We start from the raw sequence: 275,591 nt of genomic DNA, 5'->3' as shown, positions 1-275,591 counted from the left end.
TTTCACTAACACTTCAAAAACATTTCACTGTTCAAATACTTTGCACTGCCACTATAAACTATAAAGCTTCACTGACAGGAACACGTTTCACTTACACAGCACACTTCACTGACACAACATAATTCTTCACTGATACAACACTTCAATAACATATCAATTACACCCTTTATATACTGTGTATAATTACCGTCTATTAGTAAAGTCCTTAAGCCTATTTTTAAATACTTTTTGGTTGTTGGTAAAACCTTTAGTAAGTCTGCAGGTAAAGCATTCCAGTCCCTGATAGTACGATTGAGAAAAGAAAATTTTCCAGTGTCCATCCTCTGTTGTCTTTCCCTCAGTTTATATGAGTGGTCGTTCCTTGAAGAGTAATTTGGCGGCTGCAACCTATTTTTTATTTCTCTCCAGGCAGGCTTGTAGTATCTTGATATCCCCTCTCATATTAGAACATTGCACGACAATACTACGCACATAATTTCCTCATTATTGACTGATTGATTTGAGTTTCCTAACAGAAAATACCTATAGGCTACTGTGTATAAAAATTGTCATGACTTGAAACTAGAATATTTACAGAAATCTGCACCGATTCATAAAAATTCGTAACGGATTTAATTTAAATTTTATTAGAATATTAGCAAAATATTACATGACTTCAGTCATTATACAAGAATGTAAGTTTATATTTTCCGGGTTAGTTAAGGCTATAAAGTGTAACATTTGTTAAGAATTACTAACAATTTCATTTCAGACTTTTTCAATTTTATTTTGTTTAGGATAATTATTTTTAATTATACATAATAATACTGTAGTCCTTAAAGTTCGTCCTTATCCTTGCGGCCATCTGCTGATGTGGGCGTTATAGAAGACCAGAGCTTCAAATTCTTCTTCAGCAAGTTACTTTTCACGTGCAACCCTCTGGAATCAATGTGACCGTACTCCACAGCTTTGGGCGAAGAAACTGGCCGCCATTTTACTAAGTTGCACACTTCAGAAGTAGGATTTCTGATATAAACAGTTTGCAGAAATAATATATTAATTATAATAAGAGTAAAATAAAAATAATAATGTTAAAGATTAAAAAAGAAAATTATGTAAAGGCTACATCTTTAAAAAAGAAAGACTATTGCTACTTTGCGCTGTATTTTACAGAATTTTTACTTTAACCCTCATTGCCGTTTTTGATTTACACCACTTCTGCTCTGAACGGCTCGTTTAGTCCTGACAGTCGCCGGAGATCTGCGTCTGGGTCAGGCGAGTCCATTTAGTTACGCCAAGGGGTGTTTGGGCTAGTCTCTCGCTTGCCTTCAGATCGATCTGATGTCACGCAAGCGGTAGAGCGGTATGTTTCTAGTACAGTTCAGCTGTACTGCATTCCTTTACCGACCGCTCGCCCTTATCTCTACTCCGGAGCTCTCCCCACTACTCCTATTACTTCCCCTCTTTCGCGACGCTGAGTTGTCAGGGCTAAATAATCGGTTGTACTTATTTCACTTACCATACAGAGCACTTCTATGCTTGAATAAAAATATTGCTCGGTACACCAAAGTAATTAAAACAAATACAGTACAGCACACATTCAGGAAAGCACTTATCTCATTACGTTCTTTGTACAAAATGGTGATAATTATGTAAGAATGATGTTCAAAAGTACGCTATTATACATTTCTTCAAAGTAATACAAAATCAACATTTTAATTTCTAATTACTTACCCTGTGCGTGCAAAATTAGTCCAGATTGTTGTCATTATGTCCACCATTTCGTCATCTTCCGCAGTTTTGGTCGAATTAGAAAACATGTGATCTTGTGGAAACAGGTACATCAACTCGTCCATATGGCAGACTCCTGAAATAATATACAATGTGTTGTTGTTGTTATTGTATTGTATTGCATTGTATTGTATTGTATTTAACATTCCATGGTATTCATACATTGCTTTACAGCTAGAATATGGAACATGTCAAAAAACATAATACTATTATAAAGTCTTAATTTATAGTCACAGTCTAGTTGAAATATATACAGAAGAGGTTCACAATATAGTCTACTAGTACAACACAAAGTTTTAGTATCAATTTCATGAAGCGTTGCTGAATGTCATGAATTCACCTACAAAATAGAATGCGTGAGAAATTAGGTACTTCTTTAATTTGGCCCTAAATAATTTTATGTTTTGAGTTTCATTTTTTTATATCGATAGGGAGGCTATTAAAAATGTTTACTGCCATATAACGCACTCCTTTTTGATAGCACGATAGACTTGCCGATGGAGTATGAAAGTCATTTTTGACGTGTATTTATGCTATGAACTGTTGAATTGGTTACTAAGTTTCACGATTACATACGAGGAAGTTTATTAATGAAAAAGTATACTGACAAGCCATGGGCATTATTTGTAGTTTTATGAAAATAGTCCTACAAGATTCCCTAGATTTGGCACCTATTATTATTCTAATTACTCTTTTTTGTAGTAGGAATATACTGTTATTATCTGTGGAATTTCCCCAGAATACTATTCAAAAACTCATTACCGAATGGGAGTATGCAAAGTGTATTGTTTTTAAAGTATTGATATTTACTGTCTTTTGCATAGATCTAATAGCAAAACAAGCTGAATTTAGTTTGGGGGTAATTTCTTTAATATGGTTTTTCCAATTTAACACATTGTCGATTTTTAAGCCAAGAAATTTGGTATTCAGCAACAAATGCAGTGAAGTGAGTCTGAATTATATTTGGTGTGAGGAGAATCATGGATGTTTAAATGTCTGTGCAGGCTTACGGTATCTGCGTCACATTATTTCCACGAATAAGGTTACATTCTATTTAACTACTCTTTATACATTCACTATATTCTGATTAACAAACCACAGAATTACGCAGTTTCAGAGACTAACGATACATCTGTTCTCGAAGTATAATCCTTCCTGTAGATAACTGATCTTCACGCTAAACGTAGAGTTCGCTGTTTATAGTCGCCAGTACAAGTTACACATCGACGAAATATTCGGCGGATAAGAAGCAAGCACGTTCCGAGAGCGAGAACTACTGGATGACGGTGTATTAACAACAGAAAATTCAATACCTTTCAACCGCCGAAAAATATTCAACATTGCCTTGTTAGCTAAAATGTTGCTAGTGTTATCTTAAGGAAATAAGGAAGTAGAAAGGATTTATATGAGTTACTAGACTTTCACGGTGACTGTGATTAGAATTAGCCTTCTCTGCAGCCCACAGTGTCCTGGAAATTGATATTTCCAATGTTTCCGGACTACATACAACAGTGGCGTGCTGTGCATCTGTTCATGAAGCGAAAAAGAAGAAATTTATTGCAGAAATTATATTTTAATCGTGAGAATTATGAATTCTCTAATCACAGAATGTCGATTTCGAGGCGGATTCGATATTCATATTCTATAGAGAAGGAATTACTGGAAATCATTCACAGTCATGAGAACTTCTATGCCCAGGTCATCGTTGATTTTGGTGCTGTAGAAAGGAGTACTGCTTTGGTTTTCAAATATATTTAAGTGATTTGGCTGCTTTCAGTTTTGTAGGCATACTGTTCATATATAAATTTGTATTGCTCCTTCCCTCACATAAAATTGCACCGCACGCTATTGCTTACTACATACTTACTTTATGACGAACGATAGAAAAACAAAAAATAGAAACGGCTGAAAAACCAGAAAGACTTAGGGCCGTATTCATAGACATTCTTAGCGCGGGCTTCCGGTGGATGATCAGAGTTTTTCATATTCATAAACCAGTGTTAGCGATAGGATATGATTTGAATTCTGTACTAGTAACCAGTGGATAGCCGGGGCTAGCTTAGTACGCTCGTAGCGCGTGCTGCGAAATGTCTATGAATAGCACCCTTAGTGACCTCGTAAGAGAGAGGTTATATTTCATAACCAAAAGAATTGCTGTTTGACCTACAGAATTACTGTTAATCATAACGGTAAGTTTGGTGGAAGTAGGCCTGTGTAGGCCTAGCAGTTTGAGAACAGTTAAAATGATGAAATCATACTATCATCTGATGAATATCAGCTTCATTTTTCAGGTACTGTGTTAGATTATTTTTATCTTAAATGGTTTAATAAAGTTTTTCCATTTCTGAATATAATTTATTGTTTAATATGAACTACAGTGAATCAGCATGATAAAAAACAACTACATATGACGTCACGAATCCTGTCAAAATATCATAACCTGTAACTTCAAGTTTCACCTTCTCTAACAAATATAGCAATTCTGACCATCAAAGCTTTCTTTATGTTATGCTTGACATTAATTTTACTTGTATACAGCGGAATTGCGTAACGATCGTAGCGACATTTCGACTTTTTGTGTTGGCATAACTGGGAGACAGAGATATCGAGGTGACTAACAAGTCAAATAGGAGAATCTGTACTTGTAACATTCTGTGAATTCAATTAACGTATGACCTATAGTTTCCAGTAAAATCTCTGTATTTCATATGTCATCCTCTAAATGCATGTGAGGACCAAGAGAGGACCTGAATTATAAAACATGCTAACTCCTGGTACTTCATAAATTCTATATGTACTAATTACATGACATAAAATGGTTTGGAATTCAAGTGGTTTCTCATGAGGCCAATAAACTTCACAAGGGACAAGTATTTTTATTTTATTGGGTTATTTTACGACGCTGTATCAACATCTAGGTTATTTAGCGTCTGAATGATATGAAGGTGATAATGCCGGTGGAATGAGTCCGGGATCCAACACCGAAAGTTACTTAGCATTTGCTCGTATTGGGTTGAGGGAAAACCCCGGAAAAAACCTTAATCAGATAACTTGCCCCGACCGGGATTCGAACCCGGGCCACTTGGTTTCGCGGCCAGACGCGCTGACCGTTACTCCACAGGTGTGGACAAAGGACAAGTATTAGACCATTTTTAACATATTATATCATACCCAGACATAACATTGTCATATATGTGCTTAACTCCATTTTTTGGAGTTAACATGTTTTAGAATACAAGTCCTCAATTAATCAAATCATATGATGTCCCTTGAATGGAATTTCTAACACAGAATTAAATTTGAATGAAAGGCAAAATACGATTTGTTGCAACTGATTGTTGCAATGCTTTCTCAATGGGAGAATATAGGCCTTCATTTCGAATCCATTCAATTCTGAAATATTAAGAAGCTATAAAATAGCATAAAATCATTTTTTTTTTTCAAATAGACAAAATACATATTGATTAATTCCTCCTCGTGTGACGAACTCCTGAAGTCGAATAATCTACTCGATCTAAGAAAAAGACTCCTGCAAATTGAGTTTGTACGTTCCTTGTGCATGAGTGCTGGGCACATGGTTCACTTTGAATTTCCTGTTTTCTAACTCACCGTAGTCTTCGGTCGGGTCTCCGAAAATTGAGCTGTAGCTGTTCTCGCCTCTGTAGTCGAAATAGTAGTAAAATACAGTGGCGCCCGCTTTGGAATGAAGTTTGACACCAGAGTCCGTGCCAATGGCAAAATACAGGTCTGTGTACATCTGGTTCAATAGAGAAAAAAACTCATAAGTGAAGACTAAGGATTTTTTCTAGTACGATATTCTGAGAATTATTTAATACCTGAAATTGCTACTGATAGAAATGCCATAGTATAATATAAAGAGGCAGGTAAAGAAATTGAATACAGAAATTCAGAAAATGTAGAATTTGGAATGGTTTGCAATATATGTAATATTTCTAGAAAGAAATACAGGGACATCATCTTATTTTTAGTAAAATTTTTAATATTAACCTGGCTATACCTTTGGGTTAATGGTTCAGAACCGGAAACACCGTTTGCTACCCCCTTCCACGGCTGGAGTTCGATAATACTGGAGTAAAACACAAACAAATCACTTTACTAGGTATAGGAGGGAAGAAAAATAGTTAATCCATTTACGTAAACTAGGAAATATCGTAATTTTGAGTTTGATAATTTTCACTAGGGTTTTGTTTAATCAAAATACAGTACAGTATTAACGATAAGTGTTTTTACTCACGAACTGAGTTATTCATGCGGACGTATTCATTATGCAGTGTATATTATACTGTCTACAGCACATTAGCTTACAATATAGAGAATGAAGTTAAATTGAAAAATAATCGTAATATGGATATTTAAACACATTTTTGAAAATGGTGGCCGTTCATTTAGATACAGGCTTCGTTTCTACTCACGAACTGAGTTATTCATTTGAACGTATTCATTATGCAGTGTATATTATACTGTCTACATCACATTAGCGTAGAATATAGAGAATGAAGTTAAATTGAAAAATAATCATAATATGGATATTTAAACACATTTTTTTTTTAAATAGTGGCCGTTCATTTAGATAGAGACTTCAGTTCTTTTGTGCATATTATCGCAGTTTAGACTATTGCATCTAATTCCAGTTATCAGTTTTGTCCTTCGTACTAGTGACTCATGTTGAAATAATGCTGTACCTATTTTATAAAAGAGTACCTTACGTACTGTAAATTCAATCTTCACCTCTGTCCGACCCGCACAGATAACATTACTCAGACATGCTATCTACTGTCCGTCCAAGTGGTTATGTCGCAGGATCGTAGAACGGGGGGGGGGGAATCACGTAACAGGTAATTACTTTTATTTAAGTTATTTTCAACAGTTGCAGGTAGGGAAATCGGGATGCGACGTAGGCAAACGGACGACAGTACCTGTGCTAAAATATGATTCAATATTGAAAGCTGTTTCGTTACTGGAAAACGCGAACATATTCTTGGAACGTACTGTACTCACTAACTCAGTACCGTTTGTGTTTACTATGTCAGTAAGGCGATTTTGACGGCATATGCTTGGTTCTGTGTAGAAAACGGTTGTAAGTTTACTAGTAGAGGGGGTGGGATTGAAGTACATTAAAAACTCAGGTACAATAAAAATTGAAGTGAAAATAAAATGATGTCCCTGTATAAGTTAAGGCTAACTATTTTAAATCATTATCAGAAAATAATTCATTATATTTTCTACAAAAGAACCAACCATATTGGGAGCATCACCAATAACATGTAAAGGTATTTCTACCTCTATCACAGTAAAATACAGTGTTACTATAAATGATCTTTCCGATTACAAGCTTGAATAACTATCTTTAGGAGACACTTAGAAACATGATATTGGCGTCAATTGAAAGAGAAACTCAAATATTATTGTTATGTTGGTGAACCTATCGCATATATATTAATTTCGTTGCTAGGAGACGATATAACATAAAAATGGCTGCAAACGAAGACAGGAGAGCATTTTTTTGTGCTAGATTTTCACATATCCCGGTCTGTTGTGAAAAGGTGTATGGCCCTTTCTTTTCGTCGAGGCGACAATCACAGGTAATTCGTACCTAGACATGTTACAGTTATGGCTTCTTCCACAACTGGAACAGGACATCGAAGGTCTTTATTTTTCAGCAGGATGGGGCACCATCCCATTACTACTTAAATGTCAGAAACGAACTGAAACACAACTTCCAAGGAGAAGGATTGGACGTGCTGGCCGTGAAGATTTACTGGGTGTTCAGTTCAAAGCGTGTCATGGCTCGCTGTATGCCGTCATGAGGCTAGTCGATGAGCCTAGAGAATTCAATCTTCCTACACTTCCGCAGAGGCGTATTACCTATGTGTTAGAGAAGTTGCCTAGCAAGTACGGCGTTCATTCTGAAGAGTACTTACTGATATGTACGGTAACACCGGTAGTGGCAGGTATGTGAACTGTTTGGAAATACGTACTTTCGGGATATGGGGAGAGGGTTAAGACGATTACTTACGTATTTGTTGACATTAACTTCGACGGTCAAAATGGACACGGAGCATTTGATTTGTATTGTGTAATGTTACCGTACGCAACCGATGATAACAAATACCCTGCGTACGACTTGCCGGCGCAAAACACAGTTCGAAAGAGGTTATGGTAGCACACAGACTGTACAGATCGCCATCTGTTGCTACGACGTTCAAGTTATACCGTACACGTTCTCAAGTTCAGATTGAAGAACGCCTTATATAATAGGCAACTTCTCTAACATATAAGTTGAAACTCGCTTCAAATCACTGACTCACAACAGTGACGTCATGACACACTTTGAAATGAACACCCAGTAGAATGTTTGCATTGGCCTCTATGTTCCCCCGACCTCACTCCTTGAGATTTTTTCTGTGGGGTTTTATAAAACAAAAAGTGTATCAACCACCATTACCACCTACCATTGAGGATCTTCGTATCCGCATCACAGAGGTCATTGCACTGGTGGATGGTCCAATGCTACAACGTGTATGGCAGGAAATTGACTACAGACTTGATGTGTGTCGTGTGACACAAGGAGCTCACATTGAGCACATGTGACTTACTTACGGTTGTGAACCAAATGTTTCTCTTTATGTTTCATGTTTTCCAGTGAAAATTTTAAAAAATTGTTGGAGTTTCTGTTTCTGTTGATACAAATTTCATGTTTTCTAATTTTTGCTGGTTTAAGAATAGCACATGTGATTGAACCGAATGGGTAACAAAAAATATTTGAGTTTCTCTTTCCATTGATGCCAATATCTTGTTTCTAAGTGTCTCCTAACGATAGTTATTCAAGTTTGTAATCGGAAATATGATTTATAGTAACACTGTATTTGAGTGATGTGGCAGATTACTGATTCAATAACTTCTCTATCACACAATAAATTATTTATACTGTATAATTTGTAAGAAGTTATGCATTACATCAACCACAGCTTTCCGTGCGTCCTTGTTGATAGGCTTGTTCCCAAAATAGAATTCCCGGATCCGTCTGACAGTCTTTTTCCTTTCTTTGCTTGTCTCCTTGCTGCTGGAAAGGAAGTTATGCACAACGTTTTCGAAGTCTTCGTCTAGCTTCTGGATTGCAGCTTCGCTTTGAAACATAGCTATTGTAAGGAAAGAGAAAAAAACATATATTTTATGACATGCACAAAGGAAGTAAATATCTAAGTTATAGTGTAACAGAACTGAAATTAATGACAGTACAAATTTCACTGTTACGTTAACAAGAAACAAATTTTCAGATATGTTTAATTCTGTACTTTTCATTATACCGGTAGTATGAGAGGCGTAACACTGTTATTGAAGCACGAGCAAATGTACAAGAAATAACGGAAGCGGAGAGAGAGAAAATATGAAAATATTGAAAGTAAATTTCTTGGATTCTCAGTATCGTCCACACAATGAAGTGGACCTGTTATTGAGAACTGAGTAATTGTACAGAAAATCAGTGCTTATCACATCACATTGACTGGAGAGAGAACTGTCTATGAAGATATGAGGGCTGGCAGAAATGTCCAATGTGAAATTGAAACAGAAAAGTGACTTCCGTTCTGGAACTGTTGGGAATTGTGAAATTATTTCTCTAGATTTTATTTTATTATATTAAAATTTTTATATTTTAAATCTCATTTCTATTGAGACACTACTTCATCGTTCACACAGAATTTTTTAATACTTTACTTTCATACTGGATATAATCCTTATGCTGGGAAGAACTAGATAAAAAACAGACACCTACAGTTAATTTTGCAAAATTTCGAACTTACTATAAAAGTTGTCTTTAGTTATTACATAAAATATATGACAAAATATGCTCTATTTCACAAGATGCTATTTTTGTCTGAGTAGACTTTGCTATTAACTTAGATCATATATGTAACAGATATGTCGGGGTTATAGACTTTGAGGTTAACAACTTTTGTCAGGTTTACTACGCTGCCATCTAGTTGTTACATAAGGAGTCACGTCATAATACCCATTTGAATCGCATTGTGGGGCTCTGAGTTCTGCAGTCACAACTGGCCTACGTCTATGTTCATGATACAACGGAGTGGGCTATGGAAATTCTGCTCTCCTTGGCAACGGTTTTGTTGTGAATTGTTTGTATCTTTCTGACGAGAAATAAAAACTGTTCTTGAGTTTCATTTACTCAGTATATTGTATTCTAGCTACAGGATTAGCGACTGTACTGCCATCTCGTGTTCGTTTACGGCGAACGGGTGGCGAGCCTGGCGGTTGATCTCTTCAACGTGCTGCCGATTTTAACGTAGCGAGGAGTTATCTGTTACATACGAGTATATGATCTAGGCTATTATGAAAGAAAGCAGTTTAGTCAAACGACATATTATTGAATTTTATTACTTTTCACTTTAAGTTTGTCACTGCCACATATGATGTAGTGCGAAATGAAATAGGTGTACAATCACGAAAAAAAAAGTGGGAATAGTCTTTTAAGATAAATTCAATTACAATGTAATGGAGGGAGCTGTATCGCTAAAATGCTATTCCCTCCATTTCTTTTACTGCACCAAATCGATCTTCTCGCTTTTTCTGTCCTGGGAGCAATTGTGAAGGCCTCCCAGGAAAAAAAATGTAACGTCAAATTATTTAAATTTGTGACTTCGGTGAAGAAAATATTTTTGAAGCATTCATTTACAACAATGAATTCCTGCATTCATGAGCAGAAAAAAACTTTTATCCTACATTAGTCAAAAGGGTTCTGTTAATAAATATAAGCTTAAAATGAAATGTGTTCCTCAAATTATTTTCCTTTCTCCTGAAAAATGTAAAATAATTTTGCTGGTTACATCCTTATTTCGGGGAGGTCTTCAATTACTGGCAGTTAAAGTCTTGTGTTATGTGGTAATAATTCGCAAGAAGCAAATAGAAGATGCAAGTTCAGTTCTTCTTGTAAGGAGGTAGGCCTATACTTCAAATCCCTGCCGAGAATTTAATCCAATTCTCTAATTTGGTAATCGCATATAGGCCTAACTCCATTTGCATACAATAGACAGCATTCAATTCTGAGCACACCTGCAACAAGAATGGCGCCTTCCCCTGAAGTAAATCCAACCATCCAGGGAACGAGATGTTCACCGGGAGTTGACAGAATTGCTTCCAAAGCAGACTGCGAAATAAACTTCTCGTCTCCTTCTCCTACCGCGTCCTCGATCACTGGTCCAAAACCAATATTAGGACCGCCATCCTCGTTCTGAAACAGTTACATGCAGTAGCTTAAATTGAATACCTGGGTACATCAAGAGTGTTAGTGGTAAAATGGTATGTTGAGAAAAAAAAGCCAAAGTTTTGATAGTTTTTATTTTTTTTTTAATTTTAGTGGGTTATTTTACGACGCTGCATCAACATCTAGGTTATTTAGCGTCTGAATAATATGAAGTATTTTTTTTTAGTATTTATTTATTTAACCTGGTAGAGATAAGGCCGTCAGGCCTTCTCTGCCCCTCTACCAGGGGATTACAACTATAACATGAACAATAAAATTACAATTAATATTAAATTTACAATTACAATAAAAATTAAAGTACGACAAGATTACCTGATTAATGCAAGCTAGACATTTTATCATAGAAGTTAAGAACAAAGAATATTTTTGTATTTACTGAATTACAAATTAAACCTACAATAACAAAATTCTATAGTGATGAAATTACCGGATATTGAAATATTTTGTGATAGATTAAGAGAACTATTTACAAGAAACCATGTCTGAACGAGTCTCAATTACTGACCAAGTGACTAGTAAGTTTGCGTTTGAATTCAATTTTATTTCGACAGTCCCTGATGCTAGCAGGTAACGAATTCCAAAGTCTTGGCAGGGTTATTGTGAAAGAGGATGAGTATGAGGAGGTGCGATGGGATGGTATTGTTAGTATTGTTTCATGGCGAGAGCGTGTGTTCAGATTGTGGTGGGAAGAAAGGTAAGTGAAGCGAGACGACAGGTACGAAGGAATAGAAGAGTTCAAGATTTCGAAGAGAAGGAGAAGTGAATGTAAATTTCTTTTCTTAGCTAGTTTAAGCCAACCTATTGCTTCCAGGGATGGGGTAATGTGATCATATTTACGAACATTGCTTACAAAACGTACACACAAATTATGAGCACGTTGAAGTTTCGTTTTGTTGTCGCTGGAGAGGTCAGTCAGTAAAATGTCAGCATAGTCAAAATAGGGAAATACAAGCGTCTGCACAAGGGACTTTTTTAAGCAAGAGGGAAGATGAACATTTACCCTTTTTAGCACATGGATAATAGAATATACTTTTCTGCAGGTTTCTGTGATTTGTATGTCCCAGGTGATAATAGTGATAATAGTGTATGTATTTATTTACACTGCAAGTGGGCAAGCACCCGGTGGCAGTGGTATACACAATATAAACAATACACAATAAAATGATAAACAATACACAATAAAATTTACAATACACAACACAATTATACAATACACAATACAATTATACAATACACAATACAATTATATACACAATACAATAATAATACACAATACAATTTAACACAATAATAATAAAACATAAATAAAATACCTAATTTTACAATACAACCTACATAATTATGTATAGGCCCTACATAAGTTTCAACAGTCTTTCACTTTACTCTCGTCTCACTCACTGTAGTGGCACTATGACGCATTTCACTGACACTTTAGGACACATTTCACTGACACTCTATAACACATTTCATTGACGCTATAAATTATCACTGATCGGAACTGTTCACTGCAGTGTAAAAACCATAACTTCACTGACTCACCTCGCTTCACTGATACAACAGTTCAAATAAGTCAAATAATTACATCCTTATGCATACTTATAAACAGAACTACATTTAAGCTAAACATTTCTAGTCTAAGGCCCTCTTACACGCTATTTTTAAATAATTTACAATTCAAACCAAGGAAGTAACTCGTCAGGCTAGATAAATACATGTCACCTTAAAAAATTAAATGTTGAATGTCATCTTAATTTTAATTTGCACTTTATACACAACTTTTTAAGTTATTCTTGAATCTCCTTAAGGAAGGACAGACCTCAAAGACCGCTGCAGGTAAGTCATTCCGGTGAAATGAGCCCGGAGTCCAGCACCGAAAGTTACCCAGCATTTGCTCATTTTGTGTTGAGGGAAAACCCCGGGAAAAACCTCAACCAGGTAACTTGCTCCGACCAGGGCCACCTGGTTTCGCGGCCAGACGCGCTGACCGCTACTCCAAAGGTGTGGACAAGTTTTGATAGCGTCTGAGACTTACACTAACATATGAATTTACCGAAAAATGTATTTATTAGTAAGAGAATACATGTTGTGAAGATTTTGAAGTACCATCACATCAAATTATACCATTTTTACAAAAATATAGACTTTAAAATAATACAATTAACGCTGCTCTTGCATTAAAGGCACAATGCCCAAACGTTTATATTCGAACTTTACATTTTTCTTGTTTACTGCATTATTTAAACATGTTTCAAACTCAGATTCTGATTCAAGTTTTGAATTTTATCATCATTTCGATCGATGCTATTCACAGAATACGCATTCCATATTCAGAATACACTTAAGGTATATGTACACCCACAAAACACAAAAAATGATGAAAAATTAGAATTTTCAAAATGTAACTGTCTTAATAGAGAATTTGCTCCTCTTTAATTTGATATAAGAATTTTCGATTTATGCCTTATGGTTTTTCAGATAAGTCCCATTTTCCAATTCTGCGTCATCAGCCACGGTCACTTACTTTTGATGTGCATTACTTTTGATGTGCATTACTTTTGGAGTGATCTTCGTAGCAGTCAATCCCCTCGTCCAGCATTGCTTGTAAAATAAACTTCTTTCTATTCCCGAAATAGATGCATAGATATCTGGGCATGGTCATTAGATCGAAAAAAAACTTTTTTACATAATGAAGTAATTTATAATCTTTTACTGTTAGTCATAAAACTGTAAATTTGTGTGTCAATGATGTACGTCATTTTAATAAGAGTCCAAAAGTAGAAGTTACAATTCTGAGGAGGATGGGCATAAACCCTGGGACAAACACCATCGCAGGATTTGTTGCATCAGTGGAAATAGGGACAAAAATGCCAAACAAAAATTCAACACCTGAAGTTAAAACAAGGCGGAGGTATTTGAGAGGCAGAAAGAAGCTGAAAGTGGACCGACATGAAGCTGCTTAAGGGGTGACATATGATGATGGAGTCTTCTAGGCTCTGAAACTTTGTGGCTCATTTCCTGTAAAGAGTAATTTTAGAATATTTAATTCTTTCAAACATGATATCTCAGCCAAATACGGTGATACCAAGAAGATATTGGTGTCATTTTGAAGCTTGAAATGTCCCACCAGTGCCTGACAATGATTAAAATAACATTAATATAATTAATAATTATCTATGGATCTTTACATGATTTATGCAACATAAAATATTATTGCAAGTTACATATATGGTAATATTTAATTAATGTAAATAAAAATAAAAAATATCTCTATGTCAGGCACTAAAGATTAGTTTTAGCTATAAAACAGTGAAAAAACTGTGGCTCTATCTTAAAAACTGCATGAGCTATCATGTTTCAGGTTGCATGTCAAAATTATAAACAAAATAATTTTATAAACAATTTAGACATAACTTGAAGGGATCTGTTCACTTCATTCTCTTTCTCGTACCATTCTCAATTGTATAAAATTTTACAGAGCAAAATTATACAAAACAAAATTTTTTGTATGTAAAGGTGTACATATACCTTAAACCAATCAGCATTTTCTGGGTTCAAAAATTTACACAAAGACAACACATCTGTTTCTTTTTAGTAGGATTTACCCCTGATTTAGGAACATCACTCAAATCAAGGTGTTGGTAACTTTGAAAAGAAAAACTGTGATTCTACTAGACAGTGGCGGCAAGTGAGGCCCGGCCTGAGTTTTTACATACGTAGCATATTATTCATTTGAATGAAGATTAAGTGTTGTAGAAGTATTCAAAACTCTGTGAAGTATATAGACCTGTCTTGCAATGAAATTTGTTCCTGGGGCAATGAAATTTGTTCCTGGGACTTTTCGATTGCAGCGATATTTTACTACCGGTACTTAATTAACTTATTATTCCCATAACATGAATTTTACCAGCAATCGAAAAGTATTGGGAATAAATTTGAATAATTTAAAATGGATTTGAGGGAGGTTGGATATGATAATAGAGACTGGATTGATCTTGCTCAGGATAGGGACCAATGGCGGGCTTATGTGAGGGCGGCAATGAACATCCGGGTTCCTTAAAAGCCGGTAAGTAAGGAGCATCCTGCCTAATGTTTTTCCGTGGTTTTCCTAAGGCGCTAAGACAAATGTCGGGATGAGCCCTAAAAGAAATGGGCCACGGACCTGCACTCATATCCCCATGAATCTCTCTAATTAACTCTAAATTAATTAACAATTACATCTCTCCCCCCTCTTCGCAATTGAGCCATCATACAGCCAAATGGCTGGTCTCGAAATTGAGACAAATCAACAAGGCTCATGACAACAATCACCTCCTACATAATAGCCAAATTGGCTAGTCTCTTATATGAGACAACTCATCCTGCCTAAGGTATTCCGTGGTTTTCCTCAGGCGTAAGACAAATGTCGGGATGAGCCCTATAAGAAATGGGCCACGGACCTATATGCCCTTCCCCACATATATTCCCCCCTTATTATAAACGACGTATGCCCTAGTTCAGAACATATAAATTGTCTACCAAATATACGAGGTCACTCAATTAGTCGCAAATTGAAAGGACAGGGACCTCTCAAATTGCAGATTTAGATTTCACGGCGCTTCTTCCGACGGCCTTCACATTCTTTGTCATCGAACAACAGATGACAGCGTCTCGCCATCCTAACGGCAAACACCAGCCAGCTCTTCCTCTTCCCGTTCCGTGATCACTTGATCAAATCTCTGTCCCCCTCGCGTATGTGGTACCTAAGAGGTTACGTCCAATTTCGGCTTCCCCTTCAAAATTTTCTAGAGTTTCTTCAGTGGAGCAGCGTAACCCGGAGTGAGACTAGTGGCCAACAGGCTTGGAGCTCACATATTTAGTTTTGTAGAGCCCCCAACCCCTTGCAAGGACGCGTTTTGCTTACCTTTTAAAATTTTTCCTCCAAATTCTCTTTCGATTTTTCGATTTTTTTTTCGAACAAAAAAAAAGTCTCCTTCCCAGGCAGGATTCGAACCATGAAAGTCTTAGTTACCTGTCTATCGTGCTCTGGAGTGAACATGGCTCTGAAATCAGCTACAAGGGTCTGTCCGGTTTTTTGCCCCAGGAACAATTGCACGATAAAATTATTCAGTGTAAATGAAATTCTTAACTTACAGATTTAACCTGTATAAATTAGAAATCATCCTGCCGGCTCTGGCCGGTATGTTGGGGATCGAACTCGGGTCCACACAGTTATAAGTTCAGTGCTCTAGCCACTAAACCACCGTGCCGGTTATTAAAATCAGTCGGTATAGAAACTACAATTTGAACCTTACATCAATATCTTTCAATTCGGTGGTGTATTGCTGTCTATAATGACAAGGCTATTACATCTTGAACATGATTAAATGTTCTTTAAAGATAACCTGAAAGTGACTATGCGAAAACTTATAACTCTTGTAAGGATTATAACACAGTTTCATTTAGATATTCAATAAAAGTGTATGTCAACGCAATGACGATGGCTGTGAACTTGAGAATCATCTGTCATTCTCGCTATATAAATTATGATTAGATAAGAAAAAATTATGAGTGGTAATTCTGGAAATTTGTGTTCCCAGAAGAAACATTTTCTTCAAATCTTCCATCAAGCATTGCAAGTTAAGTGCAATTATGTATTTGTCTGAGGTGAAAGATTAAGTTTCTAAAATAAGGATAAAAGGAAATTGTACAGTAGTGGCAAAAAAACTGGACCGACCCTTGTAACTGATTTCAGAGCCTTGTTCACTGAGAGCACGATAGACTGGTAACTAAGACTTTCGTGGTTCGAATACTGCCTGGGAAGGAAACTTTTTCTTGTTCCTTATTCAAATTTATTCCCAAGACTTTTCGATTGCAGCGATATTTTACTACCGGTACTTAATTAACTTATTATTCCCAGAACATGAATTTTACCAGCAATCGAAAAGTATTGGGAATAAATTTGAATAAATTAAAATGGATTTGAGGGAGGTGGGATATGATAATAGAGACTGGATTGATCCTGCTCAGTATAGGGACCTATGGCGGGCTTATGTGAGGGCGACAATTAACATCCGGGTTCCTTAAAAGCCGGTAAGTAAGGAACAAAAAAAAGTTTTCTTCCCAGGCAGGATTCGAACCATGAAAGTCTTAGTTACCTGTCTATCGTGCTCTGGAGTGAACAAGGCTCTGACGCCTCGTGCTTAAATCTTTCCACTCGCGCAATAAAGATGCACTTACCTCACAAGTACCATAAATAAGTGTTATTGAATGAATAGAATAAATGAATGAAGCTGCTTGTGTTTAAGAAGTTGTCTTAAATCACAGCTGACATGGTTAATCATTTAAGTCAGAATCAATACAAATAATAAACATCGGTACATATTCCTTTAGTGTTTAGGTCTACATTGTATCTAAGATTATAATCTAGAATAATATACATACACGCCCTGATCAATTTCAGAACACACACACTATTTGACACCACATTTCAACACTTTTCAACAATCGAACGCACCCACACAACAGGCAGCGAAGTTTGAGATGACGCCGAGATCTAGTAGCCTCTGAGGATGGTGTGATGAAGCATCGAAACAGCTGTAAGCCGCACATGCTTACATAATTAACACGAGTATGATCGCCATTTAATCAATAATTTATATTAAAAATTACAAATGTAATGGAAAACTATAAAAATTTATGAAGTCCGAACAGGAAGTAATGTCCATTACGTGAAATGTAAAAGACTAAAATTACGTATTCATAAATTATGACATAATACTCACTATAGGTCCCGGAGTATTTCTGACGATCTTGTCGGCATCGACTTTCCTGAGGCAGGAAATCAATTCAGAACTGGGTTCAGTGGGGCAATCCAACATATCTGCGAGAGTTTGCCTGCTTTCCTTGTGTATGCTCTGAGGAGCGAGTGACCACGTGCATGTGGCTGTACCGCTTTGAGATATACCGCGGTGAAACAGACCTGTGAGGAAGTTGATGATCTTAGTAAGCTCCAGAACAATAATTATTACAATTGGGGTGATTCTTTGACTGTTTGTATAGGGCTGCTCTAGATTGTGTGCCCAGTTCTATTCCCTTGACAAATATTGAGGGTCTTTAGAACTCACTAGAACGTCCTCATCAATTATGTATGTTTGGTTATGAACCTTTGAGTTGACTAATCCGCATTCGTCATCGTTTTGTCAGTCAATTGGCCATACACTTTGGTTACAATCTTTTCCTCATCATGTTTGATGTGATATGTAAAACATGGGATCTAGATTTCAGCATTTCTTACATAAAATATAAATATTGTGACAGCCACATCGAAACTCGATCGCGCGTCCCGCAAGAGAGCAGGTCGCGCGTGAGTCGACACGGGCTCCACGGAGCACTGGGGGACGGCGCGCGGCGTGGAGAGGAGAGAGGAGGTTGCGACACGCTGTTCCGCGGCAGAGAGGGGAAAGTAAAGCAGCTGGTGACTGAGGAGAAAGATCCAGAGAAGTCTGGATATCCGTTATCTTCTAGGCATCTGTCGACCGACCCCGAACTCTCCAGAAACTATGGCTTAGCTATAAATACAACTCGCAAGTGAACGCGAGTGAATCATAGAGCAAATTGGCTAGTATATATCCATCGATTCATAGAGTCATTCAACCTAAGAGCCAACTGGCTAGTCTCTGATATTGAGACAACTCATCCTGCCTAAGGTTTTCCGTGGTTTTCCTAAGGCGCTAAGACAAATGTCGGGATGAGCCCTAAAAGAAATGGGTCACTGACCTGCACTCATATCCCCATGAATCTCCCCAATTACTCTAAATTAATTAACAATTACATCTCTTCCCCCTCTTCGTAATTGAGCCATCATATAGCCAAATGCCTGGTCTCAAAATTGAGACGATTCAACAAGGCTCATGACAACAATCACCTCCTACATAATAGCCAAATTGGCTAGTCTCTTATATATGAGACAACTCATCCTGCCTAAGGTATTCCGTGGTTTTCCTAAGGCGTAAGACAAATGTCGGGATGAGCCCTATAAGAAATGGGCCACGGACCTATATGCCCTTCCCCATATATATTCCCCTTTAATATAAACGACGTATGCCCTAGTTCAGAACATATAAATTGTCTATTAAATATACGAGGTCACTCAATTGGTCGCAATTTGAAAGGACAGGGACCTCTCAAATTGCAGATTTAGATTTCACGGCGCTTCTTCCGACGGCCTTCACATGCTTTGTCATCGAACAACAGATGACAGCGTCTCGCCATCCTAACGGCAAACACCAGCCATCTCCTCCTCGCCCCGTTGCGTGATCACTTGATCAAATCTCTGTCCCCCTCGCGTATGTGGTACCTAAGAGGTTACGTCCAATTTCGGCTTCCCCTTCAAAATTTTCTAGAGCTCCTTCAGTGGAGCAGCGTAACCCGGAGTGAGACTAGTGGTCAACAGGCTTGGAGCTCACATACTTAGTTTTGTACAGCCCCCAACCCCTTGCAAGGACGCGTTTTGCGTACCTTTTAAATTTGTCCTCCCAATTCTCTTTCGATTTTTCGATTTTTCGAACGCGAGTGATTCAGTCAGTCAGGCAGTAAGCCAGCGTTGTTACAGGCAGATTTGGACAGTAAGCGAGTTAGTGAAGCCAGCATTGAGACCAGAGAGCGACTTGAGTTGTGTCCGTAACTGTGGAGCCTGAAGCCCGGAGTTACTCCACAGGTGTGGACGTTTCTCTATTTAACACAATTCGATTTACTCTCTTCAATACAATATACACCTCTACCCATATAATTCTTCGAGATTCGGACCTATTTTGAAATAAATGAAGAGTACAGGGGAAAAAAAAATCAAAGTCACAATTCTCTTAAGGGTTATGTTATCATCTATCGGAATACTTCGCAATCACTGCGTCAATTCTGACTCGATGATTGATAATTTTTGTTGCAAATGCATGCCACAAAATTGATTGTAAGCCTTTTAACATATCAAAGTATTTAGCGAGGCAGAGCCAGGAAATGCTGGGATCAAGAATACAGAAGAAGAAAACATATGTGAAGAAATCAGATAAAAGCGGCTTAAGTACCACAAGTGCAATGAAGTTTAGTGACACGAGCAAAAATTCAAGTGATTCGGGAAGTGATTTAACCAGATTAGTGAGAAGGAAGGTCAGTGCCGAGAGGAGAAGTGAAACTGTTTCTGTGAGTGCGAAAGCTGAAATGGTGAGAAGTGAAGTGAAGAAAAGAATGACGAGTTTATAACAGAAAATGGTGAAGTGGATGTTCCTGGTACAGAGACGGCTAAGGAAGAGACGACTAAGGACTTAGTAAATAATTTGAAATATGTATTAGAGGAGTGTAATAGGAAGTTAGATAAGACGATAGAGGTAATAAAAATAGGTGAGGAGTATGGCGGAGGAGGCTAGCTAGGATAGCGAAGTATAGTATGTAGAAAATTATGATATCTGAAAATAAATGTACACAAGAAACAGACATAGTAACTAACATATTGGACAATGGGGTAGTATGTTTTAGTAACAAGCATGTTCGATATAAGTGTACTGAAAATCAAGAACAGAGTCTTAAAGTGTCAATTTTGAATGATCTAAATGGGGTCGAAAGTTAAATTATGAGAGCGTCTACAAAAGGTATAACTGAAATGAATGTAATTGTGGCACCGGATACAAATTGTGAGGTCCACATTACATGGATGTAGGCCTATATGTTGATATCAAATATATATATATATATATATATATATATACCAAAGTATTTAAACGCCAACATGGGTATGTAATGGGGATGGGGGAGTCCCGCAATATGACTGTGGGAGACTCCGAATTTTCCGACACGCTGCAGTTCTGTACAAGCACAATGTGTCTACAAGCCGTATATTAGTGCAGACTTTAGTGTTTTCTTATCAAAACTGGTAAAGGAGAATTATCACCATGGATACAGCCATCCTTTACTACTTTTCATTACGAACATCAATAAATTTTGTGCGAGATCGTGCGTATTTGCTTGTTTTCCGCACAGAACCAATACGCGGTAAGTGTGAAATACCACATTCAGTATTCCCAACGTAACACACACAACAATTTCCCTCTTCTTACCGCTTAAGCGCGACATTCATTTTACTGCTTTAGGGTTTTAACATATTATTTTTAGAGACGTTTAACATAGTAATAATTATAAATTGGAAACTTACCACTGCAATTTCACCTAAATTGCAATGTTAATTATTGTTTTTAAATACTTGCAAAAATTAAGTAAAGTCTACTACTCCACGAAACTTATTGCATTCCTGATACAAGTAACATTAAGGAAGCCGTGAAAAAATCAACAAGATTCCAGATGCCGATGTTATTACTGCAATATGTTATATTAATAATATTGTTAAAATATTGAAATGAAAAATAAATCATTACATAACCTTACCGTTTGTTTTAAGTTCGCATTTATAGATTGGGGGAAAAAAAAGACAGACGTATATCATGGCCTGCTGGAGTATAGTAAACACAGAAAACATTTTATAGCAACAATGTTGAAGAAAGATATTTTGGTGTTCCGAAGTTGCCGTCATTAAACAGAAACCAAGATGGAGATTTCATTGCAACTAATTAGAAATTCGTCTTTCAGGTATGTAATAAACGATCTTCGCACAAAATAATGTACGATACACGAGCGGTATGTTTGTTTTCATATTCTCGGAAATTAAAAAAAGCTCACCTACGTTTCACTGTTACAATCTTTTCCTCGACCATGAAAACGTCAACATACCGCCCTTGTAACGTATATTACTATTACAGTAATATAGTCCTACTGAATGAGAAGAGAACATCACCATTAAGGGAATTGTAAGTTTGATTATTTATCCTCTGTACTCTTAAAATACTTTTAATCAGCATTTTTCTAGTAAATAATCTCAACATGTATCGAACAATTTTCGAGGCTCTCTTTACAGTCTAATACTCAAATGTAACTGACGAGGGAACTTCTTACATGCGAACGGAAGCAATATATAGACATATCCAGAATGCTCACCTCTGCTGGCTTCCGACAGTACAAGATAGTGCACACTAACGCCTCCAGCACTCTCACCAAATATCGTCACACTGTCAGGATTCCCGCCAAAAGATGCGATATTGTCTCTCACCCAGCGCAGTGCTGCCACCTGATCCTTGAAGCCATTGTTACCAGGACACACTTCATCTCCAGTGCTCAGAAATCCTGCACACATATCATACAGAAACTAAACATTATTCATAGACATTCTTAGCGCGGGCTTCCGGTGGATGATAAGCGAACTAACGTTTATCGTATCCATAAACCAGCGTTAGCGATATGATATGATGTGAATCCTGTACAAGTAATCAGTCGATAGCCGGGGCTAGTTTAGCACGCTCGTAGCGCGGGCTAGCGAAATGTCTATGCATAGCACTCTAAGGTTCGGATAAAGTAGCTGTCAGGATAGGCGTTATAGCTGTATAGAATAGGGCTTTGACTTCATTCAGTATACGCTACTCCTTTACACCAGGTAAAACTACACCTGCTGGGAAGAGAGCTCCCTATCCCTAGCTAAAACATCAGTGAACTGGCTGGGAGACAATGACAACTAGTTAATGTTTGTAAACAAAACGCACCGACCAAGGATGCCTAATCTGATACAGGTATTTTATCCGGACCATAATAATCATTATCAGGACTACTATAGTATGCCAAAAACATTTATTATTATTATTATTATTATTATTATTATTATTATTATTATTATTATTATTATTATTATTGCACCAGAACAATGGAAGGAGTCCATAATTGTACCTATTTTTAAAAAGTGGGACAAAACCAACTGTGGTAACTTTCGAGGAATATCACTTTTGTTGACGTCGTACAAAATTTTGTCCAATATCCTTTTGAGAAGATTATCTACGTACGTAGATGAAATTATTGGGGATCATCAGTGCGGTTTTCGGCATAATAGATCAACTATTGATCAGATTTTTTGTATTCGACAGATAATGGAGAAAAAATGGGAGTATAAGGGTACAGTACATCAGTTATTCATAGATTTCAAAAAGGCATATACTCGGTTAAGAGAGAAGTTTTATATGATATTCTTATTGAATTTGGTATTCCCAAGAAACTAGTTCGATTAATTAAAATGTGTCTCAGTGAAACATACAGCAGAGTCCGTATAGGTCAGTTTCTATCTGATGCTTTTCCAATTCACTGCGGGCTAAAGCAGGGAGATGCACTATCACCTTTACTTTCTAACTTCGCTTTAGAATATGCCATTAGGAAAGTTCAGGATAACAGGCAGGGTTTGGAATTGAACGGGTTACATCAGCTTCTTGTCTATGCGGATGACGTGAATGTGTTAGGAGAAAATACACAAACGATTAGGGAAAACACGGAAATTTTACTTGAAGCAAGTAATGCGATCGGTTTGGAAGTAAATCCCGAAAAGACAAAGTATATGATTATGTCTCGTGACGGGAATATTGTACGAAATGGAAATATAAAAATTGGAGATTTATCCTTCGAAGAGGTGGAAAAATTCAAATATCTTGGAGCAACAGTAACAAATATAAATGATACTCGGGAGGAAATTAAACACAGAATAAATATGGGAAATGCCTGTTATTATTCGGTTGAGAAACTTTTATCATCCAGTCTGCTGTCGAAAAATCTGAAAGTTAGAATTTATAAAACAGTTATATTACCGGTTGTTCTGTATGGTTGTGAAACTTGGACTCTCACTCTGAGAGAGGAACATAGGTTAAGGTGTTTGAGAATAAGGTGCTTAGGAAAATATTTGGGGCTAAGAGGGATGAAGTTACAGGAGAATGGAGAAAGTTACACAACACAGAACTGCACGCATTGTATTCTTCACCCGACATAATTAGGAACATTAAATCCAGACGTTTGAGATGGGCAGGGCATGTAGCACGTATGGGCGAATCCAGAAATGCATATAGAGTGTTAACTGGGAGACCAGAAGGAAAAAGACCTTTAGGGAGCCCCAAACGTAGATGGGGAGATAATATTAAAATGGATTTGAGGGAGGTGGGATATGATGATAGAGACTGGATTAATCTTGCTCAGGATAGGGACCGATGGCGGACTTATGTGAGGGTGGAAATGAACCTCCGGGTTCCTTAAAAGCCAGTAAGTAAGTATTATTGCATCTAAAATATTTTAGTAAAATACAATCAGTCCCTTTAAATTACATTTAACATTGCAACAGAAGCATATACTATACTCCCGAAATACACAAATTCTTGCCTTGCTTGGCATTGAAGTATTGAAGCTAAATCTTGTATATTGCAATTTTAGTTTATCTACGACTAAGTTATACTATATACGCAATACGTTTAACCCAGTAATCTTACAGTGGGCCCAACGTCTGCAAGTTAACTGGTAGGTCGATATCCCGTATCGGATGAATCATTGCCACAATTTAAATACGATGCAATTTTGTGTGATGATTTGAACATGAACCGAGTGGCTGCGAAATTTGCGTCCAAGTTGTTGTCCCTGGAACAAAACGACCTCCGTCGTGACGTTGCACAGGACCTTCTGGACACCGCCAACACTGATCCTGGGTTTCTGAACACCGTGATAACTGGAGATGAGTCATGGGTGTACGGGTACGACCCAGAAAAAAAGACAGTCGTCGCAATGGAAGCATCCCGAGTCTCCAAGGCCGAAGAAAGCGCGGCAGGTGCGAAGCAAAATCAAGGTGATGCTGACTGTTTTCTTTGATGTCCGTGAAATTGTGCATCACGAATACGCACCGGAAGGACAAACGGTGACAAAGGAGTACTATCACGATGTTCTCCGGCGACTCCGTGATGCAGTTCGGCGCAAAAGACCAGACATGTGGACGGCGAACAACTGGCACTTGCATCACGACAACGCCCCCGCACATTCATCCCAATTGATCCACACTTTCTTGGCCAAACATGGAATTACAACCGTTCGCCAACCTCCCTACTCTCCAGACCTGGCTCCTTGCGACTTCTGGTTGTTTCCAAAATTGAAGACACCACTGAAAGGATCCCGTTTTGAGAGTAGAGAAGAGATAATGCGGAACGCGACGACGGAGCTGAACACCATTCCAAAAGAAGACTTCCAGAGGTGTTTCCGGCAGTGGAAGGATCGGTGGGCTAAGTGTGTGCAAGCACAAGGGGCCTACTTTGAAGGGGATTAGGGTCCCAACCCCGTCAGGTATTTGAAATATTTTTTCTGGCTAAAGGTCGGATACTTTTTAGACAGGCCTCGTAGTTCAACATTACCTCATTACCATAACAAATATCCCATTTATTGTTTACTGTGGCATATAGGAGGGGCCTTATATGTCAACAGCCATTTAAGCTGAAAATACTAAATTGAGATGTTTGTGACCAGGGATAAAATCTGGTGCAATTGTTTCCTTTTTTTTAACATGGTTACACACATGATAATGACCAAAGCTCGGAACTTGGGGACTTGTGTGTCGTGTGCAAGAGTAAGGTCACAGGTACAACGTACACAAAGCTCACGCTGCAAGTGCTCAGGGACAGTCGTGTATACTAAGAAAGTGGCCACAACTAATGACAGGAAGGCTGACGAGGAAACTGTGTCGTGTCGAAGCAAATGACATTCAGATAATTAATTAGAGATAAACGGTCTGTTTGAAAATAAGAAAATACGTATTATTCGAATGGGTATTGTATACGTTTGAAAATATGTTTCTTAAAATTTAGGTACAGAATTTCTTGGAGGAATTCTGAGGAGATACATTATTTTCTTCGAATGGAGAGTTTATATTTTGTAACTTGTGTCATACACAAACTAGAGATTGGAAACGGGCATTCATTGAAATACATTGCAGTCCCTTAAATCGGTGGAAAATTTGTCCATAGCCATGGATCAAGTCGTAGTGGAACCTTCCCTAGTAGTGACATAGAAATTGAAAACTATTTTCGAGACAAATTTAGGATACTTATCTTTCTCAGATACGAGATCAGCTAGCAACTACTGAAAATCGAACAGGAAACAGTGACAGTGAAAACATTCAATACTTTATTTCGGCCTAAGACTTTATAATACAATTACAAACCATTTTCCAAATTTGAAATTTTTTTAAAATTGAAGCTTTTAAAAAGTAAATTTGTAAAATTATCCACGATATAATATAATATTAACAAATGTATTTTTTTTTACCTTTTATTTCTGTCTACTATATTCTTGTTTTTATTCAATATCATTGGCTTCTGTCGGATTGTCAATTTATATTAAATGTGTATTTTTCTCTCTTTTTCTCTTTCTTCTTTATTCTTGCTTTTGTGTTGTATTTACTGGTTTGAATTAAGTTACTTACTGTATTTAGTAAAGTGTCCTTGTAAATTTTATGTTATATTATTGACTAAGACCACACCGTACACGAGCCTGGCTCTTGCGGTAGTGGCTAGAAACACTTTTGTTTTATAAATGTAATTTGTATTCAGTAGGTAGCTAGTTAAAATAAAGAAAATAAAAAAATTAATTTTGCTTCCGTCACTTCATGTGACGTGGAAATAAATTTCTTTCGTTTCAAATCATGTTTAACTAACAGACGAAGAAGGTATGGGTTCGAAAAATATTCGAATGCATGTAGTCATACACTGTAATAAAATATACAGAGCAGAACTGTAAATTTGATATATTTCGCATGTTTATTTATATATATGCTATAAAATTACTTGTTTCAACCTACCATAACATTATCATTATGTTGTTCCAGCCAGGAACCACTTTTATAGCAGACCTTGCAGTACCTCTGTGCTGGAAGCGGGAGTTTGTTGACAAGTCCGGTCGCTTAGCCACGTCCAAAAACACAAGTCCCCAAGTTCCGAGCTTTGATAATGAATAATCTAGCAAAACATTTGCTGTGTGAGAGAGATAGAGAGAGAGAGGCAGGAAGAGAGAGAGGGGGAGTTTGAACCAGAATATACTATATGGAAATTCGATATGGCTTACCATATACTGGGTGTTCATTTCAAAGTGTAATGACGTCACTGTTATGAGTCAGCGATTTGAAGCGAGTTTCAGCTTGTCAGAGAAGTTGCCTATTATTAAAGCCTGTTAATGTTATGTTTTATTTAACGACGCTCGCAACTGCAGAGGTTATATCAGCGTCGCCGGTTGTGCCGGAATTTTATCCGCAGGAGTTCTTTTACATGCCAGTAAATCTACTAACATGAGCCTGTCGCATTTAAGCACACTTAAATGCCATCGTATTTGTTATCATCGGTTGCGTACGGCAACATTCCACAATACAAATCAAATGCTCCGTGTCCATGGTGACCGTCGAAATTAATGTTAACAAATGCGTAAGTAATCGTCTTAACCCTCTCCACATATCCCGACAGTAAGAAAAAACTCACCTCAGTACGTGTTTCCAAACAGCTCACATTCCTGCCACTACAGGTGTTACCGTACGTATCGGTACGTACTCTTCAGAATGAACGCCGTACCTGCTAGGCAACATCTCTGGCACGTAGGTAATACGCCTCTGCGGAAGTGTAGGAAGATTGAATTCTCTAGGCTCATCGGCTAGCCACATGACGGCATACAGCGAGCCATGACACACTTTGAAGTGAACACGCAGTATTGGTAGTGCAAGTCCACAAAACAAAATGAAAAATATATCAATATTCTTAATCTTAACAGAATATTATGGACGTTCAATAAAAACGAATATCACATACCTTCAATTTTACAGGACCAAAGGATTTTATATTCATGACTTGTTATTAACAATTCAGGAATAGAAACGTTCCAAAAATCATGTCATAATCTGTACCAGACCCGACAAAATTTTATATAGAAGACTCGTACGGATGCCATGGCATATTAGGACGACTTCGCCATGTACTAAGACAACAAAGCATATCATGCAGAAAACGGACTAACATCAGGATCTGACTTTCCATGTAACGCTAATATCACACACCGTAGTTCTAGCATACAGAGTGGCTATAAAAAACTAAATACTGCATATTAATTGTTGAATTTAATGTAGTTTTCCAGTTATTGATTGTATAAAGATGGACATACCTAGCGGTCCAAGGCGATAGTTTATTGTAACCAGCACTATTTCTTTGTCCAAAAGATACTGTGGGCCGTACAGATCAGTGCTTCCAGAACCTCCCAACAAACCTCCACCATGAATCCAAACCATGACAGGAAGTAATTCTGTTGCTTCTCCGTCCGCTGGTAACTAGAAATAACATATGCAGTACCGTATCAGTGTACGCCAACTGGGCGATCACGACTAGCACCGTGATTATGTTGATTATCTAAAATACCGTCATTCTTTTTTGATGTCGCCAATGTAATAGATTTATTAAATGTAATTTTATTGTATACAGACCACTACATCAATCTTACCTGTGGAGTATAGACATTGAGGTACAGGCAGTCTTCATCTCCCACTATTTCAGGTGAATTGGGTCTCGCAGGAAATGGTCTTTGTATACAGTCCGGTCCTTCTTTAGTGGCCTTCAGGACGCCAGTCCACGGTTCAGGAGGTTGGGGAGGCTGTAAATAGATGAAGAATTAAAAATTCAATATACAGAGTGCATAAGTTTAAGAACAGAATCTTTAGTTTGTAAATAATAAAAAAGTTTAATATCATTTTGGTATTTGAATAACGGTTTTGCCGAAAAATTATTTATGTCCGTACTTTGAATCCCGTTTATGGTAAAACTATTGGGTAATGAGACGTATGAGTGGTAAGATATCAACGCGAATAGCAAGCCGAAGAAAATATTCCAAAAAGCTTAATTTGTGTAATACCTAGTCTTAGGAATTCGTAGACCCTTTCCGTCAGGTTGCCTGTACACAAACCTTGTTGTCGTTACAAAAATTAAATGCAAAAGAGATTCGAAGCAGGTAACTGACAGACAACCAATCCCTGCTGTATGCCTAGAACAGTGACATACTTACGTCCTTCAATCTCCGATATAATACATCTATATATATATATATATATAATTTGAACTGGTAATGGAAATTACGGGAAAACGGCTGAACGGATTTTAATGAGATACCCCTCATTTTCATGCCTGGCATCCAAAGTTTTTCAGTGAAATGTCAATTTTCCTACATCATTTTCCTATTTTTCAAAATCCATCTGTTGTCAGTTTTGAGAACTAAGTTTATTCAATCACGGCCGACTTGATTGAATTTCAGAACAAAACACACACTACAATAAACAATAGGCTATTACACGAAGGCCATGACCTGCAGGATTGCCGACATATTTAGAGCTCAATTCAATTTGTTATTAAAAACTGATTCTGCAGTGTATAATTTTCTGAGTACAGCTGTGTATTAGATATTCAAATCTGCAAACCTTGAGGTGGTTGGATGACATTATTACCATTAGAAATTAAATATTATTGTATTTAATATCATGATGCCTCTATTTTTCATTAATTGTACATAATATTGATGCTATATTGATGACATGAAAGTGAAACGTTTTGTGGTTATGTAAGTAAATGTAGAGAATATCTTAATTTAGATCTTCATTTCTATAATTTACTGAGTGGCTGCTATATATAACTACAAAACTTAAGTAAGATAATAATATTGTTATTAAAAATCAAATATTTTTATACTTATTAACCCAGTGGGGTTGGGTCTTTTTCATATGCTTGATGGCGGTGTAGTGTAGATATTGATATGTGTCATTGTCTTCAGTATTGGCTCGAGAGAGCGCAAAAATTACAGTTCCTAAGGAAAATATATAAAAAGGTATTACTTACTGATAAAATAAGAGGCCTAGAAAATTTTGTAGTCTCCAGATCATTTCAGCAAGATCTCTTAGTAGGATAAAATGATTTTACGCTCTACATTTCAAGTTCTACATGCAGCAGCTATACGAAAATGCTATTGTTCGAAAGCTTAGCAGACCTGATATGTTTTTAACTTTTGCCTACAATCCACAATGACCTGAAATAGCTACTGCTATCGTTGTGACATTGATACTTGCTTTTTCACGTTGAAACTCAAAAACTGAAGTTGGATAGGTTCAAGAAAAAGTATTTGGCTTAAAAAATCCATTCAGAGGGAGTATGTTTCATTATTATGGAAGCAAATAACTATCAAAAAGACAAGTATTCTTCATTGAAAATAAATCTGAAAAATTTTTATTTGAACATATAACGAACTTAGTTTGCAGCAGCATTTGCTGCACAAGCCACTAGTATATTTGAAAATCGTAAACAATGACAGAGCTAACGGTCACATTCATATTATTAGGGGGCGGATGTTGATGACCTACAAATCTACTTAAAATGATCATTAAAATGCCCATAAATTAATGGAAAAATTACATAAAAGTAAAAGAAAATGACACTTAAATATTATTGAAAGTACTCCCACCACAACTTCTTAAAAATTAGTCACCTTGTTTCAATGACTGCCCTGTAAATCTCGAAGAGAGGAGGCAACTTCCTGGAATTTGGCTAAGATAAAGATAAAGGGCATGCAAAAAAATTGAGATTTTAAGGGAAAAGTATAGATTTTAATTAGGGTTTACAATGTGTTTCAATCGGTGGTGGTCCATGTCAGTGCCTTCATTCTCCGTCTCCTCCTCCTTCCACTCTTCACTTTTGTTACCAGATCTTCCAGATGGGGGAGTGTGAATGACAAAACAAAATGTGAGTGCAGCGTGCATTCTTGTAATCTTTGTGTTAAAAATACTGTGCCTTCCTTCCGTGGGGACATAACGTCCTGTCCAGGACACGGTGAAAGTTTCTTCCATTTCAAACAAACAAACAAATTCTGAAGACACCCTCGTACCGACAAAAGAACAGTAGCGATCAATATGTTATGTTTTATTTAACGACGCTCGCAACTGCAGAGGTTATATCAGTGTCGCCGGATTTGCCGGAATTTTGTCCCGCAGGAGTTCTTTTACATGCCAGGAAATCTACTGACATGAGCCTGTCGCATTTAAGCACACTTAAACTTGCCAACCAGGTAGCGATCAAAACCATCACTTAAAATAATCTGTTGTCAAGCATTTTATATTACTTCCGTTGTGTGAGGTGAAGCCTTCAGTGGAATGAGAGATGGTTTTTAGTTTGTTTCAAACTATAAAACTCAGACTTCACTATTATTCACTTATTCAGTAGGTAATTACTACTGACCTATTTGCTTAGAAAAATATTTAACAGACCTATCGGTAAAGAAGAAAGTAAAATGCATTCTAAGTGATCTTAAAGTTCTTCAAAGTATTAAAAAGGACCAAAAAATGCCGAAAAATATATAAAAATGACCTATTAGTTCAAAAACGTCGAAAATGCAAAAAATTCAATATAAGAAATTATTTTTTTTTTTGTAGATATTAACATAGCCATGTATTGTGGGTCCCTATCACAACGGCATGGCGCGTCGTCAGGTTGCGGATCGAGGAGACGGCCTCCAGATATGGAGGGTAGCTGTGAATATATTGAATAAGCAGTCGTGGACAGCCGATAAGGGGTGGTCCTCCAGCTTGGGGGTTGGGTGAAGGGCTAACAACGCATCACCGTAAAAAAACAGCTTGTTACGAATCCCTACAATAAGCCTCGGAATATGACTGATTCTCTGGCACACCACAGCAAAGGAATAAGGTTTTGAGATTTGGCACTTGGAACGTAACTAGTCTTTATAGAACAGGAGGGGTAACATTAGTAGCAAAAGAACTCGCTAGATATAGAATAGACTTCGTGCATGTACAAGAGGTTAGGTTAGATGGGAATGGCATATCACCAAATATCTTGGAGCAACAGTAACAAATATAAATGACACTCGGGAGGAAATTAAGGCTTTTAAGGAACCCAAAGGTTCATTGCCGCCCTCACATAAGCCCGCCATCGGTCCCTATCCTGCGCAAGATTAATCCAGTCTCTATCATCATACCCCACCTCCCTCAAATCCATTTTAATATTATCCTCCCATCTACGTCTCGGCCTCCCTAAAGGTCTTTTTCCCTCCGGTCTCCCAACTAACACTCTATATGCATTTCTGGATTCGCCCATACGTGCTACATGCCCTGCCCATCTCAAACGTCTGGATTTAATGTTCCTAATTATGTCAGGTGAAGAAAACAATGCGTGCAGTTCTGCGTTGTGTAACTTTCTCCATTCTCCTGTAACTTCATCCCTCTTAGCCCCAAATATTTTCCTAAGCACCTTATTCTCAAACACCCTTAACCTATGTTCCTTTCTCAGAGTGAGAGTCCAAGTTTCACAACCATACAGAACAACCGGTAATATAACTGTTTTATAAATTCTAACTTTCAGATTTTTGGACAGCAGACTGGATGATAAGAGCTTCTCAACCGAATAATAACAGGCATTTCCCATATTTATTCTGTGTTTAATTTCTCCCTAGTGTCATTTATATTTGTTACTGTTGCTCCAAGATATTTGAATTTTTCCACCTCTTCGAAGGATAAATCTCCAATTTTTATATTTCCATTTCGTACAATATTCAGGTCACGAGACATAATCATATACTTTGTCTTTTCGGGATTTACTTCCAAACCGATCGCTTTACTTGCTTCAAGTAAAATTTCCGTGTTTTCCCTAATCGTTTGTGTATTTTCTCCTAACACATTTACGTCATCCGCATAGACAAGAAGCTGATGTAAACCGTTCAATTCCAAACCCTGCCTGTTATCCTGAACTTTCCTAATGGCATATTCTAAAGCGAAGTTAAAAAGTAAAGGTGATAGTGTATCTCCCTGCTTTAGCCCGCAGTGAATTGGAAAAGCATCAGATAGAAACTGACCTATACGGACTCTGCTGTATGTTTCACTGAGACATATTTTAATTAATCGAACTAGTTTCTTGGGAATACCAAATTCAATAAGAATATCATATAAAACTTCTCTCTTAACCGAGTCATATGGCTTTTTGAAATCTATGAATAACTGATGTACTGTACCCATATACTCCCATTTTTTCTCCATTATGTGTCGAATACAAAAAATCTGATCAATAGTTGATCTATTACGCCGAAAACCGCACTGATGATCCCCAATAATTACATCTACGTACGGAGATAATCTTCTCAAAAGGATATTGGACAAAATTTTGTACGACGTCAACAAAAGTGATATGTTAATAAGTTTTATTTTATTATTTTTTTTTTTTTTGTTATTTACGAACTCTTAATAAAATATTCCTACTAATGTTGAGAATTAACCTTAATTATCTTTGTTCATTATGACTTGAAAAGCTATCTTTAAGTATTCTGTTCTGTTTACGTTATTCGTAAAAAATAACAGCGATTTATGAATTATTGACTTTAGAAAGCACGCTGATCTGCAAATCAGCTGTTATCGATCGCCTCCTCACTGAAAGGCATCTAACAGCTTTCGATGCAATCAGAAGCGAATCTTATGTTTATTACTATTGGCTTAGACTTAGTACTTCATCAGCTGTAAACAAAGCATTGCGCTGTTGCAACGTATCCTTTTCCAGTCTCTCAATAGAAACTCAATTTTTTACAAGTATATTTTTGTCTAAAACTTAACTATTCTTGAATTAATTTAATTTCTGTTTCTTACTATACTTTCACAATCTGCAAAAGTTAAGTAGGAATTAATATTTTAAAAGAGTTCTAGAAATATAACAGGTGAAACAATTTTTGTACAATTTCAGAAACAAACAAACTTTCTCTATGTTTTTTCCTTTCCTCTAACAGTAAAATTAATTAAATTTCTTACAAGAACGTGTTTTCAATTTCTCTGTATGTAATATATTTGTACTTCCAAGTACAGTCACAGTCTAGTATATACAGTTGCGAAGCTCAATACTTACTAAATATGCAAACATAGACAGTTGAAATATGCATCCACAGATAGTTGCTAGCCACCAGGATCGCTACTATCGCCTCATCACAGAATCTTTCCCTAGCAGACGATAAAATGTATTGTACTTTTGATATCGTGTTCTTTTAAAAAATTAACACCTTCCTTTCACTATTGAAATACGAAATACATAAGGTTTATATATTATTTTCATAAAGTATATATTATATTTTATAAACTCACCTTCCTGGATCTTTCGGAAGAAGGATAACTCTCACCTCTTTTTCCTAGAATTTATAGTGCTACAAACGCCTCCTTGTCCCATATTATTATTCAAATTATTGTATTTTTAGCCATTTACAGTTATTACAACCGATAACGAACATTTCACAGTTTACACAACTTTTCACAACAATGCGAAATACGGCACAGTTAATGCCTTTTCGATCTAGATCAGGCCGTAATATATGTTCGGGTTTTCTATTTCAGTGTATGGAGCTTATTACATATCATAGCTAAGTTTTATTTAGTGTAATGTGTCCATAAGTTCCCTTTACTTCTTGTTGCATAATAACCTATGTGGAAGAAATAATTACAAAACTGTGTTATTTTAATGTGAAGAGAATTTTACATGCTAACATAATCTTTTCGCATCAACATTTTAAGTTTAGAATGGAAGCTATTTTGAGGTTTAATAAAAAAGAATTTATATTGTGATTTAATATAGCACATCTACCTTCCTTAATAAAGACAGAACATTTATTACACCACTCCTATGAAATTAGTGTACGTACGATTGTTACTTCGTCTCTTAGGTAGTAGATAAATACAATAATTCAGTACTCAATTGTAGTATTAAAATATAGACAAATTGAATATGCGGAGTATCATACATGGCATTATGCTTAATTATAATATATAATTCCGAATTTAGGAATATAAGATATAGCCTAGTAAACATAACCTATAATATTTCCATATGAATGGCAGGGCATTGGAGACCACTAAAATTAGACAGAAAGGGGCAATTGGTACAGTAAACATAACCTATAATATCAACATATCTAAATATCCGTGCGGTGCAACTGAAAATGATTGAATCGTGCATAAATGAATGTACAAGAATTTCGCAATATGTAATCGAAATAAAGGCAGGTATACACATACGAACAACGTAATTTTCACACCAAAAATAATATTTCATCTTAACTCGCAAGTGATTTATATCTGAAGTGTCTCATAATCATTGTTTTAAATTTTATTAATGGAATTACACTACATTTTAGAGAAATATATGTTAAGTTACTCTTTATGCATTCCAACTAATTTATATGGTTGAAACGCCGCCCTTCGTGATCGGGTTAAGTGAGTCACGTGGTCTGCCTTACGGCCTGTATTAGATCACGATGGCAGTGACACAGTCTATTGTTCCTAGTACTCACAGCGCTCCAAGCGGCTAGCAACTATCGCGAGAAATGCAAAAAATCATCCCAAGCTTCGCAACTGTATATACTAAACTATTGGTACAGTCTTCGATATCTTCCCAAACCACAAACGGGACAGACGTAGGTCTACGTTTTGTTATGAGTTAGACGTTAGGTGGATTAAATGAGGGATAGATAAGTAACATGACGTAGTTGAGGGGATATTTAAGTGACTTGAGGGCGAGGAATTTGAAAACATTTCAATGATTCAAATAGTCTGACGTTTTCTCGCCCGTGAGTAATTTGGGGAGATACCAATAGCCTATTTCATCCAATTATAATAAAACAACATTTTAACATGTCTCTGTCAAAAAATGTTCCCATATTTTTACTACTGCTATAGCCTACACGGAGTGAACTTTAAGTAATGTGATTGATTTCGGAAGATTATGCTTAGAGATATTAATACAAATAATTTCAATACAATTTTCCTCGTTTTTGCTTCCTTCCCGAGATAAAAATTGTTTCATATGAAATATTTCACACTGTGTTTTGGTAAAGTAATCGATTTAATTCCCAATATGTTACTCAGTCATTTCAGAGAGCAGTGTATTATGATAATATGTAATTGAAAGAATTCTAGTTTTCCACTTTAAATATGCAAAAATATTATCCAAACAAATGTAACATTTTAAAATTCCTTTCAAAACAAAAAGTTACTTTACTTCTGATAAAATTTCTCCACATTTACAGAGCAAAACTGAAATGCTTTCAATCAATTATTATCATAATACACTGTTCTCTTAAACTGACTGAACATATTCGGAATTAAATCAATAGTTTTTTCAAAACACACTACGAAATGTTTCATATCAAACAATTTTCAACTCGAAAAGGAAGCAAAAATGAGCAAAATTGGATTAAATTTCTTTTCTTAGCCTTATATCTCAAAGAATAACTCGTCTGAAATTAATGACATTACTTTCAGTTTATTCCGTAGAGTATTATAGTACATAAGTAACTTCTATTGACTTACCTGAAATCGTAGCTCCCCAACTGGTGGTTTTGCATAAGGGATTCCCTGAAAGGAGAATATTTCACGACCTTTCCTCGACAGCAAACGATGTCCTTGTAATCGCCCGTGTGGCAGATCTACGTAGTCTGCCCAGACTGCCGCCAGAAGGCAAAAACAAATCAGCTGTAACGTCAGCATTGCCACAGAGAGAAACTGCTTTCCGTTGGGGACCGATTCTGCCCAGCTGTCTGGTCGTGTAGTTCGATGCGAACTGCAAACACTTCTCGGCCTTGAGCGGTATTTGCTATATGTCTTATCTGTTTATTTAGACCTTAATCTTAACTCGGTACCGCCACTTCTATATAGTACATTTTATGCTGAATAATCTCGCGATTTAAGCTAGATAAATGTAAGGGCACGTTATCTATACGCTTGGGGGCATGAAGCTAGTTCCTCTGCACTGGAATGTGGTTGAGTGATCGGCATCACGCTACGGCCGCATTTTACCCCTGTAAACATCAGGTATTCAGTTATATAGGAGGCTGAATCAACAACGGAGTCATTCTGGAAGTTTCGGCAAAAAGAAAATCCCGTCACAATCCGGGATTGAACTCAGGAGCATTCAATCCGTCGGCAGTTGCTTAAGTTAGATTCTTCATAAATACAGGAAGTAAGGGGTATAAGTGCCATTATTTTAACTGATGATTGTTCATGTTATAAGGGAGAAAAAATGTCCTCACAACTTTTTTTCTAATTGCAATATTTAACTATTTATTAAAGTTTACAATATTACGCGTTTGGCAACGTTGCTGGATGTGAAGGAGGGTGTTTACAAGTATACAGTACAGCTCAAGCGGTTACAGACATACCGGTACAAATCAGATGCTCTGTTCTAATGCAGGGGCGGGCCGTTGTTTACATAAAACGAATAGAAAATACAAACTTTCAATCTCATTAACAAAACTTTATGGTAAATTTCCATTTTATTTAACAGTATTGGCAATATTGGTCTATTTTTAATTGTACGTCTAAAAATAAACAATAGGCCTAATGGTTTACTGCACAAAATCACAAACGAGGTAAGATACTCCTGGTTTCTAATAATCGTTGAGAAACCGCTCAAAAGTTCGCTGAGTAGGTAACTTTCATTGCGGAAAACATTGACGGTACATCTTCTTGTTTCACTTGAATTACGACGACTTTCTCCATAAATTAATAACATATGATATTCTTAAACTGTGAATGACATTGTAAGTTGTTTATCGAATACCCTGTACTGAACTGTCATCTGCTCGGCAGTAGGCCTACAGCTATGGACAGGGAGCTTGAACTCTGCTGACTCGTACTTACGTCTGTGCAGACTACTGCTTGCTGAACACGTTGCCACGTCTCTCACGCCAGAATATTAACAAATTTAAGCATGTAATTTTATTTAATTTCGCGAAAACGTAATACAACACACAAATATTTATTTAAACTAATATTAACTCTGCTAGATGTACCTACTGATGTAATCGTTTTCGTAATTTTACTAACGGTATAAGCAGCATAACGCGAATATATTAAGAGAAGAAATATTGTTTTCTGGAAAAACTATCAAGTTTTGACCGTATGTTGTATGGACATTTTTTGATCCTGTAGACCGTCTCCGACGACTGTGAAAAGGACGGCACTTATACCTCTTACATCCTGTATAAAGTTTGCAATTTAATACTATAGTACACAAGTGTTGGGACCTATATGGAAAACTTCAATACAGAGTCTTCCTTGGAGTTTTGAGTACAATAATTGGTTAGGTATTATGTAACACAATGACTGCCAGTTTTTCATATTACGTCGGATTTAGATTCTTCAATGCCAGACCTCTACTACTGAGTCATCGGATCACAGCTAGCTTGGCACTAAATTGCGAATAAACGCAGAAAACCTAATACCGTAAAGTGGGGCTATTTGACTACGGCGGGGCTACTTGGACACAACGTGACATGTTGATACATTATATTTAATATCTACATTTTCAGTTAATTTTTTATTATTGTGTTTTATTTTCCTTTGTTACAAGTAGTTAATGATTAAAAATGGTGCGAACTTATAAAAAGACCACAGGGTCAAAACCCTTCATCAATTACAAAAGAAGAATAAGGGATAGAGGCAGTTAGAGCCGGGTTGTCGAAGAAAGGGGCAGCAGAAAAATTTAAAGTACCTCGGGCGACGTTAGTACGGAAAATACTAGGAAAGAATCTAGGACCTGTTGGACATCCAACTGTTCTAAGTAAAAAAATGTAATAATATAATTTGTTAACATTTGTAACCGTTTATGACGCACGTAACTGTGCATTATAAAATTAATATTTCACATATTTTTTCTCATCTATACTACAAATTAAAATGCATAATTCTGATTGTTCCGATATAAATTGCAATTGTTCAGTTATTAATGAAGTTAATGAGATTAAATACTTTGGTATAATATTATTGACAATCATTTAAAATAGAATAATCATATTCATTATATTTGTAATAAATTACGTAAAACATTATGTTACTTTGTTATTCTAAGAAATATTTTGTCAATTAACTGTTTACGTGTAATTTATTTAGCATTATTTCAATCTATATTTATGTATGGTATTATAGGTTGGGGTGGAAGTTATAAATCCAACCTTTATCCGTTAATTTTACTACAGAAAAAAGTATTAAAAACTTGTTTAAAAAAGCAGAACGCTTACCCAACTGAATTGTTGTTTAAACATCTCAAAATTTTCAACATTAAACAAATGTATTATTTTATTTTATGAAAATATTTTCATAGATATTTTAATACCTTTGAAAGGTATATACATAAATATAGAACTAAAAATAAATTTTCTGCATTTGTCTGAACCAAAATGTAAAACCACTGCAGCTTTTTATCATAGCATGAGTCAAGGTCCCAGATTATTAAACGAATTTTATTCCAATAATATTTCAACCACGAATCATCTCCAAATTAATAAAACAATAAAACAATTTCTATTGAATTTATAGTTTGTGTTTAAATATATTAAACACTATTTAATCTGTATTCACTCTCAATTTTAATTTTGTTTTTGTCTGTATTGGAATCCCCTCCTGAGCACGAGTCTTACTCATTCAGGAGTGAGCTAGTTTATCTTTCATTGTACTTATTAATTTGTATTCATTTCATACTTACTAGCAATAAAATAAATAAATAAATAAATCAATCAATAAAACAATAAATCATTAAATCAATAAATCAATAAATAAATAAATGAATAAAGAAATAAATGAATAAAGAAATAAATGAATAAAGAAATAAATGAATGAAGAAATAAATGAATGAAGAAATAAATGAATGAAGAAATAAATGAATGCAGAAATAAATGAATGAAGAAATAAATGAATGCAGAAATAAATGAATGAAGAAATAAATGAATGCAGAAATAAATGAATGAAGAAATAAATGAACAAAGAAATAAATGAATAAAAAAGAAATGAATAAAGAAAGAAATGAATAAAAAAGAAATGAATAAAGAAAGAAATGAATAAAGAAAGAAATGAATAAAGAAAGAAATGAATAAAGAAAGAAATGAATAAAGAAAGAAATGAATAAAGAAAGAAATGAATAAAGAAAGAAATGAATAAAGAAAGAAATGAATAAAGAAATAAATAAATAAAGAAGGAAATGAATAAAGAAGGAAATGAATAAAGAAGGAAATGAATAAAGAAGGAAATGAATAAAGAAGGAAATGAATAAAGAAAGAAATGAATAAAGAAAGAAATGAATAAAGAAAGGAATGAATAAAGAAAGAAATGAATAAAGAAAGAAATGAATAAAGAAAGAAATGAATAAAGAAAGAAATGAATAAAGAAAGAAATGAATAAAGAAAGAAATGAATAAAGAAAGAAATGAATAAAGAAATAAATAAATAAATACAGACTGAAGAGGAAGTTAACGGAGAAACCCTGAGTGGTGCCTATTCTACTTCAACTTATTTTTACTTCTAACTATATGATTGTTAAGGCCACTTTTAAAGTTTTGTAACAAAAGGTTTGTGAGAATGAATGAAAGTTCAATAAATTTTAATTTTCCTTTAAAATATTGCGAGAATAAATAACATTTCAATAAACCTTGGGCTTACTATTCCTTTAACATATTACTCTGGGTATATTACACACATATTCACAAAAATGATACAGTTCTAAAAACTGCTGCCACATAGTAAGGGGTGACACGAGCACCTAACAAGCATAACAAACGTTTTATGTCTAAAAACAGTTAGGTGACCAAGTAACCTCAAAACCGGAGCTATTGGGACACCTAATAAAATTGTTTTTGTTTAAGTTTGTGAAAGATATTTTTCAAATTTTATAACAACCCTGTAATCTTGTATGCCAAGTAGGTTCAGTGTATTTTTTTAATCGCTCTATTATAAAAATCCCATATTTTACATCGAAAAGTGTGCTAAAAAGATGTCCAAGTAACCCCACTTTACGGTACATTTAGAGACTTTTCGTCACACATAATTCAACTGAACTGGGACGAAATTGTCCAAATCTCGCTATTGCAATGGTGTTGGAATAATAAATAGGCTATAGAGTGTTAGTTGGAAGACCTGTGGGGAAAATACCTTTGGGGAGGCCAAGACGTGAATGAGAGGATAATATAAAAATAGATTTGAGGAAGATGGGTTATGATGGCAGGGACTGGATTAATCTTGCTCAGGATAGGGACAGATGGCGGGCTTATGTGAGGGCGACAATGAACCTCCGGGTTCTCTAAAAGCCATTTGTAAATAACTAATTTTAAAATTATAATCATGTAAATTCTTATTCTTTATTTATTTTTTTTCTGTCACCTTAACTTAGTATGTTTATGTATACTGTAGTGTACGGTACCGTTCGTTTGTTTGTTTGTTTTTGTTTTTATTCTTATTCTTTTTAAACTTTATGTGTAATTACATTTAACAGTTTAATCACAGTTGTGATTATTATTATTATTATTATTATTATTATTATTATATTTCCATGATCATGTGCAATATAATTATACCCATTCATTAAGAATGCTTGGTCTAATTAGATCTATAACTTATTCTTTTTCTACTCCGATGTGTCTATTAATTTTATGCTATACATTGGTCAGATCCAAGCTTGAATATGCATCTGTTGTATGGAACTCCTTTACTTCCACTGACTCGGCTAAATTGGAGAATATTCAAAGAAAATTTATTTCCTTGTGTTCTTATAGATTTTTACCAAATTCCGATGATTATAAATATGAGATTAACTGTAAATATTTTAACTGCTGCAGTTTATTTGCCAGACGTCAAGATCTTGATTATTTATTTTTTTGTAAAGTCATCAAGGGTGATATTGATTGTGATTCATTCATAAGCAATATCAGTCTTCGTATTCCTGCTAAGGGTTTAAGATTTCATAACATTTTTCATAATAGAAATTCAAAATCTCTCTCTCCAGTCTGCAGATGTATAAAATATGCTAATTAGCATGGATTAAGCTTGGATTCATTTAATGTGTAGTATATACTTTTTGAATTTATCACGATATATCCTTACTGTTATTATTGTCAAATATTGCTATTTATTTTGTTGCATTTGATCAAAGATTAATGATGACTATTATATTGATTGTATTCCATCTCACTGCCATTTCTATCATTCATTCTCATCATCATTTCTTCTGTTTTGTTTTGTTTTGTATCTTGTGCTAAACTGTAATTGGCCTTGTGCTGTTGTTTTGCACGTTAATATTCTAAATAAATAAATAAATAGATAGATAGATAGATAGATAGATAGATAGATAGATAGATAGATAGATAGATAGATAGATAGATAGATAGACAGACAGACAGATAGACAGAGAGACAGACAGACAGACAGATAGATAGATAAATAAGTAAATAAGTAAGTAAATAAATAAGTAAATAAGTTATTATTATTAGGCTATTATTATTATTATTATTATTATTATTATTATTATTATTATTATTATTATTATTATTGTTGTTGTTGTTGTTAGCCTATTATTTCACTTATTTTTTTTTTCTTCTATCCAGTTTTCATTCTTGTTCACACCCGACCTCAAGCATCTTGCTTTTTCGGGTGTGACCCAGTTACACTGTATTTATACAATAAGTTAAATTGTAATATGTAGGCTATTTTACTTTGAGATTGGTAATCAATTTCGAATTCTGAAGAATGTTCATATACGAGTATTACAATAATATTGTAAAATATTTGTTATTATATTTAATTTTTTGCTTGCAATAAAAAGTTGTAAAATCTTGTAAAAAAAAAGTAAGTATTCTGTACTTTAAATTAATGGGAAAGTCCCATTACAACTATATTCTGCAATAGATGCAGCATAAAAGTGTATCTGGGTGCGTTTTCAATGCGTAGCCCCAGAGTAGCACCGTTGAATAGGACATCATAAAGAAATTAACACAAAAGTAACAATGAAATAATATAATTTATTAACATTTGTAACCTTTTATGACGCCCGTAACTATGCATTACAAAATTAATATTTCACAAGATTGCTTCATTCTTGACTGTTTCATTTGACTTTCCTAACAGAGAATACCTAGAGACTAATGTGTATAAAAGTTGCTACGCTTTGAAACAGAGAATAGGCTTATCTTTACAGGAATATAGCACCGATTCATAAAAACTTGTAACGGATTTAATATAAATTAAATTACAGGTTAGCGAAGGCTGAAAATTGTAACATTTGTTAAAATTATTAACAATTTGATTAGAATTGTCAGCTCTTATTTTGTTTTGGATAATTATCTCTGATAATTGTACATAATAATAGTTCTTAAAGTTCGTCCTTTTTCTTATGGCCATCTGCTGTGAGCGCTATAGATGACCACAGCTTCAAATTCTCCTTCAGCAGATTACTTTTCACGCGCAGTCCTCTGGAATCAATGTGACCGTACTCCACAGATTTGGGCGAAGAAACTGGCCGCCATTTTACTAAGTTGCACGCCTCAGAAGTAGGATTTCTGGTAACAACAGTTTGCAGAAATAATACAGTAGATTAATTATAATAAGAATAAAATCAGAAGAAAGTTGAAGGTTTTAAGGAAAAATAATGTAACACATTTCTAATAATATTATACAGAGCGTTCGCCTACGGGTGGGGCCGGGAAAGCGGCATGTACTGATACGCCGCTTTGTGCACGCAGTTGTTGAGACACGCTGGACAATCAAGGTCGAGAAGTTATCAGTTGTGAGCCAGATGTTGCAGTATTTAACACATACAGCGCAGTTTCTTGACACAGTTGCTTAAATATTCAGCGTGTGTGTAAAATTTGTTAACAATGCAAAACGCAAAATTCACGCTTGAACAGAGAGTTTTTATGTATGATGCATATGTGAAAACAGAGTCATGTAGAGAGGTGCGTAGGCAATTTGAAGTGAAATATCCGGGTGCTCCAATTCAGGGTAGAGAAACTGTTAGACGTCTTGTTAACAAATTAAGGACAACAGGGTCGATAAATGCTACAATTCCTAAGCGAAAACAAGGAGTATTGACGGAAGAAAAAATTGATGAAATCAGTGCATCACTTACACGCTCTCCTAATAAATGTCTAAGACGTGTTTCACAGGAAGTTAGTGTTTCAAAAACATCAGTCTTTACTGCTGCTGAACTTTTAAAATTAAAACCCTACAGAGTATAGTATAGAAAGCGGAAGCTTACGGATATACGATTCCCGCAAGCGACACCGCAGGCAGGCCGCTTTCCTGGCTCCACCCGTAGGCGAACGCTCTGTATATATATATATATATATATATATATATATATATATGTATATATATATATAATAAGGCAGATGCATTAATTGTGGTACATTGGTATTCAAATATAATTAACCTACAATTTTCTGAACGTGTAAGCGGACTTTCTAACTACGGGATAAGTCAGAACCAAAGATATAAAAAAATTGACAGACTTTGAAATAGTTGCGTTAGTTCTCAATAGGTGACACTATTATTTCGACGGGTAAAAAAGTATTCGGGAAAATGTCGATGTAGACTAGGTATAAATTATTATCACAATTGACGGAGTCAGCGGTTTCCCGCTACATCTAGTGCTTTTTCACAATCATTAGAGGGGATGTAATTTTATATTTTATAATAAGGATATATTTACAGTATATAGTATTGGTGACAATGCCTGTTATCTTCGCTGTCTATTCATAGAAGTAATAACATGGATGAATATATAATAGGATGCGAAACTTACTGAGTTTCCCGTAACACATACTAGAGACGCTGTTGTAGAAATTGATCTTGCTGCCACCTGTTGGGAGGAGGGGCGTTATTACATCTAGCAGCGCACCAAGTAGCGAAAAGAGTAACTAATTACTCCATGCATTTAGCAGCGCACCTGGTGACGAAAACGTTAAACTCTGCAGAAAGTATTCCCTCCCAGCCTCATCAATATTCAAAACGAACCAAATTTAAAATAAAACATTTACAGTTTTATTCCTCACAGCATCTTCTACTGAAAATTCTTACCGGAGCCAACAGGAAGATAAAAGAGACGATCTATTTTACACCACCCAATTAAAATATAACCACACAGGGACAAAAAATAAAGTAAAAGGTTAGATAATTGGGATTGTATTCTTTGGGTATTTATTGTACAGCGCAATGGAAAAGTCTGCAAGAACTACTTAGATAGTTCAATTTATTATATTACTATTACTTTACAATACATTCAACAACGCTATTTTTACAACGTCCATGAACATCACTGTTTATACACACACTGCTTATACACACGTAGTATCACTTTATGTTCACTTATTAGCAAGTTTCTGTCTGCCATCTTGTCTCTTCGAGCATATCGAGCAGTATCTCGAACGGATAAATAGAGAACTCTGGGTAATGTACCCAACACGTAGTTCTAATGTTCACCACCTACGACGTTGGGCGCTGATCATCTTATTTCAGACCCCCGCCGCCAGATGGTGCTGACCGCAGTTTCGCACCCTATTATATATTTATCCATGGTAATAACTAAAGAAGCGACACTTACACGAACGAATTATCAAACACTATCGATGAGCGGAGTCACGTATCTTTGAACGTCAGTGTACAGGTAACAAAAATTATTATAATGATGGTGTGGATAGTGGTAATGGGATTTTTACATCCAGATTTCTTACAAATTAAAATATGAGCTGCAATTGAGGGCATGGCCCGAATAAGGGCGTATAACGAAAAATGTTGTTTTCAAATAAACGTGGTTTACATGTTAAGGAGCTTGCTACGTCGATCGACTTCAAGTTAAACAAACATTCAGGAAAAAAGTAAATGTAATACAGGAAACTGCTGAGAAACAGCATTGCGTGTTTGTAATAACTTTGTGAAACTTTTTGTACGCCCTTTTTTCGACAACAAAGTTATTTATAATTAATATGCTTAACAAATTTGTAAACCCCGACAAACTGGTTTATTGAAGGATATAATATATTTTTCATCAGTTATATCACAGTTTCTTAAATCATAATCTTCCCTTTGCATTTATTATACTTCAATAATTGCACACTCTAATAGAAATAGAGTAGATAACTTAACATATTACTCGCATCACAGTATTACCAACCTTTATCCTACCTACAGGATTACAAGTATTGAACTCGACATGTCTTTAATTAGACAGGTTTCAACTTACCCCCATGTCTGGTAACAATGTGAGGAATTTTGTAAGCGTAACGTTGAGAAATATTATGCATCTCTTTAAAGTAATACAAAATCAACATATTAATTTCTAATTACTTACCCTGTACGTGCAAAATTGGTCCAGATTGTTGTCATTATGTCCACCATTTCGTCATCTTCCGTAGTTTTTGTCGAATTAGAAAATATGTGGTCTTGTGGAAACAGGTACATCAACTCGTCCATATGGCAGACCCCTGAAATAATGCACGATGTCTTGTTATGTTATGTAGGCTACTGTATTTAGAAGAAATGCAGTTATACTGTTTTCGCTGTAAGAAAAATCATAATGTAAACATAAGCACGTTGCTGTCATACCCGTGATTGGCTCCCAGTTGAGACACTCACATGACGCAGGAAAATATAGTTCGTATTTGGAAACCATAATCTTGTATTATTTGAAAATAAAAAATTCAATTCTAGTTGTTAAATACGATAAAACATACAACTTCACTCATATGTAAAACGCTATGTAAAAGAAAAACTACTTTTATATTTTGTTATGTACTATGAATGCGGATGAACACCAACTACTTCGTACATTAATTTTACCTTTAACTCTATTAAATATAGAATATAATCTAAATTTAACAGAAGAAATACTGAAAACAGAAGTAAACACTGAAATAATGAAACAATTGTCTTTAGAGACAATTAATATTAGGTACTCTCCACAAAACTGGCTTCATTTATACACCGACGGATCCTTGATCTCCAGAGATCAAGGTGCCGGTGCAGGTGTTACGTGCTGTCTCTTCTCACTTTATAGATCTCTTGGATATGGAACAACAAGTTTTGATAGAGAAATCGTTGCAATAAGTGAAAGTCTCAGGAATCTTCTATGCCACATCAATAAATTTAAGAATGCAGTTATATTGGCAGACTCCAAAGCAGCTATTCTATCAATAGTCTCTAAACACACACCTTCATCTCAAACAGCAGAAATAACGAAAATGCTCTTTCAATTAATATCACTCAATAAAAGAATTGTATTCCAATGGATACCATCCCATTGTGGAATCCTGGGAAACGAGAATGCGGATGCATTAGCAAAGAAGGGCAGCACTGCTATTTACAGACCTGTTACTAAATCTACGTATTACTCTGTGAAAAGATTGATTAAATCTACATACTTAGACTTCAACAAACAAAATTTGATAACACAATCCCATGGGAAAAAATGGAACTCTCTGCATCATAATCCACAGTTGACTCCCGATTTACCACGAAAATCGTCTGTAGCTGCATTTAGATTGGCAACAGGCCATGATTGTTTGGCCAAACACCTGCATAGAATTGGAATATATCAGTCCCCTAACTGCCCATTGTGCAACTCAAACCAAGAAATGGATTCGGAACACCTCAAAATCTGTGCTTCATTGGCTGACCATGATAATATGTTTGAAAAATATTGGAGTGCAAGAGTCAAATGACTTTATTGTCAAACGCCTGGCATTAGAAAACAACAACATTAATTTTACAAGTGTAGAGCGGAATTTCGTAACGATTGTAGGGAGATTTCGACTTTTCGCGGTGGTAGAACTGGAGACAGAATTGTACCGGTACATTTTTCTTTGCAGACTTTTCTAGGTTGTTCCTCGCTGTTCTCAAAACGGACTGTGAGATCTAGAATAAGTCTACAATTTTTTTTTGTCTATAACAGTGATATCTGCTCTTCGATATGTCAGCGGAAAGGCACACAATTTCCTCGTACACTTCATGCTTATCAGCCCGGCGAAGTCAATGGAATACCGGATACCGGAAGTTTTCGGCGTATTGATATTATAACATTTAAACCTGGAGAGACAAAATGTTTTATTCTGGATCCGACCATCATATTCGAGACGCATCAGAATCAACCCAAGGAGGTTAATCTAAAGGACAATTTATGATCTAACTATCCTTATTACTAAACATCATATAAACTCAGGGATATAGAAGTCATCGGATTAATGGTGGGCGCTAGAGGGACCACAACAAAATAATTCGTGTCATTCTGTCATAAATTTGGAGTCCCAACAACAACAATTGAAGACCTCCCTCAAAGAAGGTTGTATATCATACACTTTTCCATATGATATACAACCTTCTTTGAGGGAGTTCTTCAATTAAGGAAATTTCTATGATAGCTTTGAAGAGTTCTCTGCAGATTTTACGGCGACACTTGTACTTCAATTCAAATTACAGTTGAATTTTCTCATTATATTTTATTTTTTATCTGTTTTTCATTTTACTGCAAATTTTCATTATTGTAAAACATTATCTACTGTAAATTTTAGGTTATTGTAAGCAAACTTCTTGTAAGACATTTTTAAATGTTACTGTTTAACATTCTTTGTCTTTGGCAATCTCATCAAGTTCAGGAAGATTTGATATTTATTTGAAGAGTCCACTGCAAGAATGATGGATGTCATTTGGAATGCATTTTGCAGGAGAAGCAATTGAAAGTTTGAAATGCTTAGCGCTCAAAGCTTAACTGTGGTTTTCCGATCATTACTGGACAATGACTATCAGTGTTAATGCCATATGACTCTCTATGTACATTCTATATGTCTTAAGCTAAGCATTGACAGTCTGGGTTCATTTTCGACAAGAAAGTGACATCCATCATTCTTGCAGTGGACTCTTCATTTATTTTTCAGGGAAACTTGCGAGTACAAATAGACGAATCTGTACTTGCAACATTCTGTGAATTCATTGAGCTGAAGACGTATAGTTTCCCGTAAAATGTCTGTATTTAATACGTTATACCGTAAATGTATGTGAGGAGCAATTAATCAATCATATGATACCCATTGAAAGGAATTTCTGACACAGAAAATGTAAAATTTAATACATTAATGAATGACAAAATACGATTTGGTGCAACTTGTTATTGTTACAATCCTTTCTGAATAGGAGAATACGCATTTTGAAGCAATTTCAATTCTGAAAGATGTAGCAGACGTCTCAATAAGGCCTCCTCGGAGCACTTCCTCCTCTCTCTATTTTTTTTAATGTAAGAGTGGAACAAGATGCGGGAGCAGTTCGTGTATCTCCGGATGACGTCATTGACCGCGACGTTTGAATAAACATCTGCAACCACTACTAAGTTGTGTCCATCTCCGAGGAAAGGATGTCCTTATTACCGCAAATGTATGAAGGAATAAAAGCTTTCGTAGGGAGAGTGAAATTATGGGAGTCGCAAGTTTCAGTGGCTAACTGTTACCACTTTATTAATCTAAAATTGTTACCTGATTTGAATCGAGACCAGTGTAACAAATATAATGAAGTACTGAAGGACTTGAGAAAATAATCTGAGACCAGATTTAAGATTATTTGTGAATGACTAAGATGTTTTGGTTATTTTAAATTATTGAAAGCATCACGAACTATATTATTTAACTATTACCAATTCCAAGTAAGATCATGATAAATAATACTTTAATTGAACGTGTTAATTCATTTAACTATTTAGGTTATAACCTCTCTTACATCACTGATGAAGATATGTCAAACAAAATATCTAAATTTATAAAAATCACTGGCGTCATTAACGCCGTCTTCAAATCCTCCCATGTTCAGAAACATACAAGACTAGGGGTGGAATTCATAGTCGTCACTTAAAAAATGAGTGAACCCTTAAGTAATAAGTGTTTGCTTATAATAAGGGAACCCTTATGTCAATTCCGAATTCATAGACAACACTTATTTTCACGTAATGAGTGCTCACTTACAGCGCCGGACATGACGTCATAACAAAAGCTGACTCTCATTGAACTAATCGAAAGCAGCTCTACATGTGGAGTTGCTATGACAACGAGTTATCAATATTATTGTACTGAATAAGTTGTATACAGCAATAGTTTCATGATATGTTAAATTCTAGTTGCGTGTTAGTCATAGTTATAATCAGATATCCTACTAATTGGAACACGTGTTCTGTAGTAGTGAATTTCTTAAATAAATTAATTAAGCCTATTAGGCCTACTATATAATACTGTATATTGAATTTATTAACATAGTGTTATATTTACTCTATAATTTGCCAATTATAGCTACATTTTACATTTTTGGCAATGATATCTATACTTAACCCCTTTTAATTTATTTTTATTTAGTATTTTTCATTTATATCTAGATCTGTGTCTTTTATTTAGGTAGTATCTACTTGTTTTTTTTTAATTTTTAATTTGTAATTAACCTTGTATCTGCTTTATCTCTTCTTTTCATGTTATATGCAATTCTATGTTTTTTTAACAAATATCTGTACTGTCTATTGTAATTGGGGCTTTGCCCTGTTATATAAATAAATAAATAAATAACGATCAATTTGGCTAGAGCAAGAACTTGGAATTGATCTGAAAACGATATCGCTTCTTAAATTTCAGTTCACTATACATTTCCAGAGGATTCTCCATGTCTCTAATATACCTTTTTGGGACACATATTTTCCTCATTTCGTTCAACAAACTCCACAAAATCCTCAAAATCATTCTCAGTATACATTTTGAAAATGAGTGGTCACTTAAGGGTACAGATCTGCTCACTTAAGTAATCACTCATTATGTGAATGAGGGACAACTATGAATTAGAAATGAGTATAAGTAACCACTTAAGGGTTCACTCATTTATAAGTGACGACTATGAATTCCGCCCTAAAGGTATATAAAACACTAGCTCGACCGGTCCTCACTTACGGTAGCGAGGCATGGACAATCAGAAAAGCTCATGAGCAAAGGCTGACGACAGCTGAAATGAGGTTCATGAGACGAACAGCGGGATGCTCTTTGCTGGAACACCGTAAAAATGTGGACATATTGCAGGAACTCAAAATGGATCCTATAGTTAATTTTGTTCAACAATATCGACTTCAGTGGAAAAAAACATGTCGAAAGGATGGATCGCACTAGATGGCCTAAACAGATTCTTACTTATGTACCAAGAGGAAAGAGGAAATTGGGAAGACCACGAAAGCGCTGGCATGAGACCGTAACAGATCCTGTAGGGTCTAATACGTGAGGGATATGATGATGATATATTAATATTGACGTATCATAAAAATACGTAATGTAACAAGCAACAACTTTAATTGAAATTGTATTATTGTTTAATTGAATTTTATTTCATTAAATATACCTAGTGTAAACTTAAAAAAAAGAGAGATACCAAAAACCATTTACTAGAAATGAAGTATTGTTGTTATTTAGTCAACTGTCCGAAGAAAGGTCTGAACCTCACAAGTGATACCAAGATAATGGGGTAAGATGGCCAGTTCCTTGTGCTTAAATAATTACGTAACATGTATGGTTCTTCATGCTTCAGATATCTTATTTTTACTCATTGATATATAATTAGAAAATAAATTTATTATTATTATTATTATTATTATTATTATTATTATTATTATTATTATTATTGCAAACTACTTAAGAAATTTTATTCCTTCCGAAAACAACCATCTATTGTGACAGTACAACTCAAAAGTGCAGCATTGTGGAATTTCTCCCGCGACAGTAACAACTTAGCTCGCTCATGCTTGTAACATTAATCAGCGATCGGCTATCTTCGTGTATTGCGCTTATCTCTTCAGCTGACTACGCTATCTACATTTGCTCTCTCTAACAACTTTCATACTTTGGCCTTGAGACGCCTGGGTAGAGGGTATATATTTTATTTTATTGAGTTATTTTACGACGCTGTATCAACATCTAGGTTATTTAGCGTCTGAATGAAATGAAGGTGATAATGCCGGTGAAATGAGTCCGGGGTCCAGCACCGAAAGTTACCCAGCATTTGCTCGTATTGGGTTGAGGGAAAACCCCGGAAAAAACCTCAACCAGGTAACTTGCCCCGACCGGAATTCGAACATGGGCCACCTGGTTTCGCGGCCAGACGCGCTGACCGTTACTCCAAAGGTGTGGACTAGAGGGTATAAAATAGTGTAAAAATCATTCATTTATTTTCCAAACGAACAAGATACAGTTCGATAAATTACTCCTCATGTTACGAACTCCTGAAGTCGTATAATAATCTACTCGGCCTAAGAAAAATACTCTTGTATATTGAGTTTCTACGTTCCTTGCGGGGTGCTGAGCCTATGTTTCACTTTAAATTTCCCATGTTCTGTTTTCTAACTCACCGTAATCCTCGTTCGTGCCTCCAAAAATTGAGCTGAAGCTGTTCTCGCCTCTGTAGTCGAAGTAGTAGTAGTACACAGTGGCGCCCGCCTTGGAATGAAGTTTCACACCAGAGTCCATGTCAATGGAGAAATACAGGTCTGTGTACATCTGGTTCAATAGAATAAAAGACCCATAGGTCAAGACTGAAGAAAACTATTTTAAATCATTATCACAAAATAATTCATTATATTCTCTACAAAAACTCAACCATACTGCGAGCATCACTAATTACATTGAAGGTGTTTCTACCTCAATCACAGTAAAATGCTTGCGTGGTGTGGCAGATCACTGATTAAACAACTTTTCTATCACGCAACAATGGGAACAGATGCATTATAGGGAAATACCTTACTATAATAATAATAATAATAATAATAATAATAGTAATAATAATAATAATAATAATAATAATAATACTAAACTGCCCCCCATTGAGGGTATTACTTACTTACTTACAGATGGCTTTTAAGGAACCCGAAGGTTCATTGCCGCCCTCACATAAGCCCGCCAGCGGTCCCTATCCTGTGCAAGATTAATCCAGTCTCTATCATCATACCCCACCTCCCTCAAATCCATTTTAATATTATCCTCCCATCTACGTCTCGGCCTCCCTAAAGGTCTTTTTCCCTCCGGTCTCCCAACTAACACTCTATATGCATTTCTGGATTCGCCCATACGTGCTACATGCCCTGCCCATCTCAAACGTCTGGATTTAATGTTCCTAATTATGTCAGGTGAAGAATACAATGCGTGCAGTTCTGTGTTGTGTAACTTCCTCCATTCTCCTGTAACTTCATCCCGCTTAGCCCCAAATATTTTCCTAAGCACCTTATTCTCAAACACCCTGAACCTATGTTCCTCTCTCAGAGTGAGAGTCCAAGTTTCACAACCATACAGAAGAACCGGCAATATAACTGTTTTATAAATTCTAACTTTCAGATTTTTGGACAGTAGACTGGATGATAAGAGCTTCTACTATACCCATTGAGGGTATATTAAATTTAAAAGAAAAGGGGGAAACAAAGAAAATTGCGTGGAACATTACAATTGCTATTAATGTGGCACCATGTGATTAATTAGGATTTGGCAGGATTTTTTTAACACAATTATCACAATGTCATCCCTCAGAGATGTTGGCAGAGCAAACTGCCGCCGAAAATCTTCGAAAAAAGCTGGTACTGTATAGTCCCTCGAGCACCTATGAGCAAGCCGAATATCTCAACGTGAATTAAGGCATATTTCAGCTTGAAATAGTTGACTGTAGGCTCATAGATCGACTTCTTCTCAAGGTGGACCTCGGCTGACTGATGACATTCTACTTCAAAACGTATCGTGGGGTCCACAATGATGCCCTGTTTAGTGTCAGCATTGTACGCTAAAATATCTACTCGTCTCGTTGACCCATTTTCAGCTAGACAGGAGATTTCTTCTACTATCCAGCCCTTAGTTCTTAATGCGGCAGATGTATACTAGCAGCATTGACGTGAGTGCGAAAAATCGCGGACCTGACATCTAGCGCAGAGGGATGGAGTACGACCACATATACAAATATTAACATAGCGAGATTCGGACTATTGTTTAAAACGTGAGTTACTAATGTGGAATTATATATGAAACACTTAAGAAATGTTGAATAATATTTAATGTAAAATTATTATTTTATATCAAAGCTGCATTTTATGAGAAATATTGCATAATTCATATTTCCGTCATTAATTGTTACATATTTTTTTCTTTGGTTTACCGAGATAAAATCAATCTGATATTAGGAATGAATTTACAGTAATGTTTTATATACGCATTGCTGGCAACTGCAAAGATAAAATTGATAGTAATCTGATCTTTGTAATAATAATTAGTAAAGGCATGTTGACAACAATAAAACTTAATTTGATAAAACCTTAATATCCAATACATTTTAACTTCTGTTTATTTATTAGGTCTAAATAAAAAAAACTAATTTGTATTTTTCTACGAGTATAAACAACTACAAGACATGCTTTAAATAGAATCATTCTACGACATTATACAGAAATTTACAGAAAACTTTCATAAGGACTTGCTGTACCACCCCAATCCTCTGATAAGAGCCCTGGCAATAAGAGTATAAAATAACAACTATTATCAAGATCGGTCACCTCAACTAAAAATATAAATGTTCCTGTTTGTTAACCATCTCTGTTAAAGTAAAAGCCTTTTAAGGCTGACACTTATGTACCATACATGTTCCTGAATAATTTCGAGGGAAAAATTGTTCCGGAGCCGGGTATCGAACCCGGGACCTTTGGTTTAACGTACCAACGCTCTACCACTGAGCTACCCGGGAACTGTAACCGACACCGATCCAATTTTTCCCTCTATATCCACAGACCTCAAAGTGGGCTGACAACCGTCAAGCAACCAACTTCGAGTGCACACTAACTCCGTGTGACTTAAATTGTGGTTTTCTGTTAACGAACAGTGACGTGTATTATGCAAATCAAGCTTTCAGGTATAACTCCCTGTAAAGTTAATTTGAATAATTTCGAGCTCAGTTGGTAGAGCGTTGGTACGTTAAACCAAAGGGCCCGGGTTCGATACCCGGCTCCGGAACAATTTTTCCCTCGAAATTATTCAAATCAACTTTACAGGGAGTTATACCTGAAATCTTGATTTGCATACATGTTCCTGTTAATAAAAAAAAACTTCTAGCTCTTTGGTATTATTATAGTAAGGTATTTGATATAGGGGCTACCCATCAGACATTATACGCAAAAAAAGATTAGCGGAAGCACTGCCATCGTGATCTAGACCAGGCCGTAATGCAGGATGTGTGACGTCACTCGATGAGTTGGGCTTTTCTATTTGAGTATACGGAGCTGAGTGAAATGTATTACTTTATAGCGTGTCGGCGCTCAATTTTATTTAGTGTAATGTGTATATAAGATACGTTCACTTCTTACTGCATAATATGTTGCAGAAATAATTACAAAACTGTGTTATTTTAATGTGAACGGAGTTTTACATGTTAACATAACCTGTTTGCATCAACATTTTAAGTTTGGAATGGAAGCTATTTTGAGATTTAATAAAGAAGAATTATTTATATTGTGATTTTAATTTAGCACATCTATCTTCCTTACTTGTAGGTAGAAAATTTACCACAGTCCCTCCTATGAAATAAGTGTAGGTACGTACGGTTGTGTGTTACTTCATCTGGTAGGTTAGATAAATAGAATTCAGTACGATCCAGTATAGTAGGGAACAAATAAATAATACAATTAAATTGTTATTCAATGCAATGTGTGCATAAGTTCCGGCTAGTTCCATTCATTTGTTGCATAATGTGGCAGGAATAATTATAAAACTGTGTTATTTTTATGTGAAGAGAATTCACCATGTTAACATAACCTATTTGCGCCAACATTTTAAGTTGAGAACGAAAGCTATTTTGAGATTTAATAAAGAAGAATATAATTAGGATAAACTTCAGAACACGGTTATCTTCCTTACTTATAGGTAGAAAATTCACCACAGTCCCTCCTATGAAATGTACATACGGTTATATTACTTAACTAGGGTTAAACGAGCGCTGAGGTATAATTACGATAACTTCTGAACTGAAAACAGTTGAATTTATTTTTTGTGGAGATGCATTTCATCCTCTAAGCAAGGCATAATAAAAGCCTGAACTAACCGAACTAATTAGTATATGCAAGGTGTATGAATACGAAGGGAACTACCTCAGCGCTAGTTTAGCCCTGGTAACCTATTAAACTAATCAGACTGAAGTACCGTATGAAACGAATAAATACAATTGAAGTGTAGACAAATTGCATTTACAAGTTATACGTAGCGTTATGCTTAATTATGATGCATAATTGCGAATATAGAAATAATGCAAGTAGGCCTACTGATAGAGTAAACATAACCTATAATGTCGACACATCAAAATATGCGTGCAATGCAACTTAAAATTGTTGAAACGTGCGTAAATGAATGTGCAAGAATTTCGTAATGAAGCGAGCGTGCTTTATTTCAATTAATTACAATACTAGATACTGTAACAGTAATGAAAACTATAAGGTAAGTATAATTTTTCATAATATACTATATGTATCTCGCGTTTAGTTCAAATTGTGCATATTATCAAACGTCGTATTATTTATAATGTAGATTATTCACACATAAGAAGGGCGCAATAATTTAAATTTAATAAAACAAATACGGTAAACTAACAATAATGGATTAGACAAGAGTAACATCAGTAACGCTGCACTTAGGCCTAATCGTAATTTACCTTACATTCCAGTCAATGTTTCACTTTCATGTGTATATTATTACACATATTTACTGTTTATAACACCAAAAATTCACTTAACCACATAAGGGCGCAATATTTAATCGAAATAAAGACAGGTATTACACATACGAACTTTGCCTGCAACAACGTAATTTTCACACCAAAAATAATATTATACCTTACGCTGATAGAGTAAACATAACCTATAATGTCGACACATCAAAATATGCGTGCAATGCAACTGAAAATTGTTGAAACGTGCTTAAATGAATGTGCAAGAATTTCGTAATGAAGCGAGCGTGCTTTATTTCAATTAATTACAATACTAGATACTGTAACAGTAATGAAAACTATAAGGTAAGTATAATTTTTCATAATATACTATATGTATCTCGCTTTTAGTTCAAATTGTGTGTATTATCAAACGTCGTATTATTTATAATGTAGATTATTCACACATAATAAGGGCGCAATAATTTAAATTTAATAAAACAAATACGGTAAACTAACAATAACGGATTAGACAAGAGTAACATCAGTAACGCTGCACTTAGGCCTAATCATACAAAATTAAAAAAATTAAATAAAAAAATGTAAACAGTTTGTTACTACTATTGTGATTTTAGTCACTTAGTATTATAATTTTGGTCCATGGAAAAAATATGTTTTACTATTACTACCGTTATTTCCATTTTGAAGTAGGCTACAAGTCAACAATATAAAACTGACTTAATTTAGAAGTTGGCAACATATTTTATGTCGATTATAACAACAATACATATGGGCTATTCCGTCTCAAATCGACCGAAATATAGAGAAAACTGACCTTGCAATTTTTAAATACAATGAAACTTTTTCTGTCCGTAGACAACTGTGATACAATGCTTTGTGCAAAGTTTGAGGCATCAGAACTTCATAGTGTTTAAATTAATAATATTTTAATTTATCGTATTTTCATAAAATTTACAACTTTAAACTGTTGTGGCTCCGAAATCCTTTCACCCAATGATCAAAATCATGGTTTATTTTGATGCTGAGAAATTAAAGTTTATATTGACATGTAAACAGTTTTTCTTACTCTTTATGGAAATGGAGAAATTCAGATTTTTCTTCATTAAGACGCCTTTGACCACGAAACAATATTTTTTAAAATATATGATTAGATTCCGCATTGAAAGTACAAATCAAATAAACACATATTGGTTACTGGTGGTACATTGATAAGAAAGTATTGAAAATTTCAAATCAATAAAATAAATAGTACGCGTGTGAACTAACCAGCTGACTGTGAGACGGGAGATAGTCGAGATAAGCAAGCCCAGGAGACATAAACACGTGATGTGTCGTCTAGCAGTCATGGCTGGGCTAGCTTTATCACAAGTTTTCATAAACACAGGAGTAAAATGACGCCCAACGCTCGCTTATCTTCAGCTCTCGGCCAGTGCGTGCGGTACTGCGCCGTTCAAGTCTAGGCGTATGAAAATAATTTATTTAATACTCTCGAAACTTATTGCCGTACCACTAACCAAACAATGCCGAATCCCTCTTAATAATGCAAGGTTTTTTCTCAATTTTTTTACATTTTCACAAATTGGCAAAAAGCCTAAAAGTAAGTAAAATCAGATTATCTGTCGCTTTGTATATAATAAAAATAAGGATTGCTTCTTAACATAACCTACCAAATGTCAGCTTCAAAATAAGCTTCCGTTCAATGTTCTGCAGTAAATGGTCCCAGAATTCTGAGCGCTGAAAGATGCTTGTTTTTTTATAAAATACGCTAAATTTGTCGCTCAATAGTACGAAAACCGTTTGACTTTCGATAGTATATTTTTGAAAATGCACTCTCCTTAGCACCTTGTATAAATAGGGAAAAATTAGAATATTAAAAAATGCGAGCTTTTTACTGATCGATTTCTTATGGACTAGTCCATATCGATAGTAGCATTCATACTATTCAACCAATAAGGAGATTGGCCGCTATAATGCATCTGTGCCAATTATTCATATAATTTGTAAGAAGTTATGCATTACATCAACCACAGCTTTCCGTGCGTCCTTGTTGATAGGCTTGTTCCCAAAATAGAATTCCCGGATCCGTCTGACAGTCTTTTTCCTTTCTTTGCTTGTCTCCTTGCTGCTGGAAAGGAAGTTATGCACAACGTTTTCGAAGTCTTCGTCTAGCTTCTGGATTGCAGCTTCGCTTTGAAACATAGCTATTGTAAGGAAAGAGAAAAAAACATATATTTTATGACATGCACAAAGGAAATAAATATTTAAGTTATACACAAACAATCCCGTGAAATATTGTTTCTGGTGAATTAAATTTATTACTTCAAAAAGATTCTCCGAAAAAAAACACAAACAATCCTGTGAAATGTTGTTTCTGGTGAATTAAATTCAGTACTTCAAAAAGACTCTCCGAACAAAACACAAACAATCCCGTGAAATGTTATTTCTGGTGAATTAAATTCAGTACTTCAAAAAGATTCTCCGAACAAAACACAAACAATCCCGTGAAATATTGTTCCTGGTAAATTAAATTCATTACTTCAAAAAGATTCTCCGAAAAAAACACAAACAATCCCGTGAAATGTTGTTTCTGGTGAATTAAATTCAGCAATTCAAAAAGATTCTCCGAACAAAACACAAACAATCCCGTGAAATATTGTTTCTGGTGAATTAAATTCATTACTTCAAAAAGATTCTCCGAAAAAAACACAAACAATCCCGTGAAATGTTGTTTCCGGTGAATTAAATTCAGTAATTCAAAAAGATTCTCCGAACAAAACGCAAACAATCCCGTGAAATGTTGTTTCCGGTGAATTAAATTCAGTAATTCAAAAAGATTCTCCGAACAAAACGCAAACAATCCCGTGAAATGTTATGTACACAGGAGCGCATATTTTAATGACTTCATGGCCACTTCAACAGCAGTCCTACAGACACTTCTCGTTTGTCACTGTCACTGTTGATGTGGTGCAAAATGAGGTAGGTGTACAATCACAAAAATAAAAAAAAAATGTGTGAATATTCTTTTAAGATAAATTCAAATATGATGTGATGGAGGTGCCTCGGTAAAATTCTATTCCCTCCATTTCCCTTACAGCACCAAATCGATCTCGCTTTTCCTGTCTTGGAAGAAATACATAGTTGAAGACCTCCTCGGAAAAAGAATGTAACATGAAATTATTGAAATGTGTGACTTTGGTAGAAAACGTACATTTGAAGCATTCATTTATAACAATGAATTATTTTAGTCATAAGCAGGAAAAGATTGTATCCTTCGTTAGTCAAATGGTTCTGTTAGTAAATATAGGCTTAATAAAATATATTCCTGAAATTATTTTCCTTTCTTCTGAAACATGAATAATAGTTTTGTTCTTTACATACTAATTCCGGGGAGGTTTTCAATTTTATTTTTGGCAGTTAAAGTCTTGTGGTTATGTGGTCAAAAGTCGCAAGAAACAGAAGCTGCAAGATCAGTTCTTCTTGTAGGGAGGCACACTTCAAATCCCTGTCGAGAATTTGAACGAAATCTCCAATTTGGTAATCATACTTAGATATTATTTTAATGTACCGAAGTATGTATGATATTTCCATGCAGATACTCTGCGTCATCATACGATGAAAGAGTGATGGAACGGAGAAAAATTCTCTCCGGCACCAGGATTTGAACCCGGGTTTCCACTAAGCCACACCGGATACCCATCTCGGTGTCGGACAGAATCGTCTCAGTTTAAGTTCCAACTCTTGGGTTCCCTCTAGTGGCCGCCCTCTGCACTACGTCTTAGATGTCTATGAACGTAGGACTGAAGTCCACACACATGTGCTGAGGTGCACTCGTTTTTCTCCGTTCCATTACTCTTTCATCGTATGATGACGCAGAATATCTGCATGGAAATATCATATGTGCTTCGGTACATTAAAATAATATATAAGATATGCGTAAATCACTTCGTGATTTAAGACGGCGTTTATTCCGTCGGATCCCGGCCAACTAGTCACTCATATCGAGTGCATCTCAGCACATGTGTGGACTTCGGTCCTATGTTCATAGACATCTATGACGTAGTGCAGAGGGCGGCCACTAGAGGGAACCCAAGAGTTGGAACTTAGTCTGAGACGATTCTGTCCGACGACGGAGTGGGTATCCGGTGTGGCTTAGTGGATAAAGCATCAGCACGTAGAGCTGAAAACCCGGGTTCAAATCCCGGTGCCGGAGAGAATTTTTCTCCGTTCCATCACTCTTTCATCGAATCATACATAGGCCTACTCCCACTTGCACACAACAGACATCCTTCAGTTTTGAGCATACTTGCAACAAGAATGGCGCCGTCCCCTGAAGTGAATCCAGCCATCCAGGGAACGAGATGTTCACCGGGAGTTGACAGAATTGTTTCCAAAGCAGACTTCGAAATGAACTTCTCGTCTCCTTCTCCAACCACGTTCTCGATCACAGGTCCAAAAGGAATTTTAGGGTTACCATCTGCGCCCTAAAACAGTTACATGAAGTAATTTAAACTGCAATGTATAGTTTGTAGCGTTTTAACGTTGATACGGGGCAGGGCACAGTGGGCCGGATCGCGATTCTAGCCGGAACAAAATCAATTTTCACATGTTCTCATTTTTACGCATGTCCTATCTCAAGTTGTTGCTAACGAATCACAGAATGCTTATCTATGAGAAAGAAGCTTTGACACTAAACATACGGACGTCACACAATGATGTTAACGAGGATTCCCCTCCGTAACCAGTTTTATTGCTCAGCCACGCTGAAATAGTGTAAGAAGCAAGCTTGTTTTCTGTGATCTGGGGGTGAAATATTTTGTGATTCTGAAATGGAAAATGAAGAACAAGGTTGGTAGATAATTATTATATAAATTTTATGTTCATAATAACTTTCAATTTTTAGAAATGGCATGCTAACTCAACGGAGGTAAATGCGATTTTTTTTTAAACTATTTCTCAAAGTAAATGTTGACTTATAATAGGAGAGTCACGCAGTCACATTTATTTTTATGTCAGAATGTAGGTTTAAGTATGCACTTTAAAACTAACCTAGTTTCATTTGCTCCTACTGACCGCTCTGCATGTGGTTAATTTTTTTCAGACTCGGAACCGCTACCGGTGATTTCGCTCCGTGATCTATTTCCAATACTTGCCAATAAAAGTGGCGACTTGGATTAACTATATAGATATGTTTTGAACAAATTATGTATTGAAACATGTGATTCTAATACTGGGAAGTGCATTCATAATATTTTGAAAAATATTCGAAGTAATTTTAACAGGCGTTAGATGCAGTGTCACCGTAAAAAGGATTATTGTCTAAAAAAACATTGTTCTTAGCAGGTCAGAGGCAACAACAAAGATATTTTTGAAGCTAGAAAACAGGGGCTTATTTCTAGATTTCGCTCACAATTAGATCTTCTTATTGACAAACCGAAATCTGGTGGCCCTGGGACATCAAATGATGGCAATATAGCACGTTGGTTTTTTTGAAAACCCACAAATTATAGCCAATATTACGGGCATTAGTAAGACCTCATTCACATATTTTCTGTAATTTTATGCACCATTTCATGTGGATATTCAATATACAGTATGTTGAGGCGTTTGAGAAGTACACCATTGATACAGCCCATTTATATGTACAATAGATATATCCATGCCATCTAGCGTGCATAAGATACTTATACATGTAGGAAAAATTGCAGAAACTGCAAGAGGCAAGACACAAACATTTACAAAAGTAAGTTACAGGTTAGACCACGCTAGGAAGTGTTCTCGTGAGAGAAACTTAGAAGATGTCCTACACATGTTGTTAGTATCTTCTGATCCCATCATATCCCAGATCAATCGACATCCAAATACAAGAAAATCAAAAATGTAATTTGAGATAATTAAACTGCTACAAGTACCAGCTGCGAGTGCCAACAACAGCACTGCTCAACTGCAACCCCAAGATGAGGACGACAGTAGCGCTAGCGGGTCCGACACTTCTGGAGATACAACAGACGCTTCAGATTTCTAAACACGAGTCATAAAATTTACTACATATATTTCTTTTCTCTTCGCAGTAATCTGTAAAATAATTTCTATTTACTTCAATTTTTTATTTGCATTAGTTGTATGCAATTTCTATTACTGTACGATTCTTTTTAATAAATAGGCATTCTATACTAAAATAATAATTCTCATACAAATATTTCATCAAATGTCACAATAATTTAACTTCATTTTGCTATTTTCAACGATTCGAAAGGAATTTATCAATATTAGATTTTGTTCCGGCTAGAATCGCAGTCCGTCCCACTGTACAGCGGTGACCAAACCTCGAACGGCAGTGATTACGCTCGTGACATCCTAATAGCTGTGGAGAAGGGGGAGAGATACTTGTAGTGCTGCTTATGATTAGGTTTTCTCCGGAGCGGTTGTTTGCGCGCTTTCAATCGGAGACCTCCGGATTACCTCCGATTGATGCAGCGCAGGTTGTATATGTGCTGCGGCGCAGACATACACTTTCCGCTGAGCATTCCTTTAATCGGATCAGGCAGTGATTCGAGTCCGCTGACGTCCGCGTATCTTTTAAAATAAGTTCTAATTTGTTGTTGTTTAATCTCTCTTTTATGTTAATCTCTCTCTCTTTCTTCGGCTCTTTTTTTTTTGTTTTGCTTGAAGTGCTACGTCAGCTGACAGATTTTTTTTTCTAGTTTTGAAATTCATAGTGTATGTGGAAAAGCGTATTAGTTTTATGTCATTGATCAAATTAATAACATTCAATCTAACTGCAAAACTAACGCAGAAGTAAAGCTTTTCAGTAGCTAATGTAAACATTTATAAAGGGTGCGTCAGAAAGAACGGATGGATTTCAAACTATCGATACGCAACGAGGAGAGAGATATAGTGAGGGGGACCACGACTGTTGGGTCAGCCATAGAATGCAGTTTCAGTTGAGAACATGGTGTTGGTCTGGTGTACAACGTGCTTTCATCGTAGAGACATTTTTGAAAAATGAAGAGTCTGTGATCGCCACTCAGGACTCATTTCGACATCGGATGTCACGCTAGGATTCCAACTCGGAATACAATTTTGCGGTGGGTGGCTTCATTTCGTATCACAGGTTCAACATTAAAGAAGAAATCACCTGGACGAAATTCTATCGCACTGAGATTGTCCGAGGCTACGGTAAGATCTCGCGCCCTGCGACTTCTTTCTTTGGGACCATTTGAAGGCGTAAGTTTGTAAACATCGATCACATATACTGGACGAACTGAAGACAGCGATTCGTGAAGAAATCGTGGCAATTGCACCAGCTATGACTGTGAAAGTGATGGCGAACATCAGAAAACGCCTCGATGCCTGTATTGAAAGCCAAGGACATCATATGGATAATGTTGTTTTACATAAATAAACTGCATGTATTGGTGAATATGTTGATAACAATAAATTTTTGATTTGATGAATCTTTACAATTTTCTTGCCATGTGAAATCCATCCGTTCTTTCTGACGCACCCTGTACTGTAGTTCTCCTAGAAACTCTCGTTTAATGGCAAATAGTGTTTGTCTATTATTATTCTAATCGGTTTAGTTTAACGTAAAATATATTAAGGGAGCTTCAGAATGAAACAAAAGAAACGTGGGCTATCAATGGGTTAAAGTTTACTGTCCAACATAACTTGTTCAGATTCTTCACCGGACAGGATTGTGATTATTGTGTTAAAGGGTGTCAGTATTTGAAGTGCCTTTTCTAAACCGCGCCAATCTTTCTCTTTAATAAAAATATAAGCGGATATCAACTTAAGGATAATTGTAATTATATTATTACCACATGTTTCTTTGGTTTCATTCAGAAACTCAATATTTTAATCCAAACACTAAAATATTGTGAATTTTATTTCCACTCACATTAGGATTTATTCTTCCAACAATAATTCCTTTCTACAATTCACCTTAACCGCTCTCGTCAACAATTGGATTTTCACTCAACACAGTATTCGTTATAGCACTCCACCGACGACAATGACAATTTACTTGGACTAGTACGAACAACAATGAACTGTTAATCTTAACTAATATTTACAAAGCACTATTTACAAATCAGAACTATCAGTTCTCAGTTCACAGTTCTTCTAGCTCAGTCACTCGAGTTCACAGTATCTCGAACCACAGACCTTCAGAGACAGTCCACTGTACTCGAACTCAGGTCCCTCCAACTGCGGTCCACTGCACTCGAACTCAGGCCTTCGGATGCTGATACAGTTGCGGACGCACACTCGAGTCGAACTCCGGTACACAAGACTGGCTTGCTTGCTCTGGCTTACTCACTGACTGAATAACTGAAAACTGCTCGAGTTCGCTGGCGTTTCTGCTTTTATAGCGAAATCATAGTTGCGAGAAATTTCTACAGGTGTGCAGAAATTATCTGGATATCTCCACTTCGACGGACTTCTCGAAGAGTCGGGAGGGTCCGCCCCCCCTTACTCCGTACGCAGCAGTTGCGCGCGCACTCTCTCTCCACTCTCTCGCCGCGTAGGCCCTTTCCCCTCTCTCCGCCGCGCCGTCCATCAGTGCTCCGTGAAGCCCGCGCGATCTGCTCTCTTGCGGGACGCTGGTCGTGAGTTCGAATCTCACGTCGCTGTCACAATATAACTCAAGTAGTCTTTTAAATATTTCATATGTTTTTTATTGCCTCGATAGTTACGTTTTAGAGAAATGTCAAGGCTTTTTCCTATACTGTGGGCCTTTGGGAACAATAGCACTAAAACAATTTAAAAAGAAATCGTATCAAATGTTTTGCGTAATTGTTTTTGTCGGCGCTTTCATCAAGTTCGCGATATGTGCGATCGCTTCAAATTGTCTAACAAATTCGAAGTTATACCACCCCTAGAGTAAATTCGCCCGCAATGTTTACAGAATACGACTTTATTATTACCTTCAACTACAGTAAATTAAAGAATTTCCATGCGACGGATATCCGATTTGGTGCCATTTTATTCCCCTCACAACTACCGTCAGTCCGTACGCGCCGGTCGTCCTTGAGCTAACTGTCGCTTCGCTCCGAACCCCCGCATCCCTCCGTATGTCCCCTGTTCCACCTACGGTAGTACCGGAGATCACCGGTGGAGAGCTTTATTCGTAATCTCCGATTCCTCCGCGGTAGTAGTCACTCCGATGAGCAGCACTGGATACTTGGCATGAAAACTATAACCAGTAGTTATTTGTACACACACACTGGATTGATCATTCCGCAACTAATTCTCTATGTATCTCTATGTAGAATGTGTTTTTTGTAACCATGCAGTATATTCATTAGGGTCTACTCTCAGCAGCTTTATCGTCCCATGTTAATGCATGAATAATTAATAAGAAAAACAAACAGATTTCATTTGTACGATTAGTTAAAAATAAAAATAGTTTTGAAGCAGATAAATACATCAACTTAATAATTTCCAGTGAAACATTTTTCCAGAGCTGGGTATCCAACCCCGGGACCTTTGGCTGAGCGCGCCAACGCTCTAGCAACCGAGCTACTCACGAACTGTACCAGACCCTGGCTCAATTATTCCCCTTATATCCACATATCTCAAGTGGGTTGACAGAACATCAGTGCTCACTTTCTGTGTGACTTAAATTTGCGGTTTTCTGAAAACGAAACAAAGTCCTGTTGAATGTTGGACACAGTAGTTCTCAATTGCGCCGTTAGGTTTTTCGTCCGTAAGGCGGGACCTATTTTTGTGTTTGATAAGTGTAACCTACTGTTCATATAACTAAAAGAATAATTACGCTAATATCTTAGCAGGAAAAGTTTTAAGCATGGGACACTGGTAATGGATTTTAATAGCTCGTTCCATTCCTACAATAGAACATAATATTGTATGTATTTATTTACACTGCAAGTGGGCAAGCACCCGGTGGCAGTGGTATACACAATATAAACAATACAAAATAAAATGATAAACAATACACAATAAAATTTAATAATACACAATAAACAATATTGAATCAGATGTTTTGTAATATCATTATTAAATGAATAACTAGTAAGTATATAACTGATAATGGTTACACTTCTCTAAAGATTAAAAAGCTTCAAATTGATATACAGCCTAGTAATGTTACCCTTCAAGTGAAAAGATCTTTGACTTGGAGAGATTGCTTGTTCACGGTAAGATTACTGTACTTAAAATGAGATATCTTATCTCTAGCAATAAAGTAGTCATACAGCCGTCGCCATTATGTCACTACTAATCATTTTGCAGCCTGTAAGAGCGTTTATCAGCCTATTATGCAATGTATAGACATGATGCTTGATCATGTTTGGGATACTTAGGTAAAAAAAAAAATGTATTTTAGGGTAAGCTAGCAAAAAAAGATTCAATACCATTGCCCTAGAGCAGGCGTCTCAAGGCCAACGCATAAAAGTTGGTATAGAGAGCAAGTATAAATAACATAGTCAGCTGAAGAGATAAGCGCAATACCCGAAGATAGCCGATCGCTGATTAATGTTACAAGCATGAGCGAGCTAAGTTGTAACTGTCGCGGGAGAAATGCCACAAAGCTGCACTTTTGAATTGTACTGTCACTATAGACGGTTGTTTTCGGAAGGAATTTCTTAAGTAGTTTGCAGTAATAATAATAATAATAATAATAATAACAATAATAATACATTTATTTTCTAATTATATACTATCTATGAGTAAAAAGAAGACATCTGAAGCATGAAGAACCATACATGTTACGTAATTATTTAAGCACCAGGAACTGGCCACCTAACTCCATTATCTCCTGGCCTAGTTGACTCATAAGTGGTGCCTTGTTGGTATCACTTGTGAGGTTCAGACCTGTCTTTGAACAGTTGACCAAACAATAACAATATTTCATTTCTAATAAAGGTTTTTGGTATCGCTCTTTTTTTAAGTTTATACTATATTTAATAAAATAAAATTCAATTAAATAATAATAATAAAATTACAATTGTTGGTTGTTAAAGTAAGTATTCTTACGTTACGCTAATATTAATATATTAATTACAATAATAATTAAATAATATATTTCGTAATGTTTTCAATAATTAAAAATAACCTAAACACCTTAGAAATTCACAAGCAATTATTTTAAATTAGAACTATTCAAATCTTGAATCTGATCTGAAATTCTTTTCTCAAGTCCTTCAGTATTTCATTATATTTGTTACACTGGTCTTGATTCAAATCAGGTAACAATTTTAGATTAATAAAGTGGTAACAGTTACCCACTGAAACTTGCGTCTCCCACAATTTCGCTTTCCCTATGAAAGCTTTTATTTCTTCATACATTTGCGGTAATAAGAACATTCTTTCCTCGGAGATGGACACAAAGACTGACTGTTACATCGTAGCGGTTGCAGATGTCTATTCAAACGTCGCGGTCAATGACGTCATCCGGAGATACACGAACTTCTCCTGCATCTTGTTCCACTCTTACATTGAAAAAGAGAAAGAGGAGGAAGTGCTCTGAGAAGGCCCTATTGAGACGTCTGCCCTAGAGTCCTAGACCACGATGCTATGGAGCGGACTATTGACAGCTAAAACTGAATTCTTGCATAAAATGAAAGACTAGCCTACAGAAATCCGGATGAGAAATGAGTTTCTAAATAATAGGGATATCCTGAACTAGCACCAACAGATAGCGCACGTGTACTTTGAGGGATGCGCTTTGCGTGTGCATTTGTTTTTCGGTATACGTAGTGTATTAGTATATTAAATACTCTTAAAAACAACTAAAAATGGCAAATTTTGTTATGTCCCTATATGTAAAAACCAGGGAAAGCTTTTTGTCTTCAATCAGGTTCCGAAATATTCTGAATATGCTTTAAACCTTAAAAAATATAAGTAATTAAATTGCGCCTCGAAAGTGCTAGCTATTAAATAAAAGTAACTACTTCAAGTAAGGAATTGTTGACTACAGTTTCATTTTGGAAGAGGAAAAAGAAAAATTAATAAAAACATATGCAACCTAGTCAGCGAGCTATGTTAGCTTAGATTATATGCAGTAGTTGTAGGAGTCTCCGAAGTTTACGTCTACAGCAAACTCTCGATAAACGGGATGTTTATTATCCAGGACGATCCGTAGTGAAATCCATTTCATGAATAATGTTTTTAATGTACTGTAGGCCTACCCTAATTATTAAAACCATGTTTTAACTTCAAATTTTCAAAATCATCCGACATAGTATTCAAAACTGCATGTCCTTAACCTACAAAACGCACGACTAATCGTGATACTATTGCGATCATATTATATCATCATATTAAAAATTGCATTATTTGATCTTTATGCAACTACAGAAAAAATACGAGGAATTCAATCTCGATAGTATTAGTATTAGTATTTATTTATTTAACCTGGTAGAGATAAGGCCGTCAGGCCTTCTCTGCCCCTCTACCAGGGGATTACAACTATAACATGAACAATAAGATTACAATTAATATTAAATTTACAATTACAATTACAATAAAAATTAAAGTACGACAAGAATACCTGATTAATGAAAGCTAGACATTTTATCATAGAAGTTAAGAACAAAGAATATTTTTGAACTTACTAAATTACAAATTAAACCTACAATAACAAAATTCTATAGTGATGAAATTACCGGATATTGAAATATTTTGTGATAGATTAAGAGAACTATTTACAAGAAACCATGTCTGAACGAGTCTCAATTACTGACCAAGTGCCTAGTAAGTTTGCATTTGAATTCAATTTTATTTCGACAGTCCCTGATGCCAGCAGGTAACGAATTCCAGAGTCTTGGCAGGGCTATTGTGAAAGAGGATGAGTATGAGGAGGTTCGATGGGATGGTATTGTTAGTATTGTTTCATGGCGAGAGCGTGTGTTCAGATTGTGGTGGGAAGAAAGGTAAGTGAAGCGAGACGATAGGTACGAAGGAATAGAAGAGTTCAAGATTTCGAAGAGAAGGAGAAGTGAATGTAAATTTCTTTTCTTATCTAGTTTAAGCCAACCTATTGCTTCCAGGGATGGGGTAATGTGATCATATTTACGAACATTGCTTACAAAACGTACACACAAATTATGAGCACGTTGAAGTTTCGTTTTGTTGTCGCTGGAAAGGTCAGTCAGTAAAATGTCAGCATAGTCAAAATAGGGAAATACAAGTGTCTGCACAAGGGACTTTTTTAAGCAAGAGGGAAGATGAACATTTATCCTTTTTAGTACATGAATAACAGAATATACTTTTCTGCAGGTTTCTGTGATTTGCATGTCCCAGTTGAGATTATTATCCATGTGAATGCCAAGATTTTTTACTGAAGAACTGAAAGGGATATGCACTGTACTTACTTTAACGGGGGAAATGTCGATAGTCTCTTCCCTAAAAAAAAAACATACACACACATTGGTGGCTGCATATTCTGTTTTTAGCGTACGGTTCGTAAATACTAATGATTAAAGATGTCAATATTCACCTTCGACATAGTTCCTATTTTTTTATTCGTGCACCTCGTTCTCAGAGTTCTCGTTAGGTTCATGAACATTCAATTTACTCGTATCTATACTCTGCATACTGCAGATTTCCCCACTCATCTCGGGGAATCGCTCAATATTATACAGGTTTACGTTATTATTTATTGTAAATTAAATTAAATTACGAGGTAAGAAAATACTGAATTATATTACATTATACTAGGTTATACAAAATAATTATAAATATAATTTTGACACGCACAGAAAACGAATAGCGGGAAAACGTAATCAACTGTAGCATATGACATAACATAGCCCTACAACATGTTGCACCGCATGGAACGCTTCTGCCATCTAGCGGTAAAACTTCGCATAAGATATCCCTATTAAACAATTAGGAAAATTTAGAGTGTCTGCAGAAAAGCTAAGAATAAAATGAGCTTTACTAAAATACTTTTCATTACAAATGTAATGGAAAACTATGAACATTTATGAAGTCTAAATAGGAAGTAATGTCCATTACCTGAAATGTGGAAGACAAAAATTACGTATTCACAAATTATAACATAATACTCACTATAAGTTCCGAAGTACTTCTGATGATCTTCTCGGCATCGACGTTCCTGAGGCAGGAAATCAACTCAGAACTGGGTTGAGTGGGGCAGCCCACATCAGCTGCGAGTGTTTCTCTGCTTTTCTTGTGTGCGCTCTGTGAAGTGAGTGCCCACATACACGTGGCGGCGCCACTTTGAGATATACCGCGGTGAATCAACCCTGTGAGAAAGTTGATCATGTTGGTAAGCGCCTACACAATTATTAAGATTGGAGTGATTCCTTGAATGTTTGTATAGGCCTGCTGCTAGATTGTTTGGCCAGTTCTATTCCCTTCATAAATATTTAGGGCCTTTATAGGACGACCCCATCAATACTGTATACAGATAGAATCAAGACTAATGACCTGCGTTTTAGGAATCAGTCCTACAGGCCATTTTGAATATAAAATGTCATATGAACATGGATCCGATTACCATTAGTTTGAAATTTATTCGTAAAAATTCAAACGTCATACTGTGAATCAGGCTTTTTTTATTATCCAATGTAATACGGTGCTCCAACCACGAGAAAGTCTCTGCGGAATGAAACGAAGCGGGGTAATGCTGTGAATGAATGTTGATGTCATAAGATGTCATAAGGTCACACACGTGGGTACTCGTATCTCTATTGGCTCGCTGTCACAGCACAAACAATAACATTGATACACACATGTTTATACTACCCTAGTTACAAAATTAGATCACTGTTAATCTCCTGGTCTTTTAATCCCTCCATACAGGAAATAACATATGCAGGAGAGCGCATGGTTTTTAAACTGACGTTATAACGATAATATTATCTATCTACTTCGCTCCAATAGATGACGCAATAGTAAGCACATTCCTTTCACGGTTGATCTCCTGGTTGGAGAACAGTAAATCCTATTTCAGCCTGAGGTATATTAGGATTATAGTTGGCCTCAAGATACTTATTTTTATAACCAATAAACATTAGTAAAGTCATAATACAAAATAGTGGTCTCTGTTCCAAATTACATGGATTATGTAGAAGCATACACATTAGTGAAAGAATGAATCCTGTTAAAGACTAATTAGATGTTTGAGGAATAATCAATGCGAAAGATATACAAAAATTTCTAATCATTTCAAAGTAAATAGATCTACATGACTTTAAAAAGATAATCAATAGTAACTATTATAAAATATTTAATAAACACATTGTGTATATCGAGCATTGTGAATATGTCGTACACAGTTCTTTGTCATTCATCTTTAGCGTAATATGACAGCGGCAATGTTCTTAGTGAGCACTCAAAGAGGTGATATAGCGGGCAATGCAGTCCACAGATTATACACGCACAGTCACTGGTCACCTGGTGAAAACCTTTTCTAGTACAGATGCGGTAGTGAAAACCATGGATTGCTCCCCTTGTGTAATGGTGACGTAGCTCGAAGTTGGCTGCTTTCCATTCCTCGTTGTTCATCGCTGGGGTGCGGAAAAATGCCGGGTCAATTTCTGCGGCTTTCTGTCGTCGTTCGTCAAAAAACTTCGTACTGGCTGGGGTTGGTGTCAGGTTGTAGGTGGCCATTAAATCTTCTATGAAGGACGTTGTTCCTGCCAGCTGGTACACGAGTCGGGTTGGAGCGAACTTGGAGATGCAGAGTGTTCTTTTTATATATCTGGACTTAGCCCTGTCCAAAGTTTTCAGGTTTTGGTAGCTCAGGTACGTCCATATTATCTCAATGGCATATGATGCTACTGGTGCGACTTTGAGTTTGAACAATGCAATTGAGTTTCCGAGTGACAGGGACTTGAGGTTTCGTATTCCCATTGTGGCCTTGATTGCCGCGACTGTTCTATCCTCAATATGCCTTGTGAACGTGAATCCGGTTACTTGCAGGGTCACCCCTAGATATTCTCTAGATAATCAATAGTAGATTGATAAAAAAAGTTTGGCTTTCAGTTTCAAATTAATACTTAATTCATAAACATTGAAAGAATTAAGAGTAGTAAAAGGATATTAGAAGCGTTGATTTATAAATTACATACATGATTCAGGAACAACTACAATAATTAAAATATAACACAAGTAATGACTTACAACTAACGAATAACGAAACTCTTGAAGGGCAATATACAATAGTAGAGACACTATAAAAGATTTAGAAACAAAAGTAAACAGTAAAGGAATAATAGAAGAAGTGACGTAAATTAGAAATTAAACACATGCTTTAAAAGCAATAGTTAACAGTAAAGAGATAATAATAACAACACATTGACTACAGTTACAGATTAAACACATTATTTTAAAAGCAATCATTAGTTACATTAAGAGATAACTTGAAATTTGCGAATTAAATACATTACTTACTAACAATAAATAGTAATAAAGAGATATTACAAGAAATCGCTCAAAATTAGAAAATAAAATACCCAATTTGAAAATGATAACCACTAGTAAAATTATAGTACTCAGACGGTTATGCTTTGAGATATTTGAAACAAGAAAGTTTAACACAGTTTTGCTTGCATTTGCTTCCTTTTTGACATAAAAATTGTTTTACATGCAATATTTCATTGCGTGTTTTGGGAAAGCCATTGATTTAATTGTCAACATGCTAAATAAATTTAAGACTGCGGTGTATTATGATAATAAAATTGAAATAATTATAGTTTTGTCCTTTAAATGTGCAGAAACTTAATCCCATCAAATGTAACTTTTCGTTCTGCAAAGGAATTTTAAAATATTACATTTGTCGAAAGCTTGGAAGGAACAATCCAACTCATCCTGGTCGGGGCAAGTTACCTGGTTGAGATTTTTTCCGGGGTTTTCCCTCAACCCAATACGAGCAAATGCTGGGTAACTTTCGGTGCTGGACCCCGGACTCATTTCACCGGCATTATCACCTTCATATCATTCAGACGCTAAATAACCTAGATGTTGATACAGCGTCGTAAAATAACCCAATAAAATAAAATAAACAATCCAACTCTGGCTGAAATTGCGACAAGAATTACTCCATACTTAATCAGCATTATTCTAATAAATAATATTAGCAAGTATCGAGACATTTTCGAGAACCACTCGATCTAATATTCAAACGTAACTGATGAGAAAATTTCTTATAAGCGAACGGAAGCAATATATAAACAACTAGAATTCTCACCTCTGCTGACTTCCGACAGCACAAGATAGTGCACACTAGCGCCACCAGCACTCTCACCAAATATCGTCACACTGCCAGGGTTGCCGCCAAAAGCTGCGATATTATCTCTCACCCAGCGCAGTGCTGCCACCTGATCCTTGAAGCCATTGTTACCAGGACACACTTCATCTCCAGTGCTCAGAAATCCTGCACACATATTATACAGAAACTAATCATACTCAGGCTTACTGAGGGATGGGGGACTTTCCCCCTGTTGGAAAGTTATCCCCTGCTCATAAATTCATATTAACATCCCTGCCATCCTCACAAAATATAACTGTTTTAACACCAGTATATGTACTTTATAAAGTATAAAGTAAACAAAGAAAATAATAAATATTGGTGTGTTATCTTCACCAGCAAGCTAACAACAATCAATAACTTAGGAATTACACAACTTATCTCAAGCTTGCTCATGGATATAATTATTATCAGTGGCGTAGCGTCAATGTAAGCTAAAAAGCTTAGCTTCCCCAGTTAATAATAATTTCATAATAAACCTGCAGTTTATGAAGAAAATTATTTATCAATTTTAATAGAATTTATATTTACGCATTAAATATTGTGATGCGGCAGCTCAGGATGATTTGTGATGCAGCAGTAAACAAGAAGCCTGCACACACCAGCTTCCAAGCAGACCGGTTTCTTCTGTGTAATCCACCCCGCAGATTTTCTATCCCTTTCTGACTAAACAACCCTAGTCGCAAGGCTCGCAAAGAAGCTAGCTTTAACATTTAAAATAAGTAGTTTCCGCGTTATCCCTTTTCGTCAGTTGTGTTCAGTTGAAGTGTTAGTGTGCATTGTGGCTGATATAATAAATAATGAGCGAAATAACAGTTCCTGACACCAATTTACTTGAATTTTTTTTAGGACAATTGTATTATCAAAACTGACTTACGAACAAAAGTGTGATTTAAAAAACAAATGACCGACTCCCTTGCGTCAATGAAGGACACAACCAAAAGACAGACGCATACTTACGTAATGATACTAATATTGTGATTTCTCTAAGTATGACAGGGAGTGAGCTAATGTTATACGCATAAGTTCTATTTGTTAGAGATATGTGTAAACCGTGAAATCATATTTTATTACGTATCATTTGAGATCATGCCTTATTGGTGTTACTTACGATGTTCCAACCAATCTTCGACTGCTGACTTGAAATTGACTACTATTTATTTTAAGACTATAATTTTGTAATACGTTTTCTCATATTGCATGAAAGACAACTTGAGTTAGCTTCCCCTACTCAAAATTTCATGCTACGCCACTGATTATTATTATGATCAAGTTGGAAAATAAACAACTCAATGCGTTCAAGCGTTGAGCCGTATTGAATGAGAATAATAATAATTTTATGTATGGTATTCTCTATCCAGAATTTATCCCCCTCATCAGAAATGTCAATTCGCACCCTGTATATATATATATATATATATATATATATATATATATATATATATATATATATATATATCTGTATGTGTGTGTGAACCGCAAGTTATGTCATTTAAAGGAGTTATTCTTTGAGATATTTCGAACAAAGAATGTAATATAATTTTGCTTGTTCTTATCCCCTTACGGAATAAAAACTGTTTTATATGAAATATTTCATAGCGTGTTTTGTGAAAGGCATTGATTTAATTCCCAATATGCTCAGTCAATTTAAGAAAGCAGTTTGTTGTGAAGACAAATAATTGAAAGAATTTTAGTTTTGCAAATCTAGTCTTTCAGGTGAAGCTCCCTGTAAAGCAGATTGAATAATTTCAAGGGAAAAATTGTTCCGGGGCCGGGTATCGATCCCGGGACCTCTGGTTGAACGTAGCGCTCTACCACTGAGCTACCCGGGAACTCCACCCGACCCGGCCCCGGAACAATTTTTCCCTTGAAATTATTCAAATCTGCTTTACAGGGAGCTTCACCTGAAAGACTAGATTTGCATAATATATACGTTACTGTGTACGTTAACAGAAAACCACAATTCCAAGTCACACAGAGATTGTGTGCACTCGTTGTGGGTCTCTGGCGTTTCGTCAGCCCACGCGAGTTGTGTGGATATAAAGGGAAAAGTTGAGACGGTGTCGGGTGGAGTTCCCGGGTAGCTCAGTGGTAGAGCGCTGGTACGTTCAACCAGAGGTTCCGGGATCGATACCCGGCCCCGGAACAATTTTTCCCTTGAAATTATTCAATTTTAATTTTGTTATTAAAATGTGAAGAAATTTGATTACAACAAAAGTAACATTGTTAAATTCCTTTGGAGAAGGAAAAGTTACATTTGGTCGGATCAAATTTCTGCACATTTCAAGGACAAAACTAAAATTCTTTTAATCATTTATTATCACTACACACTTATATATTTCAGTACTCTTACGGTTGGCTCATCGTTTGCAGGACGAAATAGCGGATTGATAATTCCAACTATTCCTTGACATAATCTCATTACCATCACTACTACAAGAAATATACTAGTTATGTTTTCTCTCATTTAAGCCGAAAATACTAGGCTGAGGAAGGGAGAGAATCTTGTGATAAAATCTGGTGCAATTGTTTTTCTTTATTTTCTAACACGTTCACGCACATGGTAATGAATAATCTTCAACCGAAAGATTTGCTAAAAAAGAGAGAGAAAGAGGAGATAGTGAGAGGGAGAGAGAGAGAGGAAGAGAGGGAGAGGGAGAGGGAGAGAGGAAGAGAGGGAGAGGGAGAGGGAGAGAGAGAGGAAGAGAGGGAGAGGGAGAGGGAGAGAGGGAGAGGGAGAGAGAGAGGAAGAGAGGGAGAGGGAGAGGGAGAGAGAGAGAGGGAGATAGTGAGAGGGAGAGAGAGAGGGAGAGAGGGAAAGAGAGAGGAAGAGAGGGAGAGGGAGAGAGAGAGGAAGAGAGGGAGAGGGAGAGGGAGAGAGGGAGAGAGAGAGGAAGAGGAAGAGAGGGAGAGGGAGAGAGAGAGGGAGAGAGGGAGAGGGAGAGAGAGAGGAAGAGAGGGAGAGGGAGAGGGAGAGAGAGAGGAAGAGAGGGAGAGGGAGAGGGAGAGAGGGAGAGAGAGAGAGGGAGATAGTGAGAGGGAGAGAGAGGAAGAGAGGGAGAGGGAGAGAGAGAGAGGGAGAGAGGGAGAGGGAGAGAGAGAGGGAGAGAGGGAGAGGGAGAGAGGGAGAGGGAGAGAGAGAGGGAGATAGTGAGAGGGAGAGAGAGAGAGGAAGAGAGGGAGAGGGAGAGAGAGGGAGAGAGGGAGAGGGAGAGGGAGAGAGAGAGGAAGAGAGGGAGAGAGAGAGGGAGAGGGAGAGGGAGAGGGAGAGAGAGAGGAAGAGAGGGAGAGGGAGAGAGGGAGAGGGAGAGAGAGAGGAAGAGGAAGAGAGGGAGAGGGAGAGAGGGAGAGAGAGGGAGAGGGAGAGAGAGGGGGGAAGAGAGGGAGAGGGAGAGAGGGAGAGAGAGAGGAAGAGAGGGAGATGGAGAGAGAGAGGGAGAGAGGGAGAGGGAGAGGGAGAGAGAGAGGGAGATAGTGAGAGGGAGAGAGAGAGGAAGAGAGGTAGAGGGAGAGAGAGGGGGGGAGAGAGGGAGAGGGAGAGGGAGAGAGAGAGAGGGAGAAAAAAAGGAGAGAGAGAAGAAATTCGATATAACACATACTTGAGGTGCAAGTCCACAAAAGAAAATGAAAAATGTATCAATATTCTTAATCTTAACAGAATATTATGGAGATTCAATAAAATAAGAAATCAACATGCCTTCAATTTTACAGGACCAAAGCATTTTAAATCCATGACTTTTTATTAATAGTTCAGGAATAGAAACTCTCCAGAAATCATGCCGTAATTTATGTCAGACCCGCAAAAATTTCAGATAGAACACTGGCATCGATCCCATGGCATATTAGGATGACTCTGCCATGTATTAGGACAACATAGCATATCATGCTGAAAGAAACTAACATCAGGAGCTGAATACACAGTTTTATCTTCCACGTAACTCTAATATCAGACATCGCAGTTCTAGCATACATGTGCCTATGAAAAAATAAATACTGCATATTAGTTTATGAACTTAATGTCCCTAGTTTTCCAGATATCGATTATATAAGTACTAATCGTACCTATTTTTAAGAAGGGGGACAGACTAACTGTAGTAACTTTCGAGGAATATCACTTTTTTTGACGTCGTACAAAATTTTGTCGAATATCCTTTTGAGAAGATTAACTCCACAATTATGTAGATGAAATTATTGCGGATCATCAGTGTGGTTTCAGGCGTAATAGATCGACTATTGATCAGATTTTTTGTATTCAACAGATATTGGAGAAAAAATGGGAGTATAAGGGTACAGTACGGCAGTTATTCATAGATTTCAGAAAGGCGTATGACTCGGTTAAGAGAGAAGTTTTATATAATACTCTTATTGAATTTGGTATTCTCAAGAAACTAGTTCGATTAATTAAAATGTGTCTTAGTGAAACTTACAGCAGAGTCCGTATAGGCCAGTTTCTATCTGATGCTTTTTCCAATTCACTGTGGGCTAAAGCAGGGAGATGCACTATCACCTTTACTTTTTAACTTCGCTCTAGAATATGCCATTAGGAAAGTTCAGGATAACACAGAGGGTTTGGAATTGAACGGGTTACATCAGCTTCTTGTCTATGCGGATGACGTGAACATGTCAGGAGAAAATCCACAAACGATTAGGGAAAATACGCGGAAATTCTACTTGAAGCAAGTAAAGAGATAGGGTTGGAAGTAAATCCCGAAAAGACTAAGTATATGATTATGTCTCGTGATCAGAATATTGTACGAAATGGAACTTATAAAAGTTGGAGATTTATCCTTCGAAGAGGTGGAAAAATTTAAATATCTTGGAGCAACAGTAACAAATATAAATGACACTCGGGTGGAAATTAAATGCAGAATAAATATGGGAAATGCCTGTTATTATTCGGTTGAGAAGCTTTTGTCATCTAGTCTGCTGTCAAAAAATCTGAAAGTTAGAATTTATAAAACAGTTGTATTACCGGTTGTTCTGTATGGCTGTGAAACTTGGACTCTCACTTTGAGAGAGGAACAGAGATTGAGGGTTTTTGAGAATAAGGTTCTTAGGAAAATATTTGGGGCTAAGAGGGATGAAGTTACAGGATAATGGAGAAAGTTACACAACGCAGAGCTGCACGCATTGTATCCTTCACCTGACATAATTAGGAACATTAAATCTAGACGTTTGAGATGGGCAGGGCATGTAGCACGTATGGACGAATCCAGAAATGCATACAGAGTGTTAGTTGGGAGGCCTGAGGGGAAAAGACCTTTGGGGAGGCCGAGACGTAGTTGGGAAGATAATATTAAAATGGATTTGAGGGAGGTGGGATATGATGGTAGAGACTGGATTAATCTCGCTCAGGATAGGGACCAATGTTGGGCTTATGTGAGGGCGGCAATGAACCTCCGGGTTCCTTAAAAGCTAATAAGTAAGTAAGTAAGTAAGTAAGAGATCTTGCTGAAATGATCGCGAGGCTACAAAATTTTGTAGGCCTCTTATTTTATCAGTAGGTAATATCTTTTGGTCTTTTCTTAGGAACTGTAATTTTTGTGCTCTGTCGAGCCAATACTGAAGAGAATGACGCATATAAATATGTGCACCACACCGCCATTAAGTATATGAAAAAGTCCCAACCCCACTTGATTAATAACTATAAAAATATTTGATTTTTAATAACAATATTATTATCTTGCGTAAGTTTTGTAGTTATATATAATAGCCGCCACTCAGTAAATTATAGAAATGAAGATCTAATTTAAGATATTCTCTACATCTACTTATATAACCTCAAAACGTTTCACTTTCATATCAACAACAGGTATAGCATTAATATGTATGATTAATGAAAAATAGTCGAATCATGGCATTAATTATAATAATATTTCATTTCTAATCGTAATAATGTCATCAAACCATCTCAAGTTTTATAGATTTTAATATCGAATACACAGTTGTACTCAGAAAATTACACACCGCAGAATCAGACCTGTAAATTTTTTTAGTAAGTCTTGAAGTTTTTAATAACCAATAGAATTTGAACTCTAAATATGTCAGCAATCCTGCAGGTCATGGCCTTCGTGTAATAGCCTATTGTTTATTGTAGTGTGTGTTTTGTTTTATTCTGAAATGCAATTAGTTCTTAAAACTGATGAAAGATGGATTTTGGAAAAATAGAAAAATTATGTAGGGAAACTAACGCTTCACTGAAAGTTACTATTTTTCCGAAAATCTTTGGATGCCAAGCTTCAAAATGACGGGTCATTCATTAAAATCCGTTCAGCCGTTTTCCCGTAATTTCCATTACCAGTTCAAATCATATATAAGTATGGACATACCTAGCGGTCCAAGGCGATAGTTTATTGTAACCAGCACTATTTCTTTGTCCAAAAGATACTTTGGGCCGTACAGTTCAGTACTGCCAGAACCTCCCACCCAGCCTCCACCGTGGATCCAGAACATGACAGGAAGTAATTCTGTTGCTTCTTCGTCCTCTGGTAACTAGAAATAACACATGCAGTATCGTATCAGTGTACGCCAACTGGGCGGTCGCAACTAGCACCGTGATTATGTTTAATATCTAACACACAGTCATGACTTAAAACTTTCAACCATCATTTCACGATGCCGTCAATGTAAAAGATTTATTAAATGTAATTTTATTGTAAACAGACTACTACACCAATCTTACCTGTGGAGTATAGACATTGAGGTACAGGCAATCTTCATCTCCCACTATTTCAGGTGATGAGGGCTTCGCAGGAAATGGTCTTTGTATACAGTCCGGTCCTTCTTTAGTGGCCTTCAGGACGCCAGTCCACGGTTCGGGAGGTTGGGGAGGCTGAAATAAAAATTCAATATACAGAATGAAAGGGTTATAACTGTATTAATTTTAGGAACAGAGTCTTTAGGTTGTAAGTAAATAAAAATCTGATGTTATTTAGGTTTTTGAATAACGGTTTAGCCGAAAAAGAAATTTTATTTATTTATTTATTTATTTATTTATTTATTTATTTACTTATTTACTTACATACTTACTTATTAGTTATTTATTTATTTACTTATTTACTTATTTACTTACTTAATTACTTACTTAGTTACTTACTTACTTAACAGTTATTTATTAATTTATTCATTCATTCATTCATTCATTCATTCATTCATTCATTCAATTTAATTTAATTTAATTTTATTTTATTTTATTTTAATTAATTTATTTATTTATTTATTTATTTACTTATTTACTTACTTACTTATTAGTTATTTATTTACTTACTAACTTAGTTACTTACTTATTAGTTATTTATTTATTCATTCATTCATTCATTCATTCATCCATTCATCCTATTTATTTATTCATTTAATTATTTATATATTTAATTTCATTTATTTATTTATTTAAATTTAATTTTAATTTAAATTTAATTTAATTTTAATTTAATTTAATTTTAATTTAATTTAATTTTAATTTAATTTTAATTTAATTTAATTTTAATTTAATTTTAATTTAATTTAATTTAAATTTAATTTAATTTTAATTAATTAATTAATTAATTTATTTATTTATTTATTTATTTATTTATTTATTTATTTATTTATTTCAAAGACTGTACAATGCAGCATAGGAAAATGTGATGAGCAATATGTTCATAAGTTACATATAAGGAAATAATCACATTATATAATATCATATGGACAATTCTCCTTAAAAGTTATGCAGCTATATAGAGTTAAAATGCTCACCAATACACTAATATATAGTGACAAGTCTATTAATTTATTTTTAATTCCTTTCTTAAAAAGCCTCAAGCTTAAATGTCTAATATTTCCGGGTAAAACATTATATAACTTCTTACAAATCTCTACAAAGCTGTTATTATTATGTATTATTATAATTTATGTCTGAAGTTTGAATCCCTTTTATGGCAAAACTATCGGGTATTGAGACTAGGAGTGGTAAGATATCAACACGAAGAACAAGCCGGAAAAAAATTCTTTGTTATTTCTTCGAAAAACGCTTCATTTGTATGATAACTTACAAAAGTAACTGATTAACATCGCATTTGCAGTGTGACGGAATCTTTAGGGAAATCTGGCATCGCTGCACTTAGATAAGGGTTGCTTAATTAATTAGCTGAGATTTTATTGATCGGAAACCCCTTTATTAAACCGGAAGTTCAGTCAATCCGTCACATTCTGTCAGTTTTATATATTTTTATGTAATAATTCGAATTTGGCGGTAGAGTTTGACTGTATTATTTTTCATACGGTCAGGAAGCTGTGTGTGTGTTTACAACTTTTCATACCCTTAGGATGTGGATGATTTTTCTCCAGGTTCAGTTTTACAGCATTTTACAATACTAAAGTTAACACAAAGAATACTTACATTTGAGATATTTTCATCATTCTTGCATCAAAATGAAGCTGATTACCAGGGAACGGATTTATATGGACTAAAAATATATGAAATATGTAAATATATATGTAGTTATTTTTACCAAAATATGGAATTAAATATGGATTTTTACCAAAATATGGAATTAAATATGGACTTAAAATTATAAAAAAATGACTATGTACGTTAAATATTGGTACATTTTAATCAAACTAAACAAAAAATATAATGGACGTACCTTATCTTCCAATGTAGTTTCAACAAAACACAATTTTTATTGTCTGTTACCATAACAATAGGTTACAAACATTTCTTTCAAGTGCTGAAAAGTGAATCTTCTTCTATTGTCTCTGAGGATAGATTTATACTGACTAAAAGAGGGTTCGACGTCACAAGAAGTAACTGGTACATAATTCAATTTCACAATGTCTGCTGGGGATAAGTCCAAGTTAATCTTCACTGTTGATTCACCACTCATCACAGCAACAACCTTTTGTAGTTCTTCATATCCAGGGTTTTTTGAAAGTACAGTGTCCACCTTAGCTCTTACTGCATCTGCAACTTTACCTCTACCACGATTCAGTTGTTCCACAGTACTATTTATAATTTCAAAACTTTCAGATAGTGAAAGGTGCCTATTTTGGAGACTTTTGAGCGTTTTTATGATGCATGAAAATGTATGCTGAATGTGAGCTAAGTCATTCTTCACACTTATGTCACAGGTAACTGTTTTCGCAGTATCAATTGAGACTGCATCTTCAGAGTCCAATGCAAGGAGAACATTGTTAATAGAGTCTATATGTTCGGCATAATATTCAACTGCTTCTAGCCATGTACCCCATCTAGTTAAAATTGGCTTTGGTGGCAATGGAATTTCAGGGTACATTTCTTTCAACACGTTAACTCTACTGGGAGCTTTGAGAAATACTTTTTTCACTGATGAAATCAACAAATCTACTTTAGGGAAATTGTCTCTGACCACTTCTGCCACACGATGAAATGCATGCGCCACACAAGTAAAATGAGTCAATTTAGGATATACAACAGATAATGCTTGTCCAGCTTTGACCATATAAGGGGCAGCATCGCTAATAAAGAATAACACATTATCGTACATAATACCCTTTGGCCACAGGATACCCATAGCTTCGTTGAACAGTTTAACTATAGTTTTGTTATTGCACTTTTCTAGAACATCACAATGTAAAAGAATTCGTTCAGAATATTGTTCACTTAACAAACCGATAACTACATTACCAACAAGTCTACCTTCTTTGTCGGGAGTCTCATCAATGGAAACCCAAATTGAACTATCTTTAATTTCATCTCTTATCTTCTGTATTGTCTCATCGTAGATGGATGGAGCATACGTCTTCCTAAGTGTTGACTCATCCGGGATTGTATGTTGAGTATATTTTTCAAGGAATTCCCTGAAGACCTTATTCTTTAGTTTGTAGAGAGGAATATCAGCAGAGATGAGAGAACGGCACAGGTCGATGTTAAACTCAGATCTTACATTCGATGTTGTTGGTTGTGTTAAAAACAATTGTCTCTGCTTGGAATTTAGTTGTTTGTTGGCCTGATGTTTACTAGTTGTAATGTGTTGTTGCACCAGGAACTTTTGTGTAGATGATACTGCACACTGACACAAATTACAAAATAATATTTTATTGTCAGTTGATAAACCATCTTCTTTAAATTCTGAAATGTAACTTGTTAGTTTTGATTTTAAATTGACTGAATGACGTACTTTTGGCATATTTACCGTCTTTATAGTATGATTTACAAAACTGAACCTATGTGTACTCTGACTGGCATTTAACTGTTGAGCTGCACAACTGAAGTTTGTTAAAAATTTTAAATTAAATTAATACAGTTTTGTAACTTACTTTCCCATTGTTGATAGGACTGCTAATTTTCAAATAACTCTGATGTTAAAGGGATTACTGAACATGTGTTTAAATCTCTATTGTTGAAATGTATTTTTAAAAGTTAATGGAATTTTGTTTTGTTTTATTGTTAAACCTAATATAATATGGACTGTTTTATATGAAATATGGAAAATATATGGAAATTAACGAAAATATGTACTAAACTCTAAAATATGGAAAAATATGGAAAATAAAAGTAGGATTTTTCAACCCTACACATTGTGAAACATAAAGATAATGCAAAATATAAATTATATTAGCTTTATAAGTAAATATGTATTTACATATAAATCCTTTCCCTGCTGATTACTATAGTTAAGTAGCAAATTGCGAATAATGTCTTACTGCTTAAGGAAGATAATTTTAAAATCCAATATCTTAAATTTTCATTTTTATCTTTAAGATTTTCAAAAAATAATTGACATTTTTTCTTAATGGAATAAAATTGGGGAAAAATGTTTTCACAGCTTATTGTGTATTCTTTTAGGATTAAGCCAGTGAAAGTGATTTTGTTTTAGCATAAAAACTGTGGGCTAAGGACTAAAACAAACAAATGTCAGTTTTCGCATTAAAACTTTGTCCCCCAAATATAATTGAAGAATTTATTTTGTTTCAAAATCCTTAATTTTGTGTCAAGTAATCAGGGGAAAAAGAGTTTTAAGAAATTTGATTAAAATTGCATATTTTTCTCCAAAGGATAGATAAGTACCTATCTTAAAAGAGTTCCATAAATTAATAGAGACAATTTTTGTACAGTTTCAGAAAAAAATAAACTCTTGCCTTTGTGTTTTGTTTGTTTTAACAGAAAATGTAATTACATTTCTTAAAAGAACTTATTTAAACTTCTCTGTCTGTAATATGTATTTCAATATAGGACAATTTTCCATATCTTTCCATAACACACACGGAACTCAGTGCGTTTCGTGATGGGTTAGTTGGGATAAATGAGGGAGTAGCTAAGTGGCGTGAGGCCGAGAAATATGAAAATAGCCTACGGTTTCTCTCCCGTGTGTAGTGTTGGGAGATACAGAAGTTTCACCCAATATACGTATAATCCAACATCAGATTTTGCCATACCTATTTGAAAATAATAGCCCTGCAGCGGTCTTTGAGGACTGTCCTTCCTTAAGGAAATTTTAAAATAAATTAAAAAGATGTGGATAAAGTGTAAATTAAGAAAAGAGACATGTATTTACTTAGTCTGGCGACTTACTCCCTTGGCTTAATTGTAACTTATTTTAAAATAGCTTGTAAGAGGGTCTTAGACTACAAGGGCCCCAGTCAACACCTGTGGAGTAACGGTCAGCGCGTCTGGCTGCGAAACCAGGTGGCCCGGGTTCGAATCCCGGTCGGGGCAAGTTACTTGGTTGAGGTTTTTTCCGGGGTTTTCCCTCAACCCAATACGAGCAAATGCTGGGTAACTTTCGGTGCTGGACTTCGGACTCATTTCACCGACATTATCACCTTCATATCATTCAGACGCTAAATAAACTAGATGTTGATACAGCGTCGTAAAATAACCCAATAATTAAAACAAGGACCCTATTCGTGGACATTTTTAGCGCGGGCTTTCTAACGTTTTTCGTATTCATAAACCAGTGTTAACGATATGATATGATATGAATTCTGTTTAGCACGCTCGTAGCGCGGGCTAGCGAAATGTCTATGAATAGCACCCTAAATGTTCATTTTAATGTAGTTCTGTATATAAGTATGAATAAGGGTGTAATTGTTTGTATCAGTGAAGCGTGGTGAGTCAGTGAAGTTGTGGTTTAAAATGGCAGTGAATAGTTTTGATCAGTGATAATTTATAGCATGTTCTATAATTCAGAGAAATGTGTTCTAAAGTGTCAGTGAATTGTGTCATAGTGCCAGTGCAGTAAGTGAGATGAGAGTGAAGTGAAAGATTATCAGTATCAATGTGAAACTTATGTCGGGCCTATACATATGTGGGTTGTAGTAGAAAATTTGGTTCACTTATTAATTAGGTTATTTTATGTATTATTATTAATGTAATTATTGTGTATTATTTTTATTGTGTGTAATTAGGTTGTCACTGCCACCGGATAATTGCCCACTTGCAGTGTAAACAAATATAACAAACAAACATAATTTTTACCACTGCTATAGTCTATCTGTTCCGATCTGTTCTATCACCACTACTATTCACTATTTACGTAAATGACATCCCCTCGACACTACTGGGTGTTCAGTTCAAAATGTGTCTTGGCTCGCTGTATGCCGTCATGTGGCTAGCTGATGAGCCTAGAGAATTCAATCTTCCTACACTTCCGCAGCTCAGGTGTATAACCTAAGAGGCAGAGAAGTTGCCTAGCAAGTACGGCGTTCATTCTGAAGAGTACGTGCCGATACGTACGGTAACGCCGGTAGTGGCAGGAATGTGAACTGTTTGGAAATACGTACTGTCGGGATATGGGGAGAGGGTTAAGACGATTACTTACGTATTTGTTGACATTAACTTCGACGGTCAACATGGACACGGAGCATTTGATTTGTGTTGTGTAATGTTATCGTACGCAACCGATGATAACAAATACCCTGCGTACGACTTGCCGGCGCAAAACACAGTTCGAAAGAGGTTATGGTAGCACACAGACCGTACAGACCGCCATCTGTTGCTACGACGTTCAAGTTATACCATACACGTTCTCAAGTTCAGATTGAAGAACGCCTTAAATAATAGGCAACTTCTCTAACATTTAAGCTGAAACTCGCTTCAAATCGGTGATCCAACAACAGTGACGTCATGACACACTTTGAAATGAACACCCAGTACTGCACTGCAAGCATCACCTTTACGCAGACGATTTACAAATCTATATCCATACAACCCCTGACTCACTCAATGACGCAATACACAATCTTAACGAGGACCTTGAATATATATCTGCACGGGCCAGAAAGTTTGGTTTGACTCTCAATGCAAGAAAATCACAAGCAATCCTAGTCGTACATCAACGTCTATTAAGCAACATTAATCCTGCTCTTCCAGTCAAGTTAAACGATACAATAATTCCTTTTGCTTCCTGTGTTAAAAACCTTGGAGTTTACTTTGATACGCATTTAAACTGGAATAACCAAGTAACCCACATTACCAAAAAAGTGCTTTCCATACTACATTCCTTAAACAGCATTCGAAAATTCCTTCCGCTATCACTCAAGAAAATACTAGTGGAAACACTAGTAATGCCCCACTTCGATTATTGTGATTTTCTACTGACTGACCTCAATGTCAACCAGTCGCAAAGATTACAACGTGTTCATAATTGTGTTCGCTTCGTCTGCGATGTCCGTCGCGCTGACCACATTACCCCTTCCTTCCAAAATCTAAACTGGCTAAGGCTTAACGAACGTAGAAATTTTCATTCTCTTGTTCTCCTTTTCCAAGTCCTTCACACCTCTACACCTACCTACCTTGCCTCCCGTTTCAGTTACCTGTCATCATATCATAATCTCTTCACACGCACGCAAAATAGCCGCATACTAGCCATACCAACACATAAGACATCATCATATTCAACATACACAATCTCGCTCTCGCGCTTGTGGAATACCCTACCAGTGACATCAGAGACTGTCGGAATTTAGTAGCGTTTGAAAGCAAGCTTATTAAGCATTTTCTTACTGCGTAGAGTAGGTTTAATTTTTAGTTAATTAATAAAAAGTAATGTTTCTGTCTTCTTAACTTTTACAATAAACTGTCTAGCTTTTATTAATTAATTAATAATTATATATAATAAATTTTCAGTCAAATACACTTTTCAATTTGTGAGGTCAGATAATCTATTACATCACAATATTTTGTACGAAGTCACTAATATTTTCGACTTTAAAAAGTCATCTTCAGGTGCATGAGATGCAAAAAATATTTAAAAAAATAGGTGATAAGTTGATCTAGCAATTAATAACATGGTAAGTAATGCACGTACTGGCATTTACAATTATATAAATTTCGTGCCTCTTGAGTTAAATGCCAGTACGTGCATTACTTACCAAGTTATTAATTGCTAGATCAACTTATCACCTATTTTTTAAATATTGTTTGCATCTCATGCACCTGAAGATGACTTTTTAAAGTCGAAAATATTAGTGACTTCGTACTAAATATTGTGATGTAACAGATTATCTGACCTCACAAATTGAAAAGTGTATTTGACTGAAAATTTATTATTATATATAATTATTAATTGTATTCACACTTTTCTGAACCAACATGTCTTTCAAATTTTATTAATCAGTTAATCTTTTAGTACTTTGATTTTATTGTATTTGTAAATTTAATATTAATTGTAATTATAATATTGTGATTGTAATCTTCATATTATAGTTGTAATCCCCTGGTAGAGGGGAAGAGAAGGCCTGATGGCCTTATCTCTACCAGGTTAAATAAATAAATAAATTTAATATTATATATTTATATAGTACAAAACAAACTTCGATTCACTTACCTGAAATCTCAGCTCTCCGACTGGTGGTTTTGCGTAAGGAATTCCTTGGAAAGAGAATATTTCACGACCTTTTCTCGACAGCAAACGATGTCCTTGTAATCGTCCGTGTGGCAGATCTACATAGTCTGCCCAGACTGCCGCCAGAAGGCAAAACCAAATCAGCTGTAACGTCAACATTGCCACAGACAGACTGCTTTCCTCTGGAGACCGAACTGTCTAGTTGTGTTGTACTTCGATGCGAACTGCAAACACTTCTTGGCCTTGATCGGTATTTGCTATATTTTCTTATCTTGTTTATTTGGACCTTAATCTTAACTCGGTACTACCACTTATATAAACATTTTATGCTGGATAATCTTGCAATTTAAGCTGGATAAATGTAAAGGTGTGCCATTTATACTCCATGAAAGCGCTCGAATGAAGTGGAATGGTCGGCACCACGCTATGGACAACTTTTACGCCCTGGAAATATCCAGTATTCAATTGGATAGGAGACTGAGTGAACCGAAGAGTCATTCTGGATGTTTCGGCAAAAGGAAAATCCCGTCGCAATCCTGGATTGAACTCAAGATCTTTCAGTCCGTAGCCAGTTGCTTTAAGTTAGAGCAGGGATGTCGAACAGCGCTCTCAAACTGTGAAACGATTAATAATGTTTCCTACCGTAGCTGAGCTGAAACGACAGTCAGTCAGCTCGCTGTAGCAGTGTTTTGTACGCAGCGTGTTTATCGACTCTGGCGGCTGGTATGGATGTGGAACGACGATTCAATAGTGACTGGACAGATAAATATTTATCTTAAAGGACGGAAAGGCACATTGCTGTATATGCAGAAAAGAACTTGGATACATTAGCCATCATAATATTAAAAGGCATTTTAATTCTACACGTCATGCTGAAGCTTATGGACCAGAAAAGTTATCCGCTTTCACTCGTGAAAAGGCTGTAGAAGAATTAAAATCAAGATTGAATTCAGAAAACCTTCCATCATCATCGGGTGTTAGTAGAATAAGCTTGGTTCGTGCTAGCTACAAAATTTGTGAAATTATTACAACGGCTTCAAAGCTATTTACTGACGGAGAATTTGTGAAAGGCTGTCTCATAGCTGTTGCAAAAAGAATATGTCCGGATTACGTTAATGATTTTAAATCTATATGTTTTCTCGTAATATTGTTGCAGATCGCGTATCATAAATGGGGGATAACTTGGAGGAACAATTGATAGCAAGAATGAAAACTTTCCCTTATTACTCACTATAGCTCTTGATGAAAGTACAGACCGGAAAGATACGGCGCAGCTAGCTACAGTATATTCATAAGGAGTGTCGATTCAGATTTCAATGTTCATGGAGATCTTGTAGATCTCATTTCACTAAAGGATCGAACTCGAGGAGGAGATATTTTTGAATCTGTAACAAAAATTATGAACAAATTTCAAGTCACGCTAAAAGTAATTAATTTTACACATCAAAACAGTTTACATTTCTGAATTTGAAGTTGCACTGCTACAACACATACACACAAAGTTGACATTTTAAACATGATATTAACAACATTATTATTATTATTATTATTATTATTATTATTATTTATTTCCATCACTAACGAATAACATCCATGGAATGACCAAGTAGATAAAACTCCGTTATTATTATTATTATTATTATTATTATTATTATTATTATTATTATTATTATTATTATTATTTATTTCCATCACTAACGAACAACATTCATGGAATGACCAAGTAGATAAAACTCCGTTATTATTATTATTATTATTATTATTATTATTATTATTATTATTATTATTATTTATTTCCATCACTAACGAACAACATTCATGGAATGACCAAGTAGATAAAACTCCGTTATTATTATTATTATTATTATTATTATTATTATTATTATTATTATTATTATTATTTATTTCCATCACTAACGAACAACATTCATGGAATGACCAAGTAGATAAAACTCCGTTATTATTATTATTATTATTATTATTATTATTATTATTATTATTATTATTATTATTATTATTATTATTATTTATTTCCATCACTAACGAACAACATTCATGGAATGACCAAGTAGATAAAACTCCGTTATTATTATTATTATTATTATTATTATTATTATTATTATTATTATTATTATTATTATTTATTTCCATCACTAACGAACAACATTCATGGAATGACCAAGTAGATAAAACTCCGTTATTATTATTATTATTATTATTATTATTATTATTATTATTATCATCATCATCATATTTTGCAATTTATTTTATATTCAGATAAATCTAATGTAATATAAAGAAATATTTTGAGTTCAATCTATAAGATTGATAAATCTTATAGATTAAACTCAAAATATTTCTTTATATCATCATCATAATTCATCCTCATGCAGGCTGCATTCTTTGTTTACCAGAATTCGTCAAGTGCAAATCTAAACTGAGTTCCTAATCAATTGGTAAGATGTATAAAAGTTATCAAAGTACCAGCCGCCGCAGTTTCGCTTTTGTTTACGATCATTCGGCCGGTCTGCCTGCTACCTGTGTTCAACCGTTGCACGGTAAGGGAGGAGTGAAGACTCTGCAGTTCACAGCTCGAGAGCGCTGTTCGACATCCCTGAGTTAGACAGTTTGTAATAACTAAACCGCGGGAGTGCGGGCCCTTTACCGTCAAGTTAAGTATGACTGGAGCGTCCCTTAGTGAATGTACTGAACTCTCAGGTAAGCAACTGACTGTGCAGGCTTCAGACGTACAGTCTTGAGTATATGAATTGCATACATACAATAATCATACATTTCGTACTTATCTAATTGATGCGATGTCGACGGAATTTGGCAGTCCGTGCGCCAGACAAGTTAAATGCACCATGTTGGAATACCGCTCTTTAAGTTGTTTTGCTGCCTTAATAATATATGGAGCTGCATCAGTGACAAAAAGAAGTACATTATTATATTTAATCCTTTCCGGCCATAAAAGGCGCACAGCCTTACAAAAAAAACTTGGACAATAGATGCCTGGTTTAACTTTTCCAGTTTCTCTGAAGTTAGCACAGATTTCTTCCCTACACAGTTCTCGGAAAGTATAGCGACCACCACATTTGCCACATATCTACCAGTGACGTCTGTAGACTCATCAACTGAAACCCATATATTTTCTGATCGTTCACGCTTTCTCCAATTTTGGCAATCGTATTCCGGTACGAAATTGGTAAAAATATTCTTTACGTATTGTTGCTTCTAGAATATATTGATTTGTGTATTTTACCAGAAATGATCTAAAGTGGGGATTGTCCAAAGTTCTGAATGGAATGTTTGTGTGTACCAGGTTACATAAAACTATATTGAATTGTGACCCACTATTTGAACTCGATTGGTTTTTGTTTGAATTGCGTTCAACATTTTCCTTGTGTGTTTTACTATTACAGTGTCTTTCAAAATAGTACTTCTTAGTTCGTAATAATCTGAAATTACACACAACACATACAACACTTTCTCCTTCTACAATAGCCTAAATATATCGCGTCCGAATTGTTCCACTAAATTATTTAGTATTGCACTTCGTGAACGAGTTCTTTTAGGCATTGTAATATGTGTCATTTCAAATATGCAACTTTCAGTATGACAGCTAAACACACTCTGAATGTTTCGGGTTCGATGCACGGAACAGTACGGCGAAAGGTGAGAGAGACTTACGTTATACTCTATACCCGTCTGCATAGTCAACTGCAATCACCATATAGGGCCCGCACTCCCGCGGTCTAGTGATAAAATTTAACCACAGTCTACTATATACAGTCGCGAAGCTTGAGGTGTTTTATTGCAAATCTCGTGATAAAGCGCTCCAAGCGGTCAGCAACTAGAAACAATAGACTGTCCATGGTCGACTTTGGACTGTGTCGTATTTCTATCGAGTGCTAGCTCGTTGCGTATTTCACATTGATGCTTGTGAAATGTTCGTTATTGGTTGTAATGAAAATGTTAATGGCTAAAATATAATAATTGGAATAATAATAATATGGGACAAGGAGGAGACGTTTGTAGTGCTATAAATTGTAGCAACAGTAAGAGAAAGAGGCCAGAGTTATCCTTTTTCCGATTTCCGAAAGATTCAGAAAGGTTCCTGGGTTTCCACAGGAATGCTGTGCAGAAACAAAACTGTTAATTTGAAGCTCTTTGTGACTGTTAAGATACATTATATCCTTAAATTTCACTACGAAATGTTTCAGTCTAACCGAAAGGACATTAGATACCGGTTAAAGTTCTGTCACTTAGGCTGCTAAATTTCCAGAGAAATAAAGGTTAGGTCTACTTTTTTTTCAGAGGATATATTTTTAATTGTAGCTATTAATTTTGTTATTATTTTTATGTGTTATTTTACTAAAGACGTAGAAAAATTAAGTTTGTTTTAATGAAATTTATTTATCACGTTTTATTTTCAATTCTGGTGGGATTATTATTGCTTAGGCCTATTTTTTTCTTCAAAGGATATGTTTTTAATTATAGCTGTTAATTTTGTTGTTATTTTTATTTGTTACTTTACTAGAGACGTAGAAAAAGTCTGTTACAATGAAATTTATTGATCACGTTTTATTTCCAATTCCGGTGTGATTATTATTGCTTAACCTCAACTACGTAAGCCTACACTACAAGTACCGATACACGTAAGTTACTCCATTAATTCATATTTCCATTATTATTGTTGTAAAGAGAAATGTAAATTAATATTTATTGGTTTCATAGTTCATTATCGCTATAATCTTGAATGAATGAAGCTATTATAGTAAATTTCAGTTCGTTTTGCACAAACAAAAATAATATTAACCTATTTCTTGCAGGTATCTTCGAGTTTATAGTGGAATTTAATATACTTCATTAAAATAATAAATTAACTTTATGCATTTAATATTTCAATAATGGAAGGAAGGTGTTAATTTTTTCAAAAGAACACACAACGAAAGTGTAACATATTTTGTCGGCTGCTAGGAGAGAGATCAGCGATGATGAGGGGATAGTAGCGATCCTAGTGGTGGGCAACTACCCATGTTTGCATTTTTACTACATATTGAGCTTCGCGACTGTATATAGTAGACTGTGATTTAACACTATACTACATTATATGCCTAATATGGAAAACTTCATTATACATAGAGACATTCTCGAAGTTTTTAAGAGAGTAACTAGTATTATGTAACACATTGACGGCCAGTTTTTCACACTACGTCGGATATAGATTCTTCTTCTTCAATGTCAATTCGTTCTCTGACTGAGATTCTGGCTGATATGTACAGTCTTTGTCGTACAGATACTTTACAAGTCCCAGAAAGGAGACAATGCGCATGATCAGAGGACGAGCGACCTGGAAGTCTGATTAGTGTAACATATTGCTAGCCGATGTATGCAATATATCCCATTATCTCCTCAGTTGTATCATACAGCGTATTCCGAATCTCACCGGACCGGTGGACAATGATGAAGTCACGCTGCAGCGAAATAGGGTCGATGCTCGAAGGATCGATCGAAAAAAAAAATCGAAAGAGAATTGAGAGGACAAATTTAAAAGGTACGCAAAACGCGTCCTTGCAAGGGGTTGGGGGCTGTACAAAACTAAATATGTGGGCTCCAAGCCTGTTGGCCACTAGTCTCACTCCGGGTTACGCTGCTCCACTGAAGGAGCTCTAGAAAATTTTGAAGGGGATGCCGAAATTGGACGTAACCTCTTAGGTACCACATACGCGAGGGGGACGGAGATTTGATCAAGTGATCACGGGACGGGGCGAGGAGGAGTTGGTTGTTGTTTGCCGTTATGATGGCAAGACGCTGTCATCTGTTGTTCGATGACAAGGCATGTGAAGGCCGTCGGAAGAGGCGCCGTGAATTCTAAATCTGCAATTTGAGAGGCCCCTGTCCTTTCAAATTGCGACTAATTGAGTGACCTCGTACAATTAATAGACAATTTATAGGTTCTGAACTAGGCCATACGTCGTTTACAAGAAAAGGGGTATATATATATATATATATATATATATATATATATATATATATATATATATATATATATGGGGAAGGGCATATAGGTCCGTGGCCCATTTCTTATAGGGCTCATCCCGACATTTGTCTTACGCCTTAGGAAAACCACGGAATACCTTAGGCAGGATGAGTTGTCTCATATAAGAGACTAGCCAATTTGGCTATTATGTAGGAAGTGATTGTTGTCATGTTGAATCGTCTCAATTTAGAGACCAGGAAGGATCGATGGCTGTCATGGCGACTGTATAAGTTGTTGTCTGTGCTACGCTAGCAAAATTTTGCGAAATTTCCGTACTGCCATCTCGTTCAAAGACAAGAGAGCATAAACAATTTATTTCTTGAACCGGTAGTAATAACTGGTCCGTTGACATGTTCGCTCATAAGCCATTAACATATTGTTTTTACGTTGTGCTCATTACAAACAATACAGCAGAACACACCGCCATGACACAACTGTGCACGATGTCATTCGTCTGCTAATTCCCGCCCTATACAAGAACCAATCAGATTCACTGATGGCGGCTGATGGAGACTGCCACCACCTCTGCAAGCTGATGGCACCGGTGCGACACCGGTGGAGCATCAGTGACTCCATCGGTGAAATTCGGAACACCGTGATGCCATCGGGTTGCTCAGCGCTGAGATTCGGAATACGCTCATAAGAACTGTCTTGTTGATATCACTTGTGAGGTTCAGACCCAACGAGCACAGAATACAATAGAGTAGACACTAGCATCTTAATACCATTGGACGGAGTGAAGCCGGTTTGATGGACCTGACGCCATCTTGTTGCTACCAAAACATTGCAAAATAGCTATTACGTTATAGAAGATCTTATGATAATAAGAATTCCATATGTCCCTAATTTCTTGTAGGACTCACAATTTATTGTTTGTTTCGTAATAGAGAATCGCTATGCACGTATTTTTAGCAAAAATTACGAAACTGTCATCGATAAATCACATATATACAGGTTATTTAAATTGGCAGCTCTTCAAATTGCAGTATGGTATTTAATAGATAATCTGGAAGGTTAAACAAACAATAATGATAAAAAAGGAAAATAACAGTTTGACCTTATTTTGCTACTAGTCCAATAAAAATGCTACCCTATAATAATTACTTTTATAGGTTGATCCATTTGCTTCGATTTAATAATGAAACTTGCTTCTTAACGCAAATTATCATTCTCTTCCTTTTGCCAGTATTTCGTATAGATGTCCCGATTTTGTTTAGAGAAAAAATGGAACGCTCTTAACCATATAATATGTGATAGGCTCTTCGTTTATAGTATATAATTAGATTATAACGGCGAACAAAAGTCAAGTTTTATTACCAAGTGGGTCAAGTCAGTTCACGACCGAGTTAATGAAGCTACTAAGTCTGTAAAGCATAAGTCTGATTTCGTGATTATAAAAATTAATTACAATAATATTAATACACTATTTCTTTTTCTTCATCAAACGAATACGTGCATTCGGTTTAAGAGAAACCTCGGTACACCCGTTTTCTATAGCACGCGACACAAACTTCCAACTTGCGTTGTTAGGTTAGCTTCGCTCGTAAATGCTAAGTTTACAAAGCGTGTCTGATTTAGTGATTATAAAAATTCATTACAATAATATCAATACAGTAATCCTTTCTCTTAATCAAACAAATACGTGAACAATACGAATCTAACCGACTAACTTAGGTTAAATCATTCATTACCCTATCTAGTCTACCGGTAATAAGTACATTTCACACATGCATATTTACCCGTGAAAAGTTATTCCAGGAATTTTTTTTGAAAACCTGTTTGTGCAGCCATACGCAGAACATGTAGGCATATTGAAATTAGTTAATTTATTAATTAAAACAACGATGCAACATCACAATCAACTGCCCATGTGCTAACCGGGAGCCCAATGTTTTGGTAGCATCATAATGGCGACTGTCCACAAACGCGGCTTCACCTCCAAGCTGTTTATATCTACTCTTTGCATTCTGTGCTCGTTGTTCAGACCTGTCTCCGGACAGTTCACTAAACAACGATGTCAAACCTACTGCTGACCATCATCCAATCACAGACAGCGTGACAATGAATGGCGAATAAACGCAGGAATCATAATACAGAGTGGACCCTAAGTAATTTCAGAGGGTTATTCTTTGTGATATTTCAAACAAAAAATTTTAATACAATTTTGCTCGTTTTTGTTTCCTTTTCAGATAAAAATTATTTTATATGAAACACTTCATAGCGTGTTTTGGGAAAGCCACTGATTTAATTCCCAATAGCCTATGCTCAGTCAATTTAAGGGGTTAGGTACAGCTTACAGCAGTAAAATTTTTGGAAATATTCAACATTTTTTCCCTCCATTAATATATCTTGTACAATAATGAAAATTGGCATGTGTAAAACAATGCCCTTCTGCTATACGAAAAAACATATTTTTACGATTTTAATTTCCCCCCCCCCAACCAAAATTCAAAATGTTGGCAGTTCACTGTCAGTGATGAAGCGTTTCCCTCATAAGTCAAATACTTGTTAACTTTTTCATGTTCTCTCCCTTTTATTTTATTGCTGAAACTCATGTTTACAATATCATGCTCTTTCAACTACATTCCTTAAGACATATCTCAATTATTACAGTAAATAATGCCACTATTCCGTACCATTCCGTCGTCAGAAACCTCGGCATTTTCTTGGACGAAAATTTAAATTGGGAATGCCAAATAAAGGAAATATCCAAGAGAGTGTGCTATACCATGCATTCTCTTAACCCGTTCGGAAACTTCCTCCCGCCAGAATTAAAACAGACTTTAGTGCAAACCCTCGTACTACCACTGTTTGACTATTGCGACGTAATACTTACAGACTTGACAACTGACCTTTCGAACAAGCTGCAGCATGTGCACAATATGTGTGTCAGATTCATCAGCAATGCTCACAAATTTGACCATATTACACCCTCGTTCAAATCTTTATCCTGGCTGCAACTTAGTAACTGTAGAACACTTCATTCGCTGTCTCTTCTGTTTCGAGTTCTCCACACTTCTACTCCAAATTACCTTCGTTCCCGGTTTAACTACTTATCCTCCAATCACAATCTAAACACCAGGTCACAGGAGAGCCAAATCCTAGCAATTCCTGCCCATAGAACATCCCACTATTCATCCTCTTTTACTGTCTCAGTCCCCCGTGAATGGAATTCTCTACCTCAGAAGATAGGGGCTGCCAGACAATAACCACTTTCAAGAAAAGGCTAAACGATTTCTTACAGGTGCAGTAAAATTGAAGTTATAATTGTGATCGAGTTTAATAATTTAATTTAATTTAGATATGACTATTATTATTATTATTATTATTATTATTATTATTATTATTATTATTACATAATTATTTTATTGGTGTTGTGAAGACGAAAAGAATTGTCATTGTATTATATTAATTATGTATTATATTGTCTTGTATTTGTAGTATTGTATTGCTTTGAATTGTATTGTATTGTATTAATTATGTTATATTCATAGCATTGTAGTAATTTTTTATCATACTGGTTGAGTGGAAGAGAAGGCCGAATGGCCTTAACTCTGCCAGTTAAAATAAACCATTATTATTATTATTATTATTACTATTATTATTATTATTATTATTATTATTATTATTATTATTATTAATAAATTGTATTTTTTTGTGTAATAGAAAATATTGATATTTGACCATTTTTTTAAATGAATTTATTTTTTATCAGACAATCTATCAAAGGTAGAGAAGTGATCTTGCATCATATTGTAGATATGACATGCATAAATAGGCCTACACACAAAAAATTTCATCACAGAATGTTGGATAGTTTTTTAATTATGTGGGAAACGCATCATCACTGCACAGTGAACTGAATTTAAAAAAAAAAAATAAATAATTTTTTTAAATCGTAAAAATATTTTTTGCATATAGCAGAAGGGCAGTGTTTTACACACACTAATTTTTATTATTGTACAAGAAACAGTAGTAAAAAAACGTCGGATATTTCCAAAATGTTACTGCTGTAACTGTACCTAACCCCTTAAGACAGCAGTGTATTATGACAATAAATAATTAAAAGAATTTTAAATTTTATCGTTTAAATGTGTAGAAATTCCATCCAAACGAATGCAACTTTTCGTTGAGCAAAGGGATTTTAAAATTTTACATTTGTTCGGATCAATTTTCTGTACATTTAAAGGGAAAAGTAAAATTCTTTCAATCCTTTATTATCATAATATGAAACTGACTGATCTTATTTGGAATTACATCAATGGCTTTCTCAAAACACGTTATGAAATGTTCCACATAAAACAATTTTTTCCTTGAAAAGAAAGCAAAAACGAGCAAAGTAGCGTTAAACGTTTTTGTTTGAAATATCTCAAAGAATAACCTCATGACATTAATGACATAACTTACGGTACACCTGTAGGCCTATACATTGAAATCTGGCACCGATTCTCAGAGATTCAAGGTGATATTCTTCTGTAACACTTATAACCAGACAGCGGATTTTCGGTCCCCATACTGAACGTTAGGTGCACGTCAGTTGGAGGGAAGTCATTCAACTCATAGCTACGTTCCCTCCATATGTCAAAGGATATGACGTTTAACGCCGTGCAGGGACCGAAAATCCGCTCTCTGCTAATAACTGCAGGAATTAAATTTTAAAACTTTTATTATAGAAATCTTAGCAAGACAGTACATATCTTCAATATATCTGCAATAATATAGTTTTAAGTTTTCCAGATTAGTGAAAACTGAGAAGTATTACATTTCTTAAGAAATATTAACACTTTTATTATAGACTAGCCGTACCCATGCGCTCCGCTGCAGTTGTTAGAAATAAAAATAAAGTTATTACATAATTAAAATAGTACATCTGCTCCAGGGAACATCGGTGCTGGATCCCGGACTCATTACACCGGCACTATCACCTTCATTTCATTCAGACGCTAAATAACCTAGATGTTGCTACAGCGTCGTAAAATAACCCAATAAAATAAATTTATTATTAGTATAGATTATTTAAAGATTAAGTATGCTATTTTATAATTATACGTAATAAAGGTTATCAGAGTTCTTTCTTAGCCTTGTAGCCATCTGCTGACGTCAGCGATATGGAAGACCACAGCTTCATTCGGTCTTTCAGCAGGTTATGTTCCACGTGCAGCCCAGTGGAATCGATGTGGCCGCACTCCATGATTTTGGTACAAGAAACTGGCCGCCATTTCACTAAGTTGCATACTTCAGACGTAGGATTTCTGATATGAAGAGATTGAAGAAATTATATAGTAATTACTATCGGGATAAAGGGCAATAAGAAGAAATTTCAATTTTTTAAGCGAATAAAGGATTAAAACATATTTCTGTGAATTTTACTAGGGTACATAGATTAATTGAAGTATAAACATGATATGATAATAATGATGATGATGGTGGTGGTGGTGGTGGTGCGGATGGTGGTAATTTCATATTTAAAAGACACGTCAGCGTGCTTATATATATGTATATATATATATATATATATATATATATATATATATTGACTTAATTTACAAGTTAAAATAATGGCTTCTATACCTGGTCACATATACAGTAGCGTGCAAATTAATCCGAACAACGTAATTACTTATGCAAAAACACTCAAACGGGATAAAAAAAAAGGATCTAAGACATACCTCAGTAATCTATGTGGCCTCCCTTGTTCCTAATAACAGCTCTGATACGATTTGGCATGGATTCCATTAATTTCCCACAAATATTCTTCATTTCTTCATCGCGAAACCATACACCAATGAGGGCAGAAATCATCTTCTCCTTTGTAGAACAATCCATTTTTTGCATTCTTCTTTTGCAAATTGACCACAAGTTCTCAATGGGGTTGATGTCGGGTGAGTTGCCTGGCCAGGGGAGTACCTGAATATTCTTCTTGTTGAAGAATTCTGTAGTTTTTCGAGACGTATGGCATGGTGCCAGGTCTTGTTGGAACACACCTCTGCCATCCAGAAATGATTTTTGCAGCTGGGGTAGGATTCTGGTTTCCAATAAGTGAATATATTTGTCAGAATTCATCATTCCCTTGATTGGTATTAATGCTCCAGGCCCTTCATGTGTAAAACAACCCCAAAACATTACTTTAGGGGGGTATTTGGATGCTTGTTGGAGATGAGCTGCTGTTACTTTTTCGGATCCTTTCCGTACGTAAGAAACACGGTGGCCGTGGACCTCAAAATGAGACTCATCGGAAAAAAGTACATTGTTCCAGTCATTCACTGTCCAGTGTTGATGTAATTTTGCTCACATTAAGCGTTTTTTACACATAACAGGGGTTAGCAGTTGCTTCTTAATAGGCTTACGAGCCCTTCGTCCAGCTTCCAAAAGCCTACGCCGCACTGTTGTGACGTGAATATTCGCCCCAGTGGTAGCCATTAACTCGCGGGTTAAGTCGACAGCAGTTAGTCTAGGATTTAATTTACTTTTCCTGACAATTAAACGATCATCTGCAGGCGAAGTCTTCCTTTTCCGGCCACAGTTTCCTTTTTTCTGGGGTGTAATGGATCCAGTCTCCCTGTATCGTTTTATGATCGAATTAACAGTAGCCAAACCGATATGACATTCTGCAGCAATTTGCCTCTGTGTCATAGAAGAATACTCTGCTAATGTTATAATTTTAGACCGTTTTCGTGGAGTTGTATCCATTTGTGAAGACGACAGAATGTACACAGGATTGCAGTATTAAGTCTTAACACAACTGAAATGCTTATAAGTACAAAACGACAGGCAAAATGTCACATATTATAAAAAAAAATAATGACAGACCTTCAACAATGGAATTACACGTACTACAGATGTCAATTAAAGCGGTATGAGCAGCTGTGAGGCCAACAATGACAAAAAATGTAAAAATATGTCGTGTTCGGATTAATTTGCACGCTACTGTAGGCCACATCTCTATCTTCATGTAATAGTGAACCTGGCTACTTCGTTGCCTACGCTCATATCAGACGAGGCCTAATATGATTGGGTTGGGGTTGGCACAGTTGTCGCCTAAAGGTTCCTATTAAGTCGAGTGATAAATTTGTCAACGATAGGCGAATTTGGCTCGTCATGGAATATAAGCTTGGCCATTCCCATGTTACAAAATGGCAACGTATGAAAGAGAACAACCATTACGATCTCTAATGTCGAAAATTATTTTTTTGGTAACGATCGCTAGATGGAAAATATCACTCCATGCAATTTCATCAGGGTTATGACGTGATTTATTTTACAGTCGCTAGATGGCAGAATAGTGAAATTGGTTAAAGTTGCTGCCTTGAAAGTGCATTAGGCTGATCAATCTGTTGTATAATCCTTTCGCTGTAAGGAAAATCCTAATATAAACAATAGCACGTGACAGAAGTGAGGCTTCATTGGCCACTGTTTGGCGCCATAGATTCTCAGTACGTGTTCCCGCATTCTGTTTCATGTTAAACATTTCCCGTTACTCGTCAAGTAGGCCTAACCTCACTACTATGCATTCGTTTGCTTAGGAAACATTTACTTTATAATTACTGTAATTAAAACTCACATAACTTATTATATATATTTAAGACTATTTGTTTTTCTCCGCTTTTGAGAGGGTTTCTACTCTTATGTTTAATAAACACACACACCGAGGATGCAGAAGCCCACGTGCTTAAGTGAACAGCTACGAGCTCAAGTGACGCCAGTTTGTTACAAGAACAGACTACCTCGGTACTACTGTTGGTATTCATCCGCGTTCATAGTACATAACAAAATATAAAAATAGCTTTTCTTTTACATATCGTTTCACATATGAGTAAGTTATATGTTTCATTGTATTTAACAACTAGAATTCAATTTTTTTATTTTCAAATAATACAAGATGATAGTTTCCAAATACGGACTATATTTCCCTGCGTCGTGTGAGTGTTTCGACTGGCAGCCAATCACGGGTATGACAGCCACGTGCTTGTGTTTACAGTAGGATTTTTCTTACAGCGAAAACAGTATAGTGCTATGCGATCAGGACTTTTACTATTACAATGGTGTAGAGTTGGGTCGATTCGTGAACGAATCGTTCATTCGAACGGCTAATAATAAAGAATCGTAAGAATCGATTCGTGGTATCAACGAATCGTCGTTCAAAATAATCGTACCGGTAACGAATCGTCGTTCAAAATAATAGTAACGAATTGACATGGTATCGTAACCCACGATTCTATTTACCTGTTTGATGTAATCTGTCTGCGGAAATTTCCGAACCGTGCCGAATGCTCCCGAGCGAGAGTGAAGTCAAAATACTGCATTTGTTAAGTATAGAAAATAATGAACACAAACCTGAAATTTGCATAGTTAAATAGAGATGTAATGCAAAAAATGTACTTCATAATAAGGTTCAGTTGATAAATTATAATTTAGAAACATTATTTTGGGTAATTTTGTAGACTAGTGAAGGTAATGCTGAATGGTTCCAGCCAGAGCCTTCTTCAGTTACAAGCCGGAGCAAAACGTCGGCAACACTGTAATTAACTGTCAACCGGAGGCCTACTTCCCAGAACACGTGTTTGTGCTAATGCCGATTTTTAATGTAAATTAATGTTACAATATAAGTGCGTGTCGAGGGAATTATGTTCGCGTTCGTATCAAACGTTAATTGTTGATGTACAGTGAAACCTGTTCAAATCAGAACCTGAATAATCCGGAATCCTGTCTATTTCGGAACGGTTTATTGGTCGCGGCGGAATTTGTATGTATTATGTGTAATATTTCCTGAATAAAACGGAAACTGTCCAACGCGGAAACGGAAACTGTCTGCTACTGTTCAAAACGGAAATAATATTTTGGACACACAATATTTCGTAACTATATTTTGAAACAGCGTGTAATTTCAAGGAACATACGAAATATGTAGGTCACTAAGATAAAAACAAGTTTTCTTTGCAAAATTTTAGAGGGTACGAGGTTGTGTTGGCCTGTCGGTCATAAATTTTATTACCCTGTTGACTAGGCAGACGAGTTCCTTCAAAGATTTTCAAAGCTTCACACTCGTATACTGTCGTAGTTAAATAGAGCGCAAGTGTAGTGATTTCCAGGTAAAAAAAAAAGTTGCATAAAATGTGGCATTAACATAAAGTCATCATCATCTTCAAACAAGTATTAGGCCTCTCGAATGGCCTGTTACGTCTCCTCACAATTGATCTCGCCATCTCTTTCTAGGTCTTCCCAGCGATGTTCTTCCTCTAGGCATGTACTGTAGAGCAGCTTTTGTCATGCGTGTTTCAGGCATTCGGTCTACATGTTGTATCCAGTTAGTTCTGTAATTGTTAATCGTCTGGATTAAACTTTCCATTTTTAGCTCCTTCCTTATATCTTCATTTCTCTTCTTATCTATCAAGGTGTAACCTGCCACATATCTTAAGAACTTCATTTCGCTAGCTACAATTCTACGTTCTTGATCTTTTCTTAATGTCCAACTCTCACTGCCATAAAGGAATGCTGGTAGAACCATAACTTTGTAAAATTTTAATAAAGTTTCTTTCTTCACTGTTCTGTCCAATGTTCGTCGTAGAGTTCCGCAAAAATGATTAAAAACATTGATTTTAGTTTCAATCTCTGAGTTTGACTTGTAAGTCACATTGCAGCCTAAATATTTAAATGTATTTACTTGTTGTACAATTATATTATTTAATTCAATTTTCACCCGTAATGGTTGTGATCCTACAAATGCCATAGTTTTTGTTTTTTCTGCTGAGATTTTCATATTAAAATCAATGGCTACTTTATTCAATCTGAAAATTGCTTTCTGTAGTTCATTTTCACTGCCACTAATTATCACTTGATCGTCTGCATAAAATAATGTTGTAAAATTTAGCTTATTAATGGTGAAATGTTCAATCTTCGTCATCCATATTTGTATGACTTCGTGCATGTATATATTAAACATAGTGGGTGAGAGGGGACACCCTTGTCGCACTCCCTGATTTATTTCTACCATTTCGCTTGTACCGTTCGGTATTTTAATCATTATTTTATTGTTTTTGTAAAGGCCCTGTATAGCACTAATTAGTTGAGATGGGATTCTACGATTCATCAGTACTTTCCATAGTATGTTACGATCAACTCTATCAAAAGCCTTTTCGTAGTCTATAAAGGCAAAATATGTAGGAAGATTGAATTCTCGTCGCTTTTCAATTAGTTGTGTGATGATAAATATACAATCTGCACATGACCTTCCTTTCCTGAATCCATGTTGATTCTCCGAAATTAGTGATTCTACAATTGGTTTTACACGTTTTGTTATTATTCTAGCATAAATCTTATAACAGGAACATAAAAGGCTTATCCCTCGATAGTTATTACAATTATTGACATATTGATTTATTGATATAGTTCACAAGTACAAAACTTAATAATATAACAAAAGATCTATAAACAAATGTAGTTCTACATACTAAATATACAATTTCCTAGACTCATTATTTTATCCCAAATCTCAATAATTTATTGGTTCAAACTTGCACTTACGTCTGGTTTTAGTGCATGTTTAAACCAATCGTGATAACCATTAAGACATTAAACCTTATTCTATCTGCTCCTTTTCACAATTTAATTGTAATTATTTAGGTCTTACTTTAATAATAACTTATTATTCCAATTAGGTGATCAGACGTCGACATACTGTAAGTCATGAACCTGAATTAGCTGACTCGATACATTCTATATGTAGGTTGTCTTTATTTCTTACAATATTTCCTTGTCAGCAGAAACGTTTGCGTAACTTCAATGAAGACTATCGCATACCTGCTTAAAAGCAAACTTGACAAGTTGCTTACATAATCAACCTCAATTCAGTTTCATTATTGTGTCGCATGTACTCATTATCAATTCATTACTATTATAATGCCTACTAAGTTTATTATAAATGCATTATTATTGAAATTAAGACATATTAGTAAAGCAATTTATAAAGTCAAAATTATCTTCTGAACCTTTACTAAATAATATCTGAATACATTACTAACTGCCTTAATTCTCTATTTTCAATTTTTATTATTTTAAAACCTTGACGTAATTCTATCTTATTTTCAAAACCTGTCTGCTTATCTAATTTAATTAATAATAAGTGTTTCTAATTTTAGGAAAATTTAGTCTTTGCTGATGCCTATCTCTTAGTAGGTAGTTTCGTTCAGTATCTATAGTTTTGATTGAATCTACTTTATTTCTGATAGAGTTTCTATTTGTCAATTTACCTCTTAATAACTGTTCGTCACCTTCTCCTATTCCATCGGTCGGTAACGCACAGTTCCTCCATATTGTAGCACTTCCTCTCGCGCACCCCGGACTACCAACGGCATGTGGCATTCTTATAAATTGCTCTTCACTTGCGCTGACTTTGCCGGTTGATCCACAATCGCTTCTCCTTGTTGAGTTTTCACTTGCGCGCCTCAGCCTACCCTCACTGGTCGTTCTCTCAGTCTGTCTCCCTTTTTATAAATAGGACATACTTGTGCTATATTCCATTCTTCTGGTACAAAACCTGTTGTCCAACACATATTCAACAGCTCAAGAATTCTGGTTTTAACAGCATTAGGAGCATATTTGATCAATTCTGTGTTTATCCTATCAACTCCAGGAGTTTTCTTATTTTTACAATGTACCAGTGCTTCATCTATCTCTTCTTCAGTAATTGGATCTACATTGGGATCTGCATTTACCGTAACTTGTGTATCATTGTCATTAGTCCAGAGACTTTCATAATATTGTAGCCATGCCTTTTCTGTTATTGAATTTATTTGTAAGATAACATAAAGTGATGAAGTAAAAGTTATCGAGATAAAGGTAAATTAGAAACAAAGTCTATGTGAAATAATATTAGAAGTACAGTTGTGGAAAACTCAGGTGTGACACTTTAAAAATTAAAGATCATAATGAGTGAGTGGCTTGCGGCCAATATTGGTGACACAAAAGGAACCAGAAAGCAACTGTTTATGTGAAAATAAATGAACTGTTGTGAGAGTGGGTTCTTCATGACCTTTCAAAGAACAAGCCAATTTCTGGATCTATTCTGCAAAGCAAGCTATTGAACTGGGAAAGAAATTAAATAAACCAGAATTCAAGGCTTCTAATAGATGGCTCCTAGTCCAATTAATTAATAATGTGCAGCACAGTATTAGAGTACAATGTTAGATATTAAATAGAATGAGATTAGTAAACTTTAGTAATGTTTAATGACTAATGAGTGAGTTACGATAATATTTATACAGAAAATGAGATTTTAATCAAGATGATTCACCAACGTAATGAGCGACAGAAAGCTCATTTAATGTGATTAGTGTTAAATGGAATATTTTGTACTTCTTGCAGTTTGCGGCATGCCATTTTGTTTTTCATGTATATGAATGACAAAATATTCCATTTTAATATCACACTTGAATAATACGGAAACCTGTCCACAACGGAAAAAAAATTAGGACCATGTCACTTTCGTCTTGAACAGGTTTCACTGTATTATAAACTAAGTGCGTGTTGACGATAAAAACAAGACCATAAATGAAAATATGGCTGCAGTCGTTAGCAATTTTTATTGTTATTATTAATGACAAAGTGATTGACAATTCTTCTAAATATTAAATATTGCATAAATTACATTTTTATAGTGCTTGTGGTGTATCAGAATTCCAGCCAAATTGTTGGGTCTCGCCTGCTATATCAATAAAGTTACGCCGTTGATTTTCAAGTTCATTGTAAACAGCTGTTTTGTGATCCCATAAATGTTACAGTTTTGTTTAAGATTCGGAATGCCTGCTGTACGTCAGAACTACCTATAATTTTTAGGTGCATACACTAAATGTTTTTGGTTTTCAAGATTTCTTTATTAATATTATTTCTTTCGCAATAAATTAGTTATAAACATGTTACTTTTCACTTCGTATTTACAGGATTTAAAGTTCACTGAGTTTATGCTAATTGGCACATACGTAACAGATAATGATGTGTTTTGTTACGTATTATGTTGAAAGTATGTTCCTTCATTTTTTCATAGAACTTTATACTGACCTAACTGTATTTACATCCTCATACTTTATTAAAATATGTCAATAGTTTTCTCTGTTTACATTTTTATTTTGTTTGCATAATTCACGTTCTTAGCTTGTTTTCTGTAGTTATATTTATTTAAAATTATTCCGTAGTTTAAAAAGTTTATAACAAATAATTTAGGATAACAGTATTGTTACGGTGACTGGCCAGGTTCAAACTAAAACTGGCTTCCTGGATATCTGAAATATTTGTAGAAAAGCACGACAGATAATCACATGAGATTAAAATGTATTAGATATCCTAGACCTTTCACGTCAGAGGTGAAACAACATAAAGCGCAAAACATTGTCAATTTACTAGCCACATAATGGTTAATTGATTGGAATAGGGTTTTGCGAAAGTACGTCGTTATTTTATTTATTTTTGGTACAAGTAACATTTCTTTAAGTATTTATTTATTTTGCCTTGTACCATCAATAAAAAACACTTATGCTTTTAATTTTTTTATAAGTGGCTGTACGCAAGTGCTTACGCGGTATTCTGAAACTCAAATAAAATACCATTTCGGATTCCGTAATGAATTACATTCATCAATACACTGAATCTTGATCATATGCACTTAGTTTTGTATCAATTAATGTCGAAAATGTACATGTTACAACGAAATCAAAGCACTAAAACGTCAAACGTCATGCCTTTATTTCGCCTCCGTCCGCCTCCACTCGGCGTTGCCAAACCTACCCATGCTGAAGATGGCTCTGTTCCAGTCAATGAGAAAGAGACAATCCAATGTCTCGCCTCTTATGCAATCTATGCGAGAGATGTACAAAGTTTTTGTTCTACGCGTGGTTTGCAAAGGAAAGTGTCCTGCGGGTCGTTCGTTGACGATTCAAAAGAATAGTTGGAATCGCAGACTGAGAAGAATCGTGAACGAATCGTTAGAATCGATTCGTAATGTATGATTGAATCTTTGGAATCGACTTCTGAAAAAGAATCGTGTTGCCCAACTCTACAATGGTGTGAACTGAGATGACAATGGATATGAATATTAGGCCTAGATGATGATTATGATTATGATTATGATGATGATGATGATGATGATGATGATGATGATGATGAAAAAATACATAGCGATTTTTATCAACAGTAATCTCACTAGACGTTTTGATTTATCTAGAGAAAATCAAAACTCGAGTGGGATTTAATTGACTATTACACGATTAGAAGAAAGTATATAAAGATTAGAAGTAACGAAGTACTCCAATACAATAAAATATTAATTGACTTACAAAAATACAACTATCTTCAAATGTATTATTGTACCATCTCAACATTACAAATATTACGCTAGATGCATGCTAGATGGCAGTAGTGAGCAATGCCTTCTCGTCGAGGAGTTCTCGATCTATTATACACGATGGCAATGTTACTAGTCAAGAAGGCTTTGTTGATTCAGTTTCATTTTTATTAAAATGCAACATTCCACTTCAATTATCCGAATCCCAGTAATCAACGTCACTTGACAGATGATTTTCAATAAATCTTAATATTAAACAATCTCTGATACGTGACTATCCATAATATCATATAGCAGAACCTATAACATAACCTAACTAATATACACAAGTGTTAGAAAAGTTTTAATTAACGACGATGACATAAAAAATAAACATGAGTAATTTTAAAAGGAATAATTATTGAATGTACAATTTTCAAATTTGAATGTGGTTGGTGGTTCAATTGATGTTATATTGGACGTGTGCGTAATAGAAGTGGAACTCGTTGATTTAGGCCTACGTGGTATATTCAACTTATTCAGGATTTCCGAATGAATAATTTTAAAAGGAATAATTATTGAATGTACAATTTTCAAATTTGAATGTGGTTTGTGGTTCAATTGATGTTATATTGGACGTGTGCGTAATAGAAGTGGAACTCGTTGATTTAGGCCTACATGGTGTATTCAACTTATTCAGGATTTCCGAATGGTGCTCTTCATTTATTTGTAAATCGGATTTCAGAAGATGCATAGGTATGGTCAGTGGTTTTTATTAATTCTTGTTCTTGAATGCCAATGCGAGTCATATTTGAAACTGCTGTGCATCAACTGGAGTGGTTTGTAATTTTATATATATTTTTTTTTGACGTCCAGACCAGCGCAGTTTCAAATGTTGGCAAACAAACATATGCTAGGGACGCGATAAAATTAAACAAATGCTAGGGACGCGATAAAATTAAACAAATGCTAGGGACGCGATAAAATTGTGCGATAAGCAGCCATGATTGGTTGAAATACGTCATTTCGTACCGTTTTATTGGTCAAAAGTAATATGACGTAGTAAGAGTGTAATAGTCATCGTAATCAAACGTTGAAGATTGAGTAATGCCATAATATTTCTTTCTGAAATAAATGTGGTTTGTGCACTACTGTAATGGTATGCATTAAGTGCGTTTACTAATACTACTTACAGGCCTATCCGTGAAACTTATTAATAGAGTCCGGAAGTTTAGACATTATGAATCATTAAAATAGGCAGGCAAAAAGGCAACATAAATAGCTAAAATACGCAATAAAAGGCAATTACAAATACCTTGCACTACACCCACAACCTTGCACTTCCACAAAGGGATTTCGGCAGCAAGAAATGCTTTACATAGGCCTAAGTCGAATGAAAATTGAGATTTTCGACTCGATGTTGCAATTACTGTTGGAAGCAAAGAAATTTTCTTCCCAGTAGCCTTGGAAAGTGCATTTTTGTGTTTGGTTGTACTGACATGTTGCGATATGAAATATTTAACTAGTTACAACAACATCGCAATGAAAACTGAAAGAAAATTAACCGTTAAAAATAACGTTAGACCCGCACTCATTGTTGCCTTGTCAAATAAACACAAGCGATAATTAAAACGCTCATTGTTGCAAAGAGAATATGAACTGACTGAAAGACAATAATATACATTCGGTGAAGTCACTTTCATTGTAGCGGTTATAGAAATAAATTAAAATATACCTGTAGGCAATTTTTAATAATAAATTAATAAATAATAGATAAATAATCAAATAAATCAAATAAAGGCAAAAAAAGCATTTATTTTGTAAATTAGGAATTTATATTAAAAGAGGCAGAAAAGGGCAACATAAAACAAAGGTATAATTCGTACAGATTTACTTTCAAAATGAAGATAGATTTAACACAATTAAAATGGCATTCTGCCAAAGTTCCGGTCTCTGCTTATCAAGTCCATACATTACAATGGATTCTGGACATTAAATATTCGAGAATTTTTGGTTGTGCAGAACTGTCTACAGCAGTGGTCGTCAGAACTCGCTGAAATGGGTAACAGGTAAGCAGTGTATCGCTATATGCACCGTCGTGTAGAAGGAGAGGTAGAAAGCATACCCACCAGCAGCCAAAGGCACAATGGTGCCTCTCTTATTCGCGGGTAATAGACGCTAGTCCGAGGGTGCACTGTGCTGAACACCGCTGCTCTGTGCGGACTCGGCGACGAACTATTCGACCAAACACGAACATCTTTCGCCATCGAGAACTTGAGCAAAATAATTTTGCTATATAGGCAAATTTAATACAGACCAAATTACAATTTAAATAATAAAATTGTCTTTAATTTAATTGATTTCAACTGGGCCAAATGTCTGCCTAGCAACTTCAGATAATTCGGTACGAGTAGGTCCACTGGTAGCGATGAGAATTATCACACATAGGCTATATAGGCTACACAAAGTAACAAATATTATAGTCGCGACGCTGTTATTCCCGGCGTGACTCCTTTTTGCTTACGTCTTAGGAAGTCAAGGCTCTATAAAGTCTAGGTAGGTAGTATCGTTCGCCATTTTTGTTCTTTCGTTGCCGAGCTACCAGACGAGGGATCTATTTGCCACACCGTTAAACATTATCATGTCGTAGCTCCTATGATAATAAATCAAACGCACTGTTATTCAGCAAATAATTGAGCGGCAAATAACGCCCTCGTGTGCTTTCTGCGAACGCAAACGAAAGAGCCAAAATGGCGGGCGATTATGTTAAGTATTTATCGAGCCTATAACGTCTTCATCAGCGAATCACAAGACGCACACGTTTAAATGTAGCCGACCTGCAACGTGATTGGCTGCCGGAAATTAGAGCGACGGGACTATGGTAGCCTTTTTAGTAGGCATATTTATTGCTACATAAAATACAAAATGAAAATAGTGAGGGTCACGTGGGAATAGTTCCTGAACAGCAAATATTGCCGTCTTGTCAATGTTGCCAACTGTTACCAGATAGCACACGATCCTACATAATGAATGACTTATTTACTTACAGTACTTTACCTTCATGTTGAACAGTTATTCTAAATAATTCAATCATTTGTAACATATTTTTGTAGGCAAACTATACGAGAAAGAGATGAACATGTTAGGTATTTTGTGTGGCAATATGAAATTCATTGTTTTGACTAAATATTGATTCACGAGACCTAACCTAAGAATGTACTTTGTTTGACCACATGAAATTATTAGTACTAACTCCGAAAACTTACCTGATTATAGTCTTGAATTATAACCACAACGCAACAAATAAAATAACTATTACTTACTTACTTACTTACTTACTGGCTTTTAAGGAACCCGGAGGTTCATTGCCGCCCTCACATAAGCCCGCCATTGGTCCCTATCCTGAGCAAGATTAATCCATTCTCTATCATCATATCCCACCTCCCTCAAATCCATTTTAATATTATCTTCCCATCTACGTCTCGGCCTCCCTAAAGGTCTTTTTCCTTCCGGCCTCCCAACTAACACTCTATATGCATTTCTGGATTCGCCCATACGTGCTACATGCCCTGCCCATCTCAAACGTCTGGATTTAATGTTTCTAATTATGTCAGGTGAAGAATAACTATTATGTATTAATATTAATATTGATATTAATTAATTATCAGTATGTTCAAATTTCAGTGGGTTACAGTAACTGATTCAGAAATCTAGTACAATTTTAATTCCATGGAACTCCAGTATCGGCAACGTTTGTCTCATCTGCCAACAATTACAAAATCACTATCATTTGTAGTATTTGTCAGTATCGAAATTCGAAACGAAGTTGGCAAAAGAAAATTCAACCTGCAAACTAGAAAATCACCACAATCCACTAGCGTAGGGGGGGAAATGGTTAGGTTTCACCCTTACGGTATGAAGTAAGCTGACCCGGACTATACATAGATCTATTACTGACGTAGCGCACAGCCGTTTGAGTAAGCTCGTGTTCGGGGCGGTTTCTATAAATAACTGAAGAGTAGAGATGGGTAAAAAATAACACAACAGTTATTTTGGAACTGTTCCGGTCTCGGAACTGTTGCAAAAATGAACAGTAGGTCGGAACCTCCTGTTCCGAAATAACAGTGTTCCGACTCCGAGCTGCTCACTTGCCCAGCTGTTGCGGGCTCGCAGTACCGCGTTGCACTACGTATGTTCCGACTCCGAGATAACAGTCGGAACGTCGGAGCTTGTTCCGATGAACCAACGACAGCAGCAGTTACACTGTTCTCGTTGTTCTTTATGTTATACTTGGAACTTCGTTGGATGAAGTTGGTACTTGAAACTCTCACGTGGTTGGAGGGGGGCGCATGGAAATTGAAATCCTTGCGGTGGCGCGAACTTTAATATCAACATTTGTAAGACTGGCCAATCATCTGTAATGTTATAGTAAGTATTTAATAATCTGTAATATTCATTCCCGCTTTATGGTTTATTTCACCATTAGTTGACTAATTCTGTTTTATAAACATTCTACAAAGTCATAAAGTACGCATACTATTATTAATTCATTGATCAGCTGATTCTATACAAAGGTTAAAGTCGTAAATGGTAATGAGTGGTTTAGTTACAATGCGGGTATGTCGTTTGTTGAGGTTAAGTCTGACAAGCACAAGTTTTTGTGCTATCTTCTCTGTTATCAAAGAACGACAAAAATATTGTAGCATTATTTGTTGGAAACTACCCATATAAGTACTGATTTGGAGAGCGAGGTTTAATGCGAAGTTTAAATTACACTTTGGTAAAGATGCGATTCCAACATTTTACTAACCCACTGCGGGGTTTCCAGGTTTCAGTACTGCCAATATATATCTTTTTTATTTATGAAATTGTAATATTTATTATTATTATTATTATTATTATTATTATTATTATTATTATAACTGCATTAAGAAAAGTAAAAATAAAAATTAATGATTTGTTTTTTTTTATTATGTAATAGAGAGAAGAGAAATTACATACCATATGTTTTAAATGTTATGTTATTTTTTTTAGTTGGCTACCATGTCTTTATAACTTTATGTACGAAAACAAAGTGTTGTATTCTGTCCTTGTAGTCAACAGCTGTTTAATTACTAACATTAAGCTTTTGAGTTCTGCCCGCATGCACAGCAATTTTCCAAAATCGATTCGAATGTGCATTGCAGTGCCATCTATAGATAAGAATGTGTACTATGTCATGCCTATGAGTGCTCCAGTGTTATCAGCATGGTAAAGAGGGAGGGTACTGTACCGTTCGTTTGAACGACTCAACGACTCCGACTCATCACCACTGGTGACTGTTATTTCGGAACTGTTATTTGGAACATAGTATTTTTTCGGAACCGGAACAGTCGGAACTGTTCCGGGAAAAGAACAACTTCGCCCATCACTACTGAAGAGTCCACTGCAAGAATGATGAATGTCATTTGGAATATATTTTGCAGGAGAAGCAATTGAAACTTTGAAATGCTTAGCGGTCAAAGCTTAACTGTGATTTTCCAATCATTACTGGACAATGACATCAGTGTTAATGCCATATAACTCTGTATGTACATTCTATATGTCTTAAGCTATGCATTGACAGTCTTGGTTCATTTTCGACAAGAAAGTGACATCCACCAGTGGCGGCTCCTGCATATTTCTTAAGAGGAGGAAAGAGGTTAACAGCATGAAATGACACCTTCTTGAATGAAATATTCTAAATTAGCCTACATGCAGTGGCGGCTCCTGCATATTTCTTAAGAGGAGGAAAGAGGTTAACAGCATGAAATGACACCTTCTTGAATGAAATATTCTAAATTAGCCTACATGCAGTGGCGGCTCCTGCATATTTATTAAGAGGAGAAAAGAGGTTAACAGCATGAAATGACACCTTCTTGAATGAAATATTCTAAATTAGCCTACATGCAGTGGCGGCTCCTGCATATTTATTAAGAGGAGGAAAGAGGTTAACAGCATGAAATGACACCTTCTTGAATGAAATATTCTACAAATTAGCCAACATGCAGTGGCGGCTCCTGCATATTTCTTAAGAGGAGGAAAGAGGTTAACAGCATGAAATGACACCTTCTTGAATGAAATGTTCTACAAATTAGCCTACATGCAGTGGCGGCTCCTGCATATTTCTTAAGAGGAGGAAAGAGGTTAACAGCATGAAATGACACCTTCTTGAATGAAATGTTCTACAAATTAGCCTGCATGCAGTGGCGGCTCCTGCATATGTCTTAAGAGGAGGAAAGAGGTTAACAGCATGAAATGACACCTTCTTGAATGAAATATTCTACAAATTAGCCTACATGCAGTGGCGGCTCCTGCATATTTCTTAAGAGGAGGAAAGAGGTTAACAGCATGAAATGACACCTTCTTGAATGAAATATTCTACAAATTAGCCAACATGCATACCTGTAAGACCAGGTAGTGTTGGGGTTGGCCTTCCCTTCTGTATAGCAATAATCTGTTCTTGTAAACTGAGTTTCCTAAATTGTCCAAAATATATTATGTTTTCACTTCCTTTCATTGTTGATTAATTGTGCAAATTAACAATTACAAGGAAATTCACAACCTCGTAGCATTTTTCGAGCACACTACAGCATCACACGTGTTGGAAGAGACTAGCTACTAACTCGTAACCGGAACCGTTTTACGGAAATGGAAATGGGAATGGGAAATAATCTGAGGAAAGCGAGAACACTGCACCCACCCACGTGGTCCCTGTTGCCACATGTACATTTTACAAGTTCAGTATCACATGCTTTTGAAGAATGTCAGTTCTTGTAAAGTCATACTATCATTATTGTTCAAAGCTGCCGGTGACCGATTAATTTTTTATGTTAAAATTGATGTAGTTTTGAGTACCTACTTTCAGTTTCAAATATGTTTCTACAAAACTGACAACTTGGCTGTTGCCCTGTCTAGTAAACAATGAATAGACGTGAATTTCAGGGGCCAACTACGTAGAACTACTTCCTCTTTGTTTTAAATAAACCCGACTTTAACTTTCAAATATCCACGAAAGTTTCAAACCATGAATAGCAGCCTATATAAAGTGCAATGAATAATATTTTTGATTTATAATTTAAAAAAAAAGTTTATATGGTGTCTTTCAAAGCGTTGCGTTAAAACTGTTTTTGTTTTGCCTCCTCCTAGATGTGTTCTAGTCTGGTTGAATGCAAGATCGTTAGATGGCAGCAGTAGCGAGCTTGCTGCACGACCAGTCGGTTTCTATTTCCCGCCCATGCGCTGATTCAGAGGAGGATCTCCTCCCTAACCGTCCATCTACTTGCTTTAAAACTCTGCTTCTTTCTCTGGCCGCTAGTGCGCTGTTGTCTATGTGTGTTAACTGCAGTAAAGGAGGAATGGATTGGCTTTCCTCCACACAGACAATCTCGCATCTTTCTCACAGTTTTCTACAGCACATGAGCGCGCGTCGTTTAAAACTCGATCATCTGAGTTCTTCTTATAGCTGTGAACTTAAAAATTATCGAATCTTCCTCGAATTTCAAGGCACATGTTTTATTTGGTATTTACTTTCAAAAGAAGAAAAATGTGAGGAGGACGTTCCTCCCTTCCCTCCCCCGAGGAACCGCCGCTGACATCCACCATTCTTGCAGTGGACTCTTCAACTATTTTGTACTAAATGAAACATAACAAAGATTCAATAAAATTACAAAACTAATACAATTATTATAAAAAGGGATCAACTTCAACGATTACTTCATCGATTCGCGACAACAGCAGAAAAATTTAATATGGAAATTTCTACAAATAAAACTAAATGTATGTGTATATCTAAGAAACCAATGAGATGCAAACTGGAAGTTAATGGGAAAATTATACAACAAGTTATGGATTTTATATATCTTGGAATACACATTTCTAGTTCTCGTAGATTGATTGATGAAGTAAGAACTCAGGTTTTTAAAGCATCGAGAATATCAGGATACTTACGAGATGTCATCTGGAAAAACAAATATTTAAACACAGAAAGTAAAGTAAAAATTTATAAAACATGTGTACGACCAATAATGACATACGGAGCGGATACAAGAGCAGATACTAGCCAAACGAAACGACTCATGAGAACAGCAGAAATGAATACTTTAAGAACCATAGTAAGCAAAACAAGATTTGACAGAGTTAGGAACCAGGATGTTAGGAAGGAATGTAATATTATAGATGTTGAGACTTTCATCACAACGAGGAGAAGGGAATGGAGCTCCCATGTGGATAGAACTGACAACACGAGACTTATTAAGGCAGCAACGAACCTACGCCCTAGAGGAAAAAGAGGAGTGGGCAGACCTCTCAAGAGATGGAATGAGACGTAATCATCATTGACGTAGTGTGTGTAAACAAACAGGCTTATGCCTATAGAAAAGAAGAAGAAGAAGAAGAAGATAATTACGAAGATGAAAGTACAGAATGAAGTCAAGAACAGAATATAAGTTGGAATGAATAAATAGTATATCGAAATTAAGAAAAAAAAAAAGAAAGGGGACATGAATAATAAATACATATTTTTTTAATTTATTACACTCAAAGTAACCTAGGTCAGGAGTTGTTATCAAACTAGAGTTGTGTGACCTTGGCCCGTAACGCTGGCAATGATTTATTCCAGTGTTTGTGTAACATTTAGGTTCAGCCAAAGGGCATGGCAAATTTCTTCTGGTAGGATAAACATGTTGTTCCTCTTTATATTTCAGTTGGTTTTTATGATAACATTATGATTGTAAATACTTACCCTGTACGAGCAAAATTAGTCCAGATGTTCGTCATTATGTCCACCATTTCGTCGTCTTCCTTAGTTTTTGTCGAATTGGGAAACATGTGATCTTGTGGAAATAGGTACATCAACTCGTCCATATGGCAAACTCCTGAAATAATACAGAATGCCACGTTATATGTCTTTATTTGGCAACAGATGTAGTTAGGCGAAGTGAGTTTGTGGTTGATTTGATGTGAGGAGAAGCCTCAAAATACGATAACCTTGAATTGCCTGTGCACTCTATGTACGTCGTAATATTCTCACAACTCTATCACGATTAATATTAGCTTAGATGAGCGGTGACTAAAGCGGGTGTCGTGATCACATCGTGTAATCACAGACATTCAAACGGGTACGAGGAGTTTCCTGTACATTTATGTATGTTTCATTCACGTACTGAAGGCAAGCAGTGGCGGTATCATGTCCCTCTACAAACTCTGCCTCTACAAACAGTAAGAGGTGGTTTCGTAAAGAATGAGAAGGAGAACTTTTTTGTTGTTCTGTCGGACGAAATGTAATTTGTTTACTTTGCTCAACGGTTCAATTAGGAGTATATATATAGAAACATTAATTGCCACGCTGAATAATGTATAATGTATTATTATTATTATTATTATTTCTGACCACTAAGTATGTGTTTCTATAATTCTTCTGTACGTGCATGAATATTGATATTTTTAGATCTTCTCCCGAGAAGGATAAAATCATTAGGTTTTATCTCAATTTTAATCTTCTTAATCTTTAGATGAGGGTAATTATTAATTAGGTATTCATTTAATAATAATATTATAGAAAAACTGATTCAATATTACGTGCCAACGAACTGTTTAACGCCAGGAATTGACATGTCTTAAATCATAGCCAGGAAGAGAAAGATGAGATAAATAAATCTAAGGAAGTCAGCTACCTAATGGGGTTTGAAATATCTCGTGCTCTAAAGCCTTTTAATAGAACAAAATTTCTCAAAAAAGTAATGATTAAAATAGCTTAAATAACGTGTCCATAAGAAGTTTTTAATTTTTAAAAACTACGAATTTCTCGACCAAGTATCGAGAGAAGAATTTAGAAAATTCCTGATTATAATCAAGAGGAAGGTTAAAAAAAGAAGCAAGAAAAATCGTATATTATTCACTGGCTCTTGATGACAGCAGTGACATTACTGATACAGCAAAGCTTGAGATTTTTATCCGCGGGATTGATCAAGATGTTAATACAGGAACCACCACTGGTTGTAGTTTTCATGCCAAGTACCTTTCCTTCGTCTCCTTACTTCACAGGCTGTCCAGCGAATAGGGATTATAAAGAATGGACACTGAGCGAATTTTCCTGTGTTTTGTTTCTCTGTGCGCCTGCTTTTAGTTCCACTTTCAAGCGCTAGAGGTTAGTGTAATCGAGCATACGGTAAGATAATAATTGAGAATAGAGTTGAGACACAGGATCCAAACATCGCCTACCTTATTGCATAATCCAGTAACGCTTTGCTTCAAATAATTCAAGTTAACCGCTTTTCCTTATTTCTCAGTGACAAACTAGTTGTAATAATAATATTTTATATTTCAGATATAATAAATTATATTATAAAATAATATAATACATTATAAAATTAAGTATCGAATTCGTTTAATATTTGTGTATAATATAATATAGGTACATGGTTTTACTTCTCGTAAGAGTTTTGTTTTTTCCATTTTCAGCGCTATCAAATCATTACATATTTTAATTGTTGTTGGGTTCAACGTCTCAACTCTCATTATAAAGGAACTCTAGAGTCTAGACATTACAGTTAATGACGGATTTATTATTTTATGGATCCAATTTATTTTATTTGAGTACGTAATGTACCTAGATGTATCAATTATATGTGTTCTATTTCCGCTGTGTCGACTGCTAGCTGGTGTGATGTCAGCGTCAACTCTAGGGAGAAAGCAGAATCTCACGCTTTAACTGGCTTGAAGGTCATTGAAATCAGTCCGGCTACATCAAAGGTACTGACGTGAAGTGTCCATTCTTTATAATCCCTATTCGCTGGGCTGTCTAGGGATCTCTCAAATTGCAGATTTAGATTTCACGGCGCTTCTTCAGGCGGCCTTCACATGCTTTGTCATCGAACAACAGATGACAGCGTCTCGCCATCCTAACGGCAAACACCAGCCAACTCCTCCTCGCCCCGTTCCGTGATCACTTGATCAAATCTCAGTCCCCCTCGCGTATGTGGTACCTAAGAGGTTACGTCCAATTTCGGCTTCCCCTTCAAATTTTCTAGAGTTCCTTCAGTGGAGCAGCGTAACCCGGAGTGAGACTAGTGGCCAACAGGCTTGGAGCTCACATATTTAGTTTTGTACAGCCCCCAACCCCTTGCAAGGACGCATTTTGCGTACCTTTTAAATTTGTCCTCCCAATTCTCTTTCGATTTTTCGCTGTCTGTCGAATGTAATCATTGCAGTTCGAGTTTTGGTCACCGCTGGTCTATAGGCTTATCCAAATCCCACTTCTACTTTCGTATTTCCTGACTAACAAATCAGACATTACGAAGTCTCGGAGACCAACAGAAACAGCTGTTTTGGAAGTAAGTTATTTGTGCGGACAAATGATCATCGCTAAACATGAATCTCCTGTTTGTAAGTCGTCCTTGCTAATCATATTAAGCTATGCTGACAGAACGCTCGACGGAAAAGAAGCAAACAGGTTGTGAGAGTAGAAACCAGAGGCTGACGGTGTGTGGACAACAAAAATTCATTCCATAAATTCACTCCTACCTTCAGAAGAGATTCTGAAAAGAACCTCCATCGCAATCTAGACACAATTAGCCCTCTTTAGTACAGCCAGCGCCAGCGTTTTTGGCGCGTGTCCTGGGCGGCAGAGGAGGAATAGAAGTATAATTGCTATTCAACCAACGTCAGAGATATCATTCCACGCTTCTCTTGAAGTTGGACGGGGTAGAAGGCTTCATACTGCCCAACTTCAAGATAATGAGGTCTCTACCATTGGTTCACTAGCAATAATTATCCTCCTCTCTCTGTTAACAGTAATGTTAACATCGCCTGTCAGACATAATATAGTTTGTGAGCATCTGTTGTCACTGCAGCCGAGAGTGGTACCACCTCCTAAAAGCACGTCACGTCAGCAATGTATCAATCAATCGTAGTTGTCAGTCTTATTGCCCACAGACTGTGGCAAAGGTAAGATATTCGCAATTTGAGTTTTTGGGTTGTGTTCTAGAGCCCATTACCCAGTCAGTGAGCTTCTGTTTTCACTGCAGCTGAAAGTGGTACCACCTCCTAAAAACACGTCACGTCAGCAATCAGCCAATCACAGTTGTCAGTCTTATTGCCCACAGACTGTGACAAAGGTAAGATATTCGCACTTTGCGTTTCTGGGTTGTGTTCTAGAGCCCATTACCCAGTCAGTGAGCTTCTGTTTTCACTGCAGCTGAAAGTGGTACCACCTCCTAAAAACACGTCACGTCAGCAATCAGCCGATCACAGTTGTCAGTCTTATTGCCCACAGACTGTGACAAAGGTAAGATATTCGCACTTTGCGTTTCTGGGTTGTGTTCTAGAGCCCATTACCCAGTCAGTGAGCTTCTGTTTTCACTGCAGCTGAAAGTGGTACCACCTCCTAAAAACACGTCACGTCAGCAATCAGCCGATCACAGTTGTCAGTCTTATCGCCCACAGACTGTGACAAAGGTAAGATATTCGCACTTTGCGTTTCTGGGTTGTGTTCTAGAGCCCATTACCCAGTCAGTGAGCTTCTGTTTTCACTGCAGCTGAAAGTGGTACCACCTCCTAAAAACACGTCACGTCAGCAATCAGCCAATCACAGTTGTCTGTCTTATTGCCCACAGACTGTGACAAAGGTAAGATATTCGCACTTTGCGTTTCTGGGTTGTGTTCTACAGCCCATTACCCAGTCAGTGAGCTTCTGTTTTCACTGCAGCTGAAAGTGGTACCACCTCCTAAAAACACGTCACGTCAGCAATCAGCCAATCACAGTTGTCTGTCTTATTGCCCACAGACTGTGACAAAGGTAAGATATTCGCACTTTGCGTTTCTGGGTTGTGTTCTAGAGCCCATTACCCAGTCAGTGAGCTTCTGTTTTCACTGCAGCTGAAAGTGGTACCACCTCCTAAAAACACGTCACGTCAGCAATGTATCAATTAGTCGTAGTTGTCAGTCTTATTGCCCACAGACTGTAACAAAGGTAAGATATTCGCACTTTGCGTTTCTGGGTTTTGTTCTAGAGCCCATTACCCAGTCAGTGAGCTTCTGTTTTCACTGCAGCTGAAAGTGGTATCACCTCCTAAAAACACGTCACGTCAGCAATCAGCCAATCACAGTTGTCAGTCTTATTGCCCACAGACTGTCGCAAAGGTTAGATTCTCGCTCTTAACGTTCCCATTACTTATTTCACACGCCAAAAACGACGGCTTTATTTATAGCTTCTATCGCATTTTTTTAAGTTCGCGTGTTACAATCCTAGCTATTGTAGCCCGAATATATTTTTTAATTCTCTTCTATCCTGATTATTTCTCCCTCTTTTAAACTGCTCGTTAATAAAAACCGCAAGAATTTAAATGTGATAATCTCACTGGAGACATTCGTCTGCTAATTATGCTGTCACCGAAAACGTCTCTCATTACATTCCATGAACATTCCTTCTTTCTTCTCAACTCTTTACAGATTTTGTGCTTCACGTAACAGTCGTAAATAAAATTGTAGCGAACCATACTGTACCGTACGATTTTGCATAATTAACTACAGAGACTGACGACTTCCAACATATGTCACTGGAGTCAAGTTCATCATGCCGTTCTCTCGCAATATAGTAATCAAAGCTTGTAATATGACTCATAGGCTAAATCGACAAACGATAGGCATAACTATCTAAATCAATATCTGCATGGTCCAGAAAGTTTGGTTTGACTCTCAATGCAAGAAAATCACAAGCAATCCTAGAGGGACGTCAACGTCTATTAAGCAACATTAATCCTGCTCTTCCACTCAAGTTAAACGATACAATAATTCCTTTTGCTTCCTGTGTTAAAAACCTTGCAGTTTACTTTGATACGCATTTAAACTGGAATAACCAAGTAACCCATATTACCAAAAAAGTGCTTTCCATTCTACATTCCTTAAACAGCATTCGAAAATTCCTCCCGCTATCACTCAAGAAAATACTAGTGGAAACACTAGTAATGCCCCACTTCGATTATTGTGATTTTCTACTGACTGACCTCAATGTCAACCAGTCGCAAAGATTACAACGTGTTCATAATTCTTGTGTTCGCTTCGTCTGCGATATCCGTGGCGCTGACCACATTACCCCATCCTTCCAAACTCTAAACTGGCTACGAACGTAGAAATTTTCATTCTCTTGTTCTCCTTTTCCAAGTCCTTCACACCTCTACACCTACCTACCTTGCATCCCGTTTCAGTTACCTGTAATCATATCGTAATGTCTTCACACGCACGCAAAATAGCCGCATACTAGCCATACCAACACATAAGACATCATCGTATTCATCATCATACACAATCTCGCTTTCGCGCTTGTGGAATACCCTACCCAGTGACAACAGAGACTGTCGGAATTTAGTAGCGTTCAAAAGCAAGCTTATTAAGCATTTTCTTACTGCGTAGAATAGGTTTAATTTTTACTTAATTAATAAAAGAAATGTTTCTGTCTTCTTAACTTTTACAATAAACTGTCTAGCTTTTATTAATCAGTTATTTATTTATGTATTTGTAAATTTAATATTAATTGTAATTATAATTGTAATTCTATTCTTAATATTATAGTTGTAATCCCCCGGTAGAGGGGAAGAGAATGGCCTTATCTCTACCAGGTTAAATAAATAAATAGGTATATAAATAAATAAATAAATAACTAAATAAACACATAAATAAATAAATAAATACATACATACATAAACAAATAAATACATAAATTCATAAATACATAAAAAATAAATAAATACATACATAAACAAATAAATACACAAATTCATAAATACATAAATAAATAAATAAATAAGTAAATATATAAGTAAATAAATAAGTAAATAAATAAATAAGTAAATACATAAATAAATAAATAAATAAATAAATAACTAAATAAATAAGTAAATAAATAAGTAAACAAATAAATAAGTAAATAAATAAATAAGTAAATAAATAAATAAATACATAAATACATAAATAAAGAAATAAGTAAGTAAATAAATAAGTCAGTAAATAAATAAGTAAATAAATAAATAAGTAAATAAATAAATAAATAAGTAAATAAATAAATAACTAAACAACTAAATAAATAAATAACTAAACAACTAAATAAATAAATAACTAAATAAATAAGTAAATAAATAAATAATAAATAAATAAATAAGTAAATAAGTAAGTAAATAAATAAGTAAATAAAGAAATAAGTAAATAAATAACTAAATAAATAAATAAGTAAATAAGTAAGTAAATAAATAAGTAAATAAAGAAATAAGTAAATAAATAAATAAGTAAATAAATAAATAAATAAATAACTAAATAACTAAATAAATAAATAACTAAATAAATAAATAACTAAATAAATAAGTAAATAAATAAATAATAAATAAATAAATAAATAACTAACTAAATAAATAACTAAATAAATAAGTAAATAAATAAATAAATAAGTAAGTAAATAAATAAATAAATAACTAAATAAATAAATACATAAATAAATAAATACATACCTACATAAACAAATAAATACATAAATTCATAAATACATAAAAAATAAATAAATACATACATAAACAAATAAATATAGAAATTCATAAATACGTAAATAAATAAATAAAAAATAAGTAAATATATAAGTAAATAAATAAGTAAATAAGTAAATATATAAATAAATAAATAACTAAATAAATAAGTAAATAAATAAATAAGTAAACAAATAAATAAGTAAACAAATAAATAAGTAAATAAATAAATAAGTAAACAAATAAATAAATAAACAAATAAATAAGTAAATAAATAAATAAGTAAACAAATAAATAAGTAAATAAATAAATAAGTAAACAAATAAATAAGTAAATAAATAAATAAGTAAACAAATAAATAAGTAAATAAATAAATAAGTAAGTAAATAAATAAGTAAGTAAATAAATAAATAAATAAATACATAAATAAATAAATAAATAAATAAATAAGTAAATAAATAAGTAAGTAAATAAATAAATAAGTAAATAAATAAATAAGTAAATAAATAAGTAAATAAATAAATAAATAAATAACTAAATAAGTAACTAAATAAATAAGTAAATAAATAAATATTAAATAAATAAGTAAATAAATAAGTAAGTAAATAAATAAGTAAATAAATAAATAAGTAAATAAATAAATAACTAAATAAGTAAGTAAATAAATAAATAATAAATAAATAAATAAATAAATAAATAAATAAATGACTTTCCACTCTCCAACAGAAACAAACAGCTGACAGAGAGATAACTATAGGGACGACTTATAAATAGGGGTTCTATATTGTAAGATTCTGTAAATTCAGTTTATGTGTGGCATGTAGTTTCATAACAAAATATCTGTGTTTAATAAGATATTCTGTAAAAGCACATTATGAACCCCAGAAGTCGTGTAACTTACTCGTCCTAAAACGCGACTCCTCCAAATAAGAAAGTACGTAGATATGTTCCTTATGTTTAAATGTCGACCACATGTTTCACTTTGAATTTTGAATTTGCACTTTACCAACTCACCGTAGTCCTCGTTCGTGCCTCCGAAAACTGAGCTGAAGCTGTTCTTGCCTCTGTAGTCGAAGTGGTAGTAATAAACAGTGGCGCCCGCCTTGGAATGAAGTTTGACAGCAGAGTCCGTCCCGATGCCCAGCATTACGTCTGTGTACATCTGGTTTAAAAGAGAAGTAACTCATAGAAAAAACAGATGGTACCTAGCCTATATTGTTTCCTGGTATATGATATTTTGAGAATTACGTAGCCTAATAATTATTTCAATCCTGTTACCAAATTATGTACGAATACATGCATTCTTTATTTTCCACCATCGTATTAAACTGCTGATTACCTGTTGGTCTCAACATTAGTTTCATAAAGGTTTAAAATGCTGCAGAGGTAGGCCCTAGATTTTCATGTGAACAAAGTTAAGTACGTCACCATAAAATAAAAAAGAACATTTTCATATATGCATCTTGATTACATAACTTTTTACACTATATCACTTCTCACTTTATAGATCTCTTGGATATGGAACAACAAGTTTTGATGGAGAAATCATTGCAATAAGTGAAAATCTCAGGAATCTTCTATGCCACATCAACAAATTTAGGAATGCAGTTATATTGTCAGACTCCAAAGCTGCTATTCCTACAATAGTCTCTAAACACACACCTTCATCTCAAACAGCAGAAATAACTAAAATGCTGTCTCAATTAATATCACTCAACAAAAGAATTGTATTCCAATGGATACCATCCCATTGTGGAATCCTGGGAAACGAGAATGCGGATGCATTAGCAAAGAAGGGCAGCACTGCTACTTACAGACCTGTTACTAAATCTACGTATTCCTCTCTGAAAAGATTTATTAAATCTACATACTTAGACTTCAACAAACAAAATTTGATAACACAATCCCAAGGGAAAAAATGGAATTCTCTGCATCAAAATCCACAGTTAATTCCCGATTTACCACGAAAATCGTCTGTAGCTGCATTTAGATTGGCAACAGGCCATGATTGTTTGGCCAAACACCTGTATAGAATTGGAATATATCAGTCCCCTAGCTGCCCATTGTGCAACTCAAACCAAGAAATGGATTCGGAACACCTCAAAATCTGTGCTTCAGTGGCTAGTCATGATAATATCTTTGAAAAATATTGGAGTGCAAGAGGTCAAATGACTTTATTGTCAAAAGCCTGGCATTAGAAAACAACAACACTATATCACTTCGGAATATGTATTATATGTCTTTCTCGTGTTAAATATTATCGTACCTGGTTAACATGTTTCGGTCTGTTATTGACATTCTTCAGAACTGGTTGTTGCTGGTCTTGGCGCCTTTTCTTTGTTTTTTCCCTGTGGAGGTGTGTTTGTGTAGTGTAATGTGGAATCAAAGAGTGTGTGAGTGTACATAGGCAGATCATTTCAAACACGTTACAAAGAACACATCACAGCCATAACAAAATTACAAAACACTTCCATATATGCAGAACACATCACAAATGCTAACCACACCTACAGAGACATCAACACAGACATGGAAATTCTACACATCCAACCAAAAATTCAGAAACTAAACACACTAGAACAATACGAAATATACAGACACACAAAAACATACACCAATGAAATTCTCAACACACAACTCAATTTCAGAACACACACACTCTTTGACTCCACATTACACTACACAAACACACCTCCACAGGGAAAAAACAAACAAAAGGCGCCAAGACCAGCAACAACAGTTCTGAAGAAGGTCAATAACAGATCGAAACATGTTAACCAGGTACAGTAATATTTAACATGAGAAATACATATACCGGTAATACATATTCCGAACATTTTCAGTTACGTAATAAGTAATGGTAACAATGCTGTAAATCAGCGCTCCTAGCGATGACTATTGAAATCCTTTACTATGTAATAGAGCAGCGATTGTTTCCTAAATTTGCAATATTGAAAGTCTCGAAGTAGCCATGTTTTGTAAATACAGAAGCTGTTTCTGATTTGTAGTAAACAATACAGCTTTAAAGATACGAACAAAGGTGCTTCATAAGAATCCAAGTTGCAAGAGAAAAACATGCAACTCAGTGCTTTAGGGCATTACAAGAAGCCTGTGGGAGAGAAGTCCTACCATACTGAACTATTGAAAGTTGGGTGGAAGCGAGGCATTGGCTTTCAATCAAGAGTTGACATCGAAGAACTTTAGATTGATCAGTGAGAGAGATATCCAGAAATGCTGCCGCAGATGGAGTCCGCCGTCTTCCAAGAATTTGGCAACGTACTGTTGACACGGCACGAGACTATATATGAAGGTCCACACCTGTGGAGTAACGATCAGCTCGTCTGGCCACGAAACCAGATGGCCCGGGTTCGATTCCCGGTTGGGGCAAGTTACCTGGTTGAGGTTTTTCCGGGGTTTTTCCTCAACCCAATATGAGCAAATGCTGGGTAACTTTCGGTGCTGGACCCCGGACTCATTTCACCGGCATTATCACCTTCACCTCATTCAGAAGCTAAATAACTTAAGATGTTGAAAAAGTCGTAAAATAACCTACTATATATATGAAGTATGTAATGTCAAAAGTAACCTAAATAAATTTAGTGTGAAACAGTAACTACTGTCTTCGCGCTACGAGTTGGCGCGGGGAGTAGATAGGCGGGACGGGGGAACTTTACGCTACACTCTGACCTGAAAACTTAGTCCACTTACTTGGCTACACGGGAACGGAGTCAGACATAAAAAGATTCCGCATCTTCGGTGCTGTCGCTATGACTATCATTATCACATTTTTTTTTAAATTTCTGGAGTATGATCTGTCCATGATAATCGTCTGTTTATGTTCCAGCCGTGTATATTAATTCGAATCTCTCAACAAAGCCATTAGCCCCACCGCCCCCATCCTGATGAACAACAATGAGTGTTCTGGACACATTTACAGTAGTCAAAACTCCCGTAACATTTTTATTGTGCCAGAACTTGGAAAACGTTAAATTGGTAGGCCTATCTATCCGCATTTCGTCCAGATACAAAATCGATTTTTCCACTTTCCTAAGCTTTCTTATTTGCTGTAGATATCTTCATGTATTCTAATTTACAGTGTTTTCCTCAATTTTTTTTTTTTTTTTTTGCTGCACACTTCTTCCACCTGAAATCCTTTTTCTTCAGTATTCGTCTTAATGTTGTCTTTCATTTCAAATTAATTTTCTCTTGTAAAAGGGTAGACGTTTGTTGCAGCTTGGTACTATTTTTTTACTTGTTATTTAACGACACTGTAATAACTACTAGCTTCTTCAGTGTCGATTGAATTGATGATGGTGAGATGGTATTTGGCGAAATGACACCAAGGATTCGCCATAGATTACCTGACATTCGCCTTCCGCTTGGGAAAACCTCAGAAAAAACCCAACCAGGTAGTCAGCGCAAACGGGAATCGAATTCACTCCCGAGCACAACTGCAGATCAGCAGGCAAACGCGCTACCTCCTGAGCTACGCCGGTGGCCCTCTTTCTTTTTCAAATAAAAATTCTCAATTATATCTTTTTTGTCAATCTCCCGTCGAAGTCATCTACATTTGCGTTTCGGTACTCTGGACGTTTACATTTTTTTTCTCCCTCAGGTGTCGACAACGCACTTCCTTCTGTGCAGTCTTTCATTTCATTCCTTATACGCTGTATTGTTCTTGTGGATAGATTAGAGTACTTTTCTACCTTTGCTGTAGGTTTTGTAAGAGGAATGCAAAGGCACTGTTGTTCTTCTTCGCTATAGATTGTCAATCCTTGTTTCCTCTTTGTCGACATATTTACAATAAACAAAAACTGCTATAAACCTAAATAACAGTATACAATAACATAAATTCTATTAACCGTATTATTATCAACACTATTAACATGAAAAGCAAAGGATAACTAAAGCAATACAAGATTTGTGGTATACTGAAAACAATTGTCTTGTTGAAACTAATAAAACACTACAGTAAAAACCCCACTATTATTTTCACAAAGTCGCAAAGACTCATAGACACGTGCAGTAGATGTTTGTGAAACAGGAATATTGCAGTGAACAGCGCGGTGCGCATGCGCGACTGTTTCCCTCCGCCCCGTCTAAGTACTTCAGCTGCCTTCTCCTGGCGTGTCAACAGTATGTTGCCATTACTTTTCGAATGCCCTAGTAGTTTTACTTTACTGATTTTTATGATATTTACGTAAGATAAAAATCGCACCACGCTGAAGGAATGTTTAGCAATACAACGCTGATGAATCCATTCTTGTACTGCGACTTGCTATTTCGCTTGCTATTAGCGCTCTGAGCTATGAAGTGAGAGCCGCTTTTCGTCTGTACTGTTTCACTTCGCTATGGTTACCATGGCAATAAGCCAACACCCCTTGCCTCCCATTGGCTTTGCTCTGGCATGAAACAGTAGACGAACGTGAATCCAGAATACATACGGAATAGCACAGTATTGCGATTGGATAATTTGTTCCGCCCCATTCTGCATTTAACTGCTACGTTGATCATTACAGGGTACTGAGCTATCAGTCAAGAAATAGTTTATAAAATTCCTAAGGAATTATGTGTTAGCTATCAGTCAAGAAATAATTTATAAAATTCCTAAGGAATTATGTGTTAGCTATCAGTCAAGAAATAATTAATAAAATGCGTAATAATTTATGTTTTAGCAATCAGTCAATAAATAATTTGTAAAATGCATAAGAAATTATGTATTAGCTATAAGTCAAGAAATAATTTATAAAATTCTTAAGAAATTATGCATTGCCTATCATTCCAAAAATAATTAGGCTATAAAATTCAGAAGTAATCATCATTACCTTAGCCAAAGCTTTCCGTGTGTCCTTGTTGATGGGTTTGTCTCCAAAATAAAATTCTCGGATCCGTTTGGCAGTCTCTGTCCGTTCTGTTTGTGTCTCCTTGCTCCCGGAAAGAAAGTTATTTACAATAATGTTTTCGAAGTCTTCGTCTAACTTCTTGATCAGAGTTCCTCGTTGATACATCCCTGTTGTAAGAAAGAAAAGAAAGGAAATATCAAAATTATTACGTTATTAAATCAACATTTAAATTATAGTAATATTAAAACGAAAAATAACGCAGGTACATATTCCAATCTGTTATGTTATTAAAAAAAAAAAAAAGAATTTTCAGGCCAATTTTTTAATCATTCTTTCGTTCCCAATATAGTACGAGAAGCTTGACCCTATTATTATTGAAATGCAAGCAAATTAGACGCTATAATAAATAACGCAAGCGGTGAGAGAAAAAGAAAATAGGCCCTACTGAAAATAGGTTTCCTGGATTCTCAGAATTGTTCACGCAATGGGTCTGCTATTGAAAACTGAGTAAGCTAATTTGTACAGAAAATTGGCATTGATCACATCACTTTGAATGCAAAGAGAATTGTCATGATAATAATGTGCTGTTGGAACAGGGATGCAACTCCTGTTTTTGGACTGTTGGGAATGATGTAATGAGTTCGGAAGAATTTTTGGTTCGGCAGACCTTAAAGTTATAAAGTAAAACAGCAATTTGCAACTTATAACCCAAACGAAGTGCTAAATGCCGTTGTTTTCTATTTTACGTCTGTCACCTTTACTGATGATATGGAGCAAAATGCAACTATTGGATGTATAGACACAAAAATTTGGGAGTTGCATAAAGTTCTTTAAGATAAATTAAACGTAATGAAACTTTCTCAAATTCCTTTCCCTCCATTTCTCTGACGGCACCAAATCGTTCACCTCGATTTATTCTGTCCCCATCACTAATACATAGGTCTACTCAATGCCTGTGATGTTATGGTTCTGAGGTCACAAGTCGCAAGAAACAAACAGAAGATACAAACTCAGTCCTTCATGTAAGAAAAATGGAAATTTTTTAACAAAAAAAAAAAAAAAAAAGCCGCCCTATATAAGGGTTAACATATTGGGTGTTCATTTCAAAGTGTGTCATGACGTCACTGTTGTTGGGTCACCGATTTGAAGCGAGTTTCAGCTTATATGTTAGAGAAGTTGCCTATTATTTAAGGCTTTCTTCAATCTGAACTTGATAACGTGTACGGTATAACTTGAACGTCGTAGCAACAGATGGCGGTCTGTACGGTCTGTGTGCTACCATAACCTCTTTCGAACCGTGTTTTGCGCCGGCAAGTCGTACGCAGGGTATTTGTTATCATAGGTTGCGTACGGTAACATTCCACAACACAAATCAAATGCTCCGTGTCCATGTTGACCGTCGAAATTAATGTCAACAAATACGTAAGTAATCGTCTTAACCCTCTCCCCATATCCCGACAGTACGTATTTCCAAACAGTTCACATTCCTGCCAGTACCGGCGTTACCGTACGTATCGGTACCGTACGTACTCTTCAGAATGAACGCCGTACTTCCTAGGCAACTTCCCAGCCTCGTAGGTTATACACCTCTGCGGAAGTGTAGGAAGATTGAATTCTCTAGGCTCATCGGCTAGCCACATGACGGCATACAGCGAGCCATGACACACTTTGAACTGAACACCCAGTAGATCGGCCTACTAATCAATTCATAAAGAATAATCATTAAAAACAATTGTGTGACAATTTGAAAGGAAAACCAACATTAAGATAAATGATACGAAAACATGGGAAGTCATTTACAATAAAAGTTTGTTGGGTACAAATGATTACTAATTACAGCTAAGGATGATTTTAACACATGAGATCCTATGGCATCAATCGTTGCATCAGAAATTTTAAATTGTTTAAGTTGATTTAAAGTTTCTCGTGGGATCGTGCCACGGGCACCGAACATGAGCCCAGAAACTGTCCAATGTGTGATGTCGTATTGTGCTCCGAGATGCTGACAAGAAGGCTTATACTCGTATATGACTTGTTTTTCACGACACACCTCTTGTGGCTGTTGCTCATGCATCTCGAAACGGATTGTGGGATCAAGAATGACACCCTTATCCTTCTGTCGATCAATTATGATGATATCAGCACGTCTAGTAGAGCCATCTGAAGAGACGCAACCAACCTCCTCATAAACCTCATAGGAAGCATTCTGACGGATTGAAGCTGCGATGAGAGAACGAACCGTATTATGTCTGTTGATTCGGAGCAATTCTCCATGATGGCAGAAACCCAAGACGTGAGGCAGCGTTTCTTGCTCGTCGTATCTTCTGCAACGGGTTGAGTCAAGAGTTCTACCAGGGAGAGTACGTACAGGTATTGCCGAGAATGTGGTCGAGTTCTTTAATTTAGTGACTGATCACTATAGACATAATTTTGTTCTGAGCATACTTGCAGCAAGAATGGCGCCGTCCCCTGAAGTGAATCCAGCCATCCAGGGAACGAGATGTTGACGGGCAGTTGACAGAATTGCTTCCAAAGGAGTCGCAGAAATAAACATCTCGTCTCCTTCTCCTACCGCGCTCTCGACCACAGGCCCGAACGGAATATGAAGGCCACCATCCTTGTCCTAAAACAATTGCATGAAGCAACTTAAATTACAATGTTTATTTTTATTAACTCAGTAATATTATTTATATTTTGAATACATTATTTGCCTCTTATACTTTAAACTAAATGGAGCATATTAGTTAGTCCTATGTACCTACTTGTGCTGTACCATATCAGATAATTTGTTAAGAAATTAATTAAACTATTGATTAATTTCAAGGGAAAAATTGTTCTGGGGCCGGGTATCGATCCCGGGACCTCTGGTTGAACGTACCAGCGCTCTACCACTGAGCTACCCGGGAACTCCACCCGACACCGTCTCAACTTTTCCCTTTATATCCACACAACTCGAGTGGGCTGACGAAACGCCAGAGACCCACAACGAGTGCACACAATCTCTGTGTGACTTGGAATTGTGGTTTTCTGTTAACGTACACAGTAACGTATATATTATACAAATCTAGTCTTTCAGGTGAAGCTCCCTGTAAAGCAGATTTGAATAATTTCAAGGGAAAAATTGTTCCGGGGCCGGGTATCGATCCCGGGACCTCTGGTTGAACGTACCAGCGCTCTACCACTGAGCTACCCGGGAACTCCACCCGACACCGTCTCAACTTTTCCCTTTATATCCACACAACTCGAGTGGGCTGACGAAACGCCAGAGACCCACAACGAGTGCACACAATCTCTGTGTGACTTGGAATTGTGGTTTTCTGTTAACGTACACAGTAACGTATATATTATACAAATCTAGTCTTTCAGGTGAAGCTCCCTGTAAAGCAGATTTGAATAATTTCAAGGGAAAAATTGTTCCGGGGCCGGGTATCGATCCCGGGACCTCTGGTTGAACGTACCAGCGCTCTACCACTGAGCTACCCGGGAACTCCACCCGACACCGTCCCAACTTTTCCCTTTATATCCACACAACTCGAGTGGGCTGACGAAACGCCAGAGACCCACAACGAGTGCACACAATCTCTGTGTGACTTGGAATTGTGGTTTTCTGTTAACGTACACAGTAACGTATATATTATACAAATCTAGTCTTTCAGGTGAAGCTCCCTGTAAAGCAGATTTGAATAATTCGTTGTGGGTCTCTGGCGTTTCGTCAGCCCACTCGAGTTGTGTGGATATAAAGGGAAAAGTTGAGACGGTGTCGGGTGGAGTTCCCGGGTAGCTCAGTGGTAGAGCGCTGGTACGTTCAACCAGAGGTCCCGGGATCGATACCCGGCCCCGGAACAATTTTTCCCTTGAAATTATTCAAATCTGCTTTACAGGGAGCTTCACCTGAAAGACTAGATTTGTATAATATATACGTTACTGTGTACGTTAACAGAAAACCACAATTCCAAGTCACACAGAGATTGTGTGCACTCGTTGTGGGTCTCTGGCGTTTCGTCAGCCCACTCGAGTTGTGTGGATATAAAGGGAAAAGTTGAGACGGTGTCGGGTGGAGTTCCCGGGTAGCTCAGTGGTAGAGCGCTGGTACGTTCAACCAGAGGTCCCGGGATCGATACCCGGCCCCGGAACAATTTTTCCCTTGAAATTATTCAAATCTGCTTTACAGGGAGCTTCACCTGAAAGACTAGATTTGTATAAACTATTGATTTTACTAATTATAGAAGACGAAATAACCAGAACCTTACCATAAAACACATCATCTTAGAAAACAGTAAAATAATGTCACTTTATTTATTTATTTATAGTTATTTATTTATTTAAATTATTTAATTTATATATTTATTTTATTTATTTATTTATTTAATATATTTATTTTATTTATTTATTTCATTTATTTATTTTAGTTATTTAATTTACTTAATTAATTTATTTAATTAATTTATTTATTTATTTAATATATTTAATTAATCTATTTTACTTACTTATATATATTTTATTTATTTAATGTATTTAATTAATTTATTTTATTTATTTAGTTAATTTATTTAATTAATCAATTTAATTTATTTATTTTATTTATTTAGTTAATTTATTTAATCCATTTAATATATTTAATTAACTTATTTAATTTATTAAATGTATTTATTAAATTTATTTCATTTATTTATTTAATTTATTTAATTATGTATTCATTTATTTATTTTTTAGTTATTTATTTATCTGTCTGCCTGTCTATTTATTTATTTATTTATTTATTTATTTATTTATTTATTTATTTATACTGGCAGAGTTAAGGTCAAAACACGGAAATTTTACTTGAAGCAAGTAGAGCGATCGGTTTGGAAGTAAATCCCGAAAACACAAAGTATATGATTATGTCTCGTGACCAGAATATTGTACGAAATGGAAATATAAAAATTGGAGATTTATCCTTCGAAGAGGTGGAAAAATTCAAATATCTTGGAGCAACAGTAACAAATATAAATGACACCCGGGAAGAAATTAAACGCAGAATAAATATGGAAAATGCGTGTTATTATTCGGTTGAGAAGCTCTTATCATCCAGTCTGCTGTCCAAAGATCTGAAAGTTAGAATTTATAAAACAGTTATATTACCGGTTCTTCTGTATGGTTGTGAAACTTGGACTCTCACTTTGAGAGAGGAACATAGGTTCAGGGTGTTTGAGAATAAGGTGCTTAGGAAAATATTTGGGGCTAAGCGGGATGAAGTTACAGGAGAATGGAGAAAGTTACACAACACAGAACTGCACGCATTGTATTCTTCACCTGACATAATTAGGAACATTAAATGCAGACGTTTGAGATGGGCAGGGCATGTAGCACGTATGGGCGAATCCAGAAATGCATATAGAGTGTTAGTTGGGAGACCGGAGGGAAAAAGACCTTTAGGGAGGCCGAAACGTAGATGGGAGGATAATATTAAAATGGGTTTGAGGGAGGTGGGGTATGATGATAGAGACTGGATTAATCTTGCACAGGATAGGGACCGCTGGCGGGCTTATGTGAGGGCGGCAATGAACCTTCGGGTTCCTTAAAAGCCATTTGTAAGTAAGTAAGTAAGTAAGAGTTAAGGTCATAGGGCCCCGCTCATGAGCTGTGAGCCGGCTCGGAGAGCGCAAACCTTGTGCAGGCCTGACCTAGGCTATTCGTCGACTGCAACACAAAGCAAGTAAACAGCGAACAACTAAGGTACAGTAGTTCAACGGGGCACGACCCACGCCGTCTTCTATTGTACACAGTAGAGGGACTGTAGAACATAGCGATGGGCGAAGTTGTTCTTTTCCCGGAACAGTTCCGACTGTTTGAGTTCCGGAAAAATACTATGTTCCAAACAACAGTTCCGAAATAACAGTTACAAGTTGAGATGTGTCGGAATCGTTCACTAATGCGAGCTATCTCTTTGACTCTCACTCCATTTGAGGAGTCGTTCAGAGGGCGGTACAGTACCTCCCTCTTCCCCAAGCAGCTCGCACATACGTTGGAGCATTCATCGCTCGGACTTCTCTCAAAATACCTTATAGCCGTGACGACATAGCACACATGCTTCTCAATAGATAATAGATGACCAGGCTTCGAGACTTCGGACCCGATAGAGCAGTTCAGTGGGAAATCCGCATAACGGCGTACTGAGTATAGTGGTAAAGCGTACAGTGGGTGGGGGTACTGTAAAATGAATGCCAACAAATACGCAAAGGAAAACGCTCTGGATTTGAAGGTTCTGACGAATAACTTGGTTTTCATACAAACCTATTTTCAAACTGTGTCTGAAACTATTACACGGTTAGGAAAGTCAGAGCAAGAGATGCCGGAAGCCCTCAAATTAATTTAGAAAACGATGCAGAGAATTAATGAGGCACCAAGTACACCGGTTACTGTACGTGTAACATAAACAGCAAACTAGTGGGCATAGAGTCACCCGAGAATAAAGGAATGTCTCTTAGAGACTGCAATGATGTTAGGTTTTTTCGTCATGTGACGTAGAGCGCAGCTTTTCACAGTACAAATTGTGTTTGGCAGATAACCGAAAAATATTTACGTTTGAGACACTGAAAATGTATCTTGTAGTACATTGCAATTCGGTACTGTAACTGCACTTCCTAAAGACGACCAATAGGATAAATGAAGAAATTAAAATTGCTACATGTTTATTTCCATTATTAACACTGTGTACAATTAAACACAAATGCTTATAAAAGACAGGAGAATAGATGCTTTTCACACGCTTTTGACATTATCATTGTGTAATGTATATTCCCCATACTACCGTACTCTACTCTAAATAGCAACGTTGTTACGTCAACACTTCTCTACCTTTCACTACCTGCAGCGAGTCAACAACCTATAGTACATGCACAGTAAACTTAATGTATCGGGTCCCAAGTCTCGAAGCCTGTAGATGACGTTCCAATGCACATTCGAATCGGTTTGGAAGCTTGCTGTGTATGCGGCAGAAGCTTCAAGCTTCACGTTTAATAGATACACAGCTGTTGAATATGAGGTCGGAATGCAACACTAATTGGTATAGGCCTATAAAGTCATGAAGATAAGGTAACCAACTCAAACATTTAACATGTCATTTAAAACGTGTAGTATGTAATTTTTGTTCTCCGTGTTACCACAGTCTACTATATACAGTCGCGAAGCTCAATATGTAGTAAAAATGCAAACATGGGTAGTTGCCCACCACTAGGATCGCTACTATCGCCTCATCATCGCAGATCTCTCTCCTAGCAGACGACAAAATATGTTACACTTTCGTTGTCGTGTTCTTTTGGAAAAATTAACACCTTCCTTCCATTATTGAAATATTAAATGCATAAAGTTAATTTATTATTTTAATGAAGTATATTAAATTCCACCATAAACTCGAAGATACCTGCAAGAAATAATATAATTTTTGTTTGTGCAAAACGAACTGAAATTTACTATAATCGCTTCACTCATTCAAGATTATAGCGATAATTAACTATGAAACCAATAAATATTAATTTGCATTTCCCTTTACAACAATAATAATGGAAATATGAATTAATGGAGTAACTTACGTGTACCGGTACTTGTTGTGTAGGCTTACGTAGTTAACAAAGTGGGATGAGGTTAAGCAATAATAATCACACCAGAATTGGAAATGAAACGTGATCAATACATTTTATTGTAACAGAATTTTTCTACGTCTCTAGTAAAGCAACAAATAAAAATAACAACAAAATTAACAGCTATAATTAAGAAAAAAGTAGGCCTAAGCAATAATAATCCCACCAGAATTGAAAATAAAACGTGATAAATAAATTTCATTAAAACAAACTTAATTTTTCTACGTCTTTAGCAAAATAACACATAAAAATAATAACAAAATTAATAGCTACAATTAAAAATATATCCTCTGAAAAAAAAAGTAGACCTAACCTTTATTTCTCTGGAAATTTAGCAGCCTAAGTGACAGAACTTTAACCGGTATCTAATGTTCTTTCGGTTAGACTGAAACATTCCATTGTGAAATTTAGGGATATAATGTATTCTAACAGTCACAAAGAACTTGAAATTAACAGTTTTGTTTCTGCACAGCATTCTTGTGGAAACCCAGGAACCTTTCTGAATCTTTCGGAAACCGGAAAAACGATAACTCTGGCCTCTTCCTCTTACTGTTACAATTTATAGCACTACAAACGTCTCCTCCTTGTCCCATATTATTATTCCAATTATTATATTTTAGCCATTAACATTTTCATTATAACCAATAACGAACATTTCACAAGCATCAATGTGAAATACGCAACGAGCTAGCACTCGATAGAAATACGACACAGTTCAAAGTCGACCATGGACACTCTATTGTTTCTAGTTGCTAACCGCTTGGAGCGCTTTATGACGAGATTTGCAAAAAAACGCCTCAAGTTTCGCGACTGTATATAGTAGACTGTGGTGTTACGTAAAAAAACGAAAATCGTTAATTTTTATTTTTAATTTTCTTAATACTTATAATAATAATTACATTACAATTTCTTTAATGAAAATATATAACTACTGTATCCTATTTATACATTAGCAGTAGTGAAGTAAAATGTTAGAAACGCATATGTACCAGTGTAATAATTTAAACTCCGCATCCCACCTCGCTCTGTGTCATTACTAGGCTTCGAGACTTCGGACCCGATAGAGCAGTTCAGTGGGAAATCCGCATAACGGTGTACTGAGTATAGTGGTAAAGCGTACAGTGGGTGGGGGTACTGTAGAATGAATGCCAACAAATACGCAAAGGAAAACGCTCTGGATTTGAAGGTTCTGACGAATAATTTGGTTTTCATACAAACTGTGTCTGAAACTATTACACGGTTAGAAAAGTAAGAGTAAGAGATGCCGGAAGCCCTCAAATTAATTTAGAAAATGATGCAGAGAATTAATGAGACATCCAGTACACCGGTTACTGAACGTGTAAAACAGAAGTGGAAATCAATTTTATGTAAAAATAACGGATGGAGCATGTGTAATATAAACAGCAAATTTGTGGACATAGAGTCACCCGAGAATAAAGGACTGTCTCTTAGAGACTGCAATGATGTTAAGTTTCTTCGTTTTGCTCCCATCACGTCATGCGACGTAGAGCGCAGCTTTTCACAGTACAAACTTTGGCAGATAACCGAAAAAGATTTACGTTTGAGACACTGAAAATGTATCTTGTAGTACATTGCAATTCGGTACTGTAACTGCACTTCCTAAAGACGACCAATAGAATAAATGAAGAAATTAAAATTGCTACATGTTTATTTCCACCATTAACACTGTGTATAATTAAACACAAATGCTTATAAAAGACAGGAGAATAAATGCTTTTCACATTATTTTGACATTGTCATTGTGTAATGTATTTTTACTTTCAGAATGTCCATATATGTGCGTTTCCCCATACTACCGTACTCTACTCTAAATAGCAACGTTGTTCCCTCAACACATCTCTACTTTTCGCTACCTGCAGCGAGTCAACAAGCTATAGTACAAGCACAGTAAACTTATTGTATCGGGTCGAAAGTCTCGAAGCCTGGTCATTACTTATGATCACACTACAAGAATTTCAATTTCCACGCTTCCTCATCCATCCACGTGAGAGTTCCAAGTTCCAACTTGTTCCAAGTACAACATAAAGAACAACGAGAACAGTGTAGCCAGAGCTGTCGTGGTTCCGACTGTTCTCTGTTGTCTCGGAGTGGAACATGATTTGCGCAACGCAGTACTCCAGGCCGCCACAGCTGGACAAGTGAGCAGATCGGAGTCGAAACAGTGTTATTTCGGAACAGTAGGTTCCGACCTACTGTTCATTTTTGCAACAGTTCCGAGACCGAAACAGTTCCAAATTAACTGTTGTGTTATTTTTTACCCATCTCTACTAGAACACATTAATCTGAAATCATTTGCCTCTCTCCAATCGGGCAACAAGTTTCGCTCCCTGATTATAACATAATACTCACTATAAGTGGTGGAGTACTTCTGATGATCTTCTCGGCATCGACGTTCCTGAGGCAGGAAATCAACTCAGAACTGGGTTGAGTGGGGCAGCCCATCTCTGCTGCGAGTTTTTCTCTGTTTTCCTTGTGTGTGCTGGCAGCAGTGAGTGCCCACATGCAGGTGGCGGTGCCACTCTCAGATATACCGCGGTGAAACAAACCTGAGAAAAAGTTTCTAAAGTTGATAAGTCTGTAAATCCCATCCATGACAAAAAATAAGTTCATTATTTATGAATAAATATGGGAAATTCCTGTTATTATTCGGTTGAGAAGCTTTTATCATCCAGTCTGCTGTCAAAAAAGTCTGAAAGTTAGAATTTATAAAACAATTATATTACCGGTTGTTCTTTATGGTTGTGAAACTTGGACTCTCACTTTGAGAGAGGAACCTAGGTTAAGGGTGTTTGAGAATAAGGTGCTTAGGGAAATATTTGTGGCTAAAAGGGATGAAGTTACAGGAGAATGGAGAAAGTTACACAACACAGAACTGCACGCATTGTATTCTTCACCTGACATAATTAGGAACATTAAATCCAGACGTTTGAGACGGGCAGGGCATGTAGCACGTATGGGCGAATCCAGAAATGCATATAGAGTGTTAGTTGGGAGGCCGGAGGGAAAAAGACCTTTGGGAAGGCCGAAACGTAGATGGGAAGATAATATTAAAATGGATTTGAGGGAGGTGGGATATGATGATAGAGACTGGATTAATCTTGCTCAGGATAGGGACCGATGGTGGGCTTATGTGAGGGCGGCAATGAACCTCCGGGTTCCTTAAAGGCCAGTAAGTAAGTAAGTACGTAAGTAAGTATTTATGTATTGCGGGCTTCAAAGTACTGCCTAATTATGCTAAAGCTTTGAAGGACCAAGAGAAAAGTTTCATATCAGAATTACCAAAATTCTAATGATTCTGAATATCAAAAATGCTTTGTTAACAAGTTGCCGATAGAGTATTAATTGTGGTATCTAAACTAAGCCTATACAGGGTGAACTGCAAGAAAAGACATTATTTTTAGGGGGTTATTCTTTGAATTATTTCAAACAAAAAATAATAATAAAATTTTGCTCTTTTTTTTCATTTTTTTTTTTTCGAGACAGAAATTGTTTTATATGCAACATTCCATAACGTATTTTTAGGAAAGCCATTGATTTAATTCCCAATATGCTCAGTCAATTTAAGATTGCAGTGTATTATAATAATACTAGCCGGCTCAGGTTCGATTCCCAGAAGGGTCAGAAATTTTCTTGTAGGAGAGATGGCGGTGCACAACTTCTAATCACTAAATTGTGCACTAATATGCCTGGGTTAAATCCTAAATCTCTCCGCAGTGCATATGAAGGGAAGGCACATGTCACTGTTGATAGTGATTCGTCCGTCGGGTGGGGACGTTAAGCCTGGCGGTTCCCTTGGTGCTATTCGATAGGAGTAGGCTACGTGCCGACACCGGGTTTCCCCTTCTCCCTTCCTCATCTTCATCATCATCCTCACCCATTCCCTACACTACACTTGCACGAATACTTAATATACACTCACCCTAGTACACGACATAACTCTTCACAGATAGACATCATGCATAACGTGGCCCGCCAAAGTGGTGTGCAATTTGAAAATGGGTCACAGTCCTGCCATCTATCTGCAGTTTGCCGAACCCGAATCACGCAAAGTGAAGTTGCTAGCCATTAGACACACACAAACACAAACTCACACGGTAATACATTATAGAAATAATTTTAGTTTTGTCTTTTAAATGTGTAAAAATCTGATCCGAACAAATGTAAAATTTGGAATTCCTTTTCAGAGCGAAAAGTTAAAATTGTTCAGATTAAATTAATTTCTGCAGGTTTTAGAAAAACTAAAATTCTTACAATAATGTATAGTCATAATGCATTGTCCTCTTAAATTGACTGAGCATATTCGGAATTAAATCAATGACTTTCCCAAAACACGCTATGAAATGTTTCATATAAAACAACTTTCTTTTTGAAAGCATTGCCTCCTGAAATTCATGACCTTACTTACTCTTCATCGTATATAACCGGTAGTAAAAAATTGTGCTTCATTTATGTTACAGGAAAATGACAAGAGCTTTGATATCAGTTATCACATTCCGATGTGAACAAAGTTGGCATTATTTCTTCGAAATGTTTTATTCTTCCTTTTCTTTCATTCAATGTTTTTTTGTCAACAATCGCCCTTGAGAGGCCAAAGAGCTATACACTAACCATCTTTTATATGGCCTTGGCGACTGCTTCTCTTCTCATGGTTTATTTTTCGTTGCTATCTGTATCTATCAGGTTTTCAGAAAACCTCTTTTTTTTTATTCGTTTCTGCTCTTGTTTCAACCGAGAATGTAATGGCAGTACAAAATATATTTCAATTGTTCGGACGTGTTTACGTCAAGATTACATTTAATCTTTTTATTATGTTCTCTCACACATAAACAGACTGAAGGACTTCCTTCCATTCATTTGGGTTCGAACCTTATTTTCGTAAAATATCGTCTGAAGGATTTCAATATCCTAAGTAATTAAATAATGCGATTACCAACTCGACTGTATAATTCTGAATTAATATTTCTGCAATGCTCGGGAAAAGTGACACAAGTCAGTTTCTACAAACCTTTTTTGATAATTTATTGACAACTTACGGAACATCTGCTCGCTTGGAAAAAGAGACATAAGTATTTCTCCCATTACAATAATTCATATACAGTTTCCATTCTACGCTCTTATTTACCTATTTATGTTCTGCGTACTGTGTACTTAGCTCTGATTCAATCAATAATTCAGTATGGTATATTAGGTTGGGGAGGAATGGCAAAATCGACTCTCCATCCTTTAAATTTGCTCCAAAAAACAATTATCAAAATTTGTCTATATAAACCTTTCGATTACCCAACAAAATTAATTTTTCAGGAATTTAGTGTATCAAATCTAGAACAAATTTATAAACAAAAATTGCGGATTTACTTCCATAAAAATCACAATAAATTTAAATTTGATCCTCATGAATACCATACGAGACAAAACTACAGTTTCTTTCTAAATACTCCCAAATGCCACACAACTGCTGGATTAAAACACAGCAGAAATTTTGGAAACAAAATATATAATGCATTAATTAGAGCTTACCCTGAGCTAAGTACACTTAACACACATTGATTTAAGAAACAAATCGGATTAATTATTTAATTGTTTAAGCTAATTGAGTTAAAAATTGACACTCTAATATTTACGTACTTTGTACTTGTAAGAAAACTTTTTCCATAATTCATTCCCTCAAACACTTAACCAATGTTTTACCTCTCAGCCTTAAAAAGAACCTGATCCAAACTTTAGTGATGCCCCACTTCGATTATTGCGATTCTTTATTCACGAATCTAAATACTGATCTTGCCCTTGGACTACAGCGTGTTCACAATATCTGCGTTCGTTTCGTTTGTAACATTAGAAAATTCGATCATGTAACACCGTCACTAGAATTGTTGTCTTGGAGTCCACTTAAAGAAAGAAGATCCTTCAACTCTCTCTTATTACTATTTAAAATCATCCACACCTCCACACCCTCTTACCTAGCATCTCGTTTTGTTTACCTTTCACTACCTCGAACCCGGAACATGTACCTTCTCTCTATTCCTCTGCACAGAACATCCTTCTACTCATCATCTTTCAGCATATTTATTCCACGCCTCTGGAATTCTCTCCCTGACCACGTCAGAGACTGTCGGACAATATCAAAATTCAAATTTAAATTAAAAAATCACATTCTAGTTCGTGGAATTGTTTGTTGAACACATGTCAGGTTGCGCAACTTCACCTTAACCCATGACATATAGTAAATATTGTAACTATGATGTTGTAAAATTGAAAATTAACATGTAATTTATTATTATTATTATTATTATTATTATTATTATTATTACCACTACTACTACTAATACTATTATTATTATTATTATTATTATTAGTATTATTACCACTACTACTACTAATACTACTATTATTATTATTATTATTATTATTACCACTACTACTACTAATACTATTATTATTATTATTACCACTACTACTACTAATACTATTATTATTATTATTATTATTATTATTATTATTACCACTACTACTACTAATACTATTATTATTATTATTATTATTATTATTATTACCACTACTACTACTAATACTATTATTATTATTATTATTATTATTATTATTATTACCACTACTACTACTAATACTATTATTATTATTATTATTATTATTATTATTATTACCACTACTACTACTAATACTATTATTATTATTATTATTATTATTATTATTATTACCACTACTACTACTAATACTATTATTATTATTATTATTACCACTACTACTACTAATACTATTATTATTATTATTATTATTATTATTATTATTATTATTATTATTGTCAGTTATCAATATCATCATTGCTATCTCTGTTTTCTTTCTTTTCGTTGTATTAGCTCGATGAGAGCTCTATAATGTACTTTTGACTCTGTTGACCCTCTACAGGGCTTTAACTTAATTTGTATCATTTTCTCAGTGTTTTTATTTCTTTTTTGTATTTATATGTGCTATCTGGTAGGATGGAAGAGAAGGCCTTATGGCCTTAATCCTGTCAGATTAAATAAATAATAATAATTATTATTTTCTATTTTTTATAGACCCTATTATTACATGATGCATGTATTTTACCACTTATTAATGTTATTGTGCTCAATGAACTCTCTTAATTTTGTGATATATTTTGTATAACTGATCTGAACTGCGCCCGAGCACGAGCTTCTGCTCTTTAGGGCTGCAATGCCTAATGTAGCTCAAGTGTACAAAACAAAAACAAAAAACAAAAAAACAAAAAAAAAAACAAAAACCAAAAAACAAAAACAAAAACAAAACAAATAAATAAACGAGCACGTTATTGACGTAACCTCTGGAGGATCATGGTTTTCCTAGTGTTAAAAACAGAGTATGTATTCCCATTAAGTTCTGTCGCATCTTGCCCTGGTGATTAATATGTGATTAACTCCTCTTGTCGTGAGCATGCCAATACTAACACGGATTGTAATGTACTCAACTCGTCCTATCATGAAGCTATACATCAGCCACATGCTTAAGCAATGAAATATTAAAATATTCGACCTTTTGTTTTCTTACAGATATCATAAGAACAACTGAAATATGGAAAGAAAAAATCTGTGCTGAGGGCCTATCAGACATTCATCGACACGTAGAATATATCACCCTGAATGAAATTATTGTTGTATTGTATTGTATTTATTAACATTCCATGGTATTCATACATTGCTTACAGCTAGAATATGGAACAAATCAAAAAACTTAATACTATTACAAAGTCTTAATTTATAGTCACAGTCTAGATCAAATATATACAGAAGAGATTTAAAATATAGTCTACTAGTACAACACAAAGTTTTAGTATCAATTTCATTAAGTGTCATTGAATGTCATGAATTCACCTACAGAATAGAAGGCGTGAGAAATTAGGTACTTCTTTAATTCAGCCCTAAATAATCTTATGTTTTGAGTTTCATTTTTTATATCCATAGGGAGGCTATTAAAAATGTTTACTGCCATATAACGCACTCCTTTTTGATAGCATGATAGACTTGCCGATGGAGTATGAAAGTCATTTTCTTTTTACGTGTATTTATGCTATGAACTGTTGAGTTAGTTACAAAGTTTTCACGATTACATACGAGGAAGATTATTAATGAAAAGGTATACTCACAAGCCATGGGCATTATTTGTAGTTTTTTGAAAATAGTCCTGCATGATTTCCTAGATTTGGCACCTACTATTATTCTAATTACTCTTTTTTGTAATAGAAATATACTGTTACTATCTGTGGAATTTCCCCAGAATATTATTCCAAAACTCATTACCGAGTGGAAGTATGCAAAGTATATTGATTTTAAGGTATTGATATTTACTATCTTTTGCTTAGATCTAATAGCAAAACAAGCTGAATTTAGTTTGGGGGTAATTTCTTGAATATGATTTTTCCAATTGAATACATTATCGATTTTTAAGCCAAGAAATTTGGTTGTTGTTGTTTCTAATAGTGATCTATTGTTAATTATTGCGCTATTGTGTTGGTTTGACTTAAAGATGCCGAATGCTGGCGAGATTTCTCATCTAGTTGTAACTTCTAGAACTGCTCCACCACACATTCAAGGAAGTCTATATCAATTTAAACATCGAGGTTCTCTTGAGAGGAAAAGACAACCTAAGTGCGACGCTAACAACAGATTTTCTTCTAGGGTCGATGTTCAAAGTTTATAGGAGGACAAAAAGACGCAGAGTGATAATGACTTTGTTCTAGTGTGAAGGTCCGAGGAGGCAATACTTCCGTGCTTCCTTTGTGTAGTCTACACCAGGGCTTGCCAAACTACGGCCCGCGAACTACTTTTGCTCGGCCCATTTACTAACTGGAAATAAAATAAAAGTCAATAAAAGAAGATTAATTTATTCACGAATTTCGATCGATGAAATCAAATCAGAGGCCCAGATTCTTAAACAAATTGCTCGTATACTATGGTAACAATTATGTTGCTACAATATAGGCTACTGGTTGCAAGCGTTCAGCCGCCAGACGACCTTCGGTTGTCCAGCCCAAGCGCGAAATGTGGCAACAGAGCAGCCAGAGATTGCACCGGTGTAAGCTGACAACAGCGACTTCTTTCGGTACACGCCCACACATAATAGAAATGTGAAGTGGTAAATACAGGGACATCATTTTATTTTTACTTCAACTTTTATTGTACCTGAGTTTTTGAATGTATTTCACTCCCACCCCTTCTACTAACGAAGTTCCAACTGTCCTCAGAACCAACGCCGCAGTACTGACTTAGTGATTATAGTACGTTTCAGAAATATGTTCGCGTTTTCTAGTGACGAAAACTTCCAATATTGAATCATATTTTCGCACAGGTACTGTCGTCCGTTTGCCTAGGTCGCATCCCGATTTCCCTCGCCAGCTTCTGCTCGCTCCACTGTAAAGACTAGTGGCTGGGCTTTCTTAGCTCTTTTCTGAAAACATTAATTTCTGTTAGGAATTAGTTGGACGTCTACGTAATATTGTGCAACTGTTTAAAATAACTTAAATAAAAGGGCCTCGTTAAGTAATTAACTATCACGTGATTCCCCTCCTTTCTACGATCCTGCGACATAACCACTTGGACGGACAGTAGATAGCATGTCTGAGTAATTTTATCTGTGCGGGTCGGGCAGAAGTGAAGAATAAATTTACAGTACGTAGGGTACTCTTTTATAGAGTAGGTACAGAATTATTTCAACATGAGCTACTAAGTATGAAGGACGAAACTGGTAATTAGAATTAGATGCAATAGTCTATAGTGCGATAATAGGTACAAAATAACTGAAGCTTATTTCGAAATAAACGGCCACCATTTTCAAAAATGTGTTTAAATATCCATATTATTATTATTTTTAATTTTAACTTCATTCTCTATATCGTACGCTAATGTGTTGTAGACAGTACAATATACACTGCATAATGAATACGTTCGCATGGATAACTCAGTTCGTGAGTAAAAACACTTATTGTTAATACAGTACTGTATTTTGATTAAACAAAACCTAATGAAAATTATCACACTCATAATCGCGATATTTCCTACTTTACGTAAATGGATGAACTACTTTTATTCCCCCCTGTACCTAGTAAAGTGATTTGTTTGTATTTTACGCCAGTATCTTCGAACTCCAGTCGTGGATGGGAATAGCAAACGGTGTTTCCGGGTCTCAGTCATTAATCCAAAGGTATAGCCAGGTTAATATTGAAAATGTTAGTAAAAATAAAATGATGTCCCTGTATTATCCAGTTAAGAATAGTATTAGCATTCTGAGTTAATCCACAAGCATTTACTAGTAGTTCTTACAGCGTAACTTAACTTTAATTATGGCTGGGGAAGAAAAAAAAAAGATAAAATGGACAGTGAATGTTCTGTGTTTAAACAACAATGGAGTTTGGACTATTTTATGATTAAAACTGAAAATAAAGTAATTATGCCTGATTTGTAACGAATCAGTTGCTGTCTTTAAAGAAATCAAACATTTTTTTAAATTTTCACAATTTACGGGGAAGTTACGGGGCGATAAATTCGAAGCAATGAGAAGTGGACTATCATCTCAACAGAATATTTTCAAGAAACAGAGATCAGACAGTGAAGCAGCAACAGTGGCTAGTTTCGTATGAACTGGCGAAAAGGCAAAATCTTTTAGTAATGGTGAACTTATTAAATTGTGAATGATAATGCCGGCAAAGCAGATTTGTCCTGAGGAAGTACATTTATTTAAAAATATTAGTCTTTCAGTAATTTATCTCTTGAAGAGGTGGAGAAGTTCAAATATCTTGGAGCAACAGTAACAAATATAAATGATATTCGGGAGGAAATTAAACACAGAATAAATATGGGAAATGCCTGTTATTATTCGGTTGAGAAGCTTTTATCATCCAATCTGCTGTCAAAAAATCTGAATGTTAGAATTTATAAAACAGTTATATTACCGGTTGTTCTTTATGGTTGTGAAACTTGGACTCTCACTTTGAGAGAGGAACTTAGGTTAAGGGTGTTTGAGAATAAGGTGCTTAGGAAAATATTTGGGGCTAAGAGGGATGAAGTTACAGGAGAATGGAGAAAGTTACACAACACAGAACTGCACGCATTGTATTCTTCACCTGACATAATTAGGAACATTAAATCCAGACGTTTGAGATGGGCAGGGCATGTAGCACGTATGGCCGAATCCAGAAATGCATATAGAGTGTTAGTTGGGAGGCCGAGACGTAGATGGGAGGATAATATTAAAATGGATTTGAGGGAAGTGGGATATGATGATAGAGAATGGATTAATCTTGCTCAGGATAGGGACCAATGGCGGGCTTATGTGAGGGCGGCAATGAACCTCCGGGTTCCTTAAAAGCCAGTAAGTAAGTAAGTAGGCTAAGTAAGTAAGTAAGTAAGTAATTCTTTCAGTACATACAGTTGCTCGCAGAGTGGAAGATATTGCCAAAAACATAACTTGCCAGTTGAATGAAAAAAGAAAGCAGTTTGAACGTGTAGGTTTTAGCTCAATAAAGCACAAAGGTTGAATACAAACGTTACTTATGAGCTTTGTTTATTAGACTTAATTTAAACTTATTTGATTTGGCCCGCGATTATTTCTCGGATGGTTAATGTGGCCCTCGCTATGAAAAGTTTGGCAAGCCCTGGTCTACACCTCAAGGTTACGTATAATTAAATGGACATTTAACCTTCACTTCAGCAGTCAACAGACGAGTAGTGCTAAGTGGGGGCTTAATTTAAGCTAACTGGTTTCCGTAACTTGTAGTCTAGACTACAGACACTTGATTGAATGCGTATAAAGATGTTCACTGAAGGAGCAGGTTTCTTTTTTTTATATGCAGTAAAAAACCACAATATATTATTAGCAAACCATTCATGGAGCATTTCGTATTTTTGTACGCTATAAAACAATAGATAGACCTAATAATTAATTATGAGACAAGTTCGTAAAGGTTCTCTTTTTGGCATCGTTCCAAAAACTTTACACTCATGCCAAAAAGATAACTTTACAAATGTGTGTGATACAATGTTTTCTTCCTGCGATAGCACAAATTTATATTAAATAAATATTCCAAGTTGCAGAGATTATAAGATCACGATGTCATGGCCGTCTAAACTCAGAACCGTTAAGAAGTAAGTATCCATTGAATGGTAGCCTGTTTTTATTCATATTCACGATTTCATGGCCGTCCAAACCGATCATATTTTTAACAAAGCGGTTAGAAACAGTTGAATGATAAATCTTGTTACAATGAGTATACTACATGTAACATCAGAATAATGAGGGCTAAAATATAGATATGAATGTTACATAAAATTTGTTATTTGTGTCATGTGTAATGTTTTAGTAATGAAAGATCCATGCAATGCATTAATTTCTTACTGAAGTTTGTATATTGAATATTAAATTTTCTTTGGCAGTGCGTAAAATGAATAGCTGTGCCTAAAGTGATTACTTACTTTTTTTTTACACCGATAGTGTTTCAAAGGCTCAATTTAGGCACTGATAACAGCTGGTAAAATGCAACTTTACTCACTATCGTATAATATATATATGTATATATATATATATATATATATATATATATATATATATATATATATATATTCCATTCTTCGGTACACATAAAGAATGTTAAACTTCAATCAAATATATCCGTCATTATGTATTCTAAAAGTGTAGGCCTATTAGTGAGTTATGAAATAATACATATCTATGTTTTTTGTTAACGGTTGCTAGGTTTCTATATTTAACACAATTACAACTTATGTTCTTTAGATCCAAGTGTTGCATCTCTGTAATTCTTCATATTGCAGCCTATGTTGATTTATCTAGAGAAAATCAAAACTCGAGTGGGATTTAATTGACTATTACACGATTAGAAGAAAGTATATAAAGATTAGAAGTAACGAAGTACTCCAGTACAATAAAATATTAATTGACTTACGAAAATACAACTGTCTTCAATTAATGTATTATTCTACCATCTCAACATTACAAATATTACGCTAGATGCATGCTAGATGGCAGTAGTGAGCAATGCCTTCTCGTCGAGAAGTTCTCGATCTATTATACACGATGGCAATGTTACTAGTCAAGAAGGCTTTGTTGATTCAGTTTCATTTTTATTAAAATGCAACATTCCACTTCAATTATCCGAATCCCAGTAATCAACGTCACTTGACAGATGATTTTCAATAAATCTTAATATTAAACAATCTCTGATACGTGACTATCCATAATATCATATAGCAGAAGCTATAACATAACCTAACTAATATACACAAGTGTTAGAAAAGTTTTAATTAACGACGATGACATAAAAAATGAACATGAATAATTTTAAAAGGAATAATTATTGAATGTGCAATTTTCAAATTTGAATTTGGTTGGTGGTTCAATTGATGTTATATTGGACGTGTGCGTAATAGAAGTGGAACTCGTTGATTTAGGCCTACATGGTGTATTCAACTTATTCAGGATTTCCGAATGGTGCTCTTCATTTATTTGTAAATCGGATTTCAGAAGATGCATAGGTATGATCAATGATTTTTATTAATTCTTGTTCTTGAATGCCAATGCGAGTCATATTTGAAACTGCTGTGCATCGACTGGAGTGGTTTGTAATTATATATATAATATATATATATGTGTATATATATATATGTATATATATATATATATATATATATATATATATATATTTGACGTCCAGACCAGCGCAGTTTCAAATGTTGGCAAACAAAGAAACAAATGCTAGGGACGCGATAAAATTGAACAAATGCTAGGGACGCGATAAAATTAAACAAATGCTAGGGACGCGATAAAATTGTGCGATAAGCAGCCATGATTGGTTGAAATACGTTCTTTCGTACCGTTTTATTGGTCAAAAGTAGTATGACGTAGTAAGAGTGTAATAGTCAACATAATACAAATAATAACTTCAACATATGACTGTGAATCTTTTTGGGTATCACTCTGTTTAATAAAGGTAATATTATTCAAGACGCTTCTGATGTACAGATGGATCTATTATGTAAGTAACTCTCAAATGCTCACCTCTGCTGGATTCCGACAGCACATGGTGGTGCACACTAGCGCCGCCCGCACTCTCACCAAATATCGTCACACTGTTAGGATTCCCGCCAAAAGCTGCGATATTATCTCTCACCCAGCGCAGTGCTGCCAACTGATCTTTGAGGCCATTGTTACCAGGACACACTTCATCTCCAGTGCTCAGAAATCCTACATAAACAAAATCATTCGAGTATTTAATACGGCCAAACATAGTTCAGTAACAGAATGAATATTTAACTAAGTAAAAACTTACATTTTTTACTGAAATATAATCAGTTCCTTTACAGTTCTTCAAACCCATAACCTGACCAATAATGAAAGTAACACAAAAATGCGTGTCATGTTTGGTATTCAAGTGTGTGTTGGTGTGTGTATGTATGTTACAGTTGGTATATTTTAATAATAATAATGATGATGATAATAATAATAATAATAATAATAATAATAATAATAATAATTTATTGCTAGTCATATTTTCTCCCTAAATAATAATAATTCTTTAATTTATATTTTAAAATAAGGAGCATTAACAATTGAATGTTCGGTAATTTAACTATCTTGTTATAGAGCCTTGGACCGAAGTTGCTACTATGGTTATAAGCTACAGTTGTGGTACATTTAGGTCCTGTTAAGCATATGTTGTCTGGTTTTTTATTTTTATATTTATGTGAATATAAATTAAATACATTTCGGTTTTTATGTATGAAATTCAATACGACATTGTTATAAATTTTATAGATATTAAATACTTTAAATTCAGAATACAACAGTTCTGAGGGATAATCAAGAGGTTTATTAAGACATTTTTATTATTCTTCTCTGTAGCAGAGTTATTGGCATGATGGATGTACTAAAAGCACAACCCATAACAATAAGGATTCTCCGTCTTACCTGCTGAAGAGATTAAGGCTTCAAACAAAATTGCAACGAAAACTATAAATAATTCCGTATTTAAACATATTAAGCTCTCTTAGCAAAATATTTTACCCGTAGATAATAATTGACCTTTTGATCTGTCAGTTTATTATACGTAAAAAAAGAAATAATTTGTTTTGTTTCTAACTTATTTTCCATCATGTTTTCATTATTTTTAAATTATTATGTTACTAATATTTTACTAAGAGTAATTTCATATTTCTTGGATTTCAATAACTGAAAATTTGAGTTGCAGATAATGAATATGAACAAAAGTCATGTAATGATTAAGGACACGTATACACACAGACTTAATCAAAGTAGTCAGATATCAGATAATGAAGCAGGTCTACATATTTCAAGCAATGGAAAAAATGGAAAAAATTTGGATGGTAAATTAGCAAGGATCCATATAAGCCAGGACTGGGCACATCACGTGATTCTGAGAAATGAGCGCTGTGTGCTTTAAAGAGCGGGTCTTGCGAGCGCTGTGACGTAAGCATACTGTACGTCATTCAGTGTCGATGCAGTGGTGACTCTAGCGAACTTTGAAGACGGAGCTTCCGCTCATACACTAAAGCGTCCCGCTACTCCCAATGCTTTTAATGTATCATGGGAGGAGGAGTTCTTTTTGGTAGAGAGCAGTGGATTAGCAAAGTGTTTAATCTGGCATAAAACACTCCAACTGATTAAGAGGTTCAATATCCAACGACATTATTCTTTACAACATGCTACTGAATATGACAAATATGTTGGTAATGATCGTCATAAATTAATACAACTTAAAGAAAATGTTTCTCAGGTACATTATATTAGAGTATCTATTTGATATGTATAATACATTATAAGTTATTATACATTTAGTAATATATAATTTTAAATTAAACAAATATTATGATATATCATAGTATAGTATTTTACAGTTTATGATATATAATATGATATATATATGTATATATATATTACTAAATGTACTGTAATAACTTATAATGCAATATAAATATCGAATAGATACTCTAATATAATGCACCTGAGAAACATTTCCTTTAAGTTGTACTAATTTATGGTCATATATTATATTACATTATATTATATTATATTATATTATATTATATTATATTATATTATATTATATTATATTATATTATATTATATCACATCATATCATATCATATCATATCATATGATATGATATCATATCATACCATATATCATATCATATCATATCATATCATATCATATCATATCATATCATATCATATCATATATCATATCATATATCATATCATATCATATCATATATCATATCATATATCATATCATATCATATATCATATCATATATCATATCATATCATATCATATCATATATCATATCGTATCATATCATATATCATATATATCATACCATACCATATTATATTATATTATATTATATTATATTATATTATATTATATTATATTATATTATATTATGCATTAACAGGATGACAATAATGCACTTAGTGAATCGGTTATGAGAATTAGCTACAAAATTTGCCACGAAATTGCAAAGGAATTGAAAACATTCAGCGAAGGTGAATTCATCAAGCGATGTTTAATTATATTGGCAGATGAACTCTGTCCACAGCAAGTAGGGGAAGTGGAAGCCATATACCTGTCTCGTAGAACCGTGGTGAGGAGATTGCAGTATGTGCGAATGGGTTATGTAAATAAGCGTAATGATTTGTGTGTGTGCATAGAGCGAAGTTTACTCCATTAAATTAATAAGAGTGTTATAAATTCTGTACTGTAGAATGGATTGATGTAATATCCTTATAAACTATTATGTACTGACAGACTGAATGACTAGAACAACCGTGGCTCTTGTTACATTAATGCAGGGAAGGTAGCTGTAATGCGAGTCCGCCACTGCGTGAGCGTTCTGCTCCGGCTTGCCTTGCGGAGCGAGAGCAGCTCTGGCCGACTAAATGGAGCCGCTCTCATGCCCGGCCCTGATATAAGCGATACTCCGATGACTCCAGAATCTACTAACTGAGAAAAACTAACATCAGGATTCGAACTCTCAACTTTCTCTTCTACGTAAGGCTATCACCCCCCCCCACCCCCAGCTGCAGCGTTAGAATAGGAAACTTAGTGTAGTTCTCCAGTTATCGATAGCGTAAATATGAACATACCTAATGGTCCAAGACGATAATTTATAGTAACCAACACTATTTCTTTGTCCAAAAGATACTGTGGGCCGTACAGGTCACTACTGCCAGAACCTGCCACCCAGCCTCCACTGTGGATCCAGAACATGACAGGAAGTAATTCAGTAGCTTCTCCATCCGCTGGTAACTAAAAATATAAAGAATGTATCGTAATTTCTAGTATGAATTAAGCGAACACAAATAACAACTTGATTATGGTTAATTACGAGTTTATTCTATGTAGTCATCGCTTAAGACTTCCAGTCATTGTCCTGTGTTGTCTCAATCTAATAAAACTGAACAAGAATAATTTTGCTCCGACTTAAAACAATGTGTCCCTTATGGTTTGATGTGCGCTGAATCCGAAAATGCATCTCTGTTCTTCGTATCACGTAAGGTTTTTAAGATATACTATGATTTCAATTTTCGATAAGCGCTCCCCCAGGAAACATCTGGCGCGGGTTGGGGGCATAAACCAAAACAAAAGCTAATGTATTTTATGAGTTTATGACTTATTTACGGTTTATTATGGTTGTTGGCATGTTATTTTGTACTTCTAATAAATAAACAGATATTGGTCCCTTCTATTAAGTAAATTTCATAACAGTTCAAAGTGAGGTCTATGTAATGAACAAACAAGGTTGTGGTTTTCAGTATTTAAAGGAAAAGTTTACCAGTTTGAGTAAAGAAAAATTAAAAGAGGGCATTTTCATCGGTCCACAAATTCACAAAGTTATGGCTGACTCTTTGTTTAAGGAAAAGTTCCGTTACAGAAAGAATAGCATGGCGCGCTTTCAAAGACGTTTGCTCAAATTTCCTTGGAAATCCTAGGGCAGAGAACTATATATAACTTGTTGTGGAAATCATGTTAAGTGCATATGACAAAATGGAGTGTAATATGTCTCTCATAATACAATTCTTACATTCTAAATTAGATTTTTTTCCTCCTAACTTTGGAGCGGTAAACGACGAGCTTGGGGAAAGATTTCATCAAGAAATATCTAAAATGAAAATGCGATATAAAGGAAGATCATCATCCAGCATGCTTGCAGACTATTGTTGGTTCCTTGTAAAATACAGTCCCGGGTCTAGTTGTAAACAGAAGTCATCCAGAAAATTATTTTAAATGTAAGTTCAAATTCCGAGGTTTTTCTTATTATATGCATGAAATATTTTATTGTTGTTGTGTTTTAAACTACGTAACATCAGTTTTGTATCCAGTACATATTTTTCAAGTATTATGAGGAATTTTGAATCCCTTAAAAACAAATAAGTTTTGTCATAAAAAATGCAATTCATTTTCCCCGGAAAATGGTACGTGATGGGACAATTTGGATTTCAAATTGAGATTTAGGGCACACATATTAGTAATGTTCACCTATTTTTATTTCGGAGCAAGACAAAAAGTAAAAATTTGTTGTTCAGTGTAGTTTTTATAAAGATAATTTTATTATTCCTGAACCTATGATAGATTAGAATATTTATTCACTCTTACCCTTGGCGTATACACATTGAGGTACAGACAGTCTTCATCTCCCACTATTTCAGGTAATGAGGGCAACTCGGGGAATGGTTTCTGTATGCAATCCGGTCCTTCTTTCGTGGCCTTTAGGACGCCAGTCCACGACTCAGGAGGCTGGGGAGGCTGTGAATACGTGAAGAATATTTTACACCATGAAATAAAAATTCTGTATTATGAAGGAGATACAGAGGTTCTCATTATGTATTTTACAAATTTCACAAATATTGAAATCGTTGTAATGTAGTGTACCATGCTCCCTACTGTCTATAATTCATGGATTCGAACAGTAATTCACCAGACACAGGAAAATGAAATCATTTACTGTGTATCACGATAAAGTCCCATGTCCGCATTATACAGAGTGGAAGTGAAAAAACCTTGCAGATTGTGTACACGCAAATGAATAGAAAACCTATATTACATTTTGTGATTAAATTCACGGTTAATTAGAAAGTTAAATTTGAAGTTTTAGCAGTCCGACAACATCGTCGCTAATACACTCTAATCGAGAGACAGATGTAAGAGGTCAACGAACTCGGTGTATCTCCGTAGCCTATGTAAGTTGCTGTCTGCCGAGACGTTGCCACAAGCTCGCTTTGTGCAATACCTTGAATTTAGAGAGTTTTCAAATTAAATTTACACAAGAACCGTGGATGTTATTGAAACCGTGGATGTTGAGGGATAAATTATTCTGTATTAGATTTCCTATCGATATGGATAAAAATGACGATCCTACTCGCAATAGTTACCGAATAATGGTTGAGTGGAAGAGAAGGCCTTACGGCCTTAACTCTGCCAGCTAAAATAATTCATTAATAATAATAATAATAATAATAATAATAATAATAGTAATAATAATAATAATAATAAGACTTCGTTGAATTGCCACACGCAGCATGCAATCAGGTTGCCGATGTACGGTAGTATAGAGGAGGTGGGCGACCGCCCGTTCTCGTAGTACAAGCAGTTCATGTTAAGAGATTTTATTTTTTATTTTAGTAGGTTATTTTACGACGCTTTATCAACATCTTAGGTTATTTAGCGTCTGAATGAGATGAAGGTGATAATGCCGGTGAAATGAGTCCAGGGTCCAACACTGAAAGTTACCCAGTATTTGCACATATTGGGTTGAGGGAAAACCCCAGAAAAACCCTCAACCAGGTAAGTTGTCCCGACCGGGAATCGAACCCGGGCCACCTGGTTTCGCGGCTAGACGTGCTAACCGTTACTCCACAGGTGTGGACTGTTAAGAGTTGTGACCGGTCCAAATAGATAGAGCAGCTACAGCTAATGTATACCTATGTAAGCACTTGTTTTTGCATTACTGTGGTTGGAATAGTCAAAGCGTAACATTTGTTCAGTGCAGACAAGAATTCAATCAAACATACTACAATGAGAGTGTTGCTGTTCCAAACAATTGACTCTGGAATATCCTTACCCCCGCAGCCAGTGTTGACCCGTTGGAAAACGTGGTTGGATGCTGTTAATTATTATGCAGAATATTACGGCAAAATAATGGAGGTAATTGATGCATTGGATAGCACAGACTGTTCCGATGTTGCAGCTGTAAAATCATTGCCTTCTGAACAGCTATTGGAAGATATTCTGTTCATTGATTCCGATTTTAAAATAGTGTCCAAAAGCATCACCCTGTTAGAATCGTCTAAACTAAAACTCTCAGACGCCCTTAATATAGTGGATAAAGCATCACAAATCGTTATCCAAAATAACAATTCACTAATTTTAGAAAAAGTGAAATGTAAGTTGAGAAACATTATTGCTAAAAATTCTGCCTATTCACAACTTCGTGTCATAAATGATGTACTATCAGGTCACGACAAGACGTCTGAAGTTGGTGTACTAAAAAGTAGTGACTTTCCGTTCTTCAAATATGCACCTATTACATTTTACCAATATAAAAACTGTTTGAGTGACCATCGGAGGAGGTTCACTTTGCAGTCGCTCAAAATGTACGTAACTCTTCACTGCAATGCACATATTCAAGGATGATGTGAGTATCTTACATTAAATTTAATAGTTAATATATCTCACTACAAAATAATTGTGTATTTACATGTTTAGACATTTCCTACTTCAAAGATCATTCATTATATTTCTTGAATGCAGGATACAGGTTTTACTGTAACCGCAGTATACTGCTCAATGTTTACATCAGAGGCATATTCCATCCGTTGCACATCCCCTTCTCTTACAGTCTATACCGCGTGCGCAGTAAACCTTACGATTCTCGTGGCAATTCCACGAAGTCTATTAATAAGATATTGTTAAATATTTGTGGGGGGGGGGGGAGAAACATTTTTTTTTTTCAGAAAAAAAAAAGCCGTGAACTTTCCACCAATATGATATTATAGTTTTTTGTTACATACAACATGAGTTATTCGCTCTGGAAATCTGCAAAGCTGTTTCACTTCCATTCTGTATATAAGATGTAAAAAAATAGCGGGCACAACTTCAGGTACGGATTCCTCATATGAGCCGTTCAGAGAAGAAGTCAAAACTGGGTAATGAGATTTAAAGCAAAAATTCTATATATCTTGATTATACAACTTTTAACACTGTATCACTTCGGAATATGTATAAGAACTTTCTTGTGTTACATTCTAACGTACCTTGTTAACATGTTTCGACCTATTTATGGGTCATTTTTAGAACTGGTCGTTGCTGGTCTTGATGCATCTTGTTTTGTTTCCTGTGAGGGTGTGTTCGTGTGGTGTATAGTGGAGTCAAAGTGTGTGTATGTTCTGACACACCCCAATGAAATTCACAACACACAACTCAATTTCAGAACACACACACACTTTTTGACTCCACTATACACTACACGAACACGCCCTCACAGAGAACAAAATAGGCATCAAGACCAGCAACGACCAGTTCTGAAGATGATCCATAAATAAGTCGAAACATGTAAACAAGGTACTTTAGAATTTAACACAAGAAAGTCTTATCATATATATTCCGAAGTAAAAATTCTGTAAAATACAGCGCAAAGTAGCAATTAATATGTCCTTCGTGCTATCCATAGACTACTAACAGTTTCAATAAATTGAATATTAATTGCTATTTTGCGCTCTATTTTACAGAATGTTTATTTTAACCATCATTACCCAATTTTGACTTACATCACTTCTGCTCTCAACGGCTCATATGTAGAGAAGAAAAAATAGTAGTATGGGTTACAAGAGCGGTATGTTGAAGTTTTCATGTTCGAGGAAAAGTTTGAAAAAGCGAAACGTAGTTGAACTTTTTTAATTTCCGAGAATTGAAAGAAAACATACCGCTCGTGTATCGTACATTATTTTGTGCGAAGATCGTTTATTACATACCTGAAAGAGAAATTTCTAATTAGTTGCAATGAAATCTCCATCTTGGTTTCTGTTCAATGACGGAAAATTTACATAACAAAAATATCAATCTTCAACATTGTTGCTTTAAAATGTTTTCTGTGTTTACTATACTCCAGCAGGCCGTGATATACGTCTGTCTTTTTCTTCCCCCAGTCTATAAATGCGAACTTAAAACAAACGGTAAGGTTATATAATGAGTCTGGAATCTTGTTGATTTTTTTCACGGCTTCCTTAATGTTACTTGCATCACGAATGCAGTAACTTTAGTGGAGTTGTAGACTTTACTTAATTTTTGCAAATATTTAAAAACAATAATTAACAGTGCAATTTAGGTGAAATTGCAGTAGTAAGTTTCCAATTTATAATTATTACTATATTGAACGTCTCTAAAAATAATATGTTAAAAGCCTAAAGCAGTAAAATCAATATGTCACATAAGCGGTAAGAAGAGGGAAATTATGTGTGTTAGGTTGTGAATACTGAATGTGGAATTTTAGACTTTCCGCGGATTGGTTTTGTGCGGAAACCAAGCAAATACGCACGATCTCGCACAAAGGTTATACGAACATAGGTCCGGAAATGCCTGGTTGCCGCGCTATAGGGGTTACAAGGAGCATCATTGTGCACTACAAAACTTAGGTATTAGTTATTAATGTTTCAGTTTGTGTACATTTGTTTACATGAACTGTTCAAAATGTCCACCTCCTGCCTGAATGAAGGCCACAGTTCATCGCAGTGACGTCCGGACCTGTTCCACAATTCCTGGCGTAAGTCCAGTGGGTCGAGATTTGGTGAGCGTGGAGGTCAAGCAGTCGTTCACCTCGCTCTATCTATCGGCCAGGGAATGTTGCATCAAGACGTTTACGTACATCCAGACTGAAATGTGTGCAGTGTATAACCACAGTCTAGTATATATATACTATTTCCAACTAAAGATTGAAGTAGACGTAAACAAAACCGAAATGTATTACTCCGCAATAGCAAGCTAGCTACCAAAGCAGCCACCAGGGCGCATTATTTTCAGCAAGTGAGCACGCAGGGCAGCCACCATCTGATATATTGCGGACATTCCAACACATTCATTAAACTAACCCGTAAAATGCTCACAGAGGGTTAATATTTATTATTTCTCTACTGGATACAGTGGATTTTCTTTTTCTGTAGATTCGTGATTAAATGTTATTCTTTGAAGAGTGGAGAATTTCTTTAATTCTACAGAAATTTCTTTTAGGGTTGGCAACACTGAATCTCGCACTGTGTTATACCAGCTGTGCTGATGTGCTCTGTGAAGCTGCAAGTCACCTTGGGAGTTATTTAATGCCTATTACGCATGCGCGTTGCCATAATACACGTTACAATGATTTAACACGCAATGTCTGAAACTACTAATATAAACATGTTGTTTAAATCGTAAGAAAGTGTTCTTATAAGCATGTTTAATTTACTCGTATTCCATGTATATTATACATTTTATTATTTTAGAAGGAACTATTTTCATATGAGGAAGAAGATGACAAGCAAGAGCTTGGAGGCGTTGTGCGTCCAATAGCCAATCAGGAACCATTACTCCACGTGCATTTATTTACATTTACTTCAATCTTTAGCTGGAAAGAGAGTAGTCACGAAGCTTTAGTAATGAGGGTACTAGGAACAACTATTTCGCATTGTCTGTGATGAGGTGATAGTAGCGCTTCTAGTGGTTAGCAACTATCTATGGATGCAAATTCTCTACGTATTGAACTTCGTGATTGTATATACTAGACTGTGGTATAACCACTTATTTTCGCAGACTAAAAATCAGAAAGAAGAATTCTCACAATTGCATTTTCAACAAATCTCCTAGATTGGTCCGTGGTTTCGACTGATCGATGGAAAGTTACCTATGACGTCATTGACGACGTAAAGGCTCCGGCACGATTCGGAGTCATGTGATAATCACGGTCTAGTCATGGCCATCTTGACAATCGCCTAATATAAATACATGTTCAAAGTTCTAAAAAAAAAAAAACAAACAAACAAACAAAAAACAAAGGAATTGCTATATTAAACTCCTGTTAAACATGCATTTATATACGTAAGTTACTGCGTTATAAGATGGACATTATGATCGATAGATCGATAAATGGAGTCGTGTGGTATATAGCAGACATTTTGATATTTCTCACGTGGTCTTTTAATTTTTTGTGTTGTGTAAAATGTATAATCGTGGCTTTATTGCGAACGTTTTTGTAACCTATACGGTGGCCATATTGAAATAATGCAATATAATAGACATTTTCTTAAGAAATTATATGAAAAAAACCACAGGCTTTTTATTTTTATTTTTTTTTTTTTCATGTATGGTTCCTTTATTATGTTGTGGTATATGATTTGTGAAAGTTTTGTTCGTGCAGTAAATATTTGGGGGTTTAGAGATTACGCCTCCTAAAATACTCCAAATTGGTTTATTATACTATATCCTGTGAATTGCATAACATTTCTTACGAAAATGATGACTATATTACATTATCCAATATGACTGGCGTAAAGGTTACAAATAGGTTCGTGGAGTTATCAATGATTTCTAGACGCTTCCAACATCGATTCTTTAAAATTAACGGAAACCCAAATATTAATAGTGTGTCACCAGCGTATAGTAACTAAGTACGGACACTTCGCGTCGGTACCTTTGATGTAGCCGGACTGATTTCAATGACCTTCAAGCCAGCTAGAGCGTGAGATTCTGCTTTCTCCCTAGAGTTGGCGCTGACATCACACCAGCTAGCAGTCGACACAGCGGAAATATAACATATAATTAATACATCTAAGTACGTTATGTACTCAAATAAAATAAATTGGATCGATGAAATAACAAATACGTCATTAACTGTAATGTCTAGACTCTAGAGTGCCTTTATAATGAGAGTTGAGACGTTGACCCCAACAACAATTAAAATATGTAATGATTTGATAGCACTGAAAATGGAAAAACTCTTATGAGAAGTAAAACCATATACCTATATTGTATTATATACAAATATTAAAAGAATTTGATACATAATTTTATAATGTATTATATTATTTTATAATATAATTTATTACATCTGAAATATAAAATATTATTATTACAACTAGTTTGTCACTGAGAAATAAGGAAAAGCTGTTAACTTGAATTTATTTGAAGCAAAGCAAATTTATTTGGATTATGCAATAAGGTAGGCGATGTTTGGATCCTGTGTCTCAACTCTATACTCAATTATTATCTTAGCGTAATCTCGATTACACTAACCTCTAGCGCTTGAAAGTGGAACTAAACGCCGGCGCACAGAGAAACAAAACACAGGAAAATTCGCTCAGTGTCCATTCTTTGTAATCCCTATTCGCTGGTGTCACTGTTTTCCTTATATCATCTAAATCGACAGCATTACCTTTTATGAACCTTTTGCGAAGTCTTGACTCGGAAGGAAGTTTTGTACCTATGTGTTTGTGTTTGTTTTTTTTTTCTATGAACTACTCGAAAAAGAGTTGTCTATTGTACGGAATGGAATATTGGCCTATGTGACTTTGAAGTGGATGGATTTTTTCCTCTTTCTGCTGCTCCAACAATGCTACATGTTTACGATGCTTTTTAGTGTTATAATGTTCTTCAGTGAATCTTCGTTTCCTCCCCCTACATTGTGTTTGGCACAACTTACAAAACAGATAGGTACTCCCCATTGCAGGGAAATTATCTAATTCCAAAATCCTCAACCAACGCATTTACCTGTAATTGAAAATATATAATTTCAAAATTTATAAATCTCATTCGATTAAAATATATGATGTATATCCGAATTCCTCACAAAAAGTATTAGCATTAATTCCATGAAAATATTTGGATTCAACTTAACGACTAATTACTCATCGGTTTTTTGTGATCAGGTCATAGGCACTGCTGGATTAAGTCCTGGTTGTGTATGAACTAACGGTCTTACTAATAAAACTCTTATATAGACGATTAACTGTCTTATACTTAAACAATGAACAGCTCGTTCATAAACCGTGTGTAAATTCCTTATTAATAATCACTACATAAGTCATGTATAACAGTAGACCTACAACTGCTACACAGTTATATCACAGTTTCGTCATTCCTAATTTACGAAAGGTAATAGAATATCTGAGGTTCCCTATTGCATCCGATAGGGCGCACTAGTGTGCCGCACTAAGTATCCATAGTACAACTGGGTCTGATCGATTACCACGCTATGTTTTGGTCAAAGGGTACAGCTCAACAATATAATTCTAATTATTCTATGCTCTTTTGTTTGTTCTGTGGTTACAAGGCAACCATCATCGTAAAATGACAACCGATATGAACAGCTGTTAGAGGGGCGGCCATTTTTTCTCTAGAGGGTGATTCACGAGGAAAGGTAAAAAGTTTGGGATGTGAATACTGAAGTCATTCTGAATCAAAAAGTTCATATGAATATAGGTCCGTTTTCGAACGGTTCCGGAGATATGGCTCTTTGATTTCCCAAAAACTTCTGAGATTCCATTGTACTAACTCGCAATTAGAGACAGATAACGGACAAATTTAAAGTTTATATTCACGTATGCATACATACCTAATATTCTAGACGTCGGGGTCGATGTTTTCGCACATTTTCAAAGGCACCTCCTCTGCTTCAATGCACTGTTGCGCTCGGGCGTGAATCGCGCTCATCGCTCGGGACAGTTGCACGTGACTGTCTTTATGCCGCATCCAAAATACAGTTGATTAGCGCCTCTCTCGTTTCCCCGTTCCTTTGATGTACCAAGTCTTTCATCCAACCCCATAGACAGTAAATACTCTTCGATATGGTACCCTTCTGTTCGGAAAGCGTCGTTCATATTCAGCGACGGCACGCAAGGAACTTCCATTGCACAAACCATAAACATACACAATATCGGCGTATTCTGTAGTCGAAAATTTATAAGGCATCTTGAAAAACACAACTTAACACTTTCGACAACTGTACCTGTATAACTACTGTACTGTAGGTAGCTGACTGGACTACTGTGAACTGATTTTGTTGTGACATTTGTAATGCCCCACCACCAGGTTTGTTTCTCTTATCTACATCGTTCACAATGCAGATTCCAATGTTACGTCATTCATTGCGATCTTGACCTTGTCTCATGTCAACAGCATATGGTAACATCTGATTCACATTGGGGCGAGACGTTTTAGCAAAATAATGCATCAAGCTCCGCCATCGGTCGAAAACGTACCTATGTTCATATGAACTTTTTTACTCAAAATGGCCTAAGATATCGTATCCTAAATTTTTTACCAGTCGACCTGGTTGGCGAGTTGGTATAGCGCTGGCTTAAATGCGACAGACTCAAGACAGTAGATTTACTGGCATGTAAAAGAACTCCTGCGGACAAAATTCCGGCACATCCGGCGACGCTGATATAACCTCTGCAGTTGCGAGCGTCGTTAAATAAAACATAACATTAACATTAAATTTTTTACCTTTCCTCATGAATCACCCTGTATATACAACATTTAAACAATGGGTTTCGTGTATGTAACTACTGCAAAGCAATTCCCATGTATAGTTACAGGCTGTTTATCCATCCTTTATGCATGATTTATTAGTAGTCTAACGTTTGATGTACCCATTATGCACACGTCTCGTATAAAAACCATACACGATTTATTACTATGACCGTAAATGTAAAATAACGTGAAGTTTGAGACATTCCGACACGATCAGAGTTACGTCCTGTTGCCGGAATGTTTTCATTAGCCTTTTCAGGCAGTGACCACTTTAACTCAGGCTCACTGCGTGAGTTCCTTTACTCTAAGCCAGCCACGGCGAAAATGCGACTCACGAGCACATTGTGGCTCGCAGTGCTTTTCTCTCGCTTCCTACCTACAACCCCCACCCTCTTACTCACTGGAGTCAAACTCCGTTCTATTTGTATTTGTCTCTGACCTGCGAGTGGCGTATCGTCGCAATGTGTCTCTCGAAACCATGTACCTCTATAAAAAACGAAAGTTTCAAGTAGGATGGGAGGATGCATTCTTTTGCTTACAATATGATGAAAATATTAAATGTATGATTTGTTCACAAATATTACTAGGAAAACGGTTGTATAACATAAAACGGCATTATAAGTTACTACATGTTACTGATGAAACATTAAAAGGTTAAGTGTTATTATTATTATTATTATTATTATTATTATTATTATTATCATTATCATCTCTGTACGTCGATTCTTTTACAGCGGATGTACGAATAATGCGGTTAGATTTTCAATTTAAACTCACAGATTTACAATGTGACGTTAAATGAAAGCTAGATGTAAGGACTTGACAAATGTTGAACTTTTCAAATCTTTGGAAAAAAATAAATATTTGAAGCTTCGTTCTTTCGCTTGCTCTGTTGAAGCCATGTTCGCTGTAACTTACGTTTGTGAAAAATTATTTTCAACAATGAAAATAGTAAAAACCAAATTTAGATCACGACTGACAGACAAATACCTTCGTGATCAACTACGACTTGCAGTAAGTGACATAATTCCTGATTTTGAAACTTTGTCGCAGAGACATTCTGAAGACAGTTAATTTTAGGTTGTGATAATGTGTGCTATGTTTTCTTGTTCATTTCTTTCTTCGCTACTCGTCCTAAACATTAACTTCCCCTTCTGTTGTCCGCCTCCCTCCATAGGTGCTATGCACGTTGCAGCTTACACAGTGGCTCGGCGCACCATGGCCTTTTCACCACGGCTGCTCTACGCCTTTTTTTATTTTATTAGGTTATTTTACGACGCTTTATCAACAGATTAGGTTATTTAGCGTCTGAATGAGATGAAGGTGATAATGCCGGTGAAATGAGTCCGGGGCCCAACACCGAAAGTTACCCAGCATTTGCTCATATTGGGTTGAGGGAAAACCGCGGAAAGAACCTCAACCAGGCAACTTGCCCCGACCGGGAATCGAACCCGGGCCACCTGGTTCTACGCCTTTTTCCTGAGTCAAGCGCAGGGGAAGAGAAGATCGAAATTTCAGAGCTTTAATTGTAACAAAATGTGGTGCACATACCTGAAATCTTAGCTCTCCTACTGGTGGTTTTGCATAAGGAATTCCTTGGAAAGAGAATATTTCACGACCTTTTCTCGACAGCAAGCGATGTCCTTGTAAGCGTCCGTGCGGCAGATCTACGTAGTCTGCCCAGACCGCAGCCAGGAAACAAACACAAACCAACCGCAATGTGAGCATTGCCACAGACTGATGACTGCTTTCCTCAGGAGATCGCCAGGAACGAACTGCAAATATTTGGCGGCCTTGTCTGCGACTTGATCAGTGTAGCCAATTCGTCAACATGAAAAGTAGCTAACTAGCAGATGCAAGATAGCTCAAAGCAGTTAAGATTGCAAACTAAAATAGCTAAAAATTTTAGCTGAATGAACTCTGCAAATCACTGAAAAATACTGCCTCTTCATCTTGGTGTCTATCACTTTAAGCACGCTTGGAGAAGTTTAGGCTATATGAAAAGCAGTTGTTATTGGCTCTATTTAGACCAAACCGTAACTACAAGCAAAATGACATTTAATATTTGTAACATAATTTTGTTTCTTCATTTTGACTTCACAAAATGAACCTCATTAAAAACACGCTCTTCATCAGCATTGAATATGACAGCCGTAATATTGAAAATGTTAATGACACAAGTTCTTCATAGTGATTTTCTCCTCTAGCCTATTTTTATAATATACTTACTTACTTACTGGGTTTTAAGGAACCCGGAGGTTCATTGCCGCCCTCACATAAGCTTGCCATTGGTCCCTATCCTGAGCAAGATTAATCCAGTCTCTATAATCATATCCCACCTCCCTCAAATCCATTTTAATACTATCTTCCCATCTACGTCTCGGCCTCCCTAAAGGTCTTTTTCTCTCCGGCCTCCCAACTAACACTCTATATGCATTTCTGGATTCGCCCATACGTGCTACATGCCCTTCCTAACTCAAACGTCTGGATTTAATGTTCCTAATTACGTCAGGTGAAGAATACAATGCGTGCAGTTCTGTGTTGTGTAACTTTCTCCATTCTCCTGTAACTTCATCCCTCTTAGCCCCAAATATTTCCCTAAGCACCTTATTCTCAAACTCCCTTAACCTATGTTCCTCTCTCAAAGTGAGAGTCCAAGTTTCACAACCATAAAGAACAACCAGTAATATAACTGTTTTATAAATTCTAACTTTCAGATTTTTTGACAGAAAGACTGGACGGTAAAAGCTTCTCAACCGAATAATAACAGGCATTTCCCATATTTATTCTGTGTTTAATTTCCTCTCGAGTATCATTTATATTTGTCACTGTTACTCCAAGATATTTGAACTTCTCCACCTCTTCAAAAGATAAATTTCCAATTTCTATATTTCCATTTCGTAGGCCTACAATATTCTCGTCACGAGACATAAACATATACCGGTACTTTGTTTTTTCGGGATTTACTTCCAAACCTATCTCTTTACTTGCTTCCAGTAAAATTCCCGTGTTTTCTCTAATCGTCTGTGGATTGTCTCCTAACATATTCACGTCATCCGTCATCCGCATAGACAAGCAGCTGATGTAACCCGTTCAATTTCAAACCCTCTCTGTTATCCTGGACATTCCTAATGGCATATTCTAGAGCAAAGTTAAAAAGTAAAGGTGACAGTGCATCTCCTTGCTTTAACCCACAGTGAATTGGAAACGCATCTGACAGAAACTGACCTGTACGAACTCTGTTGTACGTTTCACTGAGACACATTTTAATTAATCGAACTAGTTTCTTGGAAATACCAAATTCAATAGGAATATCATATAAAACTACTCTCTTAACAGAGTCTTTATAATATAGAAATGTGAAAGGACTTAAGTGTACAATACAGGAGCGGGCGTACGATGATTGTTAGACGTCGTCAACTGTTTACATGTTAGGGCGTATGCCAATTTGGGATTACTCTTACATCTCTTAGGCAGTAATGTTAAACCGATACTTGTAGGTATCTATGTTTGTTATGCATTATCTTTGTTTTAGACTGTTTAAGCATATTGCAGAAGGGTTATGGTGAAAGCATAATGGTGGTTGCGGGGAGCTTAAGCCCCCCCCCCCCCGAAGTATCGTATATGAAATGGACATCGTCTTTTTAGGTAGAGAAAGTGTAAAAAAATATGTATATAATATCGTTTTCGTACACACAGTTATTTAGATCCAAGAACATATCAGTTAGAGACCACTGTGTGTAGCAATATTACCATGATTCATACCCATACCTGGGTAAATTCACAGAGATCTAGCACTGATTTCTACAGACACATGAGTTACATTTTTCTATCACACACAAAACTGCAAGTATTTAATAACAAGGATATTATTATAGAACTAGCCGTACCCGTGCGCTCCGCTGCACCCGTTACAAATAAATATAAAGTAATTAGATAATTAAAATAGGACATTTGATCCAGGGAACATTCGTGTTTGATAGAAGGATAAATCGTTTATTATGTTACTTAATTTAAATTGTATTAAAAAATTAAAATGCGATCATTTTGATCCAGAGACCACTCATTTGATCATAAAAATAATTTTAGGATATACAGCAAATGAATGCCTATTAAGTTTTCTGTGCATAAGGAGCTATTTTTAATCTTACCTGTCCTCGATTCACTCAGAAGTTACTGTAATAACATTATAGCATTATGTCCATCTAGAGAAACTACACTTTCCAATGGTGAAATAATAATTAATTACACAAATCGGTTAATTTAGCTTCTGATATTACTTCATACAAACACAGAAACATTCTCTGTAGGCTATGTTTCATAGCTTTCGATTGTTGTTGTCCAAGGCCCCTTATAGACGAAGTCATTTGTTTTTTATTTCATTACACCGCCTTAGATGGCGTTGTTATTGTAATTTTGAAACTAATTTATCTCATTAAATATCAGTCCTATCAAAATTTTGTATGGAATAAACCTTATCGGAAATTATTTTTAAAGAAACTTTTGTTATGTAATATTTTTCATGAAAATTAATAATAAGGGAGATATTTCGATTTACTTAATTCAAGGCCCCTTATAACCCCCCTTTTAAATAGTATATTTTGAATGCCATATAGCCTAAAATCTAAGTTACAACGAACGTAATTTATATTCCAATTTTCATATAAATCGGTTCGGCCATTATCGCGTGAAAAGGTAACAAACATCCAGACAGACAGACAGACAAGCAAAAATTAAAAAAAAAAAAAAAAGCGATTTTCGGTTTCAGGGTGTCTCGTTTATAGATGCTTTGTTTACTTCTACTAGTGCCGTTTGTGTGACAGGTCTAGTAGTATTAGATACCGCAAAAGATTTTACCTATTTAGGGAAAGTGATTAGTCTAACGTTAGTAGAACTCGGAGGTTTAGGAATTTTAACCATCACTTCTTTTTTTAGTTATTTTTTTAGAGATGGTTTTTCTTTTAGAGAAGGAATATACATTTTTGGAAAATCGAAAATTACCAGAAAAATTTCGGCTACAGATTTATTATTAGTATAGATATTATGAAACTATCACATAACTTCAGTAGATGAAGACCTCCCTGGAATAGGGATGTAACGATCAACACTGCAATTCATTCTCAGGAAAAAAGAAAATAATTTCAGGGGCATATCATATTTCACTACACCTATATTTACTAACACAACTATTTGACGAAACAAGGGTACAAATTTTTTAGCCTTTGAATTTTATAATTAATTGCTACAAACAAATGCTTCAAAACTACTTTTTCCACCTAACTTACATCTCATATTTTAAGAAGCTGATGTTACGTACTTTTTCCGGGAGGTCTCCAATTCTGCCATCATGTAGCTTCATGTTTTCTAGGTTAGTAAAGAGTGCAAATTACAAGAGTTCTTAAGAACTAGTAATAATTTTATTACAGAATTTTTAGCTCTTATTTTATTTCAGATAAATATCCTTATAATTATGAATAAAAACTATTATTAAAGTTCGTCCCTCTCTTTGTGATCATCTGCTGACGTAGGCGCTATAGAAGACCACAGCTTCAAATGATCCTTCAGCAGGTTATATCTCACGTGCAGTCCTGTCGAATCGATGTGACCGTACTCCATAACTTCGGGCGAAGAAACTGGCCGCCATTTTACTAAGTTGCAGACTTCAGACGTAGGATTTCTGATACCAGCATTTTAAGAAAATATATGAATTTTTATAATAGGAATAAAATAACAAGTAAGTTGAGGGTTTCTGAGGAAACAGAGAGGAATTTATTCCTATGAAATTTACGTACGTAATAGAAATATAGGCAGATAGATTAATTGTGGTTCCAAAGTTGTGATGTTGGCATAGATAGAGGTAGTGGTTTATTTAAAAGAAATGTCACAATTCTAGGCTATTGGTGCAATTAACCCATTCGATTTGTGTGGATATACGTGGATTAATTGAAACGGTGTCGGGTGGAGTCCCCGCGTACCTCAGTTGCTAGAAAACTAGTACGTTCAACCAGAGGTCCCGGGATCGATAACCAGCCTCGAAACAATTTTTCTACATTCACTTTCCTTACAAGTTAAAATATAAGGTTCAATTAAGATCTTAAATTATGTGGATGGCGATGAAGAAGAAGAAGAAAAAGAAGAAGAAGATAGACGTACATGGCGATTCTTATAATCATCATAAAAAGTTGTAGATTGTGAAATATATTTGATTTATTTCCCAATTATATGGTTCATGTAGCGCTTTTGAGTTTGATCATTTTCATTAGGTTTTTGTTTAATCAAAATACAGTACAGTATTAACAATGAATGTTTTTACTCACGAACTGAGCTGCCCATGTGGACGTATTCATTATGCAGTGCATATTATACTATCTACAACACATTAGCGTACAATATAGAGAATGAAGTTAAAATGAAAAATAATCATAATATGGATATTTAAACACATTTTTTTAAATGGTGGCCGTTCATTTCGATACAGGCTTCAGTTCTAATGTGCATATTACCGCACCATAGATTATTGTGCCTAATTCCAATTACCAGGATCGTACTTCGTATCAGTAACTCATGTTGAAATAATCCTGTACCTTCTCTATAAAAGAGTACCTTACGTACTGTATATTCAGTCTTCACTTCTGCCCTATCCGAAAAGATAAAATTACTCAGACATACTATCTACTGTCCGTCCAAGTGGTTACGTCGCAGCGTCGTAGAAAGGGAGGAAATCACGTGACAGTTAATTACTTAACGAGGGCCTTTTATTTAAGCTATTTTAAACAGTTGTATAATATTACGTCCAATTCCTAACAGAAATTAATGTTCTCAGAAAAGAGCTAAGACAGCCCAGCCACTAGCTGGCGAATAAAAGCTGGTGGGGGAAACCGGGATGCGACGTAGGCAAATGGACGACAGTACCTGTGCGAAAATCGTTCAATATTGAAAGCTCTTTCGTCACTGGAAAACGCGAACATATTTTTGGAACGTAGTGTTTACTATGACCGTAAGGCTACTATGACTGTATATGCGGTCTTGGATCTGTGTGGAGGACGGTTGAACTTCATTAGTAGAAGGGGTGGGAGTGAAGTGCATTAAAAAACTCAGGCACAATAAAAATTGAAGTAAAAATAAAATGATGTCCCTGTAGTAAAAGTAAAGGTTTGTAATAACCAGGGAAAGGATTTATATGTAAATACATATTTACTTATAAAGCTAATATAATTTATATTTTGCATTATCTTTATGTTTCACAATGTGTAGGGTTGAAAAATCCTACTTTTATTTTCCATATTTTTCCATATTTTAGAGTTTAGTACATATTTTCGTTAATTTCCATATATTTTCCATATTTCATATAAAACAGTCCATATTATATTAGGTTTAACAATAAAACAAAACAAAATTCCATTAACTTTTAAAAATACATTTCAACAATAGAGATTTAAACACATGTTCAGTAATCCCTTTAACATCAGAGTTATTTGAAAATTAGCAGTCCTATCAACAATGGGAAAGTAAGTTACAAAACTGTATTAATTTAATTTAAAATTTTTAACAGACTTCAGTTGTGCAGCTCAACAGTTAAATGCCAGTCAGAGTACACATAGGTTCAGTTTTGTAAATCATACTATAAAGACGGTAAATATGCCAAAAGTACGTCATTCAGTCAATTTAAAATCAAAACTAACAAGTTACATTTCAGAATTTAAAGAAGATGGTTTATCAACTGACAATAAAATATTATTTTGTAATTTGTGTCAGTGTGCAGTATCATCTACACAAAAGTTCCTGGTGCAACAACACATTACAACTAGTAAACATCAGGCCAACAAACAACTAAATTCTAAGCAGAGACAATTGTTTTTAACACAACCAACAACATCGAATGTAAGATCTGAGTTTAACATCGACCTGTGCCGTTCTCTCATCTCTGCTGATATTCCTCTCTACAAACTAAAGAATAGGGTCTTCAGGGAATTCCTTGAAAAATATACTCAACATACAATCCCGGATGAGTCAACACTTAGGAAGACGTATGCTCCATCCATCTACGATGAGACAATACAGAAGATAAGAGATGAAATTAAAGATAGTTCAATTTGGGTTTCCATTGATGAGACTCCCGACAAAGAAGGTAGACTTGTTGGTAATGTAGTTATCGGTTTGTTAAGTGAACAATATTCTGAACGAATTCTTTTACATTGTGATGTTCTAGAAAAGTGCAATAACAAAACTATAGTTAAACTGTTCAACGAAGCTATGGGTATCCTGTGGCCAAAGGGTATTATGTACGATAATGTGTTATTCTTTATTAGCGATGCTGCCCCTTATATGGTCAAAGCTGGACAAGCATTATCTGTTGTATATCCTAAATTGACTCATTTTACTTGTGTGGCGCATGCATTTCATCGTGTGGCAGAAGTGGTCAGAGACAATTTCCCTAAAGTAGATTTGTTGATTTCATCAGTGAAAAAAGTATTTCTCAAAGCTCCCAGTAGAGTTAACGTGTTGAAAGAAATGTACCCTGAAATTCCATTGCCACCAAAGCCAATTTTAACTAGATGGGGTACATGGCTAGAAGCAGTTGAATATTATGCCGAACATATAGACTCTATTAACAATGTTCTCCTTGCATTGGACTCTGAAGATGCAGTCTCAATTGATACTGCGAAAACAGTTACCTGTGACATAAGTGTGAAGAATGACTTAGCTCACATTCAGCATACATTTTCATGCATCATAAAAACGCTCAAAAGTCTCCAAAATAGGCACCTTTCACTATCTGAAAGTTTTGAAATTATAAATAGTACTGTGGAACAACTGAATCGTGGTAGAGGTAAAGTTGCAGATGCAGTAAGAGCTAAGGTGGACACTGTACTTTCAAAAAACCCTGGATATGAAGAACTACAAAAGGTTGTTGCTGTGATGAGTGGTGAATCAACAGTGAAGATTAACTTGGACTTATCCCCAGCAGACATTGTGAAATTGAATTATGTACCAGTTACTTCTTGTGACGTCGAACGCTCTTTTAGTCAGTATAAATCTATCCTCAGAGACAATAGAAGAAGATTCACTTTTCAGCACTTGAAAGAAATGTTTGTAACCTATTGTTATGGTAACAGACAATAAAAATTGTGTTTTGTTGAAACTACATTGGAAGATAAGGTACGTCCATTATATTTTTTGTTTAGTTTGATTAAAATGTACCAATATTTAACGTACATAGTCATTTTTTTATAATTTTAAGTCCATATTTAATTCCATATTTTGGTAAAAATCCATATTTAATTCCATATTTTGGTAAAAATAACTACATATATATTTACATATTTCATATATTTTTAGTCCATATAAATCCGTTCCCTGGTAATAACCTTCTTTAGAAAAACTATGTAGAAACATAACGTACAGTACTTCATATATTTTCCTGCAGTAAAAAGAAAATATGAGTTAGAAAAAAAGTCGGATAATCCGACAGTCGATTAATAAGGTGACGGATAATCGGGGTTCTACTCTATGTCTCTAATTCCGATACATTTCATTTATGGAAGTTATTTTAAATTACGGAGATTATTAAAAACGAATTGATATAGATGGGGTAATAATGACATAAAATATTAAATATGATCCGGGAGAGCATCGAAATACTTGGAAGAAGATTTCTCAAAAACTTTGTAACTACACGATTTCTAGGTATTGGACATCGGCGTGTCTCTAACTTACTGAACTCAACTGGACCACATGTTTGTTTAACAAGTTCAAGCACTGAAATTTAGGAAGACTGATGTTGAGAAATCTTTACCAATCTATTCAAACCAATAAAAAATCAACATAACAGTAAGTACTTACCCTGTACGGGCAAAATTAGTCCAGATTGTCATCATTATGTCCACCATTTCGTCATCTTCCGCAGTTTTTGTCGAATTAGAAAAGATATGGTCTTCTGGAAAGAGGTACATCATGTCGTCCATATGGCAGACTCCTGAAATAATGTATAAATGTAATTATTATATGGATTGTATTGTATTGTATGTATGCTTGTATTAAACAACAGATGCGGTTAGTTGAGGTGAGGCTGGATTACATTTGATGTGACTGAAATCAGTCTTCTTAATGTATCCAGCTGTTTGCTGACAACAAAGTCCACTATAGTCCACTGTAGTCTATTCACGAGAAATGAGGGGTATTTTGATCGGTGTTCATTATAGATGCCTGTTGCTAGTAGCCAGAGGTGGGATGTAGTCAATATATACAAGTAGTGTGACAAGGAGCCTTTTAATTTTCTGTGCATTCTGGGTACAGCACATTGTTTTCACGACTCCACTTTGAATAAAATAATATTCATCTTTAACTCTTATTTCTTGTATTTCCTGATTAACATATCAGAGATTTTCTCAGAGACCAAGAAGAATATACAGGGTGTTGAAAAGGTATCCAATATTTTATGAGGTGATAGTATACATTAAAAGAAGAAAAAATGTAAAATAAAATGGGTCCTACAACACATACTTTCTGAGACCCGAACACTTGTTCATAGGAGGTGCTCAATGTGACGTCCATTTATGGCAATGCATTTTCTATCCTACAATACATACCGTAGTTGACACCCCTGGCATGGAATACTGATACGTCGCAATGAATACTGAAAAGAAAAGATTGGTTACGGATATGAGCGGGGTTCAACAGAGATGGTGTTGTGAATTTTCGTAATCAGCATGTGTGGGATGATGAAATCTCCAATGCACTTGAATAAACAGGGCATCAGCGCCGATTCTCAATCAACGTTTGGGTAGGCGTTCTTGGAGATAGATTAAGGGCCATATGTGCTACCACAGAGATTAACTGGAGCTCTTTATCAGGACTTTCTTAATTAACGTATTGCCTACCTTGCTGGAGTATGTGCCATGTCAGCAAAGACTACAGATGTGGTTCATGCACGATGGCACACCAGCACATTTTTTCCGCAATGATCGTGAACACCTGATGCTGACATTTCAGGACCGCTGGATTGGTTGGGGAGGCCCCACACCTTGGCCTGCTCGTTTCTCATATCTAAATCCCCTAGACTTTTGGTTATCAAGAACAACCAGGTCAATTTCAAAGAGTGCGTGATTCCTTACGCTGAAGGTCATTCTAACTCACCGTAGTTCACGGTTGGGTCTCCGAACACTGAGCTGAAGCTGTTCTCGCCTCTGTAGTCGAAGTAGTAGTAGTAAACAGTGGCGCCCGCCTTGGAATGAAGTTTGACAGGAGAGTCTGTGCAGCAGCCTTGCAACATGTCTGTATACATCTGGCTCAACAGAGAAATAATTTATCAGAGAAGACAGGAGATAGGCTATATATTTCGTGGCATAAAATTTGAGAATTACGTAATATTTCAATATTTTTGGTAATTATTCTTGAGTTTCGTATAAAACTGCTGATTAGGCCTACCAGTTGGTCTCTAAATCAGTTCATAGAGATTTAAAAGGCTGTTAGTCTTCATAACTCCAACACATTCCAATCTTCAACTGAGGAAATTCTTTTCAAAATATGTGACTGGTTCTCAGTCAATAAATTAGTATTAAATTGTAACAAAACTAACATAATTCAATTTAAATCCTGTCCAAATTCAACTTCGCAAATTTCTAGCTCAATAATTATTAATACATCCCTATTAGAAACAACAACAACCAAATTTCTTGGCTTAAAAATCAGTAATGTGTTAAATTAGAAAAATCATATTAAAGAAATTACCCCCGAACTAAATTCAGCTAGTTTTGCTATTAGATCTATGCAAAAGATAGTAAATATCAATACCTTAAAAACAATATACTTTGCATACTTCCACTCGGTAACGAGTTTTGGAATAATATTCTGGGGAAATTCCACAGATAGTAACGATATATTTCTATTACAAAAAAGAGTAATTAGAATAATAGTAGGTGCCAAATCTAGGGAATCGTGTAGGACTCTTTTCAAAAAACTACAAATAATGTCCATGGCTTGTCAGTATATCTTTTCATTAATAATCTTCCCTTATGTAATCGTGAAAACTTTGTAACTAATTCAACAGTTCATAGCATAAATACACGTCAAAAAATGACTTTCATACTCCATCGGCAAGTCTATCGTGCTATCAAAAAGGAGTGCGTTATATGGCAGTAAAACTTTTTAATAGCCTCCCTATCGATATAAAAAATGAAACTCAAAACATAAAATTATTTAGGGCCAAATTAAAGAAGTACCTAATTTCTCACGCCTTCTATTCTGTAGGTGAATTCATGACATTCAACAACGCTTCATGAAATTGATACTAAAACTTTGTGTTGTACTAGTTGACTATATTGTAAATCTCGTCTGTATATATATTTCATCTAGACTGTGGCTATAAATTAAGACTTTATAGTAGTATTAAGTTTTTTGACTTGTTCCATATTCTAGCTGTGAAGCATGTATGAATACCATGGAATGTTAATAAATACAATACAATACAATACAATACAAATATCTGTGTCTAGGATGTCCAGGATAACTCCTGCCTCTGAATCGATATTAAAATGATTTCGGAATGTATTAATCTCCTTTTGTTAAGTGCTGTCGTTATTTGTTTTAGTAAAATCTTATGGGCTACATTATTGCCTGCTTTTGATGTTTGTCTTATAAGGCTGTAATACAACAATTTATTTTATTATTTGTGAGCATTGGTCGGAGGTAGCTCGCCAGTACGGTTTCTAATACAGGGACATCATTTTATTTTTACTAACATTTTTAATATTAGCTTGCCTATACCTCTGACTCAACGCCGTTTGCTACCCCTTCCACGACTGGAGTTCGATGATACTGGCGTAATATACAAACAAATCACTTTACTAGGTATAGGAGGGAAGAAAAGTAGTTCATCCATTTACGTAAACTAGGAAATATTGCGCTTTTGAGTTTGATAATTTTCATTAGGTTTTTGTTCAATCAAAATACAGTACAGTATTAACAATGAGTGTTTTTACTCACGAACTGAGCTGTCCATGTGGACGTATTCATTATGCAGTGTATATTATACTGTCTACAGCACATTAGCGTACAATATAGAGAATGAAGTTAAATTGAAAAATAATCATAATATGGATATTTAAACACATTTTTGAAAATGGTGGCCGTTCATTTCGATACAGGCTTCAGTTCCAATGTGCATATTATCGCACTATAGACTATTGTACCTAATCCCAATTACCAGTTTCGTTCTTCGTGCTAGTAACTCATGTTGAAATAATTCTGTACCTTCTCTATAAAAGAGTACCTTACGTACTGTAAATTCAATCTTCACTTCTGCCCGATCCGAAAAGATAAAATTACTCAGACATACTATCTACTGTCCGTCCAAGTGGTTATGTCGTAGGGTCGTAGAAATGGAGGCAATTACGTGACAGTTAAATACTTAACGGGGCCCTTTTATTTAAGTTATTTTAAACAGTTGTATGATATTACGTAGACGTCCAATTCCTAACAGAAATTAATGTTTTCAGAAGAGAGCTAAGACAGCCCAGCCACTAGCTGGCGAATAAAAGCTGGTGGGGGAAACCGGTATAAGACGTAGGCAAATGGACGACAGTACCTGTGGGAAATGATTCAATATTGAAAGCTCTTTCGTCACTGGAAAACGCGAACATATTTTTGGAACGTACTGTTTACTATGACCGTAAGGCTACTATATGCGGTCTTGGATCTGTGTGGAAGGGGTGGGAGTGAAGTACATTCAAAAACTCAGGTACAATAAAAATTGAAGTAAAAATAAAATGATGTCCCTGTATTTGAGTGATTTTTTTTATTTTCTTCCTTTTTAGAATACAAAGTTTACTTGTATATGTATCGGTTTTTTTTAAAATGGCATTATTATAATTTTCTTTCTTTTATTTTTTTGATTCAAAATTACGTTACATTTTTCTACCGATTTTATTGTACATGAATCATAGCAACAGGCCGATGCCCAGGGTGCGAATTAACGGGGGGAATGGGGGGATTTCCCCCCTGTTTGAAAGTTATCCCCTCACAAAATGTAATTGCTTTAATACGAATATACATTATACTTTATAAAGTAAACAAAGAAAATAATATTGATGTATTATCATCACCGGCAAGCTGACAACAATCAATAATTTAGGAATTACACATCTTATCTCTAAGCCTGCTCATGGATATAATTATTATTATTATTATTATTATTATTATTATTATCATCATCATCATCATCATCAAGATGCAAGACAAGCAACTCAGTGCGACCAAGCGTTGAGCCGTATCGAATGAGGATAATAATTTTATGTATGGTATTTTCTATCTATTATTCTATCCCCCTCATCAGAAATCTTAATACGTTACGTGCCTATACCTAATTTGTTTGGAGTAATACAACAATTACCAGCAAATCCTAACCTTGTTTATTTATTTGAATTTCAAGTTCAAATAAACCCTTTACAAATTTGTATCATGAAATTTTTAACAATGAATATTTTCATTCTAAAAACTTAAGGAATCTTGTTTAATTCATTCGCTTCAATTTGTATTCCACATTCTGTTGTTTTCAGGGCAAACTTTCATCTGCGTATATTAACTTACTCTTTCTAAAGCATAACCATCTGAGGCCATTGTCGCTGAAAAACACATCCGGAGAGGGGATACGGAGGAAGCCCTAGAATTTCCCAGTTCCACCTGTTAAATCAATAAACCACTCGAGAATCCACGTACGCGCACCATCTTTGTTACAAAATAATTCAATAGATATTCTACAAAAACCATCCATACCGAGCATCACCAATAAAAATGAAAGTGTTAATCTCAAATGAAAAGCTTGAGTTGCGTGACAGGTCACTGATTCAAGAATTCTCCCATTACTCCAGAAATGATTTACAAAATTAATAAATTGTTATACATTACATCAACCATAGCTTTCCTTGTGTCCTTGTTGATAGGCTTGTTCCCAAAATAAAATTCTCGGATCCGTTTGGCTGCCTCTCTCCGTTCTGTTTGTGTCTCCTTACTCCGAGAAAGAAAATTATCCATAAAGCCTTCAAAGTCTTCATTTAAGTTCTGGATTACAGATTCGTGTTCATATATTCCTGTTGTAAGAAAGAAGAATACCTGTCAGAATTATTATCACATCAACAACGGAAGTAGATTTTAAATTCACAGTGGCATTAGGCCTAATCGATAAATAACGAGAGTATAAATTCCACTCTGTTACGATAATTGGAGAAGAATTTGCAGATTATTTGTTTTGATACTTTCTTCCTCAAATAAAATGTGACAAGTCTGGCACTGTTGTTATTGAAACAGTAGCAAATGTATAAGAAATAATGCAATCGGAAACAAACGTTCAAAATACTGAAAATAAATTTCATAGGTTGTCAGAATTTTTCAGGAAATGAAGTGAGCCTGCCATTGAGTACTGAAAATTCATATTTATCGTTTGTAAAAAGTACGCTCAGAACTGTTTGGAGATACGCTTGCGCGGCCTAACAGTAGGCCTAATGTCCAATGTTGAAACAGAGAAGCGACTTCTGTTCGAGCAATGTTGTAGTGGTGGAATGATTTCCCTAGGTTTTATTTTATTAGATTTAAAAATTTTCGTGAGGCTATATGAAATAACTTGAGCCGATTAAAAATTATCGTTTTGCATTTTGCGTCTCTCACGGGCACTGATGTTGTGCGAAATGATACAAATAGATGTACAAACAAATTTGAAAAGTCTCTTAAGATAAATTGAATAGTGGGACTCTCTTTCTGAAGTCCTTTTGTCCCCATTTCTCTTACTGCAACAAATTGGTACCTACTTTCTACTTTTTCTGTCCCAATCAGTAACATATAATCATTGACAGTAAAGTGTTATGGTTGTAAGGTCACAAGATTCACGAAACTAAAGATACAAACTCAGTCTTTCTTGCAAATCAATATTTCAGGTGTAACTCCCTGTAAAGTTTGATTTGAATAATTTCGAACGAAAAATTGTTCCGGGGCCGGGCATCGAACCCGGGATCAAACTTTATAGGGAGTTACACCTGAAATCTTGATTTTCATAATACACGTCACTGTTCGTTAACAGAAAGCCACAATTTAAGTCACACGGAGTTAGTGTGCACTCGAAGTTGGTTGCTTGACGGTTGTCAGCCCACTTTGACGTCTGTGGATATAGAGGAAAAAACTGGATCGGTGTCGGGTAGAGTTCCCGGGTAGCTCAGTTGGCAGAGCGTTGGTACGTTAAACCAAAGGTACCGGGTTCGATGCCCGGTCCCGGAACAATGTTTCGCTCGAAATTATTCAAATCAAACTCTACAGGGAGTTACACCTGAAATCTTGATTTGCATAATACACGTCACTGTTCGTTAACAGAAAACCACAATTTAAGTCACACAGAGTTAGTGTGCACTCGAAGTTGGTTGTTTGACGGTTGTCATCCCACTTTGACGTCTGTGGATATGGAGGGAAAAATTGGATCGGTGTCGGGTAGAGTTCCCGGGTAGCTCAGTTGGCAGAGCGTTGGTACGTTAAACCAAAGGTCCCGGGTTCGATGCCCGGCCCCGGAACAATTTTTCGCTCGAAATTATTCAGTCTTTCTTGTAGGAAGATACACTTAAATCCCTAAAGAGGAAGAGACCGAGTTCTATAATTGGGTGACCAACTGATCAAGCATGCCATCACTCGTATAGAACTGACATCTTTGAGTTCTGAGCATACCTGCAGCAAGAATGGCGCCGTCTCCTGAAGTGAATCCAACCATCCAGGGGACGAGATGTTGACCGGCAGTTGACAGAATTGCTTCCAGAGGAGTCGCAGAAATGAACATCTCGTCTCCTTCTTCTACCGCGCTCTCGACCACAGGCCCGAACCAAATAGTGGGCACACCATGCTTTTTCTAAAACAGTACATGAAGTAACTTAATTGCAGTGCTTAATTTGGAATGGATACCGGTACGTTTATTAGGAGTAAAAGGCGGTCGGGCATCGTGCCGGCCACATCAACTCATTCTATGGTCCGTCCCAGGAATCCGTGGAGTAGAAAGACGAAATAAGACCTGTGCGCAAGTGGTACGTGGGAGGGCTAGAACTAATGACCACTCTGGGGGGAGGGATTGATTGAACGAAACTACCAATCGCTTGCAGAGAGGGGATCATTTCTATCTGAACTCTTTACCATTAGCACCTTACCCCTTAGCGGCCTCGAGCTGATGCTGCCCGCAATACACATTTATTGCTTATAAAGGTGCCTTTACATTATGTATGTACAGAGCGTTCGCCTACGGGTGGGGCCGGGAAAGCGGCCTGCCTGCGGTGTCGCTTGCGGGAATCGTCTATCCGTAAGCTTCCGCTTTCTATACTATACTCCGTAGAGTTTTAATTTTAAAAGTTTAGCAGCAGTAAAGACTGATGTTTTTGAAACACTAACTTCCTGTGAAACACGTCTTGGAGATTTATTAGGAAAGCGTGTAAATGATGCACTGATTTCATCAATTTTTTCTCCTGTCAATACTCTTTGTTTTCGCTTAGGAATTGTAGCATTTATCGACCCTGTTGTCCTTCATTCGTTAACAAGACGTCTAACAGTTTCTCTACCCTGAATTGGAGCACCCGGATATTTCACTTCAAATTGCCTACGCACCTCTCTACATGACTCTGTTTTCACATATGCATCATACATAAAAACTCTCTGTTCAAGCGTGAATTTTGCGTTTTGCATTGTTAACAAATTTTACACACACGCTGAATATTTAAGCAACTGTGTCAAGAAACTGCACTGTACGTGTTAAATACTGGAACATCTGGCTCACAAATGATAACTTGTCGACCTTGATGTCCTGATTGTCGAGCGTGTCTCAACAAATGCGCGCACAAAGCGGCGTATCAGTACATGCCCTTTCCTGGCCCCACCCGTAGGCGAACGCTTTGTATTATTCAATGTTTTCCTGTACTTTATCCCATAATTACTGCCAACATTTACTTATATACTGTAGGGTTATGTAGCACATTTTACACAATTTATTAAAAACATTCATAATGTTATAATTGCAAGAATATAAGTAATTATCGTCATCAGAATTCTCAAAGAATACCTATATGATTTTAACTAATTGGGGGTACTTGACGTTTCGTCATTCACCCATATAAGCCAGTTGTGTAGACCAATTTACCGACACCAAGAGTAGGCCTATATACAGGGTTAGTTAAAAGTCCCGCACTACCTAAATAACTTTTGAAGCATACGGTTCAGTGACATGAAACTTGGTATGTGGGGATAACCATATACTATGAACTCAATAATGGTATTACCGAGTTTTTTCTACTTCTGGTTTAACCAGCGAATAGGGATTATAAAGAATGGACACTGAGCGAATTTTCCTGTGTTTTGTTTCTCTGTGCGCCAGCTTTTAGTTCCACTTTCAAGCGCTAGAGGTTAGTGTAATCGAGCATACGGTAAGATAATAATTGAGAATAGAGTTGAGACACAGGATCCAAACATCGCCTACCTTATTGCATAATCCAGTAACGCTTTGCTTCAAATAATTCAAGTTAACCGCTTTTCCTTATTTCTCAGTGACAAACTAGTTGTAATAATAATATTTTATATTTCAGACATAATAAATTATATTATAAAATAATATAATACATTATAAAATTAAGTATCGAATTCGTTTAATATTTGTGTATAATATAATATAGGTACATGGTTTTACTTCTCGTAAGAGTTTTGTTTTTCCATTTTCAGCGCTATCAAATCATTACATATTTTAATTGTTGTTGGGGTCAACGTCTCAACTCTCATTATAAAGGAACTCTAGAGTCTAGACATTACAGTTAATGACGGATTTATTATTTTATGGATCCAATTTATTTTATTTGAGTACATAATGTACCTAGATATATTAATTATGTGTTATATTTCCGCTGTGTCGACTTCTAGCTGGTGTGATGTCAGCGCCAACTCTAGGTAGAAAGCAGAATCTCACGCTTTAACTGGCTTGAAGGTCATTGAAATCAGTCCGGCTACATCAAAGGTACCGACGTGAAGTGTCCATTCTTTATAATCCCTATTCGCTGGTTTAACCGGAAGTAACTCCAACTATCTTATTTTAAATGGAACACTCAATAAATTTTTCATTTTTCAATAGTGCTCATTAAGCGCTTTACAAAAAGTACCCACACTTGATACTTCTGTACAAATTTAGTGTTCCTAAATACAAATGGAAGTGGTGCAAGGTATTCCTAAAGCCTGGTTAAATCATTCCTTAAATGGTTTCTATGATCGAGTGATACATTGTATTTTTTTTATTTTAGTAGGTTATTTTATGACGCTTTATCAACATCTTTGGTTATTTAGCGTATGAATGAGATGAAGGTGATAATGCCGGTGAAATGAGTCCGGGGTCCAGCACCGAAAGTTACCCAGCATTTGCTCATATTGGGTTGAGGGAAAACCCCGGAAAAAACCTCAACCAGGTAACTTGCCCCGACCGGGAATCGAACCCGGGCCACCTGGTTTCGCGGCCAGATGCGCTGACCGGACACATTGTAAAGCAGCTGAGGGCTACCAAATTCAACACATAATTTAGAAGGTGAGCTAGCTTTGTTTTGTTTTTGTTAAGGAAGGAGTATTTTGTTATTTTAATATTCGATACACTTTTCTATTTTCTTGACTTAGCAACACTGAATTTGTAAAGAAGTATCGAATGTGGGTACTTTTTGAAAAGCTCTTAATGAGCACTATTCAAAAATAAAAAAATATATTGGGTGTTCCATTTAAAATAAGAAAGTTGGAGTTACTTCCGGTTAAACCGGAAGTAGAAAAAACTCGGTAATACCATTATTGAGTTCTTAGCATATGGTTATCCCCGCATACTAAGTTTCATATCGCTGAACCGTATACTTCAAAAGTCATTTAGGTGGTGCGTTTATTGTTTTAATATTCGATACACTTTTCTGTTTTCTTGACTTAGCAACACTGAATTTATATAGAAATATCGAGTGTGGGTACTTTTTGAAAAGCTCTTAATGAGAACTATTCAAAAATAAAAAAATATATTGGGTGTTCCATTTAAAATAAGAGAGTTGGAGTTACTTCCAGTTAAACCGGAAGTAGAAAAAACTCGGTAATACCATTATTGAGTTCTTAGTATATGGTTATCCTCACATACCAAGTTTCATGTGACTAAACCGTATGCTTCAAAAGTTATTTAGGTGGTGCTGGACTTTTAACTAACCCTGTATACAGCATTTAAATATAATATTAAATTTTTCATATACAGATAATTAAATATTTAATGACTACAAACCTATAATTAATTCATATAAATCCAGTAGATGCGTAAGCCAGGCCTATATGTAAAGCATTTAAGTATAATATTAAATTTTTCATATACAGATAATTAATTATTTAATGACTACAAACCTATAATTAATTTATATAAAGCAGTAGATGTGTAGGCCAGGTCTATATGTAAAGCATTTATAATATTACATTTTTCATAAACAGATAATTAATTATTTAATGGTTACAAATCTATAATTAATTTACATATGTCCAGTAGATATGTAGGCCAGGTGTATAATTAAATTTAATTAAATTATGGTTTATTTAACAACGCTCGCAACTGCAGAGGTTATATCAGCGTCGCCGGTGTGCCGGAATTTTGTCCCGCAGGAGTTTTTTTATATGCCAGTAAATCTACTGACATGAGCCTGTCGCAATTAAACACATTTAAATTCCATCGACCTCGGCCGGGATCGAACTCGCAACCTCGAGCATAGAAGGCCAGCGCTATAGCAATTACGTTACCGAGGCCGACTGCCAGGCCTATATGTAAAGCGTTTAAGTGTAATATTTAATTTTTCATTCATTCATTCATTCATTCATTCATTCAGTGTTCTGCCCAAGGGCAGGTCTTTCTCTGCAAACCCAGGTTTCTCCAGTCTTTTCTATTTCCTGCCTTCCTCTTTGTCTCCTCATATGATCCATATATCTTAATGTCGTCTATCATTTGATATCTTCTTGTACCCCAAACTCTTCCTCATCAGAATTTTTCATATACAGAAAATTAATTAATTAATGGGTACAAACCTATAATTAATTTATATAGGCCTAACTCTAGTAGATGTGTAGATATTGTACTAAATTACAATTAAATTAATTTTAGCACACTTACAAGGAACCTGCTATTTTTCATAACACATTATTTGCTAGAAAGTTCTTCTTTGCTGTACGCGTACACCAAATGATTACGATACAAGGTTGGGAGGTGCTCTTTACAAAATCGAGGAATTTCCGAGATTTTATAATACACTTCATTTTGCACGACTATATTTTTAAAATTGAAAATACAATACATTTTGCATTGAAAATTTAGAGCAATATTATTCCAAAGCCTTCCGTAAAACTGCACTGTAATGGTAACTAAGCAACGATAAGTGCGCTGTAATGGGTCTATATCAGTATACAGTACATGTAGTATGAAGAACGGGTTTCTGTGTGGGAATTCTAACATTCAATGTCTAATACCAATGTCGGACTTAACTTAAATACAGATAAATCACAGGCTATCTTATTTTCGAGTAAAAGATTAATCCCCGATATTAATAAGCTGAACCTTCCTCCTGTGACTCTGAATAAAGCGATCATTCCATTCAGTTCAACTTAAAAAACCTGGGAGTTCATTTTGAATCTAACCTTACCTGGGACACGCATATCAAACACACATGCAAGAAAGTATTTTCCACTCTTCACTCATTAAAAAGATTGTACCACTATCCAGCTAAATTAAAGCAGACGCTTGTACAGACTCTTATTATGCCTCATTTCGATTATTGTGACGCTTTACTCAGTGATCTCAGGGTGGATTTATCCCAGAAACTGCAACGTGTTCATAATGCGTGTGTTCGTTTCATTTGTAATGTCCGCTACTACGATCACATTTCGCCTTCTTTCGATAAATTATTGTGGCTCAGATTAAATGAGAGGAGAAAGTTACATTCCCTTTCTCTCTTATACCGAATTTTGCACATCTCTAATCCCTCTTACTTATCTGTCCGATTCCACAGTCTTTCTCGGTATCATAACTTAAATACTCGGTCACAATATGATAACACGCTAGAAATACCACTCCACACATCATCTCTTTATTCTTCATCTTTCACTGTTGCTACTTCTCGTCACTGGAATTCTCTGCCGCCTGAAGTCAAGGGCTGCCGAACTTTAATTTCCTTTAAATGTAAATTAGAAAAATATCTTATGATGAGTTGCCAGACCTAACGCGTTGCAAATATTTAATGTAATGTGTTCCATTGTATTTATTTATTTTTTTTGTTTCTTATTTTTATTATCTAAATCGTGTTTATTTATCACTTAATGTCCATATGTATCCCACTGTGTTGTTTTTTTATTATTCATCTATTTTTTGTGTACATTTTATTCAATTGTCGATTTCTGGTTTAATTATGTAAATCCTACTTAATTGTAATCTAATACTAATATGTATAGCAATGTGTTTATTTTTATTTTTACTGTGTGTATTTTTTTTATTGAATTATCGGCTTCTGTTTTTATGTGATTCGTATTTGATTCTAACAACATTAATATGTATTCCACTATGTTCATTTTTATTTTATGAGGTAAATTTTTATGTAACTACCTCTTTTGATCTCATTATGTACCTAAATTGTATCAGTATGTAATTATTTAATTCCGATCCAGTTTTATGTTCAACTTTGTAAGCAAGTTTTAATCCTGGTTGAGTGTAAGTGAAGGCCTAGCGGCATGCGGCATTAACTCTGCCAGGTTAAATAGAGCCATTATTATTATTATTTTACTTATTATTATTATTATTATTATTATTATTATTAATAGCTGTAAATACAAAAAAAAACACGATCGTGCAAAAACATTGTTACGATTCACTTTTCCATAGGAATACCGCAAAGTAGTCATAATATAAACACCTATGACCATGGGTGGGCAACTCGTGCTCTCAAAGTGTCAACACAATCTCAATGCAGGTAGAACGGACTCTGTACTAGCTGTACTGCCTGTGTGCGATTCTTTCAAGACACAACTTCGATCGCGTCTGCAATAAGTGGCGGCTCGTTTTAAGTGAAAAACAATGTAATTCCCAGATCATTTCCCTTTAGTTACGAGTAAAAAGAGAATTTTTTTTATTAAGAAGAGAGGTAAAGCTTGTATTCTATTACACTTTCTTACGCATGACATTTTATGTTACAAATAAACAGTGAAGGTTTTAGTAAAGATATAATGTCTGCATCTGCTTTAGAACAGCTAAAGGTAAAAATGAGATATCAGCAAGGTGAGACTGATATCAAATATCATTAGCACGTTGTGCGTGGGAGTTACAGAATTGCACGACATGTAATCGATTAGCTAAGAACATTTATGGATAAATTTGAAATGTGGTAGTATCATGTAGAACATAGACACTTTCTTTGACTATAAACTATATTCAAGAGTGATAAGAAAATCTTCTTATCAAATATAAGACCCTACTTCAAGACCTACAGCAGAATTCAGTGTTAAGTTTGGAGAAACAGTGACAATTGACAAGGAATCGAAATTTTTCTGAAATCTTTTTGGCTTACGCCGATAGAAAATCCTGAAAATTTATAGCTTAAATTAATAAATCTACAGAACAGCACGCCACTCAGATTCCAGCAAAATCAGAAATCGAACTGTTCTTAATGTTGCCTAAGTAGAATTTCCAAATATACTCTTTGCTTCCATATATACTGCATGTGCTTGAGGCAGAGTTTAATATTAGAAAGAAGTGTAAAAGCTCTCAAAGTAAAGAAAGAGCTCAGAAGTAAGCTTATTTCATCTGCCGTGACATGTAAAAAATACTTCCTTGAATTTGTTATTGTTTGCGAATACAGACTATTACCTTTCTGAGAACAGAGGAATACTCTTTAATGTATAAAGACTTGTAAATTCTAGCGTTCTACGTTTCAAATAAGAAATATTAACAAATAGTGTAATAATAAATAAGTGTTGCATCCTGAGAAATTCACGCCATCATAACATCCGAAAACTAATAGCACAAGCCCTTAGAAACAAATCCTTCGAGGTCCATGAAGAGGTGCACTGCGTTGCGTCTGAAGGCGGCGGAATTAGAAGAGCGGACATCGTGGCTCTAGACAAGACTAATAGTAAAGGCTTTATACTGGACCCAACTGTTAGATTTGAGATGAGCCAGACCCAACCATCCGAGGTCAACAAAGAAAAACAACAAATTTATGAGCCTACTATTCCGTATTTTCGAGAAAAATATCAGATGGAAGGCACCTGGGAAGTACATGGTTTAATGATCGGAGCGAGGGGCACCATCCCACGATCAACTGTAAACACTATCAAAACATTTGGAATCCATGACATCATTCCAAAAATAATTACTTCAACCATTAAAGGGTCTGTGGCAATTCTGAAAAATCATTTATACGGAATATCATAATACCCCCCCCCTCTTTTCTATTCGTTAGTGTGTGATTGTTACAAATATATGTACAAATTTATTATTTCTTAAACTTAAGCTCCTAGTTCACATTTAAATTTGGCTCATCTATCTTACTGTAATCATTACTATTCTTATATGTGTGTTATTCTGTGTTTTTGGCAACCCAGGATGCCTGGGCAGACTATTTCTTGAAATAAATTATATACTTGAAAAGGTTGTATTCAGTTTGTGTTTCCAGTACTAAACTAATTTACAAAGCTAGAAAATAATATAATTTTGTTATGTGTTCAGGTATAGTCTGTCTAAAATAACTATAATTATTGTACTATGCGTCATTCTGAAATTGAAATCATGGAACAGATATCACGACCACCTGCATGAGCCGCCAGAGCGCACCGTGGCAGTGAACTGCTTTTGCAGCGAAACTACAAACAACTTGTAACTGCTGCGGCTGGCTCCGTCTGCCTTTCTCTCTTTCAAGGTTTTTTAGCACTTTGGGAGCACGAGTTGCCCATTCACGGCTATGACGAAACATTTGGACATTATCACGTCACGATAACACATAGCCAACTATGAACACTAAATGTTTCAAGATAACCTGAATTAGATTATGCAAGGGTTAAATAATAAAACAATGCCGATTGCTTCAGATATCTTGTTTCTTTCTCAGTAAGTATTCGTGAGCGCAGTAGCAATGACTGTGCATATGACAAATATTTGTCATTCTCACTATATAAATTATGATTACATAAGACAATATTGAGTGGAAATTCTTGGAAATATGAGTACCCTGAGTAAATTTACTACATTTTCTTCCTAATCTCACCAACCAAGACAAGGTAACTCCAGTCATGACTTTGCAGTGAAAGATAATTATTATCGAAAAAGATGCAAGTCATTAACAATGTGTTACAAACAGACATGACGTCATGTCACGTCCCTTTGACATATGGAGGGAGCGTAGCAACGAGTTCAATGGCGTCCCTGCAAATGACATACACCTAACGTTCAGTATAGAGACCGGAAATGCGCTGTCTGGTTATAAGAGTTTTGATTATCATAAGCAGTTACCTTGTTAATTAATTTAAAACTAGAGGCTTGTGCAGCAAATGCTGCAAACTAAGTTCATTAGACGTTGAAATAACAATTTTTCTGATTTATTTTCAGTGAAGAATATCAGACATTTTGAAAGCTATTTGCTTCCATAATAATGAAACATACTCCTTTTGAATGTTTTTTTTATCCCAAATACTTTTTCTTGAATCTATCTGCCTTAGCTTTTGAGTTTCAATGCAAAAACTCCAGTAACAATGTCAGGATGATCAGTGGGTTTTTCATGTAGGAGTAAATCAATACCTATTTCATGTCACTGTGGATTGTAGGTGAAATTTACAAAAAGTTAGGTTTGCTATGCTTTCGAACAATAGACATAGTATCTTGGTATAGCTGCTGCATGTAGAGCTTGAAATGTAGAGGGTAAAACATTTTATCTGCTAAGAGATCTTGCTGAAATGATCGGGAGACTACAAAATTATGTAGGCTTCTTATTTTATCAGTAAGTAATAGCTTTTGGTCTTTCCTTAGGAACTGTAATTTTTGCGCTCTCCCGAGCCAATACTGAAGAGAATGACGCATATAAATATCTATACCACACCGCCATTAAGTATATGAAAAAGACCCAAACCCACTTGATTAATAACTATAAAAATATTTTATTTTTAATAACAATATTATTATCATACGCCAGTTTTGTAGTTTTGTATATAAGCTGCCACTCAGTAAATTATAGAAATGAAGATCTAATTTAAGATATTCTCTACATCTACTTATATAACCCCAGAACATTTCACTTTCATAACATCAATATAGCATTAATATGTATAATTAATGAAAAATAATCACTTCATGGCATTAACTATAATAATATTTCATTTCTAATGGTAATAATGTCATCAAACCACCTCAAGTTTCGTAGATTTTAATATCCAATACACAGCAGTACTCAGAAAATTATATACAGCAGAATCAGATCTGTAAATTATTTTTAGTAAGTCTTGAAGTATTTAATAACCAATTGAATTGAACTCTAAATATGTCAGCAATCCTGCAGGTCATGGCCTTCGTGTAATAGCCTATTGTTTATTGCAGTGTGTGTTTTGTTTTATTCTGAAATGCAATTAGTTTTCAAAACTGACGAAAGGTGGATTTTGGAAAATAGAAAAATGATGTGGGAAAATTGACATTTCACTGAAAACTACTATTTTTTCTGAAAAACTTTGAGTTCCAAGCTTCAGAATGAGGGATCATTTAATAAAATCCGTTCAGCCGTTTTCCCGTAATTTCCATTACCAGTTCAAATTATATATATAGATTAGATACTAAATAATGAAGGTGTGGAAAAACACATACAAGCAAAATATTAATGAACATAACTAAAATTATGGATTTTAAATAGAAAAGTTTCATTGCATAAAAATATCTGTATAGGATTGTACAGTTCTTCCGTTAGGGAAGCGACTGAACCCCGCAACCCGAACGGCCTTTGGATGTTACAGAGCGGCTCTCTTTCAGCGTTAACTTGTGTCTAGTCTCTGTACTTCCGGTAAAGTCACGAGTTCAAATTTTTAGGCTGTAATGTTAGTTGCATACAATAATAATAATAATAATAATAATAATAATAATAATAATAATAATAATAATGATAATAATAACAACAACAATAATAATAGTAATAATAATAATAATAATAATAATAATGATATTAATAACAACAACAACAATAATAATAGTAATAATAATAATAATCATAATAATAATTTATTTAACCTGGCAGAGTTAAGGCCATACGGCCTTCTCTAACACTCAACCAGGAGTAAAAACTGCGTTACAAAAACACTACAAATTTACAAAGTACACTACAATTTTACACACAAAACTGAATAAGATAATAATAATAAAATGTAAACAACAAATAAGAAGAAATCAGACATAATATATAACATACAGAAAGAAAGAAAAAAGCATAATAAAATGTGAACAGCAGGTCAAAATAAATGAGGCATACAAAGTATAAAAAAATAAGACAATTATTGATAATAATAATAATAATAATAATAATGATAAAAAATAAGAATAGTAATAATAATAATAGTAATAATAATAATAATAATAGGCCTAATCTATACTAATAATAAATCTGTAGCCAAAATTTTTCTGGTAATTTTCGATTTTCCAAAAATAATTGGTGTTAACATGTATAATTAACCATCCTGAAACCGAAAATCGCTTTTTTGACATTTTTGTTCGTATGTCTATCTGTCTGTCTGCCTGTCTGTCTGTCTGGATGTTTGTTACCTTTTCACGCGATAATGGCTGAACCGATTTATGTGAAAATTGGAATATAAATTAAGTTCGTTGTAACTTAGATTTTAGGCTATATGGCATTCAAAATACTTTATTTAAAAGGTGGGTTATAAAGGGGCCTGAATTAAATAAATCGAAATATCTCGCTTATTATTGATTTTTGTGAAAAATGTTAAATAACGAAAGTTTCTTTAAAAATAATGTGCGATAAGTTTTATTCCTTGAAACATTTTGATAGGACTGATATTTAATGAGATAAATGAGTTTCAAAATTACAATTACAACGCCATCTAAGGCGCTGTACTGAAATAAAAACAAATGACTTCGTCTATAAGGGGCCTTGGACAACAACAATCGAAAGCTTTTAAACATAGTCTAAGGGAATGTTTCTGTGTTTGTATGAAGTAATATCGGAAGCTAATTAATTGTTTAATTATTATTTCATCATTGGAAAGTGTAGTTTCTCTAGATGGACATAATTCTACAATGTTATTACAGTAACTTCTGAAACATATAACAAGTAATATAAAGTATACACATTAAAACTAAATGATATGTCAATCTTCATTAAACTAATATTGCATGTAATAACAATTAAGAAACATGTTAAAGGAATATATTGTCATTGCACCAAAAGATTGCACTTTGGACCAAAATGACCGCATTTTAATTATTTAAATACAATTTAAAATAAGTAACATATTAAACGATTTATCCTTCTATCAAACACAAATGTTCCCTGGATCAAACGTCCTATTTTAATTACGTAATTACTTTATATTTATTTCTAACAGGTACAGCGGAGAGTAGTAATAATAATACTAATAGTAGTAATAAAATAGTGCAGTACAAAGTATACAATGAATACAATATTTTTAAGTACACACAGTAAGGAAAATTATGATTATATATAGCTCAACTTATCACATTAGAGATATACCGTTATCGGAAAATATGAAAACAAAAATATAAAATAAGTTAAATATCACTAGAACAGAAAAAAAAATGTGAATACATGGAAACATGCAATACAACACTTGTCATAATAGCAAGTTAGTTTGGCAACTCGTCATAAGATAATTTTCTAACTTGGATTTGAAAGATTTCAATGTTCGGCAGCCCTTGACTTCAGGCGGCAGAGAGTTCCAGTGACGAGAGGTAGCAACAGTGAAAGATGAGGAATACAGAGATGATGTGTGAAGTGGAATTTCTAGCGTGTTATCGCGTTGTGATCGAGTATTAATATTATGATAGCGAGAGAGAGTATGAAAACGAGCGAATAAAAATAGGGGGATGAAGTGTGCATAATTCGATATAAGAGAGAAAGTGAGTGCAGATTTCTCCTCTCATGTAACCTAAGCCATGATAACTTCTCGAAAGAAGGTGAGATATGATCATAGTATCGAACATTACAAATGAAGCGGACGCACGCGTTATGAACACGCTGTAGTTTCTGAGCGGAATCAATCCTGAGATCACTGAACAAAACGTCGCAATAATCGAAGTGAGGTAGAATGAGTGTCTGTACAAACGTCTGTTTCAATTTAGATGGATAATGATACAATCTTTTTAGTGAATGGAGAATATAAGCCTAAGACAATGTTAACAAGAGATAAATTTTGTGGCCGGGAGGAAAAAGGTCTTAAGTAAAAATTTTATACTTTTCAGGAATGCAGTAGAAAGATTGAAATTGATGTCAATTATAGAGTTTTTTTAATTAAGAGGTTTTTCCTGGATATTATTTGTTTATATTTCTTCTAAAATAGATAATGTTGCTCATTTAACAATTTTCTTGATTATTTCCAAAAATAGCCGCACTTAAGCCCTTTTAAGACTAGAAGCCATACTGAGTAGAAGGGACTATTAAACATAAGACCTTTTTCATGTCAAAATAAATGAGAAATGTAAATTATTAGGAATGCAAAATGGGTCTTAAACAATTATAGGACTGTTTACCTGGTACTTAAAGTTTTAAAAGGAAAGGGCATCAGTATGTGATAAAATGGCTAAAATACAAGTTAGACCTTTTTAATAGGGAAGCATGGAAAGTAAACATGTGATGGTTTGTAAGGAATAAAGTATTAAATATTCTGAAGTATTTTATTCTGTGTATGCTTGATTCAAAAAGTAGGCCTACTCAGGACATTTGGTAACGCTCTATAAATCCAGTCAGGAGTGTTATTTGACTTTAGCCGTTTTACCAGATTGTAGAGAATTGTTTCTACTTTCAGAAAATATAAAAATCTCATTTTCACAAAAAATTGACTTAAGACCTTTTTCCTCCCGACCACAGAATTATGGAGCGGTCTCAGAGACGGCACCTCTTTGTTTGAGGGTTAACAAAATATAGAAAATGGGTAGGGTAGAGTAGCATAAATCGCACCGCTTCCTAAATCGCAACAGTGCTAGTTTAAAACAAGTTATTGTAGTAGTGTAGCATCTAGTGGTATTGTTACAATCTACCATATGAACTTCCACCATGTCACTTGATTTCTGCCTCTTCTTTGTGCTAGCAACATGGTGATAAAGTATTTAATACAATCGTTCAGGTGGATGTAAATTTAGCTAACATTTTGTAATTAAATAACGGATTTGTATGCAAAGGAATCCATAATCTTAAGATGTTATTGGTTAAAAGAAATATTAAAGAACATTTAACTTAATACGATTTTTGAACATGTGGTGATTATAGGCTAGAATGAAGGAAATAATAACTTATGACGTAGTTTCTTAATTCGCACCACTTTGTAGGTGCCTAATTCGCACCGGTGCGATATGAGCAACTGTAGCAATTCTAACCGTACAAAACAACGCCCAAAAATTTTAACTGAACCAGGAATGCATCAGGTGGGTGCAATATCAAGTGGTGAAAAGGGCGTTAATACAACAAGTGTGTGTTGTACAAGCGCATCAGATATTTTGTGCCACCTATGAAAATTTTTAAACGTCAAACAGTGCATCCTACATTATCAGCTGGTGCTCCTCCAGGATCGTTATTTGTTTGCTCTGAGTCAGGTTACATCAACAGTGAACTATTTGTCGAATAGCTCAAACATTTTATTTGCCACTCAAACCTGCCATAGAAAAAAGTGCTGCTTCTGTATGTCCACCTATACGAACCATTCCAAAAATTTAGAAGCTAGATTATCTCGGGAAAATGATGTGCTCCTATTTCAGCTTCCTCGTCATAATACTCAGAGGCCCAGCCTTTAGATGTTTCTATGTTCAAACCATTTCAGACAGCTAAATCATGAAGCGGTTCTTAGGTGGCTTCGAGATAATCGTGGAGAAAAGGTGACGCAGTTTACAGTTTGAACTGCCTGGTGAAGCACATGGCAAATGTGTAACAATAGAAAACGCATTCAGAAAGTTTAAATGTTAGGTAATTTATGCTCTATTTTTTCATTTTCATTTGAAGATGCATTACTCTCTTTCATTAATTTCAATAAACTTGTAATTTGCATTTATTACATTATTCATATTAAATAGTGTTCAATATGTTCAATATTAAAAGGTTTCCTTCATCCTGTTCCCTGCAGATAAAGAGGTGCGATTTAAAAAACCGCAGGTGCTATTTAGGAAAGTAGTTGCCTAAATGGCACCACAGACAAGTGTTTCGAAAATGTCATTCTACTTCAAAAATATTAAATCAAATTCAAGGATTCTTTTTTACATGAACGTTAAATGTTCTGGGAATGTATTTCTGTAAAGGAATGCAGAAAATAAAAATTGTATTGTTCAATAAAAATTATAAATGCTAAAGTGGTGCGATATACGCAACAATACCCTAAGTTGTAGAGTGTCGGTAGATATGCTGAGAAAGGAATTACCAATACCTAAAATACTTACCATTACAAATGTAAAGAAAAGTAATGGTAACGCTGGAAGGGTTCAAGGAGTACGAACAGATAACATGAACTGGGAAGAATACAATTACGCATTCATTAACTATAAAAAAGCACTCACGAAGAGTGGTGGGATCCTTCTCATCATCTTCTTGGCATCGACGTTCCTGAGGCAGGAAATCAATTCAGAACTGGGTTGAGTGGGGCAGCCCATCTCAGCTGCTAGTTTTTCTCCCTTTTCCTTCACTGAGCCCTCAGGAAGAAATGCCCATATGCAGAAGGCAGTGCCACTCTGAGATATACCGCGATGAAACAAACCTGAGTTCATGAAGGAAATTAAGACATTTTACTGGAATTTTAAATCAATACTGGAATATATCTCCCAAAACAAATGGATTCAAAATACTGGGTGTTCATTTCAAAGTGTGTCATAACGTCACTGTTGTGAGTCAGCGATTTGAAGCGAGTTTCAGCTTTTATGCCAGAGAAGTTGCCTATTAATCAAGGCGTTCTTCAATCTGAACTTGAGAACGTGTACGGTATAACTTGAACGTCGTAGCAACAGATGGCGGTCTGTACGGTCTGTGTGCTACCATAACCTCTTTCGAACTGTGTTTTGCGCGGGCAAGTCGTACGCAGGGTATTTGTTATCATCGGTTGCGTACGGTAACATTCCACAACACAAATCAAATGCTCCGTGTCCATATTGACAGTCGAAGTTAATGTCAACAAAAATACGTATCGTCTTAACAATGTCCCCATATCCTGACAGTAAGAAAAAACTCACCTCAGTACATGTTTCCAAACAGTTCACATTCCTGCCACTACAGGCGTTAGCGTACGTAGTACTCTTCAGAATGAACGCCGTGCTTGTTAGGCAACTTCTCTGGCACATAGGTAATACTCTTCTGCGGAAGTGTAGGAAGATTGAATTCTCTAGGCTCATCGACTAGCCACATGACGGTATACAGCGAGCCATGACACACTTTGAACTGAACACCCAGTATTAACCGAATGCACAGGACATAAATCCTTTAGGCAATCTTCAATTATAATCTAACAGAGAGAATACAGGGTGTAAACTATATAAACTGCCAAAATTATATGAAGAGTAGAAATCTATCTACTGAAGAAAATGCCTAATGAAATTTAATTATTTCTTATAATTTTATTTTTAATTGTAAAATGTCACGTTCTTTAAAACTGACAGTAGTCTAATTTTATTTGTCTACATCTCGACTGAACGTGAATGCAGTGATGAAGCGTTTCCCTCATAACTCATAAACTTGTTAACTTCTTCATTTTCTCTCTCTTTTATTTTATTGCTGAAACTCACGTTTACAATATCATGCTCTTTCAACTACGAGTACATTCCTTAATAAATAATATTTTTTTTTATTTTGTGTTAGAAGACCATTATAAAATGAATTTATTTTTTATCAGACAATTTATCAAAGGTAGCGAAGTGATCTTGCATCATATTTTAGATGGGACATGCATAAATACACACAAGAAATTTCATCATAGAATGAAGGATAGTTTTTTAGTTATGTGGGAAACGCTTCATCACTGCACAGTGAACTGTATTTTGAAAAAAAAAAAGTAAATTTTTTTTTTAATGGTAAAAATATATATATATTTTTTTCATATAGCAGAAGAATAGTGTTTTACATATGCTAATTTTCGTTATTGTCGAAGATACAGTAATGAAGGAAAAAAATGTTGAATATTTCCAAAATTTTACTGCTGTAAGCTGTACCTAACCCCTTAAGCATAAAATGAATGACAAAACACAACACGTGTTAAATACCATATTCTTTGTAATGAAACTATAATTAGATGCAAGCCTATTCGCAGAATTATACAGTCCTGTACAGAAATCATTCCTGAGGAACGTTTCTAGTAATAAAGTTCAGGTGGACGCAGGAATGATATTGAAGTTTTATGCAGCTATTTCCAATTTTTAGAAGAACATCACTATGAATCACACTTTTTCTGCGTACCAATACGTAGCTTTACCAAACAGTCAATATATAAGTGTAATGAAATGGGTGGGGGACTTCATGCTAATTGGTTTCCGTACCAGTGAAAGTCTAGATTGCAGATGCTTCACTCAATGCATACGAAGTACATAGAAGTAATACCTTGTTTTAAATTTCAACAAAAACCACCAGATATTAGCATACCATTCATGCAGCATTTCTTATTGTTTTATTGACTGTCAAATACTACGAAAGTATTTTTTTCTATTCTAGTGTCAAGGGCGCCCACAGGGGTAATCAGTGGTAGAAATTGCTACCACTGAGATTTTTATTTTTACACGTTTTTTTTTATTTTTCTCTACGTGCACGATACATATTTTCTAAAACCCTCGGTATACAAGTCAACAAAAGCGAGTGCTTTAAACTATGAATGAGTGCGTAAGGTAATTTAGATTTCAGAACTGGCTATTTTTCATGTTCAATTTTCTCACTTCTCGTCCATCCATTTCCTCTAATTTTCTAACCATCTTGCTACCACTGAGATTGGATACTGCGGATGCCCTTGTCTAATGTAGGCCTACACAGAATTAGGCTACTGCTAAATTTCAAGCAAACATCCATCATTATCCATTCTAAGCATGTATTAGTGATTGAGAAAGAATATATTTGTTAACGTTTGCTCGATTTCTATATTTGACAAAATTACAACTTATTTTCATCAAGTCTAAGTAATTTGTAATTTTTTTTAGGTGGAACATATAAATATATATTTTTCAATCAACATGTTCCTAGTCACTCACTCACACTCACTTACTGGCTTTTAAGGAACCCGGAGGTTCATTGCCGCTCTCACATAAGCCCACCATTGGTCCCTATCCTGAGCAAGATTAATCCATTCTCTATCATCATATCCCACCTCCCTCAAATCCATTTTAATATTATCCTCCCATCTACGTCTCGGCCTCCCTGAAGGTCTTTTTCCCTCCGGCCTCCCAACTAACACTCTATATGCATTTCTGGATTCGCCCATACGTGCTACATGCCCTGCCCATCTCAAACGTCAGGTTTTAATGTTCCTAATTATGTCAGGTGAAGAATACAATGCGTGCAGTTCTGTGTTGTGTAACTTTCTCCATTCTCCTGTAACTTCATCCCTCTTAGCCACAAATATTTTTCTAAGCAACAAACACCCTTAATCTCTGTTCCTCTCTCAAAGTGAGAGTCCAAGTTTCACAACCATACAGAACAACCGGTAATATAACTGTTTTATAAATTCTAACTTTCAGATTTTTCGACAGCAGACTAGATGATAAAAGCTTCTCAACCGAATAATAACAGGCATTTCCCATATTTATTCTGTGTTTAATTTCCTCCCGAGTATTATTTATATTTGTTACTGTTGCTCCCAGATATTTGAACTTCTCCAAGTGCTATAGCCTACCTTTGTAATTTTTCAGATAAAACCTATGTTTAAATTCAATGGAATACGTTCCTAGTACAGAAATAATGTCAAGTTCTCAATACATTAATACACATCTTAGAGAATCAGTTGGTTTAAGGCAGCGTTTCTCAAACTTTTTTGAAGTGGGGACCACTTTTTAAAGTCAGAACAGTTCCACGGACCACCTTACTCTTGTTCCTTTCGAAAGCAAATTTATCATTTTCGTAGCATATTTTAATACCAGGCCTATATTTTAAAATTGAATTAAGGTTCGGTACTTTGGTCCTCTGTTATAAATTCGTGTGGTCCCTGGCTGGGTTACAGGCGCGGCGCCAGATGTGCAGGGAAAAGATGTCGAGAAACACCACGTATATAGTGCATTAAATCCCTCTTTTGTTGCTGAGAGTAGAGTGGGAAGTCGATAGACGGGTAGGGTAATAAATTTCATAAAATGTCAGTACTGGGAGACAAAGAGCGTATTCTGAATCTCACCGGTGAGCAATCCGATGGCATCACGGTGTTCCGAATTCCACCGATGACGTCATTGATGCTCCACCGGTGTCGCACCGGTGCCATCAACTTGCAGAGGTGGTGGCAGTCTCCATCAGCCGTCATCAGTGAATCTGATTGGTTCTTGTATAGAGCGGGAATTAGCAGACGAATGACATCGTGCACTGTTGTGTCATGGCGGTGTGTTCTGCTGTATTGTTTGTAATGAGCACAACGTAAAAACAATATGTTAATGACTTATGAGCGAACATGTCAACGGACCAGTTATTACTACCGGTTCAAGAAATAAATTGTTTATGATCTCTTTTATTTGAACAAGATGGCAGTACGGAAATTTCGTAAAATTTTGCTAGCGTAGCACAGATAACCACTTACACAGTTGCCATGACAGCATCGATTCTTCCAGCAGTTTTGTTCCTTATTTTCGTTGCAACGTGACGTCATTGATGCCACCAGACCGGTGAGATTCGGAATACGTTGAAAGTGAAATTCGACAGACATGTGTTATTTCCAAACTCTGAGATTTTAAGCTATAATGTGATACGCAATTCGTTCGAATTTTATTTTTTCTTCTGTCTTTTTTGAAGGACCACAACGACAAACCTCGAGGACCACAGGTGGTCCGCGGACAATAGTTTGAGAAACGCTGGTTTAAGGTATTCAAATGTAAATTGATCATGGCAATTCCGATGTGCGGACTGACCTTGTGTAACTACAATAAAAGATACCAGTGTAGCTCAATCGGCTAAGACGCTTGCCTGCCCGTCCGGAGTTCGTTCGGGCATGAGTTCGATTCCCACTTCTGCTGATTATCTAGTTGGAATTTTCCGAGGTTTTCTTCAACCATAAGACGATGTCAGGTATTCTACGGAAAATCATCGGCCTCATCTCGCTATCACCAATCCTTCGACGCTAAATAATCCTGTGGTTGATATAGTGTCGTTAAGAACCAAATAAAAAGGTATTATAAATCTAGAACGCTCACCTCTGCTTGCTTCCGACAGCATGTGGTAGTGCACATTAGCGCCGCCCGCACTTTCACCAAATATCGTCACGCTGTCAGGATTCCCGCCAAAAGCTGCAATATTGTCTCTCACCCATCGCAGTGCTGCCAACTGATCTTTGAGGCCATTGTTACCAGGACACACTTCATCTCCAGTGCTCAGAAATCCTGCGCACACACATGTAGGAAATAATCAAACTTAATAATTATGGCTAATCATAATTACTAGTAGGTTATCAAACATCAATATTTAACTAACAAGATCATTTACTCAAATATAACTAATTTCTTTAAATTATTGCTTTTCCGTGTTCATCATAACTACAGGGACATCACTTTATTTTTACTTGCATTTTTATTCTACATGCGTTTCTGAATGTACTTGACTCGCACCCCTTTCACTAATGTCCTGCTCTCGTCAGCCACACAAACTTAAGGCCGCTGTTACATTCGAAGTCTACTAGCAATCAAGTATACAGTCCAGAGTATAGTGTGTTTCAGAAATATGGTTGCGTTTTCTGTGGAAGAAGGAGCCTATATTACAGAAGCTTAATTCCAGGGGCAGGTATTTATGGAGATTAACTTTATCATTTGTGTTTTTTAATACTGGTGTCGGCGGAGATTGCTGGAGATTGATTTGTACTCTTGGCGGGTATTAATGGAAATTTTAAAAAATACAGTTATTTTGAAATTGGAGTATTAACTCAGTATGAATATTACTTTCCAAATAATTAATATTAAAGGTTCGTTGGATTCTGGTAAAGGTGCGGTATGGCCAATAGACAATATTTGTTGGATTGAGACTGTATTTAACACACATGCATTAAACACGAAAAAAAAAACTTGCAGCCCTCAAATTAACACTTTCAAATTATTAGTGAAATGTTGAATTCTCAGCCTTTTGAGTTCACTAATGTAATCAGAACACCTGGAATACAATGCAATGTAGCCTACTTGGATATTATAACAAATTCAAAAGAAAAAATAGTCTGAAAAACGAACTCAGAATATGAAATTGGCTATAAAACGACACAATAATAATACTAATTCGCGAATGTGTTCATATTTCGCTATTAGAACTTTATTTCGCGATTTGTCGTGATTGTTTCATCCGTATATTATTAATCAGAATCACTTAATTCGTAAAAATTGGTAAAAATTTATCGTATATCTACTATATCGTGATTTTCGCGATCTTTATAAATACCCGTCCCTGCTTATTTCGCACAGTTACGGTGTGTAGCATGACTGAATAATTTTATCTGTGTGGATTGAGCAGAAGTGAAGATTAGAGTTACCGAAAGTACGGTAATATGCTGAATAAAGTAGCCATTATATAATGAATACAACCATCTAAAGAGTTGAGTTTGTGAAAAAAAACTGTTACTACCCTACTGTATTTTGATAAAATACCGTAAAAGTAATTATCAAACTGAAAATCGTAATATCGCATTTCCCTGTAACATAAGTGGATACACTACTTTTCTCTCCTCCTATAGCTAGTAAAATGATTTGTTTACATATTGCACTAGTAACACCAAACTCCTGTAATGGAAGGGGGTAACAGTGTTTTCGAGTATAGCCAGGTTAATGTTAAAAATGTTGGTAAAAATAAAGTGATGTTCCTGTATAATCTGTCTAATGACTGAAGAAACACAAGCTTTTTTTCTTGCTGTCAAGTGTTGGATGCTCAGACGCGAAAAATTTTGGTAATATGTTGACGAGATATTCGCTTTGATTTTGTGTTTAAATATTACATTTATCTATCATGAGAAGGAATTAAACTATAGCCTCTTATAAACCACATTACAGATCTTTAAACATTTTAGCTCGCTCAACAATTTTGTTCCTCATTCTAGTCAGTTGCCATAAGATAGACTAATAGTTTGCAGGACGATTTCTAACTGATACTTCGGCTTTCTATATCAGATTAATTATTGCAATAACTCCAGAAATTGAGTCGTCTAGTATCGAAGCCAGCTATCAGCTACATCCATTATATGAAATTTTACAGGAGAAACAGAAAATTAATTTTAACAACGGCTTTTCTATAAATGGTTTTGTTACTTTGGCACCATAAATTAGATATAGACAAACATATACTGGAAATTTGAAATTGTTACCTTTGTGGTTTTTGGCGAGAAACATATTTTTTATTTGGATGTAGTTGGCTTTCAACCGACCTTTGTGGATTTAGCTTTTTTGGCAATAATAGAATGTAATTATGCACAAAATGTCAACTATTATCCTTTACTAACTGCTTAATTATTTCAACACAAACATATTCAATACAAGTAAGTAAAGTAAAAAATAAAGTTACTTCTTTAAAACTCACACAAAAATGAAATTGAATTATTCACAATATTTTTCATAGCCTTCGAATTAATCAATTAATTGGTTAATTAATTTATTAAGTACCAGAATGAAAGGCCACGATAATGATTGGTTACAGTTGAAAATAGCGGAGAGTTCAAGTGGACAACAATGCAGGCTGCAGCAAATTAATAGCATTGGATATAAAATGCGCGCGAAATCTGTATACGTGAATGTACCTCTGGGAACTTCAACCTTCAATTTAAACGGAATGATACCCATTTTGCAACTTACTCTTCACATATCTATAGAAAAACTGCAAAGATTGCAAATACAGCATTAACTCAATTTGAAAAAAGATTCGATGTAGCTAACGTTGAAACTAGATGACTCAATTGAAGACCTAACATTCTAAAGGTGCTGAGTTCCAAAACAACTTTCTGAGGTACTGATTAAAATACACCGCATTTTGAGATACCTACAACACCGTCTTCTGGGGCACAAATGAGTCACTTACAGTTGAGCTACGACAAAGACAGTTTAGTATGATATTCTCATATGAATATTCCTCCCTTAGATTGAATAAAATGAAATTTGAAAAATTGGCACTTAGCACTTTTAGAAAGTTAGGTTTTCAATTCATTATTATCTCAATAGCATCAGTTCTAAATGTTATTATTAGTTTTGTTTACTTATGTATTTACATATTGTTTATTTACTTATTTACTTATTTATTTATTTATTTATTTATTTATTTATTTATTTATTCATTTATTCATTCATTCATTTATTCATTTATTCATTTATTCATTTATTTATTTATTTATTTATTTATTTATTTATTTATTTATTTGAATGTACTTCACTCCCACCCCTTCAACCGTCTTCCACACAGATCCAAGACAGCATATACACTCATAGTAGCCACAGTACGTTCCAAAAATATGTTCGCATTTTCCAGTGACGAAAGAGCTTTCAATATTGAATCATTTTCGCACAGGTACTGTCGTCCATTTGCCTACGTCGTATCCCGGTTTCCCCCACCTGCTTTTATTCGCCAGCTAGTGGCTGGGCCGTCTTAGCTCTTTTCTGAGAACATTAATTTCTGTTAGGAATTGGACGTCTACGTAATATTACACAACTGTTTAAAATAAATTAAACAAAAGGGCCTCGTTAAGTAATTAACTGTCACGTGATTTCCCTCCTTTCTACGACCCTACGACATAACCACTTGGACGGACAGTAGATAGTATGTCTGAGTAATTTTATCTTTTCTGGCAGAAGTGAAGATTGAATTTACAGTACGTAAGGTACTCTTTTATAGAGTCGGTACAGAATTATTTCAACATGAGTTACTGGTACGAAGAACGAACTGGTGATTGGGATTAGGTACAATAGTCTATAGTGCGATAATATGCACATTAGAACTGAAGCCTGTATCGAAATGTGTTTAAATATCCATATTGTGATTATTTTTCAATTTAACTTCATTCTCTATATTGTATGCTAATGTGTTGTAGACAGTATAATATACACTGCATAATGAATACGTCCACATGGACAGCTCAATTCGTGAGTAAAAGCATTCATTGTTAATACTGTACTGTATTTTGATTAAACAAAAACCTAATGAAAATGATTAAACTCAAAAGCGCAATATTTCCTAGTTTACGTAAATGGATGAACTACTTTTCTTCCCTCCTATACCTAGTAAAGTGATTTGTTTATATATTACGTCAGTATCATCGAACTCCAGTCGTGGAAGGGGATAGCAAACGGCGTTGATCCAGAAGTACAGGCAAGTTAATATTAAAAATGTTAGTAAAAATAAAATGATGTCCCTGTACATGTTATTGACGTTCTAACGTATATATGCCATCACTATTAGACATGTTATCTATAATAGAATTTTGCTAACATTGATATTATACACTGTAAAATGAAAATCACCAGCTCTATATAAGGAAAGTCTTGTTTACGTTGCATACTTCGGGCGAAATTAGGAATGGAAAAGGAGATAATCTTATGGCGTTTCTGACCAGGGATAAGATGTAATGCAATAGGTTCCCGTTGTTTTCTACCATGGTTACGCACATGGCGATGAATAATCTTTAAGCCAAGTTTTCTTTAAAGATAACAGAGTCTGTATTTACCTTTAAAGAAAATTCAAATAATTTATGACAATTACATTATTTCAAGGAATGGAAAAAATTCTAATGTTGTTTTGTTTCTAATGTAAACATCATTTATAACTTTTCCTTATGTCGTTGTCACATGAAATTTTTTAAACTCTTGGCTTATGTCTATATATGAACTTGAAGATCTGACATAATTTTAACGGAAAACTGGCAAGGTTCACATTACATGACATCAGGAATCTACTAAGACAGCACAGGATATTATACTGAAAAAGGCCTACATCAGGATTCGAACTCAGAACTTAATTATTCACGTAAGGCTAACACGTACACCATACTAATTAATGTATAAATTTAGTGTAGTTCGGGTGTCATGACTTATTTAAATATGAACATACCTAAAGGTCCAAGGCGATAATTTATTGTAACCAGCACTATTTCTTTGTCTAGAAGATACTGTGGGCCGTACAGATCAGTGCTGCCAGAACCTGCCATCCAAGCTCCACCGTGGATCCAGAACATCACTGGAAGTAATTCTGTTGCCCCTCCGGCCTCTGGTAACTAGAACACAATACAGTATCAACTGGGCTATCGCAAATAACATTGTGATTATGGTCAATTATCTTAAATACGTTATTACTTAAAACGTTTAATCATTCTCTTATATTGTCGCCAATCTAATAATTTTCATTAAGGTGATTTTATTCTGGATACTCGAGATTCTCTTTTACCCGTGGCGTATACACATTGAGGTACAGGCAATCTTCATCTCCCACCAGTTCAGGTGATGTGGGTGTCTCGGGAAATGGTCTTTGTATACAGTCCGGTCCTTCTTTAGTGGCCTTCAGAACGTCAGTCCACGGTTCAGGAGGCTGGGGAGGCTGTGAATGCATAAAGACATTTTACTCCATGAAATAAAAATTCAATATCATGAAGATAATCCCACGCGAACGTTTCTCAGCCAATGAACGAGCTCTTTGACGCTAGATTGACAATAAGAATCGAATTACACGGATAGTTAAAAGCCCAGCCTAGTACAGGGACATCATTTTATTTTTACTAACATTTCTAATATTAACATTTCTAATATGGATCAACGATTAAGAACCGGAAACACCGTTTGTACCCCCTTCACGACTGGGGTTCGATGATACTGGCGTAATATACAAACAAATCTCTTTACTGGGTATAGGAGGGAAGAAAAGTAGTTCATCCATTTACGTAAACTAGGAAATATCGCGATTTTGAGTTTGATAATTTTCATTAGGTTTTTGTTTAATCAAAATACAGTACATTATTAACAATAAGTCTTTTTACTCACGAACTGAGCTTTCCATGCGGACGTATTCATTATGCACTGCATATTATACTGTCTACAGCACATTAGCGTACACTATAAAGAATGAAGTTAAATTGAAAAATAATCATAATATGCATATTTAAACAAATTTTTGAAAATGGTGGCCGTTCATTTCGATACAGGCTTCAGTTCTAATGTGCATATTATTGCACTATAGACTATTGCACGCAATTCCAATTACCAGGTTCGTACTTCGTATCAGTAACTCATGTTGAAATAATTCTGTACCTACTCTATAAAAGAGACCTTATGTACTGTAAATTCAGTCTTCACTTTTGCTTGATCCGAAAAGATAAAATTACTCAGACATACTATCTTCTGTCCATCCAAGTGGTTACGTCGCAGCGTGGTAGAAAGGAAGGAAGTCATGTGACAGTTAATTACTTAACGAGGCCCTTTTATTTAAGTTATTTTAAACAATTGTATGGGTATAATATTACGTAGACGTCCAATTCCTAACAGAAATTAATGTTCTCAGAAAAGAGCTAAGACAGCCCAGCCACTAGCATTTACAGAGAGGCGAATAGAAGCAGGTGGGGGAAACCGGGATGCGACGTAGTCAAATGGAAAATGATGCAATATTGAAAGCTCTTTCGTCACTAGAAAACGCGAACATACTTTTGGAACGTACTGTTTACTATGACCGTAAGGCTACTATAACTGTATATGCGGTCTTCGATCTGTGTGGAGGACAGTAGAACTTCATTAGTAGAAGGGGTGGGAGTGAAGTACATTAAAAAACTCAGGTACAATAAAAATTGAAGTAAAAATAAAATTATGTTCTTGTATATACAGTCACGAAGCTCAATACGTAGTAAATATGCATCCATAGATAGTTGCTAACCACTAGGATCGCTATTATCGCCTCATCACAGACAATGCGAAATAGTACCGGCACAGTCTATTGTTCCTAGTACCCTCAACAACTCAAGCTTCGTGACTATATATACTAGACTCTTGGTTAAAAGTATGGTGCTCAGAATATTAATAAGTGATAGTTTTCCTCCTACGTTCATTTGTTTCATTTGTACCGTCTCTGTTTCGATGTAACAGCAATCAAGCAATTACGTGAGACTTGAGTCTCAACATGCAACAATAATTAATTACAATAATTACACCTTTCTTCGTGAATCAGCCTGTATTAATCTAGTGAATATTGTAAGTTTCGAAATCTACAACTCGTTTTATAGTATAATTTACAGATAGATACGTTAAACATTTTTATAATCGCTAGAATATTTACTTGTAATTTAGGAGGAAGTTTTTTTTCTTCTTTAATAGGTTTTCGGTAATTCAGGAAACATAAACATCTAACTGGTATAATTATAATTTTTTAAAACGTAAAATTACACTTTCCTCTTTGAATTGCAAGTAACTGAAAATTGGCTCTAATGAACATTTAATTATTATTTTATTTTAATTTCAATTCCTTATAGGAATGTAGTCGTAATTAAAATAACAATAGGGCGCTTCGCGAAAAATTTATTTATTATTATTATTATTATTATTATTATTATTAGGCCTATTATTACTATTATTATTAGGCTTATTATTATTATTATTATTATTATTATTATTATTATTATTATTACTATTATTATTATTATTATTATTATTAGGCCTATTATTACTATTATTATTAGGCCTATTATTATTATTATTATTATTATTATTATTATTATTATTGTCATTCTATATTATTCTGTCGTAATATATTTTTCTATTAAGTGTGTACAACAGCGGTGACCAAAGCGGGTGTCGTGATCACATCGTGTAATCACAGACATTCAAACAGGTACGAGGAATTTCCTGTACATTTCTGTGTTTTTCATTCACGTACTGAAGGCAAGTAGTGGCGGTATCATGTCGTTCTACAAACTCTGTCTCTACAAGCAGTAAGAGGTGGTTTCGTAAAGAATGAGAAGGAGAAATTTTTTGTTGTTCTGTCGGACAAAATGTAATATGTTTACTTAGCTCAACGGTTCAATTAGGAGTATATAGAAACATTAATTGCCACGCTGAATAATGTATTATTATTATTATTATTATTATTATTATTGTTATTATTATTGTTATTATTATTATTATTGTTATTATTATTATTATTATTGTTATTATTATTATTATTATTATTATTATTATTATTATTATTATTATTACTGACCACTAAGTATGTGTTACTATACGTGCATTTTCTACAGTATAATTCTTCTGTACGTGCATGAATATTGATATTTTTACATCTTCTCCCTGTTAGGTTTTATCTCAATTTTAATCTTCTTAATCTTTAGATGAGAGTAACTATTTACTGTTATTCACTTAATAATAATATTGTAGAAAAACTCATTCAGTATTATGTACCAACGAACTGTTAATCGCCAGGAACTGGCATGTCTTAAATCATAGCCAGGAAGAAAAAGATGTCATAAATAAATGTAAGGAAGTCGGCTACCTAATGGGATTTGAAATATCTCGTGCTCTAAAGCCTTTTAATACAACAGAATTTCTCAAAAGAGTAATGATTAAAATAGCTGAACTAACTTGTCCATAAGAGTTTTTAATTTTGAAAAACTACGATTTTTTCGATCAAGTATCGAGAGAAGAATTTACAAAATTCGTGATTATATTCAAGAAGAAGGTTAAAAAAAAAGAAGCAAAAAAATCGTATATTATTCACTGGTTCTTGATGACAGCAGTGACATTACTGATACAGCAAAGCTTGAGATTTTTATCCGCGGGATTGATCAAGATGTTAGTACAGGAACCACCACTGGTTGTAGTTTTCATGCCAACTACCTTTCCTCCGTCTCCTTACTTCATAGGCTGTCTGTCGCTTGTAATCACTGCAGCTCGAGTTTTGGTCACCGCTGCTGTACTGTATGGGCTATTCCATCTCAAATCGACCGAAATAAAGAGAAAATTGACCTTGCAATTTTTAAATACAATGAAACTTTTTCTGTCCGTTGACAACTGTGATACAATGCTTTGTGCAAAGTTTGAGGCATCAGAACTTCATAGTGTTTAAATTTAAAATATTTAAATTTATCGTATTTTCATACAATTAGCAACTTTAAACTGTTGTGGCTACGAAACCCTTTCACCCAATGATCAAAATCATGGTTTATTTTGATGCTGAGAAATTAAAGTTTATATTGACATGTAAACAGTTTTTCTTACTTTTTATGGAAATGGAGAAATTTAGACTTTTCTTCATTAAGACGCCTTTGACCACAAAAAAATATTTTTAAAATATATGGTTAGATTCCGCATTGAAAGTACAAATAAACACATATTTTTTACTGGTGCACCATTGATAAGAAACTATTGAAAATATCAAATAAAGAAAATAAATAGTACGCGAGTGAACTAACCAGCTGACTGTGAGACGGGAGCTAGCCGAGGCAAGCAAGGCCAGGAGAGACAAACACGTGATGTTTCGTCTAGTAGCGCATAGCTGGGCTAGCTTTATCACAAGTTTTCATAAACACAGGAGTAAAATGACGCCCAACGCTCGATTATCTTCAGCTCTCGGCCAGTGCGTGCGGTACTGCGCCGTTCAAGTCTAGGCGTGTGAAAATAATTTATTTAATACCCTCGAAACTTATTGCCGAGCCACTAAGCAAACAATGCCGAATCCCTCTTAATAATGCAAGGTTTTTATTTTCAATATTTTTTACATTTGTACAAATGGGCAAAACGCCTAAAAGTAAGTAAAATCAGATTATCTGTCTCTCTGTATACAATAAAAATAAGGATTACTTCTTAACATAACCTATCAAACGTCAGCTTCAAAATGAGATCCCGTTCAATGTTCTGCAGTAAATGGTTCCAGAGTTCTGAGCGCTGAAAGAGGCTTGTTTTTATAAAATACGCTAAATTTGTCGCTCAATAGTACGAAAACCGTTTGACTTTCGATAGTATACTTTTGAAAATGCACTTTCCTCAGCACCTTGTATAAATGGGAAAAAATTAGAGCATTAAAAAATTCGAGGTTTTTTACTGATCGATTTCATATGGAATAGCCCGTACACTGTCGCGACGATGGTGTAGGGAATTGGGGCCCAACAGCAGTCCGTTCGCAGCGCCACTAAAAGCGGCCACGTCTGGAGGACATTTAAATGAACGTACTGCTGCTCTGTGTAAAGATAACATACATTTCATTGCTCAAGTATACTGTAACCAGTGGCGGCTCGTGAATTTGTGGATTGGGAGAGCTGCAGTAGATTTTGGTACATACAAATTTCACTTCTTTATACCATTACTAATAAGTAGACTTCGTTGAATTGCCACACGCAGCATGCTATCAGGTTGCCGATGTACGGTAGTATAGAGGAGGTGGGCGGCCGCCCGGTCTCGTAGTATAAGCAGTTCATGTTAAGAGTTGTGACCGGTCCAAATAATAGAGCAGCTACAGCTAATGTATACCTAAGTAAGCACTTGTTTTTGCATTACTGTGGTTGGAATAGTCAAAGCTTAACATATTTTGTTCAGTGCAGACAAGAATTCAATCAAACATACTTCAATGAGAGTGTTGCTGTTCCAAATAATTGCCCTTGGAATACCCTTACCCCCGCAGCCAGTCTTGACCCTCTGGAAAACGTGGTTGGATGCTGTTAATTATTATGCAGAATATTACGGCAAAATAATGGAGGTAATTGATGCATTGGATAGCACAGACAGTTCCGCTGTTGCAGCTGTAAAATCATTGCCTTCTGAACAGCTATTGGAAGATATTCTGTTCATTGATTCTAATTTTAAAATCGTGTCCAAAAGCATCATCCTGTTAGAATCGCCTAAACTACAACTCTCAGAAGCCCTTAATATAGTGGATAAAGTATCACAAACCGTTATCCAAAACAACAATTCACTAATTTCAGAAAAAATGAAATGTAAGTTGAGAAACATTATTGCTAAAAATTGTGCCTATTCACAAGTTCGTATTATAAATTATGTACTATCAGGTCACGACAAGACATCTGAAGTAGTGACTTTCCGTTCTTCAAATATGTACGTATTACATCGTGTGATGTTGAACGTACATTTTTCCTAAAATAAAAACTGTTTAAGTGACCGTTGGAGGTGGTTACTTTGAAGTCGCTGAAAATGTACGTAACTCTTCACTGCAATGCACATATTCAAGGATGATGTGAGTATATTACATTAAATTTTAAGAATTAATATATCTCACTATAAAATAATTGTGTATTTACATGTTTAGACATTTCCTACTTCAATGATCATTCATTACATTTCTTGAATGCATGATACAGATTTTATTGTAACCGCAGTATACTGTTCAGTGTTTACATCAGAGGCATACTCCATCCGTTGCACATCCCCTTCTCATACAGTCTATACCGCGTGCGATTCTTGTGGCAATTCCACGAAGTCTACGAATAAGTATAGGACAAAAATAAATGCACTACATATCGAAAAACCAAAACTTCCTGACTTTAATTGGAAGATGTCTGTGGGACCATATGCTAATCTCTAAGAAAAACTAATACCATCGATTTCAGTCTGAATTTCAGATCGGCAGACACTCAACTTACAATCTACCAGTTCATTCTAAATTGTCTTAGAATAACCTTAAACAGTGACATGTTCCAAATGATTTTTGAGAGGCTCGTTTAGATTACTCTCGAACTGTAGCAACCCACGAAACACACCAGGGTTCTTCGAATCGTTTTATATTCATGTCCCCTAAGGCGAAGTTCATATTGGCCACAAAATTTGATACAATCAATATTTTTTAAAATAATTTCACGTTTTTTTCTCACTTCTTGATTATGTTTGAGAATGTTTGTTCTGTTCGTTTCACTTAATTGCACAGCAGTGTTAGTTTTGCCTAACATAACCAATGAAACAACATTTTTCAGGTGAGAGTGCGAAGATTCGTGCATTTTGCTTTTTAGGGGCAAATGTCCTAAATGTGTCACACCACTCCTAGTCATGCAGCATCACCACCGAAGAGGAGGCAAGGAAAACAAAATACAGATTTTTTTGTTCACATCTACGTAACCACAAATGCTTGTTATACTCCCTTACATATATGCACTATTTCGGCTGGATGAAGCTTAAGTAAGATTTAAGTCGGGTAACGGACGACCCTTTAATTTCACTTCATTACATCAATATTCTCCGCAAGGGAAAGTTGAAAAAAATAAAATTAATATTCTGTAATTCACACACACTCATGCTTGCAAATTTGTACTGGTTAAGTTATGGTATTAAGACGTCACACCAAAGCAACACTCAGATATACTGATGGTCAACAATTTTTTAAAACTGGAAAAGAAGTCTCTTTCGTATTTTACGTGCTATATCAAAAGGATTTTACTCTTGCAATCATTTTGAGTTAAGGCAAATATTAGGTTCTGCTGGAGGCTGGATAAATACGTAATAATAAGGCAAAAGAGAATATTAATTTCGTTATATTAACTCGATAAGATCTACAACAATATGTATGTGAAAAGAAAATAAAAATTTTGTCATTAAGTTTCAAGGGAATAGAGAATCCATTTGACGCAGCATTACAATAGCGGTGTGGGAGGAGAGGAAAGATCCTTGTGGCCTGGCTCTGCAAGCCATGTAGCGAGATATGGGTTTTAAACAGCGGCAGTTTCCCTCTGCTTCCCTTAACCTCTCTACCCCTGACCTAGCAAGACACACTCTCTATGAGCTGACCACCCTGCAGATACCAGGACGACTTTGAATGCAGTGTCAATTCCAATACAGTCGACGCGCAAAAAGATTATGCATAAGATAATAGTACATATTCCCGGCCAGATGAAATATAAAGCAATTTATCAATAAAAGCTGTAGCAATTCTTCTAAAAATTAAAATAAATATTATTTTTATTTCCCTGTCAAAGCAGGGAGTGCTGTAGCTCCGCACCTCTTATGCATGAGCCGCTCCTAAATGTAACTGTTTCCATAAATTACTATTTGAAAAGAATGATTCTATAATGTCGGCTACTTCTTATCCTAACAAAATTTGATACATATACCTGAAATCTTAGCTCTCCTACTGGTGGTTTTGCATAAGGGATTCCTTGAAAGGAGAATATTTCACGACCTTTCCTCGACAGCAAGCGATGTCCTTGTAATCGTCCGTGTGGCAGATCTACATAGTCTGCCCAGACTGCCGTCAGAAGGCAAAAACAGATCAGCTGTAACGTCAGCATTGCCACAGAAAGACTGCTTTCCGCTGGGGATCGTTCCCTGCCGAGTTAACTGGTACAAATGTAAATAGTCGATGCGAAATGCAAACACTTCTCGGTCTTGTCTTCTCTTTTGATACCGGTACTTGTTTTTATCTTGTTTATTTAGAGTTTAATCTCAGATCTATTCTTCACTTTCTACATGGTTTGTTTGTATGTTTAATAACCTCGGGATTTAAGTTAAATAGCGTACTAAAAATAAAGGTTCCATTTAACGCTATGTTACACAACATATGAATCGCCTAGAATCAAACTGTAGGCCTACTTCTCCAAATTATGAAATATAGGATTAAGGTGTTTCAGTGCAGAATTTTGCAGGGAATGTGGTAAACTGCTCATTTTAAGTAAAACTGGAATTTATCTGCCTTAACTTTAGTAGTAAAATCACTGTACTAGTAGTTTTTTTTTTAGTAGGTTATTTTACGACGCTTTATCAACAGCTTTGGTTATTTAGCGTCTGAGTGATATGAAGGTGATAATGCCGGTGAAATGAGTCCGGGATCCAACACCGTAAGTTACCTAGCATTTGCTCATATTGGGTTGAGGGAAAACCCCGGAAAAAACCTCAACCAGGTAACTTGTCCCGACCGGGAATCGAACCCGGGCCACCTGGTTTCGCGGCTAGACGTGCTAACCGTTACTCCACAGGCGTGGACCTGTAGTAGTAGTAGTAGTAGTAGTAGTAGTAGTAGTAGTGGGTTTATTTTGCCTGGCAGAGTTAAGGCCATGAGGCCTTCTCTTCCACTCAACCAGGTTTCAATAATATACATGAAATACAAAATTAGATTACAAAACAATACAAAAAAATACCTTAGAAAGTACATAAAATATAGTAGAAAATTACAAGTAGTCTAGATCGGTTACATAATATATAAAATAAAGTAGAAAATTACACATAGGCTAATCAAAATCAGTTACATAACATAAGGGGAATATACACACACTCACACACATACACACACACACACAAACACACAATTTATGCTCGAGATAAATTCAACGATTAATTCATTTGAGATATATTATACAGTTAATATACTAATAGAAGAATACATGTGGGTTACAAGACATAAAATGTTGATTAGCAAAGTCGTACTAAATGGCATACAAATACAAATGATTAAGTAATATATCAAGATAATAAAAAAAAGGAAAGAAAGAAAAAAATAAGAAGGGAGAGGAGAAAAAAAAACAATTTGTTCATTTAAGACTATTTAGAAACTTCCGCAAGAGTCTAGTTCTGTTCATTAAAAACATTTCTAAGTAGAGTGTACTTAAAAGATTTTAGACTCCGACTGCTCCTGATTTCCTGTGACAAGGAATTCCAGGAACGAGCTGTGTGTATTGTGAAGGAAGCAGAGTAGAGAGATGTTTGATGGAATGGAATTGATAGAACAAGGTGTCCACACCTGTGGACTAACGGTCAGCGCGTCTGGCTGCGAAACCAGGTGGCCCGGGTTCGAATCCCGGTCGGGGCAAGTTACCTGGTTGAGGTTTTTCCGGGGTTTTCCCTCAACCCAATACGAGCAAATGCTGGGTAACTTTCGGTGCTGGACCCCGGACTCATTTCACCGGCATTATCACCTTCATATCATTCAGACGCTAAATAACCTAGATGTTGATACAGCGTCGTAAAATAACACAATAAAAAAATAGAACAAGGTTATGCTGTGAACGTGTATCACGGTTGTGGTGGGATACTCAAAGTTGTGCTGGGATGCTATGTGGAGTCTAACTACACTAGTTTTTAGTCTTTTCCGACAAATCAGATTTTTGGATCCTAGGCGGCTCATATAATCCCATATGAGAACTGCATTACAGAGATTTCCTCGGAGTCTTGAGTAGCCTATAGTAAAGCATGACGTGGCCAGTTTTACATGCTACGTCGGATATAGATTCTTCAATGTCAAACTCACTGCTGACAGTTACCGAGTCACTGATATCGTGGTAATAAATTGCGAATAAATACAGGAAACATATTTCCAACATTTTAAGTTTCGCATGTTCGAAAATGTTATGTTTTATTTAACGACGCTCGCAACTGCAGAGGTTATATCAGCGTCGCCGGATGTGCCGGAATTTTGTCCCGCAGGGGTTCTTTTACGTGCCAGTAAATCTACTGACATGAGCCTGTAGCATTTAAGCACACTTGAATGCCATCGACCTGGCCCGAGATCGAACCCGCAACCTTGGGCACAGAAGGCCAGCGCTATACCAACTCGCCAACCAGGTCGACCTGCATGTTCGAGCTGAAATACCATAAAAATATCCTTATCGGGATATTAGAATAGTATTGCAATAATAACTAGGCCGCTTATTAACGTGGTATATTTTCCTAATATAAAATATTTACCTCTTAACAAATAGCTGATAGCCAATAATAGGTTACCACAAGGATAACTATAATAATAATAACAATAATAATAATAATAATAATAATAATAATAATAATACTTACTTACTGGCTTTTAGGGGACGCGGAGGTTCATTGCCGCCCTCACATAAGCCCACCATCGGTCCCTATCCTGAGCAAGATGAATCCAGTCTCTACCATCATACCCCACCTCCCTCAAATCCATTTTAATATTATCTTCCCATCTACGTCTCGGCCTCCCTAAAGGTCTTTTCCCCTCTGGCCTCCCAACTAACACTCTATACGCATATCTGGATTCGCCCATACGTGCTACATTCCCTACCCATCTCAAACGTCTGGATTTTATGTTCCTAATTATGTCAGGTGAAGGATACAATGCGTGCAGCTCTGCGTTGTGTAACTTTCTCCATTCTCCTGTAACTTCATCCCTCTTAGCCCCAAATATTTTCCTAAGAACCTTGTTCTCAAAAATCCTTAATCTCTGTTCCTCTCTCAAAGTGAGAGTCCAAGTTTCACAGCCATAAAGAACAACCGGTAATATAACTGTTTTATAAATTCTAACTTTCAGATTTTTTTGACAGCAGACTAGATGACAAAAGCTTCTCAACCGAATAATAACACGCATTTCCCATATTTATTCTGCGTTTAATTTCCTCCCGAGTGTCATTTATGTTTGTTACTGTTGCTCCAAGATAGTTGAATTTTTCTACCTCTGCGAAGGATAAATCTCCAACTTTTATAGTTCCATTTCGTACAATATTCTGGTTACGAGACATAATCATATACTTAGTCTTTTCGGGATTTACTTCCAAACCTATCTCTTTACTTGCTTCAAGTAGAATTCCCGAGTTTTCCCTAATCGTTTGTGGATTTTCTCCTAACATATTCACGTCATCCGCATAGACAAGAAGCTGATGTAACCCGTTCAGTTCCAAACCCTCTGTGTTATCCTGAAATAATAATAATAATAATAATAATAATAATAATAATAATAATAATAATAATAATAATAATATACAGAGTGATTCACGAGGATTTATCATTTACCGCCACTTACGGAACTAATTGCCGAAGACATTCTGAGCAAAAAATGTCAAATAAATGTGTGTCCTAATCTCAATATTTTCGGAGTTACACTAATTTGAAGTTGTTAGTAAAATACTTTTTTTTTTTTTTTTTTTTTTTTTTTTAGTTTTAAGTGTAATTGAATATTACAGATAGAGAGTGAAATAACCAGAAATATCATTTTTTTAATTGGAAAGTGTTCTGAAGATAGACATGTATTGTTAATTGCTTCGTACAGATTTTGTTTTTCAATTTTTAGCTAAAAATTACATCATTCTTACGCACTTATAATAATTGTTACAAACCATACGACTTTAGGAACTTGATTCTTTACAGTTTAATTATGCATCCTAATGTACAGTCTTCAAGAATTTACAAGAGTGGCGTGATTTGTAACAATAGTTGTGAAAAATGCGTAAGAAAAATATAACTTGATAGATAAAAGTCGGAGGAAAAAATATGTACGAAGCAACTAAAGAATTCACAACACATTTTTAGCTTCAGAATACTAGCTAATTAATAATACAGTGCCTGTTATGCCTGTGTATTCAGCGTAATGCCCTATAATGTCGCTTCTATATACTACTACTACTGTCCTTTACTCAGGAGAAGACGAGCGGAAAGAATGTGACCTTCTTGACTATCGCTGTTGATTTTTATAAACATCGCTCAGATAAGCATCCCAGTAGCCAGGTTATTACTCGTGCAGAAAACATGAGTAACAATGCGTATGGAAATTAAAGCTAAGTTGAACAGAAGGAGACCTAATGTTTCCGCTTACGGCAGTACAAATATTGCACGTGCTGTCGTACGTTATCTGTTCACATCACTTCCTCCTCAGTCCGCTCTCGTCTTCTCCTGAGTCACCGATAGTAATTGAACCGTTGAGCAAAGCAACATATTACATTTTCTCCGACACAACACCGAATAAATTCCTCTTCCCATTCTGTCCGAAACCTTTTGTTCCTGCTAGAGACAGAATTTGTAGAGAACATGATACCGACACTGCTTACCTTCAGTACGTGAGCGAGACAGAGAGCAATGTACAGGAAACTCCCCTTACCAGTATGAATGTCTTCGATTACACGATGTAATCACGATACCAGTTTTGGTCACTGTTGCTGTACATGAATATGCTGGTCCACACCTGTGGAGTAACGGTCAGCGCGTCTGGCCGCGGAACCAGGTGGCCCGGGTTCGATTCCCGGTCGGGGCAAGTTAAGGCTGGTTGGTTCACAATAAACCAGGAACGAGAACCAGAATGAAAACGAGAAGCAGAGGGCGTGAATATGAAAATTTTTTATTCACAATAAACCGAGAACGTAGACGACTATGCATATCGATATCCATGTCAATAACGATATGTAAAGTCGATATTACGCATTCTGATGTTATTTGTGTATAACTGACCAATGGCTTCCTCTCATGAGTACAAGGCAGCCTACATAAACACAGATTAACCAACTTCGAAATTTCAACTGAAACATTTCATTAGGTACGGTGCTATAAATATGCCCATGCATCTTTAATATCACAACCTATTTTAAGTCTACCATAACGTAAAATAATTAGAGAAGAAACATTTGTAATAGAACAAAAATGAACACAACAGTAGTTATTGAATTGAAGCATGAATATGTAGTGTGTAATACAACCAAACCAGTAATAAAATATGATTCACTTACGATCGGTGTTCGAAGATACAGCTATTGAAAGCCACGTATTCTCCTTCATTTTCTCATCTTTATACGAGGCGCGCCGCTTATCGTAAACGTGAGGATTTTCCTCAACACTCAATATTAGAATCTCATCAAATAAAACTTGCTCCATGATGCACAGCACAGAACAAAATAATGCATAGGTTATGTCACGGTCTTCTTGCTACAAAATATACGACGATAAAATAGCTTTTAGATGGCAATAGACTGAATCTAGTGGGCTGTGATCGGAAAAGTGAATGCCAAAGTTGAAACTTGGCCAACTCTCCGTTCCCGATCCCGGGCTCCGGCAAACTTTTCGTTAATTGTGAATGCTCACATTTAAATGTACACATTTTGACAATTTTACCGCTTTCATTTTCGTTCCGATTCTCGTTTCCAGTTGATTGTGAACCAGCCTTTACCTGGTTGAGGTTTTTTCCGGGGTTTTCCCTCAACCCAATATGAGCAAATGCTGGGTAACTTTCGGTGCTGGACCCCGGACTCATTTCACCGGCATTATCACCTTCATCTCATTCAGACGCTAAATAACCTAAGATGTTGATGAAGCGTCGTAAAATAACCTACTGAAAAAAATATATAACAAAATGTGGTGCACATACCTGAAATCTTAGCTCCCCTACTGGTGGTTTTGCATAAGGAATTCCTTGGAAAGAGAATATTTCATGACCTTTCCTCGACAGCAAGCGATGTCCTTGTAATCGTCCGTGTGGCAGATCTACATAGTCTGCCCAGACTGTCGCCAGGAAACAAACACAAACCAACCGTAATGTGAGCATTGCCACAGATCCTTCCCTGCTGAGTCGACGGTAAATGGCAGAACCGAACTGCAAGCACTGGTCGGTCTTGTTTGGACGTAAACGTTAATTTTTATCTTCTTTAGTCTACCTTTAAGCTCAAACCTACAATATTCTATGCTTTTCATATAATTTATAACCTTCATAATCTTACAATAATTTATGTTTTAAGTGCAAGGCATGACGCGGCCAGTTTATCACGACACGCCGGTATACCTACATTTTACAATGTCAAACCCGCTACTGTTAGTCACCGGGTCACAAACAGCGGAAAACTCCATTTCCTGGCAGTTGATGATAAGTACGTAGGTCTAGACTCTAGAGATGAAGGCGTGGAGGAATTCCCCGCCGTTCTTAATTGAAAACGATGTTCTCGAGCAAGTAGGCCTACAGGGAGTGCACAGAGTCCCTATACCTATAAATACTTCAAATATAGTACTTTTAGTACTTTGATTTTTATTGTATTTGTAAATTTAATATTAATTGTAATTATAAATGTAATTGTATTCCTAATATTGTAGTTGTAATCCCCTGGTAGAGGGGAAGAGAAGGCCTGATGGCCTTATCTCTACCAGGTTAAATAAACAAATAAATAAATATACACACTATTTATGTACAGTAAAGGCCCATTCACAATGAAAATTAAACATAACCGTAACATAAACACAGAAGTTTGCGCCCAGGCTACCAAATGGGATCATTCACAATGATTCACATAAGCAATGGCATAAACATTACCGTAAGACGTTAACATGAAAGTCTGCAAACTCCAAACTTTCATGCTTATGCTTACGTGATTTGCAAACAGAACACAATCGTGGAGAGCTGAAGTATACGACAAAATATGAAGAAATGGCGTCGTTGTTGTGTTTCCATGGTTACCAAGTATGTTTGCTCATATGTTTATGTTCCCATCGTGAATGATAGTATGACTTCTTCATTTTACCGTAACATTTATATTCCTAAGTTAACGCTTACTTTATGTTTAATTTTCATTGTGAATGAGCTTTAATTCTGGTCATAATTCAGACATACATCAACTTTACACTAACTGTGTGTCCTAAGTGGCCAAAGGATTAGTATGTCTCCCATTGTGAATCTGAATAAAGAGATTATTCCATTCAGTTCAACTGTAAAAAACCTTGGAGTTCATTTTGAATCTAACCTTCCCTGGGACACGCATATCAAACACAGATGCAAGAAAGTATTTTCCATCCTTCAGTCATTAAAAAGATTGTACCACTATCCAACTAAATTAAAGCAGGCGCTTGTACAGACTCTTATTATGCCTCGTTTCGATTATTGTGACGTTTCAATCAGTGGCCTCACGGTGGATTTAGCCCAGAAACTGCAACGTGTTCATAATGCGTGTATTCATTTCATTTGTAACGTCCGCTACTACGATCACATTTCGCCTTCTTTCGATAAATTATCGTGGCTTAGGTTATACGAGAGGAGAAAGTTACATTCTCTTTCTCTCTTATACCATATTTTGCACACCTCTGCTCCTTATAAGTAGACAGTGGATGCGGGATGACTTATCGTTGAATGTAGATGCACGTTTATTATATGTTACATTTTTTCATTCAGACCATTGGCTCAACAGGTTTTAAACGTAAACAGACGACGTCAACATGCTACTGTATCTCCGTACAGTCAGGAGGAAATAACGTACTGTATTACTGTAGTACAGGGACATCATTTTATTTTTACTTGCATTTTTATTGTACCTGCATTTCTGAATGTACTTCACTCTCACCCCTTCACTAATGTCCTTGCTCCCGTCCTTGCTGTTGCGTTCGAAATCTTCAAGCAGTGAAGTAAACACTGTAGTGTATAGTGTGTTTCAGAAATATGGTTGCGTTTTCTATAGAAGAAAGAACCTATATTAATAATATCGTACTAAAAAATTATATTCAAGAAACGATAAATTCAATTTCAGAGAATATGATTCAAAATGTTTTTAATAATATGCGTAAAGAATTGAAGCCTGCATTGTAATGAATGGCAACCATTTTCAGCAACTTGTTTAAAAATTCATATTAGCTTATTTCGAATTGAGGTAGCTAGAAGCAAAGGAATGCTAGTGACATTTGTAATAACATGAGTTAAGTGCATCCAGTGTAAGCTAAAGTATCTAAAATTTTAGTGGCAAAGGGATATTTTAATCGCATCACACATTAAAATTTAAATAAAAATTTCACTGGTTTTACGAAAGCTTAAATATTTAATCCCCATTTTCTGAAAAGTAACTTAAGTGCACTTACAGCCCTTTACTTATGACCCCCTCAATTTAAATGCACTCTCTATATTGTATGTTAACATCAATAATTAATATGCTAAATAAAGTAGACATTACATAACGAACATAGCCGCCTGAAAAGTTGAGTTTTTAGAAAAAAAATGTTACTACTCTACTGTATTTTGATAAATTCCGTAAAAGTAATAATCAAACTGAAAATCGTAATATCGTATTTACCTACAACATAAATAGATACACTACTTTTCTCTCCTCCTATACCTAGTAAAATGATTTGTTTACATATTGCACTAGTAACATCAAACTCCTGTAATGGAAGGGGGCAACAGTGTTTCCGAGTATAGCCAGGTTAATGTTAAAAATGTTGGTAAAAATAAAGTGATGTCCCTGTACTACAACTCCATTAAAGTTGCTGCATTCGTGATGCAAGTAACATTAAGGAACCCGTGAAAAAATCAACAAGATTCCAGACTCATCATAGACTGGGGGAAAAAAAGACAAACGTATATCACGGCCTGCTGGAGTATAGTAAACACAGAAAACATTTTAAAGCAACAATGTTAAAGATAGATATTTTTGTTTTGCAAATTTGCCGTTGTTGAACAGAAACCAAGATGGAGATTTCATTGCAACTAATTAGAAATTCCTCTTTCAGGTATGTAATAAACGATCTTCACACAAAATAATGTACGATACACGAGCGGTATGTTTTCTTTCAATTCTCGGAAATTAAAAACGCTCAACTACGTTTCGCTTTTTCCAACTTTTCCTCGAACATGAAAACTTCAACATACCGCTCTTGTAACGCGTATTACTGTTTCTAGGAAATCTTAAGGCACAAGAAAAAAAAAGCATAAATTGTGGCAGAGACAAGTTGTATTTGCAAACTATACAATGAGGTGAAAATGGCAAGTCACTTTCCAGGCTATATTCTCCCACTTCAACTGACCAATTAAATTGTACGACATTTTTGTGAATTTAATGCATTAATAAATAGTGATTTTTAATTACGCATTTAATTAATACTGCATATTTAATTACATATTTTCCCGATATTTACCACATTTTTATGTACATTATTTCGCACTTTGATATTACATAAAAATCAGGGGCCTAAACATAATTTATAATTTAGAGCCCTAAACAGGGTTTTAAAAATGGAGAGATATCAAGTGCATTTTCATCACATTGTAGATACAACCTTATCGATGTACGAGAATATTAACATTCGAATCACTTACAAAAAACACCATAACACCACAACAATTTTATTTCCGCCTTTTTTTTTGTTAAAGCTCGTCCTTCTCCAGCGAGTGTGAGTATTTGTTCTTCACGGGCAGCGAGTCCCATAGTTCAACCCGCTCCTTGAAGAGCCCTTGGCCCACGTGCAAGCCCTCGGCGTCCAGACGCGCGTATTCCAGCACGTCCGGCGAAGAAACAGCCTTCCATGTCGGAGTAGGATCTCTGTCGATAGGAAAATTAATTTCACTTTATTTCATGAAGTCTAATCCGGGTACTGATTTCTAAGTTTCCACCATTTAAAGCGTTTACTTTTATTAGATTTTAGGGTTCAATTGTAATTGTATAGAGTCTTTGGACGGTACTTTGAGTTATAACTAGGGAGCGGATTTTTATGTGCTAAAAATTTAAATAAATTTATTTTTTATGTGCTAAAATGTACGAAAATATTTGCTAAAAATAAAAAAAAATATTTATTTTTTAAATATGACAAAAATACCTTACTTAGCTTGAAAAAAAAATGTTACTAGGTACTCACTAACCACACTTGAGTGCTAGTAGTTGGCCGAGAATTGCAGTGAACAACAAAGGTCATCTCCAAATTCTCCATCACAAATGCATGCCGATTATCTCTGAACAACGACTTATACTGTGAAAACGATCTTTCCACATCACAGGACGTCAGACGTGCATATTTAAAGAGAGGAATGTCACGACACAAACACCGTCAATTTCACCTACAGGCACACCCTCCAATACTTGAGCAACTTTACACATTTTTTTATATCCACTGTTTTTCCCAAACACATTCTGGAATTCGTCCCTTAGTATTTGTACTTCTGAACCTGGTAGCGAGTCTAGTTTAAATTCAACGGCACGCACCTCTCTGTTTCAGACAACAGGTTTCTAGATGTTTTGAGTTTTTTTATGGTGTCACACAAAAAGCTTAAATTTGCTAATAGAAAAGCCAAATCGTTTTTAAATAACCATCTTTCAGTATATGTTGAAGGATATCGATTGACGAAGCCCGATAACAGGGAATCACAACAAGATATATTGCCTTACTTGATAGACATGAGCGAGAGGCGAGAGATTTGTTTAAATTAAATAATGTTCATACCCGAGCTCTTATCTGTTGTGTTTCACAAACAAAGCGTGGAATGAAATCATCTTCAGCAACAATAAGCATTCTTAATTATGTGTTGCAAGATCTCTCCTCCTTGTCCACGTTAATTTATTCTCTAATAATAACACTGATATGCTACCTAGCAGTTCTCAGAACTTGAGGCGATACTATTACGAAAATCGAACACAGATACACCACACAGCGCTTAGAAACACGAAGCAACCAAGAATTCTTAAAAAAAAAATAACGTACTTCTGAGTGATATAACTGACTTAATTTTAAAATATTTCAAAGTTCTTGTAAAAAATTATTTAAGTAAAAAACTCTAAGATTTATGTGTTTATAATAGATTTGCTGAAAATATGTATTTACATAATTTTTTGTGAAAATGTGTATTTTTATGTGAAATAAAATTCTGGTTATAAACTTCAAACTTCATGTTCGGAATTTTTAACTTCCTTAATTGTGTTTTATCAGACGGAAAAAGAATATTTAATTACATAGGAATCCGCTCCTTAGTTATAACATCTTAAATGCTTCGTAAACGAAGTGTATGGGTTCATCGCTGTGCAGCTCCTGTATAGTTCACTTCCTTTCTTTGTGCAAGTGTGAGGTAGTCTATACTAACTATTGCAAAAACATTAGTACCGTAATGGAACCAATAAAGGCATTGTAGCTTATTTTATTGTCAGTGGAAGAAGGAGAAAAGGAGACTGCGTTGCATTAAGTACGAGTGTTTGAATAGTAGTGAGTGGAAAAACTGTGATCGCCTATGGCAGTGATGTCAAAGCAAGCGCATTTTTCTGACCTTGACGTCGTGCGCGGGCATCAAGCGCTAAGTTTGGAAAGAGGAAAGGTTGTGTATATGAATAAGCAGCCTGTTGAATTAAGAAAACAGTGGTGCACAAACTTCAAACGGAATGTGAAATTTTATGTCGTTATTTTTATATGGCTTCTTTCTGTTTAATATTATCTATATTGTCTGTAAAACAAAAGTACTAACACTGATTTCTTAAAATTGCACTTGTGTTTTAAATCTTAACAACATAATAAAGAGTTAAGAAGAAATATTCACATAAATTCCATAGTAGTACAACTATACTGTACTAAATGGATGAAATACATCAATCATAAAGAAAGTGATATCCCCCCTCCCAAAAAAAAGATTTTGTACGACATGATAAGTTGGAATTGATATTGATGGTACCTTTAGCCTTATAAAAGTAATCAATAAACTAATGAAAACAATATTACAGTACAAAGCAAAGTTAACTAGGAGCTGTATATGTTTTAAGTGTAGCTAATATTCCCTAACAAAATTCTTATCGTATTATGCTTTTAACCCTGCGTTACTCATGTTATAAATATTCTCACCATTGCTCAGGTGGGGTTTCACAAACCCCATTTTAAATAACTAATATATTTTTGCGCAAGTTTCAGAAATCAGATAAACGCAATTAAATATACTATTCTTTGTTCACTTAAACAATTTCTTAAGTGAACTCTTCTGGATGTGATTGAAAGGTATACAGATGCACAGAGTACACACTAGCTCCATCTCTTAGATTTTCGTTGAAATATACGCACCGGGGTTTACCACACCCCACCTGAGTAATGCAGGGTTAATAAAATTATAGATAATGACGGATTTTTTATTTCACAGGTTCAATTTATTTTATTTGAGTACATAATGTACCTAGATGTATGTATTAATTATATGTCTGTTATATTTCCGCTGTGTCGACTGCTAACTGGTGTGATGTCAGCGCCAACTCTAGGGAAAAAGCAGAATCTCACGCTCAAGCTGATTTGAAGGTCATTGAAATCAGTGATGCTACATCAAAGGTACCGACGCGAAGTGTCCATTCTTATAATTCCCTATACGCTGGTGTACCTGATAAATAATAATGCCGAAGGTTAAGGTTCTCAGACGCATATTTTTGCAGCGGAATTTGGTGAGCGTTTTGAAGTGAATGACGGAAACATTACATGTAAATTATGTAATGCAAACATACGAGGTGACAAGACATTGTAGCACAAGAAAAGAAATGCGGAAACACAAACCCACGAATAATTCTATGATAATTCTTCTGCATATAACGAAAGGCACGTAAAAATACAGGGACATCATTTTATTTTTGTTAACATTTTTAATACTAACCTGGCTATATCTTTGAATTAAAGGTCTAGAACCGGAAACACCGCTTGCTCCCCCTTCCAACACTGGAGTTCGATGATACTGGCGTAAAATACACACAAATCACTTTACTAGGTATAGGAGGGAAGAAAGGTAGTTCATCCATTTACGTAAACTAGGAAATATCGCGATTTTGAGTTTGATAATTTTCATTAGGTTTTTGTTTAATCAAAATACAGTACTGTATTAACAATAAGTGTTTTTACTCACGAATTGAGCTGTCCATTCGGACGTATTCATTATGCAGTGTATATTATACTGTCTACAGCACATTAGCGTACAATATAGAGAATGAAGTTAAATTGAAAAATAATCATAATTTGGATATTTAAACATATTTTTGAAAATGGTGGCCGTTCATATCGATACAGGCTTCAGTTCTAATGTGCTTATTATCGCACTATAGACTATTGTACCTAATATGATTCAATATTGAAAGCTCTTTCGTCACTGGAAAACGCGAACATATTTCTGGAACGTACTATACTCAGTAACTCAGTACTGCATACGCGGTCTTGGTTCTGTGTGGTGGACGATTGGAAGTTTACTAGTAGAGGGGTGAGAGTGAAGTACATTAAAAAACTCAGGTACAATAAAAGTTGAAGTAAAAATAAAATGATGTCCCTGTATATCTTTGTAATGCTATGTAGCTCATATCTACTTTTAGAGCTATCCAGATTTGTTTACATTCACCTTGTTATTCTCGTAATTGATCGCAAAACCAAGTCAATGTCCTCGTACTAGCTCACGTCCCCGGCCGATGTACCATGCTGCAGTCAACATGTTTAATCGGTCCCCAACATTACAAGTCTACTTATGAAGCTCTAAAGAAATTAAAATTACGGATCTCTATTACCGTTGCGATGTTTGAAGATTTATAAAAGGCCATCAAAATATGCGTAAAAAAACAGGGCAGGATTATAAATGTTAGGTATTCTATTTTAAAGAGATTTAAATTATCTTATGCACTCATACTGAAGGAGACTAGAACACTGAAAATCATTCTCTTAAAATATTATAGATATACTGTAGATATAAGTACCCTCTTAGAGCGAAGTTTGTCCACAGTGTTACCATGAAGTCCACCATTCGCTCATCTGAATCAGTTCCATTCGAGTTCGGAAATGAGAAGTCTTGAGGGAACAGATACTGTACGTCATCAAAATGAGCAACTCCTGTAATGCAAAATAAAATGGATTTATGTGTTACAAATGTACATAATGATAAAAGTATATTTGCGCAGAACACAAAAAGAAGTAACCAGAAGTGACCATAAGTGACAAAGATTGAAGCTGTAGTCGGGTGGTCTAAAATAGGAAGAGATATTTCTTTTATATTAAATACGGTATAGCTTCACCTCAGAGATTTCTCCGTTTCTTAAGGTATTCGAACCCAAGCGGTTGTGAGCGGCGAAGCGTATAATAGGTGTTTTGTTCTCACAGACGTGCAGGCGGCAAGTACTTTAAGCCTAAGTGTGTGGGCACTCAACCCGAAGACGCGTGCAAGGCTGTTGAACTCTAGCGCAGCGTAGGCTCCCGAAGCGTGGGTTTTCCTTGTCGAGGAACACGCGCGATGTGTTAAGCTAGCTAACAAAAGTAGCGTCATCAGAGCGCGTCATCTCAGTAGGTATTTAAACGTGTGGCGAACCAAGACTCGCTCTCATACAATTCCCGGCCATTGAGCCGATCGTGGTGGTAGAGTGGAGACTTCGTGTTTTTGAGTTTGTGACTTACTCGGGAAATAGTAGTGGTGATTTAAACAGGCGTTAGATAAAAAAAAACGTTGCCGAGAATACAGAGAAGACAACAGCCAGTATTCCGTCGTTCATACTCACGTAGGGACGTGATCATAATAAACCAGATTAGTGGAACTTTACTCCATGGTTTTTTTTTTCTCATTGTGTTCGTGTGATCGACAAAAATCACAATAAAATCCTTCACCCACAAAACCACAGTGTCTCTGAAAAGAGATCATCTCCACCGTGGGACAGCATCGTGTATTGGCGTCCCAGCTGAGCTAACCGATCCGGACTCTGTCGGCGACGCGGCAGAGCAAGGAGAGAGCAACCATCGTGATTGGCGCCCACATGAACCAACACACACGCATTGACCGTCGCAGATGGCGCAACCAACGTGCGGCACAGATCAACCGTCGCAAGATACAGTATATTAATACAATTGTATTGTACTTAGAGTGTACTGTAAGCAGTAACATGAGCTGCTGTCAGGAAGTCAAAAGGAGGATAACAATGGCCAAGGAAACTTTTAATAGGAAAAGGAGCAACTTCTGGAGAAAGAACTAAGAAAGAGACTAGTGAAGTGCTTTGTGTGGATCGTGGCATTGTATGGAGCAGAAACATGGACATTACGACGAATATAAGCGACTAGAAGCATTTTAAATGTGGATGTGGAGAAGAATGGAGCGTGTGAAATGGACAGACAGAATAAGAAGTAAAGTTGTGTTGGAAAGAGTGGGTGAAGAAACAATGATATTGAAACTGATCGGAAAGGGGGGGGAAAGGAATTGGTTGTGGCACCGGTTGAGACGAAATTGCCTACTGAAGGATACACTGGAAGGAATGGTGAACGGGAGAAGAGTTCGGGGCAGAAGAAATCAGATGATAGACATTATGATTATATGGATCATAAGCGGAGACAAAGAGAAAGCTGAGTTTTCAGTGAAAGACCTGCCCTTAGGCGGAACACTATGAATGAATAAATCGTTTAACTTATAGAACCCTAAACCTGATAGAATTTTCTGGGCAAAATTTATTGGCCATTTTTCACTCACTTGAATTTAGACTTTCGTTAGTTGAGTACTCGTTAAGTAAACCACCACGACCACGACAACCACCACCACTACTACTCTTACTGTCGCCGCTGCTGCCACTGACACCACTACTGCCACTACTACCAACATTATTACTTTAAATTAACAAAGTATAGATCCATAAAATTAATTCTCTTCATTGCTTGAAAAAGATGGAGAATGACAGTACTTAAAAGAAACATTCTGAGTGGAATGGGACAATATGCATCCATATAGGGTAAGGTTGCGTGTATCGCACCACTTTAGCATTTATAATTTTTATTGAACAATACAACTTTTATTTTCTCCATTCCTTTACAGAAATACATTCCCAGAACATTTACCTTTCATGTAAAAAAGAATCCTTGAATTTGATTTAATATTTTTTAATTAAAATGACATTTTCGAAACACTTGTCAGTGGTGCCATTTAGACAACTAGTTTCCTAAATAGCACCTGCGGTTTCTTAAATCCCACCTCTTTAACTGCAGGGAACAGGATGAAGGAAAGCTTTTAATATTGAACATATTGAACATTATCTAATATGAATAATGTAATAATGCAAATTACAAGTTTATTGAAATTAATGAAGGAGAGTAACGCATCTTCAAATGAAATTGAAAAAATAAAGCATAAATTGCCTAACATTTAAACTTCCTGAATGCGTTTTTTATTGTTACACATTTGTCATGTGCTTCACCAGGCAGTTCAAACTGTAAACTGCGTCACCTTTTCTCCACGATTATCTCGAAGCCACCTAAGAACTGCTTCATGATTTAGCTGTGTGAAATGGTTTGAAGATAGAAACATCTAAAGGCTGGGCCTCTTATTATTATGACGAGGAAGCTGAAATAGGAGCACATCATTTTCCCGATATAATCTAACTTCTAAATTTGTGGAATGGTTCGTATAGGTGGACATACAAAAGCAGCACTTTTTTCTATGGCAGGTTTGAGTGGCAAATAAAATGTTTGAGCTATTCGACAAATAGTTCTCTGTTGATGTAACCTGAATCAGAGCAAAGAAATAACGATCCTGGAAGAACACCAGCTGATAATGTAGGATGCACTGTTTGACGTTTAAAATTTTTCATAGGTGGCACAAAATACCTGGTGCGCTTGTACAACACACACTTGCTGTATTAACGCCCTTTTCACCACTTGATATTGCACCCACTTGATGCATTCCTAGTTCAGTTAAAATTTTTTGGCCTTCTTTCGTACGGTTAGAATTGCTACAGTTGCTCATATCGCACCGGTGCGAATTAGGCACCTACAAAGTGGTGCGAATTAAGAAACTACGTCATAAGTTATTATTTCCTTCATTCTAACCTATAATCACCACATGTTCGAAAATCGTCATTTTCGCCATGGTTGAAACGCACTACTCACGGCCTTGCTTTGCTCGTATCCACTGTATGGTCTCCGTGCGCCAGTGGTTGCCAAACACCACAAAATTGTGACATAATTGTAATGCAACCCGCACACCACAATCGCAGGGAGAGGGGTGGAGTGGGTATCTCCTCAGGTAATGCAGTGAATAACAGTGCAGAGACGGACTGTGACCAAAAAACGAAAGCAATATAATATTCTTCTACTTATTAACTATACACACCTTTTTCCATATTAATATTTTTACACAACATAGAACAAACATACATACTCAACAATGAACACAACAAATATGCAGACAACACAAAATACTGGCACAGATATGTAGACGATATACTCATACTATACAAAGGAAACAAAAGACAAATACACAAACTACACCAATACATAAACAAATTGCATCCAAAACTTCAATACACAATGAAAACAACAACTCCATAAATTTCCTAGACATCACCATAACATAAATCGACAACAAACACACCTACAAAATATACAGAAAACCAACCACCACCACCACACACATACACAACACATCTAACCACCCCACACAACACAAACATGCTGCATTCAGGACAATGGTACACAGATTACTCAACATACCCACGAGCCAACAACACTACAATGAAGAAGTGAACACAATCAAATACATAGCACAAGAAAATGGTTACAACCCAAACATAATAGACAACATCATAAGGAAGACAAAACAAAAACTTAACAAACACATAAATACACAAAACACAACACAAACACAAGAACACAAGAAATACATCACACTAACATATGAAAACAAAAGCACACATAAGATCGCATCTTCATTCAGAAAACAGAAATACAAGATAACATACAGAACAGAAAACACACTACAAAGACATCTCAACACACAAAAAACACAAACAAATAAATACGACCACACAGGTGTATACAAACTCACATGTAATAGTTGCAACAAGTTCTACATAGGACAGACAGGCAGATCATTCCAAACTCGCTACAAAGAACACATTAAAGCTATAACCGGAGGACACAACACATCTACATACGCCGATGACATAACCAATGCCAACCATGCATACAATAACATAAATATGGACATGGAAATCCTACACACACAACCCAAGAACCAAAAACTCAACTCACTAGAACAATACGAAATATACAAACACACTAAAACACACCCCGATCAAATCCTCAACACACAGATCAATTTCAGTACACACACACTATTCGACTCCACAATCCAACACATTCCAACAATAAAACACACCCTCCTAACAGGCAGAGAAGTTCGAGATGACGCCGCGATCTAGTAGGCTCTGATGATGGTGCGTGATGCACTGAAACAGCTGTAAGCCTGACAAATATTACATATTTAACACGAGTAAGTCCACTAGTTCAACAATTAATTATATTCAAGTGTTAAAAGTGGTGTACGCAAGATTCAAAATGGGTTAATTTTTTATTTTCTTATTCATTATTTTTGTATTATTAATAAAATAAAATAAATTTATTTTCTTATTTACCATAAAAAGAACGTGTACTTTACATCAGCAGATATTTGAAATTAGAAAAACGTACCAGGCTGGTCACGAAGTTGTAAATTACACTGCGTACTTAAAAAAACGTCGAAGTATTTTACACCGATTAAGACATAGAAGCCTATACTTTTTATAGTTTATTTATTAATGAAATATTCAAATTACACTCATACGTAGAAAAAAACGTCGAAGTATTTTACTCCGATTAAGACATAGAAACCGATACATTTTATTGTTAGTTTATTAATGAAATATTCAAGTTACAGGTAAGGACGTGGTAGTCTTTGTAACAAGAAGAATAATGACAACGTGTATCGTTCTTTTATACTTCATTTAAAATGTTACAACAAATTAAGTATCTCATATTTTTGCCATCTGCACAAAATAAATACTTTTCCTTCCATGCTCCTTAAAATTAAGTTTTTACTTCTATCTGTTTTGGAAAAGACATCGAAACATATTATCCTACACACTTGTAACATTACATGTGTACGTCCGCTGCTGATAAATGTCTTTACTTATAGCAAAGTGAAGGCTGTAAACAGAGGGTAGGGAGTATGATGCCATGGTTACGCTTGAGTGAAGGCAGGGGCATGTGACGCGACACAGCTTTTGGCGATCACTGCCGTACGCCTTCAGCAAACGTCGATGGATGTCAATTGATGTAATTTGTTCGGCAGTGAGGAACTGAGTCACACATCTCTGTTTCTTACGCACCTCTATGTTAGATATAATTTTTGATAGATTGCCCTGCTGCTACTATCTGTCGCACGACAGTCAAACTAGCAGTACATTACTGTGAAGGCCCAACCTTTACTACAACGCCACTGACATTCGGCTCAGACGTTATAGTTCAACACAAAAAAAATAGGAGACATTACTTCCCAAATTGTGTCTGATAGATGTGGCTACAGAAGCAGTATGTACAGAGTGATTTATATAGAACTGACACATTTCTTTCTTTAATTATTCCGTTGGAAATTCATTCAATGACCCAATTTTAGCACCAAATTAAGCAGAATGTTCTGGAGTTTCGATTCCTTGTCACTAGATGCGCAGATGTTTATGTTTTATTCCTATTGTTGGCAGCACTGACCCAATTTTAGCACCAAATTAAGCAGAATGTTCTGGAGTTTCGATTCCTTGTCACTAGATGCGCAGATGTTTATGTTTTATTCCTATTGTTGGCAGCTGTTTTCGACATTTTGTGTCAACGTGAAAATGCAGTACATATTAAATCAACGACTCTTCCTTGTGAAGCAATACTGGATTACGAATTCAATTACAGATACTCAAAGGGCATACCAGAGAGAATTTGGTGTTCGCAATCCTCCCAAAAGAAACACAATACTGGGGCTGGTAAACAAATTGGAAATAACTGGATCTCTGGTGAGTGAAAAGGGCAAGCATCGTTCATCTAGGCTTCCCACGGTTGTTGTTGACGTAAGAGCACGACTGGAGCAATCACCCAAAAAATCATTAAGACGTTTGTCTTTGAGTTTGTTGAGCAACTGGACGATGTAGAGCTGAGTCAAGGATATTTTCAGCAAGATGGCGCTACATGCCATACATCAAATGAATCCATGGAACTACAGTAATTGCAGGTTTCTTTGACGACCGAATAATTTCCAGGAACCTGTGACCACCGAGATCTCCGGATTTGACAACGCCGGACATTTTTCTATGGGGTTACTTAATCTCCCAAAATTCCTCTACATTTTAGGTATAATAAGTTGTCGCTAGCACAATTCGTTTTGAAACAATTAATGAAAGAAATGTGTCAGTTCTATGTAAATCACTCTGTATATACTCACCTTGGTATATGTCAGGATCGCCGAGAATCGAGTTGAAGGACTTGGAGCCGAGGTAGTCGAATTCATAATAATACACTTTAGCTCCTCTCCTGGAATGCAGCTTCACGGCTGTGTTAGTGTAAATGTTGAACATTAGATCTGATAAAAACTGTTGACAGAGAGTTCATAGTAAAGAAAGTGAAATATGAAGAGTAAAGATCGCCGAAGTATACATTTAAAGGCAGAATAAAACAATAGGCCTATTAAATATTTATGCAATGCAAATACACGCTTTCAGAGACCCTCTGAAGCAGTGCTGCTCATCGGAGTGACTACTACCGCGGAGGAATAGGAGATTACGAATAAAACTCTCCACCGGTGATCTCCGGTACTACCGTAGGCGGAACAGGGGACATACGGAGGGACGCGGGGGTTCGGAGCGAAGCGACAGTTAGCTCAAGGACGACCGGCGCGTACGGACTGACGGTAGTTGTGAGGTGAATAAAATGGCACCAAATCGGATATCCGTCGCATGGAAATTCTTTAATTTAGTTGAAGGTAATAATGAAGTCGCACACTGTAAACTTTGTAGGGCGAATTTACTCCAAGGGCGGTGGACCTTCGAATTTGTTAGACCATTTGAAGCGATCGCACAATCACGAACTTGATGAAAACAATTACGCAAAACATTTGATACGATTTCTTTTTAAATTGTTTTAGTGGTATTTTTCCCAAACGCTCACAGTCTATGAAAAAGTCTTGAAACTTCTCTAAAACGTAACTTTCTAGGCAATAAAAAACAAATGAAATATTTACAATACGACTCGAGTTCTGTTTTACCGTTTAGACAACTTGAGTTATATTTTATTGTTTGTATTAAAATATTTCTGAATGAAACTAAAGAAACATCTGGTAATAATATAATTGCAATTATTCTTAAGTTGATATCCACTTATATTTTTATTACAGAGCAAGAGTGGCGCGTTTTAGAAGAGGCAGTTCAAATACTGACACCCTTTAGGGGAGAGTCGGGTAATATCGGACAGTGAGTTTCTTTCATCTACCATACGATAATAGTACCTGATTGACATGGTTACGTTTCTGTGATATCGCATAGAGAAACGTAACCATGTCATTCGGATACTACCATATGGTGGTAGTTGAAAGAAACGCACTGTCCGATACTACCCGATGTCCGATACTACCTGACTCTCCCTTAACACAATATGTCATTCGGATACTACCATATGGTGGTAGATGAAAGAAACGCACTGTCCGATACTACCCGATGCCCGATACTACCTGACTCTCCCTTAACACAATATGCACTGTCCGATGAAGAATCTGAATAAATTATGTTGGACAGTAAACTTTATCCCATTGATAGCCCACGTTTCTTTTGTTTCATTCCGAAGCTCCCTTAATATATTTTACGTTAACTAAACCGATTAGAATAATAATTGACAAACCCTGTTTGCGATTAAACAAGAGTTTCTAGGAGAATTAAAGTATAAATGTTTACATTAGCTACCGAAAAGTTTTACTTCTGCATTAGTTTTGCAGTTAGATTGAATGTTGTTAATTTGATCAATGACATAAAACTAATACGGCTTTCCACATAACTTATACTATGAATTTCAAAACTACAAAAAAAATCTGTCAGCTAACGTACCACTTTAAGCAACACAAAAAAGAGCCGAAGAAAGAGAGAGAGATCAACATAAAAGAGAGATTAAACAACAACAAATTAGAACTTATTTTAAAAGATACGCGGACGTCAGCGGACTCAAATCACTACCTGATCCGATTAAAGGAATGCTCAGTGGAAAGTGTATGTCTGCGCCACAGTACATATGCAACCTGCGCTGCATCAATCGGAGATAACCGGAGGTCTCCGATTGAAAGCGCGCAAACAACCGCTCCGGAGAAAACCTAATCATAAGCAGCACTACTCTGAAGCTATGTAGGGCAATATCCTGAAATGAGCAACAAAAATAAGGATATTAATTTAAAAAAACACTTTCTAATTTTATTTCTTCCTACGCCTGCTTTTTGTTAACATTACGTTTTAGTCGTAACCACATAAAAAATTGAAATCTTAAAAAATGTTGAACTCATATAATTCAGGCACCATGTAAAATTTTTTAGTCGCCATGGCTACTGGCGCCCGGAATTCGTATATCCTTAATTTTTACAATAAATAAAACGCATCTAGATCACTGCCTCATAAATCAATCCTTGATATGGGAGATCCCTCACAATGGAGAGACAGTATCTGCTGTAATCAGAAAAAGTTGGTAGCAGAAAGATAATATTTTGATGAGTTATATCCTTTATGTTGGTATTTGAAGCAGTGTATACCTACCTCTGTTCCCGTTCCCTTGTATTATATGTAATGGATTTCTCCAAATAACTGCACAAGGCAATATTATGCACTGTAAGCTCTTCTGGACTTACTTGCACTGTGGCAGCAACAATTTCCGTGAGAGTCGATGCATCTTTATAGTAGAAATCCTTAAACTTTTTGGTAACCAGTTTATGTTCCGCTGAATCTTGTGGATTATCGAAGATCCCTTTAATCATACCGAAATCTTCAATCTTGAATTTAGACTCGTCACCATCAGAAAACACTGCGCAGAAAAAATGAACCATTAACATTACTGTCAAAGTATGATAGTAGAACTCTCTTCTACATAAATTTCAATTAAGATCTTCATAATAGTTATCACTAGACTTCGTTGAATTGCCACACGCAGCATGCAATCAGGTTGCCGATGTACAGTAGTATAGAGGAGGTGAGCGACCTCCCGGTCTCGTAGTATAAGCAGTTCATGTTAAGAGATGTGACCGGTCCAAATAGATAGAGCAGCTACAGCTAATGTATACCTATGTAAGCACTTGTTTTTGTATTACTGTGGTTGAAACAGTCAAAGCTTAACATTTGTTCAGTGCAGACAAAAATTCAATCAAACATGCCACAATGAGAGTGTTGCTGTTCCAAATAATATTTTCTCCTGGAATACCCTTACCCCCGCAGCCAGTCTTGACCCGTTGGAAAACGTGGTTGGTTGCTGTTGATTATTATGCAGAATATTACGGCAAAATAATGGAGGTAATTGATGCATTGGATAGCGCAGACAGTTCCGCTGTTGCAGCTGTAAAATCATTGCCTTCTGAACATCTATTGGAAGATAATCTGTTCGTTGATTCTGATTTTAAAATCGTGTCTAAAAGCATCATCCTATTAGAATCGTCTAAACTACAACTCTCAGAAGCCCTTAATATAGTGTATAAAGTATCAAAACCGTTATCGAAAATAACAATTAACTAATTTCAGAAAAAGTGAAATGTAAGTTGAGAAACATTATTGCTAAAAATTCTGCCTATTTACAACTTCGTATTATAAATGATGTACTATCAGATCACGACAAGACGTCTGAAGTTGGTGTACTAAAAAGTAGTGATTTCCGTTCTTCAAATATGCACCTATTACATCGTGTGATGTTGAACGTACATTTTCCCAAAATAAAAACTGTTCAAGTGACCATCGGAGGAGGTTACTTTGCATTCGCTCAAAATGTACGTGACTCTTCACTGCAATGGACATATTCAAGGATGATGTGAGTATGTTACATTAAATTTTAAGAGTTAATATATCTCACTGCAAAATAATTATGTATTTACATGTTTAGACATTTCCTACTTCAATGATCATTCATTACATTTCTTGAATGCAGGATACAGGTTTTATTGTAACCGTAGTATACTGCTCAGTGTTTACATCAGAGGCATACTCCATCCTTTGAACGCCCCCTTCTCATACAGTCTATACCGCGTGCATAGTAAACTTTACGATTCTCGTGGCAATTCCACGAAGTCTACACATTAGATATGGATGTAATGTACAAATTACGACGTAGTAGATAGAGAAAAGAGAAGGAGATTGAGTGTATGTATATTTAAGAAATGGTAATAAAGAAGTAGTGACATCTAGTAACTAATATATTAACTTCTTGAGTAATAGTTGAATGGAAAAGTATACGTGTGTACCCGGGTACTAGAAAAATACTAATGAACTGCGAGATAATGTATTTATCTCACTAGTGGAATAAAATAATGTTGAATAAAAGCCTACTTTACAAACGCAAAAGTATTTAGTAAAGGTATGTTTTTCGTTATGGCCATGGATAAAAATTATTATAGTACATATCGTCGTTGTTCCTTCGATAACTCCTATGTGACATATTTATCGATTTTCAGATTTTTTTCTATTAAATAACTGAAATAGTGATATAGGAAATAATAAAATCTCCTATATGCAATTATATTCCTTTCTTCCGAAAACGTAAGAATTCACAATCTCCTTTACACTACTGCCATAGAAGAATAAAATAAATGTGTTTTCTCTTTCTACTGACAAATGTCATATTTTGCACATACGAGTTATGGCAGCAACAACGACGATATATTTAAATGTGAGCTTTCACAATTAACGGGAAGCTTGCCGGAGCCTGGAAACGGAAACTTGAGAGTTTGCGAAGTTTTTAACTTTGCCGTTCCATTTCCGATCATAGCCTACTAGATTCTTTCCATTGCCATCATAGGTCGTCGTATAAGGAGGCCGTGACATAATTTCTTTGCCATGCAACATTTGTAACTAACTGAGAAATTCAGCAGAATCACTTTCAATATATGCTACGTGTATATGTGACCAGTTTACCATTTGAACTGAATTCTTAAATATTCCGTGTCATAAATTATGTAGTTGGTTAACCTATGTTTATGTTGACTGACTTGTTCTCATGAGAGAACGCCATAGATCAATTATACACAAAAAAATTAGAATACGTAATATCGATTTTACATATCGTTACAGATAACCATATCGATATGCATAGTCCTTTATGCAAATACCTTACTATAATAATACCGGACAGCTAGCAGTTTTACGTGCGAACGACGATGGTGCTGCTACCTACCTACAGTACTTGCCGGGATCGAGATACTCGCGAAACAAGCTGTAATCAACTGCAACGTATATTGTTGCTGGGCTAGTTAATTTGTTAATAGTTTTATGAATTAGTACTAGTGTTAAAATGTCAGGGTGTATATGTGCTGTTTATAATTGTGACAATTGCAGCATTACAAATTGCTCCAAATCGTACTTTCGATTTCCGACAGTTCATAAAACGTAAGTCAACAACATTCTTTAGTAGGCCTAATTCCTTCGTCTTTCTGTTGATAGAAAAATACAAATTAGTTTTTTATTTAGACCTAATAAATAAACAGAAGTTAAAATGTATTGGATTTTAAGGTTTTATCAAATTAAGTTTCATTGTTGTCCACATGCATTTACTAATTATTACAAGCATCAGATTACTATCAATTTTATCTTTGCAGTTGTCAGCAATGCGTATATAAAACATTACTGTAAATTCATTCCTAATATCAGATTGATTTTGTCTCGGTAAACCAAAGAAAAAATATGTAACAATTAATTACGGAAAGTAATATGAAATATGCAATATTTCTCATAATATGCAGCTTTGATATAAGATAATAATTTTACATTAAATATTATTCAACATTTCTTAAGTGTTTCATATATAATTCCACATTAGTAACTCACGTTTTAAACAACAGTCCGAATCTCGCTAGTTAATATTTGTATATGTGGACGTAATTCCATCCCTCTCCGCTAGATGTCAGGTCCGCGATATTTCGCACTCACGCCAATGCTGCTAGTATACAGCTGTCCGGTATTATTATACTAAGGTATTTGGTTTATGTTCTAGGTTTATTGTGAATCAAAAATCATCAAGTTTTCGGCCTCCGCTTCCCGTTCTCGTTCTCGATTTATTGTACCAGCCTTAAATTTAACAAGTTAGAAAGAACCGATCATTATCCTCCGAGACTTTCTACATAATTCTAGGTAAATCCGTATAAACATAGCACTCCCGTTATTACTTTATACTCAAACCTAAGAAGTAATCTAATTTGTTGAGTAATGATGTATGAAAATCTCTTACATTTCGCATAATAGCTTCCTTCGCTTGAAGTGACTCCGGCCATCCACGGTACCAACTCCTCGGTGCCTGACAGAAGAATTTCGAAGGGTTTCTCTGTGATGAAGGCCTCTTCGCTTTCAGGCTCGACCACAGGCTGGAAGACTATTAAATTCCCCTCCTCTCCCTAGAACAACATTTTTCACAATGAAATTTAATTTTGTACAGTTTTTTTTATTTAGGAAATTCACATCTGAATTTTATCTTCAATTGTATTCTTTTATATATTTTACTACCATAGGCCTACAGAATCACAATCACGGTAATTGTACACAGAATACAATTCTTATGTCACTTCAAAATTCTATAAAAAAATAACCGAAATTTTGTTAGTCTGTATTTATACCTTCTTCTAATTGTTTCCTATATTTGTTAAGAGAACTGTGTACCTACGTATTATAATATTTTGTAGATGTTTCTCGCCAGTAATCTATTGCAATCACATCGTATGACATTAACCTTTTGAGGCACAGTGGCTTCATTTTGAATCCACCACAATTTCTATTTTGTTTTAATGTCGTGAAGTTGTGCCACAGTGGCTTCAAATAAAGCCACCATCTATTTGTATGCACATTTATGAAAATACAAATTGTTTGAAAATTTCATCTCTATTTTATTTAATTTCATTTAATCAATATCCAACTTAAACTTGTTAGTTAAGCGTTCTGTGCCTCAAAAGTTTAAAGAGAACATAATGTGAGAAAGATTTTCTATAAACAAACTCACTGGTATTTTTCGTTCGGCAGTGTATACTTCGTAGGCATCTTTCTCTCTGAGGCAGGCGATAAGTTCCGAGCTCGACTCTGTCGGGCAGTCGAACTGACTTGCTACTTCTTCTGTCAGATGTCTGGCATGTCCGCTGGGAGTCAAAGCCCAGCTGCCGATGGCAACACCGCTCTGAGAGATTGCGCGGTGAAACAAACCTGCAGACAAGTTATACTCAATAATTTCGAGGGAAAAATTATTCCGGAGCCGGGTATCGAACCCGGGACCTTTAGTTAAACGTACCAACGCTCTCCCAACTGAGCTACCCGGGAACTCTACCAGACACCGGTCCAATTTTTCCCTCTAAATCCACAGACCTCAAAGTGGGCTGACAACCGTCAAGCAACCAACATTGAGTGCACACTAACTCTGTGTGACTTAAATTGTGGTTTTCTGTGAAAGAAATATCTTATTTTAAATATCTCAAAACATATTTCAAAAATATTCTTTTACTTTTTCTAAGTTCAGAAAATGAATGTAAGAATGAATTAATTAATTAATATAGAATAGATTGGTGAATGAATCTATCTATCCACCAGTCTGCCTGCCTATCACACAGCAGAAATTTTGGACCCAAAATATATAATGCATTATTAGAGCTTACCCTGAGCTAACTACACTTAACACACATAGATTTAAGAAACAAATCAGATTAATTATTTAATTATTTAAGCTCATTGGGTTTTAAATTTATATACTAACGTTCATGTACTTTTGTACTTTCTATTTGTACAGGGACATGATTTTATTTTTACTTCAGTTTTTATTGTACCTGAGTTTTTAATGTACTTCACTCCCACCCCCTCTACTAGTGAACTTCCAACAGTTCTCCTCACAGAACCAAGGGTATACAGTCAAAGTCGCCTTAAGGTCGTAGTAAACACAGACAGTATTGAGTTTGTGAGTATAGGCTAGTACGTTCGAGAAATATGTTCGCGTTTTCCAGTGACGAAAGAGCTTTCAATATTGAATCATATTTTCGCACAGGTACTGTCGTCCGTTTGCCTACGTCGCATCGCGATTTCCCTCACCCGCAACTGTTTAAAATAACTTAAATAAAAGTAATTAACTATCACGTGATTTCCCCTTCCCTTTCTACGAACCTGCGACATAACCACTTGGACGGATAGTAGATAGAATGTCTGAGTAAAGTTATCTGTGCGGGTCGGGCAGAAGTGATGATTGAATTTACAGTACGTAAGGTACTCTTTTACATAATAGGTATAGAATTATTTCAACATGTTACTAGTACGAAGGACGAAACTGGTAATTGGAATTAGATGCAATTATCTGTAGTGCGATAATATGCACAAAAGAACTGAAGCCTGTATCGAAATGAACGGCCACCATTTTCAAAAATGTGTTTAAATATCCATATTATGATTATTTTTCATTTTAACTTCATTCTCTATATTGTACGCTAATGTGCTGTAGACAGTATAATATACACTGCATAATGAATACGTTCGCATGGATAACTCAGTTCGTGAGTAAAAACACTCATTGTTAATACTGTACTGTATTTTGATTAAACAAAAACCTAATGAAAATTATCAAATTCAAAATTACGATATCTCCTAGTTTACGTAAATGGCTGAAGTACTTTTCTTCCCTTCTATACCTAGTAAAGTGGTTTGTTTGTATTTTACGCCAGGATCATCGAACTCCAGTTGTGGAAAGGGGGGGGGGGGTAGCAAACGGTATTTCCGGCTCTGAACCATTAATGGAAAGGTATAGCCAGGTTAGTATTAAAAATGTTAGTAAAAATAAAATGATGTCCCTGCATATAGACCCTATTATTACATGCTGTATGTATTTTACGATTTATTAATGTTATCGTGCTGAATGAACTCTCTTAATTTTGTGATATATTTTGTATAACTGATCTGAACTGCGCCCGAGCACGAGCTTCTGCTCTTTCGGCCTGCAATGCCTCATGTAGCTCAAGTGTAAAGTATTAAATAAATAAATAAATAAATAAATAAATAAATAAATAAATAAATAAATAATCTATACTAATAATAAATCTGTAGCCGAAATTTTTCTGGTAATTTACGATTTTCCAAAAATAATGTCTCCTAACATATATAATTAACCACCCTGAAACCGAAAATCGCTTTTTTGAAATTTTTGTTTGTATGTCTGTCTGTAAGTTTGTTACCTTTTCACGCGATAATGGACGAACGGATTTCGATGAAAATTGGAATATAAATTAAGTTCGTTGTAACTTAGATTTTAGGCTATATGGCATTCAAAATACATTATTTAAAAGGGGGGTTATAAGGGGGCCTGAATTAAATAAATCGAAATATCTCGCTTATTATTGATTTTTATGAAAAATGTTACATAACAAAAGTTTCTTTAAAAATAATTTGCGATACGTTTTATTCCTTGAAAAAGTTTGATAGGACTGATATTTAATGAGATAAATGAGTTTTAAAATTAAAATAACTGCCATCTAAGGCCGTGTAATGAATTAAAAAAAAAAACAAATGACTTCGTCTATAAGGGGCCTTGGACAGCAACAATCGAAAGATATGAAAGATAGCCTACAGATAATGTTTCTGTGTTTGTATGAAGTAATATCGGAAGCTAAATTAATCGATTTGTATAATTAATTATTATTTTACCATTTGAAAGTGTAGTTTCTCTAGATGGACATAATGCTATAATGTTATTACAGTAACTTCTGATATAGTATAATATAATATAATATAATATAATATAATATAATATAATATAATATAATATGTAACGCAATATTATATAATATAATTTAAGTTATTTGAAGGGTTCAGAACCATAGTGGGCCAAGCGCCATTTACTGAATACGTAGAAAACAATGGAAACCTATAACAAGTAAAATAAAATATACACATTAAATCTAAATGATGTCAATCTTCATTAAACTATGGTTGCATGTAATAAAAATTAAGAAACATGTTAAAGGAATTGTCATTGCACCAAATGAGTCGTCTCTGGACCAAAATGATCGCATTTTAATTATTTGGATGCAATTTAAATTAAGTAACATATTAAACTATTTATCCTTCCATCAAACACGAATGTTCCCTGGATCAAACATCCTATTTTAATTATGTCATTACTTTATATTTATTTCTAACGGGTGCAGCGGAGCGCACGGGTACGGCTAGTAAATAAATAAATAAAATAAATAAATATAAAAAAGTGGATGGATGTGTGGATGAATATATAAGTATATAAATAAATTAATAACAATACAAATACATATAAAATATATATCCATACATACATATATTAACAAAGAAACGAATAAATGAATGAATCAAGAAATAATTGAAGAAATAAAGTAAATAAATTAGTAAAGATTTACCAAATTTATTCTAACTGTGTCTTGAATCTCTGACATACTAACTTATTTTTGTATTAGAATGCTTTATTTCTTCTAATATCTGTTTTGATTTTCTCTAGATAAATCAAAACCTCTAGTGAGATCACTATAGGTAAAATAATACCGTATCCAATTTTATAAATGATTACACTTGCAGCTTTCAATAATTATTTGCGTGTTTATTATAAACTAGCCGTACCCGTGCGCTCCGCTGCACCCGTTAGAAATAAATATAAAGTAATTACATAATTAAAATAGGACAATTGATCCAGGGAACATTTGTGTTTGATAGAAGGAAAATCGTTTAATATGTTACTTAATTTAAATTGTATTTAAATAATTAAAATGAGATCATTTCGGTCCAGAAAGCACTCATTTGGTGCAATGACAATTCCTTTAACATGTTTCTTAGTTGTTATTACATGCAACCATAGTTTAATGAACATTGACATCATTTAGATTTAATGTCTATACTTTATTTTACTTGCTATATGTTTCCATTGAATTATGGTAATAACTTAATTTTAACCCTTCTTTTCTACGTATTCAGTAAATGGCGTTTGGCCCACTGTGGTTCTGAAGTTACTGTAATAACATTATAGCATTAGGTCCATCTAGAGAAACTACACTTTCCAATGGTGAAATAATAATTAATTATACAAATCGGTTAATTTAGCTTCCGATATTACTTCATACAAACACAGAAACATTATCTGTAGGCTATCTTTCATAGCTTTCGATTGTTGCTGTCCAAGGCCCCTTATAGACGAAGTCATTCGTTTTTTAATTCATTACACGGCCTTAGATGGCAGTTATTTTAATTTTAAAACTCATTTATCTCATTAAATATCAGTCCTATCAAAATTTTTCAAGGAATAAAACTTATCGCAAATTATTTTTGAAGAAACATTTGGTATGTACCATTTTTCACAAAAATCAATAATAAGCGAGATATGTCGATTTATTTAATTCATGCCCCCCTACAACCCCCCTTTTAAATAATGTATTTTGAATGCCATATAGCCTAAAATCTAAGTTACAACGAACTTAATTTATATTCCAATTTTTATCGAAATCCGTTCAGCCATTATCGCGTGAAAAGATAACAAACATACATACAGACAGACAAACAGACATACAAACAAAAATTTCAAAAAAGCGATTTTCGGTTTCAGGGTGGTTAATTATATATGTTAGGACCAATTATTTTTGGAAAATCGAAAATTACCAGAAAAATTTCGGCTACAGATTTATTATTAGTATAGATATAGATATCTACTATATGATGAAATGTTACATCATGAACTACACTTAGTTGTCTCTGAATCCATAACCTCTTGAGCGCAGTGAATAAAGTAATGTATGTGGATATTATACCGATTTTAATTTAGATCAACTTTGATATCTAACCTCATAAATTGATGAACACATCGTGAACACTTCTCGCTTAGATGTCGCTAGGTTCCACTCACCTCTGCTGGCAGGAGATATCACTTGGTAGTGGACACTGGCGCCACCTGCGCTCGCCCCGAATATCGTTACACTGTCAGGGTTGCCACCGAAAGCTGCGATGTTATCTCTCACCCACCGCAGTCCTGCCAACTGATCCTTGAGACCATTGTTACCAGGACATTCCTCGTCTTCAGTACTGAGGAAACCTAGACAAATATAAAGAAGGTAAATGTGCGAATTCGAAATGAGACAGTAGAACAAGAGGACAGCTTCAAATACTTGAAATGCACTATAAGCAAATACCTTACTATAATAAACCGGACAACTGTATACTAGTAGTATTGCAGTGAGTGCGAAATATCGCGGACGTTACATCTAGCGAATAGGGATGGAAATACGTCCACATATACAAATATTAACATAGCGGGATTCCGACTATTGTTCAAAACGTGAGTTACTAATGTGGAATAATATATGAAACACTTAAGAAATGTTGAATAGTATTTAATGTAAAATTATTACCTTATATCAGAGCTGCATATTATGAGAACATTGCATACTTCATATTACTTTCTGTAATTATTAATTGTTACATATTTTTTCTTTGCTTTAGTGAGACAAAATCAGTTCTGACATTAGGAATGAATTTACAATAATGCTTTATATACCCATTGCTGACAACTGCAAAAATAAAAATGGTAGTATTCTGATGCTTGTAATAATTATTAGTAAAGGCATGTGGACAACAATAAAACTTGATTTGCTAAAACCTTAAAATTTCCAATATATTTTAACTTCTATTCATTTATTAGGCCTAAATAAAAAAACTAATTTTTATTGTTCTATCAACACAGACGAAGGCATTAATAATTTATATAATAAATATAAAATTTATATAATAATAATAATAACGAATTTTGTTGACTCACGTTTTATGAACTGTCGGAAATCGAAAGTACGATTTGGAGCAATTTGTAATGCTGCAATTGTCACAATTATAAACAGCATACATACACCCTGACACTTTAACACAGCACTTATTAATAAAACTATTAACTAGCCCAGCAACAATATACATTGCAGTTGATTACAGCTTGTTTCGCGAGTATCTCCATCCCGGCAGGTAGGTAGCAGCACCATCGTCGTTCGCACGCAAAACTGCTAGCTGTCCGGTATTATTATAGTAAGGTATTTGCTATAAGTAGTAACATGATTTCGTGCTAGAAAGTCAAAAGTAAGATAGCAATGATAAAGGAAGCTTCTATTAGACAAAAAGCATTTACTGCGGAACTTTGGAAAAAGAAAGAAGAAAGGGGCTAGTGAAATTCTTTGTGTGGAGTATGACAATGTACTTTCATGTGCCTTAAGTCTACAACACAGGACCCATAGCTGTACTTTTCTCTCGGAGGAAGTCATACCAATGATTTTATCGCCCTTCAAAGTCCATCGTCTTCTGTAGGCATCAAGACGGCGATAGTGGTAATAGTGATATAGGTATAGAGTGCTTATCAGGTGGGACATGAGCAGTCTTATGTACTGCAGCCAAAGAGGCTTTTTTGCGTGCCCTTGTGCGTAGTGAATGTGCTGTACAGCTAAGCCTGTCTCACCATCCGCAACACTACGCAATCTTCTCCATCGCATTCCATAACTCTTATGGTGATCTGACATTCATCGTACAGATACAGGGACATCACTTTATTTTTACCAACATATTTAACATTAACCTGGCTATAATCGGAAACACTGATACCCCGTTCCATTACAGGAGTTTGGTATTACTAGTGCAATATGTAAACAAATCATTTTACTAGCTATAGGAGGAGAGAAAAGTAGTGTATCCATTTATGTTACAGGGAAATATGATATTACGATTTTCAGTTTGATAATTACTTTCACTGTATTTTATCAAAATACAGTAGAGTAGTAACATTTTTTCCCACAAACTCATCTCCTCAGGCGGTTTTATTCATTATAAATGGCTACTTTATTCATTATATTACCGTACTTTCGGTAACTCTAATCTTCACTTCTGCTCAGTCCACACATATAAAGTTATTCAGTCATGCTACACACCGTACCTGTGCGAAATAAGCAGGGGCGGGTATTTACGGAGATCGCGAAAATCACGACATAGGCCTAATGGGCTAGATATAGGCTACAATATATTTTTACTAATCTTTACGAATTAAGTGATTCTGATTAATAATATGCGGATAAAACAATCACGAAAAATCGCGAAATAGAGTTCTAATAGCGAAATATGAACAAATTCGCGAATTATTATTATTGTGTCGTTTTATAGCGAATTTCATATTCTGAGTTCTTTTTGCGGATATTTTTTTTTTCATTTTTTTTTTGTTGCACATTCAAGTAGGCTACATTACATGGTAGTCCAGATGTTCTAATTACATTAGTGAACTCAAAAGACGGAGAATTCAACATTTCACTAATAATTTGAAAGTATTATTTGAGGGCTGCAAGTTTTTTTTTCCGTTTTTAATGAATGTGTGTTAAATATAGTCTCAATCCAACAAATATTGTCTATTGGCCATACCGCACCTTTACCAGAATCCAACGAACCTTTAATGTTAATTATTTGGAAAGTAATATTCATACTGAGTTAATACTCCAATTTCAAAATAATTGTATTTTCCAAAATTTCCATTAATATCCAACAAGAGTACAAATCAATCTCCAACATCTCCGCCGACACAAATATTAAAAAATACAAATGATAAAATTAATCTCCATAAATACCTGCCCCTGGAAATAAGCTTCAATAATATAGCCTCTCCCTTCTATGGAAAACGCAACCATATTTCTGAAACACACTATACTCTGTACTATTTACTTCACTGCTAGCAGACTTCGTTTGCTACAGCGGCCGTAAATTTGTGTGGCTGACGGGGGCAAGAACATTAGTGAAAGGGGTGGGAGTCAAGTACATTCAGAAACGCAGGTGCAATAAAAATGCAAGTAAAAATAAAGTGATGTCCCTGTATTATACGTACGAGACGTGTTCTTAAAGTAATTTCCGTTTTCAATTATAGCCGTTGCATCGGTGCAATATTTATTTTGCGCATGCGTGTTTTCTTCTTCAGTTCTCAGACAAGCTGTGCATGCAGTTTCAGAGCTTCAGTCCGTGTATGTGGTTAGTTGTGATCAGTTGAAATGTTTAAAGTGATCGAGCACCCCGCCGACTGTGAGATGCGGTCTGTTATCCGTTTCTTGAATGCGAGGAACATCAAACCAGCTGACATTCATAATCAACTTTGTGAGGTGTATGGTGATGATGCCATTAGTGATGGAATGGTCAGGAGATGGGTTAGAAAGTTAAACGAGGGCCGCGTCTCTGTGCATGACGAACAGCGTCATCTTTGATCAATGACGATTTGGTGCGTGCTGTCGATGAAAAAATGCATGAGGACAGGAGGTTCACAATTTCTTCGCTTTCCTTGAATTTTCCACAAATGTCGCGGAGTGTTCTCTACAAAATTGTGACAGATCGATTACAATATCGAAAATTGTGCTCACGATGGGTACCCAAGATGCTCACCGAAGAACACAAAACCAAACGAGCTTCCAGTGCATTGAGCTTTCTCACACGTTACAGTGAGCAAGGCGATGAGTTTCTTGACCATATCGTGACAGGTGACGAGACTTGGGTGTCTCACATGACACCTGAATCGAAGCAGCAGTCCATGGAATGGAGGCACACTGCATCGCCAAGGAAAAAGAAATTCAAACAAACCATGTCAACACGCAAGATCATGTGTACTGTTTTTGGGACAGAAAAGGAGTTCTACTTATCGAATTCTTGCCTCGGGGTGAAACCTTTTATAGAGAAACCTATTGCCAGACCTTGAATAAGCACCGTCGTGCAATTCAGAAGAAGAGACGTGGGATGCTGACCGACGGAGTTGTGTTGCTTCATGACAACGCTCGGCCACACACAGCTCGTGACACCCAAAATCTCATATCGAAATTTGGCTGAGAACTAACTGACCATCCCCCCTACAGCCCGGATTTGGCTCCGAGTGACTTTCATCTCTTCCTGCACCTCAAGAAGTTCCTCGGTGGTTAAAGTTTTGATGGCGACGATGAAGTGAAAAACAGCAGTGCGGAAGTGGTTCGCATCGCAGGCGGACGAATTCTACAATGAGGGGATAGAACGACTTGTGCCACGACTCGATAAATGCCTCAATAATGGTGGAGATTATGGTGAGAAGTAATTGAAGTGTGGAGAATACAATGCAACAAAAAAGGTTTGTAAATATCTTCCTGTTTACTTACTACACCTTTTTGGAACTTACTTTAAGAACACGCCTCGTATCTTTTATTCGTTATAGGTATCCTCATGGATGAATAATAGGATGTGAAAGTCACTGACTTTCCCATTTCAAACGCTAGAGGCGCTAATGTAGAAATTGATCTTGCTGCCACCTGTTTTTGCCCGGGATAACTAATTAGCACTCCATGCAGATTCAGTATTCAGAGTGTCCCATTTATCTTGTGCATCTATTATAACTTTTTTAGGATAGGTATTGGAATTTTTGTTTTTGAGCGTTATGTTAGAACGAGGGACTAACATGAGTGTGGAGATTTGGTGGATGTAACTACAGGGACATCATTTTATTTTTACTTCAATTTTTATTGTACCTGAGTTTTTGAATGTACTTCACTCCCACCCCTTCTACTAGTAAACTTCCAACCGTTCACGACACAGAGCCGAGGGCGCGTAAGCAGTACTGAGTTAGTGAGTATAGTACGTTCCAGAAATATGTTTGCGTTTTCCGGTGACGAAAGTGCTTTCAATATTGAATTATATTTTCGCACAGGTACTGTCGTCCGTTTGCCTACGTCACATCCCGATTTCCCCCACCTGCTTCTGTTCGCCCTTCTGTTAAGTCTGGTAGCTGGGCTATCTTAGGTCTTTTCTGAAGACATTAATTTCTATTAGGAATTGGACGTCTACGTAATATTAAGTTATACACGTGTTTAAAATAACTTAAATAAAAGGGCCTCGTTAAGTAATTAACTGTCACGTGATCCCCCCCTTTTTACGACCCTGCGACAAAACAACTTAAATGGACAGTAGATAGCATTTCTGAGTAATTTTATCTTTTCGGATCGGACAGAAGTGAAGATTGAATTTACAGTACGTAAGGTACTCTTTTATAGAGAAGGTACAGAATTATTTCAACATGAGTTACTAAGTATGAAGGACGAAACTGGTAATTGGAATTATATGCAGTAGTCTATAGTGCGATAATATGCGCAAAAGAACTGAAGCCTGTATCGAAATGAACGGCCACCATTTTCAAAAACGTGTTTAAATATCCATGTTATGATTATTTTTCATTTTAACTTCATTCTCTATATCGTACGCTAATGTGCTGTAGATAGTATAATATACACTGCATAATGAATACGTTCGCATGGATAACTCAGTTCGTGAGTAAAAACACTTATTCCTAATACAGTACTGTATTTTGATTAAACAAAACCTAATGAAAATTATCACACTCAAAATCGCGATATTTCCTACTTTACGTAAATGGATGATCTACTTTTCTTCCCTCCTGTAACTAGTAAAGTGATTTGTTTGTATTTTACGCGAGTATCATCGAACTCCAGTCGTGGAAGGGGGTAGCAAATGGTGTTTCCGGGTCTTAATCATTAATCCAAAGGTATAGCCAGGTTAATATTAAAAATGTTAGTAAAAATAAAATGATGTCCCTGTACAAAATAGTACAGTAGCATGTGAGTTTTATTAAAGGCATATGAACAGCTTACCCAGTGATCCAACACGGTAGTTTACAGTGACAAGTATGACGTCTTTGTCCAGCAGGTATTGCGGGCCGTAGAAGTCCGTGTTACCGGAACCTGCGAACCATCCTCCTCCATGGATCCAGAACATGACGTCAAGAGGCACTGACTCTGCATCTGTCGGCCTCTGACATAACCAACACGCCACAATAATTGAATATCAATTATTTTTAAAATGTAAAGGAAGTAGGCTATGTCTATATGTTTCAATACCCTATATTTACAGATTGAAAGTGAATTAATCCTGCAGATTGAAAGGGATGATAGGGTACACTTAAATGAATAGAAAACCTATATTACATTTGTGATTAAATGTACGGTTGATTAGAAAATTAAGTTGGAAATTTCAGCAGTCCGGCAACATCGTCGCTAATATACTGTTCTTTCTTCTCGTAATATAGATATAAAATGTCAACGAACTCAAATCTATCTTTCTAGGCGAGCTACCTCCCACCTTCCTCTCTAGCTACAACGTTACAATCTGTTAACATTGTTCAATGGCTTGAAATTAGTGGTTTTCAAATTAAATTTACACGAAACCCGTCCACGCTATTGAAATACGCCAGAGGGATAAATGATTCTTTATTCGATTTGCTATCGATATGGACAAAAATCACGATCATACTCGCAATAGTTACCGAATAAGAGGGTGTTAAACATCTGGGAAATAAAACATTTTTTCTGAGAAAACTATTAGGTTTCCACCAATATTATATTACATTTTTTTTTGTCACATACATGAGCTATTCGCTCTGAAAATTTGCTGGATTAATTCACTTCCATCCTGTATAATAATAATAATAATAATAATAATAATAATAATAATAATAATAATAATAATAATAAAGTTAAAATAATAATAATAATAATAATAATAATAATAATAATAATAATAATAATAAATTATTATTATTGAAGGGGGACAAGACTAACTGTGGTAACTTTCGAGGAATATCACTTTTGTTGACATCGTACAAAATGATGTCTAATATTCTTTTGAGAAGATTAACTGCATATGTAGATGAAATTATTGGGGATCATCAGTGTGGTTTTAGCCGTAATAGATCAACTATTGACCAGATATTTTGTATTCGACAGATAATGGAGAAAAATTGGGAGTATAAGGGTACAGTGCATCAATTATTCATAGATTTCAAAAAGGCATATGACTCGGTTAGGAGAGAAGTTTTATATGATATTCTTATTGAATTCGGTATTCCCAAGAAACTAGTTCAATTAATTAAAATCTGTCTCAGTGAAACATACAGCAGAGTCCGTATAGGTCAGTTTCTATCTGATGCTTTTCCAATTCACTGCGGGCTAAAGCAGGGAGATGCACTATCACCTTTACTTTTTAACTTTGATCTAGAGTATGCCATTACCAAAGCCCAGGATAACAGAGAGGGTTTGGAATTGAACGGGTTACATCAGCTGCTTGCCTATGCGGATGACGTGAATATGTTAGGAGAAAATCCACAAACGATTAGGGAAAACACGTGAATTTTACTGGAAGCAAGTAAAGAGATAGGTTTGGAAATAAATCCCGAAAAAAACAAAATATATGATTATGTCTCGTGACGAGAATATTGTACGAAATGGAAATATAAAAATTGGAAATTAATCTTTTGAAGAGGTGGAGAAGTTCAAATATCTTGGAGCAACAGCAACGAATATAAATGATACTCGGGAGGAAATTAAACGCAGAATAAATATGGGAAATGCCTGTTATTATTCGGTTGAGAAGCTTTTATCATCCAGTCTGCTGCCAAAAAATCTGAAAGTTAGAATTTATAAAACAGTTATATTACCGGTTGTTCTTTATGGTTGTGAAACTTGGACTCTCACTTTGAGAGAGGAACATAAGTTAGGTTAAGGGTGTTTGAGAATAAGGTGCTTAAGAAAATATTTGGGGCTATGAGGGATGAAGTTACAGGAGAATGGAGGAAGTTAAACAAGACAGAACTGCACGCATTGTATTCTTCACCTGACATAATTAGGAACATTAAATCCAGACGTTTGAGATGGGCAGGGCATGTAGCACGTATGGGCGAATCCAGAAATGCATATACAGTGTTAGTTGGGAGGCCGGCGGGAAAGAGACCTTTGGGGAGGCCGAGACGTAGATGGGAAGATAATATTAAAATGGATCTGAGGGAGGTGGGATATGATGGTAGAGACTGGATTCATCTTGCTCAGGATAGGGATCAATGGCGGGCGGCAATGAACCTCCGGGTTCCTTAAAAGCCAGTAAGTAGGCCTATGTAATAATAATAATAATAATAATAATAATAATAATAATAATAATAATAATAATAATAATATAATAATAAAAAATTATTAGCGTTGACTGAAAATTTTTATGATTCCTACGTCCAGAGTCAGTGAAGTAAATCGGTAGAGCGGTGAAAAAAATTTAACAAAAGTAGAATGTTAATAATAGAAAGGGAATCATTTTGCAAATATTTTACGAAGTTATCGAGTTTATTCTACGTGTGTTATAACTTCAAGCACGAATTTCAATGCCACGGTCATGTGACACACCTTTCTGTGTGTACAGAGGTGTTGATTATACTGCACCGAGGACTCTCACATAATTCATTACATACAAACGAATACCTAAGATGCCAAAATGGGTGTAGTGTAAGATGGAGTTACTACCAATGTTGCCAGATTCTCTCATCAGAAATCCAGGACAGATGATGATACTGTGTACCTTAACATGACCATACTTTGAATTAATTCAGTTTTCAATGTAACTGATTGTATCTGAATATTTATTTACGGTCTAAACTTTTAAAATGCTACTTTTTTTTCTAGAATACGAAATTTCCTTTGAATTATTGATGAAGTCTGCAAAAATAATGTCATATTACAGATCTATACAGAAAAAAATATATGATATAGTGTTTAAATTCCATTAGTAATAAACAAACTTCCAAAGAGAGTGAAGATTAATGATACTATATTGAACGCTAATATGTTTATGTGTGATCGCCGTTTGTTATTTGTCGAAAGGTGTCATTCATTTGTTATTCGTATTTGTTGATAGGTTATTATTCGGCGGCGATTGTAAAAATGTTGTAATAAAATAAATTATAGAAAGTTTAGTCAAATACCTTACTATAATAATACCGGACAGCTAGCAGTTTTACGTGCGAACGACGATGGTGCTGCTACCTACCTGCCGGGACGGAGATACTCGCGAAACAAGCTGTAATCAACTGCAATGTATATTGTTGCTGGGCAGTTAATTTGTTAATAGTTTTATGAATTAGTACTAGTGTTAAAATGTCAGGGTGTATATGTGCTGTTTATAATTGTGACAATTGCAGCATTACAAATTACTCCAAATCATACTTTCGGTTTCCGACAGTTCATAAAACGTGAGTCAAAAACATTCTTTAGTAGGCCTAATTCCTTCGTCTTTGTGTTGATAGAAAAATACAAATTAGTTTTTATTTAGACCTAATAAATAAATAGAAGTTAAAATGTATTGGATTTTAAGGTTTTATCAAATTAAGTTTTATTGTTGTCCACATGCCTTTACTAATTATTACAAGCATCAGATTACTATCAATTTTATCTTTGCAGTTGTCAGCAATGCGTATATAAAACATTACTGTAAATTCATTCCTAATATCAGATTGATTTTGTCTCGGTAAACCAAAGAAAAAATATGTAACAATTAATTACGGAAAGTAATATGAAATATGCACTATTTCTTATAATATGCAGCTTTGATATAAGATAATAATTTTACATTAAATATTATTCAACATTTCTTAAGTGTTTCATATATAATTCCACATTAGTAACTCACGTTTTAAACAACAGTCCGAATCTCGCTATGTTAATATTTGTATATGTGGACGTAATTCCATCCCTCTCCGCAAGATGTCAGGTCCGCGATATTCCGCACTCACGCCAATGCTGCTAGTATACAGCTGTCCGGTATTATTATACTAAGGTATTTGGTTTAGTTTTATCTTCAAAGAAGTAGGTAGGTGACACATTAATATTATACAATACATACTATAGCACTGCCATTTTTATTTCAGTACAACACGATAGGCTGGAGAGGGACGTATAATGAATGAGAAATTTTAAAACTAGCCTAAATTGATAGAAATGAACAAACAAATTTTTTTTTTCAAATTTTTTGACATTCCGGGACAAATATAACCCTTTATAAGACACAAAAGACACCATTAAAATCCAGAACAATCCTGACAAATCCAGGACGTCTGGCAACCCTGGTTACCAAACTCAGCCCGTGTAGCAGTATCGAGAAGTCTGACGTTAGACTGACTCAGTAATTAGTGAGAATAGATTACATTAGAAAGATATAGTAGGTTAGGATAGCTCTGTAACTCTGTCAGCGCTTCGATTTGTGTCAAAAGTGCAGTGAAGAAATGGGAAGCAAACTTTGAAAATCTGGCATATGCATTTTTTTTTTTAATTTTACAAATATGTGTCTCTGTAATAAAGGATTTGTACGGTGAACTTTTATAAGAAAACCAAAAAATAAATAAATAAGTAATATATTATTTGATACTAGCCGTACCCGTGCGCTCCGCTGCACCCGTTAGAAATAAGTATAAAGTAATTACATAATTAAAATAGGACGTTTGATCCAGGGAACATTCGTGTTTGGTAGAAGGATAAATCGTTTATTATGTTACTTAATTTAAATTGTATTAAAAAAATTAATATGCGATCATTTTGATCCAGAGACACTCATTTGGTCATAAAAATTATTTTAGGAAATACAGGAAACGAATACCTATCAAGTTTTCTGTGCATAAGAAGCTATTTTAATCTTACCTGTCCTCAATTCACTCAGAAGTTACTGTAATAACATTATAGCATTATGTCCATCTAGAGAAACGGTATTTTCCTAGTACCCGGTACTCGTTACATAGACCACTCTTACACTAAACCTGGAGTAATTTAAACTTATTAATCAAATAAATGATTCTACTTACTGTCCTTTATATGCTCACCTGTATGTAATTTCTATTTGATACATATTTCATTGTTATTTTCCATCCGAAGGTCATTAAGAACGCTGAATATTACTTAATACTAAATACTAAATATGTTTAGGATTAGTGTAAAACTGGCCTATGTAACGAGTACCGGGTACTAGGAAATTACCAGAGAAACTACAATTTCCAATGGTGAAATAATAATTAATTATACAAATCGGTTAATTTAGCTTCCGATATTACTTCATACAAACACAGAAACATTCTCTGTAGGCTACCGTATGTTTCATAGCTTTCGATTGTTGATGTCCAAGGCCCCTTATAGTCGAAGTCATTTGTTTTTATTTCATTACACCGCTATAGATGGCGTTGTTATTTTAATTTTGAAACTCATTTATCTCATTAAATATCAGTCATATACAAATTTTGCATGGAATAAAACTTATCGGAAATTATTTTTAAAGAAGCTTTTGTTATGTAATATTTTTCATGAAAATTAATAATAAGGAGATATTTCGATTTATTTAATTCAAGCCCCCTTATAAACCCCCTTTTAAATAAAATATTTTGAATTCCATATAGCCTAAATTCTAAGTTACAACGAACTTAATTTATATTCCAATTTTCATATAAATCGGTTCAGCCATTATCGCGTGAAAAGGTAACAAACATCTAGACAGACAGATATACAAACAAAAATTTAAAAAAAAAGCGATTTTCGGTTTCAGGGCGGTTAATTATATATGTTAGGACCAATTATTTTTGGAAAATCGAAAATTACCAGAAAAATTTCGGCTACAGTTGTATTATTAGTATAGATTTCACCACACAACATTTTTGTTTATTGCAGAGATCTAAATTTTTGGCGTCTGAAGTGTCTCTTCTGAAAATGGACATGTCAGGTTTTGAAAGTTTGCTCCTCATGTTGTACGACGGTTGCGCTATAGCAAGCTGGATAATAATAAAGTTTCAATATAAGTGTCATTTGATTCTCGATGGAAATTGCCATACCTTTGGAGTATAGACGTTGAGATAAAGGCAATCTTCATTCCCCCTCATACCTGGATCTTGTGGAAACATACCTCTCTGAACGCAAATGTGTCCTTCTTTGGTAGCGTCCAGGACGCCATCCCATGGCTCAGGTGGTTGTGGTGCCTGTTAACACAAGTGCCACGTCTTTATTATAGTTTACATTACTATGGAATAAGCAGAAAAATTAAGGAAAAATACATAACATACAAACAACTACAACGAGGAAAGGTACACGACGCTGCAAAAAAAAACTACAAGCAGACAAGATGGAATGTAGGGAATGAAATGGAATTTTCGGGAGGGGAGCACTATGACCCAGCACTGTGATCTTTTACGACAGGTCTGGGCGTTATTAACTCGATTGATTCACTGCAGACTACCCCTTAACTCCCCACTCCACCTTCCCCGCGAGACAGTAAAATTCGGACCGATATGAGTACACTGGTAGGCAAGCATTGCTGAGTGACGGATTGTAAAAGGTAGGCCACGTGATCTCTCTTACACAAAAGCATTTCCGATTACAATTGTACAGTCTTCTGAGCCTGTGAGTTTTAAACATCGGGATAGAGCCATCTTTATAGTGATTCTACACTACCATTATTATCAGAGTTTAATGGGTTAATTCTCGCCCTTGCCAACCAAGTCCTCTGACACATGCCAAAGGTGTCATATTATTATACCTGACCCGGTCTGGCCTCAATAACAGTATATTCGTTTGAAACCTCAGACGTCAATGGCAAGAAGGAACACCTGCTAGATTCGCACGATCTAGCGTCCTACAACAGGATCTCGAGTACAGATAACTATATGATGTTCAGACATTTTGGCTACGTACCTTTCTCTAATATACGCCGTTTTACTGAAAAGTTTTTAAATATGAAGGGTTCAAAGCAACAGTGGCGTAAGTCAGGTTTTTTTTTGACATCAACTTATCAACTGTCTTACCAGTCATACCAACATAACTTTGGTGACATTACGAAAGTTTCACGCTAGTGTACACTCACGCTGTCTTGCATGTACGAATCTGTGACAGGCCTATTTTAAAATTCCTGTCCAGAACGAAAAGTTACATTTGTTCAGATCAAACTTCTGCATATTTAAAGGACAAGCTAAATTCTTTCAATCAATTATTATCATAATACACCGCTCTATTAAATTCTCTGAGTATATAGGGAATTAAATCAATGGCTATGAAATGTTTCATACAAAACAACTTTATCTCAAAAATGAAGCAAAAACGAGGAAAATTGTATTTAACTTTTTTGTTTGACATACCATGTCAAAGAATAACTCCTTGAAATTAAAGATAATATTACTTACGGTTCACCCCATATATATATTTTTTTTCTGATGTGATAGAGGGTATGACCATGTATTGTGGGTCCCTATCACCACGGCATGGCGCGTCCTCAGGTTGCGGATAGAGGAGACGGCCTCCAGATATGGAGGGTAGCTGCGAATATATTGAATAAGCAGTCGTGGACAGCCGATAAGGGGTGGTCCTCCAGTTTGAGGGTTGGGCGAAGGGCTAACAACCGATCACCGTAAAAAATAGCTTGGAAAGGAAGCACGTATGATTAAGAGATGTATTTCTCCCGGATGTTAAGAAAGACACACTACTACTTCTGCATTCCTGGAATGGTCAGGATTGTACTATATTTACTTTTGAAGGAGTAAATAATACTTTGGATGGTAAGACAATTAAAACATAAATTATCCTTCCAAAATCTACAAGATTTTTTCAACCCTTGGATGTTTATTTTTTTAGGCAATATGAAATTATAATTTGAGGCTAGAAGAGTATTTCATACATAAAATTATCTGTGAAAACATTCCAGACACATTGCATGACAAGGGCTTCATAATGACATTGCATTCTGTTGTGTATCAACAGTTTCATTCACCTGTCCTCAAGGACATGTTAGTATTATAGGCATGGCAGAGGTGTGGATATTAGAGACCGGCAAATCAGACAAGACTCACGCCCGTACCTGCTTGCCGTCAGGCTTGGGTTCCGGTGACGCTACAAAGCAAGTTAACTTCTAAGACTGAACCCATTGAGCCCGGGTTTTATAGGTTCAGTCCAGGCGGGACCCAAGAAAGCCAGCCTGTTTGCTCGTATTATAAGGTAGAGTGACTTGCATTCACGGAAGCCAGTCTGCGCTGGTTAAGATGAAACAGTACTGGTTTGAAATCTAAGTTCGTTGGCTATTTAGTCACTTCAAACAATCTTTATCTTATGGTCCAACACGGCAGATAATTCTTGATTAAAGAAACACAGTTTTACGATTTATTGCGCTACAGAATTCATAAAATAATAAGACAATATTACACATTTCATATTCCTGCAAAGTGTATCTGACTCAACGAAATAGTAACATTTCGTAACTTGTGACTAGTTGAGAAGAGAAGAGAAGAGAAGAGAAGAGAAGAGAAGAGAAGAGAAGAGAAGAGAAGAGAAGAGAAGAGAAGAGAAGAGAAGAGAAGAGAAGAGAAGAGAAGAGAAGAGAAGAGAAGAGAAGAGAAGAGGGGAGGGGAGGGGAGGGGAGGGGAGGGGAGAAGAGAAGAGAAGAGAAGAGAAGAGAAGAGAAGAGAAGAGAAGAGAAGAGAAGAGAAGAGAAGAGAAGAGAAGAGAAGAGAAGAGGGGAGAAGAGGAGAGGAGAGGAGAGGAGTGGAGTGGAGTGGAGGGGAGGAGAGGAGAGGAGAGGAGAGGAGAGGAGAGGAGAGGAGAGGAGAGGAGAGGAGAGGAGAGGAGAGGAGAGGAGAGGAGAGGAGAGGAGAGGAGAGGATATGTTGAAAAGATATTGGTAACAATTATTATGAAGCAAATCAAGATTTTCAGGTATAACTCCCTGTAAAGCTGATTTGAATAATTTCGAGGGAAAAATTGTTCCGGAGCCGGGTATCGAACCCGGGACCTTTGGTTTAACGTACCAACGCTCTACCACTGAGCTACTCGGGAACTCTAACCGACACCGACACACGTTAAACCAAAGGTCCCGGGTTCGATACCCGGCTCCGGAACAATTTTTCCCTCGAAATTATTCAATTATTATGAATATTAACAACTAGTATAGAAAAATATTTCATTTTAACTTTTTCCTTATCAACAATTAAAAGTCTCATGAATACCTGTAAAATGTATAAAAGTTTTTCGTTCTTCAGAATATTTATTTGCTATTTAACTTCTGAGGGACAGATTTCTTTTTATTTATGAAGCTGAAAGTTAGAATGTTTTGCATTAAATTTATATTACTACGATGAAAAGGAAAGTGCAAGTAATTTATAATAACTGTTGGCATTTAATGGATATTATGTTGACGAGAAATAGTTTTTTTTTTTTTTGTCTTTATTAACGGTACGTTTCAGAAGACAACAAATTAAGTGTTCAGTAGTTTGTCTATATCTGTAGGCTTCTTGTCAGGTTTGAATGACTTGGTTGATATTTATCATACATCTGAAAGCAGCACAGTCTGGCGCAGGTCGGCGGAACCCAACAGTCCTTTCGGATCTCACTTAGGACTGTTTGGGAGTCACGTGCAACCACACTGCCTTCCTGCTTGTGAGGGAAGGTTGCAGGCGGGCGAACGATACGAAGCGTAAGCCCGCTCACGGACGTAAACAGTCATGGGCAACCTGATAGACATTTTGCCTGTCTCTGGTGGATATGTGACGGAGAAACGCGTGAGAAAATTTGATAACGTTCTTGCAACAATATTGGATATTGGAAACAGTGTGTGTGTTACAGAAGAGTGTGAAAAACCAGCCTATATACATTAAAATGTTTGTACTGTTCACTGGCTCTTTATCTCGACCACTTCATTTCGAATCCACGCTGTCATATTCAAGGTGCGTCATAAAGTTAATATAATGTAATTAATTAGACTACGCTTTACCTTGAATCTCAAGTCTCCTACAGGTGCCTTGGCGTACGGAATTCCTTGGAAAGCGTATATGGGGCGTCCCTTCCGTGACTTCAGAACGTGTCCTCTCAGACGTCCTTGTTTCAGTGTGACTGCGTCTTCTGCCAGAGTTGCAGCTGCTACAGCCAGTACGACCAGAACTTGTAACCGCACCATGACTACTCGAGACTTGCTGTCTCACTGCTGCTGCGAGAGCGACTGATGCGGACTGACACAATATCTTTGAGATATAATGCAGCACACGGATATCTGCTAGCGATGATAATGCGATATTTTTCTAAAAAATATAGACGCCTTGTTGGAATTTGCCCCTGTGAAAGATAGTGTACTTAATTTGCTATTATTGCTAGGCCAAGATCTCAGTTTCTTCTCAGCGATTTGGCTTACAGTGAGTAATTGATTACACATTAAATATCTGAACTTATGTTAAAGCTTATCTATTCGTAGAATTAGCAACAACGGGTGATAATATAGTAGAGTATGTACGGTACTTCCAAGGAGGTTCACAGTAGGTACAGTGGTGGAAATCAGTATAAAGGCACTTGAGTTTTGCAGTATAACACGTACGTATTTATTCATATATCGCATTTCTGATAACTATGACGTAGTTTACTTAGGGATATCACATTGCACTAATGTTCCCACATGTAAAGTGAAAACATTGGATAGAAACAAACATAACTCTGTTGTGGGGGTGGAAATTGGTATAAATGCACTTGTGAAGCCACCTCAGACGGGCAGTAATGTAAGACTCGGTGTAAACAAATCACTGCAGTTGTATTGGAGAGACATGACCGTAGCATCTTTCGCCGGTACTCGCTACAATGGCTACGTGGAAAGCCTCTATCAAATGAAGAAAAAGCAAGCATTATGCTCTCCAATCGGCAAATCGCCAAGAAATTAGGACGTTCAAGTTGTGTTATATTTTGTGAAATTGGGCACAAAGTATGGACAAAATGGGAGGTATGGTCGGACAAGGAAGCTCTCCGAGCGCACTAAACGACTTAACTTGCACACAGCAAAGGTAAAAAAAAACCATGTTTGCTTCTCAAATAGTTACTGATTTGAAGTTGCCAGTCACTGCCAGACATGTAAGACAAATTTTGGCAGGAGACAATAACCTAGTCTTTAAGAAACGACTTAGTAAACCACCTCTAAAAGATAATCATAAGAAAGCCATAATGTCTTTTGCTGAAGAACACATGTCCTGAACCTCAAAGTGGGGTCAAGTGACATTTAGCGACGAGAAGAAATTTAATTTGGATGGACCAGATGGATTTCAGTATTACTGGCACAACCTCCGTACAGAGGACCAAGTTCGAATGAGTAGAAATTTTGGCGGCGGAACTGTGACGATCTGGGCGGCATTCTGTGCTCAAGGTACCTCAAACTTGGCATGGGTGCACTCCAGGATGAATTCTGACACCTACACAGAGATGCTGGAATTGGAGTTGGTTCGGATGTATGAAGGATTTGTTGATAACCTGATTTTTCAGCAAAATAATGCTGCAAATTCATGTCTGTACCAAATCGAAGAAGTGGTTTCTCAAGAAATGAATCACACTTCTGAACTGGCCATCAAGAAGTCCAGATTTAAACCCCGTAGAAAACCTATGGAGAATCATAGCAAGGTGAGTGCATCACAACGGAGACAGTTTGTGACTGTGGCTCAGCTAAAGAATGCGATTCGTGCAGAGTGGGCTCAATTTCTATGAAGGAATTAAATAGACTTGTTAAATCAATGCCAAAGGGAATCTTTCAAGTTATTAAGAACAATGGTGGTTCAACCAAGTACTAGAACTCTGTTGTAATGTGTTTTGTTATTGTTTCTTTATTTTATTATCTACAAAGATGCCTTTATATTAATTTCTACCCTAAAGACAGTAGGTTTTCACTCTTAATGTATTATTTGTAAAGCAAAATTATAAATTTAGTTTTGTATGGTTTTTTATAAGTTGTTAGTAAATATCTGTCAAGAAGTGTAAAACAAATGTACAAAATAAACGTAATTGCCACAAAACTCATACTGCCTTTATATTAATTTCCACCACTGTACTAAGGATAAGTACAAGACGGAGTCTGGTTCGTTACCGTGTTGGTCGCTCGTAAGCTAGCTGGTGGTTGGGCAGAAGGTCGGGCTGATCAGAACGAAGTTTGTTTGCGCCTGCCAGTCAGTGTAGCTAAACTTACACAGCTTTTTTAAAATTGTCTTGAAAAACAATAACAATTTATAAAAGTGCCAGGATGGATTGCATTGGTCTTCAAGTTCTCCTAAACGTACCTTAGATATTTGGGTATTTACTTACTTACTTACTTACAAATGGCTTTTAAGGAACCCGAAGGTTCATTGCCGCCCTCACATAAGCCCGCCAGCGGTCCCTATCCTGTGCAAGATTAATCCAGTCTCTATCATCATACCCCACCTCCCTCAGATCCATTTTAATATTATCCTCCCATCTACGTCTCGGCCTCCCTAAAGGTCTTTTTCCCTCCGGTCTCCCAACTAACACTCTATATGCATTTCTGGATTCGCCCATACGTGCTACATGCCCTGCCCATCTCAAACGTCTGGATTTAATGTTCCTAATTATGTCAGGTGAAGAATACAATGCGTGCAGTTCTGTGTTGTGTAACTTTCTCCATTCTCCTGTAACTTCATCCCGCTTAGCCCCAAATATTTTCCTTAGCACCTTATTCTCAAACACCCTGAACCTATGTTCCTCTCTCAGAGTGAGAGTCCAAGTTTCACAACCATACAGAAGAACCGGTAATATAACTGTTTTATAAATTCTAACTTTCAGATTTTTCGACAGCAGACTGGATGATAAGAGCTTCTCAACCGAATAATAACACGCATTTCCCATATTTATTCTGCGTTTAATTTCCTCCCGAGTGTCATTTATATTTGTTACTGTTGCTCCCAGATATTTGAATTTTTCCACCTCTTCGAAGGATAAATCTCCAATTTTTATATTTCCATTTCGTACAATATTCTGGTCACGAGACATAATCATATACTTTGTCTTTTCGGGATTTACTTCCAAACCGATCGCTCTACTTGCTTCAAGTAAAATTTCCGTGTTTTCCCTAATCGTTTGTGTATTTTCTCCTAACATATTCACGTCATCCGCATAGACAAGAAGCTGATGTAACCCGTTCAATTCCAAACCCTGCCTGTTATCCTGAACTTTCCTAATGGCATATTCTAGAGCGAAGTTAAAAAGTAAAGGTGATAGTGCATCTCCTTGCTTAAGCCCGCAGTGAATTGGAAAAGCATCAGATAGAAACTGACCTATACGGACTCTGCTGTACGTTTCACTGAGACACATTTTAATTAATCGAACTAGTTTCTTGGGAATACCAAATTCAATAAGAATATCATATAATACTTCCCTCTTAACCGAGTCATAAGCCTTTTTGAAATCTATGAATAACTGATGTACTGTACCCTTATACTCCCATTTTTTCTCCATTATCTGTCGAATACAAAAAATCTGATCAATAGTCGATCTATTACGCCGAAAACCGCACTGATGATCCCCAATAATTTCATCTACGTACGGAGTTAATCTTCTCAAAAGAATATTGGACAAAATTTTGTACGACGTCAACAAAAGTGATATTCCTCGAAAGTTACCACAGTTGGTTTTGTCCCCCTTTTTAAAAATAGGTACAATTATGGACTCCTTCCATTGTTCTGGTACAATTTCCTTTTCCCAAATAGCAAGTACAAGTTTATAAATTTCGCTATATAATGCACTCCCACCCTCTTGTATTAATTCTGCTGGAATTTGATCGATACCTGGAGACTTGTACTTTTTCAGATTTTCTATCGCAATTTCGACTTCTGTAAGCGTGGGTTCGGGTATAAATGGCTCAGCAGTTTGTATTTCAATTTCGTCCCGATCATTTCTATTTGGCCTATGTACATTTAGTAGTTGCGCAAAATAGTTTTTCCATCTGTTTAGGATTGATGGAGAGTCTGCAAGCAAGTCACCATTCTCATCCTTGATAACGTTTACCCTTGGCTGATATCCGTTCTTAAATTCCTTTATACCCTTATATAAATCTCGAATGTTTTTATTCTTACTATTTGTTTCTACCTCATTCAGTTTTTCCTTCAAGTAACCTCTCTTTTTATTCCTAAGTGTACGACTTGCTTCCCGTCTTTCATTGAAATAATCATCTCTCTTCTCCTCAACTGGATCCTGTAAGAATTTCAATTTTGCCTGTTTCCTTCTTTCTACTACCATGCAACAATCTTCATCAAACCACGGTTTCTTTTTCTTAGTTTCATAATAACCTATGCTCTGCTCAGCTGCAATTTTGATACTATCTCTGATATTTTCCCACACGCTATTAACATCTAATTCTTTCTCAACTTCGTCGGAACTTTCTAAAGTGGCAAACCTATTCGAAATTTCGACCTGATAATTTTGCTTAGCTTCCTCGTCCTTTAATTTCAAAATATTGAATTTAGTAATATTAACTTGTTGCTCTACTCGCTTGGCTACTGATAATCTTTCTCTTAATTCTCCAATCACCAAATAATGGTCAGAATTACAGTCTGCACCCCTGAAAGTTCGAATATCTACTATACTAGTATGTCTCCGTTTATCTATCAAGATGTGATCTATTTGGTTGTGTGTCAATCCATCTGGAGGTATTTTCAGTACGAAAATAACCACGTAAATAATTCCACTTTTCTGGAAAGCGTCATAACAAAAACCTTTCATTAAATCCAATATATTCATCCTAGTACACATAGAGTATTGATAGAATAATATAGGCCTATATTAACTGCCAAATGGTCAGTACCGTTAATTATATTGTTTCTAAAATCGTCACTTTCTGTAAAATATAAATTATTCATTTACAAACTTATTTATTTAATTTCATATCACCTCATTCTAGTGCCGAGATGAAGAAAGCATGGGGCTCTATCTCCATGCCCCCGAAGTGCCTTTATGGCATGTGAAGGAGCTACCTTTACCTTTATTAGTATCCATTTCAACTCCTCCTTCATCTCACATTTTCACAATAAGATATGAGCTTTCAAAATTTGTAAACATTAATTATCCTACCGAAAAATTGTTTTTAGAATTTAAAGTCTTGAAAATACATCAAATTTATATCAATGCATTATTAAATTTGATATATAAAAATCACACATATTTCAGATCATATACTCACAAAGGCATGAATACAATACGTTTGTTGGAACCCAAGTGTTTAACGAGTAGTGCTTTCAACCAAAGTACTAATATCTGCCCTAAAATTTATAACAAATTAATAAAGAAATACGCAAATTTCCAGCAGCTCCAACAGATCTCTAACAGCTTGAAATTTAAAAATGTATGTAAGCAATTTTTAGGGGAGTGCTAGAATGTTGTAAATTTACAATTTCTTTGTATTGTATTTTTCTGGCAATAAACATTATTATTATTATTATTATTATTATTATTATTATTATTATTATTATTATTATTATGAAATTAATCTTTCCCAATCCATTATACGCTTCGAAATGACGAGCAGTAGGCGTTTAGCACGTGGAAAAGTTCTACGGACGCATGCGCAGTAAAGACATTTAGGTGGTTGGTAGCTGGAAAGTGAGGTGATTCATTCTACGAGCTACCAACGGGCTAACTGGCTGCGTAGCAGTCAACCGACGAGCCCTCGTCTTGCACGTCTCCATTGCTTAACGTTCGGGCATTACTTCCGACTAGGTAACCGGTCAGGCTTCCAACTACCAACCAGGCTTCGTCTTGCACGTACCCTTAGGCTCACATATATTAGTAGGTACTTCAGTAAAGGTAAAAGGTAAAGGTATCTCCGTAATATGCCATGAAGGACTTGGGGGGCATGGAGGTAGAACCCCATGCTTTCCATGACCTCGGCACTAGAATGAGGTGGTGTAGTCGGCACCACGCTCTGACCGCCTTTTACCTCCGGGAAAGACTCAATTTTATAGGAGGCTGAGTGAACCTTGGGGCCGTTCTGAAAGTTTGGCAACGAGAAAAAATCCTGTCACCACCTTGGATCGAACCCCGGACCTTCCAGTATTCATAATAATATATTGTAGGGAAGGAAATGGAGCGCCTTCCCTGTATTGGCTGCTGTAACAAGGAAAGCCAGGTTGTGGACTACATATCATTCTTCTGCTAAAGAGTTAGAAACTGAGAAAGACAAGTGGCAAGAGAAGAATCACTTCAAAAACGATATGTAGTTTCATGCATATTTCTCCCAATTTCTGCCTCAGTGTCTGGGACTCTAATTTGAGTTTAACGCATTTTATCTTTTTGGGAGCACACTTTCATTTTGAGTGACCTAACGCATCTTTCATTAGCCTAAAACTTGTGGTTGTTCCAATAGAACCATACGCTAGGGTCCTACTGTAGTGAGTTTTTTTTTTACCTCTTGATTACACAACTTTTAACATTGTATCACTTCGGAAAACCTATTATCTGTCTTTCTCGTATTAAGGGAACTGGGTAGTGATACTGTGCGATTAAAAAATTTCAATACAAAAGTTTAGTTGAATATTTCTAGGCTTCTAGTGCTCAGAAAGGAATAAAAATTTCCAGGCTTATGCAATAAATCATTCTGAATTCAGTGTTATAAAAGACAACTAATTAGTTTCGTATCCAAGTGCAAAAGAAAGGCCCTAACTGATAACCTGTTTTCCAACTTTGCTAGGTGTACCTCATTCTTCAGGTGCACATTACTTGCTACTATCTTCACTCATATACCTTGTATTTTCTTAAGTTATCCAGTATTGTGTATTGTAAATTCCAAAGCAAAATTTAGTTAAATATTTCACCCCTAGTGAAACAGAAAAAAATATTGAATTTTGTTTAAAATTTTTTACAATTTTTTCAATGTATATACATTTTTTTCTCGTGTTATGTGTGTGACATTCTTAAAACCGTAGGTCTACAATGTAGAACACAGGCTGCAGAAAACACTGTAAAAATTTCATGTAAATTGATTCAGTAATTTCAGAGAAAAATGCGCTTAAGTTTGAAAATGTCAACTTATGGAAAACTGTATAAAAAAAAGAATGTATGAATTACATGCACCGCCAAATTTAAAGAGGTCATTTAAAAGGCTTATCTGCAGAAATACCCTCCACAATATTTATATTGTTTTAAAGACCAGTTTTGTAATTTATTTTAAAACACAAAATAAAAAATCGGATTTTTGACCCCTAATCACTACCTGGTTCCCTTAAATTTTACATTACCTCGTTAACATGTTTCAGCCTGTTATCGGTCATCTTCAGAACTGGTTGTTGTTGGTCTTGGTGCAAACAATACTTTGGGCGTAGCAAGCAGTTAAGTACGAGAAGCGAGCGAAAATATTGCATTTGTCCAGTAGTTCTAGCAGTGTGAAAAATGTTCCTTAAATAAATAATTTGCATGAATAGAAAGCTCTTTACTTGCTATTTAATTTACATATAGGTTTGTATTGTCTGGCTTTTGTAGGTGCTAAGCTATTGGCATTTAACAATGTTACTCACCAGTGTGACCTACATTTTGTGCCTAGCGCAGGCTTGTAGATCAACGTCATGCCGCTTTAAAAATAATTATAACAATCAACAAATATTTACCCATCGTTACACTTCTAATTACGTTTTTCTTAACATTAATATTATTTTCATTCATACTCTCGCTGGTAAAGTATTTATTTTATTTTTCTTTGTGCTAGAAAGAGTAAGTGAAAAAATAACAACGCTGAAATTCATCACAAAGAGGAAAAGAAATTGGTTGGGTCACTAACAAGAAGCTGGATACTGAAGGATGCACCGGAAGGAATGGCGAACCGCAGAAAAGTTCGAGGCAGAAGAAGATACCAGATCAGGCATGTCAAGCGATGCCCACAGGAGCAAGCGCGCGCTTTAGAGCCCTGAAGAGCCTGAGCGCTTTACAGCGGAAAGGAAAGAGACAGACGAAAGAGGTGGTATATGCCGCTTGGTCGAGCTATATTCAAGGATGGCCAGCACTGATTCAATAGATAAAGGGAAGAGAACTTATTAAAACTGTATCCATGGTAATTTTTAGATTTGCCTGAGAAGTATAAGTGCATTATAAGAATGTAAGTTTTAATTTTAATCCTCATTTTCCACAAGTTTGATTTTTTTATTCAAAAGAAGTATTTTCTCAACTTTTCGTATAGAAAGGTGAAAATTTCAGGTATAGGCCTATTTACTTAGTAGCCTTACAGAGTGTTTTCGTAAATCTAATATACCGTATATATGTATTACTGAAGATAGTGTGTTGAAAATTTTGAAAATATTCGTATGGAAATTATTTGTAAGGAAATGAATTAACAAAGCAACTACTGTTACATCATAAGAAAACGATACGTACCCATGTCTTGTAAAAATGTCAGCTCTATAGCTTCAGAAGATTTCGAGAAAATAATTTAATATTGTGATGATAGGAAGTTGCTCACAAATATCACCTTAAAAGCATAATGCGATAAGAGTTTTGTTATGTAATATTAGTTACACTTAAAACAGATACAGTACCTAGGTAACTTTGCTTTGTACTGTAATATTGTTTTGATTAGTTTATTGATTACTTTTGTAAGGCTAAAGATACCATCTATATAAATTCCAACTTATCATGTAATACTCAATCTCTTTCTTTGGAATATCACTTTCTTTATGAATGATGTGTTTCATCCACTTAATACAGTATAATATTATATTACTATGGAATTTAAGTGAATATTCCTTCTTAACTCTCTATTATGTTATTAAGATTTAAAACAAAAGTGCAATATTAAGAAATCAGTGTAGATAATAGTAAACAGAAAGAAGCCATATAAAAATAACGACATAAAATTTCACGTTTCGTTTGAAGTTTCTGCACCACTGTTTTCTTAATCCAACAGCTTGCTTATTCATATACACAACCCTTCCTCTTTCCATACTTAGCGCTTGCTGCCCGCGCACGACGTCAAGGTCAGAAAAATGCGCTTGCTTTGACAACACTGTATCAGATGATAGACGATATTAAGATATATGCGGAGACTATGAGGAAAATGGAAAATAGGAAAGTTTGGAGAATGCTGACAATGCTGGGGTTGTAGTGAAATGCCTGCCCTTGGGCAGAAAATTGTAATATACTACACAGCGTCTCAGCGAAGTTTGTGTCAGCCCCAAGCAACCCTGGCTGTCCGCACGAAACCAGGTTTGGTTGATGTTATGTTGCCACTTATTTATTAAAGGCGCACGGATAGCACAAACATCGTTGAGACGCTCTTTGCTTTTCATATTAATGTCCTGAATAGCATTAACATTATTCAACATTTTGAACAGCGCCATGAAGATAAATATTATGTACATCTTGATTACATAACTTTTAACACCGTATCACTTCGGAATATGTATGATAAGAACTTTCTTGTGTTAAATTTTTAACGTACCTTGTTAACATGTTTCGACCTATTTTCGGTCATCTTCAGAACTGGTCGTTGATGATCTTGGCGCCTCTTGTTTCCTGTGTGGGTGCGTTCGTAGTGTAGAGTCAAAGAGTGTATGTGTTTTGAAATTGAGTTGTGTGTTGAGAATATCGTTGGGGTGTGTTTTCGTGTGTCTGTATATTTCATATTGTTCTAGTGTGTTCAGCTTCTGGTTTTTTGGTTGGATGTGCAGTATTTCCATGTCTGTGTTGATGCCTCTGTAGGTGTGGTTAGCATTTGTGATGTGTTCTGCGTATGTGGAAGTGTTTTGTAATTTTGTTTTGGCTGTGATGTGTTCTATGTAACGTGTTTGAAATGATCTGCCTGTCTGTCCTATGTAGAAGTTGTTGCAGGTGTTACATTTGAGTTTGTATACGCCTGTGTGGTTGAATTTGTTTGTTTGTGTTGTTTGTGTGTTGAGATGTTTTTGTAGAATGTTATTTGTTCTGTATGCCATGTTGTAATTTAATTTCTTGAATGAGGTTGCAATTTTATGTGTGTTTTTGTTTTCGTATGTTAGTGTGATGTATTTTTTGTGTTCTTGTGTTTGTGTTGTAATCTTCTGTTTTTTGTGGTTTTGTTTTGTCTTACGTATTATGTTGTCTATTATGTTAGGGTTGTATCCGTTTTCTTGTGCTATGTATTTGATTGTGTTTAGCTCTTCGTTGTAATCCTGTTGGTTCATTGGTATGTTGAGTAGTCTGTGTACCATTGTTCGGAATGCAGCTTGTTTGTGTTGTGTGGGGTGGTTAGATGTGTTGTGTGTTGTGTGCTGTTGTTGTTGTTGTTGTTGTGGGTTTTCTTTATACTTTGAATGTGTGTTTGTTGTCTACTTTTGTTATGGTGATATCTAGAAAATTTATGGATGTGTTGTTTTCAATTTCTAATGTGTAGTGAAATATTATGTCTTAATGTTAATTTTCGTTAGTTTAATAGAGAATCATGGTCCGAGAAATGTAATACTTTGGGAATGAGATCGTAGTAGTCTACTCTAGAAAGCATAATTTAATGGACATTGCTGTTCATGTGAAAAATGCAGAACAGAAATTCAAATACTGGAATACAAGGTAGCGTCATGTCTTGAACACGCGACACTCTGAACACACTGGATAGCAGAGTGAAGTACAACTGAGACAATTGGAATTAACGAAACCGTTAGTCTACCGTTTCCTTCTCCCTTTATAATAGGGTCATTCCATGTCAACTGGTCTTGTATCTAAAACAATTGTTTTCCATTTAAAAAATCTATTTATTTATGTTAAAATAGGCAACATGATCCAGGAGACTTGGTTATATAGCATTTTAAAATAAAAATCTACATGTTAGCATAAACAGCACAGTTGAACTTTGTTAACTGATTCATAATTTCAATCGTGCTTTCGTTTTCTATGTTGGCTAAAGTGGGAGTTTATGGATCTGGCCAAGGAACACAGATGTATCTACAGTGGAACTCCACAAATAGACACAGCAATGGTCCGTGTGCGAGACGAGGTACGAACTCTGTCTTTCTACGGAGTACTGCGGACATTGGTAAACATAAGGGCTGTACAATGTTTTTATGGCGTGCGGACCGAAACATAAATAATTAACGTACATATTTTTAATAATATATTGTAGTATATGCAAAATATATAACAAAATAACTTCGTGATTAAGTATAATATATACGTATACATTTGAAACTTCTGGAGGAAAAACTCTCTAAATGTATCTACATACAGGGCTTTCATTTCAAAACTTCCCACTCTAATTAACTAGTTATTTAAATTGAATTCAATTTAAACAAAAAAAAAAACAGTAAATTTAGATATTGAGAGAGAAGTCTTAAACCAGACTTAATTGCATTTTAGATTTCACCTCTCACCCCCAGCCACCCCCACTTTGAAATTTCAAATGGCACCCCTATATTTTTATGCTTAAATATGAAGGAGCGTTCAATTGTTTATACTGCACATTCATTTGTTTTCGCCTGGCAACCTGGATTGGTGTTATTGTTGATTAGAGCCGAAGAGAATAAAGCTACAAAAACTTATTGAGCATTTCTTGTAATAGTTGTGTGTATTAAATTATTTTAAAATGTTGTATACCCTTCAAGAGAGAACATAAATCATCCTTATTGATAAAATTTAGGAAATTACACAAAATAAGCTGAGTTTTCATCCTACAATCAACTGATACCGTAAACTGGGGTAAAGAGGATCACATGTGGTAAAGTGGATCATATGTGTATTGCCTAGATAAGTCAGCGCCACATGGATCACACTTGCAAAGAAAACCTTTCTTCTATAAATGCCACTAAAAATAGTTTTCATTGCATGTGTGATCCATGTGGCGCTGACTTATCTAACAATACACATATGATCCACTTTACCACATGTGATCCTCTTTACCCCAGTTTACGGTAATAATAAAGCTTCTTATAATCACTACAGACTACCTGGTATTTAGATGAATTTTGTTTTATCCCATGCACTGTTCTGATCGAAATGTCAAATTCTTGAGCGATGGCTCTGATTGATTCACCCTTTTTTAACCGTTCCAATATTTGTAACTTCTGCTTCAACATAAGTACACATTCTTTGTTCCCTGCCTTGCTGCCAACGTGTACGAGTATCTGCACACTACTGCACTGGTTCAACTGGTTAGCCCTGTGCAGCACGGGACAGGATGCGTTGACTTACCTTGAATCGTGAAGTATACGAGAGTGAGCGTCTATTTGTTGAGTTCCACTGTATGTAGAAAGCCTCTATCGTAGTTAAAAAAGTGAAACATAACGAGTGTAATAAATAAACATGGAGAGTTTCTTTTTTTTTTTTTGAAAATGATTAATTTTCACAGTAAAATCAAACAGTAAAACTTTGCGATTGCATTTATTTCCTTTTCTATCTTTAATTAGTTCTATTTTCGGATGTTTGGCCAAAAAATAACAAAATAATTGAATTTATAATTTTGTCACACCCGTAACGTTATAACTGTAACATGTTATAAATATTCTGTATGTCCTTGGTCAAACACAAATCCAAGTTTGAAAAATGTAGGCTAATCTTGTTTTAAAAATTTTAAAGATCCAGAAAAAAAAGACCCTACTCTTTCAGAACTTACCAATTAGCAGAGTTACTGAATGAACTACATGAATGCGCAATGCCAATGGAAAATGTTGTCACATCCGTAACATTTAGTCTTCCTCCTCCCTCTTTT

The 275,591-nt window shown here is 35.6% G+C and overlaps 4 protein-coding genes across 6 annotated transcripts in view; all 4 read right to left on the bottom strand.

Moving 5' to 3' along the window:
• Positions 1–603: 603 nt before the first annotated feature.
• LOC138709534 (esterase E4-like) lies at positions 604–36,611 on the bottom strand. The gene is made up of 10 exons (XM_069840364.1): positions 36,345–36,611; positions 28,463–28,612; positions 28,130–28,292; positions 22,088–22,273; positions 17,833–18,029; positions 10,861–11,038; positions 8,749–8,930; positions 5,380–5,527; positions 1,714–1,846; positions 604–1,005 (listed from the first exon to the last, which is right to left on the bottom strand). The coding sequence occupies exons 1-10, from the start codon at positions 36,519–36,521 to the stop codon at positions 816–818; spliced, it is 1,704 nt and encodes a 567-aa protein (XP_069696465.1). The 5' UTR covers positions 36,522–36,611; the 3' UTR covers positions 604–815.
• A 6,185-nt stretch (positions 36,612–42,796) lies between these two features.
• Positions 42,797–167,323, bottom strand: LOC138709533 (esterase E4-like). Of its 3 annotated transcripts, none has more exons than XM_069840362.1 (10): positions 167,091–167,323; positions 80,455–80,604; positions 80,102–80,264; positions 73,713–73,898; positions 70,568–70,764; positions 60,837–61,014; positions 58,553–58,734; positions 52,200–52,347; positions 46,143–46,275; positions 42,797–43,353 (listed from the first exon to the last, which is right to left on the bottom strand). In XM_069840362.1, exons 1-10 carry the CDS (start codon positions 167,265–167,267, stop codon positions 43,167–43,169), a joined length of 1,701 nt encoding a protein of 566 aa, XP_069696463.1. In that variant the 5' UTR covers positions 167,268–167,323; the 3' UTR covers positions 42,797–43,166. The 3 variants fall into 3 exon arrangements, with proteins under 3 accessions (XP_069696463.1, XP_069696462.1, XP_069696461.1); XM_069840361.1 differs by lacking the exon at positions 167,091–167,323 and adding an exon at positions 88,559–88,809; XM_069840360.1 differs by lacking the exons at positions 42,797–43,353; positions 46,143–46,275; positions 52,200–52,347; ... (4 more) ...; positions 80,102–80,264; positions 80,455–80,604 and adding exons at positions 99,268–99,871; positions 117,692–117,824; positions 125,472–125,619; ... (4 more) ...; positions 155,129–155,291; positions 156,639–156,788 and having other exon boundaries at positions 167,091–167,317.
• A 3,611-nt stretch (positions 167,324–170,934) lies between these two features.
• On the bottom strand, positions 170,935–263,141 carry LOC138708568 (uncharacterized). Its single transcript, XM_069838684.1, has 20 exons — positions 262,896–263,141; positions 258,979–259,122; positions 252,947–253,106; positions 247,171–247,356; positions 242,287–242,483; positions 241,525–241,687; positions 237,953–238,125; positions 235,517–235,664; positions 229,005–229,137; positions 224,693–224,864; positions 220,946–221,203; positions 207,335–207,484; positions 207,002–207,164; positions 202,135–202,320; positions 197,338–197,534; positions 182,241–182,418; positions 180,444–180,625; positions 176,676–176,823; positions 175,383–175,515; positions 170,935–171,216 (listed from the first exon to the last, which is right to left on the bottom strand). The coding sequence occupies exons 1-20, from the start codon at positions 263,076–263,078 to the stop codon at positions 171,027–171,029; spliced, it is 3,444 nt and encodes a 1,147-aa protein (XP_069694785.1). The 5' UTR covers positions 263,079–263,141; the 3' UTR covers positions 170,935–171,026.
• Positions 263,142–275,193: 12,052 nt separating this feature from the next.
• The window catches only part of LOC138709529 (juvenile hormone esterase-like), a 55,299-nt gene continuing 54,901 nt past the window's right edge, over positions 275,194–275,591 (bottom strand). The window contains exon 10 of the mRNA XM_069840354.1: positions 275,194–275,591. This exon is cut by the window's right edge and continues 596 nt beyond it. The gene's annotated coding sequence lies outside the window, so the exon portion shown is untranslated.

The sequence above is a fragment of the Periplaneta americana genome, chromosome 11 (genome assembly GCF_040183065.1).
Source record: "Periplaneta americana isolate PAMFEO1 chromosome 11, P.americana_PAMFEO1_priV1, whole genome shotgun sequence".
Taxonomy (NCBI): Eukaryota; Metazoa; Arthropoda; class Insecta; order Blattodea; family Blattidae; genus Periplaneta; species Periplaneta americana.
This window is presented reverse-complemented; position numbering and strand designations above follow the sequence as displayed.

What these genes read in the sequence shown, in the direction of transcription:
- LOC138709534 (XM_069840364.1), bottom strand. Translation starts at nt 36,521, where the DNA reads ATGCTGACGTTACAGCTGATTTGTTTTTGCCTTCTGGCGGCAGTCTGG. An exon ending in GAAATACTCCGGGACCTATA is followed by an intron (nt 11,039 to 17,832) that starts GTGAGTATTATG and finishes TAACTGTTTCAG; the next exon opens with AACGAGGATGGCGGTCCTAA. An exon ending in CACGGAAAGCTGTGGTTGAT is followed by an intron (nt 5,528 to 8,748) that starts GTAATGCATAAC and finishes CTATTGAACCAG; the next exon opens with ATGTACACAGACCTGTATTT.
- LOC138709533 (XM_069840360.1), bottom strand. Translation starts at nt 167,267, where the DNA reads ATGCTCACATTGCGGTTGGTTTGTGTTTGTTTCCTGGCTGCGGTCTGG. An exon ending in TCAATGTGTATACGCCAAGG is followed by an intron (nt 155,292 to 156,638) that starts GTAAGAGTGAAT and finishes TTATATTTTTAG; the next exon opens with TTACCAGCGGATGGAGAAGC. An exon ending in ACTAATTTTGCTCGTACAGG is followed by an intron (nt 99,872 to 117,691) that starts GTAAGTATTTAC and finishes TCTTCATATCAG; the next exon opens with AAATCCTACGTCTGAAGTAT.
- LOC138708568 (XM_069838684.1), bottom strand. Translation starts at nt 263,078, where the DNA reads ATGGTGCGGTTACAAGTTCTGGTCGTACTGGCTGTAGCAGCTGCAACT. An exon ending in TCAACGTCTATACTCCAAAG is followed by an intron (nt 253,107 to 258,978) that starts GTATGGCAATTT and finishes TGGTTATGTCAG; the next exon opens with AGGCCGACAGATGCAGAGTC. An exon ending in ACTAATTTTGCCCGTACAGG is followed by an intron (nt 171,217 to 175,382) that starts GTAAGTACTTAC and finishes TGCTGGTATCAG; the next exon opens with AAATCCTACGTCTGAAGTCT.